General features: G+C 39.5%; 6 protein-coding genes, 1 non-coding gene and 1 pseudogene across 12 annotated transcripts; 5 read left to right on the top strand and 3 right to left on the bottom strand.

Annotated features, from left to right (window-relative positions):
* Positions 1-64,601: 64,601 nt before the first annotated feature.
* HSPA4 (heat shock protein family A (Hsp70) member 4) lies at positions 64,602-107,233 on the bottom strand. The gene is made up of 19 exons (XM_059917069.1): positions 106,853-107,233; positions 96,426-96,483; positions 94,424-94,564; positions 92,438-92,560; positions 87,294-87,393; positions 86,501-86,634; positions 83,575-83,819; positions 79,524-79,600; positions 77,880-78,031; positions 77,277-77,383; positions 76,725-76,858; positions 75,318-75,499; positions 74,190-74,279; positions 72,054-72,206; positions 71,042-71,167; positions 70,143-70,250; positions 68,234-68,353; positions 66,995-67,156; positions 64,602-66,803 (listed from the first exon to the last, which is right to left on the bottom strand). Exons 1-19 carry the CDS (start codon positions 106,957-106,959, stop codon positions 66,600-66,602), a joined length of 2,523 nt encoding a protein of 840 aa, XP_059773052.1. The 5' UTR covers positions 106,960-107,233; the 3' UTR covers positions 64,602-66,599.
* On the top strand, positions 87,979-88,396 carry LOC132362064 (transmembrane protein 203-like; annotated as a pseudogene).
* Positions 107,234-116,128: 8,895 nt separating the features above from the next.
* TRNAW-CCA (transfer RNA tryptophan (anticodon CCA)) lies at positions 116,129-116,201 on the top strand. Its single transcript has one exon. It is a non-coding gene; the product is annotated as a tRNA-Trp (tRNA).
* A 13,269-nt stretch (positions 116,202-129,470) lies between these two features.
* ZCCHC10 (zinc finger CCHC-type containing 10) lies at positions 129,471-148,595 on the top strand. The gene is made up of 4 exons (XM_059919471.1): positions 129,471-129,529; positions 142,653-142,814; positions 146,461-146,502; positions 147,156-148,595. Exons 1-4 carry the CDS (start codon positions 129,489-129,491, stop codon positions 147,421-147,423), a joined length of 513 nt encoding a protein of 170 aa, XP_059775454.1. The 5' UTR covers positions 129,471-129,488; the 3' UTR covers positions 147,424-148,595.
* A 20,309-nt stretch (positions 148,596-168,904) lies between these two features.
* On the top strand, positions 168,905-270,773 carry AFF4 (ALF transcription elongation factor 4). Of its 5 annotated transcripts, XM_059917065.1 has the most exons (23): positions 168,905-169,289; positions 183,425-183,478; positions 206,025-206,116; positions 206,583-206,709; positions 208,866-209,660; positions 211,692-211,736; positions 216,197-216,283; positions 234,587-234,623; positions 236,309-236,357; positions 238,593-238,647; positions 239,452-239,489; positions 239,913-240,075; positions 240,731-241,648; positions 244,664-244,752; positions 245,358-245,598; positions 249,812-249,906; positions 250,521-250,584; positions 250,698-250,834; positions 251,826-251,897; positions 259,808-259,901; positions 260,763-260,806; positions 262,031-262,251; positions 264,961-270,773. In XM_059917065.1, exons 4-23 carry the CDS (start codon positions 206,587-206,589, stop codon positions 265,086-265,088), a joined length of 3,495 nt encoding a protein of 1,164 aa, XP_059773048.1. In that variant the 5' UTR covers positions 168,905-169,289; positions 183,425-183,478; positions 206,025-206,116; positions 206,583-206,586; the 3' UTR covers positions 265,089-270,773. The 5 variants fall into 5 exon arrangements, with proteins under 5 accessions (XP_059773048.1, XP_059773047.1, XP_059773049.1 ...); XM_059917064.1 differs by lacking the exon at positions 183,425-183,478; XM_059917066.1 differs by lacking the exon at positions 183,425-183,478 and having other exon boundaries at positions 206,564-206,709.
* Positions 270,774-271,387: 614 nt separating this feature from the next.
* On the bottom strand, positions 271,388-272,671 carry LEAP2 (liver enriched antimicrobial peptide 2). Its single transcript, XM_059917068.1, has 3 exons — positions 272,333-272,671; positions 271,984-272,123; positions 271,388-271,675 (listed from the first exon to the last, which is right to left on the bottom strand). The coding sequence occupies exons 1-3, from the start codon at positions 272,387-272,389 to the stop codon at positions 271,639-271,641; spliced, it is 234 nt and encodes a 77-aa protein (XP_059773051.1). The 5' UTR covers positions 272,390-272,671; the 3' UTR covers positions 271,388-271,638.
* Positions 272,672-277,506: 4,835 nt separating this feature from the next.
* Positions 277,507-278,770, bottom strand: LOC132363780 (cytochrome b-c1 complex subunit 8). 2 transcript variants are annotated; one of them, XM_059919469.1, is made up of 3 exons: positions 278,684-278,770; positions 278,350-278,517; positions 277,507-277,705 (listed from the first exon to the last, which is right to left on the bottom strand). In XM_059919469.1, the coding sequence occupies exons 2-3, from the start codon at positions 278,501-278,503 to the stop codon at positions 277,611-277,613; spliced, it is 249 nt and encodes an 82-aa protein (XP_059775452.1). In that variant the 5' UTR covers positions 278,504-278,517; positions 278,684-278,770; the 3' UTR covers positions 277,507-277,610. The 2 variants fall into 2 exon arrangements, with proteins under 2 accessions (XP_059775452.1, XP_059775453.1); XM_059919470.1 differs by having other exon boundaries at positions 278,675-278,744.
* A 2,311-nt stretch (positions 278,771-281,081) lies between these two features.
* On the top strand, positions 281,082-283,837 carry GDF9 (growth differentiation factor 9). The gene is made up of 2 exons (XM_059919468.1): positions 281,082-281,478; positions 282,611-283,837. The coding sequence occupies exons 1-2, from the start codon at positions 281,082-281,084 to the stop codon at positions 283,570-283,572; spliced, it is 1,359 nt and encodes a 452-aa protein (XP_059775451.1). The 3' UTR covers positions 283,573-283,837.
* The last annotated feature ends 4,521 nt before the right edge of the window (positions 283,838-288,358 follow it).

Genomic DNA, 288,358 nt, shown 5'->3' with positions numbered 1-288,358 from the left:
ATCTTTTCATGTGCTTCGTGGCCATCTGTATGTCTTCTTTGGAGAAATGTCTATTTAGGTCTTCTGCCCATTTTTGGATTGGGGTGTTTGTTTCTTTGATATTGAGCTGAATGAGCTGTTTATATATTTTGGAGATTAATCCTTTGTCCGTTGATTCATTTGCAAATATTTTCTCCCATTCTGAGGGTTGTCTTTTCGTCTTGTTTATGGTTTCCTTTGCTGTGCAAAAGCTTTGAAGTTTCATTAGGTCCCATTTGTTTATTTTTGTTTTTATTTCCATTACTCTAGGAGGTGGATCAAAAAAGATCTTGCTGTGATTTATGTCAAAGAGTGTTCTTCCTATGTTTTCCTCTAAGAGTTTTATAGTGTCCACTCTTATATTTAGGTCTCTAATCCATTTTGAGTTTATTTTTGTGTATGGTGTTAGGGAGTATTCTAATTTCATTCTTTTACATGTAGCTGTCCAGTTTTCCCAGCACCACTTATTGAAGAGACTGTCTTTTCTCCATTGTATATCTTTGCCTCCTTTGTCATAGATTAGTTGACCATAGGTGCGTGGGTTAATCTCTGGGCTTTCTATCTTGTTCCATTGATCTATGTTTCTGTTTTTGTGCCAGTACCATATTGTCTTGATTACTGTAGCTTTGTAGTATAGTCTGAAGTCAGGGAGTCTGATTCCTCCAGCTCCATTTTTTTGCCTCAAGACTGCTTTGCCTATTCGGGGTCTTTTGTGTCTCCATACAAATTTTAAGATGATTTGTTCTAGCTCCGTAAAAAATGCCATTGGTAATTTGATAGGGATTGCATTGAATCTGTAGATTGCTTTGGGTAGTATACTCATTTTCACAATGTTGATTCTTCCAATCCAAGAACATGGTATATCTCTCCATCTGTTGATATCATCTTTAATTTCTTTCATCAGTGTCTTATAGTTTTCTGCATACAGGTCTTTTGTCTCCCTAGGTAGGTTTATTCCTAGGTATTTTATTCTTTTTGTTGCAATGGTAAATGGGAGTGTTTCCATAATTTCTCTTTCAGATTTTTCATCATTAGTGTATAGGAATGCAAGAGATTTCTGGGCATTAATTTTGTATCCTGCAACTTTACCATATTCATTAATTAGCTCTAGCAGTTTTCTGGTGGCAGTTTTAGGATTCTCTATGTATAGTATCATGTCATCCGCAAACAGTGACAGTTTTACTTCTTCTTTTCCAATTTGTATTCCTTTTATTTCTTTTTCTTCTCTGATTGCCGTGGCTAGGACTTCCAAAACTATGTTGAATAATAGTGGTGAGAGTGGACATCCTTGTCTCGTTCCTGATCTTAGAGGAAATGCTTTCAGTTTTTCACCATTGAGAATGATGTTTGCTGTGGGTTTGTCATATATGGCCTTTATTATGTTGAGGTAGGTTCCCTCTATGCCCACTTTCTGGAGAGTTTTTATCAGAAATGGGTGTTGAATTTTGTCAAAAGCTTTTTCTGCATCTATTGAGATGATCATATGGTTTTTATTCTTCAATTTGTTAATATGGTGTATCACATTGATTGATTTGCGTATATTGAAGAATCCTTGCATCCCTGGGATAAATCCCACTTGATCGTGGTGTATGATCCTTTTAATGTGTTGTTGGATTCTGTTTGCTAGTATTTTGTTGAGGATTTTTGCATCTATATTCATCAGTGATATTGGTCTGTAATTTTCTTTTTTTGTAGTGTCTTTGTCTGGTTTTGGTATCAGGGTGATGGTGGCCTCATAGAATGAGTTTGGGAGTGTTCCTTCCTCTGCAATTTTTTGGAAGAGTTTGAGAAGGATGGGTGTTAGCTCTTCTCTAAATGTTTGATAGAATTCACCTGTGAAGCCATCTGGTCCTGGACTTTTGTTTGTTGGAAGATTTTTAATCACAGTTTCAATTTCATTACTTGTGATTGGTCTGTTCATATTTTCTATTTCTTCCTGGTTCAGTCTTGGAAGGTTATACCTTTCTAAGAATTTGTCCATTTCTTCCAGGTTGTCCATTTTATTGGCATAAAGTTGCTTGTAGTAGTCTCTTAGGATGCTTTGTATTTCTGCAGTGTCTGTTGTAACTTCTCCTTTTTCATTTCTGATTTTATTGATTTGAGTCCTCTCCCTCTTTTTCTTGATGAGTCTGGCTAATGGTTTATCAATTTTGTTTATCTTCTCAAAGAACCAACTTTTAGTTTTATTGATCTTTGCTATTGTTTTCTTTGTTTCTATTTCATTTATTTCTGCTCTGATCTTTATGATTTCTTTCCTTCTGCTAACTTTGGGTTTTGTTTGTTCTTCTTTCTCTAGTTTCTTTAAGTGTAAGGTTAGATTGTTTACTTGAGCTTTTTCTTGTTTCTTTAGGTAGGCTTGTATAGCTATAAACTTCCCTCTTAGAACTGCTTTTGCTGCATCCCATAAGTTTTGGGTCGTCGTGTTTTCATTGTCATTTGTCTCTAGGTATTTTTTGATTTCCTCTTTGATTTCTTCAGTGATCTCTTGGTTATTTAGTAACGTATTGTTTAGCCTCCATGTGTTTGTCCTTTTTACGTTTTTTTCCCTGTAATTCATTTCTAATCTCATAGCGTTGTGGTCAGAAAAGATGCTTGATATGATTTCAATTTTCTTAAATTTACTGAGGCTTGATTTGTGACCCAAGATGTGATCTATCTTGGAGAATGTTCCGTGCGCACTTGAGAAGAACGTGTAATCTGCTGTTTTTGGATGGAATGTCCGATATATATCAATTAAATCTATCTGGTCTATTGTGTCATTTAAAGCTTCTGTTTCCTTATTTATTTTCATTTTGGATGATCTGTCCATTGGTGTAAGTGAGGTGTTAAAGTCCCCCACTATTATTGTGTTACTGTCGATTTCCTCTTTTATAGCTGTTAGCAGTTGCCTTATGTATTGAGGTGCTCCTATGTTGGGTGCATATATATTTATAATTGTTATATCTTCTTCTTGGATTGATCCCTGGATCATTATGTAGTGTCCTTCCTTGTCTCTTGTAACATTCTTTAATTTAAAGTCTATTTTATCTGATATGAGTATAGCTACTCCAGCTTTCTTTTGATTTCCATTTGCATGGAATATCTTTTTCCATCCCCTCACTTTCAGTCTGTATGTGTCCCTAGGTCTAAAGTGGGTCTCTTGTAGACAGCATATATATGGGTCTTGTTTTTGTATCCATTCAGCCAGTCTATGTCTTTTGGTTGGGGCATTTAATCCATTCACGTTTAAGGTAATTATCGATATGTATGTTCCTATGACCATTTTCTTAATTGTTTTGTGTTTGTTTTTGTAGGTCCTTTTCTTCTCTTGTGTTTCCCACTTAGAGAAGTTCCTTTAGCATTTGTTGTAGAGCTGGTTTGGTGGTGCTGAATTCTCTTAGCTTTTGCTTGTCTGTAAAGCTTTTGATTTCTCCATCAAATCTAAATGAGATCCTTGCCGGGTAGAGTAATCTTGGTTGTAGGTTCTTCCCTTTCATCACTTTAAGTATATCATGCCACTCCCTTCTGGCTTGCAGAGTTTCTGCTGAGAAATCAGCTGTTAACCTTATGGGAGTTCCCTTGTATGTTATTTGTCGTTTTTCCCTTGCTGCTTTCAATAACTTTTCTTTGTCTTTAATTTTTGCCACTTTGATTACTATGTGTCTCGGCGTGTTTCTCCTTGGGTTTATCCTGTATGGGACTCTCTGCGCTTCCTGGACTTGGGTGGCTATTTCCTTTCCCATGTTAGGGAAGTTTTCGACTATAATCTCTTCAAATATTTTCTCTGGTCCTTTCTCTCTCTCTTCTCCTTCTGGGACCCCTATAATGCGAATGTTGTTGCGTTTAATGTTATCCCAGAGGTCTCTTAGGCTGTCTTCATTTCTTTTCATTCTTTTTTCTTTAGTCTGTTCCGCAGCAGTGAATTCCATCATTCTGTCTTCCAGGTCACTTATCCGTTCTTCTGCCTCAGTTATTCTGCTATTGATTCCTTCTAGTGTAGTTTTCATTTCAGTTATTGTATTGGTCATCTCTGTTTGTTTGTTCTTTAATTCTTCTAGGTCTTTGTTAATCATTTCTTGCATCTTCTCAATCTTTGCCTCCATTCTTATTCCGAGGTCCTGGATCATCTTCACTATCATTATTCTGAATTCTTTTTCTGGAAGGTTGCCTATCTCCACTTCATTTAGTTGTTTTTCTGGGGATTTTTCTTGTTCCTTCATCTGGTACATAGCCCTCTGCCTTTTCATCTTCTCTATCTTTCTGTAACTGTGGTTTTTGGTCCACAGGCTGCAGGATTATAGTTTTTCTTGCTTCTGTTGTCTGCCCTCTGGTGGTTGAGGCTATCTAAGAGGCTTGATGGGAGGCTCTGGTGGTGGGTAGAGCTGACTGTTGCTGTGGCGGTCAGAGCTCAGTAAAACCTTAATCCACTTGACTGTTGATGGGTGGGGCTGGGTTCCCTCCCTGTTGCTGTGGCGGTCAGAGCTCAGTAAAACCTTAATCCACTTGACTGTTGATGGGTGGGGCTGGGTTCCCTCCCTGTTGGCTGTTTTGCCTGAGGCAACCCAACACTGGAGCCTACCCGTGCTCTTTGGTGGGGTTAATGGCAGACTCTGGGAGGGCTCACGCCAAGGAGAACTTCCCAGAACCTCTGCTGCCAGTGTCCTTATCCCCACGGTGAAACAGAGCCACCACTCGCCTCTGCAGGAGACCCCCCAACACCAGCAGGTAGGTCTGGTTCAGTCTCCCCCAGGCTCACTGCTCCTTCCCCTGGGTCCTGATGCACACATTACTTTGTGTGTGCCCTCCAAGAGTGGGATCTCTGTTTCCCCCAGTCCCGTCAAAGTCCTGCAATCCAATTCCCACTAGGCTTCAAAGTCTGATTCTCTAGGAATTCCTCCTCCCGTTGCCTGACCCCCAGGTTGGGAAGCCTGACGTGGGGCTCAGAACCTTTACTCCAGTGGGTGGACTTCTGTGGTATAAGTGTTCGCCAGTCTGTGAGTCACCCACCCAGCAGTTACGGGGTTTGATTTTACTCTGCTTGCGCCCCTCCTACCGTCTCACTGTGGCTTCTCCTCTGTCCTTGGACGTGGGGTATCCTCCTTGGTGAAGTCCAGGGTCTTCCTGTCAATGATGGTCCAGCAGTCAGTTGTGATTCTGGTGCTCTCGCAAGAGGGAGTGACAGCACGTCCTTCTACTCCGCCATCTTGGTTAATCTCCTATGTCCTATTTTTTAAAATTAATTCATTGCTATACTTATTATTTAAAGTGTAAATATACAAGTATAAACTGTAAACTGTAATCATCTATTCTTAATATAAATATGGCTCTGGAGGGTGGGTATAATTTTCTGATTTTTTTAATAAACAAAACTTCATTTCAAAATTCCAAAAAGGAAAGAAAAGAGAAAAAAACAATAAAGTGTCACTTTCAAGATGGTAAGCTAAATCAAGGCCACAGTCTTCTCCTTTGGCAACAAATCCATAAAAGTGTTGGCAAAATCGTTAATAATAAATATATATTGTACTTATGTTTAAAACAAGAAAGGAAACTCTAGTTGACCACAAAATGTGAGGAATCCATGAAAGGCAAAAAAGAGAGAGAAAGCTGAAAACTGCAAAGGGATGTCACTGGCCAGGATACAGAACAAAAACGATTCACTTAGCAAAAAGAAGAAGAAGAAGAAGGAAAAGAAAGAGTGGGGAAAAAAAAAGTTTCGTGCTCATGGTGGAAACTCAGGGCCAGAGAAGGCCTGGGTCCATGGTGACTAACAGAGACCTGGTAACACGAACACAGATGTAACCCTGCTCATTCCCACCACCACCTGCAATGTGCCAAGCATCATCAGGAAGGTATCTGCCTCCAGGGAGGAGCAGTGGTTGTGGATGCTTAGGTAAGAGAGATAGGTACTATCCCAAATAGAAGGGAACAATGCTAGTGGAAAGGGGGACAAGGCTCACTCATGCCCAGAAGATCAGCCCCCGAGATGTCCTTCTCAGGAAAGCAGCAATAGTGGTTCCCACCCATCCTGACAAACGCACTGTGCACAGAACAGGCAGACACTAAGGGTCGCTCAGCTAAAGATAAGTGCACAGTGATGGATCACCAAACACCAACAACCTGAGAGAGGGAAACTTGGCAAACAGGACAGCTAAGTCCAAGGAAATAGAGTTAGGAGAGCAATTAGGACAGGATTTTTTATCATAAGAATATTATATTTACATACTTAGAAAAATATGAGGATAATACATCCATTAAATAAAAAGAATAGGCTATGAAAAATCACCACTCAATAAAAATTAAACTTATGAGATATAAAAAACTCAATAAAAGGGCTGAGTTGCAGGATGGATACATCTAAAGAAGGAATCAGAGGCCAGAAACGCTTTTAGAACAGGGCACCAAGGAATAGAAAGATAGAAACTACATAAGAAAATTAGTGAGGGGAAAGTAGAGGGAAGAAAAACAAACATTAAACATGGCCCACAACTAAAGACGTATCAATATCAATATATGCATCTGCAGGAAGAAAAGACCCAGTGAGTGCTAAAATAAATCTCACACACACCTACCAGATATGAAAACTCGAGATAAAGCCTCTATGATTAAAACAGCGTGATACTATGCATGACTAGACACACAGGCCAATGGAACAAAAGAGAAAATCCAGAAATATGAAAATTTAGTTTACAATAATGCACTATCTCAAATCAGCAGGGAAAAGATGGGCTTTAAGGAGAATTAGTGTTGGTACACTAGATTGTCATAGAGAAGATAAAACTTGATCAGTTCCTTACACTAAACCCCAGGATAAATTCCAAACAAATCAGAGTTCTAAAAGTTAAAAATGAAACCATACAAGTATTAGAAAAAAAACATGGGTGAATATCCAGCATGATTGGAAAAAATGGGGAAAACTTTCCTTACTATGGTTCAAAATCCAGAAGCAATTAAAAACAAAAACATAAATTTGACTACAAGAAAGTCAAACTTTTATACGACAAAAAATCAATAGCTCCTGTATACTAACACTAACCAATTATAATATATAGTAGAAAAAGAAAGATATCAGGAGCTTCCCTGGTGGAGCAGTGGTTAAGAATCCACCTGCCAAGGCAGGGGACACGGGTTCGAGCCCTGGTCCAGGAAGATCCCACATGCCGCGGAGCAACTAAGCCCGTGCACCGCAACTACTGAGCCTGCGCTCTAGAGCCCGTGAGCCACAACTACTGAGCCCACGTGCTGCAACTACTGAAGCCCGCGATCCTAGAGCCCGTGCTCTGAAAGAAGAGAAGACACCGCAGTGAGAAGCCCGTGCACCGCAATGAAGAGTAGCCCCTGCTCACCAGAACTAGAGAAAAGCCCACGCACAGCAATGGAGACCCAGTGCAGCCAAAAATTAATTAATTAATTAATTAAACAAAACAAAACAAAAAAAAGAAAGATATCAGTACCATAATGTATCTTGGAATATACCTAATAACAAATGTGCAAGCAATAGTACAACTATAAGACTTAATTAAAGGATAATTAAAACATGACCTAACTGGAGAGGTAAACCATTTTCAAGACTGGGAAGATTTATAATAAACTTATCAATTCTCTCCCCAATAATCTATAAATCCAATGCAATCACAATTCTAATACCAACAAGATTTTTCAAGGAATTGCATAAGGTATTCTGACATGCATATGAGGGTGGGGAGGGGGAACTGGATGAGGGCAGTCAAAAGGTACAAACTTCCAGTTATAAGATAAGTAAGTACTAGGAATGTAACATACAACATGGTAAATATAATTGACACTGCTGTATGTTACATATGAAAGTTGTTAAGAGAGCAAATCCTGAGAGTTATCACAATGAAAACTTTTTTTCTTCTTTAATGTTGTATCAATATGAGATGATGAATGTGCACTAAACTTATTGTGATAATCAAATTAATTAATTAAACGCTTATGAAAATGTAAATATAAAAATGGTACAGTTACTTTGGAAGACAGTTTGGCTGTTTCTTATGAAACTAAACATACTCCTACCCATGTAATCCAGCAATTGTACTCCTTGATATCCACCCTTAGGAGTTGACAACTTATGCCCACATAAAAACTAGCACACGAATGTTTACAGCACCTTTATTCATAATTTCTAAAACTGAAAGCAGCTAAGATGTTCTTCAGTACGTGAATGGATAAACTGTGGTACATCCAGACGACGGAATATTATTCAGCACTAAAAAGAAATGAGCTATCCAGCCATGAAAAGATATGGAGGAACCTTAAATGCATATTACCAAGTGAAAGAAGCCAATCTGAAAAGGCTACATATTGTATGATTCCAACCATATGACATTTTGAAAAGGCAAAACTATGAAGACAATAAAATATCAGTGGTTGCCAGGGTTAGGAGGAGGGAGGGATGAATAGGTAGAGCACAGAGGATTTTTAGGGGAGTGAAAATATTCTGTATGATAACCTAAGGATGGATACATGTCATTATATGTTTGTGCAAACCAATAGAATGTACAACGCCAAGCATGAACCCTAATGTAACCTATTGGATTTTGGGTAACATGTCAACATAGGCTCATCAATTGTAATGAATGTACCACTCTAGTGAGGGATGTTGATAACAGGGGAGGCTGTGTATGTGTGGGAGCAGGAAGTATGTGGGAAATCTCTATACCTTTCCCTCAGTTTTGCTAAGAAGCATAAACTGCTCTAAAAATTTTGTCTTAATAGAAAAATAAATTAATTTTTTAAAATATACATACACAAATGTAGTAAAAACAAGTTTGAAAAAGAAGAGTGGAGCTTGCCCTACCGAACATCAAAACATATTATAAAACTATAGAAATTAATATTGTTTGTATTAGTGTTAGGATAGGCAAATAGACCAGAAGAATGTAATTGAGAGCTCAGAAATGGATTCATGTGTATATAGAGGCATTACAAATCAGTGGGAGGAAACTGGACCTTTTAATAATGTTATTGAGGCAATTGATTCTCCATTTGGGGAAAAAATAATTATGTCCCTACATACTATTCTCTAAAGTAAATTCTAGGGAGGCATAAATTAGGAGTATGGGATTAGCAGATACACACTACTATATATAAAATAGATAAACAAGGATTTACTGTACAGCACAGGCAACTATATTCAATATCTTGTAATAAACTATAATGGAAAATAATTTGAAAAAGAATATATATAAAATCACTTTGCTGTACCCTTGAAACTAGCACAATATTGTAAATCAACTATACTTCAATTTAAAAAAAGGAAATTCAAGATAGAGAGATCTAAACTTCCCCGAAAAAGGTCAAAGCTTTATAAGAAAATGGGAACTTAGAAAGTTCTTTGAAACAAATAATGAACAGATATGAATATAAATTAAAAATTTTAAATTTGACTAAATAATAATGTAAAAGTATAAAAGGTAAAAACAAAATAAACAACATGAAAAGTCATGCTGTATACTGAAAAGTACATTTATTATCACACACCTAACAAAGTATCCAGCATATATAAAGACTCCCAGGAAAAAGGTAACCCAATAGAGAAATGGATAGATGGGCATTCTTCTATGCCCTTTTTTTTTTTTCCCCATCTATGCCCTTTTATAGTGACTGCTCATACTGACTCTGGGCTTAACAATATGACTTGCTTTGGCTAATGGGGTAATAAAAAACTTGACATAAGCAAAAGCTTAAGGTTTTGCCTTACAGACCCTCTCTGCTGAACCCAGGAATCTTAAGAACATTGCCTGACAAGACCAGAGTAACAGTGATTAGGCGTAGAAAAGATGAAGCTCTTTAAAAATTATGGGTATAGCTTTTAGAAAATGGAGTTGAATAGAATCAGATACAAAGAAAATCCATAAAGTTTTTGAGGATATTGTATAAGTGCCTCCAGACTGGGCTGAAACTGTTCAAAATGTAAAAAGGCCTCTGGACAGGAAAAATGCTGAGAAATTGTGCAAAGGGCATGTTTTCTCTTCAGGAGTGGCCAAAGGAGGGCAATGGAAAATTAATGACACCTCAGAGGGTGATGTCAAGGGCCTTGGAATATAATGGACTAGAAAGCCACTCCTGCTAAGCAGAATTAGGTGCCATTCAAAGTACATTCACCATCTGGGAATTCCCTGGTGGTCCAGTGGTTAAGACTTGGCACTTTCACTGCTGTGGGCCCACGTTCAATCCCTGGTGAGGGAACTAAGATCCCACAAGCCTCAAGGAGCAGCCAAAAAAGAAGGACATTCGCCATCCCTGAAGTAGGAGGTACCTGGAATGAAGTCCTGCCAAAAATAGGGGAACCTGGCACTATTTTTCCACCTTGATTTTAGAATTGCTTTGAACAGTGATTCAATATGCCCTCCCCATTCTTTCCCTTTAAATGGGAGTGTCTGTTGCAGGTGTCCTGTCCTTGTCTCACCATTGTATTTGGGGGCAGAGAGCAGTAACTTGTCTTTTTAGTTCACAGGTCCCCAGATAAAGAGAAGTTGCATCCAGGGAGCCATATGCAGATCTGATGTTGATCATGAGGTCCTAGACTCCAAGCATAATGACATGATTGGAAAGTTTTGGGGGGATCCTGGAATGGGGGTAAGCATACTTTGCATATGGGAGGGCTGTGATTAATCATGGCCAAAGGGTAGACTATGGTAGACTGACTGCTTCAATGGCCCCATTGTTTCATACCTCCCTGTATCTATGATTTTTAGCTGTGACCTCACAATGTCTCTGGACCTAACCACGTAATTTGCTTTAGCCAGTGGAATAGTAGCAAATGGGACACAAGCAAAGTCTTCAAAAAGTGCTTACATGTTTCCATTTCCTTTCTTGGAATCATAATGAGAACATTTCCAGAATGCCCTAATGGAAGCATAAGTGAGGAAAAGGAAAGTCATTCCACTCCAGACCATCCAGGACAACCAGACCACAGTCATCCAGCCAGCTTATAGCTAGGTCAGCCCCCATCAGTTGAACTACCCAGGCAACCTAGAGACTCATGGTGGCTGTTTTAAACTACTAAGGTTTGGGTTGATATGTTAAGGAATAGGGTGGTATTCAAAGGTAACTTTAGCCTTACTCATAATTTTCCTTTTAAAAAAAGATGATGAAGAATAAGACACAGATTATTTGTGTGATTAAAGATTGATTTTTTAAAGTGGCAAAGGCTACAAACAATTAATTCTTAAAAGAGTAAATACAAATCCAAAAACCTATGAAAATATACTCAGTCTCAGACAAATGCAGCTTAAAAGAGTGGAATCTACTTTTGCTCATCCACTTGGCAAAAAATAACAAGTTTAATAAGATTAAATATTTACAAAGGTATGGGGGAAATGAGCACACAAGAAAGAGCTGGTGGAAGTACAAACTAGTATAGCCACTTTGTCCATGTCTGAATATTCTAAGGTCATAAATTTTAATTCTTAGTATCCATTTAGAACCAAAAAGCACCAAAAAATATTATGCCTCCCTACCACTCCTCCCATCAGAATAAAAAGTAACTCTCAAAACAAAAAACAATAGACATGAAGAGACATTTCACTGAAAAGGATTATACAGATGGCAAACTAGCACATGAAAAGATGTTCAACATCATTAGCCATGAGAGAAATGCAAATGAAGACCCCAATGAGCTATCACTACACCTATTAGAACAGTAACATAATAGTGACATTGTCAAATGCTGACACGGATGAAAAGAAATTATATCTCACATACATTGCTGGTGGGAATATGGAGTGGTACAGCTATAGCAAAATGTACAGGTACATCACAATCTCCCAAGACTGAACCAGGAAGAAATAGAAGATATGAACAGACCAACTACAAGTACTGAAATTGAACGTGTGATTAAAAAACCCTCAACAAGCAAAAGCCCAGGACCAGAGCCTTCACAGGTGAATTCTACCAAACATTTAGAGAATAGTTAACACCTAACCTTCTGAAACTATTCCAAAAAACTTCAGAGGAAGGAACACTCCCAAACTCATTCTATGAGGCCATCATCACCCTGATACCAAAACCAGACGAAGATACCACAAAAAAAAAAAAAAAAATTACAGGCCAATATCACTGATGAACATAGACACAAAAATCCTCAACAAAATTCTAGTAAACCAAATCCAACAATACTAAAGAGAATCATACACCATGATCAAGTGAGATTTATCCAGGGATGCAAAGATTTTCCAATGTCCATGAATCAATCAGTGTGATACACCACATTACCAAATTGAAGAATAGGCACAGGCTGAGACCACACCCTGCATGCTCCATGCAAGTCACAGCTCATGTTGGCAGGAGTACTTGGAATGACTCTGTTTCAGAGGGGACAAAGACTACCTGGGTTTGGGGTGATCATTTTACACCTTTTTGGGAAAAGTGACTGAAGACCCATCTTATGGACTGGAATTACAGCCTCTCCAAGTGGAAGTAGCTCATCCATTCCAGTGACCTCATTTTACAGTTCTCTCATAGGACTCCTAGAGCTGATTGATGTGGATGAGTTTTCTGCAATCGAGATGCTCACTGACAATTTGCTGCCCAGCTCTATCATATTCTTTCATTTGAATTTTCAGGGAAAAAATTTTTTCCTTGAGCTTGTTTGCACTCTAATGATTTTTTTCTCTGATGAAGCCTATTGAAAAAATAATTCGCCGGTTAGAATAAAGATGCACATTTGGGGAAGCACTTTGCAAGATGGTGGAGTAGAAGGACGTGAGCTCACCTCTTTTTACAAAAACACCAAAATCATAACAAACTACTGAACAACCAGTGACAAAAGAATGCTGGGAACTTCCCCGGTAGGGTAATGGTTAAGAACCCGCCTGCCAAGACAGGGGACACGGATTCAAACCCTAGTCTGGGAAGATTCCACATGCTGCAGAGCAACTAAACCCGTGTGCCAAAACCACTGAGCCTGCACTCTAGAGCCTGCGAGCCACAACTACTGAGCCCACACACCTATATCCCGTGCTCCACAACAAGAGAAGCCACCGCAATGAGAAGACCACACACCGCAACAAAGAGTAGCCCCGCTCGCCACAACTGGAGAAAAAATCCCGCACACAACAACGAAGACCCAGTGCAGTCAAAAACAAATAAATAAATTTTTTTTAAAATGCTGGAACCTACCAAAAAAAGATATTCTACATCCAAACACAAAGAAGTAGCCACAGATTGGTTCAAGAGGGCAGAGTAGAAGGATGTGCACTCACTCCCTCTTGTGAGAGCACCGGCATCACAACTAACTGCTGAACAATCATCGACAGGAAGACACTGGAACTGACCAAAAAAGATACCCCACATCCAAAGACAAAGGAGGAGCCACAATGAGGTGGTAGGAGGGGCGCAATCACAATAAAATCAAATCCCGTAACTGCTGGGTGGGTGACTCACAAACTGGAGAACAATTATACCACAGAAGTCCACCCCCTGGAGTGAAGGCTCTGAGCCCCACGTCAGGCTTCCCAACCTGGGGGGTCCGACAATGGGTGGAGGAATTCCTAAAGAATCAGACTTTGAAGGCTAGCAGGATTTGATTGCAGGACTTTGAAAGGACTGGGGGAAACAGAGACTCCACTCTTGGAGGGCACACACAAAGTAGTGTGCACATTGGGACCCAGGGGAAAGAGCTGCAACCCCATAGGAGACTGAACCAGACCTATCTGCTAGTGTTGGAGGGTCTCCTGCAGAGGTGGGGAGTGGCTGTGGCTCACCATGGGGACAAGCACACTGGCAGCAGAAGTTCTAGGAAATACTCCTTGGTGTGAGCCCTCCCAGAGTCTGCCATTAGCCCCACCAAAGAGCCAGGTAGGATCCAGTGCTGGGTTGCCTCAGGCCAAACAACCAACAGGGAGGGAACCCAGCCCCAGCCATCAGCAGACAAGCAAATTAAAGTTTTACTGAGCTCTGCCCACCAGAGCAACACCCAGCTCTACCCATCACCAGTCCCTCCCATCAGGAAACTTACACAAGCCTCTGAGATAGCCTCATCCACCAGAGGGCAGACAGCAGAAGCAAGAAGAACTACAATTCTGCAACCTGTGGAGCGAAAACCACATTCACAGAAAGATAGACAAGGTGAAAAGGCAGAGGACTATGTACCAGATGAAGGAACAAGATAAAACCCCAGAAAAACAACTAAAGGAAGTGGAGATAGGCAACCATCCAGAAAAAGAAGGCAGAATAATGATAGTGAAGATGATCCAGGACCTCAGAAAAAGAATGGAGACAAAGATCAAAAAGATGCCAGAAATGTTTAACAAAGACCTAGAAGAATTAAAGAACAAACAAACAGAGATGAACAATACAATAATTGAAATGAAAAATACACTAGAAGGAATCAATAGCAGAATAACTGAGGCAGAAGAACAGATTAAGTGACCTGGAAGACAGAATGGTGGAATTCACTGCCGTGGAACAGAATAAAGAAAAAAGAATGAAAAGAAATGAAGACAGCCTAAGAGACCTCTGGACAGCATTAAATGCAATAACATTCACATTGTAGGGGCCCCAGAAAGAGAAAAGAGAGAGAAAGGACCCAAGAAAATATTTGAAGAGATTAGTCAAAAACTTCCCTAACATGGGAAAGGAAATAGCCACCCAAGTCCAGAAAGTGCAGAGAGTCTCAGGCAGGATAAACCCAAGGAGAAACACGCTGAGACACACAGTAATCAAATGGACAAAAATTAAAGACAAAGAAAAATTACTGAAAGCAGCAAGGGAAAAACGAAAAATAACATACAAGGGAACTCCCATAAGGTTAACAGCTGATTTCTCAGCAGAAACTCTACAAGCCAGAAGGGAGAGGCACGATATATTTAAAGTGATGAAAGGGAAGAACCTATAACAAAGATTACTCTACCCGGCAAGGATCTCATTCAGTTTCAACAAAGAAATCAAAAGTTTTACAGAGAAGCAAAAGCTAAGAGAATTCAGCACCACCAAACCAGCTCTACAACAAATGCTAAAGGAACTCCTCTCAGTGGGAAACACAAGAGAAGAAAAGGACCTACAAAAACAAACCCATAACAATTAAGAAAATGGTCATAGGAACATACATATCGATAATTACCTTAAAAGTGAATGGATTAAATGCTCCAACCAAAAGACACAGGCTCGCTGAACAGGTACAAAAACAAGACCCATATATATGGTGTCTACAAGAGACCCACTTCAGACCTAGGGACACATACAGACTGAAAGTAAGGGGATGGAAAAAGATATTCCATGCAAACGGAAATCAAAAGAAAGCTGGAGTAGCAATATTCATACCAGATAAAATAGACTTTAAAATAAAGAATGTTACAAGAGACAAAGGACACTACATAACGATCAAGGGATCAATCCAAGAAGAAGAGATAACAATTATAAATATATATGCACCTAACATAGGAGCACCTCAATACATAAGGCAACTGCAAACAGCTATACAAGAGGAAATCAACAGTAACACAATAATACTGGGGGACTTTAACACTCACTTACACCAATGGACAGATCATCCAAAATGAAAATAAATAAGGAAATGAAGCTTTAAATGATACAATACACCAGATAGATTTAGTTGATATTTATAGGACATTCCATCCAAAAACAGCAGATTACACTTTCTTCTCAAGTGCACAACATTCTCCAGGACAGATCACATCTTGGATCACAAATCAAGCCTCAGTAAATTTAAGAAAATTGAAATCATATCAAATATCTTTTCCAACCACAACGCTATGAGATTAGAAATCAGTGACGGGGGAAAAACGTAAAAAACACAAACACACGGAGGCTAAACAATACGTTACTAAATAACCAAGAGATCACTGAAGAAATCAAAGAGGAAATCAAAAAATATCTAGACATATTACAACGAAAACACAAAGATCCAAAACCTATGGGATGCAGCAAAAGCAGTTCTAATAGGGAAGTTTATAGCAATACAATCCTACCTCAAAAAACAAGAAAAATCTCAAATAAACAATCTAACCTTACACCTAAAGGAACTAGAGAAAGAAGAACAAACAAAACCCAAAGTTAGTAGAAGGAAAGAAATCATAAAGATCAGAGCAGAAATAAATGATATAGAGGCAAAGAAAACAATAGAAAAGATCAATGAAACTAAAAGCTGGCTCTTTGAGAAGATAAACAAAGTTGATAAACCTTTAGCCAGACTCATCAAGAAAAAGAGGGAGAGGACTCAAATCAATAAAATTAAAAACAAAAAAGGAAAGTTACAACGGACACTGCAGAAATGCAAAGCATCATAAGAGACTACTACAAGCAACTCTATGCCAATAAAATGGGCAACCGGGAAGAAATGGACAAATTCTCAGAAAGGTATAACCTTCCAATACTCAACCAGGAAGAAATAGAAAATATGAACAGACCAATCACAAGTAATGAAATTGAAACTGTGATTAAAAATCTTCCAACAAACAAAAGTCCAGGGCCAGATGGCTTCACAGGTGAATTCTATCAAATATTTAGAGAAGAGCTAACACCTATCCTTCTCAAACTCTTCCAAATAATTGCAGAGGAAGAAACACTCCCAAACTCATTGCACGAGGCCACCATCACCCTGACACCAAAACCAGACAGAGATACTACAAAAAAGAAAATTACAGGGCTTCCCTGGTGGCTCAGTGGTTAAGAATCAACCTGCCAATTCAGGGGACATGGGTTCGAACCCTGTCCCGGGAAGATCCCACATACCACGGAGCAACTAAATCTGTGCATTACAACTGAGCCTGTGCTGTAAAGCCTGTGAGCCATAACTACTGAGCCCACGTGCCACAACTACTGAATCTGCATGCCACAACTACTGAAGCCTGCACTCCTAGAGCCTGTGCTCCGCAACAAGAGAAGCCACTGCAACGAGAAGCCTGTGCACCACAACAATGACTAGCCCCCACTCGCGGCAACTAGAGAAAGCCTGCACGCAGCAATGAAAACCCAACGCAGCCGAAAATAAAAAATAATTAATTCTTTTTAAAAAAGAAAAAAAATACAAACCAATATCACTGATGAATACAGATGCAAAAATCCTCAACACAATACCAGCAAACAGAATCCAAAAACACATTAAAAGGATCATACACTGTGATCAAGTGGGATTTATCCCAGGGATGCAAGGATTCTTCAATATACACAAATCAATCAATGTGATACACCATATTAACAAATTGAAGAATAAAAACCATATGATCATCTCAATAGACGCAGAAAAATCTTCTGACACAATTCAACACCCATTTATGATAAAAACTCTCCAGAAAGTGAGCATAGAGGGAACCTACCTCAACATAATAAAGGCCATATATGACAACCCACAGCAAACATCATTCTCAATGGTGAAAAACTGAAAGCATTTCTTCTAAGATGAGGAGCAAGACAAGGATGTCCACTCTCACCACTATTATTCAACATAGTTATGAAAGTCCTAGCCATGGCAATCAGAGAAGAAAAAGAAATAAAAGGAATACAAATTGGAAAAGAAGAAGTAAAACTGTCACTGTTTGCAGATGACATGATACTATACATAGAGAATCCTAAAGATGTCACCAGAAAACTACTAGAGCTAATCAATGAATTTGGTAAAGTTGCAGGATACAAAATTAATACACAGAAATCTCTTGCATTCCTATACACTAACAACAAAAGATCAGAAAGAGAAATTAAGGAAACAATCCCATTCACCATTGCAACAAAAAGAATAAAATACCTAAGAATAAACCTACCTAAGGAGCTAAAAGACGTGTACTCAGAAAACTATAAGACACTGATGAAAGAAATCAAAGATGACACAAACAGATGGAGAGATATACCATGTTCTTGGATTGGAAGAATCAATATTGTGAAAATCACTATACTACCCAAAGCAATCTACAGATTCAATGCAATCCCTATCAAATTACCAGTGGCATTTTTTACAGAACTAGAACAAAAAGTCTTAAAATTTGTATGGAGACAAAAAAGACCCCAAATAGCCAAAGCAGTCTTGAGGGAAAATAACGGAGCTGGAGGAATCAGACTCCCTGATTTCAGACTATACTACAAAGCTACAGTAATCAAGACAATATGGTACTGGCACAAAAACAGAAATATAGATCAATGGAACAGGATAGAAAGCCCAGAGATAAACCCATGCACCTATGGTCACCTAATCTATGACAAAGGAGGCAAGACTATACATTGGAGAAAAGACAGTCTCTCCAATAAGTGGTGCTGGGAAAACTGGACAGCTACATGTAAAAGAATGAAATTATAACACTCCCTAACACCAAACACAAAAATAAACTCAAAATGTATTAAAGACCTAAATGTAAGACCAGACACTATAAAACTCTTAGAGGAAAACTTAGGAAGAACACTCTGAAAAAAATCACAGCAAGATCTTTTGTGACCCATCTACTAGAGTAATGGAAATAAAAACAAAAATAAACAAACGGGACCTAATGAAACTTAAAAGCTTTTGCACAGCAAAGGAAACTATAAACAAGACAAAAAGACAACCCTCAGAATGGGAGAAAATATTTGCAAACGAAGCAACTGACAAAGGATTAATCTCCAAAATTTATAGCAGCTCAACAGCTCAATATCAAAAAAACAAACAACCCAATCCAAAAATGGGCAGAAGACCTAAATAGACATTTCTCCAAAGAAGGTATACAGATTGCCAACAAATATATGAAAAGATACTCAACATCACTAATCATTAGAGAAATGCAAATCAAAACTACAATGAGGTATCACCTCACACCAGTCAGAACGGCCGTCATGAAAAAATCCACAAACAATAAATGCTAGAGAGGGTGTGGAGAAAAGGGAACCCTCTTGCACTGTTGGTGGGAATATAAATTGATACAGCCACTATGGAGAACAGTATGGAGGTTCCTTAAAAAACTAAAAATAGAATTACCATATGACCCAGCAATCCCACTACTGGGCATATATCCTGAGAAAACCATAATTCAAAAAGACACAAGTACCCCAATATTCACTGCAGCACTATTTACAATAGCCAGGTCATGGAAGCAACCTTAATGCCCACTGACAGACGAATGGATAAAGAAGATGTGGTACATATATACAATGGGATATTACTCAGCCATTAAAAAGAACAAAATAATGCCATTTGCAGCAACATGCATGGACCTGGAGATTATTATACTAAGTGATGTTAAGTCAGACAGAGAAAGTCAAATTTATATGCTAACACTTATAGGTGGAATCTAAAAAAAATGATACAAATGAACTTATTTACAAAACACAAACACTCAGACTTAGAGAACGAACTTACGGTTACCAGGGGGAAAGGGTGGTGGAGGGGTGGGGGGAATAGATTGGGAGTTTGGGATTGACACGTCCACACTATTTAAAATAGATAACAAACAAGGACCTACTGTATAGCACAGGGAACTCAGCTCAATATTCTGTAATAACCTAAATGGGAAATGAATTTGAAAAAGAATAGATACATGTATATGTATAACTGAATCACTTTGCTGTACACCTGAAACTAACATAACATTGTTAATCAACTATACTCCAATATAAAATAAAAAGTTAAAAAAAGAAAAAGAAAAAGAATGGATACCTGTATAGGTATTATTGAATCACTTTGCTGTACACCTGTAACTAACACATCATTGTTAATCAACTATGCTCCAATATAAAATGAAAATTAAATAAAAATAAGTAAAATAAAATAAAAGATAATAATATGCAATGTATAAATGTTTATGTCCCAGGAAACAAGAGAAAACATAGAAGTTGAGAAATGAAGCCAGAAGGTAAAAGAGCAAATTAAATCAATAAATATTTACTGACAACCAAAAAAATAAAATAAAATGGGCAGAAGACCCATTTCTCCAAAGAAAACATACAGATATCCAGAAGGCACATGAAAAGATGCTCAACATCGTTAATTGTTAGAGAAATGCAAACCAAAACTACAATGAGATATCACCTCACACCAGTTAGAATGGCCATCATCAAAAACTCTACAAACAATAAATTCTGGAGAGGGTGTGGAGAATAGGGAACCCTCCTACACTGCTGGTGGTAATGTAAATTAGTATAACCACTATGGAGAACAGTATGGAGGTTCCTTAAAAAACTAAAAAAAGAACTACCATACAACCCAGCAATCCCACTACTGGGCATATACCCTGAGAAAACCATAATTCAAAAAGAGTCATGTACCACAATGTTCATGCAGCTCTATTTACAATAGGCAGGACATGGAAGCAACCTAAGTGTCCACTGACAGATGAATGGATAAAGAAGATGTGGCACATATATACAATGGAATAATACTCAGCCATAAAAAGAAACGAAATTGAGTTACTTGTAGTGAGGTGGATGGACCTAGAGTCTGTCATACAGAGTGAAGTAAGTCAGAAAGAGAAAAAAAAATACCATATGCTAACACATATATATGGAATCTAAAAAAAAATGGTTCTGAAGAACCTAGTGGCAGGACAGGGATAAAGATGCAGACATAGAGATGGACTTGAGGACACAGGGAGGGGGAAGGGTAAGCTGGGATGAAGTGAGAGAGTGGCATGGACATATATACACTACCAAATGTAAAATAGATAGCTAGTGGGAAGCAGCTGCATAGCACAGGGAGATCAGCTCAGTGCTTTGTGTCCAACTAGAGGGGTGGGATAGGGAGGGTGCGAGGGAGATGCAAGAGGGAGGGGATATGGGGATATATGTATACGTATAGCTGATTCACTTTGTTATAAAGCAGAAACTAACAAAAAAAAATAGAGCTACCATATGATCCAGCAATTCCACTCCTGGGCATATATCTGGAGAAAACCATGGTTCAAAAGGATACATGAACCCCATTGTTCACTGCAGTACTATTTACAATAGCCAAGACATGGAAGCAACCTAAATGTCCATCGAAAGAGGAATGGATAAAGAAGATGTGGTACACATACACAATGGAATATTACTCAGCCATTTTAAAGAATGAAATAATGCCATCTGCTGCAACATGGATGGACCTGGAGATTATCATACTAAGTGAAGTAAGTCAGACAGAGAAAGACAAATATTACATGATATCACTTATATGCAGAATCTTAAAAAACAATGATACAAATGAGCTTATTTACAAAACAGAAAGAGGTCCACAGACTTGGAGAACGGACTTATGGTTACCAGGGGGAAAGCAGGGCGGCGGGGGGGCAGAAATAGATTGGGAGTTTGGGATTGACATGTACACACTGCTATATTTAAAATAGATAACCAAGAAGGACCTACTGTATAGCACAGGGAACACTGCCCAATGTTCTGTAATAACCTAAATCGGAAAAGAATTGAAAAAGAATAGATATATGTATTGTATATCTGAATCACTTTGCTGTACACCTGAAACTAACATAACATTGTTAATCAACTATACCCCAATATAAAATAAATTTTTTTAAATAAAATAAATTTTAAAATAAAACAAAATCAGAAAAAATAAAAACATCTTTTCCCCAAAAAATGCACAGCAAGTGCTGCCTCACTACGAGACAAGATGATGGAGAACAAAGCTCCCAGGTTCTGTATAGCTTTGGAGCCTCTCCCTCTGGCCCCAGGGCCTGGTCCTGACCTCAGAGGAAGGAATTTAACCACCAATGTCCTCCAGTGCCACATTCAGAGTTTTACAGGTAGAAGGGATTGCTTAACACAAAAAGGGCAGAGCTCTAGGAAGCTTAACATGAATGCACGTTGGTGGGGTAGTCTTTCCAGGCAATGGGAGACCTTTCTGGTGCCTTTGCAAACCCCACTACCAGGGCCTGTGTATCCCTATAGACTTGGGCCCAGGTGAAAAGGGCAAGTCCAGTGACTGGGTACAACTTTTTTCCAAGCCAACAACACTCTGTGAGCTTTCGCAAGGTTACCTGTAATGAGCCTACACTGCCATGCTAGGCCCACTCCACACACTGAGGACCCAAGCGCAGCTCCTGCACAGGAAGAAGGCTCTGACACGGGGGACTGGCAAGGCAGATGCCCACATCTACCACCAGCTCCTCAAGTCCAGGGATATTCCTGAGAGAACCAGTAAAGACAAATATAAATTTTACAGATGAGCAGCCATGCTTCTGTTAGGAGAGTTACTGTGAAGACCACTGTGGGCCGTAATAGATTCCATAACCAGAATTCTATTTGTTAACCAGTCAGGTGTTATACAAAAAAAGCGTCCCTGTGGCTACTGGGCAATTGAATGTCTTGACCTTCAGTTCCACTTTACTAGAGCAAGTCACACCATGTTGATTTGATGTATGAACACACAAGGAGGAACGAGATGAAATATGGAAATTTTCGTCAAGACAAATAACATTTTACAAAGCTAGATAAGCTAGATGGAGATCTCAACCTTCAATGTGTTCTCTACTTTGGCTCATTTTAATTATCTTTCTTTTTCTCACTTGTTTTTAGAAAACTAGCTTCTGAGGCTTTGGAGAAGAAATACTGTTCCAGATGCACAATGGAAAAGACAAAAGGACAAAGAATTCTCTGGCTAATCAGAAAATCCGTTTCCCTTGTCCTGCAGAGGGAACATATGTGTGGAAATGATGGGCATTCCAGCTGCATTTGCCAACCATCCTTCAGACCTCTTCTGAAGCTAGGGACAAAACACCAGCGACAGAGAGTGAGGCCCCAGAAGGCAAGACATGAGGGGAGTTTGATAAACATGGTGTCTTATTTCCACTAACAATTTCCTAACCCCAGAAGAGCTGAACCTGTGCAGCAGCCTTCTCACAGGATCTATAACCCTGGGTGTTTGGATGATGAATAGAAAACCTCTGGAGCTTAAAGAGCCTTCACCTTGGGCAATTCAGAGCTCTGCACATCAGCCATTCTCCTCCATGAACCAGAACGCCTCTACATCTGAGGGGCCTTGAGGGAACTTTTGATAACATATACCGTTAACCTTTGAACATCACAGGGATTAGGGGGGCCCACCATCTGTGCAATCAAAAATCCATCTATAACTCATAGCTGGCCTTCTGTATATGCAGTTCCTCTGCATCCGTGGATTCCATCAACCATGGATCATGTAGTACTGTAGTATTTACTACTGAAAAAAATTGTGTATAAGTGGAGCCATGCAGTTCAAACCCATGTTGTTCAAGGGTCAACTGTACAGTGAGAGTTAGTAGCATGGGTACAAGGGCAGGAAAAGAGAAAAAGTGGTCACAAAGCAAAAAAACAGCAGAGCCCAACTTCCAGGGCTAGCTTTCCCTCTAGGTCTTCTCGCCTGGGATTTTGCTTGTGTGCTGTCGAAACCAGCAGACCTTAGACAGAGTGCCAAGGGGAGGGTACTGGTTGACACTTTAATAATCAGCTTCCGATGGATCCTTGGAGCTCAGGAAGCAACTTCAGACCTCACAGGGCTGCCGCCCAGCTGGTTCTCACACCATTATCTGTTCAGTAGGTGGCAGATAACTATCTCAGGACTCTGGGTTATGTGCCCATTGAATCAGATTGCTAATAAGGAGGTTTTAATGTAGAGTATGAATCTTTGAGCAGTAACTGTTTACCTCAAGTTTTTGTACTAAATACCACAAAATGAATCCCTAAACAAAAGAACATCTGTCACAGCAGCAGCTTTAGTCAACATTGGACAGCTGGGCCAATCCCAAGTCTCTACCAAGCATAGAGAAGCTTTCTTAGATTCACACACACACACACACACACACACACAAGCACAAGCAGCCTTCTCCTGCTGAGGAGTGGACAGATGATAATACAGGGTCACCCAGACTTGCCACAAGAAGGTCTTTTTCACCTGCTCCAACCACACATAGAATCCTTAAGCACACCAAACATTTATCTTTCTGTCATGGTCACACTGTCTATACTTTAGGCAGAGATAACCTGAAACAAAAGAGAGTCTTCCCCAAGCAGGGAAGCATAGAGCTGGTTGGAATCCCCTTCCCAAAGTCCTTTTATTGGACCACAGAGTAAATTACTCTCAGAATCAGAATCCATGTGACTCTACTCTGGGAAGAAGAAAGACTACAGACACCAGAGTCTGTAATCTAAATTCTGCAAGAGGCTGAAATCTAAATTCGGTATGAGTTAGGGATTCTAAATAAGAACTGAACTAACACTATGCCTATCCTATATTTAACATTTGTGATGTGCCAGGCCTAGTGGTGAGAGCTCGTCTCATTTTATTGTCACAACCACCTGTGGTTGTCATCCCCAACTTAGAGATGAGAAAACTCAGGCCCAAAGAGGAGAATGATGTGCCCAAGGTCACAGTACTAGTATGTGATGGAATCTGGATTCAAATCTGCTGTCTCAATAACTAAGGGCCTTCTGGCAATTAAAAAATTATGCACACACGCCTTGTGAGAGGACACATTAAAGGAAAACAGATGCAAGGGCCATGACTTTCCTAAGCTATCAAAAGTTGTCACTCAGGGGCTTCCCTGGTGGTGCAGTGGTTAGGAATCTGCCTGCCAATGCAGGGGACACGGGTTCGAGCCCTGGTCTGGGAAGATCCCACATGCCGCGGAGCAACTGGGCCCGTGAGCCACAATTACTGAGCCTGCGCGTCTGGAGCCTGTGCTCCGCAAGAAGAGAGGCCGCGATAGTGAGAGTTCCAAGTCAAGGTCAGAAGTTCCTGACAATGTGTGATTTTCCTCTCTTGGCTTGAGAGAAGGCCATGGGGAGAGGAAAAGATGAGATGAATGCTATTTATCTAAAATCACTAATACTTTTTGAGAAGCTATAAAATGTGCATGCTCTTGCCAAATGGATGTCGAAAGAGCTTTGATCTCCATTGTGGCTGGAAATTATCCGTTCCCTTCCTAATGCAGATATATGGTTTTCGTGTCTCAAATCTGTCCAGTCAGATGCACAGCACATTCTTAATTATTTTGAAATGATTAAAAATAGAGCCATAAATCTATGCTTTGACATGACACGGTGATTTGAGCCCCCAGACATAACGTAATGGGTTATTAACAATGCTTCCCAAATCTATTGAAATTTTTTTCCAAAGCTATTCACTAATTAATAGCTATTCAGACAATGATCATTTCTGAGTAATTATGAAACTGTGTCACATTATTTTGTGATGAGAACATAATTATGTCCATTAAAATTATTTGTATAGTTTTTAACCTTCTGCCTAAAATAAATGAGGTTGGTCAAAGAGTAACACAAACTTTGTGGCAATACCTAGAGTACTTCTCAAAGTGTGTTTTGTAGCCCAGAAACTTAGAGGTCATCCTTCAGCTTTTTCAGAGCCCCTGGAAGCAAATGGCACTGAGGAAGTGCCTGGGAGGGAGGGTCCCCGTGATCTTACAGGATTCACACCTCCCCTCTGTAGCCATCAGGCTGCTCCCCCTCAGCCTCTGGTCATCTCCTGCATGGCCCCCTTGCCCACCTCACCCCTCCAGTCTGTCCTTCTGGCCAAGCCCCAGCACTCAGTTTATATAATCCCCAGCCCGCCCAAAATACTATTTCCTGACCCCTTGCCCCACCTCCTCTGACTGACTGGGACCTGCTGGAAGGCAAGCGCTCACCTCACTCATCCCTGTATCCAGCAGAGCCCGTGAGACAGAACTTGCATCTCCCAAAAGGCCATCACCAAGAGGAAGAAGGTGTAGAGAGCTTGCTTAGTTCACACTTGCATTTGAGGAGCAAGACTGAGTGGGATGAGTCTAATAAAGACTTCTAACAAAGGCTTCACTTTTTGCTGGGACTATCTTAGGGTGTGTTTGGGTTGGAGGGGAGGCGTGCCTTACTGCCCTCCCAATGAGTAGTCCTTCCAGGTTCTAGGAAGCCTCGTGCCTCAGAGCTGGGTAAATCAAGAGGCCTCAAATCTGTAGGGCTTGTATTTTAAAAATAATTGTCATTCATCTGAAATTCTAATTTAACTGGGCATCCTGCATTTTATCCTGCATCTCTGGATGGAGATGAGATGGCTGCAGGTGTCCACCAGATGGGCACCTCCCCAGCCAGCCCAGGCAGTCTCTCTTGTTCCTAAGGCACAAGCTGCTGCATGGTCATTCCTATCCTCAACACATCAGGTATCCTGGGCTCAGGCTCAAAACTCTGCAGGGCCACAAATGAAACCTTACCTGGAGGTCTTTTTCATCAAAATAACTGTGTGCTCTTGCCTCAGCCCCTGCTCCTGTCCAGCTCCTCCATCCAGCTGACTCATCTCTTACCTAGAGTTCACCTTCGCCTTCCAGGAGACAGCCTTCTCCACACCTTCATACTCTTGCCAGCATCTCTAGCTGTGGCCACAAGAGACTTCACCACCAGAAGCCACAGGCCTAGGAGGATGGAGCTCAAAAGGACCTGGTCCCTAACACTGGCTACCACAGGTTCCAAGGGTTTCCTTTGTAATGTGTGGGGAGCCGGCTGTGGGTGGGGGAGGGAGGAGAAGCAGGAGCAAAAGCTTACTGTGCACTCAGGCCTGTGACCTGTCTCCCCCCCCTCCCCGTCCCCCAAGAGGTCTTCCCAGGAGAGGAGGCTTCCGGCAGCTTCCAACCAGTTCCCTAGATTCATTCTTTCATTTGGCCAATAAATACATGTTGCACCCGACTATGGGCCAGGAACTGTTCTAGATGCTTGTTCTAGATGTTCTAGATGCTTACATCACAGAGAAAAAGAACAGAGATCCCTGCCTTGTAGCTCTGATTCACACAGCAATCCAGAAATGCCAAAACTCAGCAACAAAACAGTCATGGATCAAACTGGAAGTCAAACTTTCATCAGCTGTGTGAAAAACAGGTAACACTGACTTGGACTGAAAACATTAGATTATTTAAAGAAAAACAGAGAAAACTCAAATATAATAAAACAATAACATTAATAAATACATTTAAGACTGTTCTTTGGGGAAAACCAGAGTTAAAATAGTCAAATCTCTGGCAAATAACAAAAAAGATAAAATGCTAAATGATAAAAAATGAAGCAGATATAGGGAAAAAATTAAAAAGTGTAAGGCACTCATACCTATGGACAACTAATCTTCAACAAAGGAGGCAAGAACATACAACAGGAAAAAGACAGTCTCTTCAGCAAGTCGTGTTGGGAAAGCTGGACAGCCACATGTAAATCAATAAAGTTAGAACACACTCTCACACCACACCATACACAAAAATAAACTCAAAGTGGCTTAAAGATCTAAATATAAGACAGGACACTGTAAAACTCCTAGAAGAGAACATAGGCAAAACATTCTCTGACATAAATCATACCAATGTTTTCTTAGGTCAGTCTCCCAAAGCAATAGAAATAAAAACAAAAATAAACAAATGGGGCCTAATCAAACTTACAAGCTTTTGCACAGCAAAGGAAACCATAAACAAAATGAAAAGACAACCTACAGACTAGGAGAAAATATTTGCAAATGATGCAAGTGACAAGGGTTAATTTCCAAAATATACCAACAGCTCATACAATTCAACAACAAAAAAACCCAGGGGCTTCCCTGGTGGCGCAGTGGTTAAGAATCCGCCTGCCGATGCAGGGGACACGGGTTCGAGCCCTGGTCCAGGAAGATCCCACATGCCACAGAGCAACTAAGCCCATGTGCCACAACTACTGAGCCTGTGCTCTAGAGCCCGCAAGCCACAACTACTGAGCCCACGTTCCACAACTACTGAAGCCCGCACACCTAGAGACTGTGCTCTGCAACTAAAGAAGCCACCGCAATGAGAAGCCTGCGCACCACAACGGAGAGTAGCCCCTGCTCACCACAACTAGAGAAAGCCCACATGCAGCAACAAACACCCAACACAACCAAAAATAAATAAATAAATATATCTTTAAAAAGAAAAAAAAGAAAGACAAACACCATATGATATCACTTATATGTGGAATCTAAAATACAACACAAATCAACACACCTACAAAACAAAAACTGACTCAGAGAGATAGAGAACAGACTTGTGGTTGCCAAGGGCAGGGGAGAGGAGAGGGAAGGACTGGGAGTTTGGGATTAGCAGAGGCAAACTATTCTATTATATATAGAATGGATAAACAACAAGGTCCTATTTTATAGCACAGGGAACTGTATCAAATATCCTGTGATAAACCATAATGGAAAAAAATATCAAAGTTATATATATAACTGAGTCACTTTGCTGTACAGCAGAAAGCAACATTCTAAATCAACTATACTTCAATAAAAATTTTTTTAATTTAAAAAAAAACTTTCACCCTCCCCCAGCAAAAAAACCTGTAAGGCACTTAGCTATTAATAATTTTTACTAATGAATTTGAAGATCTCAACAATATGGATGATTGTTTGGGGAAAATAGAAATTATAAAAATCAATCCTTTAAGAATTCTTTAAGATTAATAATCAAGGAAAAAGTTACCAAATATTTACTTCCATAAAAGGCTGCATGTCCACATGTCAAATTTAACTTTTAAGAAACCTGTAATTCTTGTCATGTGAACAATTTTACTACCTGAAAAAAAGTTGAACAGCAATCTAATTTATTTTATGAATCTATCCTAACTCTGACAACAAAATCTGAGAGAAATAGTAAACAACATGGATTCTCCTCACTTAAAGAATAAGTGTAGAGGGACTTCCCCAGTGGCACAGTGGATAAGAATCCGCCTGCCACTGCAGGGGACAAGGGTTTGATCCCTGGTCTGGGAAGATCCCACATGCCGAGGAGCAGCTAAGCCTGTGCGCCACAACTACTGAGCCTGTGCTCTAGAGCCCACGAGCCACAACTACTGAGCCCGTGTGCTGCAACTACTGAAGCCCGCACACCTAGAGCCCGCGCTCCGCAACAAGAGAAGCCACCATGATTAGAAGCCCGCGCACCGCAAAGAAGAGCAGCCCCCGCTCACCGCAACTAGAGAAAGCCTGCACACAGCAACGAAGACCCAACACATCCAAAAATAAATAAAATTTTTAAAAAAGAAAAGAAATAAGTGTAGGGATTAACATATATAAACTATTACATATAGAATGGATAAACAACAAAGTCCTACTGTATTGCACAGAGAACTATATTCAACATCCTGTGATGAACCATAATGGAAAAGAATATGAAAAAGAATGTATAAATATGTATAACTGAATCACTTTGCTGTATAGCAGAAATTAACACAACATTGTAAATCAACCGTACTTCAATAAAATAAATTTTTTAAAAAAGTGTAATAATCCTAAATAAAATACCAGAAAATAGAATTCAATGGAATATTAAAAGAATAATGCTTAACAATAAAGTAGGATCCACCCCAGGATTGCAAAAATGATTTAGTGTTAGGAAATTACTCATATAATCTCCCAGATCAGGGCATCAATTTTTTAGTGACAGCCTTATGCTTAGACTCTTGTTAAATTCAACATGTTTACCTCATGAAAATTCTAAAATCTGGGAATAGAATGATACTTGCTAAACATAATAAAGTATATATTATACAAAGAATTTATCTTCCATGAGGATCCTGGTTATATTCAAATAATTGTGTATTTAATTATATGACACTATCAATGGGAAGAAAATATATACTCTCCTTGTTTATTCTATTTCTTTCACATTGTTGAAATAATACCTTTCGATCAATGTGTAAGGTTAATATTAAGTAATTCCTTCCCCTCCCCTTCCCATCAAGTTATCATTAACTTGGTGCATCTCAGAACCAATAGCTTAAATCTGAGGAAATCAGACATATCTCAAATGAATAATTCACTTCACACCTACCAACGTAACACTCAAGTTTTGATGTTAAAATCAGGAACAAGACAGGGAGGCTTGTTATCACCATTATTAACTAAGACTGTTCAGAAAGGCCTGATCAGTACAATAAGAAACAGCATTTAAAACTATAACTATTAAAAATGAGACTATACTATCATTTTCATTCATTCATTCATGATAAGATTGTATTCTTGTAAAATTCAAGACAATTTAATCTAAAAAAGTATCAGAAATAATAAGAGAGCTCAGTACCATGTTACTAATAAATATGCAAAACTCCTGAGTGGGCAAGGGTGTGGTAAAACTGACATACTCATATGTTGTTCATAAGAATTTAAGTTGGTACAACCCTTTTGGAAACAATTTGGCAATAGGTATTAGAAATCTTAGAATATTCATATGAAAATAAATAAATGACAGGACTTCCCTGGTGGCACAGTGGTTAAGACTCCTTGCTCCCAATGCAGGGGGCCCAGTTTCGATCCCTGGTCAGGACACTAGATCCCACATGCATGCGTCAACTAAGAGTTCACATGCCACAACTAAGGAGACGCCAGCCACAACTAAGGAGCCTGCCTGCCACAACTAAGACCCAGCAAAACCAAATAAATAAATTTTAAAAATAAATCAAATAAATAAATGTTAATTCGCCTTATGACAGATACTCTTGCTTTCCCAAAATCTATTCCTGCTTCTTTCCTACTAACAGAATCTGAACTTTGGGGAACAATGTACTCAGCCCAGATCTAAGGCAATCATGGTAGTCCTGTTACTTTTTGCCAGTGATGGGTGTAGGAGTACACATTTGACTTAGACCACATAAAGGAAAGTCTGCTCAAGACTTTAATCTTTGCAAATAGAAAGCTCTTAAGAAGAAATCCCTTTTGCTCCTACCTTCTTCCTTCCTCCTTGAGATCTATCAAATAATGATGTGACGCTTGGAGCTATGGCAGCTATTTTAGACCATGAGGGCATACGTTATCAATACACTGAAAAACAGAAAGCACCTGTGCTCTTGATGATATCACTGAGCCACTCCTCCAGCCTGTATAGTCTTTCCTCTAAATTTGCATCTGAACACATACTAGGCATCCATCATTCATGGCTGTCTGACATCTTTTTAATAACCCCATGATATTTTGGTAGTTTCACATGAGTCTTACCTGCCTGTGCTAGGAATCCAAAGATCCACTTATCAGACTTCCTTATTACTAGACTGAGGACATGGGTCCCAAGTTCTGCCAGTATGACTCACCCGCATGAGACCTGGATTCAGAAGGGAGAGGTGAAATGACAGCCATGTGCAAAGAGCTCAGTTTTCTAGTAGTGTGCTGTTGGAGGCAACTGGTCCTCCTAGAGAATATGTGGCAGAGTTTCTGGAGCCCAAAACCCAGGAGTCATTAGAGCAAAGCATCAGGAAATGGCAGCAAGAGTGTTTCACTAGAAAGTCCCACAACGGGATGGAGCAGATTCTAGCTGCACTGTTCCTGGTTATATCCAAGCCTAGTTCTCTGCATCACCACCCCAAACCCCCAGAGATACCTATTATCTTGTGTAAAGATTCCTTTCTGCTTAAATATCCCCAGTAGATTCTCTCATTTACAAACAAGAGCCTGAAACTTTAATTCTACCTCTAGCAATCTATTCCAAAGAAAATAATACAAAACCTAGAAAGCACCTTATACATATAGATGACTATTGCTGTATTATTTATAATGGTTGAAAAAATTTTTAAACAAGTTAAATGTCCCACAGTGAGAAAATTAAGTACTATATAATTAATCCAGTTGAAGTCTATAAAATGAATATAATAATATGGAAAACTACTAAAACAAGAATGCAACAGGACAAAATCTTATATAGTTTGATCACAGCCATGTTAATGAGTCTCATAATCATTTCTCCCACTTTTATTTATCCAACAAGTACCTCCTATGGTAAACACCTTAGGGGTATCTGCACAGCCCATGAGTCATCCCATTTCCCTGAGAATTTGCCTTCCCACACCACAAGTGTGGGTCCTGGCAGCCCTGTTTGTGTCTCATGATCCCTGCTCCCTGACCACAGTTGACCAGACCTGGGGAGACCACTTGAGCCAAGCTGAGTCAGTGAGAATCTTCTCCAGGTATTTGAACTCAAAATGTTAGTGTTAATTTCTTCATGTGACCGGAACTGAGTGCCAAGTGAGAGAGATGGGGAGAGGGGAGATGAGGGGGAGACTGAGGGAGGGGAGAGAGGAACAGGGAGAGAGTGGGCCACTTTCTAGATTCTAGTCTCAGCCCATTCCTGAGTCCCAGCTTCCTCCTTCTCTTTGGGTTGTGAAAGAAATTCCTATGTCCTTGTAATAATTTTTTGACACTAACTAGTTTGAGTGGGTTTCTGTTCCTCAGAAACAAAGATGGTTTTACTAGCACATTTCTAACGGTGAAACCTTAGGATGCCATACACAATCTGAGGGCACCTCACCCTCAGCATCCCTGACTTCTTTTCTGTCCACCTTCACCTTCCCAGAGGCTGAACTTTGTACCTCAGCCTGTGCAGCCCGGCCAAAGTCACTCCAGGCAAATTTGGCCAAACCAGCTTGGACACCGAGCTCCCTTCATTGGACTGGTCAGAGTGGGGAACCAGAGAAGGATGAGAATGAGGAGAGCCAGAAGGTAACTACATAAGAATGGATTTGTCTTATGGAATACTACTCAGCCATAAAAAGGAACAAAACTGTGCAATCTGCAGAGACGGGGATGGATCTAGAGACTGTCATACAGAGTGAAGTAAGTTAGAAAGAAAAAAAATCGTATAATATCACTTATATGTGGAATCTAGAAAAATGATACAGATGAACTTATTTGCAAAGCTGACATAGAGACACAGAAGTAGAGAAAGGACGTATGGATACCAGGGGGGGAAGGGGGGGGTGGGATGAATTGGGAGATTGGGATGGACCTATAGACACTACTATTAGATAACTAATGAGACCCTACTGTACAGCACAGGGAACTCTTCTCAGTGATCTGTGGTGACCTAAATGGGAAGGTAATCCAAAAAAGAGGGGATATATGTAAACGTATAGCTGATTCATTTTGCTGTACAACAGAAACTAACACAACATTGTAAAGCAACTATAGTCCAATAAAAAATTAATTTTAAAAAAATGGACTTGTCTTTACTGGAAGGAAAATAAAAATGTTGGAGATGGGAGTTGCTTAAAAGGCCCTGGCCAGAGCCAGAAGGAATAGTGAAGGAAGAAAGACAGTCTGGAGATTGGGCATTTTGAAAAGAAAGCAGAGATCTGAGCAGTTGCTAGAAGATCCAGTCTTCAAGGACATAAAGGGACAAAAGAGAACATTTAGGAAGTTTGCTAATAAATCCTCGTTGGTGATCCCATTAAGAAAATCTCAGTAAATCTGTTCATTATCCCCATCGAGGCTTTGAGAGACTTGTGCATTTCTTCTAGATGCTTAACTGTACTGAGACTGTCTTAATGAAAAGAGGTCCAGTTTTTTTTTCTGATTTCACAGGGGGAAAAAACGATCCATGCACTACTTGGATGGAGTATGGAGGATGAGATTTGGTGGTTGTGATCCTAAATATAAGAGGAAAGGGAGCACAGGAAGGTTTGTGCATTTTCTGAGGAAAGTGCCGCCGGCGATCGCACATTCCCCCAACTTCCCAGAGTGCAGGATGAGCCGTGGTGTGCAGAAAAGCCCCATTGTCCTTCTGCACCATTTGCAACAGAACCTCTCCAGGAATCCTGCTTGAAATGTAATTCAATTAATGGTGATGAGTTGACTGCTGATCAGGATGATCAAAGCCTTTGCTGATGCAGAAAATCCGGAGCTTCGACAGGACCAGAGCTGGCATCTCTCCCCCGATTCCCCTGGGCAGTGACGCAGTCCAACCAGGATGGAGGAGTCTGGTCTCCCCTCCACACCCGCAGGGCCCCTATCACTAGGGAGACAAAGAGCTTCCCATTCCAGCACCCATTCCTGCCACCTCCAGAGAAACAAGTCAAATCCAGAGATAGGAAGCAATCCCTTCTTCTCTCTGAGGCTCATTTTCCCCAAAGAAGACAGGCTTTCCCTGTGGCCTCCTGCGACTCCTGAGAAAGGAGATCGGGCTATCAGAGAAAGCACTTTCTGGAAGGTCCATGTCTGCATATGTGAGGACAGTCCCACATGGGTCAGGAATAATGTCCTGAAAAGAAATTTATTTCTATCTTGTCTCCCCCATCCCATTAACTCAGAATCCTTTCTCCTCCCTCCTCTCCTGTCACACTCTTGATTCCTTGATTATTTGCAAAGACCTATGAGGTTTGTATAGAAAGATGATTGACCTGTCATAAAGAATTCCCCACACAGTCTAGCAAACACATCATCCCCTGCACCCCATGCACATCATGTCCCAGCCTGACCCCAACAACGGACAGCATGGCCCACCAGGGAGCTGACAGTTCTAATTAGGCAGAGAGACTTCACTAGCATAGCCATAGCAATGAGAACTCTGGAGAATGCAACAAAAGCCTGGAGGATCTCAAGACATGTCTGTGCAAAACAGTTAGGGGAGAGAAATGTGCCACATGCTGACCATAAGGTGTGATGTCCTCAACAGGCCCTGACCAATCCTTGTGTTGGAATGAGCCCCTCATTCATCCTCTCCATCCTCCATCAACCACCACCCAGTTATCCATCCACCTAATCATCCATCTTCCTTTTACCTACTCCATCTATTTATGCATCCATCCATCCTCCCATCCACCCATCTTCCTTTCAGCTATCCATCCACAGATTCACCATCCTCTTTTTCATCCACCCTTTTATTCATCTATCTTTCCACCCAACCACCCATCTGTCCACCTCTCTGAGCTCCATCCAGCCAACCATTCATCCAACTGCAATGTTTTCAATCTCTAGGTTCATTTATGTCCTCAAAAAACCATCCTGCCACACATCCACTCACCCATCTATCCAACCAGCCTACTGCATGCAGGATCTACGCCAGGGTCTATGGCTACAGAAATGAGTACCAGCTGCTCCCCACCCATAAAGACCTCTCAGTCCAGTGAAGAGGGTCCTTTATGAATAAAGGCCATGCAGTTAGCTCCTCTGGAGACCTGAATGTGTTCTCTGTCTGGGATCCTCAAGCAGCACATTCTGGTTTCCCACCCCATCAGCTCCATCACAGCCTGGCCCAGGGACGTTTTCTTAGCAGACCCAGAAGGCAAAAGAGGGGAGCAACATCCCATGTGGAGCTGCCAAGAAGGGAGCTCCCAGCCGCCCAGAGCAGTGCCACTCAAGTCCCTGACTGGGTGGGGGGGGTCTCTTTTCAATGAACGAAGGGCCCCTCATCTACACCACTTTCTCCCTTCAGCCTCTAGATCAGTGCTGTCCAGGAAAAATATAATGCAAGTCTGGGGAGGGGGAAGGGTAAGCTGGGACGAAGTGAGAGAGTGGCATGGACATATATACACTACCAAATGTAAAATAGATAGCTAGTGGGAAGCAGCTGCATAGCACAGGGAGATCAGCTCGGTGCTTTGTGACCACCTAGAGGGGTGGGATAGGGAGGGTGGGAGGGAGACGCAAGAGGGAGGAGATATGGGGGTATATGTATATGTATAGCTGATTCACTTTATTATAAAGCAGAAACTAACACACCACTGTAAAGCAAGTATATTCCAATAAAGATGTTAATTAATGAATAAATAAATAAGTAAATAAATAAATAAAATGCAAGTCACATATTGAATATTAAATTTTCTAGGGGCCACATTTTAAAATGTCTTTAAAAAGGTGAAATTAATTTTAATATATTTTACTTAACACAATATATCTAAAATATTATCAATTCCACATGTATTCAGTATAAAAATTATTGAGATAGTTCACGTATTTTGGTATTAAGTCTTCAAAATCCAGCGTGTATTTTATACTTACGGCACATCTCAATTCAGTCGAGCCACATTTCAAGTGCTCAACAGCCACACGCAGCTCGCAGCTACCATGTTTTAAGGCCAGACCCAGACGTGAGGCCACGCTAATAATGTGGGGCTTTTTCAAATTGATATTTGCTAAGTGTTTGCTAAGCAGTTAATCAGAGGACTAGCTAAGCAATGTGACAGGAAGGACGAGAAAACAAAGGGCACTGCAGATGATACTCACAGCCCCCCCTCCACTGTCCTGAGCAATTAAGGCCCAGCCCCAGACCGGCACACCCTCTCTGCAAAACTCAGGCTCTGCAGTCGCCAGACTGGCCTCCTCCAAACACAGTCTAACCACCTTGAGTTACTTAACCGTGCCCCCCGGAAGACTGTCCCCACTTCTTAGAAGACCCTAAGGGAATTCTTCCCAACCATAGGCAGTGAGACCTGTCATCACAGCTCTGTCCACGTTCAGGGTTCTCTTAGCTCCCCTGAGAGATGGGGTTCCAGGATGTTATTCAGCCAGCCCACCTCTCAACCAGCTTTCTCCCTGCTCAGATTCAATTTTCTCTGTTCAAGTGAATTCTGTCTTCTCCAGGACCAGCCGATGAGGCTGGAGAAATATAGAAATATTGGTCCCCAGGACAGAGACTGCCCAGTTCTTACATACTTGGAGATCTCATAGTTTCTCTGAGACCCCCCAGCAGCTTACAGGGTACGGAAGCCTGTCTCATTCTAGAGATGAAGAAACTGAGGCTCAGAGAGGCTGAGTGCCTTACCCAAAGTCATATAGTGTATCAATAAAAGTGATGCAGCAGATTGGACCGCAGGCTGCCCATTGTCTACGTCGCTGCCCTCTTCCCTCCCACCCTTCCCCACAGGCAGCCCCTCTAGACAGAGAGAACAGGCAGAGGAGAGGGCTCACAGAGGGTCTCCTCCAAGGTCGCAGAGCCATTCCACCGCCAAGGCAGGCGCATGAAGAGGAGCCCTCACCAACCAGTCCCACCTTCCTCCTATCCTGTCTCCCAGAGACAGCACGCCTTGGAGAGCGTGACCTGTAGGTGCCTTCAACAAGCTCAGGGACTTCACACCTCCGTGCCTCCACCCATGCTGCTCCTTCTGCCTGTAATGTTCTCCTTTCCCTTTCCTGCTCATAAAAGTCCTTACAGCCTTCGAGGCTTGACCAGAGCTCAGCTCAGTTAAGCCTTCCGTGACAGCCCCAAGAAGAATGACTGCTCCACCTGCATTTTTCCCTGTGAACAATACATTTGCTGGTTCAGGTGCCCCTCCACACTCTGACCCGCACAAAGAGCAGATATGGATCCTGTAACCAAAACAGTGCCCAACAAGCAGGGGACTGGCACACAGTAAGGACTCAGAAAATGTTTATAAATAATCAGGAGGGAAGCTTACAGTGCATTAATAACCTGTGTCACCAATGGGCTGTCTGGGTCCCCATTCTTTTTCTATTTTAATTTTATTGGAGTATAGTTGATTTAAAATATTGTGTTAGTTTCAGGTGTACAGCAAAGTGATTCAGTTATACATACACATATATTCATTCTTTTTTAGATTCTTTTCTCACGTAGCTTATCACAGAATTTTGAATAGAGTTCCCTGTGCTACACAGTAGGTCCTTGTTGGTTATCTATCTTACATACAGTAGTATGTGTATGTTCATCCCAACCTCCCGATTTATTCTGGGTCCCCACTCTTAATCTCAGCCTCCTCCCATTTCTCCAGAAGCCCATGTGCCTGTGGACCCCCCAGCCTTGGTGCAGCAGGGCCATTGGGAAAACCCTGCATACACGTTCACATGCAGAGCCCCTCCTGAAGTGACTCTCCTGGGGTCCCAGCTTCCATCTTTAACTGTCTGTCCCCTTGGCAGCAAAATTCCCAGGGATCTGTAGCCTCTCCCCCTCCCTACCCACCCACTGAAAGCGACATTCTCTTGGATCTAGATGGGAGATATCAAAAGTCACAGGTAATTTAGTTTGCTCAAGAGCATATCGGGAGATTATTTATCTGTGTTCTCTAGAAAATGAAGGCCATAGTAGATCTCGCTGATTATATTACCCCACTGAGAGGCAGAAATAATCCTGAAAGTGGCAAGTTAAATCACTACTTTGTAATTTACTGAAACAAAACTAATACCAAAAGAAATATTTTCTCCACCGTTTTATAGCAATTTCACCATTAAACTGTCTTTGACTGCAATTCATAACAATGAATAAAGAATAGGAAAAAGAATATCTTCAACCCAGCCAAGAAATTTGTTTTTCTGAACACTAAAAATTTTCCCCATTTTCTCCAGGCAAAAGCACTGGGTGTCATTTCCAGAGTAGCCACAGCCCACCTAAAATGATGAGTGGGAATGACGAGGGTCACACTGTGTGTGCAAACAGCTTCATCCTCCCTCCTCCCCAGAGAAAGCCACCAAGTCCTCTTGCTGGGACTGAAGGCTGGACGGCCCTCACTGGAGCAGCCCAGATGAGTCAGCACGGCAGTGTTCCTCGTGCAGACTCCCAGAGAGCCTTGGACTCTGGGGGTCAGCATCTTTGGCCTTCAAGTCCAGGGGTATTTATGGTAAGGGCTCCTGGAGGGGGTGGGGACCCAGCTCCCAGGAACGGATGGACTCTGGGAGTATCTAGACATCAGCCCACACAGAGGCTGGCGACGGTCACTGAGAGAGGGAGGCAGGACCACTGGCCTTCTTCAGCCACAGCCCCACATTGAAGGAACTTACCTCCTGCACTTTTGGGTTCCCGAATCTCAAAGAGAGCAGCTCCACAAAGCCTGGGATGGAGAGACAGGAAGGAAGCGGGGTACTGGGCACCCTGCTCAGCTGGGTGACCCTTCCTCACTTAGACACTCCACTTAGGCCATCCCCCTCACCCCTGTGGACTCTATTCCCACGTGACTCTCAGATATCTATCTCCGGCCATCTCTCTACTACACGTGCTGGACTAAAATAGCCAACTGCCATCTTGATATTTCCTCTCAGACATTTCCTCTCAGACATTTCAACATCATTACAAAGTTACGGACATTTAAAACTCAACCATCCAAATCTGGGCTAGTGATTTTCTCCACCAAACCTGACTTTCCCTACTTAAGGGATTGGCACCTTCCTCCAGCCAGCCATCCCACAGGGCAAGCCAGACACCTGGAAGCCACCCTCAGCACCTCCCCTCTGCTCACACCACATGCCCAACCCTCCCAAGTCCCGGTGATTCCACTTCTTTATTGCCTCTTGAATAAGTGTACCTTTCTGCATCTCCACCTCCACCACCTGGTCCAAGCCACCACTGTCTCTCACCTGGACACCTGCACTCATCCCCTAACTGGCTTCCTTACTTGCATTCTGGCTCCTGGACAATCCATTCTCAATCAGGAGCCAGGGTCACTTACCCTCTGCTTAAAACCTTCAGTACTATCCCACTGCTCTTACGTAAAGACCACATTTCCTCTCCAACCTTCATGGCTCTGTGTGGTCTGGCTCCAGCCTGTCTCTCCTATTCCACCTCCCACTACAGACACTTGCTCTCTGCACTCCAGCTATCATTTGGTCTCTTGAACTCACCTTGACCATCCCATCACAGGGCCTTTACCCTCCATTCATACCCTACCTTTCTTGCTTAATTATCTCTGGTTATCCTTCAGATCTCAGCTTAAACATGCCTTCCCATGGTAGGAAGTCTTTCTTACCATGTACACATTTTCCTTACAGCACTCATCACAGTTTACGATAATGCTTTCATACGTATGATTATTAAATACCTGGCACCTCTAGAATATAAGCTCCATGAGGGCAGGGACCATAGATTTTGCTCATCACCATGCCTCCAGTGAGTAATTATTATGTAGATGAATAATGAATAAGGACAAAATCAGGGTTCTGTCATGGCCCAAGTGCCTTTTCTCAAAGGAAGAATATACTCTCCACATGACTCAGCCCAAATGTCAGCCCCCAATGGCCCTAGATTGACCCTTGGCCCCAATAGCAAACTGACTCTGGAGCCAGCCCCTCATTTATTCCTCCCTTGAGTGAGAGTGAGTGGATGGCTCAGGGCCACTTGTCCACATACTTGAAGACATACACCTCAGTGTTCTCCCAGGCACACCCTGTAGGCACCAGTGACACAATGGGAAAAGAAGCAATAGGCGGAGAGTGATCAAGATGGCAGAGTAGTAGGACGTGAAGCTCACCTTCTCCCACAAATGCATCAAAAATACATCTACACCTAGAGTCTGTCATACAGAGTGAAGTAAGTCAGAAAGAGAAAAACAAATACCGTATGCTAACACATATATATGGAATCTAAAAAAAAAAAGTGGTCATGAAGAACCTAGGGGCAGGACAGGAATAAAGACACAGACCTACTAGAGAATGGACTTGAGGACATGGGGAGGGGGAAGGGTAAGCTGGGACAAAGTGAGAGAGTGGCATGGACATATATACACTACCAAACAAAAGATAGATAGCTAGTGGGAAGCAGCCGCATAGCACAGGGAGATCAGCTCGGTGCTCTGTGACCACCTAGAGGAGTGGGATAGGGAGGGTGGGAGGGAGGGAGACGCAAGAGGGAAGGGATATGGGGATATATGTATATGTATAGCTGATTCACTTTGTTATAAAGCAGAAACACACCATTGTAAAGCAATTATAATCCAATAAGATGTTAAAAAAAAAAAACTACATGTGGAACAATTTCCACAGAATATCTACTGAACTCTGGCAGAAGACCTCAGACTGCTGAAAGGGCAAGAAAATCTCCATGTAACCAGGTAGGAAAAAAGAAAAAAGAAAAAAAAAGAAAGTGAGCAAGGAATCAGGATGGGACCTGCACTCCTGGGAGGGAGCTGTGAAAGAGGAAAGGTTCCTGCACCCTAGGAAGCCCCCTCATCAGTTGGGAGATTTGCAGGGACAGAGGGGACTTCAGAGCCTCGGAGGAGAACACAGCAGCTGGTTTGTGGCAGCCAGAGCAGACGGAGAACTACCCAGACAGTCAGTGCCGCCACCCTGCACTCTCCAGCCTTAGACACAGGACCCCCACTGTGGCTGAGGGCTGGGTGCTAGAACTCAGGCTTCGGATATCAGAACCAGAGAGAGGACTGGGGTTGGCTGTGTGGAAACAGCCTAAGGAGGCTGGAATCCAGTGTGACCACAACTGAGGGTATAAGCAGAGAAAGTCTGGGCTACCTTAGAGGCCAGTCGCCATTGCTTGGGGAGCGCATGAGGTGAAAGGAGGAACCCAGGTTGTAGTCTTTTTCCCTGTGTGCACACTTGCAGAGAGCAGGACACTATCTGTACGGGTTCCAAGTGCGGTCGCCCAGCCAGAGGCCAGGAGTGGTCACAGGCCCCCGATATCTCCCTCCCAGACACCAGGAGTGGTTGCAAGCCCCCACTGCCTCCATCCCGGACCCTGGGAGTGGTCGCCAGCCACCACCACTGTCCTCGCAGACTCCAGGAGTGGTCAGGAGCTACCTCTGCTCCCATCACATGCTCCAGGGGCACGCCTGAGCTGCCACCGCTGCCAAGAACCCTAGGACTGGGAACCAGCCACCACATCTGCACACCCCCTATCAAGGGGATAATGACCAGCACATGCTGAGGAAAGAGACGACAGGCATCCATACTAAAAACAGCCCTCGCACCAAATATATTAAAGCCACGCAAGCTACACAGGGATACCCATACATATAAATAGCCCTCCAGGACCAGAGTAGATAATTGTTTCTCCTAAACTCACAGAGTAAGAGAAATATAAGTAAAATGAAGAAGCAGAGGAACCACTCCCAGTTAAAAGACCAAGAGAATTCCCCTGAAAGAACAAACAATGAAACAGAGCTCTTCAGCCTATTAGACAACAATTTCAAAAAGGAGGTAATGAAAATACTGAAGGAATTAAGAAAGGCTATAAACAGAAAGGCAGAGTACTATAACAAGGAATTAGAAACTATAAAAAGGAACAAAGAAAAATTATAAAACTCATTTGCAGAGACAAAAGCTGAGCTAAAGGCAATGAATAGCAGAATGAATAATGCAGAAGAACAAACAAGTGACCTGGAAGACAGAATAATGGATATCACCCAATCAGAACAGCAGACAGAAAGCCAAACCAAAAAAAAAAAGAAAGCAATATAAGGAACCTATGGGATAATATATAGTGTGCCAATCTATGCATAATAGGGATTCCAGAAGGGGAAAAAAGACAGAAGGGGATCAAAAATGTATTTGAAGAAATTATAGCTAAAAACTTCCCAAATCTAAAGAAGGAAACAGATATCCAGGTACAGGAAGCACAGAGGGTCCCAAACAAGATAAACCCAAACAGACCTACACCAAGACATGTTATAATAAAAATGGCAAAAGTTAAAGATAAAGAGAGGATTCTAAAGGCAGCAAGAGAAAAACAAAGAGTTAATTATAAGGGAACCTCCATAAGGCTATCAGCTGATTTCTCTACGGAAACGTTGCAGTCCAGAAGGGAGTGGTAAAATATATTCGAAGTCCTGAAAGGGGAAAATCTGCAACCTAGGATACCCAGCAAGATTATCATTTAGAATAGAAGGAGAAATAAAGAACTTCTCAGACAAGCAAAAACTAAAGAATACAATATTAAATCTATCCTAAAAGAAACATTGAAAGTTCTTCTCTAAATAGAAAAGAAGAATCTATAGGAAAGAGAAAATCACAATAGGAAAGTAAATCATTAAATAAGCCAGCACACAGATTAAAAAAAAAAAATCAACAAAATTCTGTGAAAGTGATGATAATGAACAGCTAAAGGATGAACATGAAGATGTAAAAGAGGACATCAAAATCATAAAATGTGGGGGAGGAGAGTAAGAAAATGTAGATTTTTTTTTCCTAGAATGCGTTTGAGCCTATATGACTACCAGTCTAAGGTAAGTAGAGATAGGAAGGAGTTAGCATACTTGAAAAACAGAGTAACCACAAATCAAAAACATACAACAGATTCACAAAAACCAAAAAGAAGAGAACATAAGTATAATACAAGAGAAAATCATCAAACAACAAAAGGAAAAACAAAAAGAAAAAGAAAGGTACAAAGAAGAAATATAAAATCAATGGGAAAACAAGGTTTAAAATGGTTATAAATACACATCTATCAATAATTACCTTAAATGTCAATGGACTAGGGACTTCCCTAGTGGTACAGTGGTTAAGAATCCTCCTGCCAACGCAGGGGACACAGGTTTGATCCCTGGTCGAGGAAGAGCCCACATGCCATGGAGCAACAAAGCCCGTGTGTCACAACTACTGAACCTGGGCTCTAGAGCCCGAGAGCCACAACTACTGAGCCCACACACCACAACTACTGAAGCCCATGTGCCTAGAGCCCATGCTCTGCAACGAGAGAAGCCACCGCAATGAGAAGCCCACGCAACACAACAAAGAGTAGCCCCCACTCACCACAACTAGAGAAAAGCCCACACACAGCAACAAAGACCCAAAGCAGCCAAAAATAAATAAATTAATTAATTACTTTTTTTTAATGTCAATGGACTAAATGCTCCAATCAAATGACACAGAATGGCAGATTGGATAAAAAAACAAGAGCCTACAATATGCTGCCTAGACCCACTTTAGGGCAAAGGACACACATAGATTGAAAGTGAGGTGAGGGAAAAAGATATTTCATGCTAACAGAAATGACAAGAAAGTGGGGGTTGCAATATTCATATCAGAAAAAATAACTTTAAAACAAATCCATAAAGAAAGATAAAGGGGCTTCCCTGGTGGCGCAGTGGTTGAGAATCTGCCTGCCAATGCAGGGGACACGGGTTCGAGCCCTGGTCTGGGAAGATCCCACATGCCGCGGAGCAACTAGGCCCGTGAGCCACAATTGCTGAGCCTGCGCGTCTGGAGCCTGTGCTCCACAGCAAGAGAGGCCCGCATACCGCGATGAAGAGTGGCCCCCGCTTGCCACAACTGGAGAAAGCCCTCACACAGAAACGAAGACCCAACACAGCCATAAATAAATAAATAAATAAATAAAGTTAAAAAAAAAAGAAAGATAAAGAAGGACACTATATAATGATAAAAGGTTCAATACAAGAAGAGGATTTTACACTCATCAACATATATGCACCTAATATAGGAGCACCCAAATACATAAAACGAATAATAACAGACATAAAGGAAGAAAATGATAGGAATACAATAAAAGTAGGAGACTTTAACACTCCACTCACATCAATGGACAGATCTTCTAGACAGAGAATCAATAAGGCAACAGAGATCCTAAATGAAACAATAGAACAGTTAGACTTATTGATATTTTCAGGACATTACATCCAAAAAAACCAGGATACACATTCTTTTCAAGTTCACGTGGAACATTCCCTAGGATGACCACATACTAGGGCACAAAACAAGCCTCAACAAATTTAAGAGTATAGAAATTATCTCAAGCATCTTTCCTGACCACAACAGCATGAAACTAGAAATTAACCACAGAAAAAGAAATGAGAAAAAAAAAAATGGTTACATGGAGACTAAACAACATGCTACTAAAAAAAAAACAACCAATGGGTCAATGATGAAATCAAAGAGGAAATTAAAAAATACCTTGAGCCAAATGACAATGAAAACACAACCAAACAAAATCTATGGGATGCAGCAAAAGCAGTTCTTAGAAGGATGTTCATAGAGATACAGGCTTTTCCCAAAAAACTGAGAAAAATCTCAAACAGTTTAACCTACCACTTAAAAGAACTAGAAAAAGAAGAACAAACAAAACAAAGTCAGCAGAAGGAAGGAAACAATAAAGATCAGAGAGGAAATAAATAAAATAGAGATTACAAAAAAAGAGAGAGAAAATAAAATCAATAAAACCAAGAGCTGGTTCTTTGAAAGGATAAACAAGATTGATAAACCTCTAGCCAGGCTCACCAAGAAGAAAAGAGAGAAAACCCAAACAAAAAAAATAAGAACTGAAAAAGGAGACTTAACAACTGATACTGCAGAAATACAAAAAAAAAAACATAAAGGAATACTATGAACAATTATATGCCAACAAATTCAACAATCTAGAAGAAACGGACAAGTTTCTAGAAACATACAGCCCACCAAAACTGAATCAAGAAGAAAGATAATTTGATCACTAAAAGAGAAATAGAGTCTGTAATTTTAAAACTCCCTACAAACAAAAGTCCAGGACTAGATGGCTTCACAGGTGAACACTACCAACATACAAAGAAGAACTTATACCATTCCTTCTCAAACTCTTCCAAAACTTGAAGAGGAGGGAACATTCTCAAAGACATTCTATGAAGCCACCAACACCCTGATACCAAAACCAGACAAAGACACCACAAAAAAAGAAAATTATAGGCCAATATCCTTGATGAATATAGATGTGAAAATTCTCAACAAAGTATTAGCAAACCAAATCCAACAATACATAAAAAAGATCATACACCATGACCAAGTTCACAAGGATGGTTCAACATACACAAATCAATCAATGTGATACACCACATTATCAAAAGACAAAAACCACATGATCATCTCAATAGATGCAGAAAAAACATTTGACAAAATTCAACATCCATTCAAGACAAAACACTTACTAAAGTCGGTATAGAGGGAACATATCTCAACATCATAAAAGCTATTTATGACGAACCCACATCCAATATAATACTCAATGGTGAAAAGCTGAAAACCTTCCTGCTAAAATCTGGAACAAGTCAGGGATGCTCACTGTCACCTCTTCTATTCAACACAGTATTGGAAGTCCTAGTCACAGCAATCAGACAAGAAAAAGAAGTAAAAGGTGTTCAAATTGGAAGGGAAGAGGTAAAATTGTCATTATATGCAGATGATATGATACTATATATAGAAAACCCTAAAGACTCCACACAAAAACTACTAGAACTGATAAAGAAATTCAGCAAGGTAGCAGGATACAAGATTAACATACAGAAATCAGTCGCATTTCTTTACACCAACAATGAAATATCAGAAAGGGAATGTAAAAAACAATACCTTTTAAAATCATACCAAATAAAAAATAAAATACTTAGGAATAAACCTGACCAAGGAGATGAAAGAATTATATGCTGAGAACTATAAAACATTAATAAAGGAAACTGAAAATGATTCAAAGAAATGGAAAGATAGCCCATACTCTTGGATTGGAAGAATTAATATTGTTAAAATGACCATACTAACCACACAATCTACAGATTTAATGCTATCTCTATCAAATTCCCATGACATTTTTTACAGAACTAAAACAAATAATCCTAAAATTCATTTGGAGCCATAAAAGACCCAGAATTGCCAAAGCAATCCTGAAGAAAAAAGACAAAGCAAGAGGCATAACCCTCCCATATTTCTGACAATACTACAAAGCTACAGTAATCAAAACACTGTGGTATTGTCACAAAAACAGACATATGTATAATGGAACAGAATAGAGAGCCCAGAAATAAACCCACACATCTATAGTCAATTAATCTTCTACAAAGGAGGCAAGAATATACAATGGGAAAAAGTCTCTTCAGCAGGTGGTGTTGAGAAATTTGGAAGCCACATGTGAATCAGTGAAGCTAGAACACACCCTCTCACCATACACAAAAATAAACTCAAAATGGCTTAAAGACTCAAACATAAGACATGATACCATAAAACACCTAGAAGAGAACATAGGCAAAACATTCCGTGACATAAATTGTACCAATGTGTTCTTAGGTCAGTCTCCCAAGGCAGTAGAAATAAAAGCAAAAATAAACAAATGGGACCTAATCAAACTTACAAGCTTTTGCACAGCAAAGGAAACCATAAATAAAACAAAAAGACAACCTAAAGAATGGGAGATAAACCCACACACATATGGGCACCTAATTTACGACAAAGGCGGCAAGAACATGCAGTGAAAAAAAGACAGCCTCTTCAATAAGTGGTGCTGGGAAAACTGGACAGCTACATGGAAAAGAATGAAATTAGAACACTCCCTAACACCATACGCAAAAATAAACTCCAAATGGATTAAAGACTTAAATGTAAGACCAGACACTATAAAACTTTTGGAGGAAAACATAGGAAAACCACTCTTTGACATAAACCACAGCAAGATCTTTTCTGACCCACCTCCTAGAGTAACAGAAATAAAAACAAAAATAAACAAATGGGGCTTAATTAAACTTAAAAGCTTTTGCACAGCAAAGGAAACTGTAAACAAGACAAAAAGACACCCCTCAGAATGGGAGAAAATATTTGCAAATGAAACAACAGACAAAGGATTAATCTCCAAAATATACAAGCAGCTCATACAGCCCAATATCAAAAAAAAAAAAAAAAAAAAACAATCCAGTTAAAAAATGGGCAGAAGACCTAAGTAGACATTTCACCAAGGAAGACATACAGATGGCCAAGAGGCACATGAAAAGATGTTCAACATCACTAATTATTAGAGAAATGCAAATCAAAACTGCAATGAGGTATCACCTCATGCCAGTCAGAATGGCCATTATCAAAAAAGCTAGAAACAATAAATGCTGGAAAGGGTGTCATGAAAAGGGAACCCTCCTACACTGTTGATGGGAATGTAAATAGATATAACCATTATGGAAAACAGTATGGAGGTTCCTTAAAAAACTAAAAATAGAATTACCATATGACCCAGCAATCCCATTACTGGGCATATACCCTGAGAAAACCATAATTCAAAAAGTGACATGCACCCCAATGTTCATTGCAGCACTAGTTACAATAGCCAGGTCATGGAAGCAACCTAAATGCCCATCGACAGATGAATGGATAAAGAAGATGTGGCACATATATACAATGGAATATTACTCAGCCATAAAAAGAAACAAAATTGAGTTATTTGTAGTTAGGTGGATGCACCTGTCATACAGAGTGAAGTCAGAAAGAGAAAAACAAATACCATATGCTAACGCATATATATGGAATCTAAAAAAAAAAAAAAATGGTAGTGATGAACCTAGTTGCAGGGCAAGAATAAAGAGGTAGACATAGAGAATGCACTTGATGACATGGGGTGGGAGGGCGAAGCTGGGGCGACGTGAGAGTAGCATCGACATATATACACTACCAAATGTAAAATAGTTGGCTGGTGGGAAGCAGCAGCATAGCACAGGGAGATCGGCTCGGTGTTTTGCGATGACCTAGAGAGGTGGGATAGGGAGGGTGGGAGGGAGGCTCAAGGGGGAGGGGATATGGGGACACGTGTATGCATATGGCTTATTCGCTTTGTTGTGCAACAGAAACTAACACGGTATTGTGAAGCAATTATAGTCCAATAAAGATGTATTAAAAAAAAAAAAGAATGGGAGAAAATATTTGCAAATGAGGCAACAGACAAGGGCTTAATTTCCAAAATATTAAGCTCATACAACTCAACAACAACAACAAAAAACAAACAACCTTATCCAAAAATGGGTAGAAGACCAAAATAGACATTTCTCCAAAGAAGACATACAGATGGCCACAGGCACATGAAAGATGCTCAACATCGCAAATTATCAGAGAAATGCAAATCAAAACTATGATGAGTTACCACCTCACACCAGTCAGAACACCATGTGATCTAGCAACACCACTCCTGGGCATATATCTGGACAAAACTATAACTCAAAAAGATACATGCACCCCTATGTTCATAGCAGCACTATTCACAATAGCCAAGACATGGAAACAACCTAAATGTCCATCAATGGACGGATAAAGATGTGGTACAAATATACAATGGAATACTACTTAGCCATAAAAAAGAACAAAATAATGTCATTTGCAGCAACATGGATGCAGCTAGAGATTATCATTCTAAGTGAAGTAAGTCAAAAAGAGAAAGACAAATACCATATGATATCACTTACATGTGGAATCTAAAATATGACACAAATGTACCTATCTATGAAAGAGAATCACAGACATAGAGAACAGACTGGTGGTTGCCAAGGGGGAGGGGGTTGGGGGAGGGATGGAGTGGGAGGTTGGGGTTAGCAGATATAAGCTTTTATATATAGAATGGATAACAACAAGGTCCTACTGTATTCAATATCCTGTGATTATCCATATGGAAAAGAATATTTTTAGAAAGGAATGTGTATATATATATATATATATATATATATATATATATATATATATATATATACACACACACAGATATAGATGTGTATATATATATATGTATAACCGAATCATTTTACTGTACAGCAGTGATTAACACAATACTGTAAATCAACTATACCTCAATAAAAAAATAAAGTAAAAAATAAATTAAATAAAATAAAAAGCATCAGCCCTTCCCAAAATTAATTAATTAATTAAAATTTAAATTTAAAAAGAAGAAGCAATAGGCTTCTCTCTCAGAAATTTGGGGTCCACTAAACTGGAACCACCTACTCCCCCGTGGGCAGTTCCATCTGCCCTTGTCTGTCCCCACTCCACATGCAGTCCTCATCTTGTAGGCCTCTCAACATCCTTCAGAGAAAAACATCATCCCTAAACAATCCCCAGGAAAAACCATGTGTATGGGGAGACACTTCAGGCTAAGCCAGGCTGGGCTCATGACCAGCAAGCTTGACAACAGAGTAAAATGAGCTTCCTGGGTGTCCATCTGCTAAGACATCGAAGCATCTCCCAGGAGAGGACTTGCCCTGAGAGAAAAATGACCAAGTCTGACGAACTTAACCCAGAGACCAAGCCTGATGATGTGACCAGCTCTGTCCCTGATGATTCAACCTGGGTGTAAGAGAGAAGAGGGCTATAAATTAAAACCAACAGCCCCTCTCCTACAAACACTGCAGTGCTGCAGAATGTCAGCAGTCTGGCTGCACTACACTCCCTCCAACTGAAGAAACACGAAAGAGAAAGATGTACCTTCTCTTCACTTCTGCATAAGCTCAGGGCTATATGCATGAACCTGAAATACCCAAGAAACAGGCTCCAGGGAGAGACGGCAGCACCTTCAGAACAAGGAGGACCTAGCCAGAGTCAGGAGGGCCCAAGGGACCTACCAGAGCCCAGCTGATGGACCTGGAGCAAATAAGGAGAACACGACCCAGACACACCATCACGAACCCGGACTCCACCTGTTCAAGGACATAAAGGGTAATCACAAAATACATGGGGATATCGAGTTTCCGTAGTATAGTGGTTATCACGTTTGCCTCACACAAAATACATGGGGAGACCATGATGGGAAGCAGTTCCCGATGAGCTGAGAGTCAAAGAAACGTGTGTGAAGATGGGCCAGCCAGGAGAGAGTTTAAATTCCCCAGTTACTTTACAAAATGTGTAAAATCAAAATGGTCCCCGGAGACTCAGACCTTCCAAATCTAAGTCCAGGGAGACAGGTTTATGGATCATTATTAAACTGATGAGAAAAGGTATAAACCAGGAGACTATTAGACATAAATCAGACAAATAAGCCTGCAGCCCCATCTGTAATGAGACATGGACACGGGCCAGCAGCACCTAAATCTCAGGGACACTGGTTCAGAGCAGGTGGGGGACAGGGAAGGGTCAAGGCCTGAGCTTCACTCCCCTCACCCCAACCAGACCCGCCTCAATCCTTGGCCCTTGGACTTCAGGCTCGGGAGGCAGAAACAATCTGGTTCCTAGTGGGTGCTGAGTAAAGAGTAAGGTCTGATGCAATAGGCAGTCCTCATAGCTGCCAACTATGACGAAGGCGCCCAGCCAGGCCCGGAGAGAGGGAGGATCAAGCCCTGGAAGGAGTTGTTCCTGGAGCAGGCCAATCTCCTGGGGAAGAGGAGAACATTATGTTGATGGGATTTTCCCCGGTTGGAGTTTGGATTGAGCCACAAAGCTCAGGACACCATGAAGAAAGGCCCACACATTTCAAAGAGAACAGCTCTGCCCACTTACTAAGACATGGCCAAGCAGGCCCTTATACACCCTGTCACCCCTCCTGCCCAGAAACTGTGGAGGGTCCCCTCCCAGAGGAGGAGCAGAGAGGATGCTCGGCCCCCAAGGCTGTGTGGAAAGTTCGGGGGTGCCGCCAGCAGGGAGATTCCAGCTCATCCCCCTAGACGTTTCCTGAGCTGTGGAATCACAAGTCCTGGTGGCACTACAGCCCTAGAAGTGTGGCCTAGGGGAGGGGGAGAAGAAGACAGAATTCCTCTATCCACTTTACACACTAAGGCTCCCAGAAGTTACGTGAATAATCCAAGATGAGGCAGCTGGGTCGGCTCAGCCGCCTGTCTCTCCTCCTGCCTAGGTGGCAGACGTCAACATCTCCCCTAATGTCCCCCTACATGGACCAAGCACACCCTGAGGGCATGCCCCTGGGGGCAACTGGACATGGGACCACTACCCAAAGTCCTCTCCATCCTTGCCCAAGTGCCTTCTCCCCACTGTTCTTCCCCTTCCCCACTGCTCTTCCCGGACTCAAGCGCCAGGCTGGGCTGGAGTGGACACCAGAAAAAGGCCAGGCCTTTTTCAGACCCCCATGGGAATCCTAGCACCAGAGGGGCGAGGACGAGGCAGACAACACCCCACGCTCCCCACCCCAGCATCGCTGTGGGTCTTTTGTTGGGACAGATGACCGTTGTGATGAACAAAGGGAAGGGAAGGCAAGGACAAGCCTGCCCCCTGCTCCCATCTCACCCACACCACTGTGACCGAGCCACTCTCCTGCTACAGCACAGCTCCAGCCGGCAATGAAGGACACCCTTTTATTTTCCTTTACAAATTACTTTCCTGAGGGAAGGCATAAAACTGAACCAAAAGAGTTGTGTTTAAATAATTTAGAATGTTTTTACCTAGGAATGTCAGTGTAGGGTAAACAAAGGGAACAAAGTTCAGGCCCTCTCCCACCTGAGGCCCGTTCCAGGGCCTGAGCTCTGCCATCCACTGAGACGGCCTTGGTACTGTTGGTTTATTCAGTGAGCATCTATGGATCACCCATGACGTCCTGGGTGTGTCACAGGCACTGGAGCACAGCAGTGAACAGGTGAGACGTGGTTCCTGCCTTCGCCTGAAGACTATGGCTCAGTGGTTCCTCCACTGAGCTTACGGTCTAGTGGCTATGATACCAGCAAACAAGACAAGTACAGACTGTGATAATAATCATAAACGCTTACACTCCCTAAGCCTGACTCTACTGGCAGGCACTATTTTCAGTATTTTACATGTACTAACTCATCTAACCCTATGAGGAAAGTTCTATTATTATCTCCATTGTACACAGGAGGCACAAAGGGATTAGATAACTCATCCAAGGTCACACAGGCCCAGAAGTGGAGGGTCAGGAACAACAAACACAGATGTGTCTGGTTCTCAGCCCTCTCTCTCAATCCCCTCACTCTGCGTCTCTTGTGATAAGACCATAAAGGAGACAAACAGGGTAACGGGAAAGAGCAACGGCGGGGAGACATTTTTACTTACAGGAACCCAGGACGGCCTCTCTGAGGAGGGATGGAGACCTGAGGAAGCAAGCAAGGAACGGTGGGAGCACCTGGGGAGCAGCCTGCCGGGCAGCAGAAACTGCACCACAAACTCCAGATGCAAAACCAAGCGTGGGCGTGATCAGGGAATGAAAGGAGGGCTGCTGAGGCTGGATGCAGAGCGGGAGGAGGGCAGTGGCCGCCGATGGGGCTACAGAGGAGACCAGACCCAGATCTCCTCGGCAAAGAGGGAGGCTTTGATTCAAAGCGCACGAAAAGCCAGTCCATGCTGAGCACACGCTGAGCCGGTGGAGTGAGGGCTCAGATTCCCACTGGATGGCAGGGGGGGCGGGGCAGGGCCCTGACACTGAGTTCCATTTCCTCATCTGCCAGGGGGCCCTGCATGTTCTGGGGCCTTTGGGGAGATCACGTAAGATAAAGCCTTGTTGTTGATAGAAAGCGGAGATCTCGCGCACTCCCCTGGGGAGCCTAACTTCCGGAGGGTAGCATGGAGACGCCCCAGGGTGAGTGAGGGATGGGAAGGGCAGGCTCCTTTCCTGGGTAAGGCCAGAGCCCCAGCTGCCCATGAGGGCACCTCAGAATCCAGCTGGCAGACAATGTGGCATGAGTTCCCTGCCAAGCTGGCCTCTCCTGCCACTCATTTCACATCTGGGGCAAAAACAGTCTTTTTTTTCCCTCCCAGATCTGCAAGTACCTGAAAACTAATTACAACCACAGTCCTGTGCCATGAGATCCAAGGTTTTCTTTGATAGTTTAGAGTTAGGGTGAGAAAAATACGGATATATGCTGAACATGGAGAAAAGCTGGGTGAATTTTTTGGCCCCAGCCCATCCTCACTGTCTGTGCCACATGCTGACAGGGTTTATCTCCTCTGTCACCACCTCCACGTACATCAGAGCCCTGAACCAGGGTGACGCGAGGAGGAAGAGCAGGGCTCAGAAAAAAAACTGTTCCCTTAATGTGAATAAACACATTCATAACAATGAAACCAACATTCACTGAGCCAGACACTTACTGAGCATGTTTCATCTAATCCTCACAGCAAGTCAATGACGTAGGCAATGTTCTTATGCCCATTTTGTGGATAAGGAAGTGGAGCCTCAGAGAGGATAGTAACGTTCCCAAGGTCACACAGGTGACAGAGACAGGATTTGAACTGGGCCCTGCCCGACTCCAGAGTCTGTATTGTTTATGCCTCACCAAGAGGATTATTTTCACAGGGGAGACCCAGGTGGGCTTATCTCACACGGAATGCCTATATGATTCGTGTACCCTGAGGAATAAGATGAGTGAGCGTTTATTTAGGACTTACTAGGTGCCAGGTGCGGCGCTAAGCACTGACACACAGTATCTTGTTTAATCCCCGCAGACAGATTCTGTCCTGACCCCATTTCACAAATCAGGAGGTTAACTGCAGGCTCCAGGGCTGGGTGGCAGGGGCACGGCTTCGGGCTCAGGGCTGTGTGAGCTACATGCCAGTCATGGGTTCGTTGCTGGGAACCCGTCACCCTGGAGTGCTCTGGAGCAGACTGAGTCAGGGACTTGTCACCACCATCACTGCCACTCCCCGGCCCGCCGTGAAGGAGGCCAGACTGGAGCTTGCAGTCATGATGAGGGAAGCTGAGCCTGTCTGCGGCCAGGCTGGGAGCAGCTATCCTGGGCTATGCCCTCCCCAGAGAAATTGCCCCAGCTCCAGCTCTTCCAGGCAGGTCAGCCAGACGAGCTGTGTCAAGGCCACTGGGTCAAAAGAGAAGCCCCAAGCCAGCCAGTCCCTCTGCCCTACAGCACCTCAAACCCTGGGGGGCAGGTCTGCAGACCTGTTAGGTCCCCATCATCCCTGTGTCCTGGGAATGCCCCGCCACGTGGACACAGAGAGGAAGCTCAGCCAGAACCCCACCCCCAAACAAAGGACATTGAGGACCACCCCACTTCAGGTCCCCTACACCCAACCACAGCTCCTACTGGGCCTTGCTCGGCACCTCTGCTCCCGTAGGAGCTGAGGCAGGGTGGGTGGACCCGTAGGTGGATGAAGGGTCTGGCCAAAAGACTAGGGAGCAACGTGACAGCTAGGATGGAGGCCCAGATGAGCCAGGAAAGACCCTGCAATACAGAGACGCTGCCCACTCTCCCAGCCCAGGCAGTAGTATGTGGTCAGCACCTTCTCCCTCTCCTGCACAGGCCCACACCTGCCATAAGGAAGGCAGCCGTACAGAACCCACCAAACCCAGCGCCCTCAACTGCTCCTGTGGACAGCCAGCTGCCCACCCCTCCCAGCTCTTTGGCTTAGCCCTCTCCCTTCACTTCCCGGTACTAATATCCCACTTTGTGGGATCTCTCTGTGTGCCCAGAATGGTGCTGAGCCCTCACACGCAGCCCTGTTACTCCTCCTCCTCATCCTCGCAGGCAGGACTATAGCATCATCTCCATTTTATAGATGAGGAAACTTAAATGCCTTGCCAGGGTCACCCAGCTGGTGCATGGTAGAGCTGGGACTGAAGCCAGGCCTGTACCATTCCAAAGCCTTCCACCTTTTCCCTCAGCCTCCAGCCCTATCAGATATCTCTGCACCCAAATCTCCAATGCACCAGACCCCAGAGTGCATCAGGCGGTGGGAACCACCACCCCCACCCCCGCCCGCGCTTGCACTGCCTCTTTCCCAGGGAGCTGTACCTTCTAACTTCTCTCCCCACCTCCTGTCCTGGGGTTCCCCAGGTTAGAAGCTCTTGGGCTACCCAGGAAAGCACTGATTGGCAGGCCCATGCTCAGGTGCTTCGAACTCCCTGGCTACAGTGTGGCAGCATCAAGCTCCCCAGATGTTGTTTACTAATAAATCCCTGAGAACGTATAATAAAGTTGATGGGGCTTAACTGACGGGTCCAGGGCAAAAGGGAGCCAATTACCCGACACTCTCTGCTATGATCTTAAAACAGATGTTGGAGTGTGTAAAATTATGGCTTGTGGTTGAGAACTGCAGATACAATTCCAACCTTCCCTTTTATTGCCACACATAAATGTTAAATGCGGCAAGATCTACATCTGAAATTCAGTTGTTGCCATTTTGTCCCATGTTTCTGAAGCCAAGGCTACATTTGGAGTTGGTGTCCTGGTAATTACTCTGAAACCCCAGGAACAACATACAGAAACAAACTGGCACAAAGTGCAGCAGAGGACAGGCCCCCAGGGCTCACCTCTGATGACCCCAGAATACAGGTCAAAGGGGTCACCAGCCCCTGCCCTCTGGAGTTTATACTTTAGGTGACCCAAACCTGGCCCAGCAGACCACCCTTCCAGAACCCAAATCAGCCTGATTCTCGGCACATTTATACGGGCCAACTAGGAAGGTGAGTTCTTGCACATTTGGGTGTGATTAGCGTTTAGGGTTATACCTGGTTCTCTGGAATTTCCCTGGGCCACCCACAGCAGGGACTCCAGGAAGCCAGCCCTGCAACCAGCACTGCTTACATCACGTGCCTCCTCACACAACTGCCCACAGAGGAAGTGGGAGGAGTGGATGCAGGATGGACACAGAAAAAGGAGTCTGCGAAAGTGGAACTCCCTGCCCAGAATTCTCAATAGCAAAGTGTCTTGACATTTTGCTCAAACCCGGAGGCCCTTCCTGACAGACCAGCCCCTGGACCTGCTCACAGGGCAATCCCAGAAACTCAGCCAACCCACCCTCGTCTCTGAGCATGTGTGCCCTGAAGTCTCAGAGAAATCCACACATAAAGGGGCCAGTTACAGGTTGATTGCATCCCCCACAAAAAGATAGGGTGAAGTCCTAAACCCCGGTACCTCAGAATGGGACCTTATTTGGAAATAGGGTCTTCACAGTGTTAATCAAGGTGAAATGAGCTCATTAGGGTAAACCCTAATTCAATGTGACTGGTGTCCTTATGAAAATGAGAAATTTGGACACAGAGACAGACCCACACAGAGGGAAGACAATGAGAAGACACAGGAAGAACGCCATCCACAGGTAAGGAATGCCTGAGGCCATCAGAAGCCAGGAGAGAGTCAAGGGCAGATTCTCCATCACAGCCTCAGAAGGAATCAACCCTGCCCACACCTCGATTTCAGACTTCTGGCCCCCAGAACTGTGAGAGAATCATTCAGTTGTGTAAGTCCCTGGTGTGAGGGACTTGGTTACAGCAGCCCCCGCAAACAAACACCCCACTGTCAGTGAGATGCCGATGGGGCAGAGGCGGGCCCCCTAACATGAACCTCCTCCAGGCCCCGTGAAAGGCCCTACCGAGGTGTTCACGTGGTCCCATGTTTTTGGTGAACTTGTTAACTGGGCCATTTTAACACAAATAGGGCTGAAAAGAAAGGAATTTTCATCACCGCCAGTGGGCCTATGAAATAAGAAGAAAAAGGCTCAAAAATGGCATGAAGGGGGCATCACCAGAACCTCCACAGAAGCTCCCTCAAACACTGCCCAGCTTGTTCCCCAAGAGCCCAGTGTGAAAAGAAGGCAGGAACATCCATCTACCTTTTCGCCAGGAGACGAAAACTGCCACTGATAGTCACTCACGTAGGTCACTACGTGAGAGAGAGAGGGCCAAACAGAAAAGACACAAATGACTGTCTCGAAAGATGACTTCCACGTGACCTCCAACTGGGAACGGCAACTGTGATGCCCGACAGCCACACGCTGGGCCGTTTTCTCCGAGATCCAGGGCAGGCGTTCCTCTTTCCCCCTCCCTTGCAAGAACAGATGAGGTCACCCAGCTGTCAGGGAGCTGGGGAATGACCTTGATCACTGCAATTATGAGTGGGGGGAGAAACCTCAGCCAAGCCCATTTTAAACGTTGGAAATTCAGGAGCCGGGTTGAACAAGGACAGCAAACGGCCAGCGTGTCCTTGAGTGAGCACTTCCAGAGACCCCTGGGGCCTGAGCCCCGCCTGCCCATCTTCACCAAGCCACCTGCATCCTCACCAAGGCCTCTCCTCCTGCAGAGCCCCCCAGCCCTCATCCTTCACCCTCAACTCCCCCCGCCGAAGGGCCAGGAGCTGGAGGAGGCGGTGGCTGGAGAGAAGACACGTGAGACACCTACTAAACCACCTACCCCTTTGTCTCGCCTGTTCAAGAGAGCCACACTCAGGCAAAGGTGCCTGGGGCCGAGGCACTGCAGGCTTGGGGGCCAGCTGTCTCCACGCACACACCCAGGTGTCCTCAAGCTGCAGCAGGCAGGGTGAGGATATGCTTCTCCTCCCTCCTCTATCACCAGGCCGGATTCCTGGTTGCTTTATAGACCCTGTGGCCTTTCCTAGAATCTGACCTTGCTCACCACCACCCCCATCTCTGGTGGTGTATATCATCTTCAATTTCAAAAGGCCCCGAATCCCCATATAAAATAATGGCTGCAAAAAGGGGTTGTGGGGAGGGGTGTTTTATGTGATTCCACCCACTGGCCCCCGGCCCCTCATCTTTGACCACTCCCTGCCCTGCCCGCACTTTCCACCCAGAGCTGTTTGTCCATCCCTGCACACCTTTGGTCACGCTCTCTCCTCTGTCTAGGGCTCTTGCACCAACCCCTCTCTCTTTACTTGCTTATGTAGCTGCCGCCCACTCACCCTTTACCTCTCAGCTCCAATCCCACCCTGGGATTGATTGTCAATTATCTGTTTATTTGTAGGCCCCAGCAAAGGAAGGGCTACAGCAAGACAGCTCTGGGCCCTGTTGTATTTACATCCCTGGAACAGGGCAGAGCCCCAAGGCTACTCAGAGAATGCTTGTGGAAAGGACCAATGAGCCAACAAATGAGGTCCAGGCTCCCCATTTGTTGCAACCTCCAGGTTTCCTGGGGTTGTTGCCACGGCTCCCAGGTGCTATCCTCTGGTGGCCACTGGCGGCAGCCTACTCTGAGAGGTGGGCGCCATCACAGCAATGCCAGATTGTCGGGAACCATTTATTTTGTAAACTCAAGTTATCAGGAAGCAATTTCACTAACAGATAGTGCTGCTTGATGAGTTCATTCCAATTCAGGGCTTATTTTTAAAGTGTCCTTAAAAGCTATATGGAGCAGACTGAAGAGCTGAGTCTGATTTAATGGAAATCGCGTGATATTATGTCTCACCTGAGAACATCGGAACGCCGAGGCTTTTCCCTTGAACTGTGAGGACCCCTCCAAGCTACAGATATCTCCTCCAGTTTGACGAGGGGGTGGACAGGGGTGTGCATACATGAAGCTGGGCTCTGGAGCCTGTGGGCCCAATTCGAGAAGGGAACTCAACCCAGCAAATGCTTCTGCACCCTGGGGAAGCTCTTAGCACAGCCAGGAGAAAGACACACACGGAGTAAGAAATCACAGACTTACCTACCTTGTGAGGGCCAGGGAAGTAAGATGCACCGTGGAGATAGGCCGAAGGCCATTGGTCCTGGAGAAGAGAAGCCCCACACGCTAGTGCTGTTGTCACGCCGGGACAAGTGTAAACTAGATGTTGTGTCCAAAGAGACGCATCGCCCTGCCATCACAAGTAGTGTCAAAGAAATTCCAAATTTGACTTGGCATTTCCAGAGGAACACTGCATTTTCCTCGCCTCCTGCTCCCCACGACTCTACTCCGATCTCTCCCTTTCCACCTCCAGCCCACAACCACCTTCACCCTCAGCTGTTGATTGTCAATCAACAGCCTCATTCATTTCCCCTTTACCCATTACCGAGGTTCTCTATTCCCAGAACAAAAGCATCAGCATCACCAGGAACTTGTTAGAAATGCAGATCTTCGGACACCACGGCAGTCCTTCCGACTCAAAAACTCTGAGTGTAGGGCCCAGTAACCTGGGTTTTAACAGGCTCTCCAAGGCTTTCAGAGGCACAGTTGAGCCACTGTTTTACCTCAGAGGAGAGCCCAGGAGCTGATCCACAGGGAGGATCCTCCCCACCACTCTCTCCCCTGCTGTTTCAGTTCAATCTCTTGTACCCGTTCTCCTGATTTGGCATTAAAGAAATCTGGAAAACAAGTAGCCAAGAAAGAACTCACAGAGGGTGGGCAATGGCAGGAGATAATCCTCTTTAAATGGATGGGGGTGGAGGAGAAGGCCTGGGGACCCTCATATACCAGGGAAACTTGTGTCTTTCATATCACTCACACGGGGATATCTACCACGAGGCAAGGAGGGGACACTAACTAAAACACAAAATACACTAAGGAGGTGTCTGGAGGCTCACATTTACCCCAGTTCTTCTGAAGCTGGTCTTAATCCTCTGCAGCAGAGCCCAGGATTCAGAGAGTCATACAGCTGATTCCTGGGAATCTCTATGCACACCTGGAGACCCTAACCTCTACAGAGGTCAGGAGCAGCCCCCTTCTGGGGCTACCAGTGGGATCACACCGAGTCAACAGGATAGGCTCAAGTCACAAGTAGTGTCCTCTGGCACTAGGTAGGATGGATGCCAGTGCAGCTCAGGGGCACAAAGCAACACTCCCTCTCCAACCCAGGGGCTAGTGACCATGCCCCCCAGAAGGAGGTCAGTGCCTCTCGGCTCCCTAGGCTGCCCATCAACAACGCTCCTTAGGAATCTGGGCTACTGGCAGGACAAGGGCAAGAAAGAAGTTTCCTCCACAGCCCTGGGACTGCTTATACCTGGGTTAGCTGCTCCTTGCACTGCTAATAGGGCTTAAAAAGGCAAATTACATGCCTGGTGCTTGCAATGCCTTTATCCCTCTTGTTTGTCTAGAATGTCTTCCACATCCATCATTTCATGTGATGGGCAGAACTGGTGTGATCACAATTACACAGATGAAGAAACTAAGGCTCCTAGAGGTTTTTTTCCAAGTCAAAATATGGTCCATGATCAGCATCACCTGGGAGCTTGTTAGAACTGTAGTCTCCCAAGACCCTATCGAATCAGAATCTGCCTTTTAGCAAGAGCCCCACCAGAATTTGAGAAGCACTGGGCTGGGTACTTACTCAAGATCTGGGGTCAGTCCAATATTCTTTTATTTTATTTTTTTAATTTTATTTTATTTTTTATAAATTTATTTATTTATTTATTTATTTAGGCTGTGTTGGGTCTTCACTGCTGTGCGCAGGCTTTCTCTAGTGGCAGCGAGCTGGGGCTACTCTTTGTTGCAGCGCACGGGTTTCTCATTGCAGTGGCTTTTCTTGTTGCGGAGCATGGGCTCTAGGGCCTGCGGGCTTCAGTAGTTGTGGCAGGTGGGCTTAGTAGTTGTGGCTTGCAGGCTCTAGAGCGCAGGCTCAGTAGTTGTGGCACACGGGCTTAGTTGCTCTGCGGCATGTGGGATCTTCCTGGACCAGGGCTCGAACCTGTGTCCCCTGCATTGGCAGGCGGACTCTTAACCACTGCGCCACCAGGGAAGTCCCCAATATTCTTTTACAACAAGTGATGCCACACTTTGAGTGATAAGGACCCTTTACTAGCAAAAGTCCATAAAAGTTCTCTGCTTTCTCGCCTGAGGCCTCTGTTAAACCACACTTGTTTTGCTCTTAGCTACCCTGAAGGAGAGGAGATGGAGGTCTGCATTCTCTGAACTCTGGGACTCCTCAAGGAGTAAAGCCTTTACTGGGGCTGACCCCAGGCAAAGGAAGAGCGATGCTGCCCTCAAGTGGCAGCTTCAACACTGCAGTTCACACAACACCAAATCAGAACTGACTGGAGGAGGGCCATCGGATTTTCAGGGAGCCAGATGATGTCATATGCAGAGCAATTGTTTTGGGGGACAAAAGCCCCATACTCTAGGCACACACCTTTCCAGAAGATAAACGTTTTTCAAAATAGCTGGAATAGGGATTCCTGGCTCTACCATCCACCTGCTCTGTCAGCTTCGCCTGCTTTGGCCTCTTCCTCATCCACAAAGTGGAGAGTTGAATATGTTTTCAAGAATAGTTCTCATGTTCTGAGTTTTTTATTCACTGAAAATACTGCACGTGTGTATTCAAGTATCCCGTGCTTCATGCTGGCTGCAGGGGGCAGTTGTGAACTAGGCAGAGTCCATCCTTCAGTTGAAGGATATAGAAGAAACATGGACAGGACCAGTCACAGAGGAAAGGCCCCTCACCCAGCCTGGGGCTTTGTTTATGACTGCATGAGCCCTCCCAATTTTCTGAGTTCTATTACACACCACCCTCCTGGTCTTCATGGCAGTCTCACATGAGTTCTAGAAGACTGCCTACCGGCATTGCTGAAAGGTACCCTATCATTTGGGTCATCCTTTTCTGGAACATCTACTGATCCAGCTCATCCTCAGAAATGCTCTGCTGGGATTTACATCGTGGAAGCTGAGGCATTGAGGCGGTTTTCCAAGTGTTTCCAGCTTTCTCTCCCCCAAGCATTTAGCCAAGTCTTGACCAAATAGTAGACCAGTCTGTTTCAAATTTTAAAGTGCATGTAGAGGGAGCTTCCCTGGTGGCGCAGTGGTTAAGAATCCGTCTGCTAATGCAGGGAACATGGGTTCGATCCCTGGGCCGGGAAGATCCCACATGCTGTGGAGCGACTAAACCGGTGTGCCACAACTACTGAGCCTGCGCTTAGAGCCCTCGAGCCACAGCTCCTGAAGCCCGTGCGCCTAGAGCCCAGGCGCCCGTGCTCCGCAACAAGAGAAGCCACCGCAATGAGAAGCCCGTGCGCCACAACGAAGAGTAGCCCCCGCTCACCGCAACTAGAGAAAGCCCGCGCACAGCAACGAAGACCCAACACAGCCAAAACTAAATTAATTAATTAAAATAAATAATGTGCAGGTGTAGAAAACAATGTATGCGTTAGGGAAGGGCCTGCTTACTTGTGATAAGAATTTTAAGTGCTCTCTCTCCCTCCATTGATCCAGGACTCCAAATCTTACCAGTCTACCTGGCCTTTGAAGGATGTACACACGGACACAACTAATGGAAATGGCCCCAAACATAGCTCCATTTTTTTTTTCTGCTTGTTGTCCTTGAACCTGGCAAATCCCAGGTTAGAAGTATTTCCCCTTTTCTCCCTCCCTGACCTTATAGCATGTGTCAAAACTGGAGTGACAAGGTCAGGATTAGCGTGGCACTTGCTCATGGCTATTGGACTGATCTGGAAAGCAGTCTGTATTTTCACATCCTCTGAGATCTTCCCTTCCCTGATCCCCCAGAAATGTATTCCCTCCGTTACCATCCTGGAAATGTTGCTCCCATCCCAACAACATGGCCGTTTTTCCATTTTGCCTCCTACCCTGCTGCTTAAGAGGTCACCTCCTTCATTTCTACAGTTATGGCACCTGCTCCAAATTGCAGTAATCCAGCTCAGAGGACCAGGGCATTGAGGGTCATATCCCAGGGCTGCTCCAGCCAGAGGCAAGGGAGCACCACCCAGGAAAGGAATGCCATGGTCTCCGGGTAACTGGAGGAAACTATCCCCTTTTGCACACAAGACAGCAGGCCTAGGATGCTGCCAACCTCCTTCCTCCCCAAGTAGATCCCTCATTTCAACTAGGCCAAGCTTCCTGACCAGATACTCTCCTCCACCTGAGGCCTCACTGCACGCCCACAAAGCCCAGCTACACCCCTTCTAAAGCATCCTCTCAGCATCTAACCTCACTGGCCACTGCCACCTCTCACTTCTCAAATCTCCCTCCTCCCTAACATGCCTCATGGATGATCATTCCCCTCTGGCAGCTGCTTGTTTCCTTCAAAGCTTCCGCTTCCTCTTCCTGACACAGCCAAACACCATCCTTCACTCTCTAAAGCAGAAAGAACAAACCCTGACCCCCAAAGCTTCCTTCCGCATCCAACTGTATCTTCAGGATCTCTCGATTCCATGTCTGTACAATTTCCTAATCTTATCCAGACTCTCACAAACATCTGCACTGACTCCTGCAGACCGGAAGCTCCACATGTCTATTACATCTTTTATTCCAGGTTTGAAACCTTGGAGCCATTCTTTTTGAAATATACTTTTAATTTGTTTAACATTATAAAATTCCAAAATGCTTATTACAGAAATCTTAGAAAATACAAACAAGCAAAAACTTACAAACAGAAATCACTCACAATCCCACACTGGGAGAAAACCATTTCATTTTGAAACACCTATCCAGTTTTGATATTTATGCAAACACATTCCATGTTCTTTCCAAACGTGGGAAGCTGTGCGTATTGTTTTATAACCTGTATTATAATTTTACATAAGAAATGATCTGTTAAAGCTAAAGAAAAATGATTGAAATCAATCAAGTATACAACGTGTACTACCAAAAGCCAGATCAATATAAAATGTCAATAGGCCCCTGAAGCCTAGCCTGAGTTGCCTTGTCATTACCCCATAAAGGTTAACTACTTCCTCTGCTTCTAACAGCATGGTTTTGTTTTAAAGTCACTTTTCCATCTTCCCCCTTCCTCCCGTACCAAGACCTACCATTTCCCCCTTCATTTGGCTCATCCCCCTAAAACGTGGATTATTTTAAAAGTTCCACTACCTCCAACTTCCCCCAGGCCCCACTCACTCTGCACATGTCACATGAGCATCCCTAAAACATTGTCACTCTCAGGTCAGGCTAAAAGCCCCAGTGCGCCACACCATGACTCCAGTCTCTCAGCCCTACCACCTCTGACAGTGCCCCAACAAAAACCCCTCAAGATGTTTGATAGGCATCTCAAAGGCCACTGCTCTAAAGCCTCTGTGTGAATTCTCACCAACCCGATGGGAGCCATAAAAGAAGTCCTTCACATTAAGCTGAAGCTGCCCCATTGCAAAACCCTCCCACCAGCCCTGGCTTGCCTCCAACACCCTCTTCCCCAGTGACACCAGGGATGCTGGTATCTCTCCTGGGTAAACAGGTATGCTACTCTTTCCAGGTGATTCCAACAGCCCTATAAAATGGCTACACTCTGGATAATCACTAGCTAGCTGGCTTCCCACTCATATTACCAGGTGCCCACTCTTCTCCCTAAGACAGAGGCCCAGAAAAAAAAAAAAGACTTTACTCCAGACACTTCTTGAAGGTGGCGGGGCACAGGCCCTGTTGGTAGGCCTGGCACCGGGACTATTAAGTAGCAGGACTACAGGGAGGAAGGCCCCAGACCCCTCCCCATCTAGGCCCTATGCTTTGTATAGTTAGGGTCTCTTCTGGTGGCTTCACCCCCTTTCAACACTCAACACCACCCCATATACACACCAAGACGCACATGCATGCACACACTATTGGAACTGTCACTGGTAACAACTGTTACTAGCACATTCTGGGCCATGTCCTGTTCTTTGAAGGGGCAGTCATCAGTCCTGGCACTGGCCTTTATAGGGCCGTAACCCACCTCCTGCTAATATCAAAACCCTCAAAGGCCCAGTCACAGGAGCAAGGTAAGGATTTCTAAGTCAGAGAACTGGGCCAGGACTCCGCATGGGAGAATAAGTATGGAAAGAGCTACTTCTTACCACCCAGTGTGCTAAGCCTCCAACGTTCTTCAGAATGGAGGTCTCTGACAAATGTTAACTACTTGGAATTTAGCTTAGAGGACTCTTACCTCTAGAGAAGAGTTTTTATTTAAAACACAAAAACATACAAACATACACACATACACACCCTTCATTATGAAATTAAGAAAACCATTCCTTTGAGTGTAAGACAGGTTTCTTTTTATTAAGTTTTCCTAAAACTTGTCTCATGTTTACTGAATGTTTTTCTTTGTGTAAGAACGTAACCTGGAGCTTTAACAAACCAATTGGGACAATGCAACCTGGATAAATGCTTGTCTGCACACAAGTCATCGATTACCATTCTCTGGCCTGGCCTCCATGTAAATCCAATTGGTCTTAAAGCCTATCTAAACAGAGAGCAAGCAGACCACATCATCTTATTTCTAGTTTAAACTTTAAACCTCAAACTCACCCCCAACCCAAGACCCACACCCGCCCCCACACACAGAAGAAAATTTTTAGAAGAAATGGCCATTAGGAACTGAGTCAGTTGCCTAAGAATTGGCTTAATCCTGCAGCCAGCACTCCTAAGTAGCTCTAGGCCTCACAGCAGGCCAGCTGGAACTCTTGAAGCAGGACAAGTAGAGAATGGATAGAGGAGGCTCTAAGAACAGGGCCAAGTCCTGGTGCTGCGAGGCTTCCACACATGCTTACACTCCGACATAAATACACTTCCACCTTCCTCCACTAAGTGATGTTTCTCTATAGCACTGTAGAGCTTGTAACACTCTAAATTTTTTAGTGCAGAGATGGACAGAAACTTATTCTAGATATGCAAGGTATAATCTTATTTCTAACAACATAGGCCAAAATTAACAGAGCAGCTCTCTGTTACACAGATTAATAATTACAAAGGTCCAAAAAGTAACCAACAAAGATTTTAACAGTTTCTAGGGCAGGTACCAGCTCTGGCCTCTAATACTACAGGTTTCCCTTAGTTTCCAAAATGCCTCACTCCTATCAACACGGCCCAAAGGGCAGTCACAGGGAATGCTTTGGTGCTCCTGACACTGGCTGCACAGTAAGAATGAGGTGTTGCTAAAGTCAGCACCACACTTCTTTAACACTTATTTCAGACTCATCCAGTACAATCCAGTGCATCTTAGTTTTTTGTATGATCTGTCCGCTGTTTAACACATACAAATTGGCAGATTCATGACAGATATTAACACAACACGTAAGTGATTGTGAATGAGCAAAAAAGAACTTTTAACTCTTTTAAGACTTCAAGCTATACCTCAAATTTACACAGAACATCTCTAACCTGAATAAGCAGGCCAGGATACAAATCTTCACACCATAATTAACAAGAATCAATCCCTCAGTTAAATTTACCATGCCTATATCCAACAGTACGTCTACCCAATTCTAACCTTCCGAAGAGAAAATTATTTAGACTTTGATACTTGGGATATTAGTGGACATACTTTCAGGAACATACATTCTCAGGAAGAGCCTCCAGGTCTAAAATCCTCAGTTAACAACTTGCTCCACACGAAAGGATCTATTTTCCCAGGAGCAACACACGGCATTTGTAATAGGAGCTCCTTTAACTGGGGGAAGATGGGAAGATAGGAAGACGGGGTGGGAGTCCCAGCGGAGCTGACTGACACGTGAAGAAGCTCAGAGCATACCTTTGTTGTTCTCTGTTAATCCATGCCATGCTCTCTAGTCCTCAGAAACAGAGGGAGACCCCTCCCCCATCCCCACACCAAGCAGGGAGCCTTTGTGGCAATCTCCACAGCAGATGTGTGAAGCACAATTAGAGTTCCTGCCATATATGTCATAACAAAAAGTCTGCTTGATAGCTAGGTATAGCTTGTGCTATAGCTCAACTTTTTAAAACAAACTTCTCTTTGTATAAGCATGATTAAACATAAAAGGAGTGAAGCATAAGCTCAGTAAGACTAACTGGGCTTCTAAATAGTACCATTATGAAAAAGATACAATGCACTTCATTTCTGTATCTAACTATTTCGAAGTCAAAATGCTCCATACATTACCTATATCCCCCCCCCAAATCCCCTAAAAACTAAGAAATCTCCAGTATTTAATTGCTCTAGTTGATATTTAGAACAAAGTTGACAACTTAAAGCTTTATAATAGTCTGTTTTAATATAAACAATTGTTGGAATCAATCAATGTCCATTTCAGGAAGCTTCTTGTCTGAATCCGAAGGCAGAGCTGTGTCTGTACCCTGCTCAGCAGCCTGAGGGCCTGGGCTGTCTCCTTGTCCATCCACTGGTCCATTCTGCTCTGCATTTTTTTGCTCCTCTTTTGGAGGTTCCACTTTGGGTTTTGGCTTTGAAATTATAGGGCTACAGATACTCGTCAGCTCCTAGAACAATAGGAGAGAAAACTGTGGTTTCTTGTAACAAATTTTACATGGCATACTAAAATCCAAGTCCACCCTCTCCGACCCTATCCCCAAGCCAGAAGCAAAGATGCAATAATGAAATTCTCTCCTATTAATAATAAATAATGAGACTGACTAGAAAAGACTATTAAATCTTTAAAATCATACATTACTTTAATTTTAGCTTCAATCTCTTTTGCCTTGACAACTGGATCCACGGTCAGACTCTGCTTGTTCTGCAGATTCAGCTTGTTATTCATCCACTCCATGGCCTCATTCGTGCTTTTTTCTACCCTCACCAAGTCAGCAGCATCCAAATGGTCATACTGGTCCTCCTGCAACCAGTAGCCAACCAGACAAGTGTCAAAGGATGATACTGTCCCTACTCATATATTGTCTAGTTCTTTACCATCTTCCAAAAAGTTACAATCTTTCCCAAAATGAAGCTCATCTAGCCTCACAAACTACATAGACATTCAATTCCCGAAAAATTCAGAAAAGTAACCCCAATTTTTAAAACAGAGGAAATAACATTTAAAGGCCAAAATTACACAAGGTGGTAATTAAAATGCTTCAGCAGTATAAACAGCACATGCTTTACACAAAATCTTATAATTCCACAATGCAAAAAAAAAAAATTACATGTCATTAGGTATGAGACCTGAGGTTTAGGCATCCTTGTTAGGAACCAAAATAATAATGAGTACAGTTTTTTAAAAGAGGCCTTTCAGAAGCAAAATTTTTTAATTAAAAGTAATTTTTTTAGAAAGCTCAATTTATCTGTCTTAAAGTTTCTTACACTGACAATACATCAAGAACCCGGAGTATAATAGTGGAGTTAACCAAACTATTTACCAAAGTTTGAGAGCAATCCAAACTTTGGAATCAGACCTCAGGCCAAATCCCAGCTCCCCCAATAGTAACCTTGGGTTAGGATTAAAGAAGTTAGAAATTATCTATAAATGTTGATACTACCACCTACTTCATAAGGGTACTGTGAAAATTTAATCAGATAATATACTTATGGAATATATATCATATAGTGCTCAAAAAAAATGAAAGTAGTTTATTGTTGAGACAGTCCTACATCTGCATAACAAACTAAATTATTTGCCTAATGTGTTCTAACACCAAAATAGAGCAAGTTAAGTCAATGATCAAACATTTCATAACAAGAAAAGGAAGCTGAATAATATTGCTCAATTCCATAGTCCCCTTATTAAAGAGAAGCAGCAAATCCCAGGGTTCTTAGTAAGATTATATAAAATATTATACATTACATTAACATCCCAAAAGAAAATACTATCATTAAACAACAGTTAAAAAGAAGACAAAGAACTGCTACGTAAATGTCTCAAAACTTAACTCTACCGAAACAACAGTAGGGAAAAGGAGAAAAAAAAAAAAGATACCTTGTTTTTGAAAGAGCTGATTACTTTCATAAACTGTTGGATTTGTTTCCCTAGTTCGTCAAATAATTTTGGTCTTTCTTCAGATTCCTGGAATCGTATCTTAATAGGCTGACCTAGATTCTTAACAGAAGAGAGAATATACAAATTCTTCACAGGGGAGTTTAAACTGTAAGAGTAGTATCTTTCTACTAAGATTGATTATGAATTAAAATACATTTAATCTCCATGTTCTATATATAAGAAGTTGAATATTTTTCCCCAGCCAATTGAAATATATCCTCAGTCTACATGAGAATATACCTCAATACTGTTCCAAGTGGAGCCACTTCAACTTGTCACTTGAACCCTAGTTCTCAAAATACATTAGGGAGACAACCAAAAATTAGGTGCCTCCAGACAGTGATAGACAACACCATATATGAAGTACACTTGAAAAAATAAAAACAAAAATTTTTTTTAAACCTGTATCTGACAAAGCCTCCAGCTGTAACCATCAATTTACCAGATAAGATTAAACACCAGAGTTGAAAAGGAGCAAAATTCAGACCAGGAATAAATCCTCCAGCACGAATGATCAAGTTTTTTCATCAACTAAGTAAGGGAGGAGAAATGATGGAAGGAGAACTACAGACACAGATTTAAGAGACATATCAACAGAATGTATGGACCCTGTTTGGATCCTGAGTCAAACAAACTAAAAAATAATTTATGAAGCAACTGGAACCTGAAAACGGACTGAAAATATGGTGGTATTAAGGAATTTTTATGCCTGTGATAATGGTACAGCTTAAGGCTACATTTTCTTTTAAGTACACATTGAAATATTTTTGGATTAAATATAACCTGAGAGACTTGCTTAAAATAACTGGGAGTGGAAAGGAGCAGAAATGAAACAAAACCGGACATAAGTTGACAACAGTTGAAGCTATTATTCTGTCTACTTTCATGTGCTGGACATCTCCCATAATAAAGAGTAAATCAAAAACCTCAATGGCGGGGCTTCCCTGGTGGCGCAGCGGTTGAGAATCTGCCTGCCAATGCAAGGGACACGGGTTCGAGCCCTGGTCTGGGAAGATCCCACATGCCACGGAGCAACTGGGCCCGTGAGCCACAATTACTGAGCCTGCGTGTCTGGAGCCTGTGCTCCACAGCAAGAGAGGCCGCGATAGTGAGAGGCCCGCGCACCGCGATGAGGAGAGGCCCCTGCTTGCCACAACTAGAGAAAGCCCTCGCACAGAAACGAAGACCCAACACAGCAAAAATAAATAAATAAATAAAATTTAAAAAAAAAAAAAAAACCTCAATGGGAAGGATGTCACTGGAGACTCTTAATATTCTTGCCAGAATGAAAGGAAACTGCAGGCACTGTCCTTCAGCAATTCCATTTCAGAGGTTAGTCACAATGGCCCAGTTTGACAAGAAACGAAGTAATCCAGAGAAATGCAAAAAGTTCTTCTTGTGTGTTTGCATCTTTTTCCAAACAAAAGCCCTCAACTTTAAATAATTCTTTGTGCTTTTAACTCTAAGGTGTGACTATCAGCTTCTTTATATACAAAACCAGACGCTTCTGCTCTACTGAGAATCAAAGCTGTATACACGCAGCCCTGCTCCAACTGCATTGCAAATACCTTTAGGACAGGGATGCATCTTGCTAGTCTTTCAATCTCTTGACACCAAGAACATACTCAAGCTCCAATTCAGTGAAACAGTTTAGGTCTAAACTCAATTTCCAGAAAAATTCTTTTGCTATTACAAAGTTCTAAAAGAAAGATAGTGAACCTAAGTGATAAAAAGTATAGCTCTTCAGTCACTTTCAACCTGCCTTCAATTACTTAACATGAGAATTACTCTCAATTTTGAGATACTCTCCATGGAAACTACAGCATTTCTGCTTTCAAGAGTCACTCACTTTTAATTCAGCCAATTTATCAACATAAACTTGCTTTGGCTGGTCTTCTCCATCCTCATACAACCAATTTTCAGTATCTTCTAGTTTTAAGGTAAAATTGTTACGGTCCTAAAGATGAAGGAAATATTGCAATTTAGTCAGTCAAAAATCAGTTGATTCACAAATGAAGAAACAGGCACAGACTATGATATATACGGATTTTCTTTAAAATACGGGGGAGTGGAGAGATGGGGATATGGAAAACAAGACTGACAAAATGTTATCTTGTTTTATAGGTACAAGGGGGTTTATTACACTATTTTCTCCGCTGTAGGGGACATATGGATATGTTTGAAAGTTTCAGAATTAAAAACTACATTTAAAACTAAGTGAGTTACATAGTTAATAATACTGTAGTGCATATATGAAAGTTACTAAGAGAATAAATCTTAAAAGTTCTCGTCACAAGAAAAAAAATTTTTTAAGTACGTGTAGTGATGGATGTTTAACTAGACTTATTGTGGTAATCATTTCACAATGTATACGAACATCGAATCATTATGTTGTACACCTGACACTAATATAAAGTTATATGTCAATTATACTGAATTTTTTTTAAGAAGTGAGTTAAAATAAACATCAGGGAAAAGTAAGCTGATTTAAAGAAAAATACTAGGTAAAAAATAGCATGCAAAAATGTATCAAAAAGTGACACACCAAAAAAAGAGTGATGCACAAAGTCTAACCTTTGGGAAACACTCTATCAATAGAAAATAAAACGATATAAAACTTCTCCCCAAAAAAGTGCATTTTTAATCATTTTTCTGTATACCTACAGATACAAACTTCCCTTGTTAACTACATTTAAGCATCCTGCCGGAAGACGCACACTAAGCAGGCACACTGCAGCACATACTTACATCTTCACTCACAAACTTCTCATATTCACCACTAAGCTTGTCTCTCATTTCGTACACGTATTCTTCTACTGCATTCTTAGCATCATTCCTCTCCTTCTCTAGTTTATCCTGCATGATCATCTTACCCTGTGAACAGTACAGTCAGACATTCAGAAAACTGAGACAATTTCCCCTTAACTATTAAGTAATATAAAGGTAGAGAAGCCTTCTTCCTCAAATCCTTTTAGTTCTGTGAATCATCCACGGAAAGAGAGCTGGAAGCATCAGTCCTTAGTACATTATGAAGATCAAGTGAGAGTTCTGTGGGTGTGCTTAGAAAAAAAGAGCAATAGAAGAAATATCAAGATGTTGAAACTCAAAAGCAAAAATAAGGAAAAGAATTTAAGACAAGAGAACTTTAAGAAACTATTAGTTCAATGTCACAAGGTGAGTATACTCTGCTTGTATTACATACCCAGGAAAATCAAATTATTCATATAGTATAGATGCTAAAGGGTCTATGAAACAAAACTATTCTAAGATCCAATGTACATATGATGAGAAACCTCACAGACAATAATTAATTGAATAACTGTGCTCCAGGGTCCCAAACCTTGCATCGCTCACCATAACTACAGTTACATATTGACTGGCAACAGGGAAAGGAACTAATAAACAAAATATTAAGGCTAATGTGATTTCTCCTGCTGATCAACTTCCCTGACCCTGGCCTCAAACATCCCAATCGCTAGTGAACAACCAAACTCACACACCCAAACATGAATGATACCTCCCCTAAATGTCAAAGATCTCATAACAGAGTTTTTAGCAATAAAGACATAATATCACCATAAAAGAATTTTGATGTTAAGTCTTGGGATCTATTAAACTTGTCCTCCAACACCCCAAAATCTAAAATTGTTCTCAAACCCCATACAACCTAAAACACATGAAGGTCACTAGACACAGAGTTTGAACACTACGGTCACGTTAACTTTTTAGCTTATTGTTCTAAAAGACTTAAAATAACCACCTCATTTTCAATGTACAAGTTGAGCATCTCTCTGTCTATCTGCCATAACAGCTGATTCTCAATTGGCAGGTCCACAGTACTGGTCTTCACTTTTGCCTTCTTGGCTTGAGGGGGCTGGTCCATCTTTTTGTCTTTTGATCCAGCTTGAGAAGTCTAAAATAACAGAAATCATTAAGAACACTTATACAGACTCTTAAACTTCCAAATGAGTCATGTTTCAAAGGCTGGCTTTGCTTTTTTATTAACTTAGTTTGTGTTCTTACAATATCTGGAAAGTTAAAAAAATATAAATATTTTTGACTATAAATAGTCAAATCCATAGAGATAGAAAGTAATGGTGGTTGCCAGGGGACGGGGGGAGGAGGGATAGAGGAATGGGGAATTGTTGCTTAATAGGTAGTTTTAGTTTGGCAAAATGAAAAAGACTGTAGCACAATGTGATTATACTTAACACTACTGATCTGTACACACACATACACTTATTTACATACATATACACACAAAAACAACCTCCCATAATCCCACTATCAACATATAATCACTATTAAATATTCTCTAATTTACTTCCACTCTTATCTAAACATATGAACATGCAGAGGAAATTAGTGGGGAGAGGGTATGAAATTTTTAAGGATCAGAAATACAGTAGTAATATGACTTCCAGAGTATCTGCACCTATTTACATTCTCACAAGGAGTAACAGAATCCATTCCACTGTACCCTGGCCAAAAAAAGGAATTCATTTACCATGATCTATTATTTTCGTTGGGTCAATAACCTTTTTTCACACAGTTATAAGGCATACTTATTTCTTCAAATTGCCTAGTCATATTTCATCCAGCGTTCTCTTGGGATCTTTGTGATTTTTCCCCCTAAGTGATTGACTCTTCTAGTTTTTTTCTAATCTTCTGTTATTTGTCTATGCAAGCTTTTATTGTTGAATCTATCTACCTTTTCCTTTGTGATTACTTTCATTGCTTTTATGCTTTGAAAGCTCTTGCTGATCCACAAATTAGAAAAATATCCATTCCAGTTGTTTTTTATTTGTAACTTTCAAGTAATCTAGAATACAAAGTCATTTCCCCATCTCCTGTCCAAATCTTAAATCAGGGCTGATTTATGTATCATTTGTATTTTATTTCCCTTAGAAACAATACTATGAAAGGCGTCAGTTCCCGAGCCACCTCAGGGAAGCAACATAAATAACAAACCCCATGAAACTTGCCACAGCTCCATGGCATTGGGGCGGGGGGGGCCGGGCAGGCAGGCAGGTCCACCTCTCTCCTTTCTCCTCCCCGACCTTCCCAAACACAGAAAAATACATACTTCTCTTGCCCACTGCTGCCCCCAACCCAGGCTATAACAGGTCTTCCACCTTGGAAAAGGCCTACAGTACACTGAAGCATCTATGAGGATGATTTCCTCTGCCATTTTTTTTTTACAATTATTTGCACAGCTAAAGGAATAAAATTTGTTAACTGACATGAAAATGGGTACCAGACTTAAGCCTCCTAAAGGCTCTGCCAAACTTTTTTAAATGCCACAATCAGAAATACCTTAGAAGGTGAAATTATACACTGCAATGTCATAAATAATTTGAAAGAAAAGCTGTTTTCAATGCTGATGACAAAATTTAAACATGAAAACTCAAAAGTTAAAGAACAGGTTGTAAAGGATCCAAAAATGCTACATATTCATTTAAATACTTGGGATAAATATTAACATTATTTACAAAATATATTTCAAAACATTATTATTTAAAACAGTGTATTTCAACAAAAAGACAAGTTTCAGAGAGTTGACAAAATTTGAAAAAACCATCTTTCATTGTTTATTAGTAAAGAATAAATTATGGGTAGGATACTATTAGTAACAGCCATTCAGAAACCAGCATGAACCAATCACTCACTAGCCTAGTAAAACTAGGGCTTCTGAGTGCTTTCTTCCCACAAACCATCCAGACTAAAGTTCAAAGACCATTCTGCCAAAGATACTTTCCAACCATACTACAAAATCTTGCTTTAAAGACTGTTCAGATAAATGAAGATTTCTAATATAATTCCCTTCCAAGACATATGTCAGCCAAAACCATTATGTAAAAAGACAGCAAATCATACTCTAAAACACAATTCATACCTCCATTTCTTCAGACTCTGCCTTATTTTCTGCTGGTGTCTGCTGCTGTTGCTCTTCAACGTGTGGTTCCTCCTGATCCACTTGCATCTTCTGAAAAACAGGTCACATCAAATCCTGAAACTAGGAAATACTAGTGAAAGACTAAGCAACCTTCATGACACATTGGCAAAATCACATGATGTGCAATTCCTGCTAATTACCAACAATCAGACAACCCAGACTCAAATTCCAGCTATAACACATACGTTATACTTAGAGCATGAAAGTTTTCCTCTCTGGATCTCGGTTACTACATCTGTACAACGGAAATAACTCTTGCCTTGCCCTTATATAAATAAGAGCGGCTATAGAACTACATTGTAAAACCATAGCAGTACTTATAAGCACACAGCGTGGCAATACTTAACACAATAAAATCTGAAGAAAGCATGAGTTTCTCCTAGCTTTCTCATGAATACATTTCTCTCAAAAGTCTTAACTTTTTCTAGCAGTTTTTAAATCAGCCTTTCCATCCTCAAAAGTACAACCACTGTGTACATTAGGGGAGGTGGACACCTTGAAAATTCTGTTAAAGGTGTTAAAAGAACAAAGGCTGACAGAAATGACAAAGAAGGGAGAAGTTTGTAGAGACCTTGAACCACACTGGCTTTCAATGCCTGCAGCACATTATAATGACCTTGGAGGCTCTTAAAACTGACACCTGGGCTCTAGCCCAGACCAAGTCAAACAAAATCTGTGGGGATGAGACCCCAAACATTTATAGTTTTATAAAGCCTTGATTTTTATACACAATAAGTACAAGACTCAGTGCATGATTCCAACAAATAAGTGTGAATTCTATGCTACTTGTGGAAATAATCAACTGAGACTCAGCATTCCCCAGTAATCAGAAAGAACCAAGAATAAGTCAAATTGAGAGGTGCATGGTCTGAAGGAGGAAGCCAACTATGTCCCATTTCTATACAAATTCTGTATAAAGACTTTGTGTTAGTTCACATATGATGGGGTATGCATGCAAACCTACTCTCAGCAGCTCTGTCACCCAGTCTATTTGCTAGAATTTCTAGACAAGTGTCACCTCTGAGCCATTACGAATGGCCTAAAATGGTATAAGATTGTCTAGATTACCTCTTCCTCCTTTGCATTCTGATCTGTTTCCATCGGTTCCTCATTTTCTTCAAACTTGTGCACTTCCACTAGAGAGGCACTGGACACACTGAAAATGCCATGGACATTTACTCGAACCTTGACTTTCACTTTTGAACTGGAGCCATCAGACTGAGGGGTGACTTTCTGAACTGAAAACTGAGCTAAGGACATAAGAAAGACAAAAGAGAACACATAACCTAAGAGGATGAATTCAAACACAAATACATGCCCATACTGCCAGGTTATGTCCATTTCTCAGTGAAAGGTCAGTAACATGATACTTCAAATAAGCACAGTGGGCACTCTTAGAATCTTACTAAATCATCAGATTTCTCCTTCCTCTCTCACATATAGTCAAACTCTTATTTATCTTGTCTCAATTAAGGACTCAAGTACCTCCTAACTCTTCAAACATGTCCTTCCCTCCAGTGCCTTATTCCAATTCATCTTTATAGGCTACTGCCAGATAAATTCCTAGAATAGATTTGTCCCACTTTCCTCTACTGAAAACCCCAGTGATTCCATACTGCTTGTCACTTATCAAGAAACTGTCATTTCTAGATTCAGTTACTATACCAGGGTTTTGTTTATGTGTTTTAATTCATAAAACTCTGTAAAGTATGAATTATCACACCTAGTCCTGTTTTAAAAATGAGGAAAACAGAGTAGGTTAACTTTCCAAGCTTCTAAGTGCCATTCAGGATATTCCTAATACTTTACCCATGTATTCTAGTTCTGTAATTATCATGTTAACTCTAGTTTCTCTCTCCTCGACTGGTATTATATCCAGATTCTAAGTTTCTCAGAGTCAATGAAGACTCAAGCCAACATGGTTCCATAACCTGTGATACTGATTATCACAATTTCTTAATGATTTTCTGTGTACACCTAACTCTATGTTAGGGTCAGAATTGAACCTCTTCAACTCCTTTCAGTAACTAGCACCACATTATGCACAAGGTATAACAATAATGTGCATTAACCAAGAACTACAGCCCAGGGAATTCCCTGGCGGTCCAGTGGTTAGGCCTCTGCGCTTTCACTGCCGAGGGCGTGGGTTCGATCCCTGGTCGGGGAACTAACTTCCCGCAAGCCGCACAGAGCATCAGTCAATCAATCAATCAATAAAAATAAAAATTAAACTAAAAAAATTTTAATTAAAAAAAAAAAAGAAAACAAGAACTACAGCCCACAATAGGAGATCCAATTAAATAATGACCATCCTGCTGGTTCTAAACCTGGTAATACGACTGAAAGTGGTTTTTTTGTGCATGTGATCTAAAATACCTAAATTTCAGCATACTCTACTTGCTTTGCTATTCCAGTTCTCCCAAGCACACATAATTTTTCTTTTCTTTTTTTTTTAATTCTCAACTCTTTACTTACCTATAGCAGGATCTGGATAGGGTAAATCCTGAGGAGAGCTATAATAGGCCTCAAGAGTGAAAGGTTCCTTTCTATAAAATGTGAGTACTTTAGAGAAAGGAGCAGCATGATTTTTTGAAAAGACTTCACAGTCACTGAACAGAGGAAAAAGACAAAAACACAAATTTAGGACATTGCTAACACTTTTTACCCATGTATTCTAGGTTTGTAATTACTGTATAGCTCTAGTTACTCTTCTCAACTGGCACTGTTTGCAGATTTTAAGAGTTCCCAAGAAAAAAAATATGTATATGTGTGTGTGTGTGTGTGTCTAGTGTCAGTTTTAAACATATATATATATACTCCAATCAGCACATAAAAGGCACCAATTATTTCAGCAGGATCAAATAAAAGAAGCTAGTAAGGACACAAACTTATTCTGATGAATGACTAAATAATCACTTTGCTTTTCATGCACTACAGCAAAATATTACAGATGTGTATAACTTGAAATGGAGAGTATTTTCTAAGACTTAACACTTAAGTACAAAAATGATTAAAAAACATTATTACCTTGACCCTTCTTCAGCTGGAGAATTCCATCTCAGAGATATTGGATATGGTACTACATCAGTGATAGAAAATTCTCTGACTTTGAAAGCAGGCGATAAGATTGCACACTAGAATAATAATTTTTAAAAATTCCATTTGACAAGTAGACATACGAACTAATTATTACAATACCTATAAAGAATGACTTCAGAAGACATCTATTTACATTAATAACTTAATAGTACCTAAACTAAGTGGTTTTATAAATGTCTATCATTTGTCAAACCACCCATATAATCTAGCTATTCCTTATTACTTTTCCATTAACCTCAACCTTTATTTAACTGATGTATAACACTACTTCATGCAACAAATATGCCAAATTCTAGTGGTATTTCAGGCTTACGTATGTTTCTAGTGACTTATTTCATCTTATTACATGTTATATAGTACAAACAATTCCACTTATGAACACCACTTCTGACACCAATTTTAAAACAGAAGTTTTAGAATCTTAGACCTTAAGATCACTGAGCTAATCTCAAACTAGCTGGATACATAAAACCACTGCTGTATTTACAATGACCTATATAAATGGCTACCTGTGAAAGAAAGCAAGCTCACCTGCAATGCACAGCCTCTAGTAACAGCTTCATCGGCATTTAGTGTCGTACTAAGTTCTTTACCAAAAAATTTGCTGATCTTCTCTTTCACTGCAGGGATTCGTGTTGCACCACCAACTATCTCCACTGCATAAATATCTTCTTTCTTTAACTCTATTTAAAAACAATTAGAATAGACGTTTATATTAAAAGAATCTTTTAACTAGTATTTTACAGTGAAATAAAAAGAGCAATATAACATCTTATCACAACAAAATAATTCACAAATGCATAACAAAACCCCACCACTCCTAATCCCCTCCACAATAACATGTGAGCGTGCACACAACACACAGGTGTGTGCTCAAAATAATGAGGGCAGAGTGGCACGACAATATTGGGACTTAAGAGGTGAGAGTCAGGAATACCTAATGTCCTACAGTGCACAAGTCCTACAATCTTGGAAACAGTCTCACACAAATAAATGTTAAAACATCAATAATTAAGCTGGCCATAAGGAAAATAAAAGGGCCTCAAAATATTGGACTATCCCTGACATGGCGTGAAAAAAAAAAAAGTATGCAGATGCACATCTAGCCACTCCAGCACTCCAGCCAGAGTATAAGCATAGGCCAGATTATAACACAGGTACAATCTCCTCATATCAGAAGGAGAGAAGGTACACACCAAGGCTCTGCTGTCACTCATAAAACACCTCTTAATACCACCTGGTTGGGACTTCCCTGGTGGCGCAGTGGTTAAGAATCTGCCTGCCAATGCAGGCGACACGGGTTCAATCCCTGGTCCGGGAAGATCCCACATGCCGCAGAGCAACTAAGCCCGTGCGCCACAACTACTAAAGCCTGCATGCCTAGGGCCCATGCTCTGCAACAAGAGAAGCCACCACAATGAGAAGCCCACTCACTGCAACTAAAGAGTAGCCCCCACTCGCCGCAACTAGAGAAAGCCCACGCGCAGCAACAAAGACCCAACGCAGCCAAAAATAAAAATTAAAAAAAAACAAAACCCACCTGGTTTCCTGGTCACATTTTGTGCAACAAACACTGACAATTTGTTGAGGAGGGCTATTTAAAGAAATGGGCTGACCCAGTATGGAAAGAACATGCCCCTCTGTGATAATCATTCTGATTTAAGAGCTGAGCCTGTGTCAAGATTAGAGTACATCTCAACACCATGAAATAGCAACCAACACAAGAGTGGACTCTAGGAAAAGGTTTGTCAAAGGTTTGCGGAACATTAGTAATGCATTCCTAAATCAAACTTCCACCTTTTAGCCCAAGATAAAATTAAAGCATCCTATTAAGTATGTGATTATCATATCCTCCCTTTACTTATTTTTCAACAAAAGATTCACTGACAAAAAAAACCTACAAGACTACCACAGCAACACTGCTAAAGACAATTTTTACCACCATGAAATACCTGAGACTTTAAATCCATCTTTGAATCTGAATTACATTTCCTGGGAAAACTATCAGATTTCCCTAGACACTATTGGAGGTCCTCCAGGGGGACGATATTGATAAAAATAAGTTTCATATAGCACTGAAGTAGTTCATACAATGAAAATTTGTAAAACTGGAAAAAAAAAAAGTAATTAACATTTTCCAAAGAGCCCAAGATGAACAGTCACAATAATACTTACTGGCCTGTTCCAAAACACTACGGAGTGGTGGCTCCACTCTAGCTAAGAGATCATCACACATCTCCAGAAATTTGCCTCTATGGAAAAGAACAATAATAGGTTAAATCACATTCCACTTTTATGTAAAATAAATCTCTATAATCAAAAAGACAGATAACAAGTACTGGCAAGGATGGAGAGAAACTGGATCTCACATACATTCCTGGTGGGAATGTAAAATGGTGTAGCCACTTTGCAAGAGTTTGGCAATTGCTCAGCATGTTATACATGGTGCTCCCATATGACCCAGCAATTCCACTCTAGGTATCTATCCAAGACAATTGAAAACATATGACCACACAAAATTTGCACATGAATGTTCACAACAGCATTATTCACAGGCAAAATAGTGTGAAAAACCCTATTATCCATCAAGTGTATTCAGCAAAAAAGAACAAAAACAATAAAAGTGACGGATACATGCTGGAACATGGATGCACTTTGAAAACATTATGCTAGGTGAAATAAGCTGATCACAAAGAACACGTTATATATGACTGACCCCATTTATATGCAATGTTCAGAACTGCCAACTCCAAAGAGACAGAAAGTAGATTAACCACTGCCTAGGGCTTGGGGAAGGAAGAACAGATGGGGAAAGGCAGCTACTGGGTACAGATATTTTTTTCTCTTTAATTAATACACTTTATTTTTTTAGACTGGTTTTAGGTTTACAGAGAAATAAACAAAAAGTACAGAGAATTCCCATACACCTCTTACCCCCACACCCAGTTCCCCTGTTAACATCTTGCATTAGTGAGATACATTTCTAACAACTGATGAGCCAATGTTGATACATGATAGTATAAATTAGGGTTCTACATGATTTGACAGATGGTGTAAGTATTCACCATTACAGCATCATACTGAATAGTTTCACTACCCTAAAAATCCTCTGTACCTATTCATCCCTCCCTTCCACTGAACCCTGGCTAACCACTGATCTTTTTACTGTCTCCATAGTTTTGCCTTTTCTAGAAGGTCATATAGTTGTCATACAGAATGTCACATAGTTCTAGAATGTCATATAGTTGGAATCATACAGCCTCTTCAGGTTGACTTCTTTTGCTTAGAAATATACATTTAAGGTTCCTCCATGTCTCTTCACAGAATGATAGCTCGTTTAGAGTTTCTTTATGAGGTGATGAAAATATTCTTAAATTGGGTTGTGGTAATGGCTGCACAATTCCATGAATATATTAAAACCCACTGAATTATATACTTTAAACGCGTGACTTTTATGAATTACATCTCAAAAAAAAAAAAAAAGAAAAATAGTGGAGGTATAGAATGCACCCACCACAATGGCAAAAATTCAAGATCACTAATACCAATATTTGGTGAGGATGTGTAGCAACCGAAACAGTTTAAAATGACGGTTTGGTGGTCCAATGGTTAAGACTCCATGCTCCCAATGCACGGGGCCCGGGTTCAATCCCTGGTGGGGAAACTAGATCCCACATACCGCAACTAAGACCTGGCGCAGAATGCATGAATGAATGAATGAATGATTATTTTTTTAAAACTCTTAGCTTTGCCTAAATAAATTGATGGGTAGATAGATAAATTGATGGGTAGATAGAAGGATGGAGAGATGAATAGATCAATAGGTATGTGGAAAAAACAAGTACAGTTAATATTATCAGTAGACCCTAAGTGGCAGGATAAGGATGTTCACTGTAAAATTCTTTCAGTTTCGCTGCATATTTGAAAATGTCCAAAATAAAAACATGAAAAGCGAAGGTACAGAGAGCATTCTAGAAAGATGTCAGCAGCAGCAGTAGAGGTTGTTCCATTTTTTAAAGTTTTATTGAAATTTAATTCACATACCATAGAATTGACACATTTAAAGTGTACAATTCAATGGCTTTTAGTATATTCAGAATTGTGCAAACATCACCACTATCAATTTTAAAACATTTTCATCACCCTATAAAAGAGTATTTTCATCACCATTAACATTATTCTCCCAACTCCCCCACCAACCCTCCAGCCCTAGGCAACCACTCATTCTGGACATTTCATATAAATAGAATTAGACAAAATATAGTCCATTTTAACTGATTTCTTTCATCTAGCATAAACTTTTCAAGGTTCATCCATGCTACAGTACGCATCTGTACAACATTTTTTTTAATTGCCAAATAATATTCCATTGTATGGACATATCACATTTTGTTTATCAGTTGATGGGCATTTGGGTTGTTTCCATTTTGGGGGTATTATAAGTAGTGCTGCTATGAACATTCATATATAAATTTTTGTGTAAATGTGCTCTCATTTCTCTTGGGTATGGAGTGGAACTGCTGAATCATATGGTAACTCTATATTTTACTCATTTTTATGTGAAATAAGTATTTCTGAGCTTTTATTTTTTTAATAAATTTATTTATTTATTATTTATTTTTTATCTTTGGCTGCATTGGGTCTTCGTTGTTGCACACAGGCTTTCTCTAGTTGCAGGGAGCGGAGGCTACCCTTTCGCTGCAGTGAGTGGGCTTCTCATTGCAGTGGCTTTTCTTGTTGCGGAGCATGGGCTCTAGGCGCACAGCCTTCAGTAGCTGTGGCATGAGGGCTCAGTTGTGGCTCACAGGCTCTAGGGCGCAGGCTCAGTAGTTGTGGTGCATGGGCTTAGTTGCTCCGCGGCATGTGAGATCTTCCCAGACCAGGGCTCAAACCCCTGTACCCTGCATTGGCAGGCGGATTCTTAACCACTGCATCACCAGGGAAGTCCCTTCCGAGCTTTTAGAAGGGAAGTGTGCACTGCCACTAGAGATGCACTGGACACGTTGAAAATAGCTTGGTGATTCCTCAAAAAGCTAAACATATGATTACCACGTGACCCAGCAATTCCCCTCCTAGCTATATACCCAAAAGAACTGAAAACAATATACTCAAACAACTTGTTCATGAATGTTCATAGAAACACTCATCACAATAGCTAAAAGGTGGAAACCCAAATGTCCATCAACTGATGAATGGAAAAATAAAATGTGATATACCCACACAAATGTAGTATTATTTGCCATAAAAAGCAATGAGGTACTAATACATGAACCTAGGAAACATTAAGTTAAAGAAGCCAGACACAAAAGAAGCCAAACACATACTGTATGATTCCCCCAACACATCATAGATACACAAAAAGTTGTTTAATAAAAATGAAAACCATCACTTTCAAGTAGAAGAGAAAGGTGACTACAAATCTGGTTACTAGGCACAGTAATCTAATTCTGGCAGATTAAAAGCAATTCTGACTCCATCTCAATTTTCTGAAGATGGCTCAGGCCACCCTTCTCCAAACAAGCCATCAGTCTTGCCTGAATTCTACCAGTAGAGTTCACATACTGAAGAACATCCAAGCAACCTAACCAGATAACAGAAGCATTCTGGGTATTTCTGAGGATAGCCCTGAAATGTCAGTTACCCAGAATTCTTGTAGTATTATACAAGAAGACCCGTTGTCCTCAAGTGATACTGAACTACTCAAAAACACCAATTTCTGAATCAATGACTAAAGCAAATTCAGTTTAATCTTGCATTAAAGCACTTTGCCCTGAATTTATGGAAACTGGTAACTCACGTGTAATACATGCACAAGTAAAGGAACTGCCAATTTCCTGGAATATTCAAATAACCAGAACAAACCTAAACCTAATAGTCTACATTATTAGACTAACCAAACCCAGCCTTCACATCAAAGGCAATATCTGGACTTCCCTGGCGGTCCAGTGGTTAAGACTCTGCACTTCCAATGCAGGGGGTGCGGGTTCGAACCCAGGTCAGGGAACTAAGATCCCACGTGCCATGAGGCGCAGCCAAACATAAAAATAAATAAATTTTTTTTTTTTAAATAAAATAAAGGCAAGATCCTGAATGGCCTCTAATTTTTACCTATAGAACTGAAGTTATCATATAACATCCATACAATTTCAACAATTAGCTAATTAAGGCTAATATAAGTAGAGAAACATCACAGTTCAGTTTACCATCAAAATATTAATATGATTACCTATTCATAGTTCCAGATACATCAACATCATTCATAAAACATTCGATGCTCAAAGGAAGGTCTGAAGCATTTGCACTCATCAATTTCTTGAGTTTCTCACACTCCTGAGACAGTCGTAATAATGCACGGATTTTGGACTTTATGTCTAGCTTGTATTTCTTCCCAAATTCCTCACAGAAGTGATTTACTAGCACCTCATCAAATTTTCTGCCTCCCAGTGTTGTGTCAAATGCAGTGGCCAGAACCTTTGAAAAAAGATGATAATTAATTCAAAAACTAACCAATTTAAAATTTTATCACAATATATATTTAACTGGTAAACTGTCATAAAAAGGCTGAAACAAGGCAATGTGCATGTGTCATTTAATCATGGTTACAACCACTATGGAAAGAGACATTGTAATCCCCAATTTACAGATGATACAAAGACCTAGATAGATCAGATAACATGCAGGTCACAAAGATATTAAGTGGTAGAAGTAGCATTCAAAACCCAACCTCAATTCCAAAACCTATGCCTTCTCCACTACACCAATCTGACTCCAAGCAACAATTATAATTCAAGGCCCAATAGACTAACATGTCATGTACAGTTCTAGTCTTATTGCTACCACAAAACTGTGAATAATACCAAAGGCTTATTTAGTTCTATGCAATTTACTACCAGAAAATATGCTAAAGCCCGAACTCACAGCTATCTGTTTCTATTCAACATAGAAGACTAATTAGGTTAGGTTATCCTTTTCCAAATCTCTGGCAGATTAGAAGCAAACTAGATCTAATCAGACCCAATAATAGAAGACTGGCTAAATATGTGATGAACCACACCCTTAAAACAATCTCTTCAAAGAATGTTAAATGTCCTCAGGAAGTTTTTCTTAATAAGTGAACTCATAGGAGAGGAAAAAAAAAAAACAGACACAGTTCTGTGTAATTCCAATTTTGTTTTCATAAAAGACTAGAATGAAATACACCAAACTGTAATAAGATCATGAATGTCTTTTCTTTATACATAAATGTTCCAAAATTTGATTTTATAATAAGTATTTTGATAATTAAGCTTTAATTATAATTGGAAAACTGACAAGTAACAGCTGATAATGAAGCAGAAACTAATACACATCACTTTGACTCAAAGACAAGGCTAAATTATGGCCAGTATCTTCTGTCCAAAAAGGTGAGAGGGCTTCCCTGGTGGCGCAGTGGTTAAAAATCCACCTGCCAATGCAGGGGAGCAACAATGCCAATGTTGCTCCCACATGCCATGGAGCAACTAAGCCGGCATGCCGCGCAACTACTGAAGCCCGCGCACCTGGAGCCCATGCTCCGTAACAAGAGAAGCCACCACCATGAGAAGCCCATGCACTGCAACGAAGAGTAGCCCCCGCTCACCGCAACCAGAGAAAAGCCCGCGCACAGCAACAAAGATCCAATGCAGCCAAAAATAAATAAATAAAATAAAAAATAAATAATTAAATTAAAGTTAAAAAGTGAGAGTACAAAATGGAATTTAGAAATAATCCTATTATGGATAAAAGTAAGGCTTAAACAGTGAGAAAAACACTTGGTCCATCATTCATATCTGTAAAAATCGTGAACCTCTTATTTCCCAACCATCCCAAAGATTTATTTGTTTGCATTAAAAAAACAAAACAAAAACATAAACCATAGAAACAAATCAGAATATAAAGCAGAGGCAAGTCCAGTTTTCAAAGAAACAGGATTGTAACAAAGAGAAACTCAAAATGCCTTCCAAACCTAACAAGTACTTATTTTGGGATAGGTAGTCCACTCGACCAACCCCTAAATTGGAGGCAGAAAACCAGTTTAGACCTGGCACTAAGAACCTTGATACAGAACCCAAATAATCAAATACTCAAAATATCCTTGGTTTTTAAGCAAATTCTAGATAAAATCACCAAGCTAGAGGACTGATTTTATATCCCACTGAGGAACTAGCATATACCATCAAATTCGACTGTGACTCACAGACATAGAAAACAAACTTAAGGTTACCAAAGGGGAAGCAGGGGGGATAAATTAGGAGGATGGGATTAACACTACTATAAATAAAATAGATAACCAACAAGGACCTACTGCATAGCACAGGGAACTATACTCAATATTTTGTAAAAACCTGTAAGGGAAAAAGGAATCTGAAAAAGAATATATATGTATAACTGAATCACTATGCTACATACCTGAAACTAACACAACACTGTAAATCAACTATACTTCAATTTAAAAAAATAAATTAAAAAAAAACCCTCACTGAACACCTAAAATCTATACCTTTCACTCTATATAAATTTTACCTTAATAAAGAGACTAATACAGGAAATGTGTATACATATTTTTAAAAAATTTTTTCAACTGCGACCATGATCACCCTCTGGTCCATCTCTGCCATTAACACTGCTAGACTTCTCTGTGTACAAAACTGCTTTCTCCAGAGCTCTAACATCTCCAGACATCTAGAATATCACTCCTAGCCTGGTTTCTTTCGGCCACCCAAGTTCTAGTCACTCCATCCTGTTCCCAGACCACTCAAAACCTTAAGAGAATACGTTTATCATTTCCTCAATCCTCAGTGTAAGATATATGAACATGTTAAAGATTCCTCCTAGTAAGCTTGCAAGGCAAGCATTATTTTCCCCACATTATAGATAAGAAAAATAGGCTCAGGACTCTAAGAGTTTCTTCCTCAAGGTCTATGCTCTTTGCTTCATACCTTGTCAACTCTTGATAAATTATTTTGCGCTTACAACTTCCACCCAACCCCTACCTACCTAATTTCTAGTTCAGATAGCTCATACCAAGTTTCCACTAGTGAAACAAAATTCTTTAACCAATTATTTTAAGTTGTCTCTCATAAATTCCTAATTACCATACACTTGTAATAGTCTTCTGGAAAAAATATACTTACTTTAAGTTTTCCTCTATTAAACGCACATACAGAAACTTGATAAGAAGAATGCCCCATGTCTACAAAAACTACATTTCTTGGTTTCTCTTCTAAGGCAGGAAGATCTTGTTTATAGATTCCATATGCAAGAGCAACTACACAATAAGAAAAAAATTCAACATAATGTTACCATTTAAGTACTAAACTTAAAATTCATTTAAGAAGGAAAAAACAGACTCTGTATACAGATCCATGAAAGACTCAAAATCTTTATAAGCTCTGAATGATTTATTCATGAAGAACACTAACTTCAAAGAGTTAAATGCCGACATTCACTTAGGTTTCCTTACGTTTCCAATTTCCAATTCCAACAACTTTGGCAATTTTTCCCAAAACCACTTCCTCCACTTCTCCAAACATTTCTTCCCATGTTTCTACTATCCTTGTGCCATCTCAACATTCCCATATAGTCCACCCCTTGAGATGTTGCTTTATACCCCACCCCTGTAACTCCACCAATCCACAAGTTGGAGAAAAACCCAATATTTAAACCAAAGCAATGCTCCAAACACACAATAAATGCGTTCCTTTCCAAACAAGCATGCAATTAAATACCAAAGCAAGTGCTATGAGGATACAGAAAAAGCACTTCTCAGGTGAACTCTTCATAGAATGTGACAGAGTATCCAAAAAAACTATGACACACAGGTGGTAAGTGCTCCAAGCAAAACAGGGAACAAGAAAACCTAGGGTTTTAAGATTTCACAACCTTCAAGATGGAGCAAGTCAAAAATTTCAGTTAATAGTCTCTTACCTGCAGTAGTTTCATTCATTAATCGAAGGCAATTGAGACCAGCAATCTGTGTTGCATCCATCACTGACCGTCTTTCTGCATCAGTATAGAAACAAGGAACCTATAAAAAAATTTGAAAGTTTACTGTATTATGGAGATCCCTCATTTAAAATATACCTGTCAAACAACAGTAAAATCCAGAAACACCCTCAAATACTTACAGCAATTTATTCTGTATATGATCAAGGAAGTATTTCAAACCAGTAGGAGAAAGTTGGACTATTCAGTAGTCTTGGGACAAATGGACAGCCATACAGAAAAAATAATAAAGTTGTATCCTTACTATACACCTAATACCAAAATATATTTCAAATCAAAAATTTAAATGTTTTTTAAAAATCATGAGTACCATAATAAAAGGGAATCTTTACCGTCAAAGAAAAGATGGGATTTTCTAAATATAACACAAAACCCAAAAGAACCGGCAGGTCAAGGTGGGAGTCCACTGGTGGCCAGTGCTGGGTCCCAAGCCGGGGCCGGGAGATCAGTGGCACACCTGGGCCAAGGGCTGCAGCGGGCAGGGCTGCTCGCTGCCTCTCGCTCGCCTGGCAGCAACAACAGCAGACATCAGTGAGGCCCGTGGGGACTGGAGGCGCAGCCCGGTGGGTGGGACGTACGGCTGTCCCTGGCTCGCTCATCCTGCGTGATGCTCTCTTCTCGCCAACAGTGGCTGGGCTTCACTACCTTCAAGATCTTCTAGCACCTGGCTGGCCCTGTTGGTGTTCTCTGTGCTACTGACCCTGCGTGTGGACAGCCTGGCTCCCAGCCTCTCCTGGTGAAACGTGTCTGTGCCCTTCTTCGCCACTAACAGGCTCAGCACCTACTTCCCCACTATCATCTCCGTGCATCTCTTCCAGGGCAGAGAGAAGCAGCTGGCCATGCTCAGCCTTTTCTGCGTCCTTAGAGTTCTTAGCCTCAAGTTCATTTTCAAGATGTTGTTATGCCAGAACATACACTCAAAATAAAATGAGCTCTCCTTTGACCTGATCAAGTCTCTGGTCTTCATTCTCCTGAAGCTGCTCTTGATCTGCACCTGCTGGGTCAACCAGCCTTGCAGAGGATAAGCTATTGACAGAATGCCCAAGCTGAAGTCCCTCTTCAACCACACCACTGAAGAAGTCTGGGTCTGAAAGCCAGCTGTGCCCTGCTGAGTACCCACTTTTCTCTGTACTGATCATGTCTTAAATAGTTGCCTCAGCAGGGCTACAAAGAGCAGCCTCGATCCTTAAAATGTATTCCCTCTTGGACTTCCCTGGTGGTCCAGAGGTTAAGACTCCGCACTTCCATTGCATGGGGCACAGGCTCGATCCCTGGTCGGGCAAGTTCCACATGCCACATGGTATGGCAAAAAAAAAAAAAAGTATTCCCCCTTATTTCATGCTTTGAATAACTAATCCTAAAATGAGATCCTGATAAGAGTCCCAGGCCAGACAGTCCTGAACTCCTCTGACAGTTGTAAACTGCATTTAAGTAAAATGTTCTGATGAGCTCTGAATATTTTCATGGAGCCTGGGAAAGTACCCATTGTGCAAAGGCTGCCAAGTTGGACTTGGGGTTTCCCCTGGGTAGCAGCACTGACCTGGGAGCGCACTGCTCCAGCCCCCAAGACAAGACTTCCTTAGATGCTTGAGCTCTAAAAAGTGTAAACCAGCTTGTGAATCCTCTCCTGTGCCACTGGGGAAAATGGTCCTTTCTTCATTCCAGCCCAGGCAGACAAGAGTATGTTGAATAAGCATAATTGGGACCCTATCTGGAGACCTGAAAAGAGCTTGCTTTCAAGGTGCAGCTTGGGTTCCTATCCCAGCAGATGGCAGTGCCACGACTTTTCCACCACCCTGTGGCCAGCACTGTTAGCACACCTGAGACAGATTTAGGCACCCCTAAGGGATCAGAGGGAGGGCAGGTGCTCTGATGCTCATAGGCACTGAGACTTACAAATATTAAGTTTACAAATGGTCTCAGCCCACCGAACTAAGGTCTTTGGTTTGATGTCAGGTGCCAAATGAGAACATCTGCTGAGATAAAAATAAGAGAATGTTTTGCTGGGGAAGAAAAGAAAAGAAAAAGGCGGGGAGGGGGGTTGATACATTTGACTCATTAAAAAATTCTAATGACCAAATGGGGAAAAATATTTGCAACTCACATCATAAAACAGCAAAGAGTTAATAATCTCTCTAATATTCGAACAACTACAAATCAAAATAAAGACCATACACTCAAAATAAAATGAGGAAAGGATAGGAACATTTCACAAAAAGCGAAATACAAAATGGTTCATAAATTTTAAAATGTTCTAGTTTACCTGAAGAGTAAAATATCAGCATTAAAATCACACACACTTTGCTACCATTATTTAGCTATCAGAATTATTTAATACACCAATAAGCTGTGCTGGTGAGGCTGTGGTCAAACAAGCCCTCTCATGCATTGCTGATATAAGTGTAAATCAGCACAAATTCTCTAAAGGGCGATTAAACAACAGCTGTTAAAGTTTAAAATACACATATCCTTTGTCCCAGCAATTGCACTTCTAGGAATTTAGCCTATAACCTACAGACTTATCACATAAGAGCAAAATGATACTTGTTCAAGTTTACTCATTGTAGTATTCTTCACAATTAAAAAAAAAAACAAAATCTGGAAGCAACCTGGATGTCCAACAAAAAGAGACTAGTTAAACAGATTATGGTACACATCAACTGCGACACTGTGCTGCACTAAAAGGAACGAAGCACCTCTTTACTGCTATGGAACATATATAAGGTAAATTGTCCAAAATATACTAAAAGAAAAATGAAAGTAAAAAAGGACCTATACATATTTGCCTGGGTACATAAAAACCTCTGGAAAGATCTGTAACAAAGTGGTAAAACTGGTAACCTCTAGGAAGGAAAATCTACTTACTAGGTAACAGATGTGCTAAAGCTTCCCATATACCCTTTTACACATTTGATTTGATTTGAACATGAGGGCTACTATTACCTTCCCCCAAAAATAAAGCTTATATTTTAACAATAATCAATTTATAAGTAAAGCAAAATCCACCCAGGCCTTATTTACATAGCAATCAGATATGCCATAGTACCAAGAGCTAGAGCAGTGACTGTGCAGAGAAGACTGTGCAGAAAAGAGTTCACACAGAGGCCAGAGACCACTATCCTTAGGCCCAATGGCAAGGTTGGCCCTTTTCTGCATCTAGGAATTTGAATGATAACTAGTTCCCTAAATCAACAGAAAAATTTCCCTAAATTATAAGAGTGGCTCACTGTGCCTAAACTGTTTGTACAATGTAGTTTATGCTTTACACTTAATTTGCTTCTGCAAGTCTGGAATTTTGGTACATGCAAGGCATAACGTGCCTATGTGAATGACCTCCGATAGAAATCCTGGACTCCAAGGCTCAGGCAGAACTTCGCCGGTGTATGACATTTCATACGTGCTGTCACAACTTGCTGCTGGAGGAATTAAGCACTTCTGGTCTGACTCCAATGGAAGGTGACTCTTGGAAGCTTGTATATGCTTTCCTCCAGACATTGTCCATGTACTTTTCCACTTTACTGATTTTGCTTTGCATCCTTTCACTATAATAAATCTTAGCCGTGAATATGGCTTTATTCTGAGTCCTGTAAATTCTCCTATCAAATCACCAAAACTCTTGAGGACCCACAACACATAACTTAATTCATCACCTTTTAACTTGATCCCAAAAGCTGGAAAAGCCACTCAGGCAGTCTTGCCATTTTACATAAATTTTACTTCTACATGGAGCAAAATTCAGAATCAAAGTTAGAGCAGTAAAAGGAGCTGTTACAGTGGAGGATTACTGGATTGAATGTCAATATTATGACATAGTAAGAGTGTGTTTCATGTTTGGTAATTGCAATCATTGTTGCTTTTGTTGTGGTCATCCATGTACAATGCTTGGTGTCAGTCTATTTATCTCTTGTAAAAATAAAATACAGTGTATGTGTGAAAAAAGAAAAAAAAGAATAAATAATGAATTCCCGTGGCAACCAAAAAAAAAAAAAAAAAAAGTTAGGGCAGTAGATGGGGGGAAATAGGGACAAATCTCAAAGTCCAACAGACATTTGGGGGAAGGCAGAAACCATCTAAGAAATACAGTGCCTGTACTGAATCTGAGCTCTTTAAGGGAAGTAGCATTCTTATTCTTTGCATCCCCAAAATGTGGGTTATGAGCCATAAGCCAATTCTTCCTGACAAATGTCAGTACTACTTTACTAGATAGCCAAGAACCAAGGAACCCATCAGTCAAAAAACTGTGAGGTGAAATAAGCCACCTAACAGTCCTTGCTTTGCCAACCAATGCAACAAAATTAAGACAAAAGATGCCAATAAACAACAAGGTCCTACTGTATAGCACAGGGAACTATATCCAATATCCTGTGACAAACCATAATGGCAAAGAACATATATATGTGTAACTGAATCACTTTGCTGTAGAGAAGAAATTAACACAACATTGTAAATCAACTATACTTCAATAAAATTTTTTAAAAATAAATAAAAATTTAAAAAGGCAAAGGAGGCCAAAGAGCTAAAATATCAGATAACAACGGCAGAATGAGGAGATTCATTGGAAAGGCCAATACAACCACCCAAATTTCAACAGTCCCTATGGACTTCACCATACTACAAGCACAAAGCTACAAACAGCCAGGCTTCTGTCTAAAGAGGGAAATGGAAAAGACAAGATGAAGTCTACTGCTGCCTTGCCTTTAGCGCTGGATACAAAAACAGCGAAGATACAGAGATAGAAATCAAGAAAAAAACAGTATTTCTAGTTGAGAGTATTCAACTAATTCAACAAACAAGTGGCTACCATGTGCCAGGCACTATGCTAGGTGCTAGAAAGAATCCAGGAAGAAGTGGGCTTAGAGATAAGCCTTTAAACAGACAGAATAACAGAATCATGAGCAAAAACTAGGGGGCAGAAAAAAATATTCAAGAATATGAGAACTAGCTTGATAAAGTCTTAAAATAACCATTACCACCTAAGACAAAAAGCAATTTTATTTTCAATTAACAGCTTTCTTCTTTCTGCTTCTTCATGCAAGACCCCAATAATGTGTAGGGATCAAACTCACCGAAACAACACAGTCCACGACAGGTTTCTTAAGAACACTTTCTGCTGTCTCCTTCAGTTTGGACAAAAGCATGGCAGTCACTTGCTCCGTGGTAAAATTTCGCTCTTCCTCCATGTATTTCACCTGCAATAAAAAAACAAAAGGATCTAAACTTAATATTTCTTCATGTCCTAAAAACCTAAAATGAATAATCTCTAAATCATCAATGGAACATTAACTCAGGAAAGAATTAAGAAAGCTAGTTTCAGAAGCGAAAATAACTTGAAGGTCACTTTTAGCTTTTTAACATGCTTGTCAAGCATGATACCTGGAGATGAGGACCACTATGTAAATGGTACGTTGTGACCACCAACAAAACTTGAAGACAATTACCTGGGCAGAAGCAAATTGGTATAGCTCACTATGACCCACACTGTTCCTCCATAAAGGGATCTGGTGGTGGAAACTATTTTACCATCTGACGTACTGTGTGTATTTTACTTTGTTTACTGTGTTGACTTTATGATCATCGTCCCAATTAGGATCCAATCTAACGCAATGGTTTTTGTCAGATTTGTTCACTGTCATAGCCCCAACACGGAGGACAAACTTGACACAATAAATACTTGTTGAATTAAAGAATAAACGACAAACAAAGCTTCAAGATATCCTACACCGGGATAAAGGTATGCAACTTTGACAACAGTTACAAACTTTAAATGTTGAAAAGACTGCCTAAGTAAGGTAAGGTCCTATTCCACATGCCCATACTCCCCAAGTACAACCCAGACCAGAAAATGTCACTTTCTTCTTTTAGTTCCTGCTCCAACTCAACTTGAACACCACCTTCTCACTCCCCAGCCCAACCATAATTTATTCTGGTTTAGAATTTAACAGTGTCTCACTTTATTGCATGATAAAGATGGGAGAATAACCCTCCCAGTGAGCCTCTTTCAAAGCTACCCCTTCTTCCCTCATTTAAGTCTTCATCAATTCCTCCAAGCTCATACTTGGATCCACTTGTTCCCAGGTCTTCTCCCTAGTCTCTTTCTCCTTTGGCACTTGTAACGCTTCTGACTAAATCTGCCAATACCCATCCTATTTCTTTCTTGACTGTAAGTATCCCCCATTTCCTCAGCTCCCTTTCCTTTTTTCCTCCTCTGCACTCCATATTTATCCATTATTAGGCCCATTCAAACTGTTCTAAAATTATTGCTGAAAATACCATAAGTAAACCCAGTGATCATTTTTCAGTTATCAAAAATCTTCACTTCCAAATTCAAGTGAATTCTCAGCTACAACGGCACAATTAACTACCTTTTCCCCACAATTCTCATCATCTCTTGGATTTTGAACCTGTTCCCATGATCCTTATTTCTCCAAATGGGGTGTCTCAAACACCACATTTCCTCTCTCTAAACTCAGTTGCCTGAAAAGCTCAAATACCCTTCTGGATTCCTCTTATCACCTGAGTGTAAGAGAGAGATGTGTTCACCGTACCCATCCCTCAGCCTCTAATCTTTTTTGCATGATCAGTTCACTGCATGCTTCACAAAGAGACTCTCCTAGATGTTGCAGAGATAGCAAAGACTAAACTCCCTTTTCCCCAAAAGAACAACACCTTTCCAATCCTACTGTCAAGAGTATGACCACATATCTGGCAGTGACTTTAAAGCGTTGATTTCTTTGCCTGCTCTTCTGGAAGTCATTCACTAAAATCATACCAGCAAGACTGCTGCATTAGTCAACAAGACAAGTAGCAATGGCAGTTAACTTCACATCATTACCACCTATCTGTCCAACCCCTATTAACAGTGCCACCTATGGCTCCCAAATAAAATCCAGATTATTCAAAAAATGCCAATGGTCTTTACTAGCAAAAGACTTTCCAAAGCATTTGTAACCATTTTCATTACAACTTGAAAGTAGAATGGTATAAATGTACAATGACCTGATAACATAAAGTACTGTATTTCAATCATTAAGGTATTATCTTGAAAACCTTACCTTTATACCTGTTAACCCAGTGGGCAACTGCACAATATCATATGCAAGTTTAGGTTTTTCTGCCTCCACAAATGGATCAGAGAATGCTCGGCCATGGAATCTTTTAAATCCTTGGACTGTGTTCTTTGCATTGGAAATTACCTAAGAAAAAGAGTATCAGAGTCAAAGGGTGGAAAGACTAATAGCAATTAAATTATGAAAAAAAAAATTCAACAATCTCAGGGTTAAATTAGAATCATTTTCCTTCTGAGTTAGTTTTCTTCAGCACTAAACCTTTCTGAACGATGCCTGCTAGCTTGTGAGGTGAGGAGTGAGGGACCTGTACAGGTCACATGCAGGGCTAGGACCAGAGCCCAGACTGCCTTACTTCCTCATGAAGACAGGTCATTACCCTTATAAAAGTATTCTCTGTTCTTAAACTTCTAACAAACATTTACATAAAATAATTTTTATCTTTTAAAAATTACCCGTAGTTTGTGATTCGAACTTTCCATGGGTCAATCTGGCAGTATCAATTCAGTTATTCTACTGAAGAAAACTTACCATAAAGGAAAAAAAGATGACACTAAGCCCACAAAGATAATGCAAATAAACTGACAGAGCATTATTTATCACAGCAGAAAACTGCAAAGAGCCTAGAGGGTAAATGACAGGGGAATGGGTAAATAAATTATGGCATATCCATACAATGGTTAAGATTATTTTAGAAGTCTGGAGACAAGTATCTATATGATATGATGTCACTTTCTTGGGGTGGGGAGAAAAACATTTATATGCTTAGAAAGAGTACAAAAGGTTACACATTAAGATATTAACACATTAAGATTTTTGGATAATGGTAGTATGCTAACTTCCAAATTCCTTACACTTTTACATCTATATTTTCTAATTTCTCTAGAATAAAGTATTATAATTTATGGGAAAAAATGCTGGCAAAGGACATTCAAAAAATTTAAGAATGAACTTCTGCTTAAGACTTATAGGCTCCTCTTCCCAATGCAGAAGTGCAACAAGTCCCAAGGAAAAACAGCAGAGCTCCTCTGCATCAGGAATGTCAAAAGGCACAAACAGAAGTTCTTTTGTAAAACAATATGAGGGTTCCAAAGTCAGGCCCTGTTTCAGTAAGCTGCCAAGTAGAAACTCAGTATCACAATAACTACGTCAACCTAGTACTAGGCAGCCAGTTTAGTACAATAACTATTCTCAATAATGAAAGCAAGTTTAAAAACAGGAAGAATTCACTGGAATTTTAGAAGGAAAGACGTTTCAAAACAGCTCTGTACTTGCTATCTACTGTCTCCTAAAACATCTTGAACTTTCTGAAAATGAGATTATAAAACACCCAATTTAATTAAATTGGCCAAGCACCATTTTCTCGGGCTTATAAATCTTAGGTGCTGCCTGGTCCAGAAAAAGAGACAGTTATTCATTCTATATGTTGCTCCAGATTGAACTATTAAAACATCTAACATGCAACTCCTTAATTTTATAGCAACCTCAGACACTCAGGAAAATAGAACTCTTCAGGTTCTGCTGCTCTGGTTACAGAGGAACCAGCAAATATGTCAGGTTCCTGGTTTAAAAGTAAACTAATGATAAGTGTGCTTCTACAAGTATGTTTTCCTTCCTTGAAAACCTTGATCAACACTGACCTTAAATATGAGTAAGATGAAAACAGAACAAGACACTTTAACGAGCATTTAAAATACCCAGGAAAAAAATTAAAAAATAAAATACCCAGGAACAAGCAAACCTTGCTTAAACAATATCTGGATAAATACATCCTAGCACTTTGCATTAAACAGATTATATATGTTCATGCTATTTTAAAAAGCTATTTGTTTCTCACTCAAGTACATAAGAAGGATCAGGTTCATCTCTCTCAATTGTACACCCAGGGGCTCCCAGTGTTGGGCACATAATGGGCACTGAAATACTTGCTGAATGGGAAGGATAGACAAACCACAGAAAAAAGTCACTTTAGGGAAAAACAAAATTCTACCTGGCTTTTAGCTGCTGCTCCAATTGAACGATTCTTAGGACCAAAAGAAATGCAAGCCCTAGAAGACAAAACAAACATTTAAGCATCAAACCTTACTGTAATTATTACATCCAAAACCAAAGCAAGCAAGGACTTCCCTGGCGGTCCAGTGGTTAAGACTCCACGCTCCCACTGCAGCGGGGGAAAGGTTCGATCCCTGTTTAGGGAACTAAGATCCCACAAGCCTCGCAGCACAGCAAAAAAAAAGCAGGCAAGATTTTTTAGTCTTAGCCGAAAAGCCCTATTATTTTTAACTGCACACAGTAAGTCTATGATTTTGACCTTTCTACTGAGTAAACTGTCCATGGAATGCACTGCTTCTTAGAATAATGGGAGTTCGTCACTTAGATGTTGAAGTACAAGTTTGATATGACCATCTGTCTGAAATACTGGAGAGAGGTGGACTAACCAGTCTCCACTATCCTCTAATTCTTCAAGTCTGGTGTTCAAAATTCCAATATAAAATAGTATACCCTATCAATACATCAATAAAATGTTCTTTGTGTTTAGAACAGCTCATAACTTCACCAAGAGAATGGTCTATAAACCCTGAAAACAACTCTTGTCCTATTGTCAATACTGAATACGTAAAAAGTTATTTTTCTAGAACTAGTTTCCAAGGACTCAATTTCTTTTCTTTTTTTTTTTTTAAAGACTCAATTTCTGACAAGGAACTTCATTCCCACTTCTGAACACATTCTTCCAAATCAATTCATATACTGCCTGCTGGTTTGATCTATATGCTGCTTATTTTAGAAAGCAAAATTGAAACTTGCTTAAAGGTATAAACACTTTAAAACACTGTTTAAGCTTAAAAAGTCAGTTATTTTGGAGTTGATGTTTTTGCTACCATGGCCTCTATGCTTCCCCCTGTTTTTCACTCTGGAACCTTGCATATATTTGTCACCTCCCTTTCCAGTAGCTGATTTCTCTCAAGCTAAAATAAGATCAAATTCACCCATGCCACCCCCAAAAAATCCAAAAGACAAAGCTCTTCCCAGAGTCCATTTCTCCCTCAGGTTAGTAAAGCCTTCTCTTCCTCCTACTTAATAATAATGACTGCATAAATTGCCTATATGCACTATCTCATTTAATCCTCATAAGCACCCTATCTTATTCCCACTTTATAGGAGAGGAAACTGAGTCCAAAAAGGTATTAATAAGTAAATTTGTCCCCAGTCATACAATCTGAAAGCAATGGGAGTCAGGACTATAGATCGTTTCTCCATACTTTACACTCTAGCTAGCTTTGACCCTCTCTCTATCCTCCCTGGACCCCTAATTCTTCGAACTTAGTGGAATGAGTAAGAATAAGAGCTCTGCAGCCATACTGCCTTGGTCCAAATCTGACCACATTAGATGACCTATTAATTAAGTAGAACTGTTTTACTTAGATAAACTTACCAGCCCTGTACAAACTGGCAGAATGCTCAGCCTCTCTGTGCCTCAGAGGCCCTTTCCAACCAATGGTGCAAGAATCCCTGTGAGCCAATCTCCCAGAGCAGTTACAGGCAGCTATGCCCTGTATCAATATGACACAGCCTGGGATTTCATCAGATTTCCTATGAACCCTAAGCTCTATGGGCCTAGAACATGCTGGGGGGTAGCCCCTCTAGAGCACAGGTGTCAAGCTCAGCCTTTCTGCAAATATACCACCTATCACTTTAAAAAAAAAAAAAAATTCCTAAGTACCACTTAAATGTCTCCCCTATTACAGCCCATACAGCCCTTTAGAAAATTGCCCACCGTAATCTTACCTACTCCATTCACCCTGTCCACTCCTTCTAGCCTATGCATGCAAACCTACATCTTTCTAAAAGCCACCAGATCTGAATTTCTAAGATGCATCCCACCAATACCTCAATCCCAACATAACTAAAAGCCAACATTATTTATCTTCCATTGTTTCCTGCAGCCCTGTTTTCAAGCCTTCATCTCCTCAAAACAATACTAGCTCTAAGAACGAAAAAATTAATGTTCCCAACTTTATTGTACGTCCGTTGAAGGGTTAATTTCCTATTCTACCTTGGTAACTCTGAATCTGTCTTGCTTCTAATTACCTTCCAAACAAAAACATTACCAGCAAATAGGGTCCAGATTCCTTAATGTAGAACCTAAGGCCTCTCACAATCCCAACCCCACCCCCTTTTTCCAGGTGCAATCTCAAGCACACAGTGCCCCAACACAAGTCAAATAGTCTTCCAATCCTCCTGCTTTGCTCTACCACTTTTGCCACCTGAATGCCCTGGTCCTTCTAAATCTCACTCATTCTCCAGAGATATCACACACTTGTGATGCCTTCCCAATCCCTCTCAAGTAAAAATTGTTTCTACCTCTTAAAACTTATTAGACTTGGCTTAAAACTTACTGGACTTTGGGCAATGTGAATGTAGAACATTTCCATCATCACACAATGTTCTACTGTACAGAGCTACTCTAGGTAATATTCTCTTTGAAGTCAGTTAACATTTTTACTTACTCTTAAAATCTACATCTGCCTTAGAAGTAATAGATAGGAAATGGTTCTTATATCTTGAAAAGCTAAATAAAAATTTGTCTCAGTTCAAATTATTCATCCTTTTATTCGTCTACATATGCACACACTACAAACAGTTCCCAACCACTTACAAAGCAATCAAATGTCACTAATGGAACATCAATTTTCACCACATAATATAGCAATTACACCTCAAACAAGGCATAACTCTTACAAAGTATGGGCAGAATTCACACTTTTCTTATATTATAGAAAATCATTAATATATTATTACATAATGCTTACATTCTAAAAAAAGTTCTATAACAAGCCAACTAGTACATTAAAGAAAGGAATCCTTAGCTTTTCCACTTTATGGTCAATTTGATTGAGTTGAACACATGTACAGTAAAAAGAGCTCAGGCTCTAGAATTAGACAGTATGGGTCTGTCTGAATCCCTTCTCTACCTTTCTAGCTGTGTGACCTGTTAATTAACTGCTCTGAAATTCAATTTGTTCATCTCTGAAATGGGGGAAATTACCACATCTACCTAATATGGTTGTTATAAGGATTAAATTTGTTGATCCACTTTTAAAGGACTTTTATCAGAGACTGGCACATCATAAATAACATTAGCTATTACTAAACCTCCAATGAAACCTTGGTCTGAGTTTCATACAAAAAAATATACCAACTAGGGAGTTCCCTGGTGGCCTAGTGGTTAGGATTCTGAGCTTTCACTGCCATAGCCTGGGTCTAATCCGTGGTTGGGGAACTGAGATCCCGCAAGACACATGGCACAGCCACAAAAAAAAAAAAACAGAACAAACCAAAAATATACCAACTAGTTTGCTATGAAAATTGTGCTTCACCTTCTCAAACTATCCACTAAAACCCACTCAGCCATCTTTAAAATCATGAGGAATAAAAAGTCCTACCATTTCCTTTTCAAAAGGACAACTGAATGAGGGTAGATATGTTAAACAGCACAAATTGAAGGGGTTTTTAAACTAAAACCTTACTTAAAGAAATCTAATACTTAAATGTGAAAAAGGCCCAAAAAGATTACGTCATTTTAGGGCCAACGCTAGAACCTATTCAGTGCTTCCCAGCGCAAGCTCATCGTAGAAAATTAGAAAAGTATAAAAATGAAAATAGGGATTATCAGTAACTCCACAACCAACACCCTCCCACCAGAGATGGCCATTACTATTTAGGTAAATACTGTTATGCAATCCTAATAAATTAATTTTTTTTTTTTTTTTTTTTTTTTATTTATGGCTGTGTTGGGTCTTCGTTTCTGTGCAAGGGTTTCCTCTAGTTGCGGCAAGTGGGGGCCACTCTTCATCACGGTGCGCGGGCCTCTCACCATCGCGGCCTCTCTTGTTGCGGAGCACAGGCTCCAGACGCGCAGGCTCAGTAATTGTGGCTCACGGGCTCAGTTGCTCTGCGGCATGTGGGATCTTCCCAGACCAGGGCTCGAACCCGTGTCCCCTGCATTGGCAGGCAGATTCTCAACCACTGCGCCACCAGGGAAGCCCCCCTAAATTAAGTAATTCTTTTAAAAAGAGAAGCTAAATATCCCCATTAAGTTTGTTTCTCCTCAACAAACACTCTAAAAAATCTTCAGTGGCTGAATGATTCTGTCAGGATTTGGACAGGGAACAAGATATTTAAAGGAAATATGTATTGATACTATTTGCCACTCACCAGGAAATTCCAAAATTTCACATAGCCTGCATGCAATCCCTATCTATGGCAGGAAGCCTCTCTTTCATCCAAGCAGGTCAAGCTCCCTTGTCCCACAGCTTTCATTTTTGAGCCTTCATACGCCAGGCAGTGTGCTAAGCATTCTACACTTGATTCTCCCAAATACTCTGAGACAAGAACTATTACTGACCCAATTTTGTAAATGAAGAACTGAATAAAGGCAAGTTAATGTGCCCAGAAACATAACTAGTACTAGAGTTCAGGATTCAAAATCAGGACTATCAAACTCCAAGTCCCACACATACATACTTTTTTTTTTTTTTTTTTGGCTGCATTCTCCTTGCAGCACGCAGGTTTCTCTCTAGTTGTGGCATGCAGGCTCCAGAGCACGTGGGCTCTGTAGTTTGCAGCACGCAGCCTCTGTCGTTGAGGCGTCCAAGCTCAGTAGTTGTGGCGCGTGGGCTTAGTTGCCCCACTGCACGTGGGATCTTAGTTCCATGACCAGGGATCGAACCTGCAACCCCTGCACTGGAAGGCAGACTCTTTACCACTGGACCACCAGGTTAGTCCCCATACATACTTTTGTACTGCCTACCAAACCCTCTAGATTTATTCCTACTTCTATACCTTCACGCAGACTGTCCCAATCCTTTCTTCATGTTTTCTAATCCTGTTTGCTCAAGTCCCACTCTTGCCTTTCCTTATCACTCCATCCCCCACAGATGTGACTTGTCCTCTGAACTTGTACAATTAAGGTCTATATTTAATAACCTTGCGCATAATTGTACTCTCTATTCTTATTCTATTTACTGTTGCTTTACGTCATTCATATTTCCAACTAGAATGATTACATCTCCACAGCAGGACTCTATCTTACACTTCCTCTATACTTTACACAAGGCCAAGTTAATGCTGCTAAAAACGGCAGTACTCAAGACACTTGCTACTTGACTGATATTACCTTTCCTCCATTCCAAATTACAGGCTGACATTACACAAAGTTAATTTAAATCAAGTTCAAGACTTCTCTGTTCTAATCTTTAAGTCCTATAAATAATCATCTTTTTAAACCAGAGAATAGCCTTTGTTCTCTTTCCTGGGTAAAAGATACCACTGACCAAACATTTATGCATATTCTGATAGGATGTTATAAACAGCTGCAACCAGCACAGATCCTTAAAAGGTACAGTTTCATGTTTATAAGTGTGTGTAGGACCACTCTCAGGATATTCAGACAGCTGTGACTCTAATTTCTTATACAATATAAGAAAATGAGTTTTTCAGAGAACCTACAATAGTATTTAGACTATCAAATAAGAGAAGCAGGCAAAACTGGCATGGAAATGGTTATTAGGTTAATCAGAGTACCCCATGGTCACTGCCTTAGCCCAGAACTAGAAAATAACCCAAAACAGTTGATATCGAACAGATCAAACAACTCATACTAGCAAGATATGCAGTTCCTTAAGAACCACAAACTCCTGAGTCAATAAGATTTACACATTAAAAGCTACATATTTGATAAACCCTAAAGGCAAACTTCCATAGATTTCATTTTACTGTCCCAATATATGGTCCATGAATAAAGAGAATTAATAAAAAATACAAAAAGGTAATAATAGCAATATGAGCAAATAATTGGGCAGTATTTACTATGTAACAGGCACTATGCTAAATATTTTATATTATTTTAACTCATAATCCTCACAAACCCCAGTGAAACAGAGAAATCACTTACGTTCCTGGTGTAAATTAATCCCTTAAATTTTTGTAAAGTATTCTGGCAATAGGTACTGAAATTTTAAGCATATATATCCTTTCACCAATTTCACATCTTGAAATCTATCCAACAAAAATAAAAGTATTAACATGTAAACATAAAAATAAAAGACTTGTTGAAGACTATTTCTAATTGCAAAAATTTAGAAACAACCTGAACATCTGAGGAAAGCATGTTAAAGCCATAATATGGACTATTATGTACTTAAGGAGGTAAATTCATATTTACTGACTCTGAAGGATGTCTAAAATATAAGTGAAAGAAAATAGTTACAAAATACAGTATGATCCTATTTGTTTATATGGGCACACACGCCCCCACATATATTTGTAGAAGTCTAGAAAAAGTTATGCAAGGATAGACAGCAAACAGCAAATAATTAGAGAGGAAACAATTTTACTTAGCACTTTATTTTTGTTGTTGTTGTTAAAGCAAACAAGTATTTTATTAAGTCAGAAAAAGTTTTAATTTAGGAAACCCAATTTAGAACCTGATGACATAAAGTTCCTGTAGATTACACCTACCAATTCTATATACAAAGTTGTATTTTAGTTCTTAAATGAGTCTAAGAAACTACTTTGATAACCTCAATTAGACATGAGAAGTGTTAGCAGTCTGAAGCTTTAGTTAACCAATCAACTTTCCTATTCCCTGAACCCAAAAGATCCAGTCATCCTGACACTCTACTTAGATCTACAACGTGTAAAGATATTCACTCCATAGAGGAACACTTTTCTTGCACAAATAAGGTATCAGATATTAATCTGCCAGTTAGCCAGAACCCACCTTACTTTCAGCTTTTGCTCTCAAGGGCAGTTATTAACAGACAATTTCATCTCTTCAAATTCCTAATATACTGTTTTATGAGGAACTAAGTCCATGAAAATGATAACATAAACTATTCATACACAGAATTATCTTCTTAGGTAACTCATCTCTACCCTATAAATTTTGTACAGTACGGCCCAACTAACTCCTGTAACGTTTGGCAGTCCATTAACATTTTTATTCCAAAGAAGCTTTAAGGTTGTACTCTTTCTATGGTAAAATCCAACTAAATATGAAAATAGGCTTTCCATCTTATTCCAAAGCCTATGGTCATGAAATATCAACACAACACTCATAATTTAAAACTCCAAAGTTTATCTCTAAGCCGCCCACACTTTTCTCCCATGCTTCCACACTGGTGGAGAGCAACATAAACTCCCACGTGGACCAAATGATTGCAATATCCTCCTAAGCATCATCCGGCTTCTTCTCTTGCCCTTCTCAAATAAATCCGTTCTCCACAAAAAAGCCAATCACATCTTTAAAATATCAATTGGATCACCTCCCACAGCACCTAGATAAAAATCTTTAACATGATTTACAAAGCCCTGCTATAATCTAACCTGCCTTGCCTAACTCCTCTGCAGATTCAATTCACAGCATTTTTTCAAGTGACTATAATCCTCTCAGTCTGTCAAGTATACCTCAGTTCTTCCTCACTTGCTATTCCTTCTGCCTGGAACAACTCTTCCTTGCTCCCACCACAAACCTCCATGGTAAAACCCTACTCATCCTCTGGGTTTCATCTTAAATGACACTTCTTTAAGAAGCACCTTCCATCACCACCCCATATCCAATTTAAATTAGGTCCCCATCATTGTTTTCCGTACTTTCCCATCTGGGCCTTTACCACAGTCAGCAATTACATATTTGTTTAGCATCTGGTTTTCTCCGCTAGCCATGTCCATGATGGCAGGATCTTACTTGTTTATCAGAGTACCTTCAGTGCTTAGCACAACAGCTGGCATATTAGAAGCACTCATTATCTGCTAAAATGAAAGGAAGCCTAAATTTGGTGGGAAAGCAAGGGTTTCTTCTAGGTAAGACTCAACTGGCTCCTCAAAAATGGAATTCAAATGCTGTTGAACCCACAATTTTAAATGAGTTACTTTCACCATACCCAACCCTCCAGAACCTGCATCTCATTCCACTCTCACACTAAAACAAACCTATGTCACACTCCCTGTGTACCTCTGAGATATAAATCCATTCTTCCATAATCACTACTTTAAAAAAAAAAAAAAAATCAATCTTTCTGCCCCCCATGTTCTACTTAGCCAAAGACTCCAACACAGAAATCTAAGCTAATCGAGATCATAGTTCAAAAACTACTTGAATGTATGGCATCCCTCTAAGTTCCTGGGAAATATAGGAACATGTAAGGAAAATTACTTTTAAGTATTTAAACAGATATTCTTATCACAATTACATGGTGTATCTGGTCACCCATCAAATAGTCTTTGGGACAAATTTAACTGTGATCTGGGAAGATTAAATTCTTTTCTGAAACAACTCTTTCAGTTCCAAATAATGAGATTCATTGTAAAACTGTTGTAGTTACTATTTGTCTAAAGGAGAAAAGGGGGCATAAGAGTCTAAAAGAAAGGACAGGAACACTTCATTCCAATATCTGGAATTCTCTTACTTTTGGAGCTAAAGTATGTTCAATTCTAGCTGGGAAAAGACCAAAAAGTTACATGCCTAACTCAGTGCTCTAGCCCTCTTAATTTGAGGAAAACTATCTCTACAGATGAAGCAAACTAGCATCCAGAGAGGAAAACAATAACAAATAGAAAATTAATGCTTAAATATTTAAAAACTTCATTGTACAATACACTTCCCTGGAAATACAAATTAGACCCACTGTTAAAAACTATGAAGATGGGAGGGTTGGGGATTGGGCTGTGACTGCTAATGAGTACAGGGTTTCTCTTGTGGGATGATGAAAATGTTTTAAAATTGTGTTGATGGTTGCACAATTTTGTGTCTACACTAAAAACAAACTGTACACTTTAAAAGGGTTAACTGTATGGTATGTGAATTATATCTCATTAGTTAAAAACTATAAATAGGGGCTTCCCTGGTGGCGCAGTGGTTGAGAATCTGCCTGCCAATGCAGGGGAGACGGGTTCGAGCCCTGGTCTGGGAAGATCCCACATGCCGCGGAGCGACTAGGCCCGTGAGCCACAATTGCTGAGCCTGCGCGTCTGGAGCCTGTGCTCCGCAACAAGAGAGGCCGCGATGGTGAGAGGCCCGCGCACCACGATGAAGAGTGGCCCCCACTTGCCGCAACTGGAGAAAGCCCTCGCACAGAAACGAAGACCCAACACAGCCATAAATAAATAAATAAATAAATTTTTTTTAAAAAAACTATAAATAAAATTGAGAAAGGAACATCAAACTGTAGTTTTGGATCTGGGATGGGTTTTGGGGGAAGCACATGGGTTAGGTCTAAAATAAGGGATAGAAATTTGATAAGTTTAAGGGAAATGTTGTCAGCCTTCTGGGTAGCAAAGATCAGTCTGGTATAGGGAGCAATCGAGTTGGCCAGAAATTGCTGAAGAAGTGTAACAAAAGGTGGGGTGAAAAACGAGCCTTAAAACAGAGGCCCTTAATGAGACACAATGAGATCCTAGCAAATAACAGAAACTTCTTAAAAAGATTCTGGCCAAGAGGAAGACAATGTACATAGGTGTCTCTATGTACAAAAGACTCTTACCCTATCCAAGGAAAGACCTGGGTGAGTCATGATTTCTTAGCGCTGTGTCTATACTGGCTCCATAACTTACCATAGGTTCTAAAAGTCAAAGTGAGCCCCTGAGTCATTCATTAACAATTGCAGCCAACACCCTGGTTGGAATGTATTACCGTGAAAGCGGAACGCTGTTAGGGATAGGTGCGCAAAGAATGACAGCAGAGAATGACCCAACATTCAGTTCAATATACTGAAGCGACGTGAAAAACCAAAGTGATTGCAAAGGTATCCAAAAGGCATCGATTTTATTAAATCCTTTTCTATATCTTTCCGTGCCAACCCTATCTGGAGATCTCCGGTGCTCCGACTCCCTCTCTTCCGGGCGCCACCCCACCCCCCACTCACGTGGGACTCCGGCCTCTGCACTGTCTTACCGCCTGCCGGCAGACGCCAGACCGGTTCAATTAAACTTTTATTAAGCTCCTGCTGTGTGCAAAGCTCCCAACTCTGTGCTGGGCTGAAGAGACGTCAGTACGCCCTGGGCCTATTATGTGCCCTCTAAAAGAGAATCTCGGTCCATCCCACATCCCGGGCCTGCCTTCGCTCCAGCTCCTACCCACAGCCTCCGCTGGTCCAAGTACCCACTCGGAGCCCTCGCTCGGCCGGCGGGCCACAGAAAAAAGGCCTCGCCCCTGCGCAGACCCACACGGGAGGTCGCGGCCCCTAGTGACCTAAAACGCAGTGGGGGTCCACTACCCACCGGAGTTTCGGCTCGGAACGGAGGTGACTGCCCGGCCCGCGTTCCCCAAGCCGCGAGGGTCACAGACCGGAGCAAGCGCTACCTCCCCACCCCACCCCCCCACCCCCAGTGCACGCGGCTACCCTGGCCCACACTCACGGCGTGCAGCGGTCGCTGTATTCATTAGCGATCGTTTCGATGCCGCCGGCGCGGGCTACAGCGACGTAGCAGCTCTGGAACCCCAGATCTATGCCCACCACCGACATGGCGCCGGCTACAGCTCAGGCTCGAGCCCGGGTCCGGCCGGCAAGACAAGACACGGACCCCGGCGGGGCTGGCGTGCGTAAAGCGGGCCGCGTGGGCCAGGGAACCGGGGCTAGTGGGAGACGTGCGGAGGGCCACGCAAGCGCCTAGGTTCTTGGAAGGAGGGCCACAGCGGAGGACACTACTCAGGCCGGCTCCGGCTCAGCGGCCGCAGCCTGGGCGCCGGTAGCGGGGGCGGAGAAGATCTCGAAAGGTCTCGTCGCGACGAGAGTAAAGAAGCAGCGCGAGAACTGAGGGGGAACGTTCTCGCGAGACTCCGGCTCAGCTGCTTTTCTTCCCGAGGCCTCGCCCCCCCCAGTTACGTACAAGTGTACGTCACTCCCAGGCCCAAGAACCTGGGAAGGGGCAGGGCCGCCGAAAGACAGTTGGGAGGTGGAGTTGGTCATTGAGCATGCACATGGACCCCGCTGCCGCGCTAAGTGCGGCGGCAAAGAGCAGTGGAGCACCTCCCCTTCCAGAAGAAAGTAGGAGAGCCGGTTTAATGCAAAATACTGAGGAAGCGCTTTTGTCCTACTTCCGCTTTTTTCTTTATCTCAAAGGAAGATCCGGTGGTGGCACCTCCTACGCCACACCTTGTGTTGGGAAATGGGAGCGCAAACTAATCTTCAAAGTCCAGAGGCGTCTCTCATCTCCTCTCCTTGGGGTAGGTTGGTGGGTAGAGAAGGCCGCCGTTGGAACGCGGCCTTCAGCAGTCTTAGGTAGGTCTCTGTCAAAGTCAAAGACAGCGCCCTCTGCGGCGGAGGGGGGGATTCCACCCTCAAGCCCACCGCCTTGTTTTTTTCGTTCAGCCTCGTCGCACCGATTTCTAAACCACTCCTGTCCTTAGGTCAGACTGAGGAGCCTACGGCACTAAAGCCTTTCAAGCTCCAACCCATTCTAAGCACATGTCTTGAGCTGGATGCAAGAGACACTGAGGTAGATGACATGCTCCTCGGTACGTTCAGACCAGCTGGTAAGTGGCAGGATGAAATGAAGCTAGCGAATCATCAGGACCCCTCACTTGCATGGGCACCTGGGAGAGCAAGGGGTTGCTGAGAGTTACGGTGGCTTCCAGTTGTGGAGGGGAAGCCAGCTGTCAATCGGGAAGCAACTCTTTGTAATGAGCATTTCTGATAAATCGCTTAAAGATACCTCAGAAGACAGGGAATCTGAATCTCCATGTCTCCAGTAATTTGATGTGATGTCTTATGCTAAGTATTTACTTTGTAAATACTTCAGCATTGTATAAGCTTCAACCCCACAAAACCTGAATCCAGTACAAGAGTAGCTAGACAGGTAAATGGGGTCCCAGTACGTGGTGGCAAGTTTGGTCCACACATAATGGGGGAGCGGAGGGGAAAGGGCAGAGAAAATTTTTTGTTTAAATTTTTCTAGTCTTGCCATAAAATACGAATTTTATTTCACACCTACTGCCTAAGAAGACACCTCAGTCTCCAGGAGCAATGCCCAAAGCCCACGTTGGGTGCCTTTAAACTTGCTAATCACCACAAGGTTCTCACATTTTGGCTAAATCAAACCTGTTTTTGTCTTCAAAAACAAGTACTGAGTGCTCCCTGAGGCTGTAATAGGAGGTGTGGAGGCAGGAAGAAAAAGCCTTTGAAAAAGAGAACAAGGACAAACAGATGCTTGTACACCCATATTCACAGCATTATTCACAATAGCCAAAAGGTGGAAACAACCCAAATGTCCACTGATGCATGAATGTGTTTTTAAGATGTGGTATATACCTATGATGGGATATTATGCAGCCTAAAAAGGAACAAAATTCTAACACAATGCAACATGGATGAACCTTGAAAACATCATGCTAAGTCAAAGAAGCTAGACACAAAAAAACAAATATTGACTAATTCCATTTACACAAGGCCCCTAGAATAGGCAAATTCATAGAAACAGAAAATAGAATAGTGGTCACTAGGGGCTGGCTGGTAGGAGGGATTGGAGAGTTACTGTTTAATGGGTACAGAGTTTCAGTCTGGGATGATGAAAAAGTTCTAGAGTTGGATAGTGGTGATGGTTGCACAACAATGTGAATGTACATAATGCCACTGATTTGTACACTTTAAAATGGTTAAAATGGTAAGTTTCCTTATGTATATTTTACCACAATTTTAAAAGTAAAGAAAAATTGTACTTGACCTTCCTTCCTCTATCTCCTATTTTTCTCCCACCTAGGAGGATATCAATAACACCAAAGATGTTACTGGCTTTACCTATGACAGAGTCCTGTCTCCATCTGTCTACTCTGGGTTATTAAGCACTGAGCAAACAAGCCAGTCTGTAAACAGATAGGGTAGGGGGTCCACAGAGAAAGAGAACCAGGCATGGCTTTCTTGACATAAGAGAAGCCATATTTGGCCGAAGCCATTTTTTGATCCAAGCCTGGCCACAATGCTTGCTGTTGAACAGGTCTCAGTAATTAATGATCGTAAGGGAAGTGAGGGAATGCAGGAACAAAGGAAAAGCAGTCAAGAAACAGTAGTTCAGCAATAAAACAGAGTCCTAGTTCCTCCTCAAGGGATGTACATAATATGATACACATCTTCAAGTTCTACAGGAGCTAAGGCCCCCACCCAGATGGAGGATGGAATGATGTTGATCTTTTCTGACCCTTGTGGCTTTAATCACCTAAAGCTTTGTCCCAGTTCAATGTTAAAATCTCCTCAGCTCAAGCCCCTTCATGAATATGCATATACCACACAAGGCCTTTCATGGATATGCACGTACTCTTGGCTTAAAACTTCCCCAGTTTTGCTGTTCAGGGAGACACTGCTTTGGGAAAGATCCCCAGTGTTCTCCTTTCTAACTGCAAGTAATAAATCCTTCCTTCTCCCGATCTTTGGCTTGGTTGTGTCTTTTGGCTCAACACCCACCAAGAAGGGAACTCAGTTTTTGGGTAACAAGCCTGACCTATGCTGAAGTGCCTAAACTACCTAAAAGATCACTATGCCTGGGTTGTGGACTCTGTCTCTGCCTTCCATCTTGTGGGAGGCCTCCCCAGCCTTTAGCTAAACTGGCAAAAAACATCCCTATCTTTTTGTGTTCCAACTTCATACCTACCTCCCTTATTTGCCTTGGCACTGCTTTCAGTTTAAAATACCATTGGTTCTATCAATCTTTTGAACAATTTGTCCTTCTCAAAATAAAGTATAACATCAGTCACAGAGAGCACTCATCCTGCTAAAAATAGTGTCCTTGATCATCAAACTTATAGCTCAAGAGGGTATTCTGGGATATTTAAATAAATGAAGTCAGAAAAGGTTATTTAAGAATTCCAAAGAATCTAAAGGAACAAGTTTCCAGGAATCGATTGTGAAGCAGTAAAGTTGCCAGAATATTTAATGTTAAAGGCACCATGGGTGTAGCACAAGTTCTTTTCATTTAGCAGAGCATCTTGAGTATTTTAGAAGGAAGTTGTTAGATGCCTTTCTCTGATACAATGATTAAATTTAGTTGTAAGCAATTAGCAAAGTTTCTGTTTGTTTGTTTTCAGTATACAGTGTTCATAGCCTGCCTACCAAGAGACAAAAGTTTCTCAGTCAGTTGGGAATTCATAATCGTCCCTGCCAGGTGTCCAGTGGAATCCTGTCCTATATTCTGGAGCAGGTTCTGGAATCATTTGCTTCACAAGTAAGCTACAAACTCAGATAATGGTGTTTTCTGGCTTCCCTGATATCACAGTGAGTGGACCAATGCCCTTAGCTGAACCAGCGCTCCTTTCTTAAACTCTAAAACTCTAACAACTCAATAATAATGGTAATAACTTCATCTCTAGCTCCTACAGTATGTGCCAGACATTGTGCTGAGTGATTTGGATATCATAATCCATTTAATCCTCACAGCAAACCCATTAGGTGGGTGTTATTTTCCAATTTTGAAGATGAAAAAACAGACCTGAATGAGGTTAAAGAGCTTGTCCAAGGTTGTATAACTTTTAAAACTCCGATTTCAAAGTGGCCTCCTACAATTACACCACTGCTTTCTTTAAGCTCATGTTCCTTGTAAAGGCTCATTAGAGTAAATATGGGAAACAAAAGAATAAGAGAAATTAATTCAACTACTCATTCACTGTAGACCTTTTGGAATACTTTCCTTACTTTCAGTGTTTTTGTTATGTATATATGACGGTTGAATTTGGTTGTGCCTTTTTTATTAGGTTAAACCAGCCTTTCCCAAACTGTGTTCTATGAGGTATGAATAGGTTAATAATGTCATTTTAAAGACTCTGAGAAGTCTAAAGAAAACCTGTTTAAACGTTGTTTAATTATAAGTACAAGTATAACAAGCATAAATATAAGAAGTAGTAGGGCACAATTTAGTCTCCTGTTTTTTTCCGTCAAGCATTTTTCTAATCTTAACACTCTTCTGATATAGAAACTACCATTACAGTTCACTCCTAACTCCAAATTCGCTGAAATCCTAGTGTCCTTCCTCACACTATTATACCGTCTGCTTACATAGTAGCACTATGATCTCATTCTGAGGTCCTTTCCCAAAGCCTCACTCTTTTGCCTTTATTCGGGCTGATTACACTTAATACAGTGTATTAATCCTGCAGTATCATCAGTATCCCAAACCTTTCCCTCTTTATAATCTTAAAATGCTGGGTGAACTTTGCAAAGATTTCTCCAGGCCACACAGACTGATACCATCAGGAAATTTTAACCCCTTCATCTAGGTCTCTTGATCACTGATAATTTTCCTGACCTGATTCATAGCCTCCTTACCTATAAGCTCCACCCTCTCCTCAACCAGCCCCAGACTCAGCCTTCTTCCACCTCTAGCAGCTGACATTCCAACTCCACCCCCAAAGTCCAGCCTCTTGGTCTGGTCTCCTGAGACCAGAAACGTGACTCTCACTTGCTCAGACTCTCACCTGCTCAGCCCGGTTTTGCACTGGCTTGTCCTGTTCCTGAGTACAGAGGGACCCCCCAGGGAGCTATCCTGCCATCTCATGTCTGCAAATTACAAAACTCTTGTACCATCTTTTGTTTAAAGTGTCAAATTCATCAGGACTCAGTGTATCCTGTGCTGGTTTCCCTTCAGCTAAATACAGCTTCTTTGTCTCAGGTCAGAATGCTCTTTGTTTCTTGCTCTAAGACTCAAGGGCAATGATTTTAAAAGGCCCTGTGGCCTCCGATAATAATTCACTTTTCAGGTTTCCTGATTAAAGAGGAATCCGGAGTATGAATATGTGTAATTTGATAAAGAATCAGTGTTACTATGAACAGTGTTACTATGAACAATTTCATGTGGCATTCTGCCCAGGCATGGCTTCACAACCACAGGAGGACCATTTATTTTCTTGTGGACATGTAGTTGATGTTCAAATGCAAAGTGAGTTCAAAATCTAAATATATCACAGACGATTACAGTTTGACACTTGAACGCCAGCAGTGCAAGCCCTAACTCAGAGAGTGACTAACATGTTTTCCTGGCAGTGGCACAGGAATCCATCCCCATGGCCAAAGGCAGCAGCAACAGCGACAGCAGGCTGAAACAACAGAGGGGATGACTTGAGCTCACTGGAAGCATTAGAGTTTCTCTTCCAGACAAGACAAAAACAAACCTGAAAAAGGTAGCTGGAAGAAACTTCCACTATGCAGATACTGTGAAACAAAAAGCATGATAGGAACTCTATGTATTCTTGAAATGCTTTGAAAGAATAAGGTACTCAGCAAAGAGTAGAAATGTGGTTAATAAGTCATTCTTCAGAAATGGATGACTGGCCATTTAAGAATACTATTTAGTCTATTAAATGTGGCTATATTTTGTGCCATTTCCGCTGAAGGCAAAAGTTATTTTTGAAAAGAGCAATGAAAAGATCCCAGCTGAATATCCTTACTTGATTCAGTAGTTTGTGCCAGTGAACAGAGCTTGGGATATCTTTTTTTATTCCAATAGTACTAGCACTTGTTATGAGAAGTCAAGAAAGCGTAGTATACTCGTCTTTGGTGTGTCATCTTACTCCTAAATGAGATGAGATCCAGGGCCCCAAGAAGGCCCCATCACACTAAAAGATCTCTTCCAGTCATTTAGAATGTCAGTAGTGACGAAAATGCCTCCATTATGGCTTCTCTCTTATGTTCTTTCTTATGGCTTCTTCTCTAAAAGTAAAATCCCCTTCTAAAGCAGAGAGGACACAGTGACAATCTGGCATCTCCATGTAAACGAACAGAAAGTAAAACTACGTGATTGAGAGGAAGTTCATGAATGAGCTCCTCACCCCCCCTCCCCCGCCCCCCACCTCTCAATCACACACACAGCACTCAGCCTTTACTTTCAGATCCCTTAGGTGGGTGCCTTTCTCTAGAATTTTCAGTGGAATTTCCTAAAGCACTGCAGTATTTGAGAGTTGCTGGTGCTTGTGAAGCAAGGCTGGGCACTTGCCCTGCCTCTGTGAGAAGTAGCTCTCTTTGACTAAAGGCGTGGTTGCTGGTAGCAGAGACATTCTGTTCCCTCTATAAGAGGCAACACAGTGTAATGAAGCAGTAATAATTACAGCTGTGATACTGGTACCAGAAAAGACAAGGACAAACAGAAATAAAATTCCAGAAACATATCCAAGTATGAGAATTCAGTATATGATACTTGGCATTTCACACTAGTGAGGGAGAGGTGGTGTTGGGACATTAGCTAACCATTTGGGAAAAAAATTTTAGATCCCTACCTCAAACTGTATGCAAGAATATATTCCTGATAAGTCAAATACTTAAAGGTTTACAAATTAAGTTTCAAAAATAAAAACATATAATTACCAGAAAATAAAGATGAATATATACATTATATATATTTATGCAAACACACACACACATAATGATCTTTTGTAAGGACAACAACAAAAGACAAAAACAGTAAAAGCAAAGATAGAAAAATGAATGCAGAAAAGACCATAAACAAAATGAAAAGCAATAAATACAAAGTTCAAAAAGATTACCGCCAGACTCTGTAAAATTAGCTGTTAACTTGTAGAAGATTGATATCACAAATGGTGTTTGTTTGGGAGAGATGCAAATGATTTCCATCTGGTAGAAAAGATACTCCCAAAGATTATGCTTTTATTGCCCTGTAGAACAATAACAGGTTTCGTATTTAACTTAGCAATCTAATTTCAGCATTCTTTCTTTCACTTCAGGATCTTGAGTTCTCCATTGAATCAGCTTTACTCTCCTGCTGGTCTCCTCACTGAGGTAAGTAAATCACTGACATAGCCTCACTATATATATTTGTATGTTTTTTTTGTTTTTTGTTTTTTTTTAATTTATGGCTGTGTTGGGTCTTCGTTTCTGTGCGAGGGCTTTCTCTAGTTCTGGCAAGTGGAGGCCACTCTTCATCGCGGTGCGCTGGCCTCTCGCTATCGCGGCCTCTCTTGTTGCGGAGCACAGGCTCCAGACGCGCAGGCTCAGTAATTGTGGCTCACGGGCCTAGTTGCTCCGCGGCACGTGGGATCTTCCCAGACCAGGGCTCGAACCCGTGTCCCCTGCATTGGCAGGCAGATTCTCAACCACTGAGCCACCAGGGAAGCCCTCTTTCTTTTTTTACATTAATTAATTAATTAATTAATTAATTTTTGGCTGTGTTGGGTCTTTGTTGCTGCGCGCGGACTTTCTTCAGTTGCGGTGAGCGGGGGCTATTCTTCGTTGCGGTGCTTCTCATCGTCGTGGCTTCTCTTGTTGTGGAGCACGGGCTCTAGGCATGCAGGGTTCAGTAGTTGCGGCACGTGGGCTCAGTAGTTGTGGCTTGCGGGCTCTAGAGCTCAGGCTCAGTAGTTGTGGCACACGGGCTTAGTTGCTCCACGGCATGTGGGATCTTCCCAAGCCAGGGCTCGAACCCGTGTCCCTTGCATTGGCAGGCGGATTCTTAACCACTGCGCCACCAGGGAAGCCCTATTTGTATGTTTTTAACTTTTTAAAAATTATATACTTTGTCCTGAAAACGTTAAACATAGAATTACCATATGATCCAGCAATTCCATTCCTAGGTATAAACCTAAAACAATTGTAAACAAAGACTCAAATAGATACACATACACCAATGTTTACAGCAGCATTATTCACAATAGCCAAAGTGTGGAAACAAGCTAAGTGTGCACCAACAGATGAATGGATAAACAAAACGTGGTATACACATGCAATGGAATATTATTCAGCCATAAAAAGGGATGAAATTCTGATATATGGTACAATATGAATAAACCTTGAGAGCATTATCCTAATTGAAATAAGCCAGGCACAAAAGGACAAATGTATGGTTCCTCATATATGAGGTACCTAGAATAAGCAAATTCATAGAATATAGAATGGAGGTTACCATAGGCTATGGGAAAGGGTGAATCAGAGTTGTTTTTTAATGGGTACACAGTTTTGGGGGGTTTTTTTTGGGGGGGTAGGTTTTTTTTGTTGTTTTGTTTGTTTGTTTTTGTCCACGCCTGTGAGGCTTGCTTGATCTTTTTTTCTTTTAATTAATTTATTTATTTATTTTTGGCTGTGTTGGGTCTTCATTGCTGCGCAGGGGCTTTCTCTAGTTGTGGTGAGCGAGGACTACTCTTCCTTGTGGTGCACAGGCTTCTTATTGCGGTGGCTTCTCTTGTTGCAAGCACGGGCTCTAGGCACGTGGGCTTCAGTAGTTGTAGCATGTGGGCTCAGCAGTTGTGGCTCACGGGCTCTAGAGCACAGACTCTAGAGCACAGGCTTAGTTGCTCCACGGCATGTGGGATCTTCCCGGACCAGGGCTAGAACCCGTGTCCCCTGCATTGGCAGGTGGATTCTTAAGCATTGTGCCACCAGGGAAGTCCCAGCTTGCTGGATCTTAATTCCCTGATCAGGGATTGAACGTGCGCCCTCGGCAGTGAAAGCACCGAGTCCTAACCACTGGACTGCCAGGGAATTCCCAGGTACACAGTTTCTATTAGGGATGATAAAAAATGTTTTGGAAATAGATAGTGGTAATGATAGCCTGACATTGTGAATATACTTAATGCCATTCAATTGTACACTTAAAAATGGTTAAAATGATGAATTTTATGTTTTGTATACTTTCCCACAATAAAAAATTTATTCTTTGACAACAACTTGGGAAGAAATATCCTTAAGATATGTGACATCAGGGACTTCCCTGGTGGTCCAGTGGGTAAGACTCTGCACTCCAAATGCAGGGGGCCCAGGTTCAATCCCTGGTTGGGGAACCAGATCCCACATGCATGCTGCAACTAAGAATCCTGCATGCTGCAACTATGAGCCTGCGTGCCACAACTAAAAGATCCTGCATGCCACACTAAAGATCCCACGTGCTGCAACTAAGATTAAGTGCAGTCAAAATAAAATTTTTTTTAAAAAAAAGGTATGTGACATCAAATATTCTTTATATATACATATTTGTCGTAAGTCAATCATAAAAAATGGACCAAAGTTAGAAGACAAAGATTAGAAGACAAAGTTCACTAAATAATAAGAAGTAAGGTCCCACAAGCCACGTGGTGCAGCCAAAAAAATAAAATAAAATAATAAAATGGTTTAGAGGAAAGAATAAGTACAAATGACAAATAAACATAAAATGTTCAACCTCACCTGGGATTTTTTTTAAATGTTAATTAAAACAACAGTGAAATTCTATTCTTTATAGCATATTGGAAAAACAATATTGTATGATATAAAACAAACTGCAATACACCTTACTGGCAAAGGTATCAGGGAAAATATGATCTGGTTCTGTCGTTTTAGAGAGCATTTTGGGAAAAGTGTGCATACTCTGTGACAAGAGTTCTACTTCAAGGAATATATCCTTACAAAATGATGGGCAAGCATGCTTCCCCTGTGTATACAAGAGAGGGAGTAGACTACTTAACCCTACAGCCTGGGCTTGAATACCAGTTCCAAGTGGCTTATAGTCTACAAGCCTCAGTTTCCTCACCTACAAAATGGGGGAAATAATAGGACCTACCTCATAGGATTAATGTGACACATAAATAAGACAGTTATTATAAAATGTACATTACCTGACACAGAGCAAATGCTCAAGAAATACTAGAGGTGGTCGTTACTGTTGTTGCTCTAATAGGATATTGTGTGAGATTTTTCCCAGTTGTCCCAGAATTGGTGATTAGGGCCCACAGGTGAGAACAAAGAAGTGAAAACTAACCTACACCCTTAAGAAAATTGCCAGTAATTGGAGCCAGGCAACTCCCCAAGAGACTAGGCAGAAACAGGCTAGACATTACCAGCCTCCTCCCTACTCCAACCACCCCACCCTTCCAGGTCTCTGTAGAAGTGAGGAGGAGTGAAGGGCACTTGGTGATTTGCTTTGCGGGGAGTGCAGAATTATCTCATGATGAGAAGGGATTTTCTCTTCCCAGTAGGAGAGGGGCAGAAGGTGCTATCTCTCCAGGGAAAACAAATGAGAAGGGAGGCTCTTGTAAAGACTGGAGAGAAGTACATAGGGAGGGGAGACCTCCATTCCATGCCTTAGTTGGCCATTTGCTGAGGCAGCATCCTAGCCAGTTTCCCCCTTTGAACAAAGGAGGGGCAAATATGAACAAAAGAAAAGAAAACTGAAGACAGCAAGCTATATGAAGGGACCAAGAGAGGAAAGTAATATGGTGTGACAAGGAAATAAGTATTCCCCCTGGATCTACCACACCTTAGAAGAGGTGGCTGAACTTGGACTGTTTCACCAGACCCTACCCAAGAAGCTGCTGGCTGGGGGAGACCCTTGCAACAGGAGGCAGCAGTTGAGAAGGAATGGTCAAGCTGGAGCTGGCATCCCCTCATCGGGGAACTATGGAGTAGGAGGCCCAGAGGGGCCCTCCAAGTACATCTATCCTGGACATGTGCCACACACTGGGTATTAGCACAGAAACCCATCAGCATAGACTAGAGAAACAGGGACAGTCAACAGAGAACCTTACAGACACACTCAGGCAAGTATAAAACCTTTTGATTCCAGATTTCTATTATTTGAAGCTAAAGGTATCTTAATATACTTCTTTCTCTGTAGACCCAATTTCTCTCTCTTCATGTACTGGCTGCCTGTCAGCTCCGAATGTACATGTTTCAAGTCCAGCCCTATGCAGAGATGAAAACTGAAGACCTTCTGTTCTATTATAAAGTTCCCAGGTAAGAGACCCTAATTGGTCCAGCTTGGATCAGTCAAGCTGGTTCAGTCAGGTATACCTGGGAATACAGGGTCACTAATCCCAGTCTCAGAAGACTGTCATCATGAGCTGGAAAGGCACCGCACAAGATGTCTCACAGTGTTGATGCAGTGGAAGAAGATGTTGTCCCAGAATCCTAGAGCACTGAGGAATCCAGATAGTCTTGGGTGGGCTTTGAAATAAACATTATATATATAGGGGAGGGCATTTACTATACTTCACTTTCCAGAGAGCTTCACAAGGTAATGTGTAGGGACTGTGGGAGTTTGGAAGGGCAGAGGGAACTGGATCTGAGAGGAAATGAGAGAGGTCATTGATTGCCACAGAGAGAGAGAGTGGTCATGTCATCTACAATGTGACCACCCTTTACAGCAGCCCATAAATCTTCAGTAAAATCATGAGCCGCTTGGTGTGATGGGATTTCTGGTGGGCACATGAAAGGAGAATGCAACTTCATATCCAGGTGTGACCTGGGGCAGGCACCTAAGAGGAATTAAACCACTAAAAGTGTAGAGTAGTCTTTGAATTACCCCAGACCCTGGATATCGAAGCCAGGTTTACCCAATTCTCTAAGTGCACTGAAGCCTCTAGGTGAAAACTGGGTTACGATTTTAATGGCAAGGAAAAAGAAGGAAACCACAAAAGATTTCACCAATAGCAGCCTGATTAAATAACCTGTGATTAAATTAAATCTAGCTAACTATCAATACAAGTTAGAATCCTGATCCTTCACAGGATGGGGCTTCTGTGCTTTATCTGCAGTTGGCCTGGTGAAATGGAGCAGTGAGGAATTTCAAAACTCTTAGATGTTCTTTAGACTCTAAGACTTCTAGTCTATATTTGCTTCTTTGGAATCAAATTTCCCGGGAACTTTATGGGCTATTTTCTTACCATACTGATTCATATACCTTCAAGCCTTAAAGCTGTTAGATGGTGGGAGCAGGGATTTCTGTGACCTCTAGCCCACATTAAGGCAAATTTGGCTTTGAGGGAGAATGGGAGAAGTGGCAAGTACTTTGAAAAAAGTTGTCGAAAACAGAATGAAGGGACTTCCCTGGTGGCGCAGTGGTTAAGAATCCGCCTGCCAATGCAGGGGACATGGGTTCGATCCCTGGTGCAGGAAGATCCCATATGCCACGGAGCAACTAACCCCAATTGCCACAATTACTGAAGCCCGCGAGCCACAACTACTGAAGCCTGCATGCCTAGAGCCCGTGCTCCGCAACAAGAGAAGCCACCGCAATGAGAAGCCCGTGCACCGCAACAAAGAGCAGCCCCCCACTGGCTGCAACTAGAGAAAGCCCTCGCGCAGCAACGAAGACCCAACGCAGCCAAAAATAAAATAAATTAATTTTTTTAAAAAAGAAGAAAATCAGAGATATAATTTAAAAACAACCCCACTTTCTAAATGCAATAAGTATCTTCATGTAAAAATTCTTGGGATTAAAATTCACTTTGAGGGAGCTCCCCGGCGGCCTAGTGGTTAGGATTTCAGGCTTTCACTGCTGTTGCCCAGGTTCAATCCCTGGTCGGGGAACTGAGATCCCGCAAGCTGCGCAGCGCAGCCAAAAAGGAAAAAAAAAATTCACTTTGAGGATTTATCAATGATAAAAAGCCCTTCATATGGATGCTCACCAGACTTACTGGGGTGATCATTTAGCACTATATAAAAATATAAATCATTATGTTGTATACCTGAAAGTAATATGTTATGTGTCAATTATACCTCCCAAAAAAAGCCCTTTATGACATCTATTTTTAAATGGATTCATGAAACTTCACTGAAGAAATGGAAAAGAAACAGAATAGTTTTTTTGTTTGTTTGTTTGTTTGACCACGACGTGTACCTTGCAGGATCTCAGTTCCCCAGCCAGGGATTGAACCCAGGCCATGGCAGTGAAAGCGCTGAATCCTAACCACTAGACCACAGGGAACTCCCAACAGTTAGTATTTTTAAAATGCAGAGACAGGGCATAAATGTTTTGTCACAAAAATAATCCTGGTTCAACGTGTAATGAATGGAAAGGTATAATACCTAAAATGGAGAAGATTTACAAATGCTGGTAATACTTGGAAATTTGAAGCAACTCTTAACAATGTCTGGAGTTGATTCAAATTTTCCAAATTCTCAGAAGATTGCTAAAAACCAGATGGTGCAAAAAGAAAATCTTTATAGCAAATTTACCCATAGCAAGTACAAGAAAAGGGTCTGTTGACAGCTCCAGAGCCGTCTTGAACTTGAACTGGTGCTATACAAAGTGCTTCTCACAGAAAATGTAAGTGCTCTTAGGATGTATCTGCTTTTTTTAGAAAGAGGCTATCTTGCCACTCTTATTCATAAAAAAAAGTGTGATTACTATTTTCTTTTTTGCTTTAGACACCACATAAACAGAATCTTGATTTAGTATTTTTCTGATTAGCATTCTAATGAAAAATGGTTTAGAGGTATTTATTTTTAAGTATTTTGGCCAGTTTGGGTTTTTTCACTAGTAGCACTAGTAACCTGGAAAAAATTTTTAAAAGCTTTCATCAGTTGTTTTATCTATCACAGAAAGCAGTGTTTGGTATGGTAAAATATTACTCACTTCATATTTTTTAAACCTTAAGATATACATTCATAGACGATACTAAATTTTTACAAATGTTTAATCTATATACACCTAAGGACCTAAAAGTAAATTCTGTGTTTTTCCATATTTTTTACATTTACCAGAAGTAAAACTTTTCTTTAAAAGTCAAAAACTTAAGAAATAATTGTGTCTAGAAATAATTGTGCCACAACTAAGAGTTTGTGTGCCACATCAACTAAATCCCACATGCTGCAGCTAAGACCTGACACAGCTAAATAAATAAATAAAATTCTCCAGAAACATTGTCCATGATATTTTAAAATGTGTTAGAATTAGTTAAGTTTCAGTTGTGGGACTTGCCTGGTGGTGCAGTGGTTAAGAATCTGCCTGCCAATGCAGGGGACACGGGTTCGAGCCCTGGTCCAGGAAGATCCCACATGTCGCGGAGCAGCTAAGCCCGTGTGCCACAACTACTGAGCCTGTGCTCTAGAGCCCACGAGCCGCAATTACTGAAGCCCACGCACCTAGAGCCCGTGCTCTGCAACAAAGCCACCGCAATAAGAAGCCCACGCACCGCAACGAAGAGTAGCCCCCGCTCGCCGCAACTAGAGAAAGCCTGCGCACAGCAACGAAGACCCAACACAGCCAAAAATAAACAAATAAATTTATTTTTTTAAAAAAAGAAAACCTCAAACATCTCTATCTGTAGATAGTGGAAAGCAATATGCATTGTTTTCTCTTAATCTCTATTTTAAGTTTTTCCATAATGAAAATGGATTATTTGTGTTTTAATAAAGGCAGGAGGGGTGTGGTTTCAAGACTCGAGCTCAAACCAGGATAAAGTCATTTTTGCCTCAGGAGCCACATCGCAGAAAAGGTACACTAGAGGGGGTGGGCAGCCAGAGACATTCGATGAATGAGGGTATGTCTGGAAGAAATATTAGATCATCATTCCGAATTTCACATGAACTTTAATAAATCAACCATCATATATCTGACCTTGCAATTAAAATGTTTGGATTTAGAGCACAGAAGTTTATCATCCTCACCAGAAAAGGGAGAGAGAAAGAGAAGTGAGATGGGTATTTTCATTTCAGCTAGTTTCCTTTGCTTTTGCTATATGACATTTCTTTTTTTTTTAATATTTATTTATTTATTTATTTTTGCTGCTCTGAGTCTTAGTTGTAGCACACAGGATCTTTTAATTGTGACATGTGAACTCTTAGTTGTGGCATGCATGCAGGATCTAGTTCCCCGACCAGGGGTCGAACCCGGGCCGCCTGCATTGGGAGCATGGAGTCTTACCCACTGGACCACAAAGGAAGTGCCTGTATGACATTTCTAAATGTTTGGCCACCTGTAGGCCCTTGTAAAACACTGTTACCTCTCCCACTGTTGTCTCCTTGTGAAAAATTTTACATGGAAAGATCTTATGAAGAGGTCCTGTTATAGGATATAATGTACAGCTTTTGTTTTTTCTGCTCAGCATTCATTCCTTAAAGTATTCCTCTGATCTTCATTCTGGTGGCTTGCTAACTGTGGGATCCCACTCCCCACCAGAGGGATGGGCACATCTCACTAAGAAGCCAAGCAAACTCCTACGAGGGAACTTCACTGTTGAGATGAGGCACACAGGTACCACAGCGGGTTGGACCTGATCATCTGCTGGCAATTGCCTAAAGAGGTAGCACACAAGTTCCTATGACTAAGATCTGGACTTTTCTGGTTCAAGGGCTTCTCAAGGCTGTACTTCCTCCTTCTAAATTATGAGCCAGCCAATAAAACCAATAAATTCTTTGTTTTTTTAGCCAAAGTTTTGTTTTGTGTTTCTTGCAATTGAATCCTAAAAGATATAAGGGAATTCGTTTTATATTCTCTCAAAATACAGTCATCCCTCAGTATCCTCAGGGGATTGGTTCCAGGACACTTCCCAATGCCCCCGAAAAAATCCGTGGATGCTCAAGTTCCTTATACAAACCAGTGCAGTATTTGCATAAAACCTACACACATCCTCCTGTGTACTTTAAATCATTTCTAGATTACTTGTAATACCTAATACAATGTAAATGCTATATAAATAGTTGTAAATACATGTAAATACTATTGCCAGTGCAAATTCAAGTTTTGCTTTTTGGAACTTTCTGGAATTTTTTTCCCAAATATCTTTGTTCTATGGTTGATTGAATCCATAGATACCCAACCTGCAGATAAGGAGGGCTGACTATAAGCAAAACTGGCTAGAGGGGAAGGAGAGTTGTGTAATGGAAAAAGCTCAGGACAGTGGGCCTTGGATAAATCACTTAACAAAGAGGTCTGAGTCTCAGTCCCTTAATTTGTAAAATGGGGATCCTCTGGGGGCAAGGTACAGAAACTTGACTTGAACCATCTTAATCACAAAAGAGATTTACTGAAAGAAGGCTGTGATAACCCAAAGAATCAAAGGAAAAGGCAATCAAGTCTAAGTAGGTCTTTTTCTGTCTCTCTTCTCTACTTCTCTCAGCATGTCAACTTCCGTTTCTCCTAAACCAGCAAATCCTGGACTCACAAGCACACAGCTTTATATCATAGCAAGGCATGTCATCAAGGCCCAAGGACCCAAGCAGCTGTGTCTGAAGATGAGAGAATACGATACAATTTTTGAGTATTTAGTTTTCAAGCCCCATTGGAAAGTGGAAATAATTGAGGAAGGCAGCTCTTAGCCCACTCCAGGGAGCTTTAGGCACCACTCTCACCCACAAGCCCAGAGGTGGATGGAAGGGCCATCCTTTTTTCATTTGGAGAACCAGAGCCTCATATCCACAGAGGCCCAAATGGCTTTCCACCAGTCCCCTTGCATGGCCACTCCCCTTTACAAAACAAATGGTCTCCCCGCTCTGAACCTCTCCCTTACTTAGACAAGTTAGTCAAATTCTCTTATCCTACTGGAAGGAGAAGAGCTCTTTTTGTGGTATGCAAAGGCATATGAAGGAAGAACCCACATTTGATTTTGCACCAGGGTCCAATTTTACAGCACTTTTTCCTGAATAGTTGCAATAACTAGTTGTAAAACATAATGAAAGGGCAAAAACCGTAAAAGTTGGTGGATCCGTTCTCTCCCCTCTTCTGATCCTGGTGGAGCTAGTTTCCATTGTGGTTAGTCTCACAGTCTTATGAAAACACATTCACCAACTTCTGGTGCAGGATTGTAACAGGGAAGAACTAAATCGGACTCCATGTTGGATCTGTTTCTTTGACTTCAACCTTTGCTCTCTGTTGCTTTTGTTACTATAATCATACATAATGACCTGCCACAGGGAACCCTGCCCCTCTGCCTGAATGTTAAAGTGCCTTTGTTCAGGTCACTGGGAGACAATCTGACCCTGCCCACCTGTGAATGGCTGCAGAAAAGAAGAAATTAACACGTCCCCTTCCCGATGCTGGCCAAGCCAGATAAAACTAATGACCTTTTTACTTCACTTCCTCACCTCCTCCCCCTCTCTGTTCTATAAAAGAAACTGGCATCCAGACCCCGATAAGATGGTTTTTGGGGGACCCTAGTCCGCAGTCTTCTTGGTCTGCCGGCTTTCCGAATACAGTCCAGTCGCTGTTCCTTGCCTCAACACCTGGTCTCCCGATTTATCGGCATGCCGTGCGGCGGGCAGAGTGAGCTTGGACTCGGTAACAGGATCAGCTACATAATATATAGGGCCCAGTACAAAATTAAAGTGTGAGACTCCCTGTTCAAAAGTTATTAAGAATTTCAAGACAGCAATAGAAAAGCATTAAGGCAAGTGTGGGACTTTTCTAAGCACAGGTCCCTGTGGAGTGTATCGTTTCCCTGCTCATGAGGTGGCAAACTATGTTCTGTGCTCAGCTCTCTAACCACAGGTGCTCATGAACCGGTCAGGGTCAGGGCAGGAAACAACAATCCTGACCAAAAGCAGCCCAGTTCAGAGAGATGCAAATCTCCCTCTAGCACATCCATCCTTTTACACCCACCTTTCCCCCACATCTTTTTTTTTTTTTAGTCAAAAGTTCATAGCTTTATTTATAACAACCAACAACTGGGCATGCTCTATGGCACATCAACAAGTTAATGGATAAGCAAGTTGTCAAATAGCAATAAAGTTGAGTACAAGTTAGCATTAAGAATTAAACTATCTATAATTGTAATAACTTGGGTGGATCTCAATATGATTGAGTGAAAAAAGCATTGTTAAAAAGAACACTGTATTATTCCATTCATATAAATTTTAACCCATTGCAAAGTATCTACAGTGACAAAAAGCTGATCAGTGGTTTCTGAAGGATGGTGACAGAGGGGTGGTAATCAGGAATTACAGTGTTGCATTAAGAAACTTTTGGTGGTGATAGATATGTTCATGATCATAATTGTGATAATTTCAGCCTTATAAAAAGCTTATATAAAATATTTTATAAATATCAAATCTCATCTTCATACACTATAAATATATGCAAGTTATTGTATACCAAACCTCAATAAAGCTTTAAAAAAGTGTATTGTCCCAAAATGAATATATCATGGAAAATAAATACCACATAATAAAGTGTGCCTTTTGTCTGTGTCTCCTACTGTTTTCTAACATTGAGTTATGAAATAAATCAACTTTGTTTCACAGCAACATAGTGTCAATTAAAATCATTAGCTGAGGTAAGGTTTAATTCTCAAAGCCAGTCTTTCAATTTCAGTTTCTTTTTCTTTTCTTGTTTTTAAATTTTTTTTTATTGGGGTATAGTTGTTTTACAATGTTGTGTTAGTTTCTACTGTTCAGCGATGTGAAGTAGAGTTCCCTGTGCTATACAGCAAGTTCTTATTAGTTATCTGTTTTATACATATTAGTGTATATGTGTCAATCCCAATCTCCCAATTCATCCCACCCCCCCTTTCCCCCACATCTTACATAACTATAAGACACTTGGTGGAAGCTTTCCTAGGACAAAAGAATAGTCTGCTTAAGTCTTAGTAAAGTGTTCATTTTTTTCCTTTTTTTTAATTGACATATAGTTGATATACAATATTATATGTTACAGGTGTACAGTATAGTGATTCACAAATTTTAAAGGTTATGTTCCATTTATACTTATTATAAAGTATTTGCTATATTCCTCCTGTTGTACAATATATCCTTTTTTTTTTTTTTTTTGGCTGTGTTGTGTCTTCGTTGCTGCACACAGGCTTTCTCTAGTTGTGGCGAGTGGGGGCTACTCTTCGTTGCGGTGCACGGGCTTCTCATTGCAGTGGCTTCTGTTGTTGTGGAGCACAGGCTCTAGGCGCGGGCTTCAGTAGTTGCAGCACGCGGCCTCAGGAGTTGTGGTGCACGGGCTTAGTTGCTCCAAGGCATGTGGGATCTTTCCAGCCCAGGGATCGAACCCATGTCCCCTGCCTTGGCAGGTGGATTCTTAACCACTGGACCACGAGGGAAGTCCCGTACAATATATCCTTGTAGCAAACCTAATTGTTTGTGCCTCTCAATCCCCTACCTCTATCTTGCCCTTCCCCCCTTCCCTCCTAAAGTGTTCATTTTTGCCAGCTAGAAATTACTTGCAGCTTTCACAAGAGTTTTAAATTTTTTTCAGCTTCTATCCATTAAGGTTTACAGTACTTAGTGTCTGAATTTTAGCCTGGGCCCTCTGGACAAAGTTGAGAGTCCCTCAAGTCCACGGGCCTCAATGGGAAAGAGCTACATTGGCTTGGTCTTGCCGTTGAAAAAAAAGATTTTTTTTTTTGGCTGTGTCGGGTCTTAGTTGCGGCACACGGGCTTCTCTCTAGTTGTGGCACACGGGCTCCAGAGCGTATGGGCTCAGTAGTTGTGGCACACGGGCTTAGTTGCCCCGCATGTGGGATCTTAGTTCCCCGACCAGGGATTGAACCCTCGTCCCCTGCATTGGAAGGCGGATTCTTAACCACTGGACCACCAGGGAAGTCCCGAAAAAGCAAAATATTATTGTATTTTGTGTGTGTGTGTGTGTGTGTGTGTGTGTGTGTGTGTATCTGGCCCCTGTATCTAGATGCTTTCAGTTAACTCTTGTAGGTTTTCCAGGTGTGCAAACCAAATCATCACAAAAAATGTCATTTGCTTCCTCCCTTCTATTTGTTATATCTTATTCTGTCTCTTACCATTTTACATATGCTGTAGTACAATTTCTTTCTTTCTTTTTTTTTTAAAGCTCTTCCTGAGCCATTTGTTTCCTTTTTTTTTTTATTAATTAATTTATTTATTTTAGCTGCTCTGGGTCTTCGTTGTGGCACGAGGGCTCTTCACTGCAGCCCACAGGCTTCTCTAGTTGTGGCGCACGGGCTGTAGAGTGCAAGGGCTCAGTAGTTGCGGCATGCGTGCTTAGTTGTGGTACGTGGGATCTTAGTTCCCCGACCAGAGATTGAACCCGGGCCCCCTGCATTGGGAGTGGGGAGTCTTAACCACTGGACCACCAGGGAAGTCCCTGCAGTGCAATTTCTTTTAAAATTAGCTGACAAATGGGAATTCCCTGGCGGTCCAGGGACTCTGCGCTTTCACTGCCAAGGGTCAGGGTTTGATCCCAGGTCAGGGAACTAAGATCCTGCAAGCCGCACAGTGTGACCAAAAAAAAAAAATTTTTTTTTAAAGTTACCTGACAAATACATCTTAATATCGTTTTGTGGAAAACTTGAAAGTTTGTGAATAAAGTTCATCTAGAAAAGTAAATACCTAGGAGCAACAAAGAAAACTGAGGAAAAGAAGAATATTTAGGAGGGATTTGCCCTACCAGATATCAAAATATTCTATAAAATTATGCAAATTAAAGCAATACAAATCCTGGCACAAACAGATCTTTGGAAGAAAACAGAATGTCCAAACAAATTAAATTTGTACATATTTAGTTATGAGGGAGTGGCATTTCAAGTCAATAAAGAAGTGATAAATTATGTAGTAAATGGTGTTTCAAAAACTAAAAATTAGTATTAAAAATATAGCTATAGGAACTTCCCTGGTGGTCCAGTGGCTAAGACTCTGCGCTCCCAATGCAGGGGGCCTGAGTTCGATCCCTGGTCGGGGAACTAGATCCCGCATGCATGCCGCAACTAGGAAGTCTGCGTGTTGCAACTAAGCGTCCACATGCTGCATCTAAAATATCCCGCATGCAGCAACTAAGACCGCGGCAACCTAAATAAATAAATAAATATTTTTTAAAAAGAGCAAAATGTATAATCTATCAAAATTAAAAATACACATATCCTTTGACCCAGCACTTTTACTTCTAGGAAGTCATGTTACAGAAACATGGGTGAGTGCTTAAACATCTGTTCATTCCATCTTTGTGTTAAATGATCTAATTGTTCAACAACAGGATACTGGTTGGATAAATTGTGGAATATCCATGTAATCCATATAACATAATACATGAAAAGAATGAATTGTATCTGCATGTGCTGATATGGGAAAAGATGTCCATATACACAGTGAGGAATGAACAAAGCAAGCTGAGGAACAGAACAGAGAGTAAGATTCCACTTTTTAAGGAACAAGATGTGCACAAAGGTTGCATGACGTCACCTTCTCTAACTCCGATTGCTGAATCACTCTTTACCCCTTAAGCTAAATTATTTTTCTTTAGACTATTCACGCACGTTGGACATTGCGTTTGTTTATTGTCTGTAGAAAGCTCCATGTGTACAATGACTTTATTTGTTCAGTGCTCTGCCTTCAGTTCCTCAAACATTTTAATTGAAAAACAAATTTTAAAAAAATGGAGACACAGAAACATACATACATATATATATTTCAAAAAGTTATCTATACGCAGACCTACTAGAGAATGGACTTGAGGACACGGGGAGGGGGAAGGGTAAGCTGGGACAAAGTGAGAGAGTGGCATGGCCATATACACACTACCAAATGTAAAACAGATAGCTGGTAGGAAGCAGCCGCATAGCACAGGGAGATCAGCTCAGTGCTTTGTGACCACCTAGAGTGGTGGGATAGGGAGGGTGGGAGGGAGACGCAAGAGGGAGGAGATATGGGGATGTATGTATATGTATATGTATAACTGATTCACTTTGTTATAAAGCAGAAACTAACACACCATTGTAAAGCAATTATACTCCAATAAAGATGTTGAAAAAAAAAGTTATCTATATTTCAAAGACTGGATTTAAGAGAATAAATTTCCACGACTGACACTAAATACTAAAATATCCTTAAAGAATTAATATTTGTATAATCTTTTTCCAGTTGAAAAAGCAGCTTTACCTATATAGCCTTATAACATCATTATGAAAAACATAAAAATATAAACAATTAACATATATTTGCATTTTATAGTTTGCTAAAGTCATTCTTTTTCAATTGATGGTCCCAACCTTGTTGAACTCATTCCTTTTTACTTTGCTATCCAAACTACTTCTAGTGTCCTGAACACTGCAGTTTCATTCATTTATATATATATATATAAATTCATTTGTATATAAAGATGGCTAGATGGATCCCTCATTCTAGAATGTTCTTCCCTGCCTCTCCACGCAATATACGTGGACCCATCCTTAAAATCCCTCATTCAGACCGGTCGACCTGCCTCATTCCTCTCCCTCAAACTACAGACGCACACAAGAAACACAACAGACCAGGCCCTAACCACTACTTGCCCCCAAAGCTGCCCCGTTAGCTCTCCAGGCCCGACTGGTCCCGCCCACGCCTACGGCCTCCGGAGTTCTAAGTCCCCGCCCCCTCTGAGGAGTTTCCCAAAACCCAGCGCGGCAGGCCTCAGCCGCGCTAAGATGGCGACTCCCATGCATCGCCTCATAGCCCGGAGACAAGCGTAAGTTAGGGCCGGAGTCGGGCCGCGGGGCGGGCTGGGGGCGGGGAGAAGCGCGTCAGCCGGCTAGTGAGCGGGTGCCGGTATGCGGGGTCGGTGTGGGATCCTCAGCGTGGCCCGGCGGAGGTTGGCCGTTTTTCTCACACGTCGCCTGCCCGGAAGGGGCTCGGGCCAGGGCGGTAAGTTTGATGTATGTGGATTAGCGATTTCGTGGAAGACGGCTGCGTAAGACCAATGGGCGGGACCTAGGGGTGCCTGAAGAGAGTCTCGTGTTAAGTCTCGCTAAGAGTTTTATGCCCCTTTGCCAACCCGGCCGCCCACCCCCACGCGTGACCGGGCGAAGCCTGTAGCCCTCGTCCAACACCGCCTAGTCTCGCCGACGTAAACCTTCAGCTTCCTGTGCAACCTCCAGCCCAGCTGGCTTTTCCTGCCCCTTCCTATCGCCTTCCCTAGGAACAGCCTGACTTTTCTGCCAAGCTCTCGTCTCACTTTCTGCCATTCATTCTCCAACGAATATTAATTTATGCATTACCTATCGCTCTATGCCGGTATTTGGGTGTAAGTAAAAAGAGGTGTTCAAGACAGAATCCCTGCTTTCAGGAAGCTTACATTCTATTGGTGGAAAGAGCCGATAAACTAAACATTTTAAGTAAATACAGTTGATGACAAGAGCTTTGAAGGAAATAAGAGGTGATGGAAAGAGAAAAAGGTCCAGGTTAGGTTGGTTGGACTGGAAAGGCATCTCTGAAGAGGTGGCGTTTGAACAGAGATCGGAAATGTGAGAAAGGAACGAGTCATGAGAGGATTTGGGGAAAGAGCACCCAGACTAGCATAATTGTTTTGAGACAGCAAAGAACTTAGTTTTTAAGAAACAAAAGATGGCCATTGTGGATAATGAGCGAGAGAGAATAGCACAAGAGGTTTGCTGTGAACAGATAATGCAGGAGTTTGTGCCAGATGCCCCTTTCTTGTGAAACCTTTTTTTTCTTCTACCAGTCTGCATACCCAAACAACGTCTGACACTTTTTCACTCTGTTAGCTTTTCACGGCATCACCATTTGCCCGTTAATAATATATCGCTCACAGTCTGCTCTAATGTGTATATTTATATTTCTTTTTTAATAAATTTATTTAATTTTGGCTGCATTGGGTCTTCGTTGCTGCGCGCGGGCTTTCTCTAGTTGCGGCGAGTGGGGGCTACTCTTCCTTGCGGTGCGCGGGCTTCTCATTGCAGTGGCATGTCTTGTTGGAGAGCACAGGCTATAGGTGCGAGGGCTTCAGTAGTTGTGGCATGCGGACCCAGTAGTTGTGGCTCGCGGGCTCTAGAGCGCAGGCTCAGTAGTTGTTGGTGCACGGGCTTAGTTGCTCCATGGCATGAGGGATCTTCCCGGACCAGGGCTCAAACCCGTGTCCCCTGCATTGGCAGGCGGGTTCTTAACCACTGCTCCACCAGGGAAGCCCCTGTATTTCTTTTTATATTTATATTTTGTATTCTAAGAGCCCTGATCCTTCTCTTCTCCCTTTCATCAGACTACCTCTCATGCCTGATGAGGTTCCTTGAACATAAGGATAAAGACTTAAGGAATCAGAATGAAGTAGTAGTATGCTTGGTGGAGGAAGAAGGCTTTGAAGTCATATGGTTCTGAGATCAAGAATGGAGTAACAGTAATACTTAATAGATGTGCACTAAATGATATCACCAGAGTCTAATCTCTCTCAGGTTTGCCCTTTTGGGTGTTGGTTCCATACTTGGTTAGATCACTCCTTTGGTCCTAAGATGGCTGCAGTATCTAGGGTCCTTTATATCCTCTCAGCTTCAAGTTGATAACATCTCATTGTCTAGATTGGGTTACATACCCTACCCTGAACCATGTCTATGGGATTATGAAGCTTTGATTGACTTGGATCTCATTCTCTTCCCTGCATAATTGAATGGATCCTTATAAACCAATGGGTGGGAAAAAACATAAAATAAAATAAAAATAAATGAATGGGTGGGTAGGTCAGAGGAGGTAATGATTGCTAGATTGACAAAACCAACCAATGTCCACTTAAATATGAAGTGAAAGTAAGACTTCTAGCGCTTTTAACATAAGTTTTGGAGTATCAGACAGTTAAACAGCTGGTCCATTTCTGCAGTATGCTTGTATTTGGTACATGAGCTACACAGAAGTAAAAGACAATCTTAGCTTTAGGAGCTTCTAGTCTTACTGGAAAGAAAACATGGTGTATAATGAAACCTGTCATGGTTTGCAGACTGTCGGGACAGTTCCCAGGGAGTTGGAGAGGGAGGGCCTTTAGAGGCAAGGGGAGTCCAGGAGAATTTGGGGAATATTTTGGGGAGAAAGCAGAAGAGGAGCCTTTACTTTTCATTTTATATTCATCAAAAAGATTTAATTTTGTTTATAAAGAGCATATAGCACTTCCATAAGAACAAGTCTTAAACTACAAGTTATGAGAAGTGAGAAAGTACTATTGACATTGTTTTTAAAAGTCTTTGGACTAAAGGAGGAAAAGGGGGAAATTTGAACTTTTCATTCAGCAGATCTTTCAGGGACTTAACTTTGAATCAGATTTCACTCACATATAATTATATGCAGAATGAGAAGACTGGAACTGAAGCCCAAGATACTTGAGGAGTGAGTTATAGAGCCCTAATCCACTCTGAATGTGTTTAAGGCACTTGACCCAGGTGATTGCTCCCCAACATAACAGAGATTTTCCAGGTGAGACGGCTGTACTGCTTTTGGTAATCTGAGAACCCCTGGCAAACAGGAGCGATGCTGAAGGACTGGATGTAGGCAAATGCTGTTTTGATTTTCAAAGTGAGAATGGTAGATTCCACACACCTGACCAGTGAACTTGATATCCATTCCAGCCAAAATTCTGGCTGGATTTATTAAATACGTTCAAAAAGAAAAGACAAGATCATCAGGTATCAAGTCATTACAGATTGATACTCTTTTTGCCTTTTAGGTATTTGGATTTCAAAAAGGCATCTTGAAAAGTCTCTCACAATATCCTTGTGAAAACAGAACAATTAGGTACATCAATTGAACATCATGGACAAAGAGTATTGTTTAATGGGTTTAAGTAAATATATAGAGGTATCCCATGGTGGCCTGCAGAGTTTGGTCCTCAGTTTGGTCTTGTCAACATTTTTATAAATGACTTGGATGAGGACACATGTGCGTGTTTATCAAACCTGCAGTTAACACAAAGCTGAGAGGGATAACTAATACAATGGATGACGAAATCCCAATCCGGAAAGGTCTTGACAGGCTGGAACTCTATGTTGAGTCTAACAAGGGTACAAGTAAGTATTGTAATAGTATTTTTTTTATTTCAATTTCCAATTGTTTGTTCCTAGTATATTGACTTTTGTATGTTGACCTTGTATCCTGTGACCTTATTAAACTCATTTATTAGTCCTAGTAGCTCCATTTTGTATTCTTAGGGATTTTCTAGATAGATAATCATCATTTATATTATATTTTTTGTTTATTTGGTATGTACATTTTTAAGATTTTTGTTGCATATTACCAAATAGCCCTTCAGAAAGTCTCTGCAACTTACATTCTCACCAGCAATTAAGAATGTGTATCTTACTATATTTAGAGTGCCCATCCTCCATCTTTGCCAACAATAGGCTTAAAAAACAGCTTTGCCAATCTGACAGAAATGGTATCAGAGAAGGTGGTTTCACCCAAAAAGGCTGTACCATTAAAACGCTTCCTTAAGCCTTAGCTTAGAATATAGAAATGGAATATTATTAAATAGGGTATTCATTTGAAAAGAAATAAATGCTGATCTTGTTCATTTTGAAATTATAGGTGTGTCTCATTCAGTATTCTATATGGAAGATTTAAGTATTTTTAAGGGTGTTAATGTTTAGAACATCATAGGTGGGCTTTAGATATTGGTGAATGTTTTGTTTATAACAACAAAAAGCAAACTCCACAGTGCTGGTAGATAATATTTTTAATGGCTGGGATCCCAGGTTATAAGTTTCTTAATATTGGGAAAACAAACTATGAGTTGGAGAAGACTTTATTTCCTTGATTCTGAGAGGCTTCCACCCTCCTCCATATTTTCATTGTTAGGAAATATTGTGAAAGGCTTTGAAATGGATTTAAAAAAAAAAGAAAGATTACTGACTGATTTGTCTAATTCCCTATCCTGGCTAGTGACTCTGTGAGGGCCTGTGCCTCACTGTCTTTGAGCCATATATATATATATATGGCATATATATATATATATATATATATATATATATATATATATATACACACATATGGCTCATATATATATATATATACGTTTTGTTTTTTAGTTTATTTTTGGCTGAGTTGGGTCTTTGTTGCTGCGCGCGGGCTTTCTCTAGCTGTGACGAGCGGGGGCTACTCTTCGTTGCGGTGTGCGGACTTCTCATTGCGGTGGCTTCTCTTGTTGCGGAGCACGGGCTCTAAGCGTGCGGGCTTCAGTAGTTGAGGCTCATGGGCTCTAGAGCGGAGGCTCAGTAATTGTGGCCCACGGGCTTAGTTGCTCCGCGGCATGTGGGATCTTCCCGGACCAGGGCTCGAATCCGTGTTCCTTGCATTGGCAGGCGGATTCTTTACCGCTCCGCCACCAGGGAAGCCCTCTTTGAGCTATTTTAAAATAACTCTGTAAATTGTAGAAAGCTGGTAGAAAAGATTCTTACCCATGAAAAGGCAGTACAACTGATTCTTGCCCTGTGTCTATTGACCAGTTTTTAACTATTTGTAAATTCGTTTCCTGCATTCCTGATTGCCCATATATGTGTGTTGTATGGATTCTGTTTTGAACCAATTGCAACATCTTACTGGTTCCCTTATTAATTAATGATTAAATAAAACCTTTGACATGTGTTCATTTTATATTTATATGAGAGTCATGATTTTACATTTTTTACTAATTATCCTTTAATGTTTTTGAATTTATTATTTCTGGAATGCATATTACAATTGTGTATATATTAAATGTGTTAATGGTTCTTTTTGCCTGAAAGGTGGGTAACTTAATATTAAGTCCATAGAGTGTTTTATTATTGATAGCCTTAACAATTTGCTACATTACACATTCAGATAAGCTCTGAAGTTATAGTCATGGTTCTGGCAGTTGCTTACTGCAATTTATGAACTATTACTAGGCAAAAAGCTGACTCTTCTTTATTATCTTTCAATACTACCACTCAGGACTTCCCTGGTGGCACAGTGGTTAAGAATCCGCCTGCTAATGCAGGGGACACGGGTTCGAGCCCTGGTCCGGGAAGATCCCACATGCCGCGGAGCAACTAAGCCCGTGCGCCACAACTACTGAGCCTGCGCTCTAGAGCCCGCGAGCCACAACTACTTGAGCTCACGTGCCACAACTATTGAAGCCTGTGCGCCTAGAGCCCATGCTCGCAACAAGAGAAGCCACCTCAAAGAGAAGCCCACTCACCACAATGAAGAGTAGTCCCTGCTCAGCAACGAAGACCCAACGCAGCCAAAAATAATTAAATTTATTAAAAAAAAAAAAAAAAACAACTACTACTGAGTAGTATTTCCTTGCTTGAAACATTAGTTCTTCACATTAGGATTGGCTTAATTTTTGAACAAATGCTAAAAATAAATGACTGTCAAAATTACAGAAGCTGGCTGACGATGTGGGAATTCATTAATGAAAAGCATACTATAAACAGTATATGTCCTCTTAAACCCTTGCCTATTTAAACAGTCATTCATTTTACAAACATTTACTGAACACCAATTATGTGTTCTCCAGGGATAAAAAGGTGACTGCTCTAGGTCGAAATTAAGAATCCAGCATCCATCCCATCATGCAACCATGTTTTGAGAAAATTTAAATTGCCATGTATCGTTAGTCCAGATAATTGATTAGCCTAATGTGTGGATTGATATTCACAACTCCCATTTATTTGTGTATCACTTTATGCCAGATTCCTTACTGCTTTCTATACAAACATCCCAGTCTGTAGAATGGGGATATTGTTCTCAAACTCATTGGGTTGTCATGGGGATTAGATGTATTTATGTATAAATAGTACTTAGCTAAATTCCTGGCACACAGTAAGTATAAACCACGGTTATGGTCTTATCTAATTCTCACAATAACCTAGTAAAGTAGATATTATCCCATTTTTTAGAATAAAAACTGAAGTTCAAAAAGTGGCTTGCTAACGAGCCTAAAGCTATTGTAGTGAAAGAGCCAAGATTTTTAAAAATTTTTATTGTTGTGAACTATAACACATCTACAAAAAAGTTCAGACAACATAAATATGTCCTTAATAGGTAATTATAAAGAGAACATCCCATGTAACTACCACCCAGATCAAGTATTTAATAAAAAATTGCCAATATACTAGATGCCACCAAGGCGCTTTCCCAATCACAACCTCCTCCCTGCTTCCTAGAGTAACCACTGTCCTAACATTTATGGTAATTACTTACTTGCTTCTGTTCTGTGCTTTTACCATCTAACTATTCACTAGAGTTTAATTTTGCCTGTCTTTAACCTTTACACAGAATCAGACAATTTAGATTCTTTTGAGTTTAGCTTCTTATATCTAAGCTCCATCTGAGCTAAATTAAGCTGGAATTTGTTCATTTTTATTACTATGAAGTATTCCAGTGTATTCTATACCACAGATCATACATTCTTCTTTGATATTATTTCCAGTTTTGAGGATTTTATAAATCTTTTTGTTAAGAATATTATTATAGTTCTTCCTCTTCCTCTTCCCTACTTGAACAAGTTAGTCCTAAAGCCGTGAGGTGGTATGGATCCATGCAGAGGACTGACCTGGCACTGGAGTATCAGAGCTGAAGGGGAGTAACTAGGGCATCCACATAGGGACGTGAACTGGCTTGCAGTGCCAGCAGGGTGCAGAGGGCATCCAGTTGAGGGAAGGTCCAATGCAGGGCACCAGATCCCAAGCAGAGTGAGGGGGGTTTCCACACAGGGAGAGCCATTTAGCACAAGTTGTCACCCTAGTGGGGAGAATGTCTCCATGGGGGAGGGGAGGTATAATTTGGTATGGGGTGGCACAGTCTAAATAGAAAGAGAAATGAGTTCATGTGAGGTGGGCTGGCCTGGCAGTGGAAGTCAGAGCCCAAGCAGGGTGAGGAGCATGTTCACATGGTGCGTGTGGGAGGACAGCAAAGGGCAGAGCGCCAGAGCCCAAGTGGAGTAAAGAAGGCATCTGTCAGGGGGAGGGGGCAACAATGGGCAATTGGTTTCATAAGACAAATTGACCAAATAAGTAAATCTGTTAAGGGTAATGGGAGCCAGATTTCTCACTGAAGGAGGAGGAGGTATGGGGAAGGAGAAAATAGAGTAAATTCTGTGAAGTTGGATTGGAATTAAAGGGATCGCTATGAATTCATGGTTTTCAAAATATGTAGTTAAGTGTAGCTGTAAGTGTGTGTATTTGATACATGGATAGTAATGTGTGTGTTGTTCCCTAGCTCTGTCCACTGAGGGTACCTGGGAGCAGCAACATTCCAGTTACAGTGAGCACATGTGTGCCCTGATCTTGACTCTGAATGTCATCAGGGTTCCATCAGGCTGATTTCAGGCCTGGAAAGGCCTGATTTCAGGACAGGGAAAGTATAAGATGAGCCTGGAATTTTTTGTTGTACCAGAAAGCAAGGAAGTGCTCAAAGAATGAAGGAAACATGTCAAAAGAACACAGAATCCAACTTGGAAGGATTCCCACTGACCAAATCTAGGGCAGTCTGAGCATCAAAATAAATCATGGTAACGGATAGTAACTCATTCAATAAAATAGAAAAATAAGTTCATACTGATAGATGAATAAATGAACTAAAAATTTAATGAGCAGGATATTTATGTACTTTCAAATACCAACCCACAAAATACTTATTAATTGCTTTATTAGTTATTAATTATAGTTGTATAACAAATTACCCCAGAATTTAGTGACTTCTAACAATAAACATCTCAGTTCTGTGGTCAGGAATTCAGGAGTGACTTAGCTGAGTAGTTCTTTTTTCTTTCTTCTTCTTTTTTTTTTTTTTTTGGCTGCCTCAGGTGTTAGTTGTGGCACGCGGGATCTTCATTGAGGCATGCATGATCTTTTGCTGTGGCGTGTGAGCTTCTCTCTAGTGGCATGTGGGTTTTCTCTTTTCTAGTTGTGGCACGCAGGCTCCAGGGCACATGGGCTCTGTAGTGTGGCACGTGGGTTCCAGAGCACATGGGCTATGTAGTTTGTGGCTCGCGGACTCTAGTTGAGGCGCGGGAGCTCAGTAGTTGTGGTGCGCGGGCTTAGTTGCCCTGCGGCATGTGGGATCTTAGTTCCCCAACCAGGGATCAAACCCGCGTACCCTGCGTTGTAAAGCGGCTTCTTTACCGCTGGACCACCAGGGAAGTCCCAGCTGAGTGGTTCTGACTCAGGTTCTCTCCATATGTTTGTGGTCAGGATGTTGCCAGGGGCTGCAGTCATCTGAAGACTTGACCACAGCTGGAGGATCTGCTTCCAAGATAGCTATTCACAGGGCTGTTGGCAGGAAGCCTCAGTTCCTCACCACGTGGGCCTCCCTAGAGGCTGCTTGAGTGTTTTCATGACATGGCAGCTACATGAGCTAATCTTTAAAGTCACGCTCCATCACCCTGCTTTATTCTGTTAGTTAGAAGCAAGTCACTAAGTCTTAGCCACACTTACGGGGAGGGTAGTTAGGCTCCAACCCTTGAAGTAAGGATATCATCGAACTTGTGGACATAATTTAAAACCACCTCAATTACAAAAGGACAAAAAATAACTTTATATTGCAAAATCTGGTCGACCCTCCTTAATGAAGGGATCAAAACGAACATCATCAGTAACAAGACAAATTGAAGTCTTGTGTCACCTGACAGGAATACAGTGAGAAGAACACGGCACATTTCTGTTATATTCCTGCCAAAAATACATGGCTTGAATCTAATCATATAGAGATATCAGATGTTGTAGCCAGCCTCCAAGATGATCTCCAGTGATCCCTGCTTCATGTGTACTCTCCTCCAGAGAGTACCAGAGTTGGTCTGTATGACCAGTAGAATATAGCAAAAGTAATGGTATGTCATTTCCAAGATTGGGTGATAAAAGACTCACTTCTTTCTTGAGTTATCTTGGTTACTCTCCCTGGGTAAAGCCATGTTGTAAGCAGCCCTATGGAGAGGCCAGCAGGCAAGGAACTGAAGCCTCCCGTTAGCCACATGAGTGAACTTGGAAGCAAATCCTCCAACTCAAAATTGAAACACATTCTACAAAATAACTGGCTGTAATCATCAAAAAGAGTCAAGGTCATGTAAAGCAAGACACAGGACTGAGGAACTCTTTCAGACAGAAGGAGACTAAAGAGACATGACAACATGTGCAACATTGATGCAGAACTGGATTTTGCTATAGAGAACGTTTTTGGGACATTTGATGAAACTTAAATGGGGTCTGAAGATTAAACTTAAATGGGATCTTGAAGGTATCAACATTAACTTCTTGATTTTGATGGTTACATTGTGTATATGAGAATGTCCTAGTTTATAGAAAACATGCAGTAAAGTATTCTGGTTTGATGAGGCATCAGGTTGGCAACTTACAAATGGCTCAGCAAAAACAGTTCACAAATGATTTAGGAAAAATAGTTCTTTGAACTGTACTTAACAGCTTTTCTATAAGATTGTGATTATTTCAAAACTTTTAAAAGCTACATAAAGGAAAGCAATATTCCAATATTATTATACATGTTATCTGGTATAGTTTTGTGTAGATTTCTATGGTGTAAGTACCTGCAAGTGGAATTGCTGGACTGTAGAGTATGCATTTCTTCAACTATAGTGGTTTTTGCTTTTTCTTAGGTTAGTAATGAGCACCTTTTCATGTGTTTATTAATTTGTTTCCCAATCCCATTTTTGTACTGCTTTTCCATCTTCCACTTTATCTTATTTTTCTATTATACATCATTTTCCTTAATGATTCATAAGAGTTCTTTGTATACTTAAGATGAAGCTGTTGGCAAAATGTGTTACAAATATCTTCTCCCACTCTTTGGCTTCTCTTTTTACTCTCTTTATAGTATATTTTGATGAACAGAAATTCTTAATTTTTGAAAATTCTTAATTTTAGTAATTCTAATTTATCAATCTTTTATGATTAGTGCTTTTTAAAAAATCAATGTATTAAAAAAAATTAATGTATTTATTTACTATTTTTGGCTGTGTTGGGTCTTCGTTGCTGCACGCAGGCTTTCTCTAGTTGTGGTGAGTGGGGGCTACTCTTCCTTGCGGTACACGGGCTTCTCATTGCGGTGGCTTCTCTTGTTGCGGAGCATGGGCTCTAGGCATGCGGGCTTCAGTAGTTGTGGCCCATGGGCTCAGTAGTTATGGCTTGCGGGCTCTAGAGCGCAGGCTCAGTAGTTGTCACACATGGGCTTAGTTGCTTCGCAGAATGTGGGATCTTGCCAGACCAGAGCTCGAACCCGTGTCCCCTGCATTGGTAGGTGGATTCTTAACCACTGCGCCACCAGGGAAGTCTTAGTGCTTTGTTTTTTTTTTTGTTTTTTTTTTTTTTTTTTTGTTTTTTAGTGCTTTGTTTTTGTTTCTTAAGAATTCCTAACTCAAATATGTCACTTTTTTTATACTGTCTTTTAAACCTTATTGTTTGGCCAAGTCTGTAATCATTGTTGGCTTGTGGTTAAGTCTTATTTTTACCATATGCATAACCTGTTGTCCCTACATCATTTATAATCTAACCTTTCCCCCCACTGCTCTTTAATGCCATGGTTGTCATAAATTGCTCATGTATACATTAGTCTATTTCTGGACATTCTGTTCTGTTCCACTGGCATATTTGTATATATTTGCTCCAATCTCACATTCTTAGTTATTATAGCTGTATCATAAGTCACTATCTTTTATTTTTTTCTTTCAGTTTTATTGAGATATAGTTGACGTACAGCACTGTATAAGTTTAAGCATAATGATTTGATTTACATACGTCATGAAGTCACTGTTAACAATAAGTTTAGTGAACATCCATCATCTCATAGAGATACAAAATTAAAGAAACAGAAGAAAAAAAGTTTTTTTCTTGTGATGAGAACTCTTAAGATTTACTCTCTTAACAATTTTCATGTATAACATACAGCTGTTAATTTCATTAATCATGTTGTACATTACATCCCTAGTACTTATTTATCTTATAACTAGAAGTTTGTACCTTTGACTGCCTTCATCCAGTTGCTGCTCCCCCTATCCCCCACCTCTGTTAACCACAAATCTGAACTCTTTTTTTTATAATTTTTTTGTTTGTTTTTGAAATATCATTTACCTACAACACTACGTTAGTTCCGGGTGTACAACAAAGAGATTCAATATTTCCGTACATTACAAAATGATCACCATAAGTCAATTTCTTTTAATCCAAGTCTTCCCTACTTGTTCCTTTATAAGGGTATTTTGACTATTCTTGGCCTTTTGAATGTCCATATACATTTTAGGGAATAAGTTTAAGTTCCATACCAAACAAGCACCTGTTGAGATTCTGATTGGCATTGCTTCGAATCTATAGATCAGTTTGGGGAGAATGGACATTTTTTACAATATTGAGTCTTTCAGTCTATGAACATGGTAATGCTTTTATTTAGCTACTTATTTAGATGTTTAATTTCTCTCAGTAATGTTTGTTTTCTGCATAGAATTCTTGCACATATTTTCTTTCACTTATTTATAAGTGCTTGTTATTTTTCAGGATGTTATAAATACCACCTTTTAAAATTTTATTTTTAACTATTTTTGTTAAGTAGAAACTCAATTGATTTTTATGTGTTGACCTAATATCTAATAGAAAGTTTGGCAAATGATAGTCCACTGAATCCTGCCTGCTGCCTGTTGTAGGCTTGCAAACTAAGAATGCTTTTTACATATGTTTGTATATATATGATCAATTTGATGATAGAGAACACTAATTTTGAACCTCAATTCAGTGAAATGTTATCTTATAGAAAAGAATTCCATTCTTCTCATTAATAACCCTCTTTTATGTGAAATATTTTCGTTAATAAAATATTTGTAGAAATTTGTTTTCTCTCTTGTGATATAAATACCTTTGTAATATCTTCAATTTTGCCTCTTGGTCTGCAAAGCCTAAAATATTGACTCTCTGACACTTTATAGACAAAGTTTACTGACCCCAATATAAAACCTTTCTAAACTCACTTATGAATTCTAATTATTAAAAAATGTTTTGGGGCTCCCCTGGCGATCCAGTGATTAGGACTCCACGCTCCTAATGCAAGGGGCAAGGGTTCGATCCCTGGTTGGGGAAGTAAGATCCCACATGCCGCATGGCAGGGCCAAAAAAAATTTTTTTTATCTGTAGAGTCTGTTGGATTTGCCATTTACATGATACATCATCAGTAAGGAATGACAATTTTATTTCTTCCTTTCCAATTCCTTTATCTATTTTTCTTCACTTGCCACACCTTATTTCAATTTCAGGGACTGAGATTTTTCTTAGTCTCCTAGGTGACTAGAAGCTGGGCTGCACTTGATAAGCAGTTGCTTTATTCTTAGAGTAAAGCCCTTCAGAGTCCCAACTCTGAATGCATAATTTGTCTCCCTTGCTCCTTATAAGTGATGCTTGCTTACCCTCCTGAGTTGGGAAAAAACCCCAGCACAAGAGTTGACTTAAATGTAGGGCTGACCACTCTGGGTTTCCAGCTTCTTCCATATCTTGGCTTGGTTATTCTTTAATCTCTTGTTAGTTCTCTGGTACCTCGAGCACATTGTTAAAAATGTTTTGACTGTCTTTTCTAGTTCTGAGCTGAAGAGTTGGTGTGAGTTACCTAGTCTGCCATTACTGGAATGGAATTGAGGGAAGAAGATTTGAACTCAGTTCTGTCTAACTGCCAGGTCCATGCTCTTAACCACTTACTGTATTGCTTTGTGATTAAATCTAACAAATAATTTAAAGTGTAAAATGATGCTTATTTTTGAATTGTACCTTTATATAAGCATCATTTTATGCTTATATTGTTTATGCTTCTCACGACAGAAAATGTCAGGTCAAAAATTTAAGGCCTGTATTCTATTTTTTACTCTGTAGTGAAGCAAATAAACAACATGTAAGATGTCAGAAATGCTTGGAATTTGGGCATTGGACTTATGAATGCACAGGAAAAAGAAAGTACCTACATAGGCCTTCAAGAACAGCAGAACTAAAGAAAGCTTTAAAAGAAAAAGAAAACAGATTATTATTACAACAAAGGTAAGGTTACATATGGTGTCCAAAGGAATATTTATTTGTATTTATAAAATTTATTAAGGGACTAAATATCTTATGGTGGTTATCCAGATTTAGATTATATTGTAATATTAGCTAATGTTTAATGAGTGTTACTGTGTGCCAGGCACCGTACTAAGGTCTTTACAATTATTAGCTTATTTCAGCATCACATCTATACCGTTAAGGTAAGTACTATTATAATTCCCATTTTACATATGAAGAAGCTGAGGCATGGAGAGATTCAGTAACTTGCTCAGTGTCACACAGCAAGTGGAAAAGTTAAGTGTTAAATCAACTATCCAGTCTCCAGAGTCCATGCTCTTAATCACTTTGCTTTCTTGCCTCAACTGCCAATGAAATGACAGCAGAATACTATGAGCTAGATTATATGAACTGATATGGAAAGATATCCAAAGTAAGTACCCAAGATACTTATACTAAGTATATAAACAAGGTAGAGAACAATATATATAATCTACTATCATTTATGTTAAAAAGGGAGAAAAAAGGAATAATGGAGCTTTTTGGGGGGGGAATATAAATGGTTGATAATAGTGGTTCTTTTCTAGAAGGAGAACTGGGTAGGAGGGAAAAATTGTTATTTATCCTTTTATGCCCTTTGAATAACGCTTTTTAAATTCCCATGAAATAAGTAAGCTTATGTGTTTCAGAGAAACTGAAACAGGAAGGTGTCAGGTCTACTTAGTGCTGCATATTAGAAGTAGCACCTTCATGGGGACCGTTAGCAATATAATAGTGTCTTAAACATCTGGATTTTGCAGGCAGCAGTCTTCCAGTTTGTGGACAGGAAGGCTCTTCAAGGGTTATACAGGAATAGACAGGTAACCAGTTTGTAGATTATCAATATTCATATATGTTTCTTCCAAAAATAAATCTGTATGAGACCTTGCCTACCCTTCTCTAATTTCACAAAAGAAAGGCATACCTCTCGCCTGTCTCTAATCTTACCTTGGTATATTGTGCTCATGTATAAAATCCTAGAGACTTTTCAAAATACTGGTGTTGTAAGAAAGTAAAAGGCCCAAATTATTGGGAGCAAGTTCTTTTGTAATTTTTTTTCCCAGTAAAATTGAAGGAGGATCTAATTGAGTTGTCAATTTAAAAGTATATTTTAATGATACATCGTTATGTGACTTGTGGAATATAACATGGGAGGAATTCAGATAACTGAGTGACATTGCTACAGCAAAACTCTTTCTATTCCCATCTACCTGTTCAGGTTAACAAGCTTTCTCAGAGTTAAATCTGTAAAAGTTAAATATAGGAATTAAATTGATACTGAACCCTGTCATAGTCAAGCAATAAGATCCATGGATACATAAACTAGAAAAAAAAAAATCCATGTCATTAAGAGGTACAGTTCCAGTGAAATTTTTTTATGTATAATAGTTACTAAAATGTATAATATATTTTACATTGTTTTAATCAATTTGTATAGTAGTAATGATAATGGTAATTCAACTCAGAATTTTTAAACACTTTTAAAACCTTATGATCACAAGTAATTAAAAGATATAATATCAAGTTGTGTCTATATTTTTATTGCAGAGAAATGTAAGTGATCACTAAAATTTTCAGGCATGAAAATATATTAGGATACATTCTGTGGGGAAAGGAGGATAAAAATTCAAGTTCCAAGAGGAAAAGGGACAGTGTAAAAGTACCAATTGTTAAAGATAAGCTTGTTCATTTTTTTTTAAATTAATTATGATACGTATCAAATTTTGTGGTATTTACAATTACCAAAATGATGTAACGATTTTCTTTTTAAAATATCAATATTTAATATATAATATGCCAGACTTTATACCCTCTGAGGGGAAAAACATAATTCTTCAAACTTCTTTTATTAGGAATGTAAGCAAAAAATGTTTGAAGACCTCTGTCCTAAAGAATAAAATATAAGAGTTATGAATAATTTCATTTCAACATTTACTTTTGTTTTTCTAGTTGTATTACACAAGTATCTTGGTCTTAAAAATACATAGAACTACATGAATTTTAGTTTTGGCTCTGTTACATAAAGACTGCTGATTTTTTGGTTCAATGATAAAATTATGGAAGTGTGTGAATTTCAGTGATCTTGCATTCTTGTGATGTGACTTAACAAATGTACTTCTACCACTTATTTTACTGCAAAAATTACAGTTCTCCAGTAAGTAATTCCATCATGTAAAACAGCTTTACATAAATACATATTTATATTTGAGGACCCAGGAAATAAGGATATAATGTTATCTAGGTAATATAGAGAAGTTCAGAATATACAAATGTTAAATTTACAGGACAGTTTATAGTAATAGAAGTAAATCTGTAATTTTAAAGCCTGATTTAGTATGCATGTTGTTTGGCAGCTGTATAGCAGCAAGCCATTTGTGTATTTCACTCAGAAATCTCCAGACTTTGTTCTTTATAAATAATGTGAGGGAACACAGTCTTGAAGTATTAAGTCTCTGGTTCTTAAGCAGTAAATAACTGAACGTTTGGGGGACATGCAGAAAAAGAAATATTTTGTTTGTTTGTTTGTTTTTGTTTTTTAAATCTTTTTGGCCATTCCTTGCGTCATGCAGGATCTTAGTTCCCAGACCAGGGATCGAACCCGGGCTCCCTGCAGTGGAAGCACAGAGTCTTAACTACTAGACTGCCAAGGAAGTCACAAGAAATAGTTTTTTATTTTTTTTGTTTTATTTTTACTTTTTATTTTTATTGGAGTATAGTTGATTTACAATGTTGTGTTCTTTTCAGGTGTACAGCAAAGTGAATCAATTAAGAAATGGTTTTTTAAATTAAAGGTTGCTTTTCTTTTTATATGAAATGGCCATTTATAATACCATTCTAGAAACCCAAATTATAAATTACAGCTGTTGTGCTATCACTTGCTTTGTTCTGTTGTTCACTAAATAGTCGATTTAGCCATGTCAACCTAAGTTCAAAACTAAAAAAGAGGGGCTTCCCTGGTGGCACAGTGGTTGGAAGTCCACCTGCCAATGCAGGGGGCACTGGTTCGAGCCCTGGTCTGGGAGGATCCCACATGCCGCGGAGCAGCTGGGCCTGTGCGCCACAGCTGCTGAGCCTGCGCTCTGGAGCCCGTGCTCCACAACTACTGGGCCTGTGTGCCATGGCTGCTGGGGCCCACGCACCTAGAGCCCGTGCTCCGCAACAGGAGAGGCCACCATGGTGAGGGGCCTGCACTCCACAAAGAAGAGTGGCCTCTGCTCGCTGCAACTGGAGAGGGCCTGTGCACAGCAACGGAGACCCAGTGCAGCCAAGAATGAATAAATAAAATAGATGAGTTGGGAAAAAACTAAAAAACAATCAAATTGGTGTGTTTGGTCATCTTAACTACTAACTTACCTGGCTTCTAAAGTACAGTTGATAACATTTGTCTTGCTTAAGTGCTGGTTAAGTTGACTGCGTGTACCATATACACCTGCAACAGGAAACTTTCCTCTTGATTATAGCAATAAACACTGGACTCTCAGCACATGTGATAAAAGACAAAGTGTTTCTCCAATGAAAAAAGTTTTGGGGATAGCAGAAGCGTTTGTCTGAGCTGTTTATAATCACTGTATTAACAGGAGCTTTCTCCCCCCTTCACATTTGTCAGCATTGGAGAAACTAATGTAGAAAGAAAGACCAAGAAAAAAAGGTATGTGTGGCTTTAGTATTATATAAATAATATATAATACTAGTTGGAGGAATGGGGTGTGTGATTTTAAAATAATAGTTAAAGATTTGGATCTGAAGTCTCTTGTTTGCAATTCATGATTAAATATCATCCTGTTTTCTGATATGTTCCTCTGTTTACCTATCTGGAGTTTCTTCCTTCATTTATCCTTTTTCTCCAACTTTCTAGAGTCCTTGTACCTGGAAATAGTAAGTAATTTCTCTTGTCTTAGATTAGGAAATGTTATTAGAGTGGTAAGAAATTATTGACCAGCTGTATCTGGTATAAAGTAGTTAAGGTTAAGAAGCATTTACCACTCTACATGAGGTTTAAATAAACCCAGTTGTTAAACTGCAACTTTATTCTAACATCATTCACTCTGGAGCATAGTATAGTAGGTACACTTATCTCAGACTCCATCCAAGAGAGTTAAATTGCTGTAGTAAAAGACCTTGTGGTTGGGGGGAGAGGGTGGGCACAGTGGGGTTATTACAGTTAAGCAATCCTCGAAACATCAAATCTAGAGATAACATGCTAGCAAAGCTTCAGTATATATATATACATAATACTCAAGTGAAATTGCTTTTAAACATTCTATTTAATGTCAGCTTCTCATGCATATAATTGTCTAATAGGTCTAAGAGTGTAACCAGTTCCAGTAGCAACAGCAGTGACAGTTCAGCCAGTGATTCTTCATCAGAGAGTGAAGAGACCTCTACCTCATCCTCCTCAGAGGACAGTGACTCTGATGAAAGCTCCTCCAGTTCATCATCTTCAGCCTCCTCCACAAGCTCTTCCTCGTCCTCCGATTCAGACTCAGATTCCAGCTCTTCCAGTAGCAGCAGCAGCAGCACAAATAGTAGCTCTGAGGATGAACCACCAAAGAAGAAGAAAAAGAAATAGAATTGTTCCATCCATGTTGGACTGATGGACTAAAAACATTAATGCGATTCTCAGAAGGGAATTTAGAATGTGTTAAGACCAAATAGGTTAACTGATCAAAATTTTTAGAGTTCAAAAGTTTCTAAATGTTTTACATTGTAAGAGCATAAAGAGTATTAATAATGGATTATATATATAAAGACTTTTTTATTTTAGGGGTGAATCTTGTTTTTTTTTTTAACCTTTAAAATATATCTCTAAAATTAATCAAAGCTGAAATCTAGTAAATCTTTTTGTGATGAAACCTATCTTTTCTCCCTGTGACATAAATGCCATACTTTGTTATATGTTAGTGCTATGTATCAGACATGTTTTCAGGATAATGCATCAGAATATCTGTCTGGCAGTGAATTTCTAATGCTTTTGGCTGTATGTTATTATGTAAGATTTAATACCTCTATAAGCTTAGAGTTTTCCTACTGTTAATAAGTGTGCTCTATTTTTATGTTTATGTTCAGAAAGTTGTTCTGACTTCTTGTCCTAAGTGAAAAGTTCAAGGAATCTATTAATAAATTTATACCTTTTGGATTGTACAAGTTTCAAGTTACTGTGTTGTATCATTCATTTTCTTCTGGTTCTTAGAGTTACCCTTTTATGACAAAAATTATTCTAGAGGAACTTAAAAAGGAACAAAATTCTGAAACTACATAGGACTCTAATCTTGGTGCCTTTTGATAAATTCAGTGTATCAGAAAAGAAAACAGTCATTTAAAAAGCTAACTTAAGTAAAAGTGATATAAATACCTTTGTGTGTTGATATGCTATAAAAGGTACCATTCAAAGGGGGAAAAAATGGTAGAAGGAAGAGAGGTAATTTTTACAGAAAATTAGAGTGATGTTGGTTGCCTTTTACTAAAATATTCTTAAGTTTTCATAAAGATTGCCTTTTACCATTTTGCAATTGTGGTATGACAGTTTATATGGTATCTGGTAGTATATGACAGTCTACTGCATAAATATGAATGACTTGGATTAATCTGGTGTGTTGACATAGCATATACACAGTTGAAATCTAGCATGAAAGTTTAAAAAGAAATACTGCACAGTATTTCTTAAAAGTAAAGTACCAGGCCATGGTGAAATTATTTGGTTTAACATCACATTATTTTGTGATGTCTTTTAAACTTTTTGGAAAGAGGTATCATTTGTAGAAAAATCTTGATTTGGGTTAAATATAGGTTTTTAAAACTACAGATGTTGTCTTTTTTATATTTTTATGAAAAAGCAGTAGAAAATTACTTTTGAAGAGAATGGACTTCTATTTAAATGTTTAAATATATGTATGTTGTGAGTTTAAAGAGATGTAATTACCTGTTTTACAGAACCGTTGGCTTTCAATGATTGTAAATAAACTCTCAAAACATCATTTTAAGGCTCCATACAGAATGTGTCAATTGACAGGCAAATTTAATAAATTACTAATGAAATACAATTTACAATGTAATCTCTGTAAGGGCAATTTTAGCAGTTAAACTTGGAAGAGAAACAAATGTGTACATAGGTTACATCACTTGCAATTAAATAAAGCTCAGTTTGTGCTGACGAGCTTATTAATAAGCTGCTTTTATCTCTTTGCTGTTTTACTTAATGCCATTTCTTATCCATTTACATGGTAAGAGCATTTAAATTCTAATTATTTTTACTATTACACATGTTAAAAGGTATACCTGGAAAAGTACAGAGGACAGGAAATTTATTCTAGTCACAGTTTACTCAAAAAAGCAGAATCAATGGCAAAGTGGAGAGTCACTTCCAAAGAGTTTCTCCCCATCCTGCCTAACAGCAGAACTCTGGATGTTGAATCCCTGGCAAATGTAATAAATGTATTATTTCTCAACCACAACCACAAACATATCAAAAGGAGACATAATTAGATCATAGGTTTTCACTCCACAAACATTTGTTAGTATGACTATATAATATAGTAAATTTGTCTTGGTATCAAAATACGGCATTAGGCCAAGTTAGCACTGGAAATGGAAAAAAGTACAGAGAAGGTGTACTTTATAGTCATGGTTTTATTTACTTTTTTAACTTGCTATTTTGAACTGACTGTAGATTTACAGAAAATTTATAAAAATATTACAATTTCCGTGTATACCTCACCTAGCGTCCCCTAATGTTAGCATCTTATATAACCATAGTACAATGATCAGAACCAAGAAATTAATATTTGATAAACTACTGTTAATTAAATCAAAAGCCTTACTCATATTTCATCAGCCTTCCCAGTAATGTTCTATTTCTGTTCCATTACATTACCCAGAAAGTACATTTAGTTACTTCTAAGTCTGAGGCTAAGTTCCTTCGTCTTTCCTTGTCTTTCATGCCCTTGTCACTTTTGAAGAGTATTGATCAGTTATTTTGTCTAATGTCCCTCAATTTGGGTTTGCCTAGTGTTTTCTCATGACTGAACTGATGTTATGCTTTTTGGAAGAATATCACAGAAATGAAGAATTCCCAATGTCGATAAGTCATTTATTATTGGTGATGTTGACCTTGATTACTTGGTGAAGGTGGCTTCATCAGGTTTCTCCATTGCAAAGTTACTGTTTTTCCCCTTTTAGTTAATAGATATCTTGGAGGAGATACTTTGAGACTTTGCAAATTGTTTGTCCTTACAGTCAGCCACTACTTTTAGTGGATCTTGTCTCGAACAATTATTACTGTGATGTTTTGCAAATGGTGATTTTCCATTTCCTTCTTTACTTCTACACTAATTGGAATTATACTCTTAAGGAAGAGCTGCCTCTTCTCCCCCATTCATTTAATAAATGGTACTGTGGACTCCTGGATGTTTATTTTGTTCTGTGGGTTAAAATTCAATAATAGTGTTGCTTTGTTGCTCAAATTCTTCCACCTTTGGCTATTATTAGAAGAGTTCCTTCAGGTAGGCTCCTTCGTTCTTTCAACAAATCCTCATCTTTTTGTTAGGACTTCCTTACTTTCTGGGACCACAAGATGTTCCGGGTTCATCTTGTGGACTCCTTGCCCCATCTTTGGAAGCAACCACTTCTCCAAGGGGCCTACCCTGATTTTTAATTGGAGAATGGTGTTTAGAATCCATGATCTGGGTGCTGTCTTAGTAGGTTTCTTATACATTTTGTATAATAGTGTTCTAAGGTAGGTAGTTAAGACATGGAGACCTGCCATTAGCAGGAAGAAATTAGTTAATTCAACATTTCTCAGCTTAGCTTTTTTTACTTTCACAGGACTCTTCCTCAGCAGCAAAGCTCTTTGACAACAGGTGGAAGAGACAAAGTCTTTAATTAAAAATTGCCATTAGAGACTTCCCTGGTGGTCCAGTGGTTAAGACTCCGTGGTACCAATGCAGAGGACAGAGGACGAGGTTTCGATCCCTGGTCGGGGAACTAAAATCCCACATGCTGCGCCGTGCAGTCAAAAAAAAAAAAAATTGTCATTACTTCCTCCCATCCCCCACTCTACAGTATATCTAAATTGAGACACAGGCCAAATATATATCCATATTCAGACCTTGGGTTATGGTGCCTTAATTGAAAGAAATTGGCCCAAAGTAATATTTCAAATTGTATTTTTATATGCTGTCCTGTGGGTTTATACATCCTGGGAAAATTGTGCCATAAAAAGATTTAGGTGTGGGGACTTCCCTGGTGGCGTAGTGGTTAAGAATCCGCATGCCAGTGCAGGGGACACGGGTTTGATCCCTGGTCTGGGAAGATTCCCACGTGCCGCGGAGCAACTAAGGCCATGCGCCACAACTACTGAGCCCGCACTCTAGAGCCCGCGAGCCACAACTACTGGGCCCACGTGCCACAACTACTGAAGCCCACGCATCTAGAGCCCGTGCTCCGCAACAGGAGAAGCCATTTCAATGAGAAACCCGCGCACAGCAACGAAGAGTAGCCCCCACTCTCCGCAAGTGGAGAAAGCCTGCGCGCAGCAGCGAAAACCCAAGGCAGCCATAAATAAATAAATAAAAAGATGTAGGGGTGGTCTTGGTGGTGGTGGTGGTGTGTGTGAAAGAGGGAGAAAGGCAGTATGAGAGAGGAAGGGAGAAAGGCAGTGTGAGAGAGGAAGAGAGAAAGGAAAGCCAGTACAATACCTGGGTTGCAGACATTCTCAGATGAATTTTAGAAGAGGTTACAGATGGAAGTTGAGGACCTGGAAATTGCCAATGTCCTTGAAAAGTCTTTTGTGTACCCCCAAAGGCACTTGTGCATGCTATTCAAGGTAATCAGTAATAAACACAAACAGTAGTATAACTCCTATTTGGAAGGTACTGTACCATGATGTATAAATAACACTTCAACAGTGATTTCCTTGGAGTTCACTATCCGTTGGGGAGACACACACAAAAACATTGAGAACAATGGAAAGAAGACTTTCACTGAAACATAGCAAACTGAACCCATGTTTATTACCATTCCTCCCCACACCTAACTAAAATGGTAGAAAAGAAACAAAGAGCATAAACCCATAAGGCAAAGAGAAAAGGAGAGGAGATGAAACATGAGAAATTGCAACTCTTTTGGAAGCTGGAACGTTGATAGAATCCTGAATGCCAACTTAAACAACAAAACAAGGCCAAATTATAAGTCTACAGTGATGGAAAGTCAACAGGAAGCAAACCAATTTGTGCCACAGAACTTTGCAAAGGCTCCAAACTTGATGGTACCATACACTCGTCAGCCAAGGTGCAGGGAGGGCTCGAAGACAGAAAGAGTGGTGCTAAGTTTATGTAAGAAACTGCGCCCCTGTGTACTCCTCTCCTGTTTGTGCTGTTTCAGTGGGTTTATTTTTATTATTATTATTTTTTATTACCTGAATGTGACATATTGTGAGTTAACAGTAGTATACACCTGGGTTCAACCTGCTATGATTAATGAATACTATGTTAATTTATACAAGTTGCCATATGCTACAAGCAACTTGGGTTATAGATAATAAATGCTATTAAACCTCATTGATAAATCCCCAGCACTGGATCTTACTCTCCTCAAAATTCTGGACAAAATCAAGAATGAAATACCATGGAACAATTGGGTAACATTTTTACATGGACATTGTGGTATACAATTGATAAAACAATTCCCTTCCTTAAGAAGTCCTGAGGGTACTCTGAAAAGATTGGTTCTGTACTAGGCAAATCCATAGGATCACTAAACTTATAAGCCAATACAACTAGATACTTGCACAAAGAAAATCATTCCTAACTAGTTAGCTGCCTTGAGGGGAATCAGTGAGTATGTGGACAAAGGAGAAAACACTCATTCACATAAAATTTAACAGCTAGTATTAAGTACCTGTCTTTGTCCTCTGAGGATTCATAGGCTATTAATAAACACTTATAGACGTGTCTTAAGTGGTGCAAGCTTAAGTCACTAGAGAGCTTAGAGTAGACAATTGCAGGGAGAGTTTGGTAAAGCCTTTCAAGGGAGGTGTATTTGGCTGAGAAAGAGTTGTTGAGCCCATGCAAATATATATGTGTGATTAATACTCAGATATATAAAATATAGTTATTTAATTAATTGATCAGCTTGTAATCAACATTTAAATGTCCAAGAAAAATTTTTTTTCACATTTTACTAGATTTATTGGTTTAATATCTTTAGCATTAAGACGAAAGAAAGAGAGATATTATTTCAATTTTTCAGAAGAAAAATGAGGGTCACTCCTGGGGACGTTGGTCCTCAGAGCCTTGATACAGCTACTCATTCCCATCACTCTCTGCAAGGCCAGAGGGAACACATCCCCTTACAGTAGAGTCTCTGTTGTATGATTTTTGTGTTCTTGTTTGTAATTTATGCAAGCCCAACACAATTATACTAACTTAACACATTAAAGATGAGAGTGCAAAGGAGGTGACAGATATGAGAGCTATTGAGAAGGTAGAAATGACAGAATTTAGTGATCGGTTGATTTTGGTGGTAAGAGAGGTATACCTAGGAAGGTTTCAAGATCTGTTGTTTGGATGACTGGGTAATAAAAGTATTCATTTCAGTATAATTATAACAATAATAGCAACTACTACCTTGGCAAATATAAACTGACGCTAGCAATGGGAGAAATGTCAAACTATTTTTAACATAATGGAATACTACAGTTTGTGAAAATTTTCAGATACCACTTGGGTATCTGAAAATGTGTCTATAGAGTTTGATAGTGACCAAATTGCTAATAGTTATCATATTTGGGTGGTAAGATTATAAATTACACTTTTTATTTCCTTACTTTCCAATTTTCTTTTCTTTCTTTCCTTCCTTCCTTCCTTCTTTCCTTCCTTCCTTCTTCCTTTCCTTCTTCCTTTCCTTCTTTCTTTCTTTCTTCCTTCCTTCCTTCCTTCTTTCCTTTCTTTCTTTCTTTCTTTCTTTCTTTCTTTCTTTCTTTCTTTCTTTCTTTCCTTCCTTCTCTCTCTTTCTTTCTTGCCTTGTGGCTTGCAGATCCCCAAAGAGGGACTGAACCCTGGCCATGGCAGTGAAAGTGCCGAGTCCTAACCACTGGACCGCCAGGAAATTCCCTCCAATTTTCTTTTTAAAACTTTATGAGATGCACTTGACCTACAATAATCTGCACATATTTAAAGTGTATAATTTGATGGATTTTGACATATGTATACACTCATGAAATCATCACCACAAGCGAGATAATTAAACCTTGCCCCACAAAGCGTCCATGTGCCTTTTTGGAATCCTTCCCACCCATTCCTCTTTGCTTACCCTATCCCCCACTGATCCCCAGACAACTACAAATATAGTTTATTTAACTATAGAATAGTTTGCATTTTTTGTATTTATATAAATAGAATTATATAGTATGTACTTTTTTGGTCTGCCTTCTTTCTCTCAGCATAATTATTTTGGGAATCATTCTTGTTCTTATGGCTGTCAACAGTTCATTCCTTTTTATTGATAGTAGTATTCCACTGTATGGATATACCAAATTTGTTTATCCATTCATGTATTGATGGACATTTAGACTGTTTCCAGTTTTTGGCTATTACAAATAAAGCTGCTATGAACATTCATGTATAAGTCTTTGTGTGGATGTATGCTTTCATTTCTCTCGGGGAAAGTCCTAGTGGCGAATGATTAAATATACTCTGAACCCTATAAACCAATAAAATAACAAAAGGAAGCACTATAGCTAATAACCCAACAAAGGAAATAAATGGAATTCAAAAAAAAAGAAAGTAAAAGAGGAAAAGAAAAACTCAAATGGGACAAATAGACAATAAATATCAACATGACAGATTTAAACCTAATCATGTCTGTAATCGCATTATATATAAATGATCTAAGCACTCCAATTAAAAGTTAGGGATTATCGGATTGGATAAAAGAGCAAGACACGCTGCCAACCAGAAATGCACCTTAAATATAAACACACACATAGGTATACTAACACTAATAAAAGGAAAACTAGAGAGACTATATTAATATCAGACCAGTAGATTTCAGAAGAAAGAATATTACCAGGGCCAAAGAAAGTCACTGTGTATGACAATGTGGTCAATTCATCAGGAGGACATAATGATCCTAAACATTTATACATAATAACAGATTTTTAAAATATGTGAAGTAAAACTGATGGAAATAATAAAATGAGAAATAGACAAATCCACAAGTATAGTCAAAGATTTCAATACCCATACTCAGTAACTGGCAGAACAAGTAGACAGAAAATCACTAAGGGTATAGAAGACTTGAGCAATTCAACCAACCAGTTTGACATAATTAACATTTATAGAACACTCCACCCAACAATAGCAGAATACACATTCTTTTGAAAGTGCATCCAGAATATTTACTAAGGTATATTTACCAAGGTAGCCCATATTCCAGATAGTAAAACAAGTCTCAATAAAGCTAAAAGGATTCAAGTCAACTGAAAGAATTTTTTTTGAATATTTATTTATTTGGCTGCGTCGGGTCTTAGTTGCAGCACGCGGCATCTTTGCTGTGGCATGTGGGATCTTTCGTTGCGGCATGAGGGCTCTCCAGTTGCTGCTCTCTAGAGCTCTTGAGCTTAGTTGCCCCACGGCATGTGGGATCCTAGTTCCCTGACAAGAGATCGAACCCACGTTCCCTGCATTGGAAGGTGGATTCTTAACCCCTGGACCACCAGGGAGGTCCCTGAAAGAAATTTTTTTTAATTAACTTTTATTGGGGTATAGTTGATTTACAATGTGGTGTTAGTTTCTGCTGTACAGCAAAGTGAGTCAGAGTTGTGAGTGTTATTCAAGGTCTTACTGAGGACTATAGCCCAGCAGACTATAGCCCAGTAGCTCTGAGTAAACTGCTCCGAAGAGGTGGGAGAGAAGCCAGTTTATATGTGATATTTTTGGCACTCAAATATACATCTTGGTAAAAGATTACTGCTAGTCACAAAGAATAGATATCTCATGATATCTATATGATTTTAGTGCTTTCCTATGTGTGGGAAGATGCAAGAATCTGAGTTCATTAAAATTCTTCCTGAGATAAACATCTAAGGGGCCTCCTTGTCAAAAGCGCAGAGCATCCTGATATCGTCATTTCCTCTGTCTGAAGCACGGACTGCACTGTCAGTGAGTGTCTGCAGCAGGTTAATCCCTGTAGAATTGGGTGGTGAGCAAAAATGCTCTTTTGTTTTTCTTTGTTTACAGTACAGCAAGGTATATCTGACCACAGTGGAATTAAACTAGAAATCAATATCAGAAACATCTCTGGAAAATTCCCCAATATATGGAAACTGAATAACAACACTTCTATATAACTCACGGATCAAAAATGAACTCATTCGTACTTCCCTGGTGGCACAGTGGTTAAGAATCCGCCTGCCAAAGCAGGGCACACGGGTTCGACCCCTGGTCTGGGAAGATCCCACATGCTGCCGTGCAGCTAAGCCCGTGCGCCACAGCTACTAAGCCTGTGCTCTAGAGCCCACAAGCCACGACTACTGAGCCCTCGTGCCGCAACTACTGAAGCCCAAGTGCCTAGAGCCCGTGCTCCGCCACAAGAGAAGCCACCGCAATGAGAAGCCTGCGTACCACAAAGAGAAGCCCGCGCACCGCAATTAAGCCAATGCACCGCAATGAAGAGCAGCCCCCGCTCGCCGCAACTAGAGAAAGTCCGTGTGCAGCAACGAAGACCCAATGCAACCAAAAATAAATAATAAATTAATTAATTTTAAAAAAATGAACTCATGAACTCAAAAGGAATATTACAAATTATATATATATATATTTTGGCCACACCGCACAGCTTGTGAGATACTAGTTCCCCAACCAGTGATCGAACCTGGGACCTCAGCAGTGAAAGCACAGAGTCTTAACCACTGGACCACCAGGGAAGTCCCCCAAATACTTTTTTTTTTCCCACAAAATACTTTTAACTAACCAAAGATGAAAGCAGAACATTTGTGGGATGCTTCTGATGCATACTTAGGGAAAATTAATAGCACTAAATATTAGAGAAAAAGAAAGTTCTCAAAACAACGACTTCAGCTTGCACCTTAAGAAACTAGAAAAAGAAGAGCAAATAAATCCCGAAACAAACAGAAGAAAGGAAATAATAAAGATCAAGAGCAGAGATCAATGAAATAGAAAACAAACTATAGAGAAAGTCAATGAATCTAAAAGGTAGTTCTATGGGAATTCCCTGGCAGTCCAGTGGTTAGGACGCCTCGCTCTCACTGCCGAGGGCCTGGGTTCGATCCCTAGTCAGGGAAATAAGATCCCACAAGCCCCTCGGTGTGGCCAATAAATAAATAAATAAACAAATAAATAAAATGAAATAAAATAAAAGGTAGTTCTAAGAGAAGATTAATAAAATCAATAAATCTCTAGCCAGACAGCTCAGAACAAAAAGAGAGAAGAGGCAAATTACCAATATCAGAAATGAGGGAGATGCTATCACTACAGATTCCACATATATTGAAAAGACACTAAGGGAATAGTAAGACTTTACTCATTTAATAAATTAGGTAAAATGGAAAAGTTCCTTGAAACCCGAACTAACAAGTTTCACTCAAGAATAAGCAGATGACCTAAATACTTGTATTTACTTGTATTTATAAAGGAATTGAATTTTTAGTTAAAAATCTTCCCACAAAGAGAACTCACATTTTCAAAAATGTGATTTTGTACTTTTATAAACATTTAAATTTATAAATGAAATAGAAAATATTGTCTAATTTTTCCTTTGGAATTCTTCTTTGACCCATAGGTTATATAGAGTGTATTATTCAGTTTCCATATATTGGGGGATTTTCCAGAGATGTTTCTGCTATTGATTTCTAGTTTAATTCCACTGTGGTCAGATACAATACCTGGAAATATCTTGTATGACTTGAATCCTTTTACCTTTATTGAGACTTGTTTTACGATCTGGAATATGGACTACCTTAGTAAATACACTTTAGTAAATGTTCTGAGTGCGCTATGAAAAGAATGTATATTCTGCTATTGTTGGGTGGAGTCTTCTGTAAGTGTTAATGTACACAGGTTATGCATGTGGCTAAGGATTGGAAATGAAATTGAACCAATATAAAAAAAAAATGTAGACTTTACTGTTCATTAGTGAGTTTTTTTTCCTGTGTAAATTGCTTGAAATCATATGAAGGAAAACTATGGTTTGGATTGGTATAACTACCCTTCTAGATGGTTCCCAAAGATCCTATTTCCTGTTGTTTATGCCCTTGTATAGTCCCTTCCCCCACCGAATAAAGGCTAACCAAAAAAAAAAAAAAAGAGTAAGGGCTAACCTCTGTGACCAGTAGAACAGTACAAAAGTGACAGTGTGTGACTTCAGAGGCTAGGTCATAAAAGGCATTACAGTTTCTGCCTTGTCTCTTGAAACATTCACTCTAGGATGAACCAGCCTCTGTGGTATGAGGATACTCAAGCAACCTTGTAGAAAGACCCGTATGGAGAGGAACTGAGTCCTCCAAGCAACAACCAGCAGCAACCTGCCAGTCACATCCAGGAGCCACCTGGGAAGGAGGTCCTCCATCCGGAGTTAAGTCTTCATATGATTACAGCCTCTTAAGAGACCCAAGCCAGAACTGTCTAGCAAAGCCACACCTGAATTCCTGACCCACAGAAATTGTGAGAGATAATAAATGGTTATTGTTGTGTTAAGCCACTAAGTTTTGAGCAATTTGTTATGCAATAATTTTAAAAACCTAATGCTCATATGTTTTAAAGTAAACATTTATTCAAAGACCACATTCAAGCTTCTGCTCATCTCCTTTGAGAAGTTTTTCCTAGACAACCTAGCTGAAATAACCCCTGAACTCATTCTATCCCTTTGCTCTGCTTTTTCTTCTTTACATTTATACCCAGAAATTTAGAGGTGTGTGTGTGTGTGTCTTTCTTCTCCACTAAAATGGAAGCCCCATGAGAAAAAGGACTATTTGTTCACTACTGCCCCTAAGACCGAGAGTGCTTAGAACGCTACCTGGTATATCATAGGCACTCTACCAATAATTGTTGAAAGAATGAATAAATTAATAATAACAAAATCATTAATATTCTCATTTGCCTTAATAGTATACTTGGATTTTATTTCGAGGATTCAGATATGTATAGAGACTATGAGCTATGTGTGAATTTGTACTAACTACTTTTCTTAATGTTTGCATTAGGATCATTTTTACAGCAACGTTTTTTGTTGATTCCCTTTTCTTAACAAGGCATTGTGGTAGGTAGCCTCTAAAATGGCTCCCAATGACTTCTGAGTCCTGGTATTCATGTCCTTGTACAGTCCCCTCTCACACTGGATAAGGCTGACTTGTGCAACCAATAGAATATTGCAGAAATGAATGGGACTTCTGATCATAAAAGACATTGGAAATTTTAAATGGAATATCTCATTACAACTGAATTTCTTCAAACAATTTAAAAAATGAAAAAGAGGCTTTAACCAAAGTTTCTGAGTGACTCATTATGCAAGCAAGGAAAGCCATTTACTGATGGCAGGTGCATTAAATCCTGTTTGATTGTAGCAGCCAAAGAAATATATCCAGAGAAAATAAACTTGTTTAAGATTATTAGCCTTTCTGTGAGAACAGTTACTCAGAGCTGAAGACATTGAGAGCAACATCAATAGTCAATTAAGACACAAGGTAAGTCATATCGACTGGTTTTCCTTGACTCTTTAACTTTTTTGTAATAGCCTCTTGAGATATAAAGAACATGCCATACAATTCACCCATTGAAAGTATACAATTCAGAGTTGTACAACCAACACCAGAATCAATTTTTGAAAATTTTTATCACCCTCAAAAGAGACCTTGTACCCATTAGCAGTCGTTACCCATTTCGCCCCCAAGCACCCAGCCTTAGGTAAACACTAATCTGTTTCGGTCTCTGTAGATTTGCCTATTATGAACATTTCATATAAATGGAAGCATACTGTGTATTGTCCTTTGTGCTGACTTCTTTCAGTCAGCATAAAGTTTTCAAGGTTCATCTATAGTGTAGTATATATCAGTATTTCATTTCTTTTTATTGCCAAATAATATTCTATTGTATGGACATGCCACATTGTTTATCCATTCATTAGTTAGACATTGACGTTGTTTTCCATCTCTTGGCTATTATGAATAATGTTGTCATGGACATTCATGTGCAAGTTTTCTGAGGACTTTTTAAAATTCTCTTGGGTGTATTCTTAAGACTCTGGGTTATATGGTAATTTTATGCTTAACCTTTTGAGGAAAGCCAAAAAAACACAAAACAAAACCTCTGTTTATTTTTCAAAAACCGGGTGTTTGTCTTTCCACTTTACTGATGCTGTCCTTTGAAGCACAAAACTTTTTAATTTTGTTGAAGTCCAGTTTATGTTTTTCTTTTGTTGCTTGTACTTTTGGTGTCATATCTAATGTAATAAACCATTGAAGATTTACGCCTATGTTTTCTTTTAAGAGTTTTATAGTTATAGCTTTTACAATTAGGGCTTGGATTCATTTTGAGCTGATTTTTGTATGTTGTGAAGTAGGAGTCCAACGTCATTCTTTTGCATATGGGTATCCAGTTGTCCCAGCATGATTTGTTGAAAAGACTATTGTTTGCCCATTGAATTGTCTTAGAATCCTTGTTGAAAATCAGCTGACCATAAATATGAGGACTTACGTCTAGACTTTCAATCCTATTCTATTCATATATATGTACTTGACTCTTGATGAGTACACAGAAGTTACTGATACCAGTCAGTTGTTTATTCAAGGAATCAATGTTGAGTTTGAAGAATTACCACTAAGAGTAGTCTGTGTGGGACAACTACACATGAGAATATTTTCAGAGAAGTTGAGGAAACCCTAATTCAGTATAACCTGCAGTTGAGCTGAATAAGATGTGTTATAATTGATGGTGGTACCAATAAGTGTGGAGGAGAAAAAGCTTAGTTGGACAGATTTACAAAGCTTTTGAAAATGTAAGGTGTTTAAAGCCTGTTGCAAATATTTGAATTTATCATGTGTCTGTCATCAAACCAACAGTATCAACAGTGAATTTCATTTGCTCTTCTGGACTTAACTACCATAAGTTCCAGGAATTTTTTTAGAAATAAACCTGAGTATCCTGACTTGCTGTACCACACAGCAGTTTGATGGCTTAGTAATGGTAAAGTATTATTGTGATTATTTGAGCTCTGGACTGAGATAGAAATTTTTAAAATTGTGGTAGAATACATATAACATAAAATTTAACGTCTTAACCAATTTTTAATGTACAGTTCAGTGGTATTAAGCACATGCACATTATTGTGCAACCATCACCACTATCCATCTCCAAAACTTGTTTCATCTTGCAAAACTGAAACTCTATACCCATTAAACAATAATTCCGCATTTCCTCCACCCCAGCCCCTGACAACTGCATTCTCCTATCTGTCTCTATGAATTTAACTACTCTTGGTATCTCTTATAAGTGGAATCATACAGTGTTTGTCTTTTTGTGACTGGCTTATTTCACCTAGCATAATATCCTCAAGGTTCATTCATGTTGTAGCATGTGCAAATTTTTCTTCCTTTTTAAAGGTTGAATAATATTTTGTTAATGAATATACCATATTTTGCTTATTCATTCATCCATCAATGGACACTTGGGTTGCTTCCACCTTTTGGCTATTGGGAATAATGTTGTCAGATGGAAGTTTTTGTGAATAAGTGCCCTCAACCACTGTTGAACACTATATGGCTTGGAAATTAGCTTTAACTGAAGACTCAATAATGCTTATTAACAAGTTCAACCTAAGTTACAAGGCAAACTGTTTATATGTGAAATTTTACTGCAGACAAGTCATTTCAGCAACAACTTTTTTTGAATCACAATATCAAGTTGTTTTGTATACTTCCTGTGCTGTCCAAAGTTACAAGTAAAATGTCTATTACCATACAGATTTGCAGCATATATCTTTTCTAAGCTTGAACTACAGTGCCTATGGAGGTTTCTGGACTTTGCGGCAGTGAAAGCATGGAGTCCTAACCACTGGACCACCAGGGAATTCCCAGCAATGAATATTCTTAACTAATATCACATGCCAGTGGATTGATATCAGTATTTGGCAGTACCTATCTGTGTGAAAAGATGTTTTCAAAATGAAATACATAAAACTTTACAACAGATAAGCATTAACAGAAGAATATCTGAAATCACATTTGATGATAGGAAATATTAACTTTGAATCCCAAGTAAAATTAAAAGAAAAATTATTATTCTCATTAGTAGAGTTGAATTACAAAGCTTAATTACTACATTTTGAATTTAATGAAAAATTGACAGAAAAAAATTTTAATCTATTACGTACCTACACGAAATCCTTGATTTTTGCCACTTGGCCTGTAAAGCCTAAAATATTTACTATCTGGCCTTTACAGAAAAAGTGCCAATCCCAGAAAGAAAGAGAGAGAAAAGAGCTAAAGATCAAATCTTGAGACACCTCTATTCAGAAGTCAGGGAAAGGTAAAGGATCTCCTGCAAATGAGACTGAAAAGCAGCAGCCAGGAGGGAAACTTGGAGAGTGTGGCATCTCAAAAACCAAGAGAAGAAAGTGTCTCAAACAAGAGAAAATGGTTAACTGTGTTAAACACTAGTAAGGTAAATACAAAGACTCAACTTTTGGATTTGACAGTGTGGGAACTGATGGTGATCTTGGTGAGTAGTTTCAGTGGCATGGTGGTAGCGGAAAAGATAGAGAGGAAAAGGTTAAAAAAATTAAATAATGCACCTGAAAATGTTTAGCTTTGTGCCTGGCACATAGTATGTACAGTAATTATCATTGAAGCAGACATGGATGTTGCTCGCCCATGTCCCTCACCTCTACCATTTCAGGAATATCAGTGTAACTTTGAATTATGCAGATGTTCCTGATTTTATTTGCCTGAAAAACGTCTCTGGCTGCTGTAGTTTGCTCTGCTTACATGCAACAGGCCAGAGTTGCTAGAAAGCCCTCAACAGTGATCAACAGGAGTAGTTATATAAATACTCCAGGGACTTCCCTGGTGGTCCAGTGGTTAAGACTCCGGAGTCCCAGTGCAGGGGGCCCGGGTTCAATCCCTGGTCAGGGAACTAGATCCCGCATACCGCAACTAAGAGCCCGCATGCAGCAACTAAAAGATCCCGCGTGCCTCAACGAAGATGCTGCACATGGCAAGGAAGATCCCTCACACGGCAAGGAAGATCCCGCGTGCTGCAGCTAAGACCCAGTGCAGACAAATAAATGAATAAGTAAATAAATAATAATTAAAAAAATACTCCAGCTTCCTTGCCCCTCAGATGTGGTAACTGAGATATGTGTTCTCCAGTGTTCCCCAGAAGGATTACGAATGGGAAGACCTGGTACTTGTGCAATTTGAAACAACCATCCCCCAGAAATTTGATTCGTAATCATGACACCTCATGTAACAGTGAAGATTTGGACTGATCATGGCTCTAGATGTTAATATTCTCCAACTCATGCTGAAAAATGGTTGCAAAGTCAGACACTGAGAATTGAAACTGTCTATATCCACATGGATTACTGTCAACATTAAATATCTACATGGATTACTGTCAACATTAACATAATTTTATTATTTCATTGTCATCTTCAACATTACTACTATTCCAGGAACATTTGACCAGGAACAGAAAAATTGCAACTTTTCATTTCAGAAACTTCTCAAAGTCTCATTTAAATGAACACAAAACTACTCCACTTTTCAATAGATGACTTAATTTTACTTATTTATTTGGCTGCACCACGTGGCTTGCAGAATCTTAGTTCCCCAACTAACCAGGGATCGAACCCCAGGTCTCCCGCAGTGGGAGACCAGAGTCCTAACCACTGGACTGCCAGGGAATTCCCTATTTATTTATTTTTATTGAGGTATAGTTGATTTACATTGTTGTGTAGTTTCTCCTGCACAGCAAAATGATTCAGTTATATATATATACTTGTATATGTTCTTTTTCATATTCTTTTCCATTATGGTTTATTGTGTGACACTGAATATAGCTCCCTGTGCTATATAGTAGGACCTTGTTGTTTATCCATTCTATAGACAACAGTTTGCATCTGCTAACCCCAAACTCCCAACCCATCCCTTCCCCATTCAATAGATGAATTTAAATGACAGTTTACACTGTGTGGTGGGCAGAATAATGGTCCTTCAAAGGTGTTTATGTACTAATCCCTGGAACCTTTGAATATGCTATGTTACATGCAAAATGGAATTAAGGTGGCAGATGGAATTAAGGTTACTAATTCAGCTGACCTTAATATAGAGAGATTATCCTAAATTATTTGAGTTGGTTCACAGTAATCACAAGGGCTCTCAAAAGTAGAAGAGGGAGGCAGAACAGAAGGTCAGAGTGATGTGATTTAAGAAGGAGTCAACCAGCCCTTGCTGACTGTGAAGATGGATGAAGGGGTCACAAGCCAAGGAATGTGGGCAGCCTCTAGAAGATGGAAAAGAGCCCCTGGTAAAGAACCTCCGGAAAGGAGCAGTCTTGCCAACACTCTGATCTTAACATAGGGAGACCTGTGTCAGACTTCTGATTTATAAAATTGTAAGATGATAAATTTGTGTTATTTTAGGCCTCTAAGTTTGTGGTAATTTGTTAAAGCGGCAATAAAAACTAATACACTCTCAAGACGCTTTAAAACCTTTACCTTGCTGTGTGTGCTAATCCTAACCTATTATACCATGATTCTTATCCAATCCTAATCAAGCCCCCTAAACTGAAAACCCCCCTTAGAACAGACCCCAAAACCTTATAAGTGTTCCAATTTCCCCTTGGAAATGCTACTGAAAACATCAAGGCACTGGTCTCTTTTATCAGTAAGTAATAAACTCAGCTTTGCCTTATCAACACACCATTTTGGTGCTATTTTTTTTGGTGCCAGCATTTGACCATCGTTTTATCCATATGCCTAGAACAGTACCTGCTATATAGTAGATGTTTAATAAACATTTGATACATAATGAATAAATTATCTGAGTTTCTAAAATAACATGGAATAATATTTATGTAGATATATTTATGACTTAGTAATTCCTATGTCTAGAAGTGACTTTCAGAAAATCATTTTAAAGCCTGAGTGAAACCTTGTACGTGGATGTTTATATGTTTTATTCATAATCATTAAAAACTGGAAGCAACCCAAATGTCCTTCAACTGATGAATGCCTAAACAGGCTATGTTATAGTAATAGAATACTACTCAGCAATAAGAAGAGATAAATTACTGAGACATGCAACAACGATAGATGGATCTCAAAGGCATTATGCTAAGTGAATAAAGGCAGACTTAAAAGGTTACATACTGTATGATTCTATTCATGTGATATTCTGGAAAAGGTAAAAGTATAGGGACAGAAAGCACATCAGTGGTTGCCAAGAACTGGGGTTGAGGTGAGGCATTCATTACAAAGGAGCAAGAGGGAATGTTTGGGGGTAAAGGAAATGTTCTATATTTTGATTGGGGTGGTGGTCACATAGCTGTATGCATCTGTCAGAACTCATAGAACCATACATTGAAAAGGATAAATTTTACTGTATGTAAATTTTATTTCTTTTTAATTTTTTTTTTGAACTATAGTGGATTTACAATGTTGTGTTAGTTTCTGGTGTACAGCAAAGTGACTCAGTTTTATATATATATATATATATATATATATATATATATATATATATATTCTCTGTATGTAAATTATACCTCCACAAAAATCTGACTTAACACCCCAGGGGCTTCCCTGGTGGCGCAGTGGTTGAGAATCTGCCTGCCAATGCAGGGGGCACGGGTTCGAGCCCTGGTCTGGGAAGATCCCACATGCCGCGGAGCGACTAAGACCGTGAGCCACAATTACTGAGCCTGCGCGTCTGGAGCCTGTGCTCCGCAACAAGAGAGGCCGCGATGGTGAGATGCCCGCGCACCGCGATGAAGAGTGGCCCCCACTTGCTGCAACGGAGAAAGCCCTCGCACAGAAACGAAGACCCAACACAGCCATAAATAAATAAATAAATAAATAAGTAAAAATTTTAAAAACAAACAAAAAAACCCCAGAACTCTACTGAGAATTGCTGCTGTAACAATATATACTGAATACTTTGTTCAAATATTGCCTGTTAATAAAAGTCATATTTTTCTTTGAGATTTTTTTTCTCTTAAAGTTCTATGGTTGGTATTTTCTGATATTACACCAAACCGTGCAGTTGACTTACATTGTTCTAGAACATGAAGTTAGAGACAGAAAATTCACTGTTAAAATGCATGCATCTGATTAAATAAAATGACAGAGTATTAAAATGTTACGAGTTGAGAAATATATAATTAGGAATTTTTTCTCTCATTGCTAAAAGGGAAAGAAATTCCGATTTGCAGAATAATTCCAAAGGAAAGTCTATTTTTTCCACCCCAGCCCCCCTTTTGTTTGTTTTTTGTTTTTTTTTTTGTCTGTGTTGGGTCTTCGTTGATGCGCACAGGCACTCAGTAGTTGCGGTGCGTGGGCTTCTCAATGCGGTGGCTTCTCTAGCCGTGGAGCACAGGCTCTAGGCGCACGGGCTTTAGTAGTTGTGGCTCGTGGGCTCTAGAGCGCAGGCTCAGGAGTTGTGGCACACGGGCTTATTTGCTCCGCATGTGGGATTTTCCCAGACCAGGGATCGAACCCGTGTCCTCTGCACTGGCAGGCGGATTTTTAACCACTGTGCCACCAGGGAAGTCCCCTCTTTTGGTTTTTACGTAAGGTCTCATTTATATTGAAAAATTATCGTGATAATTTACGGAACAAAAAGCATATTATCTTTTGGTTAGCCAAGTAACATTTACACCAAAATAAGTAAAGGAATCTTCTTGTAAAGTTTATGACATATATTCAATGTTTTAATACTTCTTTAATTGTGTAAAATGATGATCTTTCTTGTTGTCAGTCTCCATCTTCACTCCCTTCCTATACAGGCTTGTAAATCTTCCAAGGCAGAATACAAAAGAAAACACGTGAAATTGGCACTACATCTATGGAGGACAATTTGGCAATCTCTATCCAAACTGAAAATACCTTTTGATTTAAAGATTGCGGTCTAATGAGTTATTGGTATAATTATCCATTTTATGAGACTATTAGTTGCAGCTTAGTTTGTAATTTAGTAATGGCTTGGCAACAACCTAAATGTCCACCTGTAGGAGATTAGTTAAAATAAATTGATATTTGCATACAGTGGAATATTACACTGCTCCTAGGAAGAATGAGACACTTCTTTACACAGTGATATGGAAAGATATCCAGGATATTTTAAGTGAAAAAAGGAAGGAACTTAACAGTGTATATAGTACGTTATCTTTTGCATAAAAAGAGGTACATATAAGTGTATTTTAATATATATTTACAACATATCTTGGGAAGGCTACATTAAAAAATGCTAAGTGATTGCCTCCGGAACTGGAGTAGTTGAAGGGCAGGGATGGGACTGCCAATTATTTTACACTATATTTTGTCACAGTTCATTTTGAGTTTTGCATGAAATCATTTCCTAATTTATATAGATAGATAAAATCTATATAAAGAGTTTAGCTTAAAAGAATATGTGGTCACTTCAGAATTTTTTTTTTTTTTTTTTTTATATGAGGATATATAAGACCAACCCTCTTTTTTTTTTTTTTTTTTTTAAAGCACTTTTCTTTTTTATAGCTACTTTATTTATTTATTTTTTATTTTATTTTTGGCTGTGTTGGGTCTTCGGTTCATGCGAGGGCTTTCTCTAGTTGAGGCAAGTGGGGGCCACTCTTCATCGCGGTGCGCGGGCCTTTCACTATCGCGGCCCCTCCTGTCGCGGGGCACAGGCTCCAGACGCGCAGGCTCAGTAGTTGTGGCTCACGGGCCCAGCTGCTCCGTGGCATGTGGGATCTTCCCAGACCAGGGCTCGAACCCGTGTCCCCTGCATTAGCAGGCAGATTCTCAACCATTGCGCCACCAGGGAAGCCCCCAGAATTTTAAAAAGAAAAACATTATACTACTATTGCTGATGAATTACCAGCTTTTAAGCCTAATAAAAACATTTTCATATGCACACTCTTTATAGTTTATCATAAAGCTCCTCAAAATCCTTGAATTTTATTTTTAAAAATCTTTAAAATGCTTGCTTCAAAATTAGTAGAGAGTGAAAAAAACACCTTCATGAGGCTCCTTCATGGAAAGAAAACAGATAAGAAGCAGGAAATTATAAAGTGTTTTCCAAAATAATGAACCCAAAGTAGTTTCTCTGGACAGTTACCGTACTGGGTTCTATGAGACCCTTTGAAAATCCTGTCTAATCTATAACTATGGCTTTACTCTCAATTAAATTATAGCTTGCCCTGACCGGCAGGATGTTAAGAACTGAAGAAAAGTGTTCGGAATGATATCTTGAAAAAAAGTATTAACAGCAGAAGCTGTTTAGATGACCAAGAAAAAGGGCTGGCTTGGCTTCGTCTGAGAAGTTCAAGCGAGGTTCTAGACGGCCTCCTGCAGAGAAATTCCCAGCAGACTTCCTTTTCTGGCCGGACCTGTCGAGGGCCGCCACACTGGCTCCGGGCTTCGACAGCAGCTCCGCACCACGGGCCTGGGGGCTTCGGCCACACCCTCAGGAGGGGCGGACTGCCTGACCTCCTGAGCCCCAGAACCAGTAGATCCGGCTCCACCCGGCCCCGCCCTTCTGAACCTCGCTAGCGGCTACGCGCTGGATGGTGTGCGCGCCGAAGTGTGCGCGCGCGAAGTGTGGAGGCCCGATCCAGCCTGTCCCGCCCAGTCAGACGCGGCCGCCGGACTCAGGGGCTCGGACCTAGGCCACCTGGGCCAGTACCCGGCCAGCCCGTAGTCGTCGGACCCGACCGCCGCGCACGTCACCACCTCCAGCGTCACCTCCCGGCGCTGTAGGATCCGCAGCTCTCCGCTTTTCTGACGGGGAGGGGCGCGGCGTCGCCACGTGACGCCTCGTCCCCGCCCTGCCCTGGTCACATGGGTGGCGCGGCTGCTGCGTCAGTCACTGTCCTGGGTGCGGGAGTCGAGCGCCGTCGCTGCCGCCGCCAGCGGATGGGGCGGGGGATCCCGGTGCCAGGTCCTCGTCAGCCCGCCCCTGCCTCCTCAGCCAGCCGTCCCGATCTGAGCTCGACAGTCATGGAGCGGGGCGGAACCTCCGCCTGTGCTGTGTGAGGTGCGTCGCCACCGCCGCCGCCTGCGCTTTTCGAGACCTGCCGAACCCCCGCCGCCGCCCGGAGCTCCTCGCCCTTGGCAGTCTGTCGCCGCCCCCCGAGCGGGTTCGAATGCGCGTCCGGTGAAGGTGCAGGCCCGGCGCCGCCTCTGCCGCAGCCGGGAAATGGTTCGGGCCTAGCGGAGCCGGGACTGGAGGTGAGAAGAGCAGACAGACGGGCTGAGGGCCGGGCCCGGCCGCGGGGAGGGGCTGGGGGGAGGGGAGGACAGGGTCCGTTTGGGGGCTCGGAGAGACCCTCCGGGCTAGGGCTGCTCGATCCGGCTTCCCTCGTCTTCGCGTTCCACCCCCGACCCTCAAAAATATAAATTAATTAAAAAGGCTAACCCAGTCCTAACAAAAATTCCCAGAAATCAATCTTTTCACTGTTTCTCCTTTCCCCTTTCGTCCATTAATCCATTCCTTCCCTCAGAAATTCCATCGACTGATCTGTTACTTTTTAATACCCTTCTCAATTTCAAGTTATTTCTAGTTAAAGAGAAAATAGGCCTAGGTTCTGGCTATCATTACCCAACTAGTTCTCGCTTTCCTTCTCGCGATCCTGCGTATGTCCTCCTCCACCTCCTCCACCTCCTCCTCCTCCTCCTCCCCCCCTCCACCTCCCCCCCTCCACCTCCCCCCCCTCCTCCTCCTCCCCGCCCCCCCCGCAAAAAAAAAAAAAGGAAAAAAAATTTCCGCCTTCGACTGGCGAAGGGGGCTGACTAAAAATGGGAATGTGGGGGTGTAATACTTGAATACCCCCCCATAACTTCTGAATCGGTTAGCTAGTTACCCCGATAGCTTGCATTTGGATATTGATGTGTAGGCCTTTCCTCCAGCTGCCTGTGCCCGGGGTTAGTCTCGTAATTGACGTCAGTGCTTTGTTCCTTCCACTTTGCTGTTCCTTCCACTCTTTGAGGATGGATCATGGGATATAGGAGTTTGAGGAGTATCCTTATTGCCTTTTCTTTCACAAACGGTATCATTTGTAGGAATGATACAAAGGTGCAAATTTGTACAAAGATACAAATCTGAAATGCTTTTGTACGGAGTTAAACTAAGACGAAGAGTTCGATTTAGGGTTCTCATAGTCACTTGCAATTAAGAATTGTGCGATTTCTTTTCTGCTGGCCTGTTGGAGATTTTAAACTAAGGCCAGTCCCTTTTCCAGTTACCACTGTTTTTCCTTACAGAATCTAGGCTATAGTTCCTTGTGAATAGGATGTTTGTAAATGTGACGTTTAAAATGTCTTGTTTTTGAGGGTTCAAATGTTAAAAGCGCAAAGCTTTGTTTCCATATTGATTCTGCAAAGCTTTGTAAAGTGCTCCTTTTATTTAACTGTCCTTTAACTTATCAAAATTGAAATATGAGAACTTTCTTAATTTGACATTTAATAAAGAGCCTCTGTGGCCTGTGAATCTTGCCTAGAATCATCTTTGGTTTTACGTGCATGAAGAAGTGTTGGCAAGTGGCCATCTGGTTTTTAACAAAGCTGGCTTCTTTAAATTGCTCAGGTTTATTTTACTTATTCATCAATGCCTCCTTCAGTCTCCAAACATTAAAAAAAAAAATCTTAAGAAGTTATTTTAAATTATCTTTTAGCGTTAACTTACCTGAGGCAATAAAAAGAAAATTTTTTTTTTTAACACCAGCATTTTCATTCAGTTTGTGGTGGCTTGCAGGCTGATGGCTTTGGTTTTTGTTAGCTCTACAGGAACAGTAGGCAGATTTTGCTTTCAATAAAATTCTGTGTCAAGTGGAGGCAAGATAGGATGTTTGTGAGTGACCAAACTTTTACTGTTTGATTTAAAAAAAAAGAGCTTAGCTGTGATTATTGGAAAATGGTCTACAGTTTTGAGGTGTAAAGGTGATTCTACAGTGCTTTGAAGCTGTGTAATTAAGCATTCTTAAAGATAGCATATTTTCATTCAGATTCAGTTTCTGCTTGTCAGATGATGTACATTCCCTTCTCTGTGCTCTTGAGATACTGTACCCCCTTTGTGACAGTTGATGCATTCTGCTTTGTATTGTAATTTTTTTATAGATCTGTCATGTCTTTAGAGCAAGAACTATATTTATACCTCTTTGTGTCCTCCCCAATATTTTATACAATTACTAGGTTGAATTTGAATGTGATATCCAACCCAAGATTTCACAAAAGGGTACTCTTAAAAAAAAAAAGCTGTATGAGCAAGTGATCAGTATTTATTTGTAGGGGAAAAAGTAGCTATCAGCTACAGAAGATGACAGAAGGTGAAGCCTTCTAAAATTATGTATCTTACATTTTTTTAAGAGTTAAGGTAAATGTCATGGTTTTATGTGTACCTGAGAGGAACAAAGAAAACAGGTATTTCTTCTTTTGTGGCCATCTACTGGTTTAGAATGGAGTCCAAAATGTATGAGGGCTTCTCTTCATAGTATTTTTCATAAAAATCAAAGAGGTAGTCTTTTTTTTAATATAAATTTATTTATTTATTTATTTATTTATTTATGTATGTCTGTGTTGGGTCTTCGTTGCTGTGTGCGGGCTTTCTCTAGTTGCTGCTAGCGGGGGCTACCCTTTGTTGTGGTACCAGGCTTCTCATTGCCGTGGCTTCTCTTGCAGCTCTAGGCGCGCAGGTTTCAGTAGTTGTGGCACGCGGGCTCAGTAGCTGTGGCTCGCGGGCTCTAGAGCGCAGGCTCAGTAGTTGTGGCGCATGGGCTTAGTTGCTTCACGGCATGTGGGATAGTCCTGGGCCAGGGCTCGAACCCGTGTCCCCTGCATTGGCAGGCAGATTCTTAACCACTGCGCCACCAGGGAAGTCCCCAAAGAGGTAGTCTTAAATATTGAAGGCACACCTGGACAGTGACCCAGAAGTGCAGTGTGTATTATAAAAATGGATAACTTAGATTTGATTTTATTTTACTATTTTTTAAATTTATTTTTTATTGAAGGATAGTGGATTTACAGTGTTGTGTTAATTTCTGCTGTATAACAAAGCGACTCAGTTATATACATATATGCATTCTTTTTTATATTCTTTTCCATTATGGTTTATCCCAGGATATTGAATATAGTTCCCTGTGCTATGCAGTGGGACCTTGTTGTTTATCCATTCTGTATGTAATAGTTTGCATCTACTAACCCCAAACTCCCAGTCCATCCCCTGCCCCCATGTCTGTTCTCTATGTCTTTTGAGTCTGTTTCTGTTTTGTAGATAGGTTCATTTGTGCCATATTTTAGATTCCATATATAAGTGATATCATATGGTATTTGCCTTTCTCCTTCTGACTTACTTTACTTAGAATGATAATCTCTAGTTGCATCCATGTTGCTGCAAACGGCATTATTTTGTTCTTTTTTATGGCTGAGTAGTATTCCATTGTATATATGTACCACATCGTCTTTATCCATTCATCTGTCAGTGGACATTTAGATTGTTTCCATGTCTTGGCTATTGTGAATAGTGCTGCTATGAACATAGGGGGTGCATGTATCTTTTTTTTTTTTTTTTTTTTAAACTTATTTATTTATTTATTTATTTATGGCTGTGTTTGGTCTTCGTTTCTGTGTGAGGGCTTTCTCTAGTTGCGGCAAGTTGGGGGGCCACTCTTCATCGCGGTGTGCAGGCCTCTCATTATCACGGCCTCTCTTGTTGCAGAGCACAGGCTCCAGACGCGCAGGCTCAGTAATTGTGGCTCACGGGCCTAGCTGCTCCGCGGCATGTGGGATCTTCCCAGACCAGGGCTCGAACCCGTGTCCCCTGCATTGGCAGGCAGATTCTCAACCACTGCGCCACCAGGGAAGCCCCCGCATGTATCTTTTTGAATTATAGTTTTGTCCGGATATATGCCCAAGAGTGGGATTGCTGGGTCATATGGTAGATTTTATTTTTTATTTCAGCTCTATTCTACAGATAACTTACTATAAAAACTTTCCTGTATAATGTAAAGGATTTCCAGCTCTATTCTACGGATAAGTTACTATAAAAACTGTCCTGTATAATGTAAAGGATTTCCAGCTTTTGAACCCCCAGTCTTCATTATGGTTTTCCTATTTCCTTTTTTATTTCCTCTGAAAAGTTGGAACAATTATATTGATTTCTGGGAGGGTGTTTGCCAGTCTCAGTTAATTGTGAAATAAGGTGTAGTCAGTGACTAAAAATTGCTTAAAGCTAACCTGACCTGTTACCTTGCTACTTTTCCCTTTGGTTTAAGGAGAGCACCCCTACTTGCAGTAACGCCCCACACCCAGAGATTGACATGAATGGATTGCTCTGGAAAGCCAGTATGGTTTGGCTACCCAGATACTGTCGTGATCTGTCCTGGGACTGGGCTTCCTCGGTCTGCTTTGGGCCTGAATGGGTCTCCCATGATTTTGTCAGCTTGGAGCTGCCTAGTGGGTTATGACATTTCACTTTGACTTTTCCTTTTCTTGTCATCACTAGGGTAGGGACAGTTTAATGGAAAGGTGAATAGAGTCAATACTCTTCATAGATAGGCCTTCCCACCTCTTTCCAATTGCTATCATTTCTTCTATCTGGAATATCACTTTTCCAGTCTTGTTCCCTATCTCTTAACATTTCATCATCTTTTAAGGCACAATGCAAATACCATTGCCTTAAGTTTTGCTTGATTCCCTACCCCAGTAGTGACTTATCTCCTTTGAATCCCTGTATCGCTTTGTATCTCTCTTAATATTTGTTATGCAGCTAACTATGGGACTATAGCAGGCTGGATGACTTTGAGGACAATCAGTGAAGACTCACTAGTAGAATAAAGACTGTGTTATACTATTTTATTGTATACTCTAAGAAATAAAACAATAATCCAATTTAAGATTTTACTAAAAAAATTAACAGTAATTCCTTAATATCATCACATATTCTACTCGGTGTTGAAATTTCCCCAATTACAGTTTTTGTTTTGTTTTAACAGTTTGTCTGAATTAGGATCCAAATAAGGTTCATACATTATATTGTGTTGATGTGTGTCTCAACCCTCTTTTCTTTCTGTCTTTTTGTTCTTGTTCCTATACAATTGGTTTGTTAAAGAAACCAAGCCTTTGCCCTATGAGATTTCTCACAGTCTGGATTTTGCTGATTACATCCCTGTGGTTTCATGTAATATGTTCTTCTGTCCACTGTTTTTCCTGTAAATTGGTAATTACATCTAGAAGCTTGCTCCGATTCAGGCTTGGATTTTTTTTTTTTTTTCAATGGGAAGAATACTTAATAGGTAGAGTTGTGTACTTCCTATGTATTCTTAAACCCTCAGCCTGGCTTCTCATCCTAGCATGCCAGTGAAATTGCTCTTATCAGGGCCACCTGTGACTTCTACATTGACAAATTGTATAATCATTGCTTACTCCTTTACCTCTTTCTATACTTGACATTGTTAACCATTGTCTCCTTGATACTGCTTTTTTTTTCCTTGACTTTTATGACTCTGTCCCTTTCCTGCCTTTCTTACTACTAGCTGATTCTTTGCAGACTCTTAATTCTCTGCTAATCATATTGATATTTATGAATTTCCACCTTGACCTTCTCTTTTCACTTTTCCTGGTGATTTTTTCCATTTTTGTTGTTGTAGCTACCATCTTTAAGTGTTTTAAACTCACCAGAACTCTTTGATCCAACTGAATATCCCTGTTTAGATTGTCCAATAGGTACTTTGTTTTAGTTAGGAGAGCGACACATACCTAACTGAAGCAAAAAGAAGAATTTTTTGGAAACATACGGGTATCCATGAATTCTCAGAAAGGCAATCAAGCCATAGGAGGACAGCTAGAACTCAGGAACAGCTAGATCCAGGGGCTCCATATGTGGTCAGGAGTATCTCTTTATGTCTCACAAGATACTCTTTTTTTTTTTTTTCCACACAAGATACTCTTTGTGTGTTCAGTTCTTTCTTGCTGCAGGTCAGTTTTTAACACTTACTAATATCTTTTGAGTTTTAAATCTTCTAGCTTCTGCCATCAGAGAGACTGACCTGATTCTCAGTCTCAAATCTCAGGAAAGGGACTTGTTAGGTTATATGTCCAGCTCTGGACCACAGCTGTGGCTAGTGGGCTACATCCCAGAGAGAAGAGGAGTAAAGGACACTCTAAAACATAGTTGTCCAGTTCATTCATTCCATGGCTATTTAGCACACACACAAAGAGTCCTACTTTTCTTATATATATTAAATATTTTCTTTAACATAATCTCACTATCTCTATATACCAGCAAACACTCTCATCTCTTCTGTGGAAACAACCCAAATTCATATCTACTTACCACATCCAGAGGTCATTGTTCTCTGAGTCCAGATTCTAAAGGTGATACTCTTTGTTAATCAGGCCTAGATATACTTTGTCACATGTTTGAAAATTGTGGACTAAATACTGAATTTAACCATCCCCAGCATAACTGATACACAGTGGTAGAAAAAAAAAAATAGCTGAACTCTCATGAGGCGAGGGGAGAGGAAGGTATCATTGTTCCGAAACTTAACACCATATCTTGCTGGACAGGTACAGTAGAAGGTAAATGATAGAACCGGCAAATTGCATGGGCCTTCATTTGTTAACTTACTTCCTTGCAAATGGAGTGAGTTCTTTGGCAGCCAAATGAAGATTTTCAATTCTGTCCACTAGAAAGATTTTGCTTTTCTGACACTTAGAGGACATTTGAAATAGAGGGCAGTTCTGTGTTGCCTTAGCACAAGGGTTGACACACTACGGTTAGTAGGCCCAATGCTGCCTGCTTTTGTATGGCCTGAGAGCTAAGAATGGTTTTTACATTTTTTTTAAATGGTGGGAAAAAGTCAAAAGAATATTTTGTGGTATGTGAGAATTATAGGAAGCTCACAATTCAGTGTCCATGAATAAAGTTTTATTGGAGCACAGAAAACACACCCATTTGTTTTTGTATTGTATGTAGGTGCTTTTGCTGATACAGTGGCAGAGTTGAGTAGTCCTAACTTTATGGCCTGTGAAGCCTAAAATATTTACTGTGTGGCTTTAAAAAAGTTTGTCAACTTTTGTCTTAGCAGATCAAATGGCCCTTAGTGGATATTTGAGTCTGAGGATTGCCTTAGGGTTGAGCAGTTAGTTACAAGGTCCTATTTACTGTGGTGGTTGTTAGGGGATTTTTTGTTTGATTGTATGTGTGTGTGTGTGTGTATATATGTATATGTATATATATATATATCTGTGTGTATGTATGTATAAATGTGGGTATACATATATGTGTATATACATATGTGTGTGTGTAGATACCCATTTACATATACATATAGAGATATAAATAAAACAGGTGGGGTCTGCATATTGGCCTAGCTTTAGTTAAGGATTCAGACTTTATCTGTCAACTGTACCCTGGAGGTAGGATCACACTATAGGTTACATTGTAACATGGTTGCTCTTAGTACAGCTATGTGAATGGGGGAGAGAATTTTGAGAAAAGCTGGGGGTGAGTGAGGTGAACCTAGAAGCTGATCAGATAGTCCCTATAAGTGTTGATCATGTTCAAATTAACTATTCTACTACTTCTCAATCCCCTCACCCCTAAATTCTGCTATTTTCCTTGCCTTGGAGGATGTATCACTATCATTGTTTTTTCTAGAAACCTGCAAGTTGTCCTTGATTCCTCCATTTTACATCTCACATCTGTCTGGCCCCAAGATTCTACCTCCTTAACATCTTTGAATCCAAACCCTTTATCCACATTATCAACACTCCTACTATTACTGCCTTAATCCAGGCTTTCATTTCTTACTTGGGTTACTGCAACAGTTATCTCATTTGTTTCCTTATAATCTACTTCATCCTGTACCAAAGTGATTTTTTTTTCCCTCTAAACTGTGAATTCATTTCTCTTAGAACTCCTTAGTAATGTTGTATTTTCTGTAGTATTTTTCTAACTGGGCATTCTTGTACATTAATGAGTTTTATGTAACTTCTAAAGGACTGCTTTATAGCCAAGTAATCCCTTGGGAGTTTGTTGCTGTGTTTAGATTTTGTTTATTATTGTGTTTGTGCCAAGTTATAAAGCATTGTACTGATGATGCTCAGACAGGGAAAGATGGTGAGTTAAATTGGATCGTGTCATGGTATATGTTAGTATAGGCAGGCCAAACCCCGGCTTAGTAGTTAGTATCATATTTTCACTGTGAGATGTATCTGGTAGATCCCATCTTGTAATTAATCAACGTGAAACAGTTTGTTTGCAGTGTGAGTGTTTTATTCCAAACTTCAGCAGTGATTATACTAGATACACATTTAATGTAGTTTTCATTAAGGTACTGAACCACAAATGAACAAGAAAGATTGCCAGAATTAACAAGTGGGCCTCTTTAAAACTGACATTTAAGGACCGCTAGCTGGTATGGTAGTATATATAAGGTTGTATTTCCCTAAATTAGCAAATAAACACTTGCAGTTATTAAATCTGTTTAGTTTTACATATTTATAAGCATTTTATGCACTAGTGTTATTGAAGTCAAATTACAGAAGTGGTTTAAAAATATAGAACTATGAGAATTCCCTGGTGGTCCAGTGGTTAGGACTCTGCGCTCTCACTGACAAGGGCCCGAGTTCAATCCCTTGTCGATGAACTAAGATCCCACAAGCCATGTGGCACAGCTGAAAAAAAAAAAAGTGTGTGTGTGTGTGTGTGTATAAAACTAGACCTAAGACTACATATTTCCAGGATTAATACATCATTGGTATAGTTTATGTAAAACAACATAATCTGTTACATTAGCATTTTTTTTTTTTATTTTTTATTTTTGGCTGCACTGCGTGGAATGCAGGATCCTAGTTCCCTGACCAGGGATCGAACCCGTGCCCCGTGCAGTGGAAGCATGGAGTCTCAACCACTGGACCGCCAGGGAAGTCCCACATTAGTGTTATTTAAATTTTTGTTTTGTATTTAATTTTTAAAGTTGTTTTAGTGTTATGGTTACATAAGAGCTATATAACATAATGAGTTCATACCTAATTTTATATCCATACCAGATTCTTAATATTATAATTTTTAAGAAGTCATCACTCAAGATCTGGGAGATATTAATTTTCTCTGAAAAGGTATCCTTATGTCTTTCAGATTTCAGAAACAAACCCACAGGTCTAGTCTGATCCCATGTATTTCTCCAGCCTTACCTTTCATTTTGTACTTCCCCAACCCTATTTTCCAACTACTCTTGATCTATCTCTATTCCCTCTGGGTGTATGCTATGTTCTCTCTTCAGGGCTGTTCCACATGGTATTTTTTCTGCTCAGAACTAACTTCCCTCCCTTCCTCTTCTTCCTTCCCTTCCCTCCTCCTATCCTCCTGCCACCTTTCTGTAGTTGGTCTAGCTGCAACCAAATCTTGGAGATGATGGGTAATTTTTATTTTTATATCCTTAGCCTTAGTGCAGTGTGTGACACAACATATGCCCTGGTTAACTACAGTATTAACGTTGTACCGTATATATAATATTGGTCTATATTGAAGAGACAGATTTTAAAATCAGAGTTATAAAGCCTTCAGAATTCCTTCTGAGTTCTGTTTAAATATGTTACAAGTCTGAAGTAGAAAATATTTTGACAATAGGTTTACTCTTATCACTTTATAAATTTATTTTTCAAAGTAAATATTCTCTCTGCCATAATAACTCATTTAATATATAAATTTGTATTCCGTGATTAAAGAGCAATAGCCTTAAATGACCTTAACTACCTTTTAAAGCAATATTCTTATTTACATTTTAATAGGACCTTATTAATAAGAAGTTAGGGTAATTAGGATAGGGGCTGATTTAAGTTCACAAGCCTTGAGTATATGCCTTCTTCATTCAGTACGTTAGCGTTTTCTCTCTTAACCTTTTTTGTAATATTCTAAGACACTAAATATATTTTAGGAAACCCAGATACTTTATTATCACTTGTCTTCCACATATGCAGATGAAGATGAAATTAATCAGAAATAATTCCTTTTTAGTGTAAACTCTAAAGAACCTTTGCTGAGTAATGCTTTTTAACTTTTGTTTAATTTGCTATATGCATTTTTAAGTAATAAAATTGCCTTTATTTTGCCTTTTTGACGTGTGTTATTTTCTCTTGGCTTCCTCAGGTACTATAAATGAAAGCAGTCTTGCAGTACTCTTTTGAACAGATCATTTCTTTCTGGGTGTTGTTACTGAAACACTCAGTTTTTATACCATCTCAGTTTGCCAAGTATGATTATGAGATTTTACAGTCTAGCACTTGTATTTGGTGAACATTTGAGAGTGTAGGTTTTAAGTAAAAATAGAAATTGATCATTTCTGTACAAGTGTTTTTTTTTTCTTGTACATATGTTGTTTTTTTTTCTTTTAGATAAACTCTTTTAGAGAAATTGCTTTAAAAACAACCGAATTCATTTAGTATCCATATTAATGCTTTATTGGGTTGATAATATATTGAATGCAGGAAATGAGATAGTAAATGAGATAACCCCTAGTAAATGAGAGACCCTCTACTTTCTAACCAAGTTGTGAAGTTCATTAGTTTACTTAAGTGATTGTCTACTAGGTTATGTTCTAGGTATGCAATGCTGAAAAACAAGCACATTCCCTGATTATTGTCTAGTGGGAGAGGAAATATTAATGAACATCAAAATAAGTATATACTTAATTGTGATCAGGTACTCTGAAGGAAACAGGAATTGTCTACATGAATTTTCTTAAGCTGGAAAGAGCGCCACAGTTCAAGAAGCCTAAAAAAGGCCCTTGGTGGGAGCTGGGAGGGGAGGGCAGTGAGATATAAAATGAATCTGATGAGATAGGCAGGAGTCACATCAGTAGAAAGTCAAATCCTGGCTTTGTAGGCCATGTTAAGTACCTTAAAGTTTATCCTAAGGCAAGTGGAAAGCTTACTAAAATTTTTAAAGCAGGGGTTGAGTGAAATGATCTGGTTTGTGTTTTAAAAAGATCACTTAAAAAAAAAATCACTTTAGGGCTTCCCTGGTGGTGTAGTGGTTAAGAATCCGCCTGCCAATGCAGGGGACACGGGTTCGAGCCCTGATCCGGGAAGATCCCACATGCCGCGGAGCAACTAAGCCCGTGCGCCACAACTACTGAAGCCCATGCGCCTAGAGCCCGTGCTCTGCAACCAGAGAAGCCACCGCAGTGAGAAGCCTGCGCACCACAACGAAGAGTAGCCCCCGCTTGCCACAACTAGAGAAAGCCCACGCGCAGCAACGAAGACCCAACACAGCCAAAAATAAATAAATAAATAAAATAAATTTTTTTTAAAAAAGAGACTTTAGCTGCTGTATGAAATATGGATTAGAGAGAGATGAGGGGAACTAGGAGTCCCAATTCGAAGGCTGTAGCATTTGTCCAAGTCTGAGGTAAAATGACGGCTTGTTTTGAACAGTGTCAGTGGAGAAGGAAATGAACTGATAAATTCAAAATATATTTTAGAGGCCATGGTTATGGAGTGGATGTGGAGAGAGGTTGAAGGGAGGGTTCAGCAAGAGCAGGTGGTTGGTAGGATGAGGATCACTGGAGCAGAAGTTGTTGGCGGTAGGGAAAAGAGATCAAGAAATCAATTTTGGATGTATTAAGATTGATATTCCTCAGTCAAAGGACGTCAAACAGGCTTGATGTGGAGTATATTTTGGTATTTGTAGTATAGACATATAGATGGTATGTTAAGCCATGAGAATGTAGGGGAAGAATGTAGACTTAATCAGAGTCTGAATAAAGACTTAATCGGAGTCTGAATAAGACCCACAGCTGAGTCCAGAGGAGCACCAGTTTTTAAGAAGTCTGGTAGATAGAATGGGAGAAGCCAGAGGTGCTAGGAAAACTGGGAGGGCTGGGGTTATAGAAGCCAAAAGTATATTAAGGAGCCATTAGTGGCTAAATATGTTGAACAGTAGGTCAACTAAAATGATAGTGTCTGTTGAATTTAGCAACTTGCAAATCAGTGTGATCTTGGCAAAGGAGTGGAGTGTGGGAAGTTGGAAACAATGTTGGAAGGTTGGAAACAATGTTGGAAGGTTGGAAACAATGTGGAATAGTGATTGGATATATTTTGGAAAGCAGTTTGTGTATATCAATTAAAATTGAAGATGCTCATTCCCTGCAACCTAGCAATTCCGCTTGTAGGTGTCTCTTCCAGGAAAACTCTCACTCACTGGTACAAAGAGAAGTGTATGAAAATGATCATTACAGGGACTTCCCTGGTGGCGTAGTGGTTAAGAATCCGCCTGCCAATGCAGGGGACACGGGTTCGAGCCCTGGTCGGGGAAGATCCCACATGCTGCGGAGCAGCTAAGCCCGTGCACCACAACTACTGAGTCTGCGCTCTAGAGCCCAGAAGCCACAACTACTGAGCCCATGTGCCACAACTACTGAAGCCCACATGCCTAGAGCCCATGCTCTGCAACAAGAGAAGCCACCATAATGAGAAGCCCGTGCACTGCAACGAGGAGTAGCCCCCGCTCTCCACAACTAGAGAAAGCCCGCGCACAGCAACAAAGACCCAATGCAGCCATAAATAAATTAAATAAATAAATAAATAAATTTATTTAAAAAAATCATTACAGCATTGTTTGTAATGGCAGAGAAAGGGGAAACTACCTAAATATCCATCATCTGGAGAGTGGATAAGTAAATTGTGTGGATACACAGTAGTGAAAATAAATGAACTACAGCAACATGTATCATGATGGATTAACCTCAACATAATGCTGAGAATTTAAAAGGCTCACAGTCTTTAAAGTGTACCCTTTTTAAAGGTTGAAAAATATGCAGAACAATTCAATGTCTTATTTAGGGATACATACATATATAGTAAAAGTATAAAGAAATTTGTGAGAATGATTAACACCAAAATCAGAATAGTGGCTATCTCTTGTAGGGGAAGGGAGCACAGGAGATGTGATCCAGGAGGGGTACACAGTAGCCTTCCACTATATTGGCAATGCTTTATTTCCCAAGGCAGTTCATGGGTAACACAAGTGTTTACTATATTGCTCCTTACACCTTTTTGGGTCACTTTATCAAACAAATGGTTGCAGAGAAAGTGGGGAATCACCAAGAGTCATTTTGGCTGTGAAGGAGAATAGAGGAGAGATAGAGTGATAGCTGGAGAGATCTATGGGATCAGGGAAGACTTTTTTTTTTTTTAAAGAAGAATATGTTTGAATGATGATGGGGAGGGATTCATTAAAGAGAAAAAAGTTAAAGTTGCTGGAGAGAAGGCAGTAACTGATAGAGGTCTAGGAGAAGATAGCAAAATGGGCATAATTGTTCTTTGATAGAGAGATACTTTTTCTTTTTTAGCCAGAGGAAAGAAGAGAATGGATGCAATGTTAATAGTTTGAAAGTTGATAGTTGATTTCTCTCTGGTCTTTAATCTTTGTAATCTTTGTCCAGTAAGATAAGGTCGTTTGTGGAATGGAAGCTAGGAGGAAGAGTCATAGAACTCCATGGAAATACTTGTGAGGAATAGGAAAGAGCATTCGTCAGAGAAGGATATTAAATTTCTGGGAAACTTTGAGGGCCTAGTTGAAAGTGATTCATGAAACATGATTATGAGAAATGAGATAATGTATAAAGATATGATGAAGAAAGCAAAAACGGTAGGGAATTATCTTTGCTTTCATGTTTTTTACTACCTTTTTTTTTCTTGGTCACGCAACACAGCACGTGGGATCTTAGTTCCCCAACCGGGATCACACAACACCCCCCCCCCCCCCCCCCCGCCACTGGAAGCACAGAGCCCTAACCGCTGGACTGCCAGGGAAATCCCTTTACTATGTTATTTTAAACCTGAAGGCTATAGAAATCTCATGACTAACTTTGGGTGAAAGGTCCTTTTATGCAAAGTACCATTTTGGGACCTGATGTTTTGTTATTGTTGGCTTTGATCTCCAGGTGTACAACCTCTGTTTGCCTACCTTGTGGGAACTGACCTCTTCAGACTCTCATGGGTAGAGAAATCCTGCCAAATGAGGCCAAGAGGGATTTCTCTACCTATAAGGCTTTTTGCTTTAAGATAGTGTATTTTAAAGTTACAGTTTAATAGCAGTTGTAATAAACTGGATTCTAAAATAATTGAAATCTTAGCTTAAGTCTCATTTTGACTTTTGGAGTGTAGATCATTTAATAATCTGGTAGCTGAATGGCTTCATTTTTCAGTAGGATAGTTCTAAGATACTAACTGAAAAAAAACCATTGTAACAGGTTCTGAACACTTGAAAGGGGCAAGTTAAAGGTCACATTTTACTCTTTAAACTATTTTTGAAGTTTTAAATTTTAAAAGGTTGTAAAACTAATACATGTTTTTATTAAAAGGATTATAGGAGATGAATTTCTGGTTCATTGGGAATGCACACTTTTTTTTGAACTGTGAGTACTGTAATTTTTTTTATTGTAATATATGCATAACAAAATTTATCATTTCAGTCATTTTAAATGTACAGTTCAGTGGCATTATTTACATTCACAGTGTTGTGCCACCATCACCATTGTCTACTTCCGGAACTTTTTCATCATCCTAAACAGAAGTTCCATACCCATTAAACGATAATTCCCTATTCCCTCTTATGCCCAGACCCTTGCAACCACCATTCTACTTTCTATCTCTGTCAATTTGCCTTTTCTGCATACCTCTTGTAAGTGACTGCTTCATCCATGGTAGCATGTGTCAGAATTTCATTCCTTTTAAAGGCTGAATTATATTTCTTTTATGTGTATACCACATTTTGTTTGTCCATTCATCTGTTGGTGAACACTAGAGTTGCTTCCACCTCTTGACTGTTGTGGATAATGGTGCTGTGAACATGGTGTGTACAACTACCTGTTTGAGTTCCTGCTTTCATTGGTCATATATACATAAGAGTATAATAGCTGGGTCATATGGTAATTCTATGTTATACTCTTAGAGTGACCATCAAACTGTTTTCCACAGCAGCTGCACCATTTTACATTTTTTTTTTTTAAATATTTATTTATTTTTATTTATTTTTTGGCTGTGTTGGGTCTTCGTTTCTGTGCGAGGGCTTTCTCTAGTTGCGGCAAGTGGGGGCCACTCTTCATCGCGGTGCGCGGGCCTCTCACTATCGTGGCCTCTCTTGTTGCAGAGCACAGGCTCCAGACGCGCAGGCTCAGTAGTTGTGGCTCACGGGCCTAGTTGCTCTGCGGCATGTGGGATCTTCCCAGACCAGGGCTCGAACCCGTGTCCCCTGCATTAGCAGGCAGATTCTCAACCACTGCACCACCAGGGAAGCCCCCATTTTACATTTTTACCAGCACTGCACAAGGGTTCTAATTTCTCCATATTCTTGGCAACACTTGTTTTTTGTTTGTTTTTTTAAATTTTAATTTGTTGATAATAGCCATCCTGATGGGTGTGATGTTGTATCTCTTAGTTTTGATTTGCATTTCCCTAATGACTAATGATGTTGAGCATCTTTTCATGTGTTTATCGGCCATTTGTATATTTTCCTTGGAGAAAAACTTATTCAAATCCTTTTCCCATTTTTTGACTGAGTTGTTTGTCTTGGTATTCTTGTGGAAAATCTGTTACAAATGTGAGGTATAGGGACTTCCCTGGTGGTCTAGTGGTTAAGACTCTGCTTCCACTGCAGGGGGTGTGGGTTCGACCCCTGGTCAGGGAACTACGATGCCGCATGAGGTGTGATGTGGCCAGAAAAAAAAAAAAAAGTGAGGTATATTTCCGGACTCCCAGTTCTCTTTTCTTGATCTATAGGTTTGTAGTAAATTTTGAAATTGGGAAGTGTGTGTCTTCCAGCTTTGTTCTTTTGCAAGGTTGTTTTGACTTTTCTGGGTCCTTTGAATTTCCATGTGAATTTTAGTATCAACTTGTCAATTTCTGTGAAGAAGTCAGCTGGGATATTGTTAGGGATTCTGTAGAAACTGTAGATCAATTAAGGGAGTATTTTCATCTTAATAAATTTTCCATTCCATGAATAGGATTGTTTCCATTTATTTAGGTCTTTAATTTCTTTCAGTAATGTTTTGTAGTTTTCAGAGTGTAAGTTTTGCTGTTCTTCTGTTAAATTTTTTTCTAAGTATTTTATTCCTTTTGAAGATGTTGTAAATGGAATTGTTTTCTTAATTTCATTTTTGGTTTGTTTATTGCTACTGTACAGAAATACAATCCTTTTTTGTGTGTGTATCGATCTTGTATCCTGCAACCTTGTTGAACTCGTTTATTAGCTCTAACAGATTTTCAGTGGATTCTTCATGGTTTTCTATGTACAACATCATCATTTTACTTTTCCTTTCCAGCTCAGATGCCTTTTATTTCTATTTCTTGCCTAATTGACTGACTAGAACCTCCATACAGTATTGAATAGAAGTGGTGAAAGGACATCCTTGTCTTGTTCTTGATCTTAGGGGAAAAGTATTCAGTCTCTCACCATTAAATATGATAGCTGTGTTTTCCTTGTAGATTCACTTTATTAGCTTGAGGAAATTCCCTTCTCTTTTATTCATAGTTTGTTGAGTGTTTTTGTCAAGAAGGGATGTCGCAACTTGTCAGATGCATTTTCTCCGTCCGTTGAGATGGTCATTTGGTTTTTGTCCTATATTCTATTGTTATGGTGTATTACTTTAATTGATTTTTGGATGTTAAGCCAATCTTGCATTCCTCACTTAGTCATGGTGTATAATCCTTTGTAATATTGCTGGATTTGGTTTGTTAATATTTTGTTGAGGATTTTTATGTATATATAATAAGCTTTTTATTGATCTGTAGGTTTTTTTCTTGTAATGTCTGTCTGGTTTTCATATCAGGGTACTATTGCCCTTACAAAATGAATTGGAAGGAGTTTCCTCCTTTCCATTGTTTGGGAAGAGTTTGTGAAGGATTAGTGTTAATTCTTCTTTAAACGTTTGTTAGAATTCAGCAATGAAGCCCTGCAGTTCTGAGCTTTTATTTATAGGCAGTTTTTGGACTACTAATTCAGTCTCTTCACTTGTTATGGGTCTATTCAGGCTTCCTGTTACTTCTTTTTTTTTCCCCTAAATAAATTTATTATTTATTTATTTATGGCTGGATTGGGTCTTCGTTGCTGCGCGTGGGCTCTCTCTAGTTGCGGTGAGCAGGGGCTGTTCTTTGGTGCAGTGCATGGGCTTCTCATTGTGGTGGCTTCTCTTGTTGCGAAGCATAGGCTCTAGGCACGCAGGCTTCAGTAGTTGTGGCACATGGGCTTAGTTGCTCCGCGGCGTGTGGGATCTTCCCGGACCAGGGTTTGAACCCGTGTCCCCTGCTGGCGGCTTCTTAACCACTGCACCACCAGGGAAGTCCCCCTGTTACTTCTTGAATTATGTAATTTGGTGTTCTTTTAGGAATTTTGTCCATTCCATCTAGGTTATCTACTTTGCATACAGTTTTTCATCATATTCCCTTATAATCCTTTTTATTTCTGTAAGGTTGGTAATATTGTTCCCTCTTCATTCCTGCTTTTAGTAATTTGAGTTCTCTCTCTCTCTCTTTTTTTTTTTTTTGGTCATTGTAACTAAAGGTTTTTCAATTTTCTTAATCTTTTCAAAGAACCAATTTTTGGCTTTGCTAGTTTTCTGTATTATTTTTCTATTTTATTTCTACTCTAATCTTCATTTATTTCCTCCCTTCTGCTCGCATTTGGTTTAGTTGACTTTTAATTTTTTTAGTTTCTTAAGACTGATTTGAACAAAAACCACAGTTACAGAAAGATAGAGAATATGAAAAGGCAGAGGGCTATGTACCAGATGAAGGAACAAGAAAAAACCCCAGAAAAACAACTAAATGAAGTGGAGATAGGCAACCTTCCAGAAAAAGAATTCAGAATAATGATAGTGAAGATGATCCAGGACCTTGGAATAAGAATGGAGGCAAAGATTGAGAAGATGCAAGAAATGATTAACAAAGACCTAGAAGAATTAAAGAACAAACAAACAGAGATGACCAATACAATAACTGAAATGAAAACTACACTAGAAGGAATCAATAGCAGAATAACTGAGGCAGAAGAACGGATAAGTGACCTGGAAGACAGAATGATGGAATTCACTGCTGCGGAACAGACTAAAGAAAAAAGAATGAAAAGAAATGAAGACAGCCTAAGAGACCTCTGGGACAACATTAAACACAACAACATTCGCATTATAGGGGTCCCAGAAGGAGAAGAGAGAGAGAAAGGACCAGAGAAAATATTTGAAGAGATTATAGTCGAAAACTTCCCTAACATGGGAAAGGAAATAGCCACCCAAGTCCAGGAAGCGCAGAGAGTCCCATACAGGATAAACCCAAGGAGAAACACGCCGAGACACATAGTAATCAAAGTGGCAAAAATTAAAGACAAAGAAAAATTATTGAAAGCAGCAAGGGAAAAACGACAAATAACATACAAGGGAACTCCCATAAGGTTAACAGCTGATTTCTCAGCAGAAACTCTGCAAGCCAGAAGGGAGTGGCATGATATACTTAAAGTGATGAAAGGGAAGAACCTACAACCAAGATTACTCTACCCGGCAAGGATCTCATTTAGATTTGATGGAGAAATCAAAAGCTTTACAGACAAGCAAAAGCTAAGAGAATTCAGCACCACCAAACCAGCTCTACAACAAATGCTAAAGGAACTTCTCTAAGTGGGAAACACAAGAGAAGAAAAGGACCTACAAAAACAAACCCAAAACAATTAAGAAAATGGTCATAGGAACATACATATCGATAATTACCTTAAACGTGAATGGATTAAATGCCCCAACCAAAAGACATAGACTGGCTGAATGGATACAAAAACAAGACCCATATATATGCTGTCTACAAGAGACCCACTTTAGACCTAGGGACACATACAGACTGAAAGTGATGGGATGGAAAAAGATATTCCATGCAAATGGAAATCAAAAGAAAGCTGGAGTAGCTATACTCATATCAGATAAAATAGACTTTAAATTAAAGAATGTTACAAGAAACAAGGAAGGACACTACATAATGATCCAGGGATCAATCCAAGAAGAAGATATAACAATTATAAATATATATGCACCCAACATAGGAGCACCTCAATACATAAGGCAACTGCTAACAGCTATAAAAGAGGAAATCGACAGTAACACAATAATAGTGGGGGACTTTAACACCTCACTTACACCAATGGACAGATCATCCAAAATGAAAATAAATAAGGAAACAGAAGCTTTAAATGACACAATAGACCAGATAGATTTAATTGATATATATCGGACATTCCATCCAAAAACAGCAGATTACACGTTCTTCTCAAGTGCGCACGGAACATTCTCCAAGATAGATCACATCTTGGGTCACAAATCAAGCCTCAGTAAATTTAAGAAAATTGAAATCATATCAAGCATCTTTTCTGACCACAACGCTATGAGATTAGAAATGAATTACAGGGAAAAAAACGTAAAAAGGACAAACACATGGAGGCTAAACAATACGTTACTAAATAACCAAGAGATCACTGAAGAAATCAAAGAGGAAATCCAAAAATACCTAGAGACAAATGACAATGAAAACACGACGACCCAAAACCTATGGGATGCAGCAAAAGCAGTTCTAAGAGGGAAGTTTATAGCTATACAAGCCTACCTAAAGAAACAAGAAAAAGCTCAAGTAAACAATCTAACCTTACACCTCAAGAAACTAGAGAAAGAAGAACAAACAAAACCCAAAGTTAGCAGAAGGAAAGAAATCATAAAGATCAGAGCAGAAATAAATGAAATAGAAACAAAGAAAACAATAGCAAAGATCAATAAAACTAAAAGTTGGTTCTTTGAGAAGATAAACAAAATTGATAAGCCATTAGCCAGACTCATCAAGAAAAAGAGGGAGAGGACTCAAATCAATAAAATCAGAAATGAAAAAGGAGAAGTTACAACAGACACTGCAGAAATACAAAGCATCCTAAGAGACTACTACAAGCAACTTTATGCCTATAAAATGGACAACCTGGAAGAAATGGACAAATTCTTAGAAAGGTATAACCTTCCAAGACTGAACCAGGAAGAAATAGAAAATATGAACAGACCAATCACAAGTAATGAAATTGAAACTGTGATTAAAAATCTTCCAACAAACAAAAGTCCAGGACCAGATGGCTTCACAGGTGAATTCTATCAAACATTTAGAGAAGAGCTAACACCCATCCTTCTCAAACTCTTCCAAAAAATTGCAGAGGAAGGAACACTCCCAAACTCATTCTATGAGGCCACCATCACCCTGATACCAAAACCAGACAAAGACACTACAAAAAAAGAAAATTACAGACCAATATCACTGATGAATATAGATGCAAAAATCCTCAACAAAATACTAGCAAACAGAATCCAACAACACATTAAAAGGATCATACACCACGATCAAGTGGGATTTATCCCAGGGATGCAAGGATTCTTCAATATACGCAAATCAATCAGTGTGATACACCATATTAACAAATTGAAGAATAAAAACCATATGATCATCTCAATAGATGCAGAAAAAGCTTTTGACAAAATTCAACACCCATTTCTGATAAAAACTCTCCAGAAAGTGGGCATAGAGGGAACCTACCTCAACATAATAAATGCCATATATGACAAACCCACAGCAAACATCATTCTCAATGGTGAAAAACTGAAAGCATTTCCTCTAAGATCAGGAACGAGACAAGGATGTCCACTCTCACCACTATTATTCAACATAGTTTTGGAAGTCCTAGCCACGGCAATCAGAGAAGAAAAAGAAATAAAAGGAATACAAATTGGAAAAGAAGAAGTAAAACTGTCACTGTTTGCAGATGACATGATACTATACATAGAGAATCCTAAAACTGCCACCAGAAAACTGCTAGAGCTAATTAATGAATATGGTAAAGTTGCAGGATACAAAATTAATGCACAGAAATCTCTTGCATTCCTATACACTAATGATGAAAAATCTGAAAGAGAAATTATGGAAACACTCCCATTTACCATTGCAACAAAAAGAATAAAATACCTAGGAATAAACCTACCTAGGGAGACAAAAGACCTGTATGCAGAAAACTATAAGACACTGATGAAAGAAATTAAAGATGATACCAACAGATGGAGAGATATACCATGTTCTTGGATTGGAAGAATCAACATTGTGAAAATGAGTATACTACCCAAAGCAATCTACAGATTCAATGCAATCCCTATCAAATTACCAATGGCATTTTTTACGGAGCTAGAACAAATCATCTTAAAATTTGTATGGAGACACAAAAGACCCCGAATAGGCAAAGCAGTCTTGAGGCAAAAAAATGGAGCTGGAGGAATCAGACTCCCTGACTTCAGACTATACTACAAAGCTACAGTAATCAAGACAATATGGTACTGGCACAAAAACAGAAACATAGATCAATGGAACAAGATAGAAAGCCCAGAGATTAACCCACGCACCTATGGTCAACTAATCTATGACAAAGGAGGCAAAGATATACAATGGAGAAAAGACAGTCTCTTCAATAAGTGGTGCTGGGAAAACTGGACAGCTACATGTAAAAGAATGAAATTAGAATACTCCCTAACACCATACACAAAAATAAACTCAAAATGGATTAGAGACCTAAATATAAGACTGGACACTATAAAACTCTTAGAGGAAAACATAGGAAGAACACTCTTTGACATAAATCACAGCAAGATCTTTTTTGATCCACCTCCTAGAGTAATGGAAATAAAAACAAAAATAAACAAGTGGGACCTAATGAAACTTAAAAGCTTTTGCACAGCAAAGGAAACCATAAACAAGACGAAAAGACAACCCTCAGAATGAGAGAAAATATTTGCAAATGAATCAACGGACAAAGGATTAATCTCCAAAATATATAAACAGCTCATTCAGCTCAATATCAAAGAAACAAACACCCCAATCCAAAAATGGGCAGAAGACCTAAATAGACATTTCTCCAAAGAAGACATACAGATGGCCACGAAGCACATGAAAAGATGCTCAACATCACTAATTATTAGAGAAATGCAAATCAAAACTACAATGAGGTATCACCTCACTCCTGTTAGAATGGGCATCATCAGAAAATCTACAAACAACAAATGCTGGAGAGGGTGTGGTGAAAAGGGAACCCTCTTGCACTGTTGGTGGGAATGTAAATTGATACAGCCACTATGGAGAACAATATGGAGGTTCCTTAAAAAACTAAAAATAGAATTACCATATGACCCAGCAATCCCACTACTGGGCATATACCCAGAGAAAACCGTAATGCAAAAAGACACATGCACCCGAATGTTCATTGCAGCACTATTTACAATAGCCAGGTCATGGAAGCAACCTAAATGCCCATCAACAGACGAATGGATAAAGAAGATGTGGTACATATATACAATGGAATATTACTCAGCCATAAAAAGGAACGAAATTGAGTCATTTGTTGAGACGTGGATGGATCTAGAGACTGTCATACAGAGTGAAGTAAGTCAGAAAGAGAAAAACAAATATCGTATATTAATGCATGTATGCGGAACCTAGAAAAATGGTACAGATGAGCCAGTTTGCAGGGCAGAAGTTGAGACACAGATGTAGAGAATGGACATATGCACACCAAGGGGGGAAAACTGTGGTGGGGTGGGGATGGTGGTGTGCTGAATTGGGCGATTGGGATTGACATGTATACACTGATGTGTATAAAACTGATGCCTAATAAGAACCTGCAGTATAAAAAAACAAACAAAACAACTAATACTAAACTTTCATTGGGTTATTTGTATGGAAACATGTTAATATAAATGTTTCAGACATTACATGAAATTTCTAAAAATCTTATATTTGTATTTGTATGGAAATATGTATGGAAATATGTTAATATAAATGTTTCAGACATTAAAAAAAAAAAAAAAAGACTGATTTGAGATCTTTCTCCTTGCTTAATAACAGTGTTTGTAGTTATACATTTCCCTTTAAGCACAGCTTTAGCTGCATCTCATAAGTTTTGATATGGGGTTTTGTTTTTATTATCTTAGAGGGTTTCCTTCCTCTTGTGATTCCTTCTTTGACCAACTGGTTATTTAGGAGTGTATTGTTTAACTTCTATACATTTGTGAATTTCTCAATTTTCCTTCTGTTCTTGATTTCTAATTTCATCCCATTATGATCCAAAAACATACTTGGTGTGATTTCAGTCCTTTTAGGTTTATTTAGACTTGTTTTACGGCCTTAGATACAATCTATCCTGGAGAATGTTCCGTGTGCACTTGAGAAGAATGTGTATTCTGCTTTTGTTGACTGTTCTGTATCTGTTAGATCTAGTTGAATTATTACAGTGTTGTTCAATTTAGTGTATCAAAACCTGAGAGACTGTAATATTTGTTCTACTCATATCCTTTATCTCTTGAATAACACCAGATTGTTTTAATGATATGAGACCTCAGTCGTTTCTGATAGGGATACAGGCAGTTTAAGCAGAAGGTTGGGAGCCTGAGTTATTTAAAGGAATGCACTAGTCTGAAGCCCATTAATAAGGTCATGAAGATAAAGGAAAAGTTGACAAAGATAAGGTTTCTTTATTCTCTTTTCAAAAACAGCTTTATTGAGGAATAATTTGCATTCCATAAAATTCACTTGTTTTTAAGTGTACAATTCATTGATTTTTAATCAGTTTATGAGTGTGCAACTATCACCACAATGTAATTGCAGAACATTTTCATCACCCTAAAAAGATCTGTTGTGTCCATTTACAGTCACTCTTCATTCTTTGTTTTACCCTTTACTCTTTTTATGGCGGCAGGGGTGGGTGCACCACGTGGCTTGTGGGATCTTTGTTCCCTGACCAAGGATCGAACCTGGGGCCCCGGCAGTGAGAGCGCCAATTCCTAACCACTGGACCGCCCCTTTATTCATTTTATTTTATTTCATTTCATTTATTTGTTCTGTGGCATGTGGGATCTTCCTGGACCAGGGATCGAACCCGTGTCCCCTGCATTGGCAGGCAGATTCTTAACCACTGTGCCACCAGGGAAGGTTCCCCCCTTTTTTCTTGTATAGTGTTAAATACTCAAGTACATTCAAATAGTTCTCTCATCTAATCCTTACCATCAGATTAGTATGGACATTTTATAAAAGACAAAACTGAGGTTTAGGGAGATTATTTGCCTAAATCGTATGTCTAGTATGTTATATAATCACAACTAAACATCAGGTATCCCTAATTGTCCCATTTATAAAATCATGGTGCCTCAGCTGTTTACAGCTCAATTGAAGTCTGGAAGTTACGTTACTTTGTTAAGGTATTTAAGAAGTTAATAAAGACGTAATTATCTGTATTGGTTTTTGGTTACTAGATGTTTTATGTTTGAGAGTTTTTATTAGCAAGAATACCACTCTACATCAAGATTATCCAATCGTCTTTGCTTATAACTAAACCACCTGAATCACTACGATTTGAAGAACTGTGTATTAGGAAATAGAGGGTCATCTTGCGAATTAATACCTTAGCCTTTTTGATATTGATTATGGAGAAATAAGGGAGGACATCCCTTTTTCCCCCAAATATTCTTCCAGTAGATAGTTACTGCACATGTACCATATGCTCTGAGGTATTTTTGATGCTCTTCTGAGATTGCTATTCTCTTTTTTTCTTTTCTTTTTTGGCTTCGCCACATGGCTTGTGGGGTCTTCCCAGATCAGGGATTGAGCCTGGACCCCGGCAGTGAAAGTGCCGAGTGCTAACCACTGGACTGCCAGGGAATTCCCTGAGATTGGTATTCTTAACCTCTCTCTCATTTCCTTCTGTTTTCTCCCCAGGAGGTCCTAAGGATCTTCAGAGAAAAATAAATGACTGAGAAATAACCTCTTTTAAATTTGTCCAGTTCCGCTATAAATGCAGTTTCACTTGGACAGAGTTGCTAGTAGTGGGTGGATAAGACTTAGAATAACTGCAATGGGTAGCAGAGGCTGCCTATCAAAGCCAGCCCTTTCCTTCCTTTAGTACCTCAATCCCATGTAGTCCATAGTATAATTCACTTTTAGTCTCTTCAGATACTAAGTAACTGAGAAGTAAAGATACAGATAGCACATTATCTGTAGTATAGACATTTAAAGTTATTTATTTAGATTGATTTTAGTTACACCACAGAAATAAAGAATGGAAAACTCCAGAGAGGCTAAACAGATGCAGATCAAGGTGAAAGTCAAAAAGGCAGCCAAAGAGACTTCCCTCGTGGTCCAGTGGCTAAGACTCCATGGTCTCAATGCAGGGGGCCTGAGTTTGATCCCTGGTCAGGGAGCTAGATCCCACATACCACAACTGAACATCCCGCATGCCGCAACTAAGACCCAGGTGTAGCCAAACAAATTTAAAAAAAAAACAAAAAAACAACCAGCCAGAAACGAATCAAGAGACTTGGAGAGAGTATTGACAAACTTTGAGAGTATTGAAAACCACGTGTGAAGTTTGCATCTTAGATTGAGGAGAGTTTAGGCATGGCCTTCCCGTAGTTTGGGAGTGGTCCTGAAAGAGGAGGCAGACGACTTGAAGGAGGTGGTCAGTAGAATTAGGATGCAGTTTAGCGTAAGATTTAATCCTAACCTTATATTCCTCAGCTAAGATATAGGGCAGGTTGGGAAAGCATAGTTATTACATAATCAAAAGACTATCACTTTAATAGAAAAATGGGCAAAAGATGTAAATAGGCAGTTCAGAAGAGAAGAAATATGAATGGCTAAGTAGGACATGAAAAAGATATGTGGTTTAACTATCGGAGAAATTGACTAGAAAGCAGTTGACTATGAGCTTTATAAGGTCAAAGACCGTGAGTCATTCTCCGTTTTATCTCTGGTTCCTAGGACAGTACCTAGAAATAGTAGACAGGCTCATGTATTTGTTGAATGAATGAAATAAACAAATAACGTTGGAATAATTTTTTTTTTACTTCTTAGATTGGTGGCACGATTAAAAAAGACTCATAATGCCTGGGATTGAAAATGGCATGGTTAAAGGGCAGTTTCATACTCCATTGGGGCGCTGTCAATTAGCACAATCTTTTCGAAAAGCAGTTTAGTGATATACGCTAAAATGGTATAGCATATATCCTTTGACTCAGCAATTTAACGTGGAGAAATTTATCTGAAACTGAAATAGTGTGCGGGCGCGCACGTGCATACACACACACAATCATTATAATGTTTATCATACTAAATTCCGGATACAACCTAACTATCAGGGGCTTTCTGGTTAAATGAATACTATGCAGTCAATCAAAGAATGAAAATTCGTATGTATTGGTATGGAACTATGTTCATTACTTATTAAATGAAATAAGAACTGTATGTGTAACAGTTTTCTACACGACTAATGTGTGACTCTTTGCAATATTAAAGGGAAGTTTCACTTCCCTGAAACTATTGGTGACTTCTACTTTCTACTTTATGTTAATCATATTAGAGTTTTTGAGCAAAGAGCGAGTATTACTTGTGTAATTGGAAAAACAGACCCATCAAGATTTATCTCTTTTAAAAAAGGAACCCTCTACACTGTTGGTGGGAATGTAAATTGGTGTAGCCACTATGAAGAACAGTATGGAGTTTCCTTAAAAAAAACTAAAAATAGAGTTACTATATGATCCAGCGATCCCACTCCTAGGCATATATCTGGAGAAAATTATAATTCAAAAAGATACATACACCCCAGTGTTCATAGCAGCGCTATTTACAATAGCCAGGACATGAAAGCAACCTAAGTGTCCATCAACAGATGAATGGATAAAAATGATGTGGTATATATACACAATGAAATTATTACTCAGCCATCAGAAAGAATGAAATAATGCCATTTGCAGCAACATGGATGGACCTAGAGATTATCATACTAAGTAAAGTAAGTCATCAGAGAAAGACAAATACCATATGATATTGCTTATATGTGGAATCTAAAAAAATGATGCAGGGCTTCCCTGGTGGCGCAGTGGTTGAGAATCTGCCTGCCAATGCAGGGGACACGGGTTCGAGCCCTGGTCTGGGAAGATCCCACATGCCGCGGAGCAACTAGGCCCGTGAGCCACAACTACTGAGCCTGCGCGTCTGGAGCCTGTGCTCTGCAACAAGAGAGGCCGCGATAGTGAGAGGCCCGCGCACCGCAATGAAGAGTGGCCCCCGCTCGCCGCAACTAGAGAAAGCCCTCACACAGAAACGAAGACCCAACACAGCCAAAAATAAATAAATTTTAAAAAAAAATGATGCAAATGAATTTATTTACAAAACAGAAATAGACTCACAGACATAGAAACAAACTTGTGGTTACCAGAGGGGAAAGGGGGGAGGGATAAATTAGGAGGTTGGGTTTAAAATATACACACTACTATAATATAAAATAGGTAACCAGCAAGGACCCACTGTATAGCACAGGGAAGTATACTCAGTATCTTGTAGTAACCCATAATGGAAAGGAATCTGAATATATACATATATATGTGTATAACTGAATCCCTTTGCTGTATACCTGAAACTAACACAATGTTGTAAATAACTATATTTCAATAAAAAATTTTTTTAGACAGGTTTATCTCTGTTGGAAAATACAAAAGGAGAGGAAGACTGTTCCTTATTAACATTTACAGGAACAGCCAAAATATTTACTAGGGACAAGAAAGAAGATTTACCTAAATAGAGAGACATCCTTCATATTATGTGTGAAAACTGGATATTCAGATTTCAGTTTTCTTGTGTTTAGCTTATGAGAATAGTAGTTGGCATATTTTGCTATTAGTTGAGTTAGTTGTATCTCATTCTTTCTGTATACTCAACACCTAACAATTCTACTTCTGAGTTTACCCTAAAGAAATAATGAGGTCATCAGTCATATGGCATACATTGTGTTGCATCTACTTTTCCTCACAAAACAGCATTTATGGAAATTCCTCCAAGGTAACTGGCAGTGATCTACCTCATTTGTTTTAATAAACAATGGTTTATTTAAGCATTTCTTTGTTCTTGGGCATTCAGTTATTTTAAATTGTTTTACCACTAAAAACAGTGCTGCAGTAAACATCTTCATAGCTTATGGCTGTGCTTTTAATTCTGTGGAATGTAGTCCCACGAGTGAGGTTACTGGGCTGAAGGATTTGTCTTTTTTCTGGCTGAGTTTGAAATGTCTTCACCATTTTATAACTGTCATCTTAGAAAAGTACGTGGTTTTTAACTGTTGTTATTAAATAAAACATTTATTTAAAATTTTTATTTATTTATTTAAAATTATTTATTTATTTATTTATTTATTTATTTAGGCTGGGCCGGGTCTTAGTTGTGGCATGCAGGATCTTTTAGTTGCAGCATGCTGGCTCTTAGTTGCGGCATTTATGTGGGATCTAGTTCTCTGACCAGGGATTGAACCCTGACCCCCTGCATTGGGAGCGAGGAGTCTTACCCACTGGACCACCAGGGAAGTCCCAAAACATTTTATTACTGAATTGGGTTTGTTAACTATTAAAATCCCATATATCTTTGGGTTTATTTCGTCCCTCTGTTTTACTGATCAGTTTGTTCATTTCTGTGCACTACCGTGCTATTTTGATAATGGTGATGGCTTATAGTAAGTTTTAATCTAGTGTGGCCAATTCTTCTTGTTCTCTCCCCAATGCTAAATATTTAATAGATGCTTGTTGCATATTAAGTTAATAGTACACTTAATAATAAACATTAAATCTTGCTTTAGATAAAGTTTGGATGCCCATTTACTTTAGGGAGCTGAGCTTGGCATGTGGATGTTGTCCCCTCCTAGCAGTGTAATAAATGTAATTTCTTTCTGACATGTAATAAATTGTGACACAGAGGAGGAGTTGAGGAGAATTGGATATCGGAGTGAATGTGGAGACAGGGGTGCACCTTAGTCATGAGAGAAATACTTTAAGCCCTAGAGGAGAGACAGTTTGATGGTAAATCCCAAGGCTGAAAAATGTTGGAAAGTGCCCATAGTGCTCTAATGTGTAAATTTTATCACTCTTATCCTTCCATCTTTTTCTTTTAATTTTCTATTTTTATCTCTTTTTTTTAAGCTTTTAATTAATAGTTTAATACTGTTATGGTCATAAACCGTATTCTGTAGGATTTAATTCATTTGAAATTTGTTGAAATTCTTTATAGCTCAGCATAGGTCAATTTTGGTAAATGTTCTGTGTGTAGTTGTTGAGTGCAATGTTCTATATATTTGGTATACAACAGTTTGGTCAATTTTTTTTAAAATTAATTAATTAATTTATTTTTGGCTGCATTGGGTCTTCATTGCTGCACACAGGCTTTCTCTAGTTGTGGCGAGCGGGGGCTGCTCTTCGTTGCAATGCGCAGGCTTCTCATTGCGGTGGCTTCTCTTGTTGGGGAGCACGGGCTCTAGACACGCGGGCTTCAGTAGTTGTGGCACGCAGGCTCAGTAGTTGTGGCTTGCGGGCTGTAGAGCACAGGCTCAGTAGTTGTGGCACACAGACTTAGTTGCACCATGGCATATGGGATCTTCCCAGACCAGGGCTCAAACCCGTGTCCCCTGCATTGGCAGGTGGATTCTTAACCACTGTGCCACCAGGGAAGTCCCAATCCTTCCATCTTTTATTTTGAAAAATCTCACACCTATAAGAAAAGTATAATATACATCTGTGTATCCTTCACCTAGATTGTTAACATCTTTACTGCGAACATTTAATTGCTGCTGCTGCTACTCTTCCTTCTCCTCTTCCTGACTCTTTCCCTCCCTCACCCTCTGTCTTTCCCTCCTTCCTTTATCCATCCCTCTCTCTCTCTCTGTTTCTCTGTCTCTCCCACCCTCCGCACACATACTACCTATATACATGCTATCTATACATAATAAATATATATTCCAGTGGTCATTGAACCATTTGAGAGTTGGCAAATATGATGACATTTCGCCTGTGTGTTGTGTATGTCCTAAGTAAGAATCAAAGATTTTCTCCTGCATAAACAAATACAGTTATCACATTGCTATGATTATCTGAAATACCATTCATGTGGAAATTTTCCCAAGTTTCCCATTAATGACCTTCACAACCATTTTTTCTCCTCAGATCCAGGGTCTGGGGTATGAAGGATCATGCATTGCATTTAGTTGTGTCCTCTTTCTTTCTTTCTTATTTATTTATTTATTTATGGCTGCGTTGGGTCTTCGTTGCTGCGTGCGGGCTTTCTCTAGTTGTGGTGAGCGGGGGCTACTCTTTGTTGCAGTGTGTAGGCTTCTCATTGCGGTGGCTTCTCTTGTTGCAGAGCACGGGCTCTAGGTGCACAGGCTTCAGTAGTTGTGGCACGTGGGCTCAGTTGCTCCACGGCATGTGGGATCTTCCTGGACCAGGAATTGAACCCGTGTCCCTGCATTGGCAGGCGGATTCTTAAGCACTGTGCCACCAGGGAAGTCCTGTTGTGTCATCTTGAATGTAGAATATAGACATAATCTCCAGTGCCTGCCCCTGTCTGTTTGTCTCTCCTTTTGTTCTCTGACATTGTTTGAAGAGTCCAGGCCAGTTTTGAAGAATGTTTCTCAGTTTAGGTTTGTATGCTTACTTGTGATTAGATTCAGGTTAAATATTTTTAGCAGGTGGAATACTGAGGTGGTGATATGTCTTTCGGGCATCACATTGGAAGGCACATGATGTCAGTTTGCCCCATTATTGATATGTTAAGTCTGATCACTTGATTATGGGTAGTGTTTACTTCTCTACTTCAAAGATTTTTTTCTTTATACTTGATATTCTGTGGGGGTGATACTGAATATTCCATTGCCTCCCAAATTTTTACCCAATGGTTTTAGCATCCATTGATGTTTTTTGCCTCAATTATTACTTTAGTGGCTGCAGAAAAGCGATTTTTTAATTCTTTCATTTCTTCTACATTTATTAGTTGGCATTCTTCTATGAAGAAGTACATTTGCTCCCTGATTTATTTGTCTTTTAATTTTATTCTTTGCTATTATTGCTGCGGATTCAGGGATTTTTCTTTTGTTTTTAAGTATAGTTGATTTACAATATTGTGTTAGTTTCAGGTGTACAGCATAGTGATTCTGGCTTTTTTGAGGATTATATTCCATTATAGGTTTTTACAAGATATTGGGTATAGTTCTCAGGGATTCTTTTTTTATTCAATTTGTTATATTCCATTGCTTGTTCATTGTGAAGCTCATGTTTTAAAATTTGACCAGTGAGAGCCCCTTCAAGCTGGTTCTCATGTCCTTTTGATATATCTCCATCTGTTTTTGAGCACTTTCTTACTGTTACAACAAGATATTTTAGGCTAACTTTTTACCTTCCTTGCTATAGCTCTGGAATTAGCTATTTCCCCAAGAAGTCCTGTTCCATTTTAGCAGGGAATGATATTAGAAAACAAAATTTGGTTGCTGAGGGTGCTTCTTTCTACCAGATTGTCACTGCTTCTAGACTCTTTCAGTGGATGGAGCTAGAGACACCATATGTGTGTGTGTGTGTATATATGTATATGTGTGTATGTATACTTAGATATAATTTATTTTATTTTTAATATAAGTATGAGTTCATAGTACTACTTCCTAATCCCCAAAGTTTCTTTTTCTCCTTATTCCACTCTATATTTGTATCTGTTTTCTCATAGTAAGGTCCTTGGTTCCCTAAAAGTTTCAGGATGTTTACATTTACTTATTTGTTCAGTCTTGTAGCAATAAAATTGCTACACCATTATCTTTACCAGCAACCAACCTAACTAAAGTTGCAGATATTTCTTTGCATTTCTTTTTGTCCCTAGGATTTCATTTAAAACTGTTTTGAATTTTACTGAATTGGGAAGAAATAGAAAATATGAGCAGACCAATTACCAGTAATGAAGTTGTATCAATAATTTAAAAAGTCCCAACGAACAAAAGTGTAGGACCAAATGGCTTCACAGGAGAATCCTACCAAACATTTAGAGAAGAGTTAACACCTATCATTCTCAAACCTTTCCAAAAGATTGCAAAGGAAGGAGTATTTCCAAACTCATTCTTTGAGGCCAGCATTACCTTGATACAGACACAGACAACACAAAAAAAGAAAATTACAGACCAGTATCACTGATGAATGTAGATACAAAAATCTTCAACAAAATGTTAGCAAACTGAATTCAATAATACATTAAAAGAATAATACACCATGATCAAGTGGGATTTATATCAGAGGTTCAAGGGGATGGTTCCACATCTGCAAATCAATCAGTGTTATACACATTAACAAATTGAAGAATAAAAATTATATGATCATTTCAATGGATGTAGAAAAAGCCTCAGACAGAATTCAATGTCCATTTATGATAAAAAGCTCTCCACAAAGTGGGTTTAGAGGGAACATACCTCAACATAATAAAGGCCGTATATGATAAGCCTGCAGCTAACAACATAATGGTGAAAAGCTGAACGCATTTCCTCTAAGATCAGGAACAAGATAAGGATGTCTACTTTTGCCATTTTTATTCATCATAGTATTGGAAGTTCTAGCCACAGCAAACAGGTAAGAAAAAGAAATGAATCCAAATTGGAAAAGAAGAAGTAAAAACTGTCACTGTTTGCAGGTGACATGATACTATAAATAGAAAATTCTAAAGACATCACCAAAAAACTACTAGAGCTCATCAGTGAATTCGGTAAAGGTGCAGGATAAAAAATTATTATATAGAAATCTGTTGCATTTCTGTACACTAACAATGAACTATGAAAATAATCCTATTTACAATTGCATCGAAAAGAATAAAATACCTAGGTGTAAACTAAGGAGGTAAAGGATCTGTATTTGGAAAACTATAAGACACTGATGAAAGAAATTGAAGATGATACAAATAGATGGAAAGAGATAACGTGTTCATGAATTAAAAGAATTAATGTTATTAAAATGACCATACCACCCAAGGCAATGTACAGATTCAATGCAATCTCTATCAAAATACAAGTGGCACTTTTCACAGAACTAGAACAAATAATTTTAAAATTTGTATGGAAATAGAAAAGACCTTGAATGGCCAAAACAGTCTTGAGAAAGAAGAACAAAGCTGTAGGTATCATGTCCCCCGATTTCAAACCATACTGCAAATCTACAGCTATCAAAACAGTATGGTACTGGCACAAAAACAGACACGTAGATCAGTGGAACAGAACAGAGAGCTCAGAAATGAACTCATACATACATGAGCAATTAATCTATGACAAAGGAGACAAGAATATACAATGAGGGAAATACAGCCTCTTCAGTAAATGGTGTTGAGAAAACTGGACAGCTATATGCAAAAGAGTCAAACTGTACTACTCTCTAACACCATGTACAAAAATAAATTCAAAATGAATTAAAGACTTAAATGTAAGACCTGAAACCATAAAACTCCTAGAAGAAAACATAGTATGCTCTTTTTTTTTTTTAAATTATTATTTATTTATTTATTTTGGCTGTGTTGGGTCTTCGTTTCTGTGCGAGGACTTCCTCTAGTTGCGGCAAGCGGGGACCACTCTTCATCGCGGTGCGCGGGCCTTTCACTATCGCGGCCTCTCTTGTTGCGGAGCACAGGCTCCAGACGCACAGTCTCAGTAGTTGTGCCTCACGGGCCCAGTTGCTCCGCGGCATGTGGGATCTTCCCAGACCAGGGCTCGAACCCGTGTCCCCTGCATTAGCAGGCAGATTCTCAACCACTGCGCCACCAGGGAAGCCCCATAGTATGCTCTTTGACATTGGTCTTAGTAATATTTTTTGATATATTCCCTCAGGCAAGGGAAACAAAAGCAAAAATAAACGAATGGGACTGTGTCAAACTAGAAAGCTTTTGCACAGTGAAGGAAATGATCAACAAAATGAAAAGGCCGCCTACTGAGTGGGAGAAGATATTTCCAAATGCTCTGTCAGATAAGTGGTTAATATCCAAAATGTAAAAGAACTCATACAGCTCAACATAAAAAACACAAACAGCCCAATTGAAAAATGGCCAGAGGATCTGTAGACATTTTTCCAAGGAAGACATATAGATGGCCAAGAAGCACAGGAGAGATGCTCAGCATCGTTAATCATCAGGGAAATGCACATCAAAACCACAATGAGATGTCACCTCACACATAATAGCCATTATCAAAAGACGACAAATAAAAAGTGTTGGGGAGGATGTAGAGGAAAGAGAACCCTTGTGCACTGTTGGTGGCATTGTAAATTGGTGCAGCCACTAAGGAAAACAATATGGAGATTCCTCAAAAAATTAAAAATAGAACTACCATATGATCCAGCAATTCCACTCCTGGGTATTTACCTGAAGAAAACAAGAACACTTGAGATATGTGCACCCTTATGTTCATTGCAGCATTATTTACAATAGCCAAGATATGGAAGCAACTGAAGTTCCCATCAGTAGATGAATGGATAAAGAAGATGTGATCTATAAATATTTATAGTGGAAAATTACTCAGCCATAACAAAGAATGAAATTGTGCCATTTGCAACAATATGGATGGACCTAGAAGGTATTATGCTAAGTGAAATAAATTAGAGAAAGACAAATACTGTATGATTTCACTTATATGTGGAATCTTAAACAAACAAACAACAAAACAGAAACAGAGTTTTAGATACGGAGAACAAACAGGTGGTTGCCAGAGGGAAGGGATTGGGGGGGAAGGAAAGAAACAGGTGAGGGAGATTAAGAGGTACAAACTCCAGCTGCAAAGTAAATGAGTCAAGGGTTTGAAATATACAGTGTGGAGAATATGATCATAACTATGTAATATCTTTGTATGGTGACATATCTTAGATAGATTCATTGTGGTGATCAGTTTCAAATGTATAGAAATATCAAATCACTATGTTGTGTAACAGGAACTAGCATAGTGTTGTAGGTCAATTATACTTCAAAAACAAACTCAGAAAAAGAGATTTGATTTGTGGTTACCAGAGATTGGGGGGGTTGGGGTTGGGGTCTGGGGAATTGGATGAAGGCAGTCAAAAGGTACAAACTTCCAGTTATAAATAAGTACTAGGGAGGTACTGTACAACATTGTTAATAAAATTAACAGTGCTGTATGTTTTATATGAAAGTTGAGAGTAAATCATTAGTTATCACAAGAAAAATAATTTTTTTCTATTTCTTTAATTCTGTATCTGTATGAGATGATGGATGTTCACTAAACTTACTGTTATGATCACTTCATGACGTATCAAATTATTATACTGTACACCTTAAACTTGTACAGTGCTGTGTATTAATTATATCTCAGTAAAACTGGAAGAAAAAATTTGTTTGTTATTAATATATCAACTTAAAATAAGTACCGGATGGGTACTTAAACAATTTACCTTAAGTAATTAAAAATCTTAGATGGAGAACCTCCTTTCTACTTGCTAATTTTCTTTTAGAAATTATTTTATCTAGTAGTCAGATTTTGTTGTGATACAGCAATTTGTTAGTTTTTACTGAGTCCTGTTTCAGTACAGTTGCAGTTGTCCTGAGGAATATAGTTTTGCCTCTACAAACAGAGATATACTTCAAATTGAGTCATACTTAAATTTCATAATAATTTTAGGGCAGCTCAAGTGGAATTACTGGAATTACTGCTTTGGGGAAAACTTTATTTTAGGCAGAGATACTGATGTTGAAAGACACAGGAGAAAAAAATAGAACTGACGTATTAGATGTGAAAATAAATCAAATCAGAAAAAAATTAGAGAATAAGAGCTACAACTGGAATATTAGTTCTTATAAGCAATTATTTAATTTCATTATGAGCTTCTTGGCAGCCTTGTTTAAAAGAGGAAATATTCAGTGTGATGACTTATTGTTTAAGAAAAGATTTTTTATCACTGAATTATAGGAGGAATTTTATTGTGGGAATCATCCGTTTTTGAAGTAAATGTTCACGTGTTTCTTGCATGATTGTTTTAGTGCTGTTGAATACATAAAATTAAATCGTAGTTTAAATAAGGCATTTCTGTTGTTTTCTGATCTTTCAAGAATTAAATTTAGGGAAACATAAGGAAATTGGTCATTAACATAGACCCTAACAGATACAGATAAGTTTGTATGTTGCAGCACCATAGCTCTAGAGGTCTATTTGAAACTTGATTGTTGGTGATATACAGTTATTAGTTGGTTCAGGTGTGCTGGAGGATAATAAATGTTCTTTGTTTTTATTTTTGAGTACCAAAGTGTAGATGTTTTATGGTATTTATTAAAGAAAGAATCAAATACTTTTTGTGGTTCTGATGGGAGACCAAAGCAAGCACACACTATTTCCATAACCTCAAAATAGTTTATATTCTTTTATAAATTTATTAGAAAATTGTGCATATAAGAAAGAACTTGAATACACATTTGGACACTTAGAACATTTTTTTAAACACTAAATTGCTTTATTTGTATGATATTAAACTGTGCAAATCAGGATGTTTTATCTTTGAATGTTTATTTGTACTTATAAAAGTCCTCAAGAATATATTGGTTTTGCTGTCCATTCTCATTTTATGATTATAGTTTCCCCCAGTCTTGATTGACTTTAATTTTCTGATTTGATTTGATTTATGAATCATAAGGCTGGAAATACTCTACAGTATAACCTGGTTTTTCCCTTTGGCCTCCAACAGGACTTTCAAAACAAAACAAAACATAACCAGGACAGATGATTAAATCTATCTCCTGGGAAGAGTGTGTTGACAACATTTTTCATTATCTATTTAACCAAAATTCCCGCTGCTATAAATAAACTATTTTCCTTGGTTTGTTCTTAGTGACAACAGTATGACAACATACTGTCATGATTATAGAAATGACACCCTCATTTACCCTTTCTCCCAAAAGACTTTTTCTTTTTCCATACAATTTCGACTACTGTTACTAACCCAAGTTAATTTTAGATTCTATTGCTGAAAGCCTCAGTTTTGCCATTTATTGAGGTGCTAATTGAAATATTAATGTATTTAGAGCAGAAATGTCGTTTTTTAGGGAATCTAGAGCAACAGCAAAGCTGAGGTCAAACTGCCATAAGGATGGACACCAAGGAAGCTGTGTTTGGGACAAAAAGAAATCAAGATAAGGTAGATGCAAAGTAGAGAAAAGCACTGGACCCTGGGGGGAGAGGGTGGTAGGTGGGAGTGGGTTGTATGCCTCTAATGGCAAAGGATAGCTAGATTTCTGAAGAGGAAACCACAGAAGGCTTATAGGAAATATTAAGAATTATGGGTTTAAGTACTACTTTCCCTCTGAATATAGAAGTTTCAGTTGACTTTTAGCTAGCAGAACACTTGAAAATTCATAAGGTTAAGTATTTCAGTGGGGTGGATCCTAATCTGGGCTAGTGTTTCCTGTCTGGATAGTTGTGGAAGACACTGTCGGTTTAGTTGATAAAACCGTTGCCAAAACCCAACTTCAGTACTAATGCCTGTTGTTACTTGAAAGTTGAAAGGGAATCTCCGACTGAAGCGTTAAACTGACAAAATGAGTACAGAACATTTAATTTTTCCTTTTCTTTTTGTGATGTAAAGGTTGTGTTTCTCTTCATAGCAACATGAACCGTGAAGACCGGAATGTGCTGCGTATGAAAGAACGGGAAAGGCGGAATCAAGAAATTCAGCAGGGGGACGACGCCTTCCCACCTAGCTCTCCTCTCTTTGCTGAGCCATACAAAGTTGTAAGTTGTCCGTTGAATGTTTTTTCCCCGTAACATAACATTTTTTGCTTTTAAAATTTTTAAACTTGAGTTTTTATATTAGAAAGAGTTATTATGTTACATCTTTTAACAGTTTTTCCTTTTCTTATAATAGAATATACTTTTTTGGTGTAAACTTTTCATTGCAGTATAACATACATATAGAAAAGTACACAAAGTAAGTGTTACAAATGAAAGAATTTTCACCACATGAGCAACCTCACATAATTAGTACCCAAATCAAGAACTACAGCATTACTAGTGCCCTAAAGTCATCCTCACAACCCCCCACCCCCACCCCCACCCCCATTGCTACCCTCTACTCTTGAAATATGGTCTGGAGTAGCTCAAACATTCATATCTGTATTCCTGGCTCTACCGCTAACCCTGAGCAGGCATTTCACCTTTCTGAGCCTTGAATTAAATTAAAAGTTTGTGAATCACTATGCATTGTCTGCTGTTTCCTTGGCTATTTGGGTATAACATCAAAGACAAATATTTCATAGATTCTTTTGTTTCTCCCTATTTCTTGCCATTTGCTTACTTAGTTTACTAAGTTTCAGTGATTATTAGTAAGTTTGAATAAATGTGTCCTCAGCATCAATCTGATTCTTCTTCTGTTATCATGTACTAAATTCTCTGATTTTCTATATGTTTAATGCTTAATTAACAATATCAAATTTAGATTAAAGCATGTTATCGGACTGTTCAATAAATTAAACTAATTGCTTTTTTTTTTTTTTTTTTTAACATTGTACTTGATTTGGGATTACATAAAACACTGAATCTGATGACTATTGTAGCTGTAGTGGCTACAAATGTCTCTCTAATACTTGATTTGGCTTTGGATTTCATTGGAAGTATTATTATAATTTAAAGGCTTGTACTGTGTATAATAGTTGTAATACTATGTATTGCAGCACTAGTGACCATTGTTGGCTTTCTAGTATGAGATTGAGAGTGTGTTAGACTTTTTTCTGATGAAATACGAATGTAACGACATATCCTGGGTTTACCCTTATAACATTTGGTGTTTGTAGAAACCGTTTGGAAGCTCTATAAAAAACCATTTATTCAGAGCTTTTAAGGATTGTCCAATGAAGGGCAGTTACACTGACATCATTTATGAGTGTAACACAAAACTTTGGGATTAAAGACATTTTGAAAAATAACGAGTTTGGTCCAGAATCTTTGAATCATACTACAATTTATTTTGTAATTACATTGTAATGAATTGGATTTGATTTCTGATCTTGATGTTGTCAATAAATTGCTGTAGATTTACCTCTCAGACTGATTTTCAAATAATCTAAAGTCATTACTGATTCCTGCCCACCTCAAAATAAATAGTGGTGGTTCAGGCTTTTCTGTTTGTTTCAAAGTCTTGATTTCCCTTTTAATGTAATCAGTCAACTTTTTTTCTTTCATGTATATGAATACAAGAGTCCTAAAGCTTGTAGACATCTTGGACCTGATTATTCAAGAATAATTCTTGAAACTTAAAGTATGTATTATTGACTTCAAAAGTTGGAGCATTTGATGGTCAGAATTAATAGCAAAGATTTAAAACTTTATTACTGGATTTTCCATGCTTAATTTGTTGTTGATTTTTATTAACTTGTTGAGTCACAGTAACAGAAGGAATTCTAAAAAGTCATTTGCGTATAACTTGTTTAACTAAGTTTTTATTTCTGCCTCTAACTATAACATTGAATTATAAGGAATATGATGTTTTCCTAGACTGCCAAAATATGCATATTGACTAATCTGTGACTTGGAACTTAATTACATAAAGGCATAATTTTCCTGCTCTTCAAAAGATTTTACTACTGTTCCAATATATTTATTGGTGAAATTTGGATTTTTAAAAAATCTCCTGTAGTCTATTGTGTATATTCCTCAGTGTCCTCTAGGATATTTGTGTTTTAACATGAAGGTTTTTCACTTTCAGTTCATTTTTTTCACTATAAAAAATATATATATTTGGAGTTTGTTTTGAGATTTTAACCTTATAATATGAGATGAGACTTCCTTTTGAAAAGTCCCGTTTCATTTGAAGTTTGTAAAGTTAGTTTAGAAGCATCTTTTATTTCTAGTTTTGCTAATTTTATAATTTTATTTTACAATTTTTTTTGTAGACTAGCAAAGAAGATAAGCTCTCAAGTCGTATTCAGAGTATGCTTGGAAACTACGATGAAATGAAGGATTTCATAGGAGACAGATCTATACCAAAGCTTGTTGCAATTCCCAAGCCTACAGTACCACCGACAGCAGATGAAAAATCTAACCCAAATTTCTTTGAACAGAGACATGGGAGCTCTCATCAGAGTAGCAAATGGACTCCAGTAGGACCTGCACCCAGCACTTCTCAGTCTCAGAAACGGTCCTCAGGCTTACAGAGTGGACACAGTAGCCAGCGGGCCAGTGCAGGTGCCAGTAGTGGCGCTAATAGCAGTGGCCAGAGGCATGACCGTGACTCATACAGCAGTGGTGGGAGCAGTAGCCGGAAAAAAGGCCAGCATGGATCAGAACACTCCAAATCACGCTCTTCCAGCCCTGGAAAACCCCAGGCTGTTTCTTCATTAAGCTCCAGTCATTCCAGGTCTCATGGGAATGATCACCATAGCAAGGAACATCAGCGTTCCAAATCACCTCGGGACCCTGATGCAAACTGGGATTCTCCTTCCCGTGTACCGTTTTCAAGTGGGCAGCACTCAAATCAGTCTTTCCCACCTTCATTGATGTCAAAGTCCAGTTCAATGTTACAGAAACCCACTGCCTATGTGCGGCCTATGGATGGACAGGAATCCATGGAACCAAAACTGTCCTCTGAACACTACAGCAGCCAATCTCATGGCAACAGTATGACTGAACTAAAGCCCAGCAGCAAAGCTCATCTCACCAAGCTGAAAATACCTTCCCAACCATTGGATGTAAGTCACACATTTAGAGCTTTTTAACATTGTAACTATATGAAGCAATTCACCCTGAAATTATGTTTGAAGTTGAACTGTCTCTTTGTCTTAATAGTAAGGAATGTAAAAGTTTAAGGAAAGACTTGTGATTGACTCCCAGGTGTATCCATAGAGCTCTTAGCTACCCCTCTTGAGCAGTAGAGAAAATGTCATTCATTGTTCTCAAATATTAAAATGACAAGTCAGTTATAGAATTAAAACATGGTCTATCAATACCTTAGGTTTCCTCGTTTTGATTTTATGGAATAATACATCTTGTGTTCTTTTGTTTTAAAAAAATTACTTCTGTTCTCATTGTGATACTCATCAATGAGATGTGGGCATGGTTCGTTGGGGTGAATGTTGGAACTTTTTTGGGTACGTGAAGATGGTAATGTTTTATGGTTTGGATGCCACGATCCTTATCTCTGGTTACACTTAAAGTTTTGAGGCAGCTGCTCCAGGCATAGTGGTGGTTTGAAATTTACAGTATTTATAACTATGTACCAAAACATGCTATTCAGAATAACCAAAGAAGTGAGCATTTGTTGTGAAATAGCTGAAATTTTATCTTTTAATCTAGTTTTTGCAATAAAAAATATCTTAAGTAATATCAGTAGCTGAAAATCTTAGCTTAAAACGGTGGGGGAAGGGATCAGGAACAGGTAAAATGCTGTCTTAAGGACATTTTAAAATCTTTCTTGTGGCCTTGGGAAACTCATTGTTTGTAGCATTTGTCGTCTAATTACTCCTCTCAAGGGAACAGTAAAGTGGTAACTTTGTTCTTTCTTCAAACTATATAACATGATCCTTAGAGTTAGACTTCACTGTAGCTCTCCAGTTCCTATTTGTACTTCAGAATAAAATTAACTTTCGAGATTTAAGAAATACTATGTAAAATGTCCAGCATGTTCTAGACAACTAATCTTTCAATAATACTGGTTTTATTCTGTTTGTTATTTATGTAAAATGATGATCTCAGTACCATGGTATATTTTGTATATAAACCAACTTTTAAATTTTTGACAAATTGTTCACCTGAAAAAAGTACATTTTAAAAATTATTTCTAATCCAAGTGTATGAAAGATAAGATTTCTTTTTATTTTTTTGGCTGCGTTGGGTCTTTGTTGCTGCAAGCCGGGACTACTCTTCGTTGCGGTGCACGGGCTTCTCATTGTGGTGGCTTCTCTTGTTTTGGAGCGTGAGCTCTAGGCGTGTAGACTCAGTAGTTGTGGCACACGGGCTGTAGAGCGCAGGCTCAATAGTTGTGGCGCACGGGCTTAGTTGCTCTGCGGCATGTGGGATCTTCCCGGACCAGGGCTCGAACCCATGTCCCCTGCATTGTCAGGCGGACTCTTAACCACTGCGCCACCAGGGAAGTCCTTAAAATTTTTTTTTAAGAAATCTTGGGACTTTCCTGGTGGCGCAATGGTTAAGAATCCGCCTGCCAATGCAGGGGACACGGGTCGAGCCCTGGTCTTGGGAAGATCCCACATGCCGCGGAGCAACTAAGCCCGTGCGCCACAACTATTGAGCCTGCGCTCTAGAGCACGTGTGCCACAGCTACTGAGCCCACCTGCCACAACTACTGAAGCCTGCGTGCCTCAAGCCCGTGCTCTGCAACAAGAGAAGCCACGACAATGAGAAGCCTGCACACCGCAATGAAGAGCAGCCCCCGCTCGCCGCAACTAGAGAAAGCCTGCGCTCAGCAGCGAAGACCCAACACAGCCAAAGATAAATTAATTAATTAAAAAAATTTTTTTAAAATATAAAGTTCTTCCAGTCATGTACAGCTTGGTGATTAAAATTTTTTTAGTGCTTGAAAATCTATATTTAAGGAAATTAGTCCAAAGATTCCAATTAGTGTTCTGACTTATAGTAGTGGGATACTAAATATGCCTTTAATTTTAATCTCATTTCTAATAATGTTAAAGCCGTGCAACAAATGATAAAAGTCTAATAAGAAATGACTCCAGATCTAATGTGTGTTTCTTTTCGTCTTTCTTTAGGCATCTGCTTCTGGTGATGTGAGCTGTGTGGATGAAATTCTTAAAGTAAGTTTTTTAAAAAATAGTTTTAGTCTCTTGAATTATGATGCTTTGCTACCCTCTTACCCTCCTTCCCCTTGTGTTTCACAAAGTATCTGAAACTGCAGCAGATTGCTTACATGCGTAACCTGATTATGGCCATCAAAAATAACTGACTCTGTTCTACTTATATTCATACTTAAGTTCTAAATCACTTGGTTTGTTTACTATTTACCCTCAAAAAGCTGGGGTTTTTTTGTTTGTTTTTTTGTTTTATAAGTAAAAACAAACTCTAGTCTTAACAGCTTGCTTTGAAAAGAGGAAGAAACCAAATATAAACTGTACCTTCTTAGGTTTATCGGTTAATAATTTGAAGTACTAAAAATCTCAGTAGTTATCAGTCAGACCATTGTGTTGAAAATAGCTTGCCTTGTAGTTCATCTGTATATACTGGTCAAATCCTACGATGAAAGATCTTCTCTGAATACTACACATTTTGAGTGTTTAATGGAATATGTTTAAACTTGACACATGACCAAAGAGTACATTCTTCTGTTGGGAAAAGAAAACGTTGTCCTTTGGAAAAAGAGAAAGTCCAGTGCAGTGAGTGACAACGACTGCTTTTGGCTCAATAGACAAAAACCATCAGTCACATATTAATTTTATTTTTTGTGTACACTCTTGAATTTTTGTGTCTGTACTTGTATTTCACTATGGATACTTTTGAAAGACTACTTGCATTGGCTGCCTTCCACTTTATTTTCTCCTTCCTTCCTTTAGCCTGCTAAAATCTCTTTTACTTCTACCATTCTGCTGAACTTGTTTCTCCAAGGTCATTATCTTCCATGTCATCAGAGGCTTCATTTGAGTTCTTTCTGCTGTTTTAAAGAATTTTTATTTTTTTCTTCGGAAAACATCATTCTTTCTTCCTTGACTGTTGTTATGCTTCACTGTTTTTATTTTCCGCACACCTTTCTTGTCTCACATTCTCTGTCCTTTGGCAACACTTGTGTCTTCTCTTATCTCTTAAATACGGGTGCATTGTCTAGCCTCTCCTCTTTTCTTTCTCCTCTTTGATGTGATTTTCCTCCATCCTTTGGGATTTATCTGTTAGACAACTAGTCAATCTTTCCTGCTTTGGCCTCCTTTGGGTTTTGCTTTGTGTCTCTTAATTGCCTCTTAGCCGGGTCTCCATTTGGATTTCTCCCTGCTTCTTCAGACTCAACATGTCTAAAGCCGTATTTATCAGAGTTAACTTCTGTTAGTAGTATCACCATTCTCCCTTGCTTTTATAAGTGTAGAATCCTAGTTATTTTCCACTTCTTTCTCTCATGTTTTATTTAATCACAAAAACTTCATGTAGACTTTGAAAATTCCTTGAAAATGTTCATTCCTTTATTTCCATTTCTGCCGCTTTGAGCTTCAGTAATTGTAATATACAGTCCTCACTCTGCCTTTCTGTCTCCAGAGTCTCCCTGCTCATCTGTCTTCTGTATTGCTGCCAGATTCTTTGCTTTAATCCTTTGTCTTCATAAAGTGATATCCTTCTTAGAAGTTTTCAGTGGCTCTCTAAGGCCCCTAGAAAGAATAGTGTGCAAATTTAACATTTTAAATGTTAGGCTGTCCACAGGCCAGTTTCACCCTCTTGCACTATTGATTGACCACTTTTGCCAAACTGGTTCCCCTAAGCCATACACTTTCTTGCTCTTTCATCTTTGTAAAGTAAACTTTCATGGAATGTGTTTCTCCTTCCTCTTCAGTTATACATAGATTCTGTTTTTTCTTAGAATCCCACTGAAATCCTTATTCCCCCTGTGTCAGGCCATCAGACCACAGTGATAACTCATATTGCATTCATTTTTCAGTTGCCATGTACAAGTTTAAGGGAGCATATATCTTTACTCCTAAATCCTCAAAAACGCATGGCACTTTAATACCTGGAAGAAATCTTAGATTTTCTTATATTTAATTGTATCTTTGATGTTACTGACCATTTAGTCTACATTTTGTGTATATGCAGGACTTGGCACATAGCCTTGGGTGTAATAGGTGCTCAGTCATTTGATGGTAGGGAGTTAAAATAGATTTTCTATTGAGAGTATTTTGGTATTTGAGGTGTAAAAATGCCAACATTGAAAACCTGGGGCATGAGTTTCTGTTTCTTTTCCCTTCCCTATGTACAGCGTGCAAGGAAGTTCAGGTTCACATTCCCTTCGTGTTTTCTTTTTTTTTCTTCTTTTTTTTTTTTTTTGGCTGTGTTGGGTCTTTGTTGCTGTACGTAGGCTTTCTCTAGTTGTGGCGAGCAGGGGCTACTCTTCGTTGTGGTGCACGGGCTTTTCATTGTGGTGGCTTCTCTTGTTGCGGAGCACAGGCTCTAGGTGCTCAGGCTTCAGTAGTTGCAGCACGCAGGCCCTAGAGTGCATGGGCTCTAGAGCGCAGGCTCAGTAGTTGTGGCGCACAGGCTTAGTTGCTCCGCGGCATGTGGGATCTTCCTGGACCAGGGCTCGAACCCGTGTCCCCTGCATTGACAGGTGGATTCTTAACCACTGTGCCACCAGGGAAATCCCCCTTCATGTTTTCTTGATATTTGTAGTCATATTGTTTCTGGGAACCCCATCACGAACTTAAAGGAAAAAAAGTTTTTTTAATCTAAAAGTAGTATATGTTGGGCTTCCCTGGTGGCGCAGTGGTTGAGAATCTGCCTGCTAATGCAGGGGACACGGGTTCGAGCCCTGGTCTGGGAAGATCCCACATGCCACGGAGCAGCTGGACCCGTGAGCCACAACTACTGAGCCTGCGCGTCTGGAGCCTGTGCCCCGCAACGGGAGGGGCCGCGATAGTGAAAAGGCCCGCGCACCGCAATGAAGAGCGGTCCCCGCACCGCGATGAAGAGTGGCCCCCGCTTGCCGCAACTAGAGAAAGCCCTCGCACGAACCGAAGACCCAAACACAAACAAAAATAAAATAAATAAATAATAAAGTAGCTATAAAAAAAAAAAAAAAAATAAATAAAAGTAGTATATGTTTATTGTAAAAAATGATGTATTAATTCAAAGCTTGCTAACTGAGTACCTACTGTGTGTCAAGCACTAGGGACATAGTGGTGATAATAGTGATAGTGTTGCACCCTTTGAGCTGACATTCTGGAGCAGGATGTAGGAAATAATCAATTATATACAATTACTTCAGAAAGTGAAATGCTATTAAAAAATAAAGCCTTGTAAGAGGATAAAGAGCAAGTTTTAGTGCAGGTGGCTGTTTCAGGAGATTCAAGTGGGAGAAGCTGCATCAAGTGCCCTTGTCTCTTCCTCCTTCAGTCATTCTGTTGTCCAGAGGTAGCCATTGTTAAATGTCTTCCAGAGATTTTTTCACCGATAAGCGTTTACGAGGATATACACTATGATTTGTATTTGCCACTTAACAGTAACTGTGGATATCATTTTATTTCAGTAGGTAACTTTCTCATTTTTCTGTCTGCTTGGTGTTCCATTGTATGAATGTCTGGTAATCTGATCCTTTGTTGTTGGATATTTAGGTTGTTCTCATTTTTTAAAAGCGTGAACCCCTTGAATATGTATCTTTACATAACTGTGTGGGTATAGCTATAGGGTAAATTCCTAAAAGTTATATCACCTTTAATTTATTGTATTTTCTCAGACTACTTGATGACTTACTTTGAACTAAATGCCAGAGATAAAACACTCCCTCCTTATTCTGATACCTCTCTCTCTCCTGCTTCTCTAACATATACATTGTGATTGTATCCAAACCTCTACTTGGACATACTTGGCATATGATTAGACAGAAGGCATTGAATGAAATCAGACCTATGGCCTTTCTTGTCTGTCTTCCTCCTTGTGTGCTTTTGATAGCTCTCTTCTTATTTCCTCCACCTGACCAAAATTTCCTATCAGTGAATGGGCTCTGTAGCCAGACTACCTAGGATCAAATTCTGTGTCCATTACTTACTAAGTGTGTGACCTGGAGTAAATAACTTAATCTCTGTGCTTCAGTTTTGTCCTACATAGAGTCAGGATAATAACGGTATCTACTTCATAATGTCATTATGACGACCAGTTGAGTAACAAACATGTAAAATAACAGTATCTGGCCCATTAAAGGTACGCAGTAAATGCTGGCTGCTTTTCTTACTGTTATTCCCTTCCTCCCACTCCCACAGCAAGCTCTTCCTCAGTAGCATTTTACTAGCCTTGTATTTGATTACAGGCTGATTTCTATAACTGTTCACAGGTCTTACCATCTTAACTCTAAGCTCCTTGAAGCCAGAGAGTGTAAACTATTTATCTTCCTATTACCTACCCCATAGTGCCTTGCACACACTGTGCTTAATTAATATTGATTGATTAAATATGTATACTTTTGGAGGAGCAATCACGAAACCAGCATTTATAATACGAATCTGGCTTTTAGCTGTGTAATTTTTATCCTTGACCTGCTTGAAAACAAACTGTAATAATTACATTTCAGGAGATGACGCATTCATGGCCTCCCCCTCTAACGGCTATTCATACACCATGCAAAACCGAACCTTCCAAATTTCCTTTTCCAACTAAGGTAAGTAAATGAAGTGTGTCTTTATACTGTAAGAAAACTCTAAATGGCTTGACTAAAATCATGTGAATTCAGAATTATCTTGCCATTCCCATTCTAGTGGGAGATAGATAATAAATAAGTGAATAAATAGGTAAGTTTGGATAGTGATATTACTATGAAGAAAATAAAACTAGAACATAGAATTGAGATTAACTTGGATTGAGAGATACTTGGAAAATCTTTGAAGGCAACATGGGAAAGAGACTTAGAAGTCATCAATGTTTGTTGCAAACTATTATGATAGTCTAGGCCACAGATGATAAGGGCTTCCCAAACTGTTTGTATGAGGAACTCCTTTCCAGAGGACACAACAACCATACTTATGTCATATGGTAAAGGTTCCTCAGACAACAGTTCCAGGCTCGTCTAAACTCAGCAGATTTGGTTTTTTTACATCAATTTATACTTATACAAATAATGCAAAAATATATTCTCCTTGTGAAACTTTGGGCAGGACCCCTAATAATAGTCTTCCCCATATTCTGTCTCCTACATCTCACCAGAGCTACTTCATACATACGTTTACAAGTCTTTTCATATGCATTTACATACACATGTAATGTAATTGTTACATACATGCATTTTCTCATATGTTTAATTTCTGTACAGATACATTCTACTGTATTTTTCATCAGTCAGCAATAGATCTTAGAGACTTTTTCATGTTATTTTATATATATATATAGAGAGAGAGAGATTATATATAGATAATATATTACATATAGAGGTATTTCAGTTCTTTTAACTGCATCCATTTTATAAGTATATCTTACTTTATTTAGCCATTTCCCGTTGGTATTTAACTTGTTGCCAAGTTAAATTGTAAACATTGCTTTAGTGGATAACTTTGTTCATGCCTTCTTGTGTGCATATGAGTTTCTTTTGTGTAAAGAGCAAGAAGTATAATTGTTGGATATTGAGAGTATATAGTTAATATATTCTCTCAAATCCCCTCCATAGTGATTGTACTAGTCAGTACTCCCACTTGTATTCTCTATATTATTCCTTACATGCACACCACTATTTGTTATTTTAAGTACCAGTCTTTTGAGTGGGAAATGGCATTCCATTTCCTAGATTGCTAGTAAGGTTCATCATCTTTAGTCCATTTAACTTCTATGTGGATGAATTGGCCTATTTCCTCTGCCTTTTGGGCTACATCTTTCACTGAATAAGTTTCAGGAGAGAATTTCTTTTTTTGTTTTGTGTTGTTTGAATTCTGGATTCAAGTAATTTATTCCACATACTGCAAATGTTTCTCCCAGTTAGAGCCCTTTTAAGTTTTATGGTCTAGAAGATTTTAATTTTGATGAATAAATTTATCTTTTTCTTCTATAAAGCTTTTGCTTTTTAATGTCTTGTTAAAGAAAGCTTTTCCTTCTCCAGGATCATAAACATATCTTCTTATTTTTCGTTTAATGTGATTGCAGTTTTGTTTTCTTTGTTTATATTTAGCCCAGTTTATTTTTGTGAGTGATGTGAGGTATATCACTCACATCTGCCTATATGTGTGCCATACCACTCTTTTACTTTTTTAAGTCAACTTTGTTTACACATTAAAAATGCACATATATTTAATGTACAGCCTCAGTTTTGATAGACATATGCACCTGTGTAACCACCACGTTAATCAAGAATTAGAACATTTCTGTCACCCCACAAAGTTCCCTCAAGTTCCTTTCCAGTCCCCCTCACCCCCACCACTGGCCCCACACAATTGCTGACCTGTTTTATGTTACTATAGGTAAGTTTTGCTTTTTCTAGAATTTCATATAAATGTACTCCATACAGTGTATACTTTTTTGGCATGTATATTCGCATTCTTTTGCTCAGTCTATACTTCTGGAATTCTTCCATGTTCTTGAATATATCAGTAATTTTTTCCTTTTTATTCATAGTTCATTTTTATTTCTGTTGGATGAAAATACCAAAATTTATTTATCCATTCACCTGTTGATGAACATTTGGGTTGTTTCTAGATTTGGGCTATTAAGAATTAAGTATTTATAAACATTCACTAACAGTCATTTGTGTGTTTATATTTTCTTTTCTTATGGGTAAATACTGAGTCATATGGAAAAAAGTAGAATTGCTGGGTCATGTGTTAAGTGTGTGTTAAATTGATTGTATCACACTCCTACCTTATCCCACTCCCATTTCCCAGCAGTGTATGATAGTTTCATTTGTTCTACATCCTTGCCTACATTTTGTATTGTCATTCTGTTTAGTTTTAGCCATTTTAGTGGGCATGTAGAGGTATCTCATATTGATTTTAATTTGTATTTCCCTTATGACTAATGATGTTGAACCTCTTTATGAGCTTATTGGCCATTCTTCTCTTTGAAATATCAGTTCAAATATTTGCCTTTGCCTTCTCTTTGAAATATCAGTTCAAACTTTGGCCTTTGTCGTGTGTGTGTGTCGTGGTGGTGGTGATGCCAGAGTTGGGTGGGTGATAATTGTAGTTTTGTTTTGTTTTTTTCTAATAATGTCTTTGGTTTGATATCAGGATAGTGCTAGCTTCTTAAAAGGAGCAAAGAAATGTTCCCTTCATCTCTATTTTCTGAAATAGTTTGTGAAATATTAGTATTAATTCTTCCCTGTATGTTTAATATAATTCATCAGTGAAGCTATCTGTACCCCTAGTATTCTATATTGGAAGGTTTTAAATTACAAATTAAATTTCTTTATTAAATATAGAGATATTCAGATTTTCTATTTCTTCTTATGTCAGTTTTAGTAATTTTGTTCGTTTCAGTCAAATTTATTGGCACAGTTATTTATAATCTATACTTACTCTTTAATGTCTGTAAGATCTATAGTGAAGTCCTTTTTTCCCTGCTATTGGTGATTTGTAGTCTCTTTTTGTTTTCCTTGATTTGTCTAGCTAGACGTTTATCAGTTTTGTTGGTCATTTCCAAGAACCATCTTTTAGTTTTTTTCAGTTTTCTGTTTCTTTGATTTTTGCTTTTACTGTGATTATCTTCTTCTTTCTACTTATTTTGAAGATTCTTTTTTTTTTTTTTTAATTTTTATTTATTTATTTATTTTTGGCTGCATTGGGTCTTCGTTGCTGCACGTGGGCTTTCTCTAGTTGTAGTGACCGGGGGTACTCTTCACTGCAGTGCGTGGGCTTCTCATTGCAGTGGCTTCTTTTGTTGCGGAGCACAGGCTCTACGTGCATGGGCTCAGTAGTTGTGGCTCGCGGGCTCTAGAGCGCAGGCTCAGTAGTTGGGGCGCACGGGCTTAGTTGCTCCGCGGCATGTGGGATCTTCCCGGACCAGGGCTCGAACCCGTGTCCCCTGCCTTGGCAGGCAGATTCTTAACCACTGTGCCACCAGGGAAGTCCCTTTCTACTTACTTTGGGTTTCATTTGCTTTTCTCCTGATTTCTTAAGTTGGAAGCTTAGATCATAGATTGTAAACATTTCTTGTTTTAAGTATATAAAACTATCAATTTCCCTCTAAGCCCTGTTTTAAATGTACCTCACAAATGGTGATATATTGTGTTTTTATTATCATTCTGTGTAGAATATTTTCTAATTCCCTGTGTGACTTCTTTGTTTTATTTAGAAGTATGTAGTTTTATTTTCAAGTATTTGAAGATTTTCCAGATATTATTCTGTTACTGATTTCTAATTTATTTATATTCTTGTCAGAGAATATATGCTGTAGAATTTCAGTCCTTTTAAATTTATTCAAATGTTTTCAGGCCTAGTAAATGATCTCTCTTGGTGACTCTTCCATGTGCACCAGACATAATATGTTCTATATGTGTCAATTAGATATGGTTGGTTGAGAGTGTTTAAGTCATCTATATTTTTACTGACTTTCTATCAACTTGTCCTCTCAGTTACTGAAAGGAGAGTGTTGACACCTGCATCTGTATTCGTGGTTCTGTATGTTTCCTTTCAGTTTTGTCCATTTTGGGCTCATGTATTTTGGAGCTTTGTCCTTAGGTACATACACATTTAGGATTTCTGTGTCTTTCTGATGAATTGATCTCTTTTTTTTTCATTATAGGATTTCCCTCTATGTATCTGGTATTAATGCTTGTTCTGAAGTTTATTTTGTTTGATCATATGATAATTCTATTTTTAGTTTTCTGAGTAACCTCCACACTGTTTTTCATAGTGGCTGTACCAACTTACATTCCCACCAACAGTATAGGAGGGTTCCCTTTTCTCCCCACCCTCTACAGCATTTGTTATTTGCAGACTTTTTAAAAATTAATTAATTAATTTATTTATTTATTTATTTTTTGGCTGTGTTGCGTCTTCGTTGCTGTGCACGGGCTTTCTCTGGTTGCGGCAAGCAGGGGCTACTCTTTGTTGTGGAGTGCGGGCTTCTCATTGCGGTGACTTCTCTTTGTTGCAGAGCACAGGCTCTAGGCACACGGGCTGCAGTAGTTGTGGCATGCGGGCTCAGTAGATGTGGCTCACGGGCTCTAGAGCACAGGCTCAGTAGTTGTGGCGCACGGGCTTAGTTGCTCCGCGGCATGTGGGATCTTCCCAAGACCAGGGCTCAACCCCGTGTCCCCTGCATTGGCAGGCGGATTCTTAACCACTGTGCTACCAGGGAAGTCCCTACTTGTAGACTTTTTAATGATGGCCATTTTGACCAGGGTGTGGTGGTACCTCATTGTAGTTTTGATTTGCATTTCTCTAATAATTAGCAATGTTGAGCATCTTTTCATTTGCCTGTTGGCCATCTGTATGTCTTCTTTGGAGAAATGCCTATTTAGGTCTCTGTCCATGTTTTGATTGGGTTGTTTTTTTTTGTTATTGAGTTATATGAGCTGTTTGTATATTTTGGAAATTAAGCCCTTGTTGGTCGCATTGTTTGCAATATTTTCTCCCATTCTGTAGGTTGTCTTTTCGTTTTGTTTATGGTTCCTTTTGCTGTGCTATTTCGTTTGACAATCAACTCTCCTTTGTCTGATATTCATATAAAAGCCACTCCAGCTTTTTAAGAATTTATGGTTAACATGGTTTAACATTTTCTATTCTTTTATTTTTAATCTTTTTGTGCCTTTATATTTAAAGTGAATTTCTTATAGGTGGCATATAATTGGGTCTTGATTTTTTATTTACTCTGCCCATGTAGTGTGTAATCTTGGCACATTCAAAAGATTTCCCTTTAATGTAATCATTAGTGTTGTAGGGTTTAAGTGTTCCATTTGCTACTTGTTTTCTATTTGTCCCATCAGCTCTTTCTTTCTTTGTTCCCTTTCTTGAGATCCTTTTGGGTTAAATAATTATTTTTTAATATTCTGTCTCTTATTTAATAGGTATACCTCTTTTTTAATTGTAAGTTAAAGCTTGAGTTTATCCGAAGACTTTGGATATAAGTTCATAATTCTGGCTAATAGCTACTTTTCCTTTTTTTTGGTAACTATTTCATTGAGATGTAATATACATACCATACAGTTCATCCATTTAAAATGTACAATTCACTGGGTTTTAGTATATTTAGAGTTGTGTAACCATCACCGCAATTATTTTAGAACATTTTCATTACCCCAGAAAGAAACCTTGTACCCTTTAGCAGTCACCTTCCCATTTCCTCCAACCCCACTCCCCACCCCCCAGCCTCTAGGCAACCACTGATCTTACATTATATCTCTGTAGATTTGCCTCTTCTGGACATTTCATATAAATAGAGTCATGCAACATGTGGTCTTTTGTGACTGGATCTTCTTGTTTTTTGTTTTTTTGGCTGCATTGGGTCTTCGTTCCTGCATACAGGCTTTCTCTGGTTGCGGCAAGCGGGAGCTGCTCTTCCTTGCGATGCGCAGGCTTCTCATTGCGGTGGCTTCTCTTGTTGCGGAGCATGGGCTCTACACACGTGGGCTCTGGTAGTTGTGGCATGCAGGCTCAGTAGTTGTGGCTCGCGGGCTCTAGAGCGCAGGCTCAGTAGTTGTGGTGTACGGGCTTAGTTGCTCAGCAGCATGTGGGATCTTCCCAGACCAGGGATCGAACCCGTGTCCCCTGCATTGGCAGGCAGATTCCAGGGATCGAACCCGTGTCCCCTGCATTAACCACTGTGCCACCAGGGAAACCTGCTGTCATTTATTAAGTTGAGGAAGTTCCCTTCTATTTTTATTTACCTGAGAGTTCTTATCAGGCATGAATTTTGGATTTTTTGAATGTGTTCTTTCAATTTATTGATATAGTCAGAGGATTTTCCTTTTTTTTGTCTGTAAAATGGTGACTACGTTGGTTAATTTTAAATTTTTAAATCAGCATTACATTTCCTGGTAAAAACTCCACTTAGTCATTATGTATTATCTGCTTTATATAGTGTTGAATTTGATTTTCAAAAATATTTTTTTTTTCAGAATTTTTGCACCTGTGTTTCTGAGGGATACTGGTCTGTAATTTTCTTTTCTTGTTGTCTTTGTCTGGCTTTGGTATCGGAGTAATGCTGACCTCATAGAATGAGTTGGCACATAATTCCTTCTTCTCCATTTTCTGGAATAGTTTGTGTAGAATTGGTATTATTTCTTCCTAAATGTTTGCTAGAATTAACCAGTGAAGCCCTGTGAGTATTGAGTTTCCTTTGTAGGACAGTTTTGTAAAAATTGAATTTATATAATCATGTTATCTATTTCTCCTTGTGTCTGCTTTGGCAGTTGTGTCTTTCAAGGGATTTGTCCATTTTACCTACTCATTATCAAATGTTGTCAAATTTATTGATGTAAAGTTTTTGATAATTTTCTTTTATTATACTTTTAAAAATCTGTTGTGATGCCACTTCTCTTATTCCTATTATTGGTAATGTGTTTCTTTTCTCTCTTTTTCATCTGTCTAGAGGTTTGTAAGTTTTATTGATCTTATTTTTAAAAAACTGCTTTTTTTCCCTCTCTCCATTGTTTTCAATTTTGTTGCATTGATTTCTACACTGATCTTTATTACTTTTTTGTTCTGCTTTGTTTTGCTTTATTTTGCTCTTCTTTTAAAAAAATTCTTAAACTGGAAGCTAAGGTTGTTGATTTCAGATCTTTCTCACTTTCTAATATAGGATTTTAATGCTATAAATTACCCTCTAAGTAATGTTTCATTTACATCCCAGAGATTTTGATATTTTATGTTTTCATTTTTATTCAGTTCAACATAACTTTTTTGTTGTTGTTGTTGCGTTTTGTTTTGTTTTGTTTTGGCCACATCATGCATGGCATGCAGGATCTTAGTTCCCTGACTAGGGATCCAACTTGTGCCCCCTGCAGTGGAAGCACGGAGTCCTAACCACTGGACTGCCAGGGAATTCCCTCAACATAAACTTCTGATTTCTTTGATTTCTTCTTTGTTCTGTGGGTTATTCTGAAGTGTCATTTAGTTTCCAAATATTTGGAGATTTTTTTCATATATCTTCTGTTATTGATTTGTGGTTTAATTCCGTTGTGGTCAGAGAACATATTTTGTGTGACTTGAATCCTTTTACATTTGTTAAGACTATTTTATGGCCCAGAATATTGTCTCTTCTGGTAAATGTTTTGTGTACCCTTGAAAAGAGTGTACCGTTGTCAAGTGGAGTGTCCTGTAAATGTCAATTAGATCAAGTTAGTTATGGTGTTATTCAAGTTTTCTGTGTTTTTATTCTTTTTAATTCTCGTTCTACCAATTATTAATTTAAGTTAATCTCCAACTATACTTTGAATTTGTCTCTTTGTCCTTACTTATTCATTCCTACTTTTTCAAGTTCTGCTTTTAGGTGCTTGAACATTTGGGATTGTTATTAGCTCTAGATGAATTGGCCCCTTATCGTTATGAAATGACCTCCCTTTAATCTTGATATTATTCTTTGCTATAAAATTTACTTTGCCTGATATTAATATAACCACTTAGCTTTCTTTTGATTAATGTTAAGTTGTATACCTTTTTCCATCCTTTACATTTAACCTGTGTTCTTACATTTAAAATGCATTTCTTATAGGTAGCATAATTTTGTCTAGAGCTTTTTTGTATTCAGTCTGACACTCTCCTCTTTTTGGGGGGTATTTAGTCCATTTATATTTAATGTGATTATTGACATGGGTGGGTTTATCTCTGCCATCTTGCTTTTTGATATCTACCTGCCCCATCTGGTCTTTTTTGCCTTCTTTTTGGATTGAGTATTTTTTATTATTACATTTCATTTTTGGCTTATTAGCTGTAATTCTTGGGTTATTGAATGTTTACTTCAGGGTTTGTAGAATGTATCTTTAACTTACTGAAATCTATCTCAAGTAATACTAAGCCATTCTTTTCTATTATATAAAAATTTCTCAACATTATGCTTGCGTTTTTCACTTCTCCGTATCCTGTTGTTGCATACATTTACTTTTCATGTAAGTTATAAACCCCACAAAATTGTTGATCATTTTAAAAGTCTATTTTTTTTAATTAATTAATTTATTTATTCATTTTTGGCTGTGTTGGGTCTTCGTTTCTGTGCGAGGGCTTTCTCTAGTTGTGGCAAGCGGGGACCACTCTTCATCGTGGTGCGCAGGCCTCTCACTATCATGGCCTCTCCTGTTGCGGAGCACAGGCTCCAGACGTGCAGGCTCAGTAGTTGTGGCTCACGGGCCCAGTTGCTCTGCGGCATGTGGGATCCTCCCAGACCAGGGCTCGAACCCGTGTCCCCTGCATTGGCAGGCGGATTCTCAACCACTGCACCACCAGGGAAGCCCCAAAAGTCTATTATTTTTTAAAGAGATTTAAATAATAGGAAAAAAAGGCTTTTGTATTTCCCCATATAGTTACCATTTCATTTGCTCTTTCTTCCTTTGTGTTAATCCAGATTCCTCTCTGGTATCATTTTCCTCCTACCTGGAGGACTTCTTTAACTTTTCTTTATAGTGTTTATTTGCTGGTGATAAATGCTTTTAGCTTTTGTATGTCTGAAATAAATTTTTATTTCACCTTTTCTTTTTTGTTTTTAAGATACAGTCACTAAATATAGATCTCTAGGTTGAAGATGTTGATCCATTGTCTTCTGGCTTGCATTGTTTCTGATAAGTAATTTATTGTTGTTCTTTCTTCATCTGTGTATAATGTGTCTTTTTTTTTTCTGGCTGCTTTTAAGAGTATTCTGGTTGCAACTGATTTTAAGTTGTTCATTTATGATGTGTTTTGGTGTGATTCTCTTCATCTTTCTTGTGCTTGGGTTTGTTTGTTTTTAGCTTCTTGGAACTTTGGGTTCATAGTTTTCATCATATTTGGGAAAATTTTGCTATTACTACCTCAAAATATTTTTCTATACTCACTTATTTCCTTTTCCCTCTTCTTTAGAGACTCCAATTACATGTACAGTGGGCCTCTTGAAGTTGTTCAACAGTGTAGTAATGTGCTCTTCATTTTTCTCAATCTTTTATCTTTTGTTGTTTCATTTTGAGTTGTTTCTATTGCTGTATCTTCAGGTTCAGTAAACTTTTGTTCTGCATTGTCTAGTTTGCTATTAATCCAGTTTGACATATTTTTAATCTCAGATATTTTAGTTTTCATCTCTGTAAACCTGATATGTTTATGTGTTTTATCAAACAGATACTAAGTTCTTACTATGTTTCAGATACTAAATTTGACAATGTATTTTTTAAAAATTTTTATTCATTTACAGTCTTTTTGGTCACACCATAGGGCTAGTGGGATCTTATTTCCAAGACCAGGGACTGAACCTGAGCCCTCTGCAGTGAGAGTGTGGAGTCCTAACCACTTGGATGACCAGGGAATTCCCAAGAATGTATTTTTTATTGCAATGCTTTTTCTTTCTTTCCAGCTTTAAAAAAAATTTTTTTTAATTTTATTGAAGTATAATTGATTTACAATGTTGTGTTAATTTCTGCTGTATAGCAGTGATTCAGTTATACATACATATACATTCTTTTTCATATTCTTTCCCATTATGGTTTATCATGGGATATTGAATATAGTTCCCTGTGCTGTACAGTAGGACCTTGTTGTTTATCCATTCTGTATATAATAGTTTACATCTGCTAATCCCAAACTCCCAATCCATCCCTCTCCCACCCCCTCCTCCTTGGCAACCACAAGGCTGTTCTTTATGTCTGTGAGTCTGTTTCTGTTTCATAGGTAAGTTCATTTTTGTCATATTTTAGATTCCATATACAAGTGATATCATATGGTATTTGACAGTGTATTCTTTTTTAAAAAATATTTATTTATTTATTTGGCTACATTGGGTCTTAGCTGTGGCACGTGGGATCTTCGTAGCGGCATGTGGAATCTTTCATTGTGATGTGCGGGCTCTTTGTTGTGGCACACAGGCTTCTCTCTAGTTGTGGCACACGGGCTCTAGAGCGCAAGGGCTCAGTCAGTAGTTGTGGCACGCAGGCTTAGTTGCTCTGCGGCATGTAGGATCTTAGTTCCCCAACCTGGGATCGAACCTGCGTCCCCTGCAGTGGAAGGCAGATTTTTAACCACTGGACCACCAGCAAGTCCCTGACAATGTATTCTTTATTGGTGACACTTTTAGTTAGAATGGTGAGGGCAAAAGAATGATTGCAGTGGGCTCAAAAAGTATTGGAGACAATGATTATATAAATGGAGATTTTCTTTTGAGGCATTGTCTGTAAAAGGGAGCAGAGAAATGTGGTGGTGCCAAAAGGGTATGGTGATATTATCAGGGGGGTATTTTTTATAAGATGAGGACATTTTATCGTATTTATATGCTGATGAAAATGATTTTATAAAAAGGGAAAAACAAGTGATATATGGGAAAGAGAGAAGGTAACCTTAGGAAATCTCCACAAGAGGGATTGACATTCATGCCCAAGTAGAGAAGATTGGCCTTAAAATAGAGCACAATTAGGTCATTCTTTTTCACAGGAGGGAAAGCAGAGTGAATGGGTGTAGTTAGAGATAGGTTGGTAGATTTTCCAGTGATAGTTTCAAGCAAACTAAAGCTTTTGACTGCCTTTACTCAGATTCACTGTATGTTCTGAACAATCCCTGGCAGTGTTCTAGGTGCTGTATATACAGCACTGAACCATTTAGATGGTGTCAATGTGTAGAATAGTTCCTGGCACATAATAGCTATTCAGTAAATGTTTATTGACTGAATTTGGGTGTATATACTCAGGTAACTGTGTTTAGATTTTTGATATTTATGAAACCGCTCAGTTAGCTGCTTAATGATTATTGCTTTGGTTGGGTTGCTTTTACAGGGTTTTGCTTTTTATAGCTTGTCTCATGCTGTGAATTTTCAGTGAATACAGCTTCACGTATAATGTAGCTTAAAGCTTTATATGAAGCTTTAATAGGTATTTATTCTCCTTGTGCACTAACCATATGGACTAAGTCTAATGAGCGGACAGAGAAGGGACAAAGTTTTGATACCCAGGGAGTTTGGAGATGGCATCCTAGAGAAGATGACGACAACTGGGATTAGAAGGGGACGTATAGGAGTGCCAGAAGCACGTGGGAAGATGAGGAGCACAACAGAGAGGATTTCCTACCCATTAACAGATCTGAAAGAGCAGTTCATAGTCATGGGTGAGAAGTTGAGTTTAAGAACATATTTGGAGAGCTAATTTATTAGTGAATCACTATCATTTGCTTAACCATTCTTTATCTGTCCCATTTAAAAACAACACAACAACAAAAAAATCCAGTCTGTTCCATGTTGTTCTCCAGCTACTCCTCCACTTCAGAGTTAATCTTATTCAAGAGTGGTTCATATTTGCTGTCTGTATACTTTCCTCCATTTAATCCTCAGTCCAAGCTGATCTTGCTTTCACTCTCAGTGTCTCACCAAAACCATTAAGATCACCAGGGGCCCATTTTGGCAACTCCAATTAATGTTTTTCATTTTCTGTCTTCATTGAGCTTCTCATGAGCACTGAATGTTGTTTAACCTATTTCTTCCTTGTCTCCCACTATACACTGCTCATCCAGATTTACTTTGTTTCTTCAGTTGCTCATTTTTCTCTTCTATCTCTCCCTCTACCATTAAAAGTAAATTTTCTGGGCATTGTGTTGAGTACTATAAGAGAATACAAAAGAAGAAATGTGTTCTGCCAGTGTGTCAAACATTTGGTTGTAGAAATGAAATAATACAAAAGAAAGAAAAAAGAATTACATGTTAGTGTTTAATTGGATGCACAGTTAAACATGAGGAGAAGTCATGATTCTCCCAATCAAAAAGCAAAGAGAAAAACAAGCATGGTTCTCTTCTACTGTTCCATATCTTAGTGAAGCTAGAAAACCTTATAGGAGTTATGTTTGGCACTTTCCTCTTCATCACACCTCATGGACTGTCACCAAGTCCTAATGATTTTAATTCCTTTAATGCATTTCAATTTCATTCATTTTTCTCCATCTTTATTGTTACTGCTGTGGTAAGTCAGTGGTCTCCAGAGTGGAGAACATATACCCCAGTGTTGTGTGCATTGGAGAATGGGGGGTGGGGGATGAAAAGTTTATTCTTATTTTTTAGTTCTAAAAATCCCAATTTATTTGCTTTTTAATTTTAAAAGAAAAATCAAATATGTACATTTTGCTGTCTCTTGATCCGAATGGCAGATGGTCACATTTTATGTCTGGTATGTGAGGTATCCCAAGAGAAGTTTAGGTCTTTTCAATATGGAAAATTGATAGAGTTGTTTTCATTCATTTGTTCTTCCTAGCTGTGTCATATTACAGTTTTAAGTGTGCTTGGTTAAGATGATTTACAGATTGTATTAACTGGTTTTAATTCAACTAATCTTCACTAATGCACAAATGGCTTAAAAGACATACCTGCAGTGAAACTACTGAATGAAAATAACACTAAAATGCATTTCTGACCAAACAAGAAAATGGCAGAGTTGAGATTGTCCTTCTCGTATTATGAGCTCTTCATCTGCCACTACAAAGTAGAAACAAAGATGCCATAAGCAGAAAAAAGAAAAAAAAAGTCCAGATTATCAACAGTAGTTTGAGCATGCATGTTTATCATTAACCTTGCTTTTAGTGTATATAGCAAGTGCCTTGAGATAGTAACTGATGAAACTGAAAGCATCATAATTTGTACTTAGTGATATTTTGAATTATGTGGTATTCAGTTCAGTCCTTAAACATAAATCAGGCCTAATAAAATTTTATTAAAAACTTCTTTTGATGTTTCTCCCAGTGTTCTATAACCTTTGTTTAAAAACTCGGTCTTTTTACTCCAATGAAAATGACTGAAATCCAGTACAGAGAGAACACAGAGAAAACATACTAAAATGCATTCCTTTGTCAGGAAACACTATTGAAACAGGCTTAGAAAGCAAAGCTAAAGATTCAGGAAACAAATATTAGAATAAATCGTGCATTGCACAAAGTTAGCTATATATAGATTGATGAAAGTGCAGGTGCTTCTGGTAGTATCAGTTTAAGATATTGTTAGATTCTTTTTCAGTTATAAAATACTTGAAAAGCAATTTTTTTGTGTGTGTACCACTCAAAGAAAGATATAACAGAAGTTAAATCCTAAAGTATAAATAATTTTTCCTCCTCCTTCCTTCATGGAGAACCTGTGTGGCACTCCCATATACCTTTTATACTAACGCAGAAGCTCACTGATTATTTGTTTAATGACATAAGAAGTTAGCTCACTTATAAAAAAAAAAAAAAGAAAATAATTCATCGAAAGGCAGTGCTTAATCCATAATGATTCTGAAGAATATCTGGCTCTGACCTAGTCCCCCAAACCACTACAATGTTAGTATTTTAAAATAATCACATCAAAAATAAATGTAGTATCTGTACCTCTCTATCTTGAATTATATAAATGCATAATTCAAGCTAAAAAAAAAAATGAATTAGACACCTCCTTCCCTTCCTTTCTCTCCCTCCCTCTTCTCTCCTTCCTCCCTCCCTCCCTCACTCCTTTCTCCCTCTCCCCTCTCTTTCACACACAAGTCCCAAATACATTAGATCTTTTCATAACATATTTAAAATAATAATAATAAATTAAACCCTCTTCTTAGAATAAAAGTGATGTCTTAATGAATGAAAAAGTAACTGCCTCAAGCTAGGAAAACAAGATTTTAAAAATAATGTCATTACTATGTATTTTTTATTGTTGACAGAAACTATGATGATTGTCATATGTGCAAACTTTAAAGACTTAGAAACAGAATTTTCTAACTTCAGTGGGTTTTGAACCTATTTCCTAAAAATATTAAACCACAACCTTTTAATTTATTTTCTTGAAAACCTGTTTTGTATCATTGAACATTGGAAATCTATTAGCTCAATTTCAACAGAAACCTTTGCATAATTAAGGTATAAGATTGAAATTTTGGTATCATGATTTAGTAAGTATAGCACTTCCATTTGTATAGCTGTGTCTTTGTGATGTCCAATGAAACCAAATATCAAGCCAGTTTTAGTGTCAGACCTTTGAAGCACTATATATTTTTTTGTGTGTGTAAGAGAAGTGTTGTTGTCATTGATAAATATAATTTTTAAATTACTCTAGAATATTATTTTATCTGAGCCCTTTAAAATTTCAATATTTTGGTTTTACATAATATATACTAGTTAAATAATAATGCATACAATATACGTATTTGGGAGATACAAATGCAAAAATTTCTTAGTGGTGGGGGGTACATGATCAAAAAAGCGTGGCGACCAGTTTGTTTAAGCTGTTGTCATCTCCTATTTGTACCACTGCAGTTATCTCCTAACAAATATCTTTACTTCCATTCTAGATTTCTCAAAGCTGTTCTCTACTTAATAGCCAAGGTAATCATCACAATATGCAGATGTGCTTTTATAATTCTTCTGCTTAGTAAATTGCACACACACACAAATCTTTAATATGGTCTATAAAGTCTATAAACTATGTGATCTAGCCTCTCTGGTCCTGAGTCTAATTTCTTAACCCTCTTCCTTCTGTACTTTTTCCTCCCATGGGCTGCCTTTAAGTTCTTTATACTAGCTGTGCTCCTGTTCTTTCTTGCCTTTACACATGCTTTTCTCTCTACCCTAAACACTTACCTTTCCCTTCATTTCCCAGTTTACTTCCTACATAACCGTCAAATTTCATACTGAACAGTACCTACTCAGGGAAGCCTTTGTTCATTTTCCCGATCAGGGGTGTGTGTGTGTGTGTTTGTTTGTGTTTGTGCGTGTATGTATGTATCTGTATGTGTCTGTTTCGCGTGCACACACACACACAATTGTAAGCTCTTTTATAATGCTGTGTAAGCATTTGCCCTTCATTGTACTTAACACAATTGCTATTTTACCTTGATTTGCATGAGTAGTTGCAAAGATATTCATTGACATTAAGCTCCATGAGGACAAGGCCCATGTCAATTTTTGCTTAATTCTGTTTTTCCAGTACTTAGATATGTGAATGAATGTTTTATCAAGGAGTTTGGGTTTCTTCCCTAGGAAAAACAAAGAGCCATTGGAGGCTCTGTGAAAAATAAGAGTAATGATGACATATACTAAGACTTGGGCTTTAGAAAGGTCAACTAGAGGCTATAGCTGAGTGAAGGAGAGAGAGACTAGAGCCAGGAAGATCCATTAGATGGCCATCGTAGATGAAGAAAGGTAAGGACCTAAAGTCTTTGCAGTGTAGATGGAGAGGAGAAGGTGTTGCATGTAGTAGATGGTCTGGAGACAGAATCCAGTCACATTGGTAACTAGCTGACTGACTATTGTCAGAGGTGAGGGGACGGAGTCAGAGATTACTTAAAAGCTTGGGCTATTCAACTTTTAGGCCATTTACTAGGTAAATGAGTATAAGACATTTAGCCTTTCAAGGGGGGGTGGAGAATTCTTTTCATTTTTAATAAGAATCACAGGAGTGACCTCTTGGCCACTGCTATATTTAAAGAGTTTTTTAGAATAGCTTTATTGAGATATAATTCGCATACCATGCAAATTATCCATTCAGAGTGTACAATTAAATGGTTTTGAGTATATTTATAGACATATGCAACCATTACAACAGTCAATTTTAGAACATTTTGGGAAATTCGTGGTGGTCCAGTGGTTAGGACTCTGCGCTTTCACTGCCAAGGGCTTGGGTTCAGTCCCTGGTCGGGGAACTAAGATCCCACAAGCTTCATGACACAGCCAAAAATAAACAAACAAATAAATAAATAATTTTTTAGAACATTATCACCTCAAAAGGAAACTCCCTACTGTTTAGCTATCAACCTTTTCCCCTCTGTTCCCCTCCCAGTGCTACCCAACCACTAATCTGTTCTCTCTATAGATTTCCCTTTTCTGGACATTTCATGTAAATGGAATCATATCATATATGGTCTTTTACAACTGGATTCTTTCACTTGGCATAATGTTCAAGGTTCTTCCAAGTTGTAGTATGTATCAGTTCCTTCATTCTTTTTTATGGCCAAATAATATTCCATTGTATAGATGTATATCATTTTGTTTCTGAATTCATCAGCTGATGGACATTTGGATTGTTTTGAGCTTTTGGCTACTATGAATAATACTTCTGTAAACCTTTGTACGCAAGTTTTTGTGTGGACATATGTTTTTGTCTCACTCAGTTATACACCTGGGGACAGAATTGCTGGGTCATATGGTAACTCTATGTTTAATCATCTGAGGAACTGCCAGAATGTTTTCCAAAGCAGCTAGCCGCACCATTTTGTATTTCCCATTAGGCTTTCAATTCCTCCACATTCTTGTCAACGCTTGTGATTATCTGTCTTTTTGATTCTAGTCATCCTAGTGAGTGTGAAGTGGTTATCTCATTGTGGGTTTGATTTGTATTTCCCCCCAGTGACAAATGATGTTGAACATCTTTTCATGTGCTTTCTGGCCATTTGTATATCTTTCTTGGAGAAATGAATAGTCAGATCCTTTGCCCACTTTTTCATTGGTTTACTTGACTTTTATCATTGAGTTGTAAGAGCTCTTTATATATTGTAGATACCAGTCTCTTATCAGATATATGATTTGCAAATATTTTCTCCCAATTTGTGTGTTGTCTTTTCACTTTTTTTCTTAGAATATTTTTGTTTTTATTGGCATTATTATTATTTTATGGTAGTGTCTTTTCACTTTCTTGATGGTGTCCTTTGAAGCACAAAAGTTCTTAATATTGATGAAATCCAATTTACCTGTTTGTTTCTTTTGTGTGTTGTGCTTTTGGTGTCATGTAAGAATTCTTTGCCAAATCCAAGGTCATTAAGATTTGGGCACTACATTTTCTTCTAAGAGTTTTGTAGTTTTATCTCTTATCTCTTACATTTAGGTCTTTGATCCATTTCAAGTTAATTTTTTTTAATATTGTCTGTGGTAAGCATCCGACTTCATTCTTTTGCATATGGCTGTTCACTTGTCCCAGAACCTTTTGTTGAAAAGAGAATTCTTTCCCTGTTGGATGGTCTTCACACCCTTGTTGAAAATCAGTTGACAATTGATGTAGGTTTACAGTTTTTTTTAACACCAAAACTATATTTTAGCTTAGCTACTGTTTGGATTTCTCTTTCACAGATAATTCTGTCATGAAAGGAAGATTGTGCTTATTTTTAAGTAAGCTGTTAAGGATGTTAGGGATGTTTGTGTAATCTTAGTACTACATTGTGTACCACAGACTTAACCTAGGAAAATGCACAATTTGCACTTGTGAAACAGCTGTTCTGATCTTGAAAGCTGAGTTTGGAAAGTCATGTTTCTTTCATGGACAGTGACATTTTGGTTTTCTTTTCTTTTCTTTTTGGCTTTCTTTTTACGGATGCTTCCTGAATGCCAGGCACTGTGCTAGTATAGGGCTTACAAAGAAGTATATAAAACGAGTATGGAAAATCTCTTCCTCAGTTTGCTAACTGTAAGATATTGGGAGCAGGGAGAGGAAGTAAAATGACATGGGAATAACATAGTAGGAGTTGCTAGTTCATAAAAGTGGTATATTTTGAGTCTATATAATTTGTACAGCTATTTTCACTCTAGTATATGGTTATTAGTATTACTTTTTTAAAAATAACATTTTCTTAAGACCAAGAATTAAATTAGGATATGAGTACCATGGATGCTGCTGAATAGAAATGAATGATAAAGAAAGACTTACATAGCTTGATGCTTTTTGTATTAAGCTCTGGGAAACTCTGTTGCTGACCACAAAATTGCTGAGGCTGATCAGATGGAATCATTAAATTCTTTTGGTGTTTTTTTCTTTTATGCATTCTTAGGAACTCAACAGGATCTTTCATTGAATTAGCTGGAATTGAATAGTTTAATTTGAAGCATTTTTCTCTAATGAACCTTTTTCTCTTAATGTCACTATATAATTTTATGTCCCTTTTTCTTAGGAGTCTCAGCAGTCCAATTTTGGCCCTGGAGAACAAAGTGAGTATTTCTTTTCTTCTTGGTTTTCAAATTAAGCTGTTTGTTGCGCATTCATTTCTCATGGTCACATCATGTATTTCTTTAATAATTCTTTTGTATGTCTTATCTCAATTTAAAAAATTTTTTTGGCCACACCGCATGGCATGTAGGATCTTAGTTCCCCGACCAGTGATTGAACCTGCATCCCCTGAAGTGGGAGCGTGGAGTCTTAATCACTGGACCACCAGGGAAGTCCCGTATCCCAATATTTATGATCTGATGATCAGTAATGGATTGAACTGAATCTTGGCTTGAAAGATGAAGAATTAAAGATCATTGGAGATGAAAATTAATGATTTTTACTAAGTATTTGAACTAATAGTTCAGAGTTCATGAATTCAATTTGATGGGCACCTCATAACCCCAAGAGCCATACTTCTGTCTTTCCATCTCCTTCATGAAGATACTGGGTTCTATTATGGTAAAACTCCAGGCAAGAAGGGGTCATTGTAGCTTACCATGGCTCTTCTCTTCCTGTATCTATATTTATCTATTCTTCCTGGGTGTTTTTGGCTGGGAAGAAAGTCTGCTGTCTGCTACACAACCCTCCTCCACCTCCACTCTCTTGGCCTCTCAAAAGAACTTGAGGGGAAGATAGCTTTGGGGAATTCAAGTGTGATTTAAAGAGTTGATGGCTGTGTGAATTGGTAGTGGTAAGGTCAGGAACCTTGCAAATATCTGGGCTTCACCATATAGCTCTCTAACAAAACAAATGTTCTTTTGCCAAGAGCATTAACTTTTCAGATAGATTTACTCTGGTAATAAGCTATTTTGGGAGATTAATATGTGGAGCATTTTAATCCTTAGTTGTCTTTAGTGATCTTAAAGCAGAGACAAAACTAGACGAATATCCATTTTAAGGTTAACAAACTTTTTATGTATCTATTTCTTCGTTCTGCCTTAAAGCTGCAGTTACAGGAAAAAAAGGACCCAACATTGTTGATATGCAGTAAATAGCTAGCTGTAGGCCAGAAAGTTTACGTTTTCTCTTAAAATCTTTTAAGAATGTCTCATCCTTACTTCTCCCCTTCCCCCATTCTCCCTCCCCAAAGCTCCCTATTGGCAACCGGGCTCATAAGCTGCACCTACTCTTTATTACCTGTATTTTTCACTTAATTTATTTTAGAACTGTTTTTATATCAGTATAAAGCTCTAGTTCATTATTTTTAAAAACAAAATTGTGTTATATTGTTGAAAGTATCGTAATTTGTTTATCTAGTCCCCTGTAGATGGACACTGGTTTCCAGTTTTTGCTGTTGCAAACCATACTATAATAAACTGTGTGTGTGTGTGTCTGTGTGTGTCTGTGTGTTTATGTATTCCTCTAGATACACCTGTAAGGTAAATTCCTTTCCTTATAATTGCTAGGTCAGTGGATATGTGCATTTACAGTATTGGTAAGATAATATTATCAGATTGCCCTCCAGAAAGATTGTATGAGTTTATAGCCCTACAAATAACATATGAATATGCCTATTTCCACCAGTATTTCATATTATTGCATTTTAAGGTATTACCAACTTGATGGATGAAGAATTTTATCCCAATTTTTTGATTTATATTTCTTTGAGGTTATATTGATAGATATTTTAAAATATAAGTAGCCATACTATAGTTGCTGATTTCTGCATTCCTTTTTGTTCCAGAAAGATATAATCCTTCTTCTAAAACTTCCAATGGGCACCAGTCTAAATCGTAAGTTTATTGCTTAGTAAGTTTAATGTTTGTCTTTTTTGCTAAAAGTCTAACTGTGGTATCGATATTTAGAACAACACTTAGAAATATGTACTTAATCTTTTAAGGCGGGGTAGGCAAACTTTTATGTAAAGGGCCAGATAGTGAAATAGTTTAGGCTTTAGGGGCCAAATGGTTTCTGTCTCAACTACTCAGTTCTGCAGTTGTAGCATGAAAGCAGCCATAGACTATGGGTGTGGCTATGTTCCAATAAAACTTTCTTTACAAAATAGGTCTAGATTTCGCTTGTGGACCATAGTTTGCCTACCCCTGCTCTGCAATTACACTTTTTTCTCATCTTTCAGAAGTGTGTGTGTTGATAGTTCGTTTTTAATAAAAAAAAAAAACACATGAAAAAATATAGGATTCTTCTTAGTAAGCCCTCCATTTGACCACTAAGTGTAGAATATGAAAGTAACATAGTTCATACTGTCTAAGTTTTCCTACTTTTATTTTGTAGGTAGACCCAGGAATATATTGGGTTGGCCAAAAAGTTCATTCGGGTTTTTCCATAACATCTTATGAAAAACCTGAATGAACTTTTTGGCCAACCCAATAAATCAAAATATGATAGGGTGGTATATTGGATGATAATAAATTCCGAGCTTAAAGAATGAACTAACTACTGAATTCCTGAGACCACAAGTTAACCCAGTGATTAAAACAAAATTCTAAAGAAACTGGCCACAGTGCTAGCTTTATACCATAACCACAGTCTATACTGATAACCTCAGCCTCTTCAGCTAAACATAGTGGGAACTGAGAATGAAAATATATGAATGCAAGGAGTTTAGCCTCACTGCTGAAGAATTCAAATTATGTAAATTCCTATTTATCATATTTATTCATGGGCAGAAAACTGATGGGAGCTTACAATGTATGTGCATATCACTTTGGTTGCTGACAGAAAAAAAGCATGAAGGACCTTGAGCGGTCTGGTAAAAGCTTTGACATATTCACATGTGTAAACAGGTTCATTGAGCTGCCATTATTAAAGCGTAAGGGCTGAGAGAATTCAGAGTAAGTACATTTCTTTACAGGAAATCAGTCATAAAGATGCACTAAGCCCTTTTCCAAAAGAAAAAACTCTTTTTCTCTGTCCCACTTAATTGGTCATCCTTAGAACACTTTTCGTGTAATCATGTGGTTACTTTGTTTCAAGGTGATCTTTTATGTGATACTCTGAATTTGGGATCAGATTTAGAAACTCAGGTTAAGCTTTGAAGGGAGAGTATAAGTAGTTGTTGGAGTGAAAGAAGATTTCCTTTCCACTGATTGGAGACTGTCGTGAAATTTTAAGAAGAAAGGTAAATGGAGCTAGTGGTAATGAGAAATTAAACATTTTCTAGTTGTAGTTCTTCCTAAGCTTTGTATTAATTTTTCCTTTCTTGTAAAAAGGCAAGGAGTGTTTTGTGGTTCATTACTCAGTTTTTAATTTTGATTTTGATTTTATGGCCTTAAGGAAAATTTAAATCTGTAATTTTACTTTCAAACACTAATTCCAGAAACTATCAACTTATAGTATTTATTTGTGTTTTTTTGATCAAGGAAGATTTGGAGACTGGAGTTTATTTTTAATTTATACATGGTTATTTCTCTTGTATAACCAAGGTTCTTACCCAAAATTGTTACATCTGCAAGGATCAGTCATCTTTCATAGCAAGGCATTTATGAACTAGAACTTTGACTGTGTGTTCTGGTTTTCACAATCGCCCAAGTGTACATATCTCTTCATGAAACACTGGGGACAGTGAAAGAGAATTGCTGATGCTTTCATTTTATCTTCCTTCCTTTTCGGAGTTATATTTCTCTAGTGGACTGTTGGGTACGCGTATGGTCATTTGTTTTAATAATGAAAGAGTTTGTGTGTATGCAATTAGAGAAAAGCTAGAGATAACAGAAGTGAGTATAAGAGTTTGTGGAAGGTAGCTTTTGTTTAATTAGAAAAGAAAGATGAATATTGTACTTATGGAAAAGTGAGCTTCCAAAACTGTTAAATTCCACCTTTCTTAATTTTTTACTCTAGATGTGCACCAAACCAGATAGAGTAAGACTTACTTGTTGTTTTCTTTATTTTTCAAGTAAATCTTTGGCTACCACAGTGATTATTCCTAGAATTATTGGTAGATATTTAATACTCTGGTATGCCATGATGAAGTTCCAAAAATAATAATCCTTTCTGCCTTTTCCTTTTAGTATGTTAAAAGATGACTTAAAACTAAGCAGCAGTGAAGACAGTGATGGGGAACAGGTATGTCTACTACTATATAATTTTGCCAGTTTCATACAGTGTTTTCATTGTGTTTTATAAGAATTATAATTGAGGGCTTCCCTGGTGGCGCAGTGGTTGAGAATCTGCCTGCTAATGCAGGGGACACGGGTTCGAGCCCTGGTCTGGGAAGATCCCACATGCCACGGAGCAGCTGGACCCGTGAGCCACAACTACTGAGCCTGCGCGTCTGGAGCCTGTGCCCCGCAACGGGAGGGGCCGCGATAGTGAAAAGGCCCGCGCACCGCAATGAAGAGCGGTCCCCGCACCGCGATGAAGAGTGGCCCCCGCTTGCCGCAACTAGAGAAAGCCCTCGCACGAACCGAAGACCCAAACACAAACAAAAATAAATAAATAAATAATAAAGTAGCTATTAAAAAAAAAAAAAAAAGAATTATAATTGAATAATACATTTATGATTCAGTTATTTAAAATAAGTTCCTTCCTGCTGTCTGACACTAGAATGTTATAGTTTTCTGCTTTGTTTTTAAACCTCCATTTTTTTCTTATTTAAAAAAAACTGGCTTTTTCTTAATACTTATCATATATCAGAATATACTCGTGAAGCATGAGATTGTTGACAAGAAGAACTAGTAACACAGCTTTTAATCTTATCCTGGCAATTATTCTTTAGGTAAAAAACAGTATTTTTGTAAGTGTTAAGTGACCATTGATGCATACATTAGAGAAGCCAGTTTTTCTATTAAGATTTCAGATATTGTTCACATCAAGCAGATAGAGTACTATTTATTCATTCACAGATTTCCTCTCATGTTTTAATTTTAGGATTGTGATAAGACAATGCCAAGGAGTACACCTGGAAGGTAGGCATCCTTTTATTTCTTGTTTTATTTAGAGTGGAAGGGTCAATCTGATAACAGTGTAGTGATAGAGTAATTGACCTTATAAAGTAAATATTATCGATTGTGATGGTGGTTTTACAACTCTGTAAATTAACTAAAAATCATTGGATTGTATACTTAAAATGGGTGAATTTTATGGTGTGTAATTTACACCACAGTAAAACTGGTTTTTAAAGGTAAGTACTAATGGCTGAGCCACATTTCAGATATTTTTAAAGGAAGTATTTATTTCATTTATAATGAAGTTCTAGATTCATAGAATTGTTAAGAGCTTAACAAATAGTAAACATTTTAAATAAAGTTCATTGTCAGATTTGAATGCTTACCTGTTGTCCCTCTTAAAAAAAAAAGCTTTTGGTCATTTATATGTTTTATCTCTTTTAGTAACTCTGAACCTTCACACCATAATAGTGAAGGGGCAGATAACTCCAGGGATGATTCTAGCAGCCACAGTGGATCTGAAAGCAGCTCTGGATCTGACTCAGAGAGTGAAAGTAGTTCCAGTGACAGTGAGGCAAATGAGCCATCCCAGAGTGCATCTCCTGAGGTGAGAAGGGGGCAAGGGGATGCCTTCCATAGGCCCTCTGAAGGCCCCTGGTGATGGCCAGTTAAGACTAGTTTCAAATATAAAACTGAAGAAAAGAAGATTACATATTCTGACAAAAAAGAAACTGAACTGTGTATCTTGGAGGAAATTTAGATACTTCAGTGTCCTTGTTATGGGAACATATTTGGTCTAGATTAGGGAACATTTGCGGTCATATTTCAGATCACTAAAATATTGGATTTATTTACTTTGGGTTTTATTTTTGTTTCAACCTGGTAATTCATGTTATTTAGTTATGGTGAAAAAAAAGTCTTAAATAGTATAAATTCACTGTAGGTTGATAAAATGTTGTTAAAAATCTCTGTGGTACCTACATCATTTGTTTACTTTCTGGAATTAAATGTACTGTATGGTCATTTGGATTCCTGACAGGGATATTCAGTAATTAAAGGCTATATATAACATTAAGCTTATCTTCTCATTCAAGTGATTAAAGCTATTAGTATTTTTAGCCTTTTGCTTTGGTTCAGTCAGAACAATGAAAAACAAATGCCTTTGTGGCATTAGGCATTATGTTTTTCCCTCTTCCTTGAGATTTTAAAGGAAGGAGAAAGTTTGAGTACTGAAAAAGCATAGTTCTTTCTCTGTTTTTCAGCCTGAACCACCTCCCACAAACAAATGGCAACTTGATAATTGGCTGAATAAAGTGAACCCACATAAAGTGTCACCAGCTTCTTCTGTGGACAGTAATATCCCATCATCTCAAGGCTATAAAAAGGAAGGCCGAGAACAGGGCACAGGGAATAGCTATACTGATCCAGGTGGTCCTAAAGAAACAAGTTCTGCTACTCCTGGACGAGACTCCAAAACTGTCCAAAAGGGATCAGAGAGTGGGCGTGGGAGGCAGAAGTCTCCTGCACAGAGTGACAGCACAGCACAGAGGAGAACTGTAGGCAAAAAACAACCCAAAAAGACTGAGAAGGCAGCTGCTGAAGAGCCCCGCGGAGGCCTGAAGATAGAGAGTGAAACCCCTGTAGACATGGCTACCAGCATGCCCTCCAGCAGACACAAAGCAGCTACCAAAGGCTCAAGGAAACCCAATATAAAAAAGGAGTCCAAATCTTCCCCTCGACCTTCAGCAGAGAAAAAGAAATACAAGTCAACAAGTAAATCTTCCCAGAAATCAAGGGAAATCATAGAAACAGATACCTCATCCTCAGACTCGGATGAAAGCGAGAGCCTTCCTCCTTCCTCACAAACTCCTAAGTACCCTGAGAGTAATAGGACTCCCGTTAAGCCCTCCTCAGTGGAGGAAGAAGATAGCTTTTTTCGGCAACGAATGTTCTCTCCTATGGAAGAGAAGGAACTTCTTTCACCCCTCAGTGAGCCTGATGACAGGTATCCACTTATTGTGAAGATTGACCTGAATCTCTTGACTAGAATACCAGGAAAGCCTTACAAAGAAACAGAGACACCCAAGGGGGAAAAGAAAAATGTTCCAGAAAAGCACACAAGAGAGGCTCAGAAACAAGCCTCAGAAAAAGTTTCCAACAAAGGCAAAAGGAAACATAAGGTTTGTAAAGGGTTTTTGTTGTTGTTGTTGTTTTTTGAACATCAGCATCTAGAATGCAATGGAAATCTCAGTAAGCCAAAAAATAGCTAGTTGAGTCAGCTATGAGGGAAAATAGAGATGAGCCTAAAGCCTCAAAGAAGCTACAGACACAAGAGTCTCTTGAAGACCACTGTGCCTCTTCCTGTCTCCTTTAGTAAAGAATTATAGTTTCTAATCAAATAAGAAATGAGCCAGTGCTTCTGTTCATGATGTGTGCTGGCCAGTATAGAGGTGAGAGTGAAGCAGAGATTGCAAACTGGCCTTCACAACATTCTTAAAATTTTGGTTTTCAATGTCTTTAGTTGGGATTATTTACTCTTCAGGTTGTCACAGTCCCGAACACTTTTTTCTCTCGTATACCCAGACCAAGTCACACTTTTTAAATTACTAATTCCAGCTAGTGAATTGACTCACCAATTTTAACATGTCCTTAAGAATTTCACCAATGCATTGTACATAGCTATGCCGTAGCTTTTTTACCTTTCAAACGCCCATTTCTGCAAGTTCAGAACTAAAAACATCTGCTGACACATTGCCAGCTCTCATCCCTAAATGCTTCCAAGATAATTTGGGTTTAGAGACAAAGCTTGGTATATATTTTAAGGTCAGCTTTTTTTAGACCCAGGAAATGTGAAAACTCATGGATATCTGTGATTGGAGGATAATAGACACATAATGAAAAGAGCTGAAAAACTTACCTATATAGATAGAGATTCTTTGGAAAAAACAGCTTGATCTTTCAGCTCTAGTGAGACATGTTTACAGGAGAGTATATTTTAATAATCTGTATTGAAGAATAATATAATTTCCCCTGATATATATGTGTGAATATGATTGTAGAAGACTGAAAACATGAGCAGGTGGACAGAATAGATACCAGAATGGCTGTGCCAGGTGGACTCAGAACAAAACTCCAATCCCAGTTGACCTTGAGAAGCTCATGTAGGAGGATAGGAAGAATATAGCATTTTCTTAAAATGAAGTGAGCCAGAGGTTTGTCCTCTCTTTTTTTCTTAAAACCACAGTACTGTGTGCTGCTGCTGATGTGTATTTGGACAAACGAGAATAATACTTCTTTTTTATTTGCACCTTCAGAAGTTGAAGATTTTTTAAAATTTGAATTTCTAGAAAACTGAAGCTTACTACTTTCAGTGCTATAGCTAATGAGCTTCCATTATTTTAGTAAAGGGATGTTTTATTCAACTAGTAAGCTGTTTAGAGCTGCTAGACTCTAGAGCCCGCAGCCTCAGATTGCTGGACTTGGTTATGGGATTTAATTAATAGAATTACATGAATAAGAGCTTGTATATGATAGTTCTGCTCTTTAAAAAACTAAGGTGTTTCTTATGGAATAAAAAAAATGGTCCTTTTGTCTTTAAAAGATACTACATGTTCTTGTAAAATTTTCAAACATTTAAAATATAATATAGAAAGTGAGTCTTTTTTACTCTTTTGTTTAAAATTTTACAATATATATAACTTACAATAAAAAATCCCCTTCCTCTAAAAGAAGTGGCCCATATCTCCTTCCCTCCCCATCTCACTGGCATATATTCCTCACAGGTTTTTTATATTAATAACTATAAGTCAAATTTTGATTTTATAAAATGTATGTATATCACCAGGAAACTGGGTGATGATCCCGCATCTTGTGGGATCTTAGTTCCCTGACCAGGGATTGAACCCGGGCCCTGGCAGTAAAAGCGCCGAGTCCTAACCACTAGACTGCCAGGGAATTCGCAGTGATGATTTTTGAGATTTGCTGCTTTGGTAAAATTAAGTGTCAGGGGCAGTTCCTGAAGGTAAAGCAGATAGTACTGAGAAGAGACCCAGCCAAGGATAATGAAGAATGTGGGTTCCTTTTTCTCATGTTTTCACATGTCCAACTTTAATCATTTGTGTATGGGAACAAATTCTTTTGTTATGGCAGAAAGTTTGCAATATTCGTGCCCTGATATTTAAGTCAATAGGAAATCTTAAATTCATCAAGCAAGTAGCTTGGGGATTATAGACAGGCCCATAGCTTTTGTTTCACCAAAAAAGTTTTTCAAAAATCATTAGGCTTGACTATAAGCGAAAAGATGGACAGTAACGAGTATTGATGAAGATATGGAGAACTGCAGTGCTGGTGGGAATGTAAAATGATGTAGCAACTTTGGAACATAGCTTAGCAGTTCCTCACAAAGTAAATATGTAGTATTACCTTGTGACCCAGCAATTGCACTCATAGGTATATACCCAAGAACAGTGAAAACATGTCCATACAAAAACCTGTACTTGAAAAGTAGAAACAACTCAGTTGATGAATGGATAAATAAAATGTGGTATATGCATACCACCATATATTCAGCCATAAAAAGAAATAAAGTACTGACAAATCTTACAACGTAGATGAACCTTAAAAATATTATGCTAAGTGAAGGGAGCCAGACACAAAGGCCACACATATTGTATGATTACACTTTATGAAATGTGTAGAATAGGCAAATCCATAAAGACAAAATGTGTAAATTAGTGATTGCCAGATCTGGGGGTGGAGGGAATGGGGAGTGACTGCCAATGGAGAACAGGGTGCTTTTTGAGATAATGAAAATATCGTAAAATTGATTGTGGTGATGGTTGTACAACTTTGTGAATATGCTAAAAGCCATTGAATTGTATACTTCTAAAGGGAATTTTATGGTATGTGAATTATATCTTAATTATAATCTCATCCCCAGCCCTCCCCAAATCATTAGCAAGATGCCACTAAAAGACTGTTGGAGCATTTCAGCTCTTCTTATCTAAAATAGGAGGCTCCTTCTCAGACTTAAAACCTAATTTATTGAGCATCGTTTAAATGAATTCCTTCACTTCACATTTATCTTCTTTCTGAAGTTTATCAGAGATAAACTGTTTGAGGGTAACTAATACTGGAAACTGAAATTTGATGAATAGAAATCAAACCTAGCTGCTTTTTTTCTATTTTTCATGCAGAATGAAGATGATAACAGAGCCAATGAGAGCAAGAAACCCAAAACGGAAGACAAGAATTCGGCCGGCCACAAGCCATCCAGCAACAAAGAGTACGTTTGCAAAACATGTTACATGTGTGTCAATCTGTTATTTGCTATTGGGTACTTTCTAACATGCTCTTAGAATGTTCCTTTTAGTAAGTGTATGTCATACACATCTATACACAGTCATATACCAAATAGTGGGAGGTTTTGCTTTTAGCTAATTGGGATGAAAAGCAATTAAGATTCAGTCACATCTTCCTCTCTCCTTTTTTTAGTGGAATAGGAGGTATTTATAGGATAAGAAAGTAAAGCTTTACTACTTTCAGGCTCGGTGACAAGCTTAGGTATAACTTGCAGGATGCTTATGAGCATTAATATCATCATTCACCATTCATCTTTTTGTTAATTTATTCAACCACTATTTATTGAATACTTGTGTGGCAGGCCAAGGTTTAGGCACTGGGTATACAACCATGATGGGGGGAAACACCAGACAAGATGTCTGCCCTCATGAAATTTACAGTTTTATTTTGTTTTGCAGAAATCATGTGTTCTAGTAATCAAATAGGGAAAAACAAATTTGTCTTGAAAGCAGGCAAAGTCAAGTGGAAAAAATCCATCACTCCTGTATGACCGTGTGGAGAAATGAGGGCATTTGTTTGGTTTGGCAGGTCATCTAAACAGAGTGCTGCTAAAGAAAAAGATTTGTTGCCTTCTCCTGCTGGGCCTGTTCCTTCAAAAGATCCAAAAACAGAGCATGGCTCTCGGAAGAGGACTATTAGTCAGTCTTCTTCCTTAAAGTCAAGTAATAATAGCAACAAGGAAAATAGCGGCAGCAGCAAAAACAGTTCCTCCACGTCAAAGCAGAAGAGGACTGAAGGGAAGACTTCCAGTAGCTCTAAGGAGGTCAAGGTAAGGCACCGGGGGCTTGAGCCTTTTGAAAAAAATCTCCTTGCCATGTGACTTCTCCAAGGTGACACTGTGCTTTGAAAATTTTGTAAACATCTTAATTTTATAGACCTGTGCATTTTTACTCTCAAAATGTCATAATCTTGTTAATAAACCTGTGCAGTGATCTGAGACCATGAATGGAATGAAGTCATCTGGCCAGATGCATATTAGTTAGGACAGAAACCCATAATTGGAAAAGTTGGTTATGGAAAAACAATTGATTATGATCAAATTTATAAATAGCTCCAGTTGTTCTGATTGGGTTCTTACCTATGGTTTTAAATGGACTTTGGATTTTTTAGAACTAGCTTTTACAAGCAAGTTATACTACTTATAAAGTGATAAAGCAACCATTTGGCTTCATGAAGAAGAAAATATTTCTTTAGCTGAGCTACCACTGGAATTATTTCTAGAGCATGATCATAATGTAGGGGAATACTGTTAATGTTTGTGGGTATGTAATTAGATCAAAGAAGCTTTTTCAAGGCTATACTTTAGGCTCTCACCCTGAATTTGTTTACCAGGTTATTTGTATTGCTTTCTAAAGTGTTCTGATCAGGAGCAAACTACCTGACAAAATTAAGAAAATACCTAGATTTTTAAGTATATAATTTACTGAATTATTTGTGACTTAAATAAACAAAGACTTCAGAGTTGAAAAAAATTGACTGTTAAAGGCAGTTAGTTGTGCTTATATAAATAATGTGGTAATTAAATCTTTTAAATTTTGAGGTAATTTAAATTGTGAACATCTCAATTGAGATATACAGAAGACTTTTTCTCCTGCTGGACCCCCGAGAGTTAGTCCTAGTGCCCTCGAGGAACCTGTTCTGTTGGCCTCTTTCACTGTCCCAGTTCTCTGTCCACCTCCTGACTGGCTCTTTCTCCATTTCCCATCCTGGAACTGTAGGATTTCAGGCCTGTGTGCTTCTTTCTTTAAATCTCTTCTCTCTCTCTCTCTCTGTCTCTGTCTCTCTCTCTCTCTTTAAGTGCACTCATTAAGTGAGCTCACCTGCTCATTTGGCTTCTGTTAGCTCATAGGTAACACTCTCTGTGTCTCTTCCTTATTGGTTTGTCAGGTTCTTGAAAGCAGGGATTTGTATCTTACTTGTTTTGTGTTTTATCCAGTGCTTAACTTACTGGATAATGAGGAAACATTTGGATCAGATGTAGTTATTTGGTATTTTGTTGTTATCAACAAAATATAAAATGTATTGGCCCTGACCCCTTTGATTTCAAGATCTTGTGGCACTTAACAGTTGTTAAAATTGTTAATGTTAGTCTTGGCAGTTCCAGTTTAGGCAATTATATATGGGTTTATTAAAGAAAATTCTATAACTAACTTAGAAAATATGCTTTTTCCCATATCAACTAAAGAAAAATTAGATAACGTGAAAAACCAAAATTACATATAATTTTTATTTTCGGTTTTTCTAGATATTTGCTGATATCAAATTTTTGAAATATGTTGGCATAAATTTTGTTCATTATAGTCTCTTATGTTTTTAATATCTATAATATTGCTACTTATGATCCTCTTTCATTTTTAGTATTAGTTTTCTGTGCCATCTTTCTCTTTTCCTTGATCAGTCTCATTAGAGCCTTATCCCTTTTACTTGTCTTTTCAAAAACACAACCTGTCTTTGTCTTTATTCTCTGTAGTTTATTTTTGTTTTCTGTTTCATTAACTTACACGCTTTATAATTTCCTTTTAATTTCTTTTTGTTTTGCTGCTCTGTTTATTAACTTTTAAAGATTGATACCTAGCTCAAGTTTTTTTAAATTAATTTTAAGTCCTTTTTCTCTAATATTCTAATATAAGCAGTTAGACTATATATTTTCCTCTAAATACTGCTTTAGCTGCATCTTCAAGATTTGGTATATAATATTTTTATAACTCAGTTTAAAAGTGATTTTAATTTCCTTTCTGACTTCGTCTTGGATCCAAGAGTTATTTAAACGTGTTACTCACTTTCCAAACATAGAGATTTTCTAGTTGTCTTTTGGTTAGTACTTCTACCTTAGTTGCAGTGGGGCTGGAAAGTGATCTCCGTGTAGCAATCTTTTGATATTTGTTAAGAGTTGCTTTATAAAAGAGCATAGTATATGGTAGATTTTTGTAATGTTCTATATTTGTTTGAAAAGACTGTGTCTTCCACATGAATTGGGGACAGGGAGCTATATAATTCAGTTAGATTAATCATGTTTTCACACCTTCTGTATGCTGACTGATATTTTGTCAGTTTGTCCTATTGCTCACTGAGAGAAGTTCTTCCAGTTTTTTTTAAATTGAGATATAGTTGATATATAACATTATATTAGTTTCAGGTGTACAACATGATGATTACGTATATGTATATATTGCAAATCAATCACCGCAGTAAGACTAGTTAGCATCTCTTACCACACGTGGTAATTTTTTTTTATTTTCAGAAACTTCAGTTTTCCATCAATAAACTTAAACTTAGGCACTTGTAGATCTGTTTATAAAACACAGAGGGAAAGCTGTCCAAGTAATGTTAGATTGCAACAGTATTTAGGAAGCCATTTCATAAACATGCAGACTGCGTAAAGAGCTTAGCATTTTCTCAAATCTCAGGGCTTTTATTTTCATTCTTTTTTTTTTTTTTAAACATCTTTTTTTTTTTTTTAAACATCTTTATTGGAGTATAATTGCTTTACAATGGTGTGTTAGTTTCTGCTTTATAACAAAGTGAATCAGTTATACATATACATATGTTCCCATATCTCTTTCCTCTTGCATCTCCCTCCCTCCCTCCCACCCTCCCTATCCCACCCCTCTAGGTGGTCACAAAGCACCGAGCTGATCTCCCTGTGCTATGCGGCTGCTTCCCACTAGCTATCTATTTTACATTTGGTAGTGTATATATGTCTATGCCACTCTCTCACCCTGTCACATCTTACCCCTCCCCCTCCCCATATCCTCAAGTCCATTCTCTAGTAGGTCTGTGTCTTTATTCCCGTCTTGCCACTAGGTTCTTCATGACCTTTATTTTCCCTTAGATTCCATATATATGTGTTAGCATACTGTATTTGTTTTTCTCTTTCTGACTTACTTCACTCTGTATGACAGACTCTAACTCCATCCACCTCACTACAAATACCTCCATTTCATTTCTTTTTATGGCTGAGTAATATTCCATTGTATATATGTGCCACATCTTCTTTATCCATTCATCCGATGAAGGAAGCTGTAATGGGTGGAACTGAAGGACTCTTTCACAAGAAAAGAAAAAAGAAGTGGTTACATGGTTTTTTTAAAATAGATTTTAAGCAGAAGTAATAAAATATATATTACTGTGTCATAGGGCTGGATGGGGAAGCAGTTGGGAGGACAGGGTCATAGCCATTGCATAGAGGTCTGTGTTGATAGGAGACAGGATGGACATGTAGATAGGAGGCAGAATAAAATTTAAGAAAGTGTCCAGGCTCTTTTTTTGGCTGTGCTGGGTCTTCGTCACAGCACTCGAGCTCAGTAGTTGCAGAATGTGGGATCTTAGTTCCCTGACCAGGGATCAAACCTGGGCCCCCTGCATTGGGAGCATGGAGTCTTAGCCACTGGACCACCAGGGAAGTCCCTGTCCAGGCTTTTGAAATCTGACAGATCTGGACTTAAAGCCCAATTTCCAGGAATACTGCTTGAAAGCTGTTTGAACTTGGACTAGTTACTCAGCCTCCTTGAGACTACTTTTTATTCTATCCTAATAGCAGTACCTATTTCATAGGGTTGTTGAAGGATTAACGATTGTGCTAAGTACTTGGTTAACTGAGTGCCTAGTAAGTAGTAGGCACATAGTAGATGTTAGATATTATTGTTGTTTTCATCGACCAGTTATTACCAGTAAATTTTGTCTTAAGTAGTACTGCTATATTGATAATAGGTTTGTGTCTTCCTTATGTTTTTACAAGTGCCAGGGTCAGTGCCTGGCACATAGTAGACCCCTGATATTAGAAAGAATATTTTTGGTTATATAAAATGGGCTCATTCCATAAAAAGGACATTTACATTCTGAAATTTTAATATTTTATAACAAGGAAATTAATTACCAAAGACAATGGAATTTTGTTTGCTTTTTAACCACTGGCTCAAATACTTTTAGTTTAATTTTAATCTCACAATTTTCAACATAGTTATATATATTTTTTTGGTCAGGAAAAGGCTCCAAATAGCTCTTCTAACTGTCCTCCATCTACACCAACTCCTGATGCTTCTAAGCCTCGGAGAACGAAGCTTGCCTTTGACGACAGGTGAGATAAATATGATTTTTTATGCATTCAAGAAATCATTCCAGTCAGCATATAAAAAACTCATTTTAATTTCTGTCAGTAACCAGAAGAATTGATTGTGTTGTGCTCACAGAATATTCAGATTTTAATTTGAAAGGCACCTAGTAGTCCAAGTATTGCTCCTTTAACTTATTAACTCCATGATTCTCATGGGGAATGTGAATAATGTACCTTCCAGTAGAATCTTACTGCTGCTGACTTTACTGTTTAAAATAAGGGCTTTCTTAAATAAGTAAGAGCAATGTTGGTTTTTTTCCCCTCCATTTTGATAAAAGGTTATTTTTCATACCCACATTTTGTTTACTCTCAATCTTTCAAACAACTTGGATAAGTTAGCATTTAATACTAGGGAGTTTGATTTCTGTTTTCCTAGTAGAAAATTTGCCAAGTTGGCCAAAATGATTTATGCTCTTAACCCAATATAAACATTCATCAGAAAAAACTGAATTGAATGTTTAGTAATAGTTCATTTTCTTTACTTGAGGACATGAAAACTGAGGAATATTAGAGACTAAAGTGAACTAGTATTATGAAAATATTTACCCTTTTACTTATAATAAAAATTTACATTGCAGAAATTATTCAGCAGACCATTATTTACAAGAAGCAAAAAAGCTAAAGCACAATGCAGATGCATTGGTATGTAAATATTCTTCTCACATTTATATATTTAATCAAATTAACTTAAATCTTCATTTGTTCTCATAGTACATCAGTGTGGCTCTCATTTACCTTTATTCTCCTTTCTTCAGTCTGATAGGTTTGAGAAAGCTGTATACTATCTTGATGCTGTGGTATCTTTCATTGAATGTGGGAATGCATTAGAGAAAAATGCTCAGGAATCCAAATCCCCATTCCTTATGTATTCAGAGACAGTGGAGCTCATCAAGTAAGTGGGAAGACTTGCCACATCACTGGCAATAATATTTCTCTGGTCCTTCTAGGAAAAGACTAATATAATTATATACAGTAAAGCTAAAGAGGATCCTTAGTCCTTTATTGTCCTTGGATAAGGAGAACTAGACACTTCAGTGCAGCAGTCTCCAACCTTTTTGGCACCAAGGACTGGTTTTGTGGAAGACAATTTTTCCACAGACCGGGGGTGGGAGATGGTTTTGGGATGATTCAAGCGCATTACATTTATTGTGTACTTTATTTCTATTATTATTACATTGTAATATATAATGAAATAATTATGGAACTCATCATAATGCAGAATCAGTGGGAGCCCTGAGCTTGTTTTCCTGCAACTAGATGGTCCCATCTGGGGGTGATGGGAGACAGTGACACCCAAAGTGTGTTGCTTATGTCCAGTCTACTCTGTAAGATACAGCTTAATTGTCACTTGCCACTCACTGATAGGGTTTTGATATGAGTATGCAAGCAATTGATTTATTATGGTCTCTGTGCAGTCAAACCTCTCTGCTAATGATAATCTGTATTTCCAGCCACTCCCCAGCGCTAGCATCACCGCCTCAGCTCCACCTCAGATCATTAGGCATTAGATTCTCACAAGGAGCACACAACCTAGATCCCGCATATGCGTAGTTCACAGTAGGGTTCATGATCCTATGAGAATCTAATGCCGCTGCTGATCTGACAGGAGGAGGAGCTCAGGTGGTAATGCGAATTATGGGGAGCAGCTGTAAATACAGATGAAGCTTCGCTCGCTCGCCCACTGCTCACCTCCTGCTGTGCTGCCCAGTTCCTAACAGGCCACAGATCAGTACCAGTCCGTGGCCCAGGGGTTGGGGACCTCTGCTTTAGTGGGTATTTTTGCCTTTATTTAGGTTTGATTCTAATGTTTAGAGGACTAAAGAGGTCATAAGACAGATGAAGTATTATATTTTGTGTCATTTGTTTCTTATATTATCTCACAGATACACCATGAAGCTAAAGAATTACTTGGCACCAGATGCTACAGCTGCAGATAAAAGACTCACAGTACTTTGGTAAGTGTTGTGTGTTTTAGCCTCTGCTAGATGACAAAGCAGTTTCATAATGAATTGTGCTATGTTCTTCTGAAAGTTATCCTTGAATCTTCCTTCCATAACTCAGTCATAAATCTGTTCTTGATGGGTAAAGTAGAAAATAACTCAGAATTCCTACAGAAATATTTAAGTTGTTGTGAGTCTGATCCATTGCCCTCTTGGCAAAAGCCTTGGTAGAGGGGGACTGATATTAGAACTTTCTGTTGTCTTAAGTGGTCACTTTTTCAGGCTCTGGTTTTTTGGGGTTTTTTTATATTTAACTATAGTTTATTTTTATTACTCTCAGACTTCTGTTGTGTATTGAAGTAAAGGTGGACACTATAAAAAATCCAGGCTCTTCTTTTGGTAGCCTCTCTCTCCATTTACATATACATATACCTTACCTTAGGGAGCAAACATCTAGCTTGCTCAGGATAAAGAATATGGTTTGTTTGCTTGTTCCCAGAGAGATAGTTTATTTGTTGTGGGTATATACTTTACCTGGCACATGTTTAACAACTGGGAGTGCAGTCTTGGGAAAAACTGACATGGTCCTATTTGTCATGGAGTCTAGTGTCTAGTGTGAAAAAACGGAAATTAATCAAATAACCACACAAGTATATGAATTAAGTACTTTGAAGGAAAAGTTTATGTAACTATAAGGGTAAAATGTAGGGATACTTAATCCTTAGGTAGAAGAAACATGTACACAGCTGGATAGTGGAAAGAAACTGGAAACTTTCTGTCAAGGAACTAAAAGACAGGGAGAAGTAAGTGAAAGTAACAGGAGAGGTAGGCAGTGATGATCATGCAGGGCCTTTGTAAGCCGCTTTGGGTTTATATATGTTACGTCAGAATTGTAATATTCAGAGCCAGGAGTCAAGATGGCGGCATGGGAAGACGCGGAGTTAGCGTCTCCCCACAACTAGGGCGCCTGCCAGACGCTGGCGGGAGACCCTGACACCCAAGGAGACGGGAGGAACCCCCAAGCGACCGGGTAGGACGTGGGGGCACTGAGGGGAGAGCAGAAGTGGAGGCAGGACAGGACTGTGCCGCTGAGGGGTGGCTGGGATGGGGGAGGGGTTCCCACGCCCGGAGGGACCCTCGGGGGCTCGGATCAGGGGGGGAGTGCACCTAGCGTTTCCCCTGCCCAGTTGGCCCAGGAAGCCTGCCCAGCTCTCAGGCCAGGTCCTATGCCCTCAGAGGCCCGCTCCAGGCTGTGTTGGTCCCGGGGGTGTAGGAGGGAGGGTGGGGGAGAACAGGAGAGGCAAGTGGGAGGGACCTTCCAGGACCTGAGGAGCAGGAGAGGTGAGGAGGGCATTTGCCCCGCCCACTCGGGCCTAGGCCTGACCCCCGCCCCCCAGGGCCTTTTCCAGCCCTGTGGGTCCTAAACATAGGCCCTGCCCACAGCCTAAAAACCCCACCCCTGCCTAAGCCCCACCCACACAGCCAAGGCCTTTTCTCCTTTTTTTTTTCCCCCTTCTCTTTTTTACTATTGTGGTTCTGTTTTACTTTCCAATTGTTGTTTCATCTATATTTTTATTTTTATATTCTTTCTAACATATCTGTTAGTTTTCTAGTCTAATTTTATTTTTCACTCTTTGTTATTGCTCTGCTATTTTTTTCTTTTTCTTTTTCTTTTTCTTTTTTTGCCACCCTGCACGGTTTGCAGGATCTTGGTTCACGAGCTGGGGATTGGGCCAAAGCTCCTACTGTGGGAGCTCCGAGTCCAAACCACTGGACTAACAGAGAACCTCAGACCCCAGGGAATATTCATCAGAGTGAGGTCTCCCAAAGGTCCTCATCTCAGCACCAAGACCCAGATCTACCCAACAGCATACAAACTCCAGTGCTGGAAGCCTCAGGCCAAACAACCAGTAGACAGGAAAACAATCCCAACCATCAAAAGAAAAAAAAAAGAGAGAGACAGCAAAAAAAATATGTCACAGATGAAGGAGCAAGGTAAAAACCTACAAGACCAAATAAATGAAGAGGAAATAGGCAATCTACCTGAAAAAGAATTCAGAGTAATGATGGTAAAGATGATCCAGAATCTCGGAAATAGAATGGAGGCACGGATTGAGAAAATACAAGAAATGTTCAACAAAGATCTAGAAGACCTAAAGAACAAACAAACAGAGATGAACACCACAATAACTGAAATGAAAAATACAGAATCAATAACAGAATAGTTGAGGCAGAAGAACAAATAAGTGAGCTGGAAGACAGAATGGTGAAAGTAACTGCCAAGGAGCAGAATAAAGAAAAAAGAATGAAAAGAATTGAAGACAATCTCAGAGACCTCTGGGACAACACTAAATGCACCAACATTTGAATTATAGGGATCCCAGAAGCAGAAGAGAAATAGAAAGAGTCTGAGAAAATATTTGAAGAGATTATAGTGGAAAACTTCCCTAACATGGGAAAGGAAATAGTAACCCAAGTTCAGGGAGCACAGAGAGTCCCATACAGGATAGACCCTAGGAGAAACACACCAAGACCCATATTAATCAAACTAAGAAAAATTAAATTCAAAGAAAAAATACTAAAAACAGCAATGGAAAAGCAAAAAATAACATACAAAGGAATCCCCATAAGGTTATCAGCTGATTTTTCAGCAGAAACTCTGCAGGCCAGAAGGGAGTGGCAGGATATACTTAAGTGATGAAAGAGAATAACTTACAACCAAGATTACTCTACCTACCAAGGGTCTCATTCAGATTCAACGGAGAAATCAAAAGCTTTTCAGACAAGCAAAAGCTAAGAGAATTCAGCACCACCAAACCAGCTTTACAACAAATGGTAAAGGAACTTTTCTAAGTGGGAAACACAGAGAAGAAAAAGACCCACAAAAACAAACCCAAAACAATTAAGAAAATGGTAATAGGAACATACATATCAATAATAACCTTGAATGTAAATGGATTAAATGCTCCAACCAAAAGACACAGACTGGCTGAATGGATACAAAAACAAGACCCATATGTATGCTGTCTACAAGAGACCCACTTCAGACCTAGGGACACATACAGACAAAGTGAAGGGATGGAAAAAGATATTCCATGCAAATGGAAATCAAAAGAAAGCTGGAGTAGCAATACTCATATCAGATAAAATAGACTTTAAAATAAAGACTGTTACAAGAGATAAGGAAGGACACTACATGATGATCAAGGGATCAATCCAAGGAGAAGATACAACAATTATAAATGTTTATGTACCCAACATAGGAGCACCTCAATACATAAGGCAAATGCTAACAACCATGAAAGGGGAAATCAACAGTAACACAATAATTGTAGGGGACTTTAACACCCCACTTACATCAATGGACAGCTCATCCAAACAGAAAATAAATAAGGAAACAGAAAATAAATAAGGAAACATAAGCTTTAAATGACACAATAGACCAGATAGGTTTGATTGATATTTATAGAACATTCCACCCTAAAGTGGCAGAATACACTTTCTTCTCAAGTGGATATGGAACATTCTCCAGGATAGATCACATCTTGGGTCACAAATCAAGCCTGGGAAAATTTAAGAAAATTGCAATCATATCAAGCATTTTTCTGACCACAATGCTATGAGATTGGAAGTCAGTTACAGGAAAAAAAACTGTAAAAAACACAAATACATGGAGGGTAAACAGTGTGCTACTCAGTAACCAAGAGATCACTGAAGAAATCAAATAAGAAATAAAAAAATACATGGAAACAAATAACAATGAAAACGTGACAACCCAAAACCTATGGGACTCAGCAAAAGCAGTTCTAAGAGGGAAGTTTATAGCAATTCAGTCTCACCTCAAGTAACAAGAAAAATCTCAAATAAACAATCTAACTCTATACCTAAAGCAACTGGAGAAAGAAGAACAAAGAAAACCCAAAGTCAGTAGAAGGAAATAAATCATAAAGATCAGAGCAGAAATAAGTGAAATAGAAATGAAGAAAACAGTAGCAAAGATCAGTAAAACTAAAAGTTGGGGACTTCCCTGGTGGCGCGGTGGTTAAGAATCCACCTGCCAATGCAGGAGACATGGGTTCGATCCCTGATCCAGGAAGATCCCATGTGCTGCGGAGCAACTAAGCCCTGTGCGCCACAACTACTGAGCCTATGCTCTAGAGCCTGCAAGCTACAACTACAGAGCCCACGCACCTAGAGCCCATGCTCCGCAACAGGAGAAGCCACCACGATGAGAAGCCCACATACCACAATGAAGAGTAGCCCCCGCTCACCACAACTAAAGAAAGCCTGCACACAGCAACAAAGACCCAATGCAGCCCATAAATAAATAAACAAATAAACAAAACTTAAAAGTTGGTTCTTTGAGAAGATAAACAAAATTGATAAACCCTTAGCCAGACTCATCAAGAAAAAAAGGGAGAGGATGCAAATCAATAAAATTAGAAATGAGAAAGAAGTCACAACTGACACTGCAGAAATACAAAGGATTATAAGAGACTACTACAAACAACTATATGCCAATAAAAATGGACAACCACAAAGAAATGGACAAATTCTTGGAAAGGTACTATTTTCCAAGACTGAACTAGGAAGAATTAGAAAATATAAACAGACCTATCACAAGTAATGAAGTTGAAACTGTAATTAAAAATCTTCCAACAAACAAAAGTCCAGGACCAGATGGCTTCACAGGCGAGCTGTATCAAACATTTAGAGAAGAGCTAACGTCGATCCTTCTCAAACTCTTCCAAAAAATTGCAGAGGGAGGAACACTCCCAAATTCGTTCTATGCAGCCACCATCACCCTGATACCAAAACCAGAAAAAGATATCACAAGAAAAGAAAATGATAGACCAATATCACTGATGAACATAGATACAAAAACCCTGAACAAAATACTAGCAAACAGAATCCAACAACATATTAAAAGGATCATACACCATGATCAAGTGGGATGTATCCCAGGAATGCAAGGATTCTTCAATATACGCAAATCAATCAATGTGATACACCATATTAACAAACTGAAGAATAAAAACCATATGATCATCTCAATAGATGCAGAAAAAGCTTTTGACAAAATTCAACGCCCATTTATGATAAAAACTCTCCTGAAAGTGGGCATAGAGGGAACCTACCTCAACATAATAAAGGCCATATATGACAAACCCATAGCAAACATCATACTCAGTGGTGAAAAACTGAAAGCATTTCCACTAAGATCAAGGGTGTCCACTCTCGCCACTCTTATTCAATATAGTTTTGGAAGTTCTAGCCACGGCAATCAGAAGAAAAAGAAATAAAAAGAATACAAATTGGAAACGAAGTAAAACTGTCACTGTTTGCAGATACTATACATAGAAAATCCTAAAGATGCCACCAGAAAACTACTAGAACTATTCAGTGAATTTGGTAAGGTTGCAGGATACAAAATTAATGCACAGAAATCTCTGGCATTCCTATACACCAACAACGAAAAATCAGAGAAATTAAGGAAACACTCCCATTTACCATTGCAACAAAAAGAATAAAATACCTAGGAATAAACCTGGCTAAGGAGGCAAAAGACTTGTACTCAGAAAACTATAAAACACTGATGTAAGATATCAAAGATGACATAAGCAGATGCAGGAATATACCATGTTCTTGGATTGGAAGAATCAATATTGTGAAAATGATTATACTACCCAAAGCAATCTACAGATTCAGTGCAGTCCCTATCAAACTACCAATGGCATTCTTCACAGAATTAGAACAAAAAATCTTACAATTCCTATGGAAACACAAAAGACCCTGAATAGCCAAAGCAGTCTTGAGAAAGAAAAACGGAGCTGGAGGAATCAGGCTCCCCGACTTCAAACTATACCATAAAGCTACAGTAATCAAGACAGTATGGTACTGGCACAAAAACAGAAGTATAGATCAATGGTACAGGATAGAAAGCCCAGAGATAAACCGACGCACATATGGTCACCTAATTTACGACAAAGGAGGCAAGAACGTATAATGGAGAAAAGACAGCCTCTTCAATAAGTGGTGCTGGGAAAACTGGACAGCTACATGTTAAAGGATGAAATTAGAACACTCCCTAACACCATACACAAAAATAAACTCCAGATGGATTAAAGACCTAAATGAAAGACCAGACACTATAAAACTCTTACAGGAAAAACACTCTTTGACATAAACCACAGATCTTTTTTGACCCACCTCCTATAGTAATGAAAATAAAAACAAAAATAAACAAATGGGACCTAATTAAACTTAAAAGCTTTTGCACACCAAAGGAAACCATAAACAAGACGAAAAGACAACCCTCAGAATGGGAGAAAATATTTGCAAATGAAACAACGGACAAAGGATTAATCTCCAAAGTGTACAAACAGCTCATGTAGCCCAATATTAAAAGAATAAACAACCCAATTAAAAAATGGGCAGAAGACCTAAACAGACATTTTACCAAAGAAGATGGATGGCCAAGAGGCACATAAAAAGATGCTCAACATCACTAATTATTAGAGAAATGTAAATCAAAACTACAATGATGTATCACCTCTCACCGGTCAGAATGACCATTGTCAAAAAATCTAGTAAATGCTGGAAAGGGTGTGGTGAAGAGGGAACCCTCCTGCACTGGTGGTGGGAATGTAAATTGATACAGCCACTATGGAGAACAGTATGGAGGTTCCTTTAAAAACTAAAAATAGTACTACCATATGACCCAGCAATCCGACCACTGGGCATGTACACTGAGGAAAGCATAATTCAAAAAGAGACATGTATCCCAATGTTCATTGCAGCACTATTTACAATAGCCAGGACATGGAAGGAACCTAAATGTCCATCGACAGGTGAATGGATAAAAAAGATGTGGCACATATATACAATGGAATATTACTCCGCCATAAAAATAAATGAAATTGAGTTATCTGTAGTGAGGTGGATGGACCTAGAGTCTGTCATACAGAGTGAAGTAAGTCAGAGAAAAACAAACACTGTGTGCTAATGCATATATATGGAATCTAAAAAAAATGGTACTGATGAGCCTAGTGGCAGGGCAGGAATAAAGAGGCAGACATAGAGAATGGACTTGAGGACATGGGGCGGGGGAGAGGGGAAGCTGAGGCAAAGTGAGAGTAGCATTGCCATATATACAGTACCGAATAAAATATTTAGCTAGTGGGAAGCAGCAGCATAGCACAGGGAGATCAGCTCGATGCTTTGTGACGACCTAGAGGGGTGGGATAGGGAGGGTAGGAGGGAGGCTCAAGAGGGAGGGGACATGGGGAATATATGTATGCATATGGCTGATTCACTTTGTTGTACGACAGAAGCTAACACATTATTATGAAGCAATTATACTCCAATAAAGATGTATAAAAAAGAAAGAATTGTGATATTCATAGTTGAGTCCCTAGTTTTACTGTTTTACATTATTTATATTGTAATTTGATGTAGAGATTCTGCCCTGAAGAGATTTTTTTTTTTTTTTTTTTTTTTTGCCACGCCATGTGGCCTGTGTGATCTTAGTTTCCTGACCAGGGATTGAACCCAGACCGTGGCCGTGAAAGCACTGAGTCCTAACCACTGGGCTGCCAGGCAATTCCCCCGCAGGGATTTTTTTAGTCCATATGTTATAATAACATGTTGGTGTCCTGTGGGTGAGGTTTTGATTTTTGAATGTCAACAAATAGGAGGCTAGTCCTAGGTCTCTTCCCCTTCCTTCCTCTCCCTAGGGTACCATATGTACCATAAGAAGATCACGTATTTTGGTTTTGCCTAAGAGTTAGTGTTGTTGTCCTTATGCCATGGTCTGCTTCCATGAGCCAGTCATGTAGTCTGGCACGACGCAAAGGTTGTCTATACAGATGTGGCCAGAGTCTGTTGTCCTGGTGGTAAATAAGCTGCCCTTTTCCATTGGCTAGCCTGCGATGCCAGTCTTTGCTGTACCTGAGGCTATTCAAACTGAAGAAAGAAACTGCTCTGAAGTATTCAAAGACATTAACAGAGCACCTGAAGGTAAGTGTGCAAAAGAGGAGTATCTGTTTCCCAGGGGACAAAATTTATAAAGTCTCCTATCTCCACCCCAGAAGTGCCCTTGTGTTTTCCCTACCAGAGCAGGGGAGAAGCTACTATTTGGGAACTTTCAAATAGTTTGATGTTTAAACTGCACCCCTATCTGATTGTAGAACCTATGTAGCCATATTCAGTAACTCTTAATAATATTTCAGTAGATGTAGCCTATTTTTATCACAAAACCTAATTTATACTTTTTAAATGGTCTTTTGTTTTCACTACCATCCGTCCTTAAACTATTCTCTTAGTTTCCTAAAATATCTTCTTACGTTTTTTCATGATAGCACTACATAAGTCTTCCTAAAATTCTGCCCTGATTATGACTTGGGAACCTTTTGTAGCTTATCATTCCCTGCAGGGTCAAGTCAAGTCAAAGATTCTTACCCTGACCTGCAAGGCCCTCAAGATCTCTCTCTCTCTCTCTGTGTCGTTCTCTCGTTCCTTTTCTAAACCTTTGCGGTAGATAAACTATATGGGTCATATACATTCTCTTTTCTGCAGCCTTTGTACATAGTATGACTTACCTCTCTTTGCCTTCTCCCCTGTTCTTTATCCATCTGAATGTTACTCATTCTTTGTCTCTCCTTTTCAGTCTTCCAGAACACCCCAGCTCCCATCTAAATAACTTCCTTCTGTTGCACATTTACACACACACACACGTTTTGGTTTCTTAAGTTTGTAAACTTTCTTAAGATCAGTACTAGCCCAATGCTTTTGAATATATTTAGTACTTCATAAGTAGTGTATTTTTGTTTTTTGTTTTTGTTTTTGTTTTTTATTAAGTATATTCTCTTTTCTCCACAGAATTCTTATAATAATTCTCAAGCACCATCACCAGGCTTGGGAAGGTGGGTAAATTTTATTCTATAAAATATTATATGACAAGTTTATTTATTTTTATGTAAAAGTGGAATGGGTTTGGCCACTTTCCAAAAATGGAAAGATGACAACTTTAAAAAAAAATTAAGGCCATGTCTAATAATGTATTTTTTAAAGTATTTTTTTCTGGTTTTTTTTTTAAGTTGAAAATATCATGAACATGATCTTAGATTAAAGAGAGGACATTTCACCTGCAGAAGTCTAAGTTTTTTACAGCACCTCAACCCTTCTCACAGTTTGATTTCTATGGCTAGCTGGGTTTTTATCACCTTGAGCTTATCTTTACTCATGTTTTGACACAAATCTAATAACAGTGGCATGATTATGGTTTCTCCTCCATTCCCACATCACTCCCAGCCCACCCACCCACAAAAAGGAGGAAAAACACCATGAAATCTTTTTTTTTTCTAAGTTTATTTGTTCAATTATTGTGTTTATGCTAATCGACAGTCTGCCTTTTGCCTTTATGTATTTTCTTAAGCACATTTAAAGTGCTAAAAGTGCAGATAAAAATATTCTTAACAAATAGCTTTTCTCCCCTCAACTACTGTTTGATTTTCCTTTTTTTATGGTCTTAGGCTTTTTCAGAAATTTTAGTACTGCTGAAATGAACCTGCCAGATTTCAACATGTGTTTTCTAGGAAATGCTTAATTGACAGGAAGCTTGAGATGATTGCAGTTGATTGAGAAAGCTGTTCTTCTTTGTCAGCTCTGAATAAGTTGGTTAAACTAGGAAAGTACCAGAAATTATGCAGTTCAAAATAAGATGTTTCCATCTACTACCACATTTTTTGTGTGTTAATTGTTAATACACCCAGCTTTCTATGAAACAGTTGGAAAGTACCTAATTATTTGCCCAAATAGGTGGAAAGTGTGTTGAGCTGGGAGTGAGATGATGTAGCTTCTAGGTCTTGGAACCGCTACTACTAAGGTGTATGACTTCCTCACTTCTTTCCCATCTTTTGTTCTGTTCCCGTTTGTTAAAGGAAAGAGTCTAGATAAAATGATAATTCACAGTGGTCTTCAGTGAGCTAAGTATTTATTTAAAAGAAATTGTACTTCTCTGGAAACTCTTCTAGTTTAAAAGAATCTTTAAATTTTAAAAGTCTTCATGTAGGAAGAGCCAGTAGTACATCGATTTCCTCACATTCACCATATTCATATGAATAAACTTCCTGTTTCTCTGTGTGTAGCAAAGCTGCTGGGATGCCTTCCCCTGTTTCTCCAAAGCTGTCACCAGGCAATTCGGGAAATTATTCTTCTGGGGCCAGTAGTGCTTCAGCAAGTGGTTCTTCAGTGACCATTCCACAGAGGATCCACCACATGGCAGCCAGCTATGTTCAGGTTACATCCAACTTCCTCTATGCCACCGAAATTTGGGACCAAGCTGAACAGCTTTCCAAAGAGCAAAAAGGTAGGGAGGTCTCTGAAGAGACTCTGAATGATGGAATTGTTAAAAAGAGCTTTTATGATATAGTTAAGTAAGTCTCTGGTATGCATTTAGTTTAGTCTAGAGTTAATGACAATCAGTTTGCTGATTGCCATTGCTTATCAATCATGTGAATATACTGAATTCAGTCAAAAAATACCTTGCACTATAGTGGGGACACAAACTAAACAAAAAATAGTTTTTGGTCTAAGACAAAATATGCCTTTGTTCAGGCAAATTTAATTACAGCTTATACTGTAAAAGTAATAAAATGTATATTCTACTCTGGGATGGTTAACAGTAAATTTGGCTATGGGCATAGGATTACATCCAGACATCTTGTACATGTGAGATGTTTAATATATAAGAAAGCATGTTCATATTGGATTTTTAGGTATATTGGAAGAAACTTATATGATAAAAGAGACTACAAAATGAATAGACTTATAGCATTCTTTAATATTAGGTCATTTGAGGCCTTGCACCCTGTTTGTTATCTCCAAAACTAAGAACACTGAGAATTAGAAAGTATTAAGATCTTGGGAAAAGTACAAGATAAACACCATCTTATTTTAATAGATGCTTTTAGTAAATATGTGTGTGTAGCATCTATTCAGGCAGTTCCTTTGTAGAGAAACACTTGAAGTAGCCAATCAATCAAGTGTCCTTTTGTCACAGAGTATATTTAAATACTTATAGCATGAACAGGTAATCAGATGAAAATGAAAAACTCCTATCCCTAAAGAGGGATAATGGTGGGAGAAATGTAGAAGGGGAACCCCAACATGCAATAAAAAGTTGTGTTTTTGAAAACCTAATTTGTTTCTAAAATTTTAAATATTGTCAGTGCTACTCAGGAAAGGTTACAAGGCTGGAATTCTTCTTAAGTCATCCCTACTTTACATTCTTCTCCCTGATGCCAGTTTTCTAGCATCATTCTTCCTTTCCTTTCCCTCTCTCCCTCCATCCCTTCCCCCCTCACTTCCTTTCTTCTCTCCCCAGCTCCTTGCTTACACACTTACTTGCCTGCCTGCCTGCCTGCCTACCTACCTATTGTATGGCAGTTTGCAAACATTGACTAAAGGAAAGAGAATGGTATAATGAACCCCATGTACCTTTTACTCAAGTTCAGCTTCAACAACATGTTTTGCTAATCCTGTTTTATCTTTCCCCCCGACTGCCCCCCACCGCCCCTCGTCCTCCTTTTCTTTACCTGGTGTATTTTAAAGCATGTATCAGATAACGACGTTTCACCTGAACATACTTTGGTATGCATCCTTAGGTGATAAGGAGTTTTCAAAAACATGACCGCCTTTATCACAGCCACCAAAATTAACAGTAACTCCTTTATGTCATCTAAGACATAGTCTCCCATCAGATTTCCCTATTGTCTCAAATATGCCTTTTTTTTTTTTTTTTTTTTTAACAGTTGGGTTTGTTTCAAACAGGATCCAAACATTCATTAATCAGCCTCAAGTATCTCCCTCTCCTCCTCTTTTTTTTGGGGGGGTGGGGGGGCAGGCATGCCATTGATGTCAAGGAGAAACTGCAGCATAGAATGTGTCATAGTCTAGATTTGGCTCATTACTTCTTCATTGTACATTTAGCTTGCTCTTCTGTCCCCCTCATTTCATTCATGCTGATAGTTATATCTTGAGACTTGATTAGATTCAAGTTCATTATTTTAGATAAGAACTTTTCATAGGTGTTACTCTGTATTTCCTATTACATCATATTACGAGGCATGTTAATGGTTATCCCTTTTTTAGTGTCAGTAAGATTTGACCATTGATTCATTCAGATGGTGTCGGCCTGACTCAGTTTGATGTAAGATTCCCTATTAAACTTTAACTTAGGCTTTTAGCATCCATTGATGGTCATCACCTACATGTGCTATTCCATTAGGAAACAGAAAATTCATCAGGAATTTATTAACTGGAATTCTATAAAGAAGATTCTTTTCTCCTCAACTGTTTGATTACTTCTTATCTTGTTTAAGTATACTGAGGTCTTTGTCATCACTGCACATGTAAAAACTCTCCTTACTGAGTCCTACATCCGTCTTCTTCCAAAATTGCTTTGGGTTCAAATGTCAGGATATTATCATTCCTTCCTCCTCTCTGTACCCTGCCTTACATGCACATCAGTCTGTATTTGTTCACATAGGAAGAATCCTTTCATTTCTGTCTCTTACATTTTTAAACTACTGTCTAAAACATGAGATTTAATGTATCAAAGTTGCATGACATGTGATTATAGCAGAAAGGTTGTCTAACCTCACAGTGGCTCTTATGGGGAAACATGCAGATAACATCCTCCTTTTTTGTACCACTTGCTTCTTATACAAAAACAGTACACAGAGAATGTTTTGAGTAATAGTACATTGTAGAATTAGGTCTGCATTTTAATAGTGTTTGCTACATACTAGCAATTTCCATCAGTGACATTTTGTTTATATGTATAACTCTTAATTCCTGACCATATGGTCTTTTAAAAATGTTTCGTGACTTAGGGAAAAAATATAACTTGAGAGACTATGGAATGATTTGTTTTAAAACACGAAGAGTTATTTTAGTGCAGGAGGGAGTGCTTTTTACTTTATATGAATAGTATTTTACAGTCTAGACTAAAAACTTTATAAAGCACTGATTCAAAAGAGTGTGCATCATTTAATAAGTGTTTTTGGTTTTCTAGAATTCTTTGCTGAACTGGATAAAGTAATGGGTCCTCTCATCTTTAACGCAAGCATCATGACAGACCTAGTTCGTTATACCCGGCAGGGACTGCACTGGCTTCGCCAGGATACCAAGTTGATATCCTGAACTGAACACATTCTTGTTGCCTCTGATTTTCTCCACAACACTGTGTCACATCACGAAGGAAAACTGCCATAACATACCACCTAGTCGACACTAAGAATGAGGAATGGTTTTCTCCTCCCTAGTTCATGTGTTGTTTTTTATAACCCAAAGCCATCATGTAGTTTGACCCCTTCAATATTCCCAATATGAAAAATTATTTAAATTCTTTTAAATCTGCAGCACGTTGATAAGCTGGTTTCAATGATCTGTAATAAGATTGAAATTTCGGTTGCAATTCATAACTAATCAGTTGAAATTCTATTTATTTTAATTTTTTTAAGTGCCCAGATTGGGGCTAGTTTAAAACTTAGTTATTTCTGCCTATAAATTTACTCTGTTGAATATTTTGTGTAAATTTAATGTAGGCATTTTTATTTATATACTTTGGGAGCTTTGTTACCTAAAAATAATGTCTTTTTGTGGTATCTCTTCTAAGAGTAAGAGTTGGTTCATCTAGAATGTGGACATGTTCTTCCTACACCTACTACCTGATATTACTTCAGATCTTAAGTACAATTTTATTATTGCAGAATTTATAGTTAGTATTAAGGATATTCTTCTACACATGAAAAATCACTTAACTATGAGAAGATGGCATTCTACATGGATGTAAAATGAAATGTGTCTGATTTGGTATGCATTATTTCAAGAACTGTGAACATGTGTTAATAACACTATAGCAATCACAAGGTGACTATAACTTGCATTTAATGCATTACAAAAGAGGGCAGGCAAACTTTCTAGGAGAAGCATATCATGTGAAGGGTTTCATAAAAGGACAATCTTGAACCTTATGGATTTTATTAAAACCATGTTTTTTGTTTTTTGGGGGTTTTTGTTACTAATAATTTGACACTTAACTGAAACAGAATAAGTTACTGTTGAACAAAGGATGATCTAACTCCTGAGCGTTGCTGCCTATATCTCTTGCATTGATGATGTTTGTAGGGTAAAATCTCTCTTCAGAATTCTAACTTAAAACTTTTTTCCCACACTAGATTGTGATGCTCTGATAGGAGCATTCAGTGACTGATGTAGGAATGGGCTGGAGCTTTGGTGTGTGTGCTCTTGCTATACAACTTAGAGTTCTAATGCCTGATGTAGAGATGATCAATTCTCCTTTTAAACCTGTCTTGTGTTTACTACCTTTGTATTATGAAGGCCCTCATCAATGATGTATGTTTCTGATGGGATCAGAAAATTCACACTAGAAAAGTACCTAACTTGGTTCAGTATGAGTTCTCTTGGGAAGGGGAGGGAAGCAGGGGTAGAGCTTGAGAAGCCAGCTCTGTAAGAGTTGTATATCAAAGTACCTTTCCCTATAAGGTGCATATAGGAGTCAAAAGTGAGAAATATACCTTCTATCTTTTGTTTTTAGTGCCCCTATCATGTCTGGTGTGCCTTAAATCTTACCTTTAAATGAAGAGTCTATGGATTGTTTACAGATGAAGTTTTACACTAGTTGCAGCTCACCCATATGGTTGGTATTCTGTAGTAATAATGTTAAATTCTCTTTCCTTTTCAATCGTCCTTTAGGGTCACATAAAGATTAATTCTTTCAGAAAAGCTAATGCTTTGGTACATGACTTAGTCTAACCTATTGGGTAATGCTGCTTCAAAAAATAGTTTGTCCTTCTCCCAGTTCCAAAAATGAATCCATCCAATCAGAAAAAAGGATTGCCCTGCTATTTATAGATGATTGCTAAGGCTTGAAATGGGAAAGAAGGGATAGAAAATCTCCAAGCCCAGTGGTATAATGACTCCTCTGTGTCTGAGTCTACACTTATTTATGAAGCTAGTGAACTTTCATTGTCCTGTGGCCTCATATAGAGCTTCTTAATGGTTTTGTACCTCAAGTTGTTTTTGCATATCACTGAAGATTCAGATCTCCAAATTATGCTGAATTTAACAATTTTCCCTTGGAGAAATTGCCTCTGATACCTTGCTAACTTAATCTTAGTGTGTTTTAGGAACAGTTTTCCTTAAGAGGACAGCTTCTCAGTGATCGTTATTCAGTAAGAAACTTGCCACAGTTAATCAAGTAGATGTTTGTCCTATTCTTCTCTGATTTCTCTGACTCTGATTCCTTAATTTTCCGTGATTTCTTAGAAATGGATAAAGGATCCTCTGAGCTTTTAGACTTCCAGCAACAGCAGCCAGTGGGGCACTTCTGAGTTCCAGTGTGTTCTAGTCTCTTGTGGGTCCTGAGAGGTAGCAAGAGCACTTCCCAGATCACAGTGATAATTTGTTAAAGCAGAATTTCCTGCATGTTTTTTGGTGCTGTGCTAAAGTACTCTCTCTCTAAAACTGTGTTAATTCTTGGAAAATGAATTTTTACAAGCTTTTCATTGTTGAGGGTTTTTCCCACCAGGTGGTAATGGGCAGTGGATCAAAATCCTTTTCTAAATAATTGAATTTTCAGTGTAATAGTCTCTGGAAACACCACTCCCTCTCCTGTGTGTCCATCTCCTCAGAAGTTCTGTCTGTCTTCATCTGTTCCAGCACATACTTTGCACTCCTTCACAGGCGACCATTCCTTCTTCCTCAGTAGGTGTCTTCAGTGTTCTCTAACTATTTACAACTGATTTTGACAAATAGCTAAAAACTTACTTAGTCTGAGACTTGTATTTAATATAGTTAATTATAAAAATAGCAGCTATTTAAAAAATTACTCTGTTGACTGCTCTAAGACCACACTTGTATGCCAGGAGGCAGCAGCCTACCCCACTGGACTCTTTACAGGCAACCAACGAACATATTACGGTGGATGAAGTTGTCACATGGTATAGTCTTGCCCGGCCTAGGCGGGGCTGTGGGGAGCACTCCCCTCCAGGTGATTCAAGCTTCCTCAGTCCAGCCCAGGTCCAGTCTGGCTGGGGAGCATTCAGCCCATTTCTTGCCTCAGTGCCACCTTTTTCTGGGCAAGTAGTTAAGAATTGACTTTATAAGCAACGAGTACTTCAGATAAATTTACAGCTGTAGTTGCTGAAGAGTAGAGAAGGTTGAGCATCACTAGTGTAACTCTCCAGTGTAAAAGCTGTCTAGAGTAACGTGTGCACGTGCCCACACATGCCTGTGCTCTGTGGGGCTCTCACGCTGGTGGATCCACAGGCATCTGGGTTGCACTTTGAACGACACACTTATGGCTTTATTAGGTTCGCTGCTGTTGTTGTTTTTTAATTGTTGTTTGTTTCTTTTCATTAAAGAAAGGTTTAATCAGCTAGATCAGACAGCACCATTTTTATATTTAATGACAGTAACCTCGAGAAATTACCTTATTGAATAAGCTTGCATTGTGAAGCAAGAGCCTGTAAAACACACCTGTTCTAAGTGAAATTTCTGGCTCTGGAGGCCAGCAGCACTCTGCGGAGTTTCAGCACAGCCCGTGATCGCTCCAGCCAGTGATGCCTAGTTGTGCAGGGGAGAGGTACGCTGTGCACTCTTGTAAGTGTGAGGGTATGCGACTTTGGATTTTAAAATTATGTACACATACACACTTTATATATATGTATGTATGTATGTATGAAAACATGAAGTTAGTTTGTCAAAAATGTGTGTGTTTAGTATTTTAGCTTAGTGCAACTATTTCCACATTATTTATTAAATTGATCTAAGACACTTTCTTGTTGACACCTTGAATATTAATGTTCAAGGGTGCAATGTATATTCCTTTTAGATTGTTAAAGCTTAATTACTATGATTTGTAGTAAATTAACTTTTAAAATATATTTGAGCCCTTCCGTAGTATAGTAGGGCTCTTACAGGGTGGGAAGGATTTTAATTTTCCAGTTGCTAATTGAACAAAAGGGCCTCATAATGTATTTTGAATTATAGAAGTTTGCCTCTGGGTCCCACGAACATCTACTGGGAATGATGTTTTAGGCAGATTGTGATGATTTTTTATTTTTCCTAAATAAATTGGGAAGCAAAACATTTCAAATCCATATAGATTCCTATAACTCATATTCCCTAATTATGTGGAACACAGATTTCATTTCAATTTCATGTATCTATGTGTTGGAGAGGCAGACTTTTTTCCAATAATAAATAATATTGCACATCTAAGGTTGCTCTTCAGTAAAATAAATAGAAAAGTATTGAATGACTTAGAATATGTAGTGACAAGAGGCCAAAATGTTCATGTTTGTGAGCATATCTTTCACATATTTACTAATAGAGAAATTCATTTTAGACCCCTAGACCCTGTAACTAAGCCGGCAAGTGATAGGAAGTAAGTTATTAACAGTTGGTAAAGCAGATACAGATTCTATTTACTCGAACCATATGGTTAATTAAAAAGAACTTACAGTCTCCACAAAAGCGAATAGAAAGAATATCTCAGTCTCTTCTGTTTGATAGAATTTGGTCACAGAATAAGGCATTAGAGTTAAGTCTAAACCAAGTCTTATAATCTTTAAGCAACCTAAAATAGCAACCTAAGTAATTGTCATATAATGAAGTTGACTTTCAGGAATGTCAGCTTGGACCTCTCCTTGCCACCATTGCTCAGCTAAGCATAAATTCCCATTTTTAAAAAGAAACAGCTAAAAAGCTCTCTAAATGAGCATGGGGAAAAAAGCTCTCACCCAGAAATTCTAGTAATATTCAGTTTTGACCTCTTACTGCTTCCACATAGGGTTTCTTTTCAGCTTTTATCCATTGGAATTTTCTACCTGCTGTGTTCCTCTCTGGAAAATATCTATTTGGAAATGCTGCCTTTCAAATCAATGCCATGATTATCCATACTGTTGAGTTTGTTGTTGCTGTTCAAGAAGTGTCCCCATTTTACAACTTTATGCACACACCTGGCAAATAATTGACATGAGCATTCAGCAGTACTGGGGTCGGGGCGGGGTGGGGCGGGACGGGGCTCACCAACAGAGCTGGCCCAGGTGGTAGTGCCTAAAAAGGCATCACCCTTGAAGACCAGATGTAGGGTTGGTAAGCACAGTAATGAAAATTTCTATCTAGCCTCCGTTTTGAATGGTTTTAGGAAATTTTGTATATGGAGGATGGAAATACTTATATATTTATTGAAAATTCTTTTATTTGAAATTAAAATTATTTGGTGAATAATGGTTTGATATTTGGGGAGGGTTTTGGAGGGGAGGTAATGCCGCTGATAAAAGCCTTGTTGATTCTGCAGAAAGGTACTGTTAGTGTCTGATAGAATGCCGTTGTTTTGTACATGATCCAAATCTTTGTTTTACATTTCTTTTATCCAAAATAATTTAGGCATCTGACATTTTCAACCAAAATTTCAATTATATACTGTGATTTTTATTTGTTGTAATAAAATTTCAGAGGTACTTTGGGGCTCAAAAGCTAGAATTTCTAAGTCAGTATGTGCATTTCACATAACAAAGCTGTTAATGGTGAGCAAAGTATTATATACTAACTAGATTTTTCCACATCTGTATAGTATATTATATGTATTTTGTGGTATTGAGATTATAGAAAGTTTAGAGTGTCAAACATGCGTTTAATGTGTATTTTTAAACAAATTTATGGCAATTAAAATATTTGGAGACAAGGGTATCACATTTCAATTTGTAAAGATCTTTTTAACTCTACTGTGTCATTAAGATGCTTTGTATAATGCCAAACCATAGCTGGAGAAACGAAGTTTAATAAATATCAAATAGATTTTCTGTATTAAAGTTTATAAACACTGCTCTCTACACTTCTTCAACTCCTACTTTGCCCTTTTCGTGTAATTTCTGTTTTGTATTTTAGGGTCCAGTGCTACTCTTCTTTAAAAGTCTGGTCCCATCAGTCCAGGTCTTAATTTCTGATTATAGAAATTCTGAACTGGCTGGCCATGGGTCCTTCTGCATAGATCAGAATTCACCCTGCTCCAGCAGAAATCTCATACACATCCTTTTTGTCATTCTTGGTGGCTTGGGCTTTTATCGTTTCATTTTCTTCCAGTTCTCTGTTCATAGACAAACTAGGGCACATCGTCAGGTACTGAGTGCCAGTATCGCCTATCTTTTGACACCTCACTGAAATGTTCTTTACATGGAGTGAAGGGTTAGGATCCAGGGCCATAGTTTATGAACTTGCCGAGGTTAATCACTAGCTACTAGTAAACTTTTGCCTTTAGCCTGCCATTGTGTTATTTCTTCAAGAAATGTTAACTCTCACTGCGCTTTCCAGATTGAGAAGTTAACACATTATTAGGCAATGCTGGGTTTTCTATAGTATACGAAATAAATCCTTCTTCCCCTCAAAAGCATGAATTCCAGGCTGCCAGAATCTCAGTTTGAGACATTTAATAGTATACATAGAAAAATAAACTCTTAAGTTGACAAGTTTAGTTATGCTTATCTGCATATCAACATTCCAAGAAGAAACGGAGACCAATTTAAAGCATACACCTGTCTTTAAACATTTAAAAACACAACATTGCTTCACTTAAGTGCCTCCAACCAAATGCAGTTAATCAATATTCCATAGAACGGAGCATTGTTGTAGGTAAGTGCTGTCCTCTTTTCCCCTGGTGTATACATCATTCCTGGGCCACACTTAGGGAACAGCGTCTTTTTCTAAGGGAAAAGAAAAGGTGATTTTTAAGACAGAGGTCTAGCAGTGCCCAGAGCCACCTCTACTGCATTTCCTTCCTCTGCTTGATATCCAGTCTCAGGGTAGAGCAAAGAAAGGAAAGGCACCACTCTTTTCATGGTACCTGTGTGGAGCCGTTCTTGGCTCTTAACTCTTGAGGGATTCTCCCCCGTGGAGCTCGCACCTCAACCCAGGCACTCTTCCACCCCAATTTTATTTTCAGGTCTGTGTATGTGCTAATCTCTCCTTTGCGCAGCTTCCCAGGCCTCTTGGGCCCAGGTTTGTGGAGTACCTGCATAGCCTTGTGATACATTCAGAATCATCCCGACAGGAGGCTCCAATGGGCCTGAGGGAAACCCCTCTCCAAAATGGGGTCATTCTCCTCAGCCTTCTCTTTGCTGAACTCAGTTCTGGTATTGGGGAGTCATGTACCTGTAGGACAAAGACAGATTCACCTCAGGTACGGAAGAGTTGAAACCTTGCTGTACAACTTGGAATAATGATCACCTCCCCCAGATGCTGTAGACTCAGAGCAGAGGGCCCATTCCTCAGGACTGAGGCTGGCGCTCAAGGTCTGCTTACAGTTCTTCCACCACCACTACCATCCCCAGCTACCCGCGTATGTATCCTTCTCTTCTTACCTGGCCTAACAGAAACAGGCAGACCAGGAGTACTGCAAAGAGTTTGAGGTGCCACATCTCAGTAGATGGGATATTGGATCCTGAAGGCTGGGGACAGTTCCCACTTCCTTTTATAGATAGATCTGCCTCTTCTATGGTTGCCAAGTCAGATGGGGGCAAAGTTTATATTTGCAGTCAGGGTCAATTTAATAAGTTAATGTCTACCAGAGAGGAATGTGCTCAAGGCCTGCCTTTCAGGCACGTAGTATTTACTGATCCCTCATCTGGACTTTGAGTGATCGTGTTGCTGGCATGGACCTTTTCACCCATTTTGCCAAAAGTCAGCACTACCTCCTCCCCTTTGAATAGCCACGTGAAGCCATTGAGGGAGACCAGGCACCTGGCCACGTTTTGATTCCAAAATAGCTCAGTGAGATCACTCTAGTCAAAACAGAATTCTAATAATGAGGTCTTCAGAAATAGTGTTGACCCCTTTCAGCCTTGTCTAGGAAAGAAGCACTGATCTATTTTGTTACAGGCACTTGGATAAGGCCCTTATCTCCCTTCTGTGGGAGGATACTTCAGCAAGCATGGTCTACAAGTGCCCCAGATCCCCATTTGTATAGATGGACTATCACCCTAATTATTTGTTTCACATCATCTCTGTAAAGAATGGAAACCCAGCTGCAGGAAGTTCAAAGTCTGGCCTACCTGCCATCTCCCAGGGGAAGGGCGATCAGGACTGACTGGTGGTGTTTCAGTCATGGGTGAATTGAATGAATAAGTGTAGGTTGACTTTGTTTCCTTTTTTAAAATGTGAATGAGGAGATAGCAGGGGCCCCTAAATCAGTGAGAGAGCTTGATGGTGGTGATAAACATTGTCAACCTTGAATTACTAGCTTTCTTGCCAGTAGCTGACTGGGCCTTTTACAGAGCACATCCTTCCAGCAGCCTCAGGGAAGCAGGCACAGGGCTGAGATCTCTCCAAAGCCCAAAACATTGTCACCTTAAGTAGGAACCAACACAAGTTTCTAGACCAAGAAAGAGCATGTACCTAAACCATGAGTAGTTATGGGTACTCATAATGACATAGACATTTTAATAAATTTGTGGGGAAAGGTGTGAATTCTGAGTAAGGAGATACATAGGACTTCAGATTTTCCTATAACCTGGAAGGAAAAGCCAAGAAGACAAATGCAACAAGATTTTTTTTTCTGCCTTGTGTCTCCCTGAACACCTGGCTGATACCTCTTCCCAAAGCCCTTCTCATCTTCACAGGTTGGATATGTGGTGAGGGCCTGCCTGTTCCCCAAGGAAAAGTGGAGGAGATGTGGCACAGCTGAAGATGGGACAGGACAGTCACGAATCCTCTTGCCAAGGGAGAAGAGGGTGGTATGGTGGGCCTCAGAGCTGGGATTGGGCGGGGTGTGACTCCACAGATGTGTCTGCCTGGTTCCAGTCCTCTCAGGACCAGGCAAGGCCTGGAGGGAGATACCACTGCTTGCACTTAAGGAACATGGAGAAGCAGAACTATGCCAAACTCACCTAAGCAATCCTGCAATTTTGAGACTAGTTAGCTGTTCCTTCCCTTTACTCCTGAGCTTTGATACAGAATGACCCCAAGTAGGGGCTTAACTAGAACTTTTGTGGGGTGGGGAAGAGGCTGTGTGGTGACCTAGTGAACACTGGGTAAGAACACAAATCTGATTACGTAAGTGAAAGACTGAACAGCATGATATCCTAGAGCCAGTTGGGTCTGTGGACTGAGTGCCAGCCTCCCGTTAATGAGCCTAGACTGATGTGCCAAATGGGATTTGGAAAGTGCTGATTCCAAAGATGGATACTTTCTCCTAATCCTCCATTTCTGCCTTCCTGTATTTCAAGGAAAATCAAAGTAGCCTTTTGTATTAACTTATAAAGCCAATACCACAGCCAAGGATAAGGGCCTGAGGCTCTGGGCCCTCTCTGTGCATGGGGAGAAGAAGGACTATTCATCGTCATGGGTGTGACAACACTGCAGAAGCCTTTGTAGCTCAAGCCTCTCTCTCTCTCTTTTTTTTTTTTGGCCTCACCGCAAGGTTTGCAGGATCTTAGTTCCTCGACCAGGGATGGAACTCGCGCCCCCTGCGGTGGAAGCGCAGAGTCTCAACGACTGGACGGTCTGGGAAGTCCCTTAAGCCTCTATCTTGTATGCCATCCCTCCTCCCAAAAGAAAAGATCCATTAGTTACTGCCTGTGGAAGGAATCACTGTGAGGGAGAGTATTTCATGTGTCTACAAACTCTGTAGTTGTTTTGTTTAAATATGGAGCAAAATCAAACTTTTAAAAGCAAAGCAGCATCCAAACAGCATTAAACTGAAGTGACAGAAGTTGCCCACAGCCATCCCACATCCCTTGAGTAGCTGTGAAGGCCTATTCCTAACATTAAAAAATAAAAATTGTAAAAGTCCAGGGGCTCTCTACAATCAAGTATTTTGCTGCATGAGTCAACCCAAAGTACATGTTCCTTCCTCCAGCAGAAAGGTCTAGGCGGCCATAAGGAGAAATGCTTGGCTGGGAGGCAGGAGCCGGGGGCCCAGGTAGGGTAGCTGACCAGATGCCAGCCCTGCCCCTCTTTGGGCTTTAGTTTCTTGTTCTGTCAATGAGATGGGAGCATATCTCTGAGGCCCCTCAGGCACTGACATTTGGGGGTTCAAATAATTAATTTAGAAGAAGAAAGTGAGACTGAAGCATGTTTGATAGCTTACAGCTTGGAAACTCTGAATACAACTCTGAGGGATTTTCTGTTTCTGAGGTAAGTGCCTAGGGTGAAATGGGAGACAGAGTGTGTAGCTACATGAGCAGCTATTTGAAACAGGTAGAGGGGAGATCATGAAGGGCTTGACAGTAATTGGAAACTTTTTTGCCGTCCCTGAGCAGGAGATGCCTAATGAAAAATGAAAGTCTCTGAAATGGAAAGACTTTTCCAGGTAAAACTTCAACGAAGGGTCAAAGTGTATTTGCTCAATCGCTGGCTAGAACTGGCACGGACTTCTGGGCCTGCATCTCTGGGACTGTATTGGCCGACGGAAGAATCCCCTTTGCTGCATTCTGCAGACCAGAGATAAAAGTCCTTGTGGGAGCAGGTGCACTGCTGGGGAAAAGAAGGGCCAAATGAACACGTGATTGTGCCCCAGCAGCAGGTGAAGGAGCCACACCCTGGCTGGAGGCTCCAGGTGGGTGGGTTATAGGCATAGAGGCCCACAACAGTGATCCCTCTTAAGAGACTTCACCCATTTTCCTGTTCTTTATGGATTTCTACAGATAAACCATAAAATGATCCCAGATCCCATATCATGTACAGGAGCACTGAGCTATAACTCACATTCCACACCATCCACCAGCCCCACGCCACCCCCCCACAGGACCCTGCTACACAGAGCTCTGGGTCTCCAAGCGTAGAGAGGGGAGCCCCTTGGTGAGGGACAGGCTTAAAGCAGCCTTTAACAATTTTATCCAAAAGCAGAAGCTTAGCACGTGCAAGGGCTTATAGGACAGTCTTCTCAGTAGAGCACTCCTGGGATAAAAGGTTTCAGACCAAGAGGCTCAGTGCCTGGTCTGGGCTAAGAAAGGGTCAGTTTGATTTCGGGCTGGTATCTCCAAAGGACTCAAAAGAACCAGAATAAAAGTCTAAGGGTAAAATGAAGCCAAGATATGGAACAAGGAAGGGTGGCCATAGTCCCTAGGAAGCTTGGGGCTAAAAGTGGAGGGAAAAAAAAACAGATATCAATGGCCTGTCAAGGCAGTGATTGATCCTCCCCTGGCAGGTGAACCTGTTCAAACTATGGAAGGTTAAGGATGCATTTACACCTTCTTCAGGTCCACAGCTTTCACCAGATTCTCAAAGGAATCTATAACCCATATACGTTGCAGATCAGGCAGCAAGCTCTGGGAATAAACTTGGACAAAAAGCCAAACAGGAAAATTAGACTATGTTTGGTGAGACAAGAGTTTTCATCACACCGCTGTCCTTTGTTAAGCCTGTACCACCCTGCCAGACTCTTACATGCCACTCATTTCACTGTTACCTCAGGCCTATGGCTTTGTCTTAATACATCTATTTTACGGATGCGAAGCTCACAGCTAAGGAATGAGGGTTTCTTGCCTTTATCACACATTGAGGAAGCAAGAGTTAAAGGATATGGGCCCAAGTCTGTCAGTCTCAGCTGTACCTCCTTCTCCTGCCTCACAATCAGTGCCATCTTACTGATTTTTGTTTTGCTTTAAGGTAGTTTTGGTTCCTGAAAGGCAGGAACAATCATTAGAATAAGAAGGAAAGACACATCCTGGGCCAGATGCTGAGCTGCCCTGTGAAAGTTGCTGCTCTGGACCAGCAGGAAATCTCCTTAGAAGAGAGGAAGTTTCTAGAAATGGAGCAGGGGAACCAGAAGCATAAAACTGCCAACACCTACCTGCACCATCTCCTGGTGAAGGGAAAAGGGTCTTTTCCACTAGAAAGGCTCTAAGACAGGGGTAAACATTTTCTATAAAGGGTCAGAGAGTAAATATTTTAGGCTTTATGGGCCACACACGGCTAAAAAGCACTGTTAGCAACCTGGTACAAACACAGCCAGCTTGCTGACCACAGCTCTAGAGGCAAAGGGGTCACCTCACTCTTTCCTTTCATAGCTGACTTCCTATCATGTGGTACAGCACAGCTTTAAGAGCACAAACTTTAGTGCTCTACCACTCACTAGCTGTATAATTTGAGGCAAATTACTTGACCTCTCTGTGCCTGTGTCCTCATCTGCAAAATGAGTGTAATAGTGATACTTCAAAGGTAGTTTTGAAGGAAAAAACCCCGAAAAACCAAAGGTAGTTGTGAGGTTTAAAAGAACTTATTTGTGTAAAGGGCTAAGAAGAGTACCTGACACACTGTGATTACTAGATTTTATTGTCAGTATGGAAGCAGTGGAAGCATGGAAGCAGGGAGCCAACATTACCCACAGTCGACGCCATCCACAACTGTTCAACTACAGGAGTAGCTGCAGCTACATTCTTGTAGGTTATAGAACAAGGAGCGAGCTACAATCCTTCACCAAACTCAAACTAGCCAAAACGGTTCAGGACTCATGCTGGGAAGGGGAATTCATGAACTTGAAAAGTAGCAGTCACATCCAAGGACTCTGCTCACACAAAACGCAAAATCACAACAGTGCAGCCTATAATAAGTTTATTGTGTCTTCAAGACACTAAATGTAGACTCCTCTCCCAGAGAAGGGTCTTTCAGAGACAAGAAACTATTATCCAGATGAGTTGCTCATTTGTCATTTTCATACGCAGCTGGATTCTTCCTCTTGGATTTCTCAAACTCCTGTGTTCCCCATGTGTAGACAAGATAAAACACTACGAATGCTATAAAAATAATAAATGAAAATAAGCAGTGAGCACTTACAAGACACATGGATCTCAGTCCTCTTTTCTGACTCAACATATTCTGCCTTACTGTCTCTAGATTTTAAGAAACCACTCTTAAACGAGACGATCAAGAAAGGTTACATTACAAACCCATTTTTACAGGTGTGTAAAAGAAAGGGGTTTACCCAGGAAAATTTGTGACCAACTCTTCCCTATTGCTCCCCTGTTGCACATTTTAAAGTATTTTAATGAGATAACTGAGATCAAATTCACATAACATAAGCTTCATCATTTAACCATTTTGAAACGTACACTTCTGTGGGTTTTAGCAAAGTCACAATGTTGTGCAACTATCATCACTATCTGCTGCACCTTTAACACAAAACAGTTCATCGCTAAGAAGTGGGTAAAGATGACCTCAGAGGGAGACGCTGGAGTCACACAACTGACCTTGGGCCAGTCATCTAAGCTGTGACTCACCTCCCTCATCTATAAGATGGGGAGGATATGACCAGTTCAACGGCATTCAGGACTATTCAATGAGAAAACGTGTGTATGGCGAGCTGTGGAGTGCTCAGTGAGGGACCCGCAGTGCCCACTGTGGATGGGAGTCCAGCCCCCCGCCCGGCCAGAGCACTCACGCGGCGCGACGCGAAGGATGCGCGCCCGAGTGCGGCGCAGCATGTTGGGGATGCCCTTGCTGAAGTAGTGCGGGAAGGCGCGCTGCTCGAAGGGTGACAAGCTGTAGGTGATCACATGCCGCATCCGCATCAGATGCCCAAACTCGCGGCCCATGGTCGCGGCGGCGCCTGCAGGACGGAGGGTGGAAAGGCGCTGGGCTCAGGCTTTGTACATGCCGCCCCCAACCCGAGGCTCTCCCCGGCGCTCCTCACTCCTTCCAGCCTAGACGGCGCCCCCACCCCCCCGGGGCCACCGAGACCGCACTACCGGACCCCACTCCCGCACCGAGGTCACCTCGCCCTCCGCAGCGCAGAATCCACCGGCCTCTGTCTGCCACTTCCGGTAGGATCGGACGCCGCGCTAGAAGGCAGTGAGGTCACTTCCGGGAGGATCAGTTCCCGGCTGTCTCCGGGGGAAGGCGCCATCCTCCCCTGGGCCGGGGAGGAGCGCCCCGGTCGAGTGACGTAAGGTGGGCGGTGCCTGCTTGGGGGTCGGGCCAAGCGCGACTGAGTGGGCGTTGGGGCACGGCGGCTTCCCCGCGAGCCTCTCAGGGTTCTCCTCGGTTCCCGCCTTTCCCGGGAGCCGCACGGACTAAGAGTTGAAGAGCCAGGGGCCCGCCGACCTCGAGGGCCGCGCTGGCCGCGCGCTTAGGGTCGGGTGTTCTCCCGCGGTGGAGAGCGCCCCCGAGGCCGGCGCCCGGCAGCCGACGCGAGGTTTTGTAGGGTCTTGTCCAGTAGCTGGAACAGGAATCGGTTATGTTCAAGCCCTCAGCGACCCCAGACCCCGAATCAGGGACACGGATCTGGGACTTCTCTTGGCACCCACCGGATTAGAATCCACTGGCAGGGTGTAGACTTTCCCAAGAGAGAATAAAAATGTTTCCTCAAATTTAGCCACAGGAGTCCTCAAGTAATAGTCCAGCAACTGATGAACAGCTGTTAGTGGTGGTAGGAGGGAAGAAAGAGGCGACCTCCACAGCAGCCGGCTTCCCTCGGACGGGGTTCTGCCTGGGGCGGGATGTCACGTTGCCCACAGTTCACTCCACTTCCCAGGAGGGAAGCGATTCCATTTTCGGAAAAGTGCTGTCTGCTTAAGGATGCCGCTGTCCTGTACAGCTGACTGACTTTTCCACTTAATGCAGCATGTCTGTAAATGTTTTGTTCATGGAATTGCTGGCCATGTGTAATCTAGGACTAAGTTCTCGTTCAACAGTTTGGCTGTGTTTTATAACCCTGCTTACCAGCCACGGGCCAGGGAGGCTTGGCCGACAATGAACTTAAAATTTACAAATAGGGACTTCCCTGGTGGCGCAGTGGCTAAGAATCCACCTGCCAATGCAGGGGACACGGGTTCGAGCCCTGGTCCAGGAAGATCCCACATGCCACAGAGCAACTAAGCTCATGTGCCACAACTACTGAGCCTGCGCTCTAGAGCCCGCGAGCCACAACTACTGACCCCACGTGCCACAACTACTGAAGCCAGCACGCCTAGAGCCCGTGCTCTGTAACAAGAGAAGCCAGTGCACCACAAGGAAAAGCAGCACCCGCTCGCAGCAACTAGAGAAAGCTCGCGTGCAGCAATGAAGACCCAATGCAGCCAAAAATAAACAATAAATAAATAAATTTATTTTAAAAATATTTACAAATATACCTCGGTTTTATCAGCCTGGGTACTGCATAGACTGGTCTGTATCTTATACCATGAGTATATTCAGCTCTTCATTGTGCACCCGTCTCATTTTTTCTAACACATCATCTCTAACCTGATTTTAGCTCAGAGGCAAGAACATAAATACTTATAACAGTTAAGAACAAAAATATCCTAGCAAATTCTACCACAATTTGAGTGATTAATAAAAAATAAAACTTTCGTTTATTTTCTAGCACCTGAAAACATCTCTAAACCTTTCAACTAAAGTATGTACAGATGAATGTGCAGACCAAAGTAAAGGCATCAAGATAATTATATTTAAAAATGAGTCAGGATTAAAGGCGATGTCCCTCTTTTTAAAAGCATATTGCAGTATTCCAAGTACATATCCTTACTAAGCTACCTGAGAGAACTAGGCAACTTAATAGTTCTCTGCTCTCTGGAATTTCAATGCCAATTGTGACTTTCTCTCACCCTCCAAATCAACATGCAGTAAATAAATATTCTAAGCACCTGGAAGTGGGAGATGTGATGAGGATGGAGAGGGGGAGTAAACCGAATACCATAAGTTGCATACCAATAGATCTGCGTATCATCATGAATAATTAGTTAGCCTTTCCATGTCCCTTGGAAGTTTCAGCAAGCACCTAAGGAACACTTTAAGAATACTAATCTCTCTCAAAAAATGGGTGGTTTTGTTTTAAGATCATTCCTCAATTCCTCTTAGCCTTTCAGCTACATAGCTAGTCCATTAACTTAAGAGATTTTAAATAAATGCCAGGGAAAAGGAAAAGGAAAGCCACATAACCAAGTAAATCTGTATCTAATTAGGAGAAATTGGATAAATAGGGTGTTATCAGCTGTTTGACATACAGCTGATAAAAATTACCTTCAGCTAGGCATCCTTGATGTCTGATTACGGAAGTGAACCGAGCCCACGCACACACCTAAAATTTATTTAAGAGACCAACAGAGGCTCTTCCTGGCTTTTAGGAAGAAGACTGGTATGGGGAAACGTGTTTCTTGATAATTCTTCCAAGCCATGGCACTTCCCAGCAAATTCTTCCTTTGTTTTTGCTGCTTTGCCTGGCTCTGTTTTCCTATTAGCCTTGGTTCTCAGGCTTCTAGGGGAGAAGCTCAGATTGCAGCTAGTGCTCCACTGGAATTTGAGGCTGAGCCTCGGTCCTTTCTGCAGCCTCTAGATGGGAGACACAGACCTGGCCTCCTTTCCCCTCTCTTTAAGGTTCTGTACGATGGGCAAACGGAGGCCCCCAGGCTGCAGCCAGATGACAGAGCTTTGCACTACATGAAGAGGCTCTATAAGGCATGTGCTACCAAGGAGGGGATCCCGAAATCCAACAGAAGTCACCTCTACAACACTGTTCGGCTCTTCGCCCCCTGTGCCCAGCACAAGCAGGCTTCTGGGGACCAGGTGACAGGTGTGTAGGAGCAGACTGGTTAATGGGTGGAGGGAAGAAGATAGACCTTCTGCATTTCAGTTACAGAAAGGATCTGGCCCTTGCTCCTTGACTTACATTTTACTTTGCATGATACTCAATATCAAATTCCAAACAAATCTGGTACTTGATCTTATTGTTTCTTCCTAATGCCCTCATGGGTTAAGCTGGGCTGGTATGCTAGAAGAGACTTAATGGCCCTAAAGGCTGGGAAAGTGCTGCTGGAAGTTAGCGTCTTGTCCAAGGTCACAAAATCAAGACTGGAAAAGAGGTATTTTGACTTCCAGTTGCATATTCTTCTCATGCTACCAATTCTGGCCTGGATATGTGCCTAAAGAATCTCTTTCAGCTGTTGGTGTGTTTTATTAAACAGGATATTTCCCCATGTTTGTTGCTTTCTGTGAGAGGAAAGCTTAAGTACCTATGTGGAACAGTAGATCCTTATAAGAACAAAGCATTAGTCAACAATCTTGTGTGTGTGAGAGAAGGAAGCAGCACTATTAACAGAATCTATATTCACTAGCTCATAACTTACAGAAAACCCTTCTAACTCAGCACGTCCTTTGTGGCTATTTAAAACCTTTCCTCCTTCCTTGATGTCCTGTTTTGTTATAGTGGGTTTAGAGCCTCCATTTGCTGTCGGTCTCAAGTGTTCCAAATTAACTTAGACAATTATGTTTTCTTTATTGAGTCTGTCCATAAGGACTTGAATGTTTTCTTAACAAGCCTGGCAAGTGTCTTTATTATATTTTTCCCCTTAGAGACTCTTCAAGAGAAAAATACTGCTCTCCTTCTTAGCTTCCTCTATGTTTGAAGCAAGTTATTAAGATTCTGAAACTTCAGAATGTAATGATTCCCCGTTTTAATTCACCACCAGAGCTGTTCTGAATTGCTGGTGATTAAGTATCCAGCTGTAAGTGCTGGGACTTAGTTATGGTACTGGTTACCTGCTTTTTTTTTTTTTATAACCCCCATCCCACCCCAATTTTTGTTTTGAGACTTGAGAAAGTGGGAAAAGGGTGGAAGCACATCCTGAGGTACTAATTCCTTGATCTGACTTTACGTTGCTTTCGATTTGTATTGAGCATTACTGGTGGCTTGTTTTTCTCCTCAGGTACCCTTCCATCATCAGTGGACCTGCTGTTTAACCTGGATCGTGTTACTGCTGTTGAACATTTACTCAAGTCAGTTTTGCTATACACTTTCAACAACTCCGTTTCTTTTCCCTCTCCTGTTAAATGTGTGTGCAACCTGGTGATAAAAGAGCCAGAGTTTTCTAGCAAGACTCTCCCAAGAGTTCCATACTCATTTACCTTTCACTCACAGTTTGAACTTAGAAAGAAATACAGATGGATTGAGATTGATGTGACGGCTCTCCTTCAGCCTCTAGTGGCCTCCAACAAGAGGAGTATTCACATGTCTGTAAGCGTCACGTGTGTGAAAGACCAGCTGCGGCATCCTTCAGTGCAGGACAGTCCACTTAACGTGACTCTTCTGGCAGCCCCCTCACTGCTTTTATATCTGAATGACACAAGTGCTCAGGCTTATCACAGGTGGTATTCCCTCCACTATAAAACGAGGACTTCACAGGGTCCTGACCAGAAGAGAGAGCTGTCTGCCTATCCCATGGGAGAAGAGGCTGCTGAGGGTGTGTCCCGTCACCGGAGAGATCAGGAAACTGTCGGCTCTGAATTGAAGAAGCCTCTGGTTCCAGCTTCATTCAATCTGAGTGAATACTTCAAACAGTTTCTTTTTCCCCAAAATGAGTGTGAGCTCCATGACTTTAGACTTAGCTTTAGTCAGCTGAAGTGGGACAACTGGATTGTGGCTCCACGCAAATACAACCCTCGATACTGTAAAGGGGACTGTCCCAGGGCGCTCGGACATCGGTATGGTTCTCCGGTTCACACCATGGTGCAGAACATCATCCATGAGAAGCTCGATTCCTCAGTGCCGAGACCATCCTGTGTACCTGCCAAGTACAGCCCTCTGAGTGTTTTGGCAATTGAGCCTGATGGCTCAATCGCTTACAAAGAATATGAAGATATGATAGCCACTAAGTGCACCTGTCGTTAACATAGGCTCCTCTCAAGTAAAACCGTGAGTCTCCTGGCCAAAGTAAATGCCGTGCGCCTGTCTGTGCCTTTGGGAGAAAGTTTCATGTATCAAGTCTCTAAATGTAATGCAGTGTGTTGTGTGAGGAGGAGCCTGGGTAGATGAGCACATTCTGTGGCATCTATCACGGTAAAGGGATAACAGCTGCCTTTCTCATTGCCAAATGTAAATGAAATGTACTTCTTTTGGAAAGCTTTACATTTTTTTCCCCTGAGTGATTATTTTTTTCTTTTGCAGGAGTCTTGTTTTTGATGTAAGAAAAAAAGCTTAATTAGCATAAATCTTGGATGGAACTGCAGCTCTAAATAGGCAATTCAGATTGCTGTAGTCTTATTTAATGGAACAATAAATTGCTGTGAGTGGCATAAATTTTCTGTGTGTGGTTTTAATTAAAGATTTGCTTTTAAATGGTCATTTGAGAGGGAGAGGGAAATGTGTCTAAAAGATAGTCTCTCTCACTCCGAAAAAGGGATAGTAAGTGGAGCTGAGACTAACTTCTCCATATCCTGACGAAGTGAGAGTCATTACACTAGAGAGTATGCAATATAACCCATTTCTGTTGTATTAGTGATTGGTACTAACTCTGCTCCTTAGATGGCTTGTGTAGATTGGTTGACTCATGTCAAACAATAGCATTTGTCCCATTTATTTAAAGGAAATAGCCTTGCAAATTTTCCCAACAAAATGCAGAGTTCAAGGTTTTTAAAACGTATTTTCTCCTTTATATATTTTAAAACTCTGACCTGTTGCAAGGAGGTCAAGAAGCGTTTTTTCTTGGCTGGTTGGTTTGTTTTTGCTGCTTTCCCTCAGCTCCTATCACTCCACCCGCACAGGTTTTTTTTCCAGGTGGATATAGCACTGTTTGCACTAAATTAAGCTGGCAGTGACTAGGTTATATTACAGCGCGGGCCTTGTTTGCATATGAGGGCTTTTATGTGGGTTTTCAGTAAACCTACCTTGAGAAAGCCCTGGAGGCGCAGAGTCCGGGGCTGATGCAGTGATTTTTTGTTTCAGAGTTTGTAAAACCCTCATCTACAAACCAAAAGTAACTCCAAGGTGCAAGTACTTCTCATTCTTTAAATGATTTTTGCTTGGTGCTTAGTGTCTAAAGAAGTCAGCTGGGATTTTGATAGGGATTGTGTTGAATCTATAGATTAGTTTGGGGTGTACCGCCATCTTAACGTTAAGTCTTCCAATCCACAGGTGTGAGAAGTTTTTCCATTTATTTAGATCTTTCATTTCTTTAGAAAATATTTTGTAGTTTTTGAGTATGTTTTGCACTTTACATTGTTAAATTTATTTCTAAGTATTCTCTTTTGATGCTGTTGGGAATTAAATTGTTTTCTTAGCTTTATTTTTGAATTGTTTCCTGGTGCTGTCTTGCATACACCTTACAAACCTGCACACACTGTCCTAAATGCTCTATTTATCTGCTCATGATTTTTTTCCCTCTAAAAAACATTTTTTCCAAAAAATAGGACTGAAAAGTTTTAGGTGGCCTAGTTTCCAAATAACTTTGCCATCTTGTTGTGTAACTTGTACCATTACTCTTGGGTAAATGAAGCTGCAAATATAAGAGATAAATGGTGTTTCAGGGGTTTGTATCATTCTCTGTCATTCTTAGGAGTAAAAAAATATTTGGAATGGCCAGGGCACTAGTGATGGTGGCAAGGTACAACTGAGCTTATTTAAAGGTAAATCTCCCTTAAATATGGCTGTTTTCAAATGGACCACATGAAATTTACATCAACTTTAAGGATTCCTCATAGTTTTCCAAATGCCCTAAACTGACATTTTTTTCCCTTAAAAAGGGGAATTTGTTTTGCTTTATTGTTTTGGGGTGGTTTTTTTTTTTTCATGGCCTAGTTCTGTGGCTGAGTATGGAATATGGTCTGCAATCAGAGGTTTTGAAAAGAAGAAAATGGTGGGGTAGTTTTGATGGAAGTTAAGTATTAGGGTCAATGCCAAAATTAGGAGTAGATAAATATTATAGTTCATCCGTATAGGTAAGTTCTAAAATTGACTGACTTAAAACACTTTTGCACAGTGTTTTGATGCTATAGCTGTGTAACGATAGCTTGAAAACCGTAAGCTTGGCTTCCCCCATCCCTTTAGGCTTTATTTGTAAATCTAGTCTCTTTCATTCAGAGGACAGCGTTAATATGCAGGGCTTCTATATCTGCTAAATTTAAACTTCAAAGATTCTCTTCTACACAATCGAGGAGGATACACTAGTCTCCCAACTGCCGCCTCCGTTCGAAACCTGTGTTTCTTCAGTTACTCTTATAAAAGCAGCCAATTTAGAAAATAAATAAGAAAGGACTACAGTGATTTAGATCTGGAAATTCAAGGATGAGGCTTCATCTGCCTTAAATAGGTGCATTCAGCTTTGGTATTTAGTCCAGATGAGATACGGGGTCACCTAACATGATGAGTGCCTTAGTGTACCAAGGAACAATGGGCCATGTCAGGAGCTGGGCTCTCCTTCAGCTCTGAGTTTCCTGCTCTTTATCGGTTTAAATCAACTCCTGTGTTACGCTGAATACTTTGTTTTACTAAGCAGCTTCAGGAGCAGCAGCTGCTCGAGTTGGTTTAGAACTCAATTTAGACAGCCTGTGGGAAAAATTAAGTTGCTCTTTCACGAGGTAAAGGAGGAAGTATTCCTGACTATATAAGAGATAAAAGAAAAATGCTCAGAAGAACTTGGTTTATATCAATTTTAAGTAGTTGATTTCAATTTGCAACTTTGGAGAGATTGTAACTTATAAAATGATAATTGAAATGAAAACACTTAAAATACTCTTTAGAATATTTAGAGGATGTAAGTCCCCAAAACATTTCTTAAGTATAGAGATTGGCTGAATGGATTATGATAGAGTAGAAAAGTATGCTATTTTATGCATTAACTGTTCTCTAAATAGATGGAAAAATAAACACAACCTGGAGATTTAGACACTTCATCCTTTACCAGAATTGACAAGCCAAGTAGGTTCTCTTCATGTGGTTAATTACTTCCTGATGGAGATGTCCTTCCCAAACTCCATTTATACTAGTCAATTTTTGGAAAGGGCCTTGATTTGTCAGTAAGACTAGGACTATTTCAATATCCATTTAAAGAACAGGATTTTATAGATGGCCTGACAGTAATTTCTTCGTTCTACCTTACTACGTAATACAACTTGTATGGAAGAATTGAGTAACTAGATAAATGTGGATAAGAGTCAGCTGTACATTTTGGACATCTTATTAAGAATAAGTGCTTTGTGAACAGTTCAGAGTCATTTACAGACTTGTCTGTGGTGCTGGTGTCTTTCCACATTGAAGTGCTGTGACAGGCAGTGTTAGGAGTTCATAGCCTGTGCCTGGATGTCATTTTGGCATTCTCAGAAATAATTAGCTCATTGAATAAATATTTATTGAACACTGACTATGGGCAGGTGCTGTGTGTGCTTAAGAACAGAGTCTGATGTCCTCAGCTCCGGGAAAAATATATCACCTACCAGAAATGGAGACTTCCTTTATTACCCTAAGTTCCATCAGTGAGCGTTCAGCACCACAGAACGTTCTGTGGAGGAATACATTTTGGGGTGGTACTACCTAAGCAGGCTGAATGAATACTAAATTAACTTACCTTTAGAATTTTTTAATTAAACTTTTTAAAGATAATTATAGATTCACATGTTATTGTAAGAAATAATAGAGAGATCACATGTATCCTTTATCCAGTTCCCTCAATAGCATCTTGCAAAACTATAGCATAGTGTCACAACTAGGATATTGACATTGATACAATAGGTTAGAATTTTTCACACGTTGAAACCTACTTTGGTCAAGAGAAATGTTGACCCTAACATCAGGAAAGTTTTGATATCTCTGGGTGGAAATAATGGTTCGATATTTTTTTGTCTTACACCATTTCATATCTACCTTTGAAACTTTGAGCTTTTTTTAATTGAAGTATAGTTGATGTACAATATTATGTAAGTTACAGGTGTACAATATAGTAGGTTACAGTTTTTAAGTTATACTCCATTTCTAGTTACTATAAAATATTGGCTATATTCTGTGTTGTACAGTACATCCTTGTAGCTTCTTTTATACATAATTGTTTGTACCTCTTAATCCCCTACCCCTATCTTGCCCCTCCCCATTTCCCTCTCCCCACTGGTAACCACTAGTTTATTCTCTATAACTGTGAGTCTGTTTCTTTTTTTTTTTTTATTCACTAGTTTGTTGCATTTTTTGATTCCACATGTGAATGATATACAGTATTTGTCTTTGTCTGACTTATTTCACTTAGCATAATACCCTCCAAGCTCATCCATGTTACGGCAAATGGCAAAATTTCATTCTTTTTTATGACTGAGTAGTATTCCATTGTGTGTGTATGTGTGTGTATATATGCGTGTGTGTATGTATATATATATGTATATATATATATATATATATGCCACATTTTCTTTATCCACTCATCTGTTGATGGGCACTTACTTTACTTTCTTGGCAATTGTAAACAATGCTGCTATGAACACTGGGGTGCATTTATCTTTTCAAATTAGTGTTTTTGTTTCTTGTGGATATATACCCAGGAGCAGAATCATTGGGTCATATGGTAATTCTATGTTTAGTTTTTTTTTAAAACCTCCATACTGTTTTCCACAGTGGCTGCACCAGTTTACATTCCCACCAACAGTGTATGAGGGTTCTCTTTTCTCCACATCCTCAACATTTGTTATTTGTGTTTTTT

Source organism: Balaenoptera ricei, chromosome 3, assembly GCF_028023285.1.
Source record: "Balaenoptera ricei isolate mBalRic1 chromosome 3, mBalRic1.hap2, whole genome shotgun sequence".
Taxonomy (NCBI): domain Eukaryota; kingdom Metazoa; phylum Chordata; class Mammalia; order Artiodactyla; family Balaenopteridae; genus Balaenoptera; species Balaenoptera ricei.
This window is presented reverse-complemented; position numbering and strand designations above follow the sequence as displayed.

Bases quoted from the DNA above. Each gene is read 5' to 3' on its own strand.
- ZCCHC10 (XM_059919471.1), top strand. From the start codon at position 129,489: ATGGCGACTCCCATGCATCGCCTCATAGCCCGGAGACAAGC. The intron at 129,530-142,652 runs GTAAGTTAGGGC...TTTACTCTGTAG, and splicing joins CTCATAGCCCGGAGACAAGC to TGAAGCAAATAAACAACATG. The intron at 142,815-146,460 runs GTAAGGTTACAT...CACATTTGTCAG, and splicing joins AGATTATTATTACAACAAAG to CATTGGAGAAACTAATGTAG.
- GDF9 (XM_059919468.1), top strand. From the start codon at position 281,082: ATGGCACTTCCCAGCAAATTCTTCCTTTGTTTTTGCTGCTTTGCCTGG. The intron at 281,479-282,610 runs GTGTGTAGGAGC...TTTTCTCCTCAG, and splicing joins TTCTGGGGACCAGGTGACAG to GTACCCTTCCATCATCAGTG.
- LOC132363780 (XM_059919469.1), bottom strand. From the start codon at position 278,503: ATGGGCCGCGAGTTTGGGCATCTGATGCGGATGCGGCATGTGATCACC. The intron at 277,706-278,349 runs GTGAGTGCTCTG...TTATTTTTATAG, and splicing joins CATCCTTCGCGTCGCGCCGC to CATTCGTAGTGTTTTATCTT.
- AFF4 (XM_059917063.1), top strand. From the start codon at position 206,587: ATGAACCGTGAAGACCGGAATGTGCTGCGTATGAAAGAACGGGAAAGG. The intron at 249,907-250,520 runs GTGAGATAAATA...TTTACATTGCAG, and splicing joins AAGCTTGCCTTTGACGACAG to AAATTATTCAGCAGACCATT. The intron at 260,807-262,030 runs GTGGGTAAATTT...CTCTGTGTGTAG, and splicing joins CCATCACCAGGCTTGGGAAG to CAAAGCTGCTGGGATGCCTT.
- LEAP2 (XM_059917068.1), bottom strand. From the start codon at position 272,389: ATGTGGCACCTCAAACTCTTTGCAGTACTCCTGGTCTGCCTGTTTCTG. The intron at 272,124-272,332 runs GTAAGAAGAGAA...TTTGTCCTACAG, and splicing joins GCCTGTTTCTGTTAGGCCAG to GTACATGACTCCCCAATACC. The intron at 271,676-271,983 runs GTACTCCACAAA...CTTTTCCCTTAG, and splicing joins TGTATCACAAGGCTATGCAG to AAAAAGACGCTGTTCCCTAA.
- HSPA4 (XM_059917069.1), bottom strand. From the start codon at position 106,959: ATGTCGGTGGTGGGCATAGATCTGGGGTTCCAGAGCTGCTACGTCGCT. The intron at 79,601-83,574 runs GTAATCATATTA...TCTTTTCCATAG, and splicing joins GTATCTGGAACTATGAATAG to AGGCAAATTTCTGGAGATGT. The intron at 72,207-74,189 runs GTATGAATTGTG...CTGTTATTTTAG, and splicing joins CAGAGTCTGAAGAAATGGAG to ACTTCTCAAGCTGGATCAAA.